The 275,636-nt window shown below is 32.6% G+C and overlaps 1 protein-coding gene across 1 annotated transcript; it reads right to left on the bottom strand.

Moving 5' to 3' along the window:
- Positions 1 to 52,040: 52,040 nt before the first annotated feature.
- On the bottom strand, positions 52,041 to 215,666 carry LOC129222526 (LIM/homeobox protein Lhx5-like). Its single transcript, XM_054857037.1, has 3 exons — positions 214,719 to 215,666; positions 129,393 to 129,598; positions 52,041 to 52,720 (listed from the first exon to the last, which is right to left on the bottom strand). Exons 1-3 carry the CDS (start codon positions 214,892 to 214,894, stop codon positions 52,041 to 52,043), a joined length of 1,062 nt encoding a protein of 353 aa, XP_054713012.1. The 5' UTR covers positions 214,895 to 215,666.
- Positions 215,667 to 275,636: the final 59,970 nt, after the last annotated feature.

Here is a 275,636-nt window from a genome sequence, read left to right as displayed (position 1 = left end):
AACATAACATCTTACCATCGTTAAAATAAAGCAAATTTATTACAAACTGGATAGTGTATAAAGTGAAAACTGAACTGGAATCACTACGTGATTGTAACCTATAAGATACGAATCTGTAACTCAATTAAAAATAAACGGTGATTTTCAAAGCTAAAGAGCCGAAAAATACTAGAAAGGTTTGAGACAGTTCGGAGCGAAAAAGGCGTCGGGCACGTTTGGAGGCAAGACACCGTAAGAATGTGCGTAAAGATGCTCCGACGTCAACGCGTAAACTTGCCCCGTCGCCAAGTTAAGATTTCTTTTTAATGAGAAAAATATTTAATAACATTTCAGTTCATACAAGTACAATTCTCAAAAAAAAAAAAAAAAAAAACACGAATAGTGTGAGTGACATTCAAATATTATTCCTGAGCTACATAGTTAACTGGAGTAACCTTCCATACAGTGAAAACTTTCAGTTACAGAAGAAAAACAAAAATATCAGCAGGAGGGTGGGGGGGGGGGGGGGGGCGGGTAATAACAGAAAAATTAAAAAATTAGAAGAAATATTAATTTGAATTTTGACATCTTGAATTCAAATTATGTTTTTCGCAATCACGAGTGTGTGTATGTAGGCATGTGTCTTTGGGTTGTGTGTACGGGGTATGTGTGTTTATGTCTGTGTGCTGGCATAAGTGTGGGGGGGTATGTGTATGGGTGTGTGGGGGGTATGTGTATGTGTGTGTAGGCATATGTGTTTGTGCCTGTGTGTAGGCAGGAATGTGTGGGTAGTTGTGTGTATGTGTGTAGGCATATGTATTTGTGTCTGTGCAGGCATGAATGTGTGGGTAGTTGTGTGTATGTGTGTGTATGTATGCGTGTGTGTTTGTGTGTATGTGTTTGTGTGTGTATGTGTTTGTGTGTGTAGGTGTATGTGTGTATAGGTGCATGTGTGTATGTGCGCGTGTGTGTGTGTAGTTGTGTATGTATGCGCGTGTGTGTAGGACATGGATGCAACCTGGAAACGGCTTTCGCTATAGGTGCAGCATCGTGAGGAGCCCGCCTGTCCACGGTGATGGTGCAGAGGGTGGTGGTGGGAAAAATCAAAGGAACGTCAAAAACAGTCAAATGAAAGCAATAAGCAATCGTGATTGCTCAAAAAAAAAAGATAAAATTCTGCTATTTTTTATGTATTTATTCTTTCTTAACTAAGTATTATTTATTCACAATAAGCTTCAAAATGTTCAAAACAAATCTTACTCAACTGGGTAAAAAACAGATTATTATTTCTGCGTGGTAGACTGAAGCTCGACTGATGCTCAAAAACGTATGCGAACATGTGCTAGAGAGCAGCTTCAATCTGTTATGACTGTTGGTTCTCCATTTATAATTCGTTTTGAAAAAAGGGTACTGCGTAAACGTGCCCTGGGGTACCCTATTTGATATCTATCAATGGAGACGTTTATTTTAATGTTTTGAATTAGCAAAAATGTTTTTATTATGAAATCATTGCGATAGTACAAAATTTCTGACTCCATGATTATGCGAAACTATTTTATTTTAAAAAGAGAAACCTCCATTTATTTTAACCTTTGCCAAAGTTATCAAATAAATCTATTATTGTCCTGCTAAAATAATTTAAGGGCTAAGTTAGCTTAGTCCTTAAATTCAGTATATAGTCACTATTCATATCCTTCATTTACTGTTACGCGACTATAGTAAAAATACGGATCACCTTTTTTTGCATAAAAATTGGTAAATCAATAACCAGTAAACAGATAGAAAATGATATAAATGGCTGAGTATGTTTGGTTGTGTACTCATGAAAATTTCAAAAACGTTGCACAAAATTCTCGCCAACGAAAATTGATGTTAAACAACTTAGTAAATTACAGTTTAAAATATTATAGTTTTATTTCATTTATTTATTTTTTTAACCACCACAGAATTAAAAAAAAATAAATAAATAAATTGACAAAAGCGTTTCAATGCAGAAGTTTTGGTACATCAATGTTTAGGTGAATAAGACATAAAAGCTACAACTTGCACTTAAAGGTCTTCCAAAATTAAGGAACCCTCCTAAAACTAGAGAACCGTTTGAAATTTTGCATAGAAATAGGTTTGAAAATATTTGATTGATTACACGAATTACTCTTTTCGGAGTTATTCACTCTGTTTAATAATGAAAACGAAGCGAAATATATCAAATATTTATTTGAAATAATTTTAAAAATGCTTTTAAAAATACATCACTAAAGAAACCATGGACAAGGATAAGTTTACAAAAAAAAAAAAAAAAAGGAAATCAGCTTTAATCACGGACGTTAAAACTTATAAAAGAACATTTGCATAGCTTTAAAGAAGTAACAAAGAATATAAAAAGTTGAGAACGCCTGGCAAATAGAAAAAAAATCCCACAAAAATAAGAAAATAAATAAAAAGTCAAAGTGGATAATGCGCACTGATATTCAGAACTGAAAAGGAAAGGCAGAATTTAAGGATTACGATGAAAAGCTGCCTTCTCACCCTCCGCGATAAATATATGAAACTGGGATTTACACGTTAAGCTCTTTAATGGCTTAACGTAAACATTAAAACCTGCAGAAAAGTGATTTAAAAAATAAATAAAATAAAAAAAGGTTTAAAAAAATGTTTAAAGCGAATGAACAAAAAAAAAAAAAAAAAAATCTTTATTCTCGTCTCTTTTCAGTGATACATTAAAAGCCGCTGAAGAATGAGTTTTGAAAATGCGGTTTACCATTTTGAAACCAAACGGCACCAGGACCTTTAAGAAAAATAAAAAAATCCCAAAAACCTCTCCGAATTGCCTTTGCCTTCCCTCTCCAGGACAGACAGACAGGAAGACAGAAGAGGCTCTGTGGATGTGTGTGTGTGTATATATATCCATGTGTACCAAAACCTTATCGTGGCAGTGCAGGCATGAGGCGAACTGCAGCTTGTGGTATTAATCCACGGAAAGCCCTGCTCTTAGTCCTTTTATCAGGCAAGCTACGCGCAAAATTCGCGCATAAAAACTCCCCTTCCTTTCTCCGTTCAACTATTCTTCTACACTGACCCCCCTCTCCCCGATGCCAGCTGAGCTCTAGGTGTTCCCCCCACCCCCGAGAGAAGCCCAGACGGAAAACAATCCCTCCTTCTCTTTTACTCTTGTAGAAGTTTTCTCAATCCCCCAACATCACTTTTCACCGCTGATACTTTCTGACCGTCTTCTTTCAATTCTGTCTCTCCTTCTCGCCCCCCTCCGCATTGTTTCTAGCTCTTTTGTTCTTAAGTTTTCCCTTTTCTACCAAAACCCCCTAAAATCCTTAAAACTTTGGAGGAAGATTACCAAAGCCACTGACAAGTTTCTGGAAGGGTTAGAGAATTTTTTTCCACCCTTTCGTTGGGAACTCTTCAGTTAGTATCATTCTATTTCCCTTGCTAAATATTGTTGTTAATATTTAGTTTTGCTGCTTATCTCTCTTTTTCCGGAAGCGAGCCCCAATCTCTGCACAGAAAATTCTTCTCCCTCTTTGAAACCGGGCTTAAATAAAATCTGAGCTCCAGCGTTGATAAGAGGGATAAATACAGATTTTTAATCTTGCAATTTTTAAGAATTCGAGCATGGAATTACTCAAATTGAGGAAATTGTCGCAAAGAAATGTTCAGAATATTTGATGTGGAAAAGAATTCGCTTCGAGTATACTCGCGCTTTTGGTGCATGTGTGTGTGCGTGTGTGTCGGAATCTTTTCTGCTTCAATTCATAAATAAATAAAATCTCAGAAATTATTTCCCTAGCTCTGTGACGATTAGTTGCGATTGAATTGCATCCGAGTTTTATTCAATCAACTGAAGCTATTCTTTTGCCGTATTAAGTTACTGAAAAGAAACATTGAAAAATCAGAGATTTCCCTATGAATGAGTTTAAATTATGAAACAGAATTTCTGCGTTTAAAAGTTGCAAATAGTAAGGAAAAATTTCGAAAGTTAATCAAGATTAAAAACAAACACATTTCTATATATGCACAAGTAAAGCGTCATTACAATATATATATATTTGGTAGACTTTGAAAAATGTCTGGATGCAAAATACATTTTTTCTGTTTTTCTAAAAGAAATAACTACAATTCTAATTCAACGTATGGAAAATGGTTTGAACACAGTCTACATTGTAACATAAAAAATGTATTTCATGATTTCCTCTAAATCTTATCTAAAACTGCTGAATCGCTCGCTTAGCTTTTGAACTATATATTAGTTTATCATTATTATCTGACCATCCAAAAAGCAAGATTTGGGCCAAATTCATCATGTTTGATGTGTTTTTTAAAATTTTGCTTACAAAAGCAAATTACAGTAACTGATGGGGCATATGACTTGTTGGTGTATTTTTTGATATTGAAGTGACTAAACTTTTAAATATTGGTTTAATCAGTTAAACGAAAATGATGGTATTTTATTGGCGTTAGTTAAAGATATAAATGAAATATTCATACGGCATGGAACAGTATAAGAGTTAGAGCCAACCTGGTTTATTATCTCAGCGCATTTACTATTATTATTATTTTTTTTTCTTTTTCATCGAAAACGCCATTGTGTAGTGGTAAATATTTTAACGTCAACAAAAAGATGAATTTTATAATTTTATTTAGGGAAAGTAGTTGGCGAGGAAATCATTTAAAAACAACCTTTAAATTTTCATTAACTTTCGTTTATTTAATGCAGTTGAAGCAAAACAAATGTTAGCGCAAAAAATAAATTTAATGAAAATTTTTAGTATCATTTTATGTTGGTGAAAACAGCTGGATGAATACCAAGATTTCAAATAATAGTTGACGTGGTGTTGACGCCAAACATTTGTATGAGTGAAAAAAATGTAATGAAAATCTTCAAACAAAGGACAGTTTTTTTCCTGTTAGGAAAACAATGACGCAATCAGTTAAGAAAATGTGTCTTAAACAGAGAAAATACATACTTTTTCATTTCCATGGCAGACATAAAACTATTTAAAAACAACTGCTACACGGCGTAAAATTTGGGTGCAAGAAATCAACAATTAAATAAAAAACAAAACTCATGTACTCTTTTTAAAATCATGTTTGCAATAATTAATTGATTCTTGATTTGAATTAATTGAAGCATTTGAATTGATTCTTTCCAAATTTTTTGTTAAACAAAGAGGTTTAGATTAAGCTTGCTAAAATAAGAACCGGTTTTAGACTTACTTCGTGAAAAGTAACTGCCGGCAATAATTCTTATTCTATTTATTCTAAAGTTTTCGAGCAAATTTTATCGGATTTTTTTAAAATCATTTTAATGACATAAAAAATGAGAAAATTAGATGCTTTTTTTCTATTTTTCAATGTTGAAGAAAATCATAAAATTCAAATTTATATAAAAAAAAATGAGTTAAAAAAAACACTAGTTTCAATTTTTTAATGCGTGGGAGAGGGGGAGGGATATTTAAGTTTGCACCGAGTTTCATTTCAGTTTCCGTTTCCATAACTTTACATAGCGAAAATACACACACACGCACACACACACACACACACACACACATATATATATATACATATATATATCGAGAGAGATAGATTGATATACGTATGACACCACATGTGCCATTCAGAACGACAATCTCTAAGAATTGTTTTCATGATTTCAAAAGTAACAATTAGTATTAACTATATTGTCATCCTCTACTATATACTAATGAGACACGTTAGTGAAACATATAAAGTTGCATACTCCTACTTTCTTTTCATTTCGGTTACCTTTGTCACTTAACACTACCCGATTTCTATACTAAACAAATCAATTTTTATATTTACAGTGCACTGATGCAATAATTGAAAATAAAATGGGAAAAAATATCTTAAAAAGCGTCGCAGTAAAAGAGGAAAAAAACAACCGAAATAAAACAGCATGAGAAAGGAGGAGCGGGAACATGGTTGGATGGAGAAAAGAAGCGCAAGAGCATCAGGGATTGGGAGACGCAGAGAAAAGACCACTCAGCCTTCAAATGCGCTAGATAAGGTCGTTTCTGTGATTGTTGTGTTTACATGGCCTTAAGGCTGCAACAGAGCCTGCGTCTCGAAAATATTACCATTATGTGATCCCGTACAATGATCATATAACAATGATGCCGCTGGCGGCGAATAAAGATGCTTTTTTCGAAGTATGCAGAGCAAAAGAAAGTTATTTATTAAGTAAATAGAGGTATGGGTTCAATAGAGTGCAAAGAGAACACACATTACCTTTCATTTTTTAAACTGAGGTCGAAATTAAATAAAAGTAAACCATTTGCTCAAAGTATCTGATAGTCTCTTCCTATTGGAAAAGCATATTTTAAAACTTTGTGCAAAGATGGTTATGTTGCACTACTTGAGTTGATTTTCTAATTTAATTTACTTTGGTTACAAAAAATGCAAAAGAGAAATTGCGATGTATCGGAAAAGATAGTTTGGGAAGAGATACGTGTTGCATTTCAGAAAAGAAAAGGATTAAGGGTTTCACGGAAAAAGCAGTTGCTTTATGACATTCTATTAAAAATTCAAGGAGCCTTAAAGAATGTATGAATATTTAAAGATTTGATTTAAAGAATTTAAAGTTAAATGAAGAAATAAAAAATAAGTTATAGTATTGGGGAAAGAGTTGTACCTTGGGACAATGCTAATTTCTTAGAATCTATTTTTAGCAGCCATGTTTTTGTAACCTCTAATAGTAACCTTCACCATTAATTGGTGCCATTGTAAAACTCAGCATCAAATGAGTAAAATTGATGATTTTGTAAGAGAAAGAAAATTTCATGACTACAAAGTAAATATTATCTTCATTTTTACTTCATTTTCTGTCTTTGTATTTGTAAAACTAATTAACTGAATTTTACTTTGTTATAAAAGATAAGTACTTTAAATATTTTGGTTATGAGAAAATATAGATAATGCATCTAGATTGACCACCATTTTGGTTTTTCTTAAAATACGTGGTGATTGCATCGTGGGCCAGCCAAACGTATTGTATCTCAAGACACGCTCCAAGATACAATATATGCATGGTTCTAAATATTTAAGAGAATTTTAGGAACATGGAACAATATTCTAATATTATGTTGTCTTTTAAACACATTTAATGTTAGATAATAATTCATTAATTCATTATTCATAAATAATTATTCATGATTTAATTCATTACCATGAAAAAATTATATTTCGTGTTTTTTTGGTGCAAAATCGGTTCAAGTATATGTCTGTTTCCTAAATCATGGAGATTTTCCCATAGTATAACAGGATGTGTCCCAAGGTACAATAGGATGTTGTACTTTGAGACAGCTTGGAACTATTACTTTAAATGGCTGGTGATATTTTTATTTTCAAACTGTATGAATTAAAAAATATATATTGTATAGAAATATGTTGGGGTATTTTAACGTGACTTTTGTATTTTAAATTTGACTTAAATAACTGACGTTAAAAAATAAAATACGAAAAGTGCCCCAAGGTACACACTCTCCCTATATAAAATCTTAAGGAAAGCTTTTGTTGTGTTCATAAAACATAAGTGTTTCAAATAATATATGGAACAGAGTATTAACAATTATTGGACATTTATAACCCTGAAATATTTAGAAAATTATTCAACTTGCTGTGACGAGCATATTCTTCAAACATCATGGTTTACTTATATTATCAGTTATTAGATATTCAAGGGAAGATTATGTACATGTTAATAAACATGTTTATAATCAAGACATAAAGTGTGTAATTACATGTTATATACATGTGATATATATTTTTTATGTGTTTTGTGGGGGAGGGGGGATATTTTCTCTTCACAATGAAGCAATTTTTGACTTTTATTAACTAGCTAGGGAAACTAACTAAGAGGGTTTAATGCAAACCGAAAAAAAAAACCAAAAATAAAACGAGCTGATGTGTGCATCACATGACTTCCTTTTACTCCAATTTAATGTCATTTCCCCATTTTTCGCAATTTTAATGTGATTCAATAGTTTACTCTCTAAATATCACTAACCAGTGGGCAAATTGAAACCAGATTTAAAAAAAAGAAATCGCCAAATTTGTCGCCCAGTTGTCAACAAAACTTGGCGACCAAAAAACTGGCGATATATTGCCAAGTGTCCGCCAAATTGTAACACCACTTGATTTTAGAAGGAAATTAAATATGATTTCCCACCAAAAAGGGGCAAAGGACCCCCTTAAATACACCCGAATGCAACCAAAAGGGGAGGTGCACAACAAGACCCCACTAGGAGTCTACGTACCAAACTTCAACTTTCTAGGACATACCATTCTTGAGTTATGCGACATACATCCGCACATCCGCATATGCGCACATACATACATATGTACATACAGACGTCACGAGAAAACTCGTTGTAACTAACTCGGGAATCGTCAAAATGGATATTTCGCGTGTCTATACGTTCTTAGGCAGTTATCCACGTGTGGTCGAGTTGAAAAAAAAAACTCAACATTCATTCGGGGGTGAGCAAAATGGAAATTAAGGTCGATTTTTGAGTGAAATTTTTTTTGCGAATACAATGATTCTTTTTTTGTAAAAGGAAGTAAAAATACATCTTATTTGAAATGCATATTTTTCGTCATATCCAAAGTAGACGACCATTTAATATTCGAACAGCTGACAAACGTATGCAGTAATGATAATTTTTTCAACTTTTAGAAAAAGAAGGAGAAGAATTGAACGAGGGTTTTGGAACTAAAAGTTATACCGCAATTCAGGCGCATTACAAATACAATTTTCCTGAAGCAGTTTATATAAGCAAATTTAGCATCACTTCTTGCATCATGGCTTCTGTATTGAATGCAGGGCTCTGTAGCACGTAGATTTTAACAAAACCAACACAGTTAACAAAGAAATTAACAATATTAATTGAGTAATGCGTCTCTTTTTCAATAGGTATGCGCAAAAGTACATCCTTAAAATAGAACAGATATTGTGTGACGGTAAAAGTTCTGTTTGTGACTTGAGGGAAAAAAACATAATAATAAAAAAACACCGCTGGAAATGTCACTATAGAAGATAGCGAATACAATCTTCACGTTCTAATTTCTGAAACTTTGAATTTGAATCAAAGCTACTAGTTATCAGTTATCACTGTTATGCTGTTTGTATAAGATTATAGGTGGAGTCCATTTTCTTACTTTATTTACATAAGTCGAGGACACAGCTAACTATTAAGTACAAATAAAGATACCTTTAAACAATACAACTTAAACTTAACCGAATTAGAAGTCTAATTGGCTGTTTCGTTAAAACTTGCAGAACCATCGCTCGCAATTTTAAATAACGTTTCTCGTAGTGCTCTAGTCTGCTAACTGAACACAATAAATTGGTAAAGATTAAATATTAGGTTGTTTACGTCCAAGTAGTAAGATTTCTTTAAAATAAGTTACGATACTTATGTAAAATAACAATTAATGTAAACAATCTCTTTTTATGAAGCAGTTTGAAAGATTTCATAAAAAGATTTTGTTTACTACAATTATCTATGATCAATATTGCGATGATAAAATTCAGAAAAGTATATCAATATTATTCTTTCAAGCAAGATTGAGTCACTTAACAGAAAACTGCTTAAACATGTGTAATAAGTGCGGAAATGATTTACAGTAGACTCTCTCTATTGTGAACACTCATGGAACCGAACAACACTTTTCAGATTGTGGGAGTGTTCATTATAGAGGGAGACGGAATTAATGCATATGTGCTTCCTTGAACCATTAAAATGTTAATGTGTTCAGAATATCGGGGTGTTTACATTAGAGAGTGTTCACATAGAGAGAGTTCTCTGTGGTAGGTATTGAAAATAGGAGAGCAATTTTTTAAGCTCCAGTTAATTTTTTCCTATAGTATACTTTTAGTTTTTGCTTTAAACAAGAAAGAACTAAAACAATCATTTTTTCCCTCCTGCTGAATTCTTAGCAATGTTTCGCGGACCCTTGATTGCGAAAAATATATTTAATCGTCTATACTTTACAAGACCACATTTATAATTCCAATCAATTTTACCAATACTTTTAGGTTTTTCTTTAGACAACAGAGAGCTAGAACAATCACATTTTCTCATCCTGCTGAATCCTTAACAATGTTTCCTGGCACCTTGATTGTGAACACCATTCTTTTATTGTCTATATTTCAGAACACCGCATTTCTATTTTCCAATCCATTTTACCAATACTTCTAGTTTTTCTTTTAGACAACAGATAACTAGAACAATCAAATTTTCCCCTCCTTGACTGCGAACATTGTAATCGTCAACACTTTAAAACCCTGCATTTCTAATTCCAATCCATTTTACCAATACTTCTAGTTTTTCCTTTAGACAACAAAAAACTAGAACAATAAAAATTTTCTCCTCCTACTGAATCCTTAACAATGTTTGTGGAACCTTGATTACGAATAATATACTTTTATCGTCTATATTTCAGAACATCGCATATCTAATTCCAACAAATTTTACCAATGCTTTTAGTCTTTCCATTAGACAGCAGATAACCAGAACAATCAAATTTTTCCTTCCTACGGAGCTCTTCAACAGAGTTTAACGGAACCTTAGTTGGGACCACGACTTAAACCCGATAATGAATGGCATATCAGTTATCCCACTCCGAAGCTTTAATAAAAATTGACATCTTTTGCATTTAAGTATGACATTCATCAAATGCAAAATACGCTTAGTACTCCTTTAATCCACGCTGCGGTCACGAGCAGTGATAAAGCCAAAAATGAAGGGAAAAAAAATCAACTTTCCGTGCCTCTTTTACGACAACCCAACGTCTGCGAGAAGCAAAAAATATTTGGCGGACAGTCAACAGGGAGCTTAAGTGTGACATATAGCGGACATCGAGAGACATGCACACGATCTAGCGTACTATGACAGCTAAGAGCTCGGGGGCACAATACATGAAAGAAGCCTTTGGTCCGCAGAAAAGGGCCACGACTATAAATCAGAATCATACCCTCCGCATTTTCATATTTTCCACTGCTCTGAGACGGGGCGCATTTTTTTTTATAGCTCTAGAGATCTAAGCCGCCGGACACAGCTACCCACCCCATTTTTTGCCGTCGCTTTAACACCCCGACGGCCAACCCAAGCGAAGGCAGTATCTTTATTTCTCCCTTTTTTTATTATTATTTTTTTTATTCTCAACATCTTTTTTTTATATCTCTCCCACCCCTCCTGGTCTTTTTCTTCTATCCTTCTTTAAATTTCATCTCAGATCGATAGGGCGGTGCCATTGGACGCCTGTCGCCGATGCGCAAACCCTGATGCTCCATACATCATTCTTCGGAATGACTTGTGGCTCTTTGGCTCTGGAAGGGGGCGGGGTTTATCCTTGTCACTGGAGAGATTTCTTCTTAGACCCGCTCTTTATAGAATAGCCACTCTTTGCCTCCACCCTGGTGGAAAACTTTTTTTTCTCACTCTTTTTCCTAGTGCCAAACTACGCTATGATTTTATTGGTTATCATTTTATTTCACTTTTTTTTTTCGAATACACTTTTTTCAAACCTTACGAATCCTGTAAATGTTTCTCTTCAAAGAAATTCGGAACACATTGCAAAACGGTGGTCAAGAACAGGATATGAATATGTATTTGTTTTATTCATAATTTATTTTTCATTTATCATTCTTATGCGATCAAACAAATTGAAGTACAAAGCCAATACGTGTTATCTGTGCAAACATCATTTTTGTTTTACGCTACTTTTAAACAATAGTAATACTAAGACATACTGAATAAAATATGTATACATTAAGCGATTAATGTTTTATTCTTTTGACAATACTTCAACACTACTAAAAATTCTGCACGTAGAAACTAAGTGTAATAATTTAAAAATTGTATTTTTTAGGTAGAAATAATCAGGGAACACAAACTACAAGGAATCTCACAATAGCTAATAAATTCAAGCTACTAAGAAAGGACACCTCAGTTCCATTTGTATTTTTTTTTATTTGAGAAATTTTTTGTTCAACTCTGAACAGTTCAAAAAACATAATTCCCTGAAGAGAAATGTAATGCAAAGGCATATCTTGAACAGAAAAGCGAATTACATTCGAAAAAACTTGGTTTAAAAGAGACGATAGATTTTTAGCATAGGTTCTTGACGTAGAACCTATATACTAAAAATAGTTTTTTGATTTGTCTATTTTAAGGATGTTTTCAAGCATTTAAAAATTTTATCACTAACGCCCACGGACGAAATTGCATTTTTTTAAATTTAAAATCTAACTGCTCTAAATATTACATTTTAGTATCAAAAGATTGAGAAAATTATGGATATTATGAATATGTTTTTAGTTTTCAGTTTCGCGGAAGTGTAAAGTAAAAAATAAATGAATAAATAAATAAATAAATAAAATGCAGTATCTCGTATACTGGGGAAGTTGGCTAAAGTTAGACATTGATTCAAAGTGAATTGAATGAATTGAATACAGAGCGCAAGAAACTGCAATCTATTTTATATTTTATAAAAATAGTCAGTGATCTGTTTATTTTTTATTGCAAAAGAAGAAAAAAAAATAATAAAATTGCTATCGTAGTTTTGCTTATATATATATATATATATATATATATATATATATATATATATATATATATATATATATATATTTTTTTTTTTTTTTTTGAAAACTTAAAAAAACAACATGAACTTCATATAAAGATTTTTTTCTGATATTACCTGAAAATTATTGGGGAAAAAACATTCATATAAAATACTTCTGCATAAAAAAATGGCGACGGGAGGGGGGGGGGAGGGGGAGCTGGATTGTATTAAAACATAATCTAAAAGTTTTAACGAATAAATTTGATATCGTTTCTGCAACAACTAATTTGAGTTCCTTTCACACACCATACTTTTGTTTTTTAAAACCCGGTTTAAACTCACATTATTTATTTTTCGATTATACTTTGATATTAAGTGTATTTCCGATTTCAATCATTTCTTTTCATTTTAAAGTAAAGTTTAATTCTTGGGAGGAATTTCTGTATTTGAAGCTTTGTTTAAATTAAGAACGCATCAATTTTTGTTACACATTTCGTTACATAAATCTTAGGCATAGTTAAACATAAACGAAAAGTACCTATCCTGCAGTGAAATTGGAAACGTATAAGTAAAATTTATAATTGCAATCTATGCTCTATTTACTACAATTTTTGAAATAAATAACCAGTTAGAATTTAACTTTTTTTTCTCTCTCTATTTCTCCCTATCGCAAGAAAAGTTTTATATGTATAATAACCGCTTCCCTGTCAATTCATAATGTACCGCTGTATGCAGAGGAGCAATTAAGTTTTATGAATGATAATGCATTTTCTGGGAGACAAGCACGGTTTATTTGACTAGTGCATGGGCGTTGTTTCGCAAAAGCGAATACATATTCAATCATAGACATTGAAATATCGACTAGAGGAAGTTCAGCAGCATTGCAAAGATGACGGAAAAGAAACGATGAAAAAAAAGTAAAAAATAAAAATAAAAATAAAATAAAATAAAAAAAAAGAAAGATTTACACGAAATTTTGCTTTTGGAGACGTAGAGTATACATTAAAGTCAAAATATCTCCGGAAGGCAATGCAGAAAATGATAACAGCAATAAACAAAAATGCAAGGGGGGAAGAGAGAAAAAATCGTGCAAAATATTCAGCGCTTGAAATAAAATAAAAATAAAAATTACAAATAATAATAATAATAATAAAAAATAGGGGACTCGCTGCCCTGCAGGCTGAAATACACGGCGAGAAGGAATAACAAAAAAGTGTAAGGAAAAGTAATAAAATAACGCTAGCGAAAGAAAGAGTGAAGAGATGGGGGAGTAATTTCAAAGTCCGTTTGGCGGGTGTGCTGCTCTGCCATTAATTGTTTAGGCTTCTCCTTCCAAAGGATGGGAAGGCGGGAACAAGCGATAGAAGGAGAAAGATTCCTCTCCATCCTCTTAACGTGAATGGTTACCATGGAGATTGCTTCTGATAATCATCGGCGAGCCCCCAGACAAGCTCATCAACAGGGGCTACTGGGTATTATCAGTTAACACATTGGACGCCGTGATGTCTCGTATACCTGGGCCGTTACGGTGAGGAGCATAGACAATGTTCGCCTTAGAAATTTTTTGCATGGTTTTTCTTTGAAATTTCCACTTGTTTTCGAAATTCTGTTTTAATGGCACGAAGAACTGGTAGCGTTAAATGATTGGAGAGCAATTTGAGAGAGATCCTTAAAAAATAATTTTCAATGAATGGTTCTATGAAAAATATCATTCTTAAAAATTTGAATGATCTGATTAAAAATTGGCTGAACATTAAAATATCTACAAGTAAAATCAAAACATCAAAATGACGCATAATAAAAACCTCTAATTCAAAGTAAAATACTACATTCCTAACCATTAGTAATTCATTTGATGTAAAATTGTGGTAAAACTTTGTTGCTTTTTTAAACACACAAAAAATTAATTGTTGTCACAATTAATTTTCACCTCATTCATAACTTTGGTAGAGATCACCATTAAGTTTTTGTTAAATGGATCTGGAAAAGTGTTCCCAAGGAACAGGCAACATTTACATGGAAGTTTCTAAAAGGTAAATGTCTTTCGACATTTTTTGATAACTTTGCTGAGAATTTATACTTAAATATGAGTATTCAGTGTAGAATAACAGTACAACTTCTACTTAAAAATTTTCTTTTACGAATACAGCGATGTCAAGTTCATTTTTTTTAATTGTTAGAAAATTGCGTAATTTATTACTACTAATGATTTGAAAAATTATAATTTTAAATTAAATAGGAGAATTCGGGGCAAAGTGAAAAAGTTTAGGCAACTTACCTTTTCAAAAGTAAGTAAATTGGAAATAGGCCTTGAAAGTTACAGTAAATAAGGAAAGAACATTCTTTTTCTTTTTTTGCTATATAAATCTTGCCTTCAAACATAATTCTTTAGTTTTAGCAGCAAATTTGTACATTCAAAAAAGGTAGAAATTATTTTTTTCATGGGGCAAAGTGAAAAATAAACTTTTTCTATTTGATTATTAAAAATAGTTTTGATCAAATGAATGAGCAACTAAAATAATAAATGAAAAAAGGAGTGGACAGTGAAACAATAAACAAATAAATAAGTTAATTAATAGATTAATGTATGAGAGTTAACAAATGAGTGTATAAAATAGTGAATTAAGAAGAAAATTGTAAATAAATAAGTGAATTTCTAAATGAAGTAATGCAAATGAATAAATTAGTAAATGAATGCATAAATGGCTTAATAAATAATTAAATAAGTAAGCAAAATGAACGATTTCACTTTGCCTCGAATGCATTTGACTAATTGGAAAAATATTTGAAATAAAAATAAACTTTATATTAATTAAATAATACAGTACTGGATGTTTGTAGGACTCAATTATTAGAAGAAATGTTAACAATAAAAACTTAATAATGTTATAATAGCAAAAATAATTTTTGACTTGCTATAAAATATTACAAGAAGAGTATCAATTTTTGAAAATTGCTTTTTGTTTGGCTTAAGTTGGCTGTACCTTGCTCATGAGTGTTTTTCCATCTGTATGATGAATTTTAACTTTAGACGACGAATTCAAAAATAATTTTGTATTTATGTGCTCGAAATTTTTGAAAATGGTGCTGTGTTTTTACAGAAAGACACATTTCTGGCAATAATTGTTTAGATTTTTCATAAATTCATAAGAGTTTAACGAAATTTTATGAGCCGGAATAATACTGTTTAGGAAAAGGATTCCCAAAATTTTCAGACTCGTGACACCCTTTGAAAAATTGCAACATTTTTACAACACCCTAGTCTATCATTCATACATAACGAGAATATAGACACTTCGCGGTACCCCTCGCCCTTCCTTGTATCACCACAGTTGCCGTGGCACTAACTTTGGAAACCCCTAGTTCAGAAGAAATTATTTACGAGTGTTGTTTTTTCTGCATGAGTTCACCTTCGGCCGGAAAACTGTATTTAGGGTTTTACTCCGACGCGGCTTTAGCAGTTCATTTGCTTATGTTTTAAGACTATCTAGCGCAAATATTGTTGTAAGATATCTTGTGGTTTTCCAATAAAAAATACAAAATGTATTTATCATATATTACTAGAAAGAAGGCACGAGTAAAATATCAGCAAAATATATTTTTGATTTTTGGATTTTATTCGCTTTGACAAAAAATAATACAGAGATTTTTTAAAAGCTCATGTTGTTTTTCCTGCATGAAAACACCTTTCGCTGGAGAACTACATTTAGAGTATATTTCTTGCGCTGTCTTGATTGTGAATTAGCTTGAACTTTAGCGATACCTTACAACTAATATAGAAAATATGAGATGACTTCGCGAAACAAAATACTAAATTATAAGTTGTGTATTGGACGAAAGTTGGCACGAGAGGAAGAGTATTTTTAAAAGGATATCAGATTCTGGAGCGACGAGTTTTAGGAAAACTGATCAAATCAAAATCAAGTCTTCAAAAAATTCAAAATGTGTGTAATATTAAGTTTTAGAAAATTCTTCGTAAAAACGCAGCAGTTTTGGATAAATTATCCTGTCCTTTTATTTTTGTCATAAATAGAAACATCTGTATTACGATACGCTGAACACAATGAACCTGCATCAAAACTGGTCTCCCCACAGACACAACTGAAATCTGAAGTATTTTATCTTACTTCAGTTTTATTTAATTGTGATAAAATGCATCCTCTTATTTTGCTTACTTTTTCTTGCAATGACATTTCAAGCAACGAAGATTATAGTGAAGGACGAAATATTTTCTCCTTAAAAATCAATAAATAAAAACTAAGAGAAACACTTTATTCCTTTAAAAGTTAGCAATTCAACATTATTTTTAATGTAAAAGTTGTATTGTTTGCATGTTATTCATGTGAAAAATTACTATTCTGTACCTTACGTAACTTTAATTTACATTGCATAACATCTTCTTCATCGTTAGTGTTTTACACACATAAAGAAATACTGCCGTAAGAAATACTGCCGGCAGAAGTGGTATGTACTGTCCAACTAAACCTGAGAAATTGTTGTTCAAAGTTTTGAGTCTCCATACATTTGATTCAGATGAAACTTTTCCAGAAATGTTTGAAAACTATTTTCCCATTCACAAATCACACCAAAACACTATATTTAGCCAAATTCGCACACCTATAGTACAACACTGCCACATCTGCAAAAACCTTTTTTCGAGAAAAATCAATCCAAATGTAATGCGCCTTAGCTTAAATTCTTATAGTAACACAATGATGCATCTCAAAAATAAGGTTACAGTTTTTTTTTCGTTTGTGATTAACTTGCATTTTAATAGAACTAATAAAAATGAACCAGGATACGTTTAACTCAAAATCGGCAATTTTTGACTTGTGGCGGTACTGTATTAGGTGTGCTAAATATGTTCCAAAGAACCATCTAGTGACAATAACTGAATTTTACTAAAAAGTGCAGATACAACTTCGGTCCTTAGCATCGCAGAATACATTTAAATTAATGAAAGATATTATGGCAAGACATTAAATCTGCATCTTTGGATAGACTATTTTATTGCGCAGTAAAAACCAACACGTTTCAAATCAGTGCACAAATCAGGTATGAAAACTTAAATATTAAAAGAATCCCTCTCCATTGCTCGAGATGGAACAGAACAGAATGGAACAAGCCCTGTGTGGTTCAACAAAGCGATTCCAGCACATCTACCATCAGCTTATTAAGTATGTGACATCGGCAGCAAGTCCTGAGTGACAGGTTTGAGGGGTATCGTTCAAGGAGTGCGGAAGGAGCTGGATGGGTGGGCTGGGAGTCATTAGAGAGTGAAAGGGAGGCGGGAGCTCACACGTGATCATCAAACGATTCGACGGTGCGTGAAGGCGGCTAATCCCAATTTTTGGTGCAAAACTTTCATGCGAAGTCGTGCGTCTGAGGAATGTTTTGCATGCGGAAATGAGGGAGAGGAAGTTTAGTTTGTTTATTTATTGGTTCATCCATTTCTTGAAAAGATTTCTCCCCGCCTGCGCTTCTTTTTTTTTTTTCTCTATTTTTCTTTTATAAATTGAACTATTCAACTGGATGGTATTCGTATAGGTTAGGCTTAGTTTATTAGCTTATTATTCTTATAGGTTACGTTTAATTTATTAGTTTAATATATAGTGTCGGCATGAAAAAAATTTAAAAATTATTTTAAATAATTTATTAACTAATTTAAATCAAGTCTAAATAAAATTATTATAATTTAAAGGATCTGAGGGAGAGATGAAGTTCATATTTGTTTATTTGTTGTTTCATTTATTTCTTCCTCCAATATTGGCTCATTCATTTCTTCCCCAAGATTTTCCCACACCTTCGCATACTTTTTTTCTCCACTTTTTGTTTCTTTGTAAATTGAACTATTTTGCTTGATGTTATTTGTATAGGTTAGACATAGTTTATTGGTTTGTTATTCTTATAGGTTACGTTTAGTTTATTAGTTTAACAAATTGCGTCGTCATGAAAAAGTTGAAAACTTATTATATATAATTTACTATAATTCATTTAAATCAAGTCTAAATACAATTATTATAATTGGAGAGAAATGAGGGAGAAATGAAGTTTAGTTTGTTTATTTATTGACTCATCCATTTCTTGAAAAGATCCCCCCCCCCATTCGTACACTTTTTTTTTTACACTCTTTTTTTTATATATAAATTTAAGTATTCTGCTTGATGTTATTCGTACAGGTAGACTTAATTTATGAGTTTGTTATTCTTATAGGTTACGTTTAGTTTATTAGTTTAATAATTTGCGTCGACGTAAGATAATTGAAATTTTAAAAAAAAATAATTTATCAATTCATTTAAATCAAGTTTAAATACAGTTATTATAATTGGAGGTAAATGAGGGAGAGAGGAAGTTTAATTTGTTTATTTATTCGCTCATCCATTTCTTAAAAAGAGTTTCACCCACCTTTGCTTACCTTTTTTTTTTCTCCACTTTTTTTTATTTTTTTAAATTGAACTATTTTGCTTGATGTTATTTGTATAGCTTAGACTTAGTTTATTAGTTTGTTACTCTGATAGGTTAGATTTAGCTTATGGGTTTGTTATTCTTAAAGGTTATGCTTGGTGTATTAGTTTGCTGAATTACTTCGACATACATTAATTGAAAATTTATTTTGAATGACTTAGTAGTTCATTTAAATTAAGTTTGAATGCACTTTTTATAATTGGAGGGAGTGGAAGGAGAGAGGCTAGATCAGTTTGTTTACTTATTGACTCATCTGTTTTTAAAAAAGATTTAGCTTCTACCTTCGCTTCATAAAGTGTTAGGATTAGATCTAGGGCTGTACTATATTAACTTATAAAGATTCCGCATCGCAATAATCTACGATAGATATATTTATTTAAATTATGCTTGGAAGAAAAAGTTAAATGGAAGAATAAAGTCCGGTAGTCGAATTCTAAATTGCTCTATAACTACAAAAGCACTGAGTTTCAGTTCTACCAATTCCTAAGATACTTTATTCAATTCATGGTGAAAAATGGTAACGAGGACAATTTACATAACTAAGCGGTTAATAGTAAATGTATGTTAAACATTTCATTTAAAAAAATTGAATAAATTTTTAAAAATAAATTAAATGCAGGCAAAGGTGTGTTTCTCTTTCATCAAAAGAGTTTCGTTTGATTCCGTCCCGGTTCAAGATAAAAAGAAATCCTAAAAGTATTAATCCAGAAACCAAAGAATTCCAACTGTTATCCAAAAAATTGCCACACAATTTAAGAAGTTAATTTTCGGAAGCATTATTTGCAGCAACTTTTAAATGCCAGAAAATCTCGTGGATTCCTGGCGAAAAAAATCTTTGATCCTCAACAAATGGATGAACCATTATCCTCGTTTACTCCAGGAAAGTAAAAAAAAAAAAAAATAGAGAAACACAAGAGTGAGGAAAACCTTATTATAACTCAGATTTCAGAGAGCCATTCTCTATCCAGGATCTAAAACTATAGGTATAGTGCGAGGGAAAAGTAATTCTCCAGTTGATGAGGACGAAAGCTGCAAAAACTTTGTTTCTCCGAAAGAGAGAGAAACAACAATACGTTCTTTATTCCTCTTTCCTAAGGGCCGGCTGTCCGTAAGAGTAAAATATCAAAGACCAGGAGAAAAAGAAAAGAAACTTTAACGATTTTTACGCTGGGAAACAGAAACTACGATCATCTGGGCCGGTGTCACGTCTCAGACCAAACGACTTTTGGAGGCTGGGGAGGAGGAGAAGAATACGGAAAAGAATTAGGGCCGTTCGAAAAGGGGGAGGTCGTATTACTTGGACGGAAGGATCGTGACTTTAGGAAAAGGCCGGTCAAACGAGAGTTGAGGGAGTTTTCTATGATGGCAATACTTTCGGAACTCTCCCCGTGCCTGGCGACTAATTACAGGGAAGCCAGGAAAGGAGGAAGGGTTGGCTGGAGATTTTGTTGCGTTACTTTGTTTTTACCCCGGCTTTTATAGCACCCTCCGGTTTATTTGTTTGCTTGTGTTCCCTCTTTATATGGCTTTGTTTGTTCGCCGGCTAAACCCATGAAAGTTAATATGGAGGGAGTCGCTCGAGTATATGGAGACGGAAAAACTATTTTCCGGGACTGAAAGTTGTTCTTGGGATAGGTAAAACTCCGCCATGAATTTTAAGAGAATGCTTGCGTGTTCGGATGTGCAATATGATTTTTTATACACTATTTAGGCACTGCCATTCATGTACAAAAAGTCATAAAACTTAATGCAAAAAGAGTACATAAAGAAACTCTTTGCTTATTTTGTATGGTACGGTTCCAAAGTATGTCTACAAGAACGAACTTATGTAAAAAGTTTTACAAACTTTTCGAAACTATTCATAAAAATTTTATACGTCTTTCTAGTATATAGTTTACATTATATGTATCCTATATAGTTTATATTATATAGTATATGTATCCTATATAGTTTATATTAGATAGTATATGGTATGGGTTTTCATTACTTCCTACAAATCGTGCAAGTGAAGCTTGTAGCATTTACAAAGATTCTAACTTACATAAAGATGGTTGACAGGGATGCAAATAAAAAATAAATCTCTGTATTTGTAAGCAAATATTCATAGAAATTTCGAGTTTCATCAAACTTCATTCGCATAATACATATTTTTCTCCACAAATTACTACATTATTATGGTTTGGAAACACGTATTTTATACGCATTTGATTATTTTTCTCATCGATTTCATAGCATTTTAACTAAATCAGAAAATGAACTATAAATGCTCATCGTAAAACTACACACACATGTTTTCATAAATTATGTATGTGAAGAGTATTTAATATGGAAAATATGTAATAATTTTTAACGAAAGAATAACTTAATACCTATATAAGACTGAACTTAGTATTAGGAATAACTTAATAAATTAGTTGAACCTGAATCCTTATACTACAGCATATAGCAAAATTATCATAACTTAGCGATCATGACTTATACAACAAAATTTTGACACCTTAAACTATTTTTGCATGTATGACAAATATGATATACATGAATTAAATTAATCAAAATTTGGGAGAAAACTCACTATTTGAGTGTAAAATCTGATTTTTTTGCACACAGTTCATAGAAATATTTTCAATGTCTTTTTCAAACGAATTTGTGTCTCAGAGTAAAAATAAGAAGGGCAAATTAATTGATTATTTTTCTAGTAACTCTATGAAAGGCAGTGGCGTACCTAGCATGAGTGACACCCGGTGCCCCCCCCCCCCCCCCCTGTAGCGATGCCACTGTGAAAGGTTACACGAAAAGTGTTTACTTTCCAGAAACCTTTGAGAGATAATCGTTCCAAAATCGGGTCACAAAATTTGAAGGTACGAAAAGTACCGATTTGTTAATACACCTATTGCTTTGGTCGACTTAGTAATAAATATCGTTTACTTTTACGCGATTTCAAGAGCAAAAATACATTCTAACCTGGAATTCAGGTTTTTGTTGAAAATGAGCAATATGATTTCAATTAATTTTCATTGCATTATGGAATTTTCATTTTCCGTAAAAATTAAATACTCTTGACTAGATGATAGCTTTATAAGAAAGGGAAGTTTAGTTAGTATTCAATTTTAAAACAATTGCAACGTAACAACATCGATTCCTAAAAATTTGTTTTGTAGAAACAAAACTGGTGAAAAATCAGTGTTTTTTTTAATTCAAAGCGAAACATGCTTTACATGCAAAGCAAAAAAATAAATAAATAAATAAATAATAAAATAAATAAATAAATAAATAAATAATAAAATAAATAAATAAATAAATAAATAATAATAATAACCAAAGTTCTTAAATAAAGTGAAAAAAAAATCTTCTGCGCAAAGTATTAAAATTATTAAAATAAATTTTATATTGACTGCTATGCAGGGCAATTCTCTTAGTTAATCAGAAATGACCCACTTTCTTTTATTTTAAAATTGTATTGTAATGCGATAAAACATACTTCTCCAAACTATGAGTTATAAAATTAATATACTAGTTTCGGGCTTTTTACCTATTTTACGGCTTAAAAGTAACACGAAATATAACGATTTAAAGATTATTTTTTAATTCGAAAATCCTTTGGTCACGTATACAGTTGAATAATAAGTTGTAAGATTTTGCAATAACAGCAACAACAACATTAATAATAATGGTGATGATAATAATAATAATAATAATAATAATAATAATAATAATAATAATAATAATAATAATAATAGCAATATTCTTAACAGTACGATTAGTTAGACTTTTTGTTGTAATAGACACAATAATAACAGAGCCAAATAAAAAAAAAAGAAAGTTATTTTTACTGCATTCTTTTTAAGTGAATCACGAATCTGTGAAAATAACTAATGCGCTTATGATAAAATAGGTGGCATGGTATGCATTAAGTTTTAAACATTGAGTCCTAATAATTAAAAGTTGGGAAGCCTCTATGCCAAGCAATAATGATATAAACCAAACAAATTTCATACATTAGTGGATAAATATCTTTAAATTCTAAAAAATTGAATTTAAGTGAAAAAAATAGTTGTATAATTAGAAAAAAAATGCGAGAAATATTCTTGCCTCAAAAGTTTTGGCAACAAGATAGTGAAAATTAAATTCGAGTTTTCTTTCCTAAATAAAATAGACATTTTCAAATGAAAAAAAAAATAAAAAAAAAAAAAAGCTTGTAAAGGAGTAAGAAAAGTGAAGTATTTTCGAAAATACCTTGCTTTTTTAAATTTTGCTCGGAATTTATCTCAAAAACATTTTAGGAACACATAAAAAATTCCTAGCAACTGCCAGCAGGTTATGAAATACTTAAATTAAATATGAATACAGCGCGTAGAATTTGCTTATCATTTAAAAAAAAATTAACACATAAATTATATCTCGCTACTCGTGATAATCTTTACTAGCTTTTCTAGCATTGGTGGGGGCAAAAAAAAAAAAAAAAAAAAAAAAAAACTCAAAGTAGAACCGTCGCGAGTTTGTGAAATCTTTTTCCCTCTGACATAGTCTCGTGACAAGAAAACAACATTTACAGGATGAAAATGCTCACCCACTTTTATATTTCTGTTCAGAATTAATCTTAACTGGTGCAGGAACGATTGCTAGCGAATGCCAGATAGTCATAAAATACTCTAAGAAAATATAAATGTAGAAAAAAGCATTTTATTATATGCTTAAGAAAATAACTTAAACACTATACCTTTAAATATTTGCTTGCAATGATGAAGTCTTTATGAACAGTCGTTTCTTCTAGAAGCGGAAAAATCGCGAGTTTGTAAAATCCATTTGCCTTCTAACATTGTCTCATAGCAAGAAAACCACATTTACAGAATGAAAGTGATTGCTTGCTTTCTTAATATTTTTGTTCAGAATTCATCTCAAAAACATTTTATGGGTACACGAAAAATTCCTAGCGATTACCAGAAGATCATGAAATACTTAAATGAAAATGAATACATCATGTAACATTTGATCATAGGCTCATAAAATTTAACGCATAAGCTATATCTTTAAAAACTCGCAACTCAGGATGATATCTTTTCTAAACTCCGTTTCTTCTCGAAGTGGAAAAGTAGCGAGTTGCCTTTTGCCTTATGAAATGCTATGTCATGATGAAAATCCTTTTGCCTGCCATGATGAAAGCGCTCACTTCCTTCCTTTATATCTTGTTCAGAATTCATCTCAAAAATATTTTAGGGATGCACGAAAAATTTCCTAGCAATTGCTGGAAGGTCATGAAATACTTAAATAAAATATGCGTACAGCACGTAACATTTGGTTATAAGCTCAAAAAATTTACGAAATAAACTATATCTTTAAAAATTCGCTACTAATGATGATGTCTTTCTTAACATTCATTTCTTTTCGAAGTCGAAAAGTCGCGAGTTTGTAAAATCTTTTTGCCTTCTAACGTTGTCTCATAACAAGAAAACAACATTTACAGGATGAAAACGCTCGCCGTGGAGGAAAAAGTTATCGATTTTAAATGGCGTCTATACTAAGAAGGAGAGAAGGAAATTTTAACTCATTAAATGTTTCCTTAACTCTTTATGACTCTTTAAAAGTGAGGAGGTGTAAGGGAAACTCTTTTTCAATTGAGTCGGTCAAAAGAACATATTTCAAAGATTAAATATCATCGATTCTTGAAGTTTCGATGATTTGTTATTTGTTAGAAGTGCAGCGGATATAAAGTTTGGAGTTTTAAAGTTTTTTCAGTGCAAACATTTTGCGAATTTGCTTTAGATAATATTTTTTAGACAAATCACTAGAAAAATATAGGTTTAAAGATCAACTATGTGAACATATTTCTTACTGTTTCATTTATTGTTAGTTTATTGTTAGTTATTATTGTTTTCTGGGTTATTACTTCAATTTTAGTTTTTAATAAGCAGAACTCAGTTCTAAAACTACTTGTAGTGTTGTTTCTCAGTAAAATTCTTAAAGCTAATTCATTTATTAAATTTTGCCACAGGAAAAAACGTTATGCTGAAGATATTTAATGAGGATGAAAAAGAACAACAATACAATGCATTTTTTAAAACAGCAATACGCATTTTAGCCAATCTGGTAAGATTGAGAGAGAGAGAGGGAGAGGCAAGGAAAAAGAAGAAAGAAATTCAAGATCCCTCAATTTTTGAAATGTTATTTATTAAAATTAATTTTTGTGATAAAATTTGTAATAATATTTTATGATTATTTCAGTAAATTGATTAAATAACGTACTCTTTATCAATTAATTAGTTATTCTACGTTTAAAGTTTATTAGATATTGTTCTACAAATTCATGCAAATAAAATGGGAAAAAATAAGATTATATATAGAGTTTATTACAATGAATATGATACAGATTTTCAGTACAAAAGAAATACGTTTTTAATTCTAATCATTATAAAATCTGAAGATTTTGGTTTAATTTTTTTCGATAAAAATTTGAAAACAAGGAAAATTAAACAGAGTAAGAAAAAGTTCTCATTACTTTAAACTTATTAAGAATCACTTAAATTAGGATGACGTCAGATCATTTATGATTGAATGTGAAGTAGCTATGTTTAGTCTTGCCCATGCTATACAAAGCATTCTACGCCTCAGCTTTTCTTTTAAGAAAACACCGAGAACAAAGATATCACTTTTATTTTTCTTTTTATGTTTGTTTATACTCTCATGAGACAATTTTTAAAATTCACCCACAAACATGCATATTATGTTATACATGTGTGTTATATATGTATGTTATATATGTATTTTTGACGTGAAAACAATGACTATGTAATTTACTAAAGGGTATTTTTTTAGAAGTATAGAACTTTAGGTTCAAATGAAACACCGTTAAATGATATAAATCGCCATGAATTTGGCTTTATTCGAAAGATAATTCTTTGCCATTTTTATTTAAATGTGATTTCTGGTATATGGCCACTTCGGCTTTCTTGTAGAATGTCTAATCGGGAAGTTCAATTTTCCATCACTTTTTGCAGCAACGGGGGCCGTATGAGAGTGATATGTGGCGAATGTTCTTGTACAAGGCGTAAATCGTCTGTGGCTTATCGGCGTAGACCTGAGACTTCACACAGCCCCACAAAAAATAGTCCAGCGTAGTTAAATTGCATGATATTGCAGGCCAACTCACGGGTCCATTAAGTGAAATTATTCGTTCACCGAAAGTTTCTTTCAATAAATCAATTGTGACACGCGCTATGTGGCGTGTTGCATCGTCCTGTGGTCTATTAATGATGAAATGGGTCATTCCATAGTGACTAACGTAACATTTGCAGCTGATTTTCAAACTCTTTTTATTTACACCGGGAGTAAAAATAAATGTATTTTGGTTTATTATGCAGATCTAAAATTTACAAGGTGACTATTTTTTATTTCTACCAAGAATTTGAAGCAAAATAAACGCTAGCAGGTGTTTTTTCACCAAAAAAGGCATCGTGACTAACGTAACATTTTTGCAACCCTGAGAAACAATGCTTATGTTACGAGCTAATTTTTTCTGAAACTTATGCAGACATTTAAAGTTTGCCGATATATTTGTAAGAGGTAAACAATCTATTTTTAAAATCGTACTACATATTTGTTACAGACGAATCTTTTTTGGCCCTAAATGGTACTTTTCCGAAAAACTGTGCGTGACTAACGTAACCATCGAATAACAAGCAATGAATGCATATAAAAAACTTTTTATAATTAATTTCTTGCTCTTATATTACTTTTACACTTTTTAGGAACCTTCTTTGTGTTGTATTATGGTTTTTTCTTTACTTTTTTTCTATATTAGTGTAAGAAATTGAATGGAAGGATTCAGTTCAATTAACTCAATTTGAATGTGCGAAAAAAAAAAAAAAAAAAAACCTGCTTTTACAAACTGAATAACATCATTCTTGGTCTAATTAAATCCTAAATATCTCTCTTTTAAAAAATTAACTTTTTGCAAGTTGGTAGTTTCACTGAATTCTAGGAACAGTCAATTTTATTGGGCCAACATCTAATCATTTAGAATAAACATAGTTCTTTTAAAAATTTGCAAAAATTTTTACATTACACAAGAAAACGTAGACGCATGTTTTTTGCACATGCTAAGCCTTTTCTACAATCTCGCACGTTTTGAGCCAGAAGAAAAACACCGAATGAAATTTTTGCAAATTGTTATTGGATTTATGTACTAGAAAGTATGCTGAATGAAATGATAGGTCACAATTAAGGCTTTGTGGAAAAAAAATTTCTGAGGTTGAGGTTGACATTTCTATGGAATGACCCAAATGGCAAACCGAACTAAACACAAAACAAGTGACAACTATCAAAATGGCCCACAGACAAAACAGTGTTCCCGACTTAAAGTTATATACCTCTAAAAAAAAAACCCCTTTAGTAATTAAGTTGAAAAGGATCACGAAATAGTTGTGTTTGAAGATCCTGAAAATATTTTTTGGCAGTAAATGAAGTTCGTTGCAGTGAACAATTCAAGTATTGACACTCGACGTCTAAGGTATGGTGTCTAAAGTATTTATTCAGAGTTATTAAGTTTATTTCAAAATTAAATGTTATTTTTTGTGCATGAGTGTTTACGTAACATTTTTTACATTTATGAGACAAATATACTTTGTTTGAATTCAAAATAAATCTTTATTGGAAAATAATTCAGTTTCATTTTCAATAAGAGTTTCAAATTTAAGTAGCGATGCTCGTAAGTAAATCCTAAAACTATGAATTCATTTCAAAAATGAAGTTGAATTATCATTATAAAATCTCTGAAACTAGGAACGTCTCAGATCGCACTTTTCAAGTTAAAAATCTCAATATTTAAAATGAAAAATCCCATCCACTCCCTCGGGGTAAAAAGGGGATAAAAAAGGGAAGAAACCTCGAAAATCCTTTTTTTCCATCTGTTTAGAGCTCAGTGAAGTCAGGATTTTTTTTCTTTTTTTTTTGCTTTCCGTTCACTTCTCTGTCAGGACCAATCAGAAAGACTCCGGATGAGATATGCACCCGCCCGTTCTCTCACTCCGAAAAGCCCCGTAGGCAACGGCAGCGACCAAAAAATGTCCACCAATAAATATCCAAACGCACCGCTAAAATGTCACTACCCCAAAACTGTCAAACGAACGCCCGAGCAAAATGAAAGATGCCTCACTGTTCCCTCGAACGAAACTCCATTTATAATGTCCTCTCTATTCTTTTTTTCGTTTTCTATCGTTCTTTGCTGCTGCTTCTTTCTTTGCCATTCTATGTATATATATTTTCTTTTTTATGTATTCGTTCTTTCACTGCGCCACTCTCCCCCCTTGAGATTTTAGAGACTGTGACACGAGGATGTTCAGAGATGCGGGGAGAGCTGCAGAGAACGGTGGTCTACGTCATGAAATTCCAACATCTCTAGTCAAATGAAGACTGAATTCTAAGACAATCCTAAGAGCAGCTGAAGTTTCTTTCAGTGGAAGTTAAGCAAATTTATGAAAACATTTAATATCATCAATACCATAGAAAATTCTATTGAATTCAATGATATAGAAAATGATTGGAATAATCCAAAAAAAAAAAAAATGATCGGAATAATCGAAATGATCGAAAATATTGTTATTTTTATTGTTTTTACAAGTGTAAATATTCCTTGATAATTTGCAAAGGGATGAAATTCATTTTGGAGGAGTGCAAATACGAAAACAGCAAACATGATAATAATAGTGATCAATTCTAAGTAAAAACCAGGAGTGCCAAATCGGAGGTAAAACGACCGATTTCGAATCAGGGAATTTTAAATCCTTCGACTCCGACCCTTTTAAACCAAAATCAGTCCGCCTTCGACTCTTGCAATTTTAAACCTTTGGTTCCAGGTTTCGGCTCCGAATGCTTTACCTCAAAATTAGTCTGACTCCGACTCCAAGACTTCCACTTCGAATAAAATACGGATAAAACTGAACATGGCAGGAGAAGCAGAGATGTGTACCATTTGATTTCAAACATTTAGAACGCTAAATACTTATTTTTTTTACATACATTTGAAAATTTTCAAAACATTGAAATATAACATTTTGAAATATCTAATTTCTTCTTCTTTTTTTTTTTTCATTTTTCCATACTGCTAATTTTTTCATTGAAATATTAAGTTTGACAATACTCCTGACTACATTTTTAAGGGCATTTCCGGTTTTCAATGCTTGAAATACTGTCACAGAGACGTTAAGAATATCTTTGATTGTGATATTGAACACTCTGCATACTTGCGAGTTAATGACGCTTTGACAGTTAAAATAAAATAAAATAAAAAAAAAACAAGAAAAAGTTAAAAGAAAGTCAAAAACCTTTTTCTTCAGTAAAACTTGTAGGTTTTGAATGAAGTTTTGTTTTATTTATTTTTTATTCACTTTATTTATTTTCTTGCTCAGAAAATATTTAAAAAAAAATCAATGTTATTGTTCTTTTTTATACATTTAGTTTAAAAATAAGACAAAAGTAATAATTATGCAAGGCATTTGTCGGACAGTTTCGAAATTACAATTTTTTTCTTAAATTACAATTTTTGCATCCTTTCCAAAAATTGTGTTTTCTGGTTAAAATATTTACTTCCACTATAATAATGCTTGTATACAAAAACCGTACAAGAATTTTCCTTTTAGTGTAATTGTTGTTTACAATTTAATTGTAGCGCTATTATTAAGAGTAATCTCTCCTACACCTGTGCACAATCTGTCCTACCCTGTAAAGACAGATTGTGCGAAAATGTCCTCTTGGTTTTGTATCACATTAAAGCGCTAACTCTCCCAGCTTGACCCTAACTGTCTACTTTTGGCTGTAGCTTACTTTAACACTGTTGTTTTATGATTATTATTTTCATTTCTTTTTTTATCGATAAAGTTGCAAAAGTATAATATTTCGACAAAAATGTAAACGCATATGCATTTAAACTCATCAATGCGTACATTGAAGCAAAATTACAAAATTTCGCTCAATATTACTTAGAAAATTTGGATTTTTCAAAATTTAAGCAAGAAATCATACTTGCCTTGTTGTAAAATAAATATAATAAACTTTTTAAGGTTAATTTGAATCATTTAGGTATTTTATGTTCTTGTTACAGACTTAGTTTTAACAAAGAGAAACTTTTTATTTTCCAAAGCCATGTTTATTGACACGCGTATTTCATTTCGCTGTAGACAACTTACATATTTAAGAAGATAAATATATGCCGAAGAATATCTACAGCAACTTTTCATTTCAACTAACATTGATTTAATTTTGTTGTAAATGTTTCTCAAAGATAACACACATTTCTGTTTCCTCTTTTTTGTTTTTCCAAACTGGAGCACAAAATGAAGTATGTGTCAGAAACAGTCCGTAAGTTTCAAAGAAACTCAGGCGTGCCACTTTCACTCAAAGCATTTGAGAGATATATACAGTTATATCGATCAATCTCAACTTCCAGAATCCGTGGTGTTGTCACTTCACTTTTTGCCCACACCTCTTGGGGTAACATCTGTACAAGAGATGGGCTGTGTGACAAGTTTCTTTTGACCGATGTGCTATTATGACTCCACCTTTTCTTCTTTTATTTTTTTTCCCTAACCGAGAAAACTATTTCTCTGAAAAAGCCAAGTAGGGTGAAATAGTTTATTGTTTAAAGATTTTGAAGGAGTTTCTAATGTCAAACTGATGTGGTTATTTTTTACTTCAAATGTCTGAGCATTAAATATTAAAGAAAATACAAATGATATATTTCAGATACTATTTTTTTTTTAATTTGTGGTACTATTTCAATAAGATATAAACTTAGGTGTAAATTAGATGTATCATATTTTATCCTCTTATCCCTTTTTGACTTTACTTAAATGTGAATAAAAAAACCATTAAACCATTGTTAAGAAGAAATTAATAAATAGGGTACAAGATTGCAGTAAATAAACTGAAACATAAATTTTTCATTAATGGTAATTATAATTTCAGTGGTTATGTAACCATATCCAAAATCAAACCATAGGTTTTGTTTAGTTTCCTCTAGTATTTTAATCGACGGAGTGCCTAAATTTATAAGCATTTGCATATTCAAAATAATAATAATAATAATAATATAATACTATAAAAATTGAAAGGAGCAGAATATTTCAAAATCGTTGATTTGTTGTGTAAGAAAAGAATTGGAAGTAGTATTGCCTATTAAATTGATAGTTTAATCAGGTATTGAAGATTATCATCTTTAACTTGAAACTTTTTTTGGAGCTTTCTAATGCCGCTTCTTGTGGCAGATACAAACGACGCATTTTTTTTTGTTGAGAAGTTGGTATTTTATAATGTACTAATTTACAAAATTTTAGGTTAAGTAGAATTTATCCATGAAAAATCTACAACTTTAATTATTCACAATACATGTAAATGTACATATGTATATATTGAACACATATACTTTTTCAGGATGTGCCGAAATTTTCTTGTAAAATGCACCTTAATGATTCTTAGTTTCAGTTATGATCAAAATAAGCATTATTCTAACGTTTGAAATGAATCTATAATGAAAAATTCAACTTTAGGTAGATCTAGAAGCTTGTTGAAATTCATAACTGTGTGTTATATTATTTCACATTTATGCATTTAGATTTAAAAGCAGGAGTTTTTGACGAAATTCCTAAGAAAGTTTGTGTACATTTCAAGTAATATATTTAATTAGCTATTTTACTCACGTTTACTTAGTGCCAGGTGTGTAGTTTGATTTTTATATTAAAATTTAAAATTAAAAGTTGCAAACATATTTTTGAAGTATGAGTTTAATCAAGCGTGCTTGAAAATTATCTGCAACAAACTTTATCAAATTTCAAGTAAATTTTAACTACAGGCGTTTCATTTTTATTTTTATAGATAAAATAAATAAGAATAAATTTTATATATACATCATGAGGCAGTGAGAAGCAAAGGGATGACAAAATTAAAAATTTGGAAATAACCAGTAAACTTGGTAGGTGAATCTCTCCTATGTTTTGGGGCAAGAGATGGTACTAGTAGCCCCGGTAGCTGCTGATATACAGCACGATTTAGAAAACAAATTTCAATAAAAGCCTGCCTGGACGTTATCTTTAAACGCGTTTTACTCAAAACTGGAAAATGTTCACTTACATCACTTTGCTTCTCACTGCCTCATATGTATTATGTTGAACACTTTAAAAACATGTACGCACACTAATATCAAAAGATGGATTTATGTTTTTATTTAACAGTCAGATACGAGTTTTGTTTATAGTTTTTATTGATAGAATTTGATTTCATCCTCATTTATGATTATTTTTACTGCAAAATCTAACTCAATTTACAAATTATTATTTCAGAATCTTTTTTTTTAATTCAATGATGTTTTATTGGAAAAGGTATTTACATTTCTGACATTTCAGAGACTTATCAATTGCCGAATTATGAAATTCCAACTGAAAAATAAATACATAATACCATGTCATGCCACACTCAGATAACATTTAAGACTTTTTTTTTAGTTTTATGTATTTATTTATTTCTTGAAAATAACGACCACAATGCTATGAAAAATAACAATTGATACTTAAATTAATTTGAAAGTTATTTTCTTATAAAAAAATCTTTTGTTTTAACCAATGTAACTTTACAACTTTATGTTTTGCTGAAAAGCAAATGGAAAACCCTAGTCATACCCACTGAAAATACGTATTTCTTAATTTGAATCATTACCGATCTTACACTCAGTCTTAAAGCGATTGATCCTTATAATTTTTAAGCATTATAATGTTACATTTTGTTATTTTAAAGCTAAAAAATTTAGGGTTGTTTTCAAAGTATTCCAAGAAGATTTTCGGCGAGGAATATGGATTTTGTTTTTCGCAGGTAGGATGAAAATGAGCTACTAAGGAGATGAATCTTTTTGATAACAAGAACACTAAGGAAAAATTGAAAAGAAAAAGTCGAATTTGGTGAGAATTGGGAAACGTGTTCCCCCAATTTCACTAACACGAAATTTCCTCCTCCCCTGCTGTTACGTTTTAGTCATAACTTTTGATATATTTAGAGGGGAAGGAAAATTTTATATGATGGCGAAACTTGGGTTAAACCTTGGAAAAAGTTTATTGTATAGCAATTGAAAAGTGTCGTTTAGTGGAGTTTCTCCAAACTTGACAAGAGTAGTTATCAATGTGCCTTTTTCATTTGTTCCGATAAATATGTTTAAATACTGTTAATCACTATAAGTAATTTGATTGAAAGAGATGTAAAAACAAGATGTTTACTGATCTAATTTTAATAAATTTGAAATATATGTCGTGTATTCTACTGATTATTTTAAGATGCTTCGTTATTACAAAACCTTTCTTTAAGGCTATTTTTTGGGGTTTGCATGGTAGCGTCTCATTTTAAATCTGATATGTTTAATTGTTAAGGGTTTAAAGCAAAGAACTTTATGGGATATTTAAATCATTTCTCTGAAAAGTATCACACCGTTTTACAATGCATAGCTTAAATATCCGCATCTTACTTTTGATTAGCTTTTCTCTTAAAGCAGCACTTATACATTTATTGAATCATAGAGTCATTAAACGTCCTCGACTTATTTACTGTCTCAAAAAAAGAAGCAAATCCCTTTCGCTTGGAATTTTCCATTTGATCCAACGTGTCTGCGCGAAACACATTATGGCTTCATGACAAAAAACGTCCTCTCTTTTCCTCTCATCCGAATGTCGCGAGTCACACAGACAAGTGACAAAGAGTAAACAAAGCTTTCCCGAGAAATAAAAAAAAGCAGTAGAAACAGAAAAACTTCACCCTTACACAAACATACATTCCGGAAAACGCCGGATGTGACAAAAACTGGAAGGCCTAAAGGAAACAAAGCAGCTCCACCGACAGAATAAATACATGAGAGGGCAACATGAAAAAAATACATTGCACTGCAAACAAACAAGGCAAGACTACATACAAAAAAACATATAACAACAAAAACGACATCGTCGAAACTAAAAAAAAGAAAAGAAGAAGAAGGAAGAGGTAAAGAACGAAGGGGAGAAAAAAGGAAGAAGAAGCAGAAGAGAAATGATTTTTCCAGAAAGGGGGAAAAGACTTCCATGGCATACTAGAGACACGTCTCGACCATTGGAGAGAGAGAAAGAGATGCTCCCCCTCCGCTTGATGCCACCAACCTATTTCCTGGGGTAGCGATGACGGTTGGCAGCATTAAAGGGAAGGAAGAAGTTGAGGAGCAGAATCGTTTTCCAATACCCAACCAAGGGCTCCAATCACTAGCAGACGGAGGGGCTTATCTGGTGCGGCCGAGCGTCGTTTGGGCGGCCCCATATCTGCCGACCCCCCACCTCTGTGCCTTAAAGCCTTTCCTTTTCCCACACGGGTTGGGGTGATGGATAGATCTAATCCTCCCTCCACCGTCCTTCCTAGCAGAGCGATAGGCTTTCCCCTCTCGTGTTTCCGAAAGTTTCGAGATTTTTTCCTCTTTTTTTTCTCCTCTACTTTCGGTTTTTGTTTTGTTTTGCAGTTTTCGCAATTGGATGGATGGATATATCTGTGTGTATACGGGGAAAGTGGGTTTATGGTTTTGGAATCGTACCTTTTCGGGAGCTATTAACTTGGAAGGCAGGGGGTAGGGTGAACAGCTGAATATAATTGCCGGCGCTTATTCCTCGTTTAACCATCCGTTACCAACTTTTGGGATGCGTAAATGCTTTTCAGGAGGAAAAAATGTGTACCAGAAAGTTAGAAACCAGAGAAACGTTTTCGAACAACTTCGGAAATGTTTCGGTCAATACAATTTTTATGTTCAGATAAAATTAAAGAAAACAATACAGCAAACAAAATACAGACAAACTCGTAAGATTCCATTCCTTATGTTTTACCATTTATTCTTACGGCAAATATCGAAAACTGGCGTTGGATTGCGCAAAACTCATTTGAAACAAAGAAAGAAAATATTACACTGTCGGTAAAATGTTGCTTTTCTAGAAGAAAATACTGCATGTGGCTTCTCTGCGATTTCTAGGCGAAATTATTTTAGTAATTAATGATATTTTACAGTATTTTTCATATCAACACGTATTTCATATTTCCTTCAATGAATACAAATTGCAATGACTATTCTAATTACTAAAAATATTTTTTATATTAGAGATTAAAGAGAAGATTATTTAAGAGATTTTTGTTTATTTAAGCGAATTTTTAATTTAACTAAAATTTAAGTCAAGCGTTAACTTTAACGAACAAAATAATCAATTTTATGATGCAACAGCAAAATCGTCAAAATCCATATTAAATCTACAGCATTTAGTTGCAAAAATTTGTTTTTAATGAAGATGTTAGTGGACGTACTTGATTATATTTTTAGTAAGCTCATATTTAATAAAAACTTCCCTTTTATGAATATAATGACAAAAAGTTGTGACTTCAAGAATTTAAGTTTAATTTAACTTAAAATATACAATTTGATAACTTAAACTCGAATTTTCTTAAAATCAATTACATGCAAACAGTGAAGTATGTTTCAGGAATCTGTTATAATTTTGGAGCAAGACATGGACTCAATTGCTGATTAACTATAAATAAATTAATCCGGCTGAACCAGTGCTAAAGTAAAAAAGTAATATATATATATATATATATACATAATTTGTTGAGTTACCAATAGTGAATGAAATTATTAGTGTATAAACTAGCTTGATTACTTTATTCAATGGAATCAAACGAGAATCGCAAGGTAAAATTAAAGGTAGGAAAAGTTAAAGTACATTTTAGCATGTAGTTTATTTCTTTATGTAAAATATTTCGATGTTATTAGCATTCTTAAAATATTATTCTGAATATTAATAAAATACGTAATATTCATTTACCTACATTCATCTATCCATTAGCTATAATATATATACGGAATTTTCACAAATAAAATTATGTTGTGCATATAAATGACGTCGAACGTTTAATAATTTTCTCTTAAAAGTGATCTTTATTTAATTACTAATTATTATTTTTTAAGCGTGTTATTGATAGCAATTGTAGTAAAGATTGGATAAACTAGCGGATTTCCTTTTGTATACATTTATTAGTGCATTCAAAGTTATATTTGTTACATTTTCTCTAATAATCATACAATTTTCTCACCTGAAATTAATTTCCCTTTTACAGGTTTCACAAATAGTTTCAATCATTGCTTACATTTTTTTGAAGAATTATTTCAGAGATTAAACATAAGCACCAGACTAAAATGAAAATAGATACAATATTTTGAATGAGAATAATTAGAATTTAACATTTTCATAACATTGAATTTTCTTCGACAGAAGAATTAGTCTGTTGTCGTAACTCCAAAATTGACCTGCTATGAGTACGTGTAATTGATGCTATTAAACTTTAAGACAGTATGGTTTTAAATCCTTTACTTCATTAAAATTGACTAATTAGAGTAACAGGTTCTTTCGTAAGCTCTTTCATTTAATTGGATCCATGTTACATTTATCCTGCTGTAAATCCTGAGTTTTGAAAACAACAATCGCTCGACATAAATAATTAGTACTGAAATCAATTTATTTTGAGTTTTAAAGAAAATACTGCTTGTATACGTAGATTAGTAATGTCCTAAGAAAAATTAATTGACAAATAAATTAATCTTATTCAGTGTATTAAATTAATCAAAATTTAAATCTAATCTCTCTTCACAATGTTTCTTCTCATATAAGTGCAACAACACTGCTAAACAAGAATGTAATCATTCCTTCTGTAATTCGTACAATAATCCAAGGTAATGTAATTAGTTTGAAAAATTTACCCTAATACCGTGCTAAAATGTAAGATGGAATACGATGTCTTTTTTCTATTAAGAGATTGTTTTACTTTGTTTTTAAAATTTGCTCTCTTAAATTTTCTAAAGATTTTTCATCAATTTTATACTAGAAAATAAAAACATACGGACTTGAAATAAACAGATTTGAACAACATTTTTGACATTCAAAATTCCGATAATTTTTGTAATTAATGATTTATGATTTATAGTTCGGCTGCAGTGGTGCCGGAACGCCATGTTGTTTGTTAGATTACAATAATTTATTGTACGAAATGTGCAGGAGTTGTACATAAAATCAAAATACAAAGTGAATATTTTGCACATTTATAGTCTCCGTTCTTGCTATCATAATTTCGAATTTTTACTCGAGTGAAATTTTACTCGTGTATTATTACTATTATTACCATTATTATATTGGTAGTAGTTGTAGCAGTAACAGCAGCAGTAGTAGTAGAAATAGCAGTAGTAGTAATAGTAGTTTAGTGGGGGTAGTATTAGAAGAAGCAGACCCCCCGCTCCTAACATACATTTTTGAAATCTTGAAATTGCAACCAGACTGATATACCATTAGCCCTGTGTTTCTATGAAAGATTATTTATTGATTCTAAATTTAATGCTTCGATAATTATCTAATTCAAATGTGTGAATAATTGTTTAAATATTCTTTTTAAATCTTCAAACAAATAAATTTCCCTCTTTTTCATATTTTTACTTTTTGATACTTCTTGACCATCAGTAGTAGCATTCATTAACTAAACAGTCGGGAATTCTTTAGTGAAAACGCTAGGAAATGAAAACTGCAAAATTGTAGTAATAATAGTAATAGTTGATAAAAAAAATGCACGCTTCCTTACAAAGAGACCCCTTTTTCCGAGTAAAAAAATTATTTGTAATTTTTTTTTCATTCCTTTCCTTGAAAATCTATACAGTAAAAAGTTTCTCGCATTGCAATGTAGATAAATGAATTTACCACAAGTTCTTCAGAAGCAATATGGTGTTACGAGCAACTACGTACTAAAGTATTAAAACTGAACATTTTATTTATATTTCTTTCAGAACTGCAGACGATACTAAACCGATCGACTTCTGATTCTCTCATGGGCAAATACAAACTGTGTTTATAAAAAGTGTTGCACTGACAAGAAAGTTCATAAAAAAGAGCTAATTTATATTTAAAAACAATTTATTATATATATATATATATATATATATATATATATATATATATATATATATATATTTGTATTCTCGTCTCAAAAACTTGTCGTCACTTTATACTAATTCGTATATATCCTTCGTAGTTCTCTTTCGATTTAAACGATTTTCAGCTTCGCACCAGGCACTAGCGCAGTCAGAATTTAGCCTCTGGGGAGTGAAAAATTTTTCATAACAATCTGTACATAGTGGAAACTATTGCATTAGAATCGGCAACATGTGTTAAAACTAACAATTTTATACATTTTATCCTCAAAACCCGCTCCTGGGAACTTTTTTTTCTTCGATGCCATTTTCAGTTTTCGATGTTAGCGCCCCCTATATGTCTTTGGCTAATATTTTACTAATTTAGGAAAAACTTGATAAGATAAGGATAAAAAAAATAAACGTATAACTCTTAAATATTCTTTTTTTAAAAACTAAATGTTCTTCATCAGTGCCAGACTTTATAAACACCCTGCATATGTTACCACTTATGTGTCTGTGCACATGTATAAATGGACGTTTATATACATAAAAATATGTATTCATAGATTTGATTCTTTATTGAGAGTATATCATAACTTAATTTGCGTTCCTTTTTTATTCCAAGCATTTCTGGAAACCTTTCTTCTCGATAAATAATTAGAAAAAGGTTAATTGGAAGCCATCTCTACCCAACAGAAACCACTAATTGCTCATAATTTTCCTGCCCTAAAAAAACTGCCGCAAAAAAGACCCTCCACCATTTAATGCGACCATGCATTAGCACCAAAAACCGAAAGTAAAACATTTTTTAGACTCCCGCATAAAAAGCGTAAGTACATTACACACATACATTTTTTGTACACACAAAAACTACAATAGGCAGCAAGATAGCGTGTAATTTTCCTCACTCTTTTAACGCCAAATAAAACAGATGATTATAATTATAATCACGTAAAAACAGAAGGATATTTTTTTTTTTTTGCTTCCTAATTCTTTGGTAAAAGATAAAAAGACGCGTTTTTTAGGCGGCGAAGGAGTTAGAGTATGGCGGGGAGGTGGTAAAAGCACCAAAACCGCAAAAGAAACATGGGCCACTAATGATAATAACATATAAGAGAAAGAGAAAAAAATGCGAAAAATTAAAAACGTGTTGGTGTTGGGGGGAAAAAACGCAGGCGAAACTGTGTCTAGTAGAGTTTTTGCCTTCTTAAAAGGCAATTAGTGCGCTTTTATTTTAGCGAACAAACACCACGCTTAAAGTGTGTGAAAAAAATTCCTATCTATTACGCTGCTAATTGACTGAAAATTACATAATTCAACTGTAATTGCCCGGCTTGGCTGTTGCCAGCGAGAAAACAAATTAATTACCTTGTAAATATTAGGTATGACTGTCATGGATAATAAATCCTCATTTGCGGCCGCTGAAGAAGGAATTAAAGTAGGATTTGTCCAGAGAGTCGGTGATTTTTTATGTCCTGGCCACGACGAATAAAAAAGAAAATGTGTTCTAACTGAATTAGAGGAAATGTAGAAAAAAATATCGTTTACATTTGATAAATAAAGCGCAAAACATTCTTTAAGTTTTCAGAAATAAGAGTAATATATTAGTGTCCCAATAAAAGATATTTTCTTTCATTTAAGAACTTAAAGAAATGGTTTTTTAATTTTAATTTTGGTTTATGATTCGTGATTGCTATCATAGTTAAGTATTATTTTAGTGAAGTGCAGCAACTGTTTTTCACAGAAGCATTTATTTGTCGATAAGTTTTTCTGAAAAGCATCAAGAGAAAATTGTACAATATTATCACAATTTAAGATGAATTGCAAAAATTCATTGTTCAAACCACTGATGAAATTAAAAAAATTGGTTTTTTATGCTCCTCAAGAGCACACAAAAAAATTTAAAACAGAGTATTCATTTTCTTCTTCCTTTCTTTTCTTCCTTTCCTTTTCGTTCTTTTTTTTTCTTTCTTTCTTTCTTTCTTTTTTTTTGAAATTATGATTACGTTGTTCAATGAAAATTTAAAATTACTTATTGAATGTAATTTTTACATTAAGTATCATTTTTACAGATCATCAGTGAAATTTTCCATTTTTTCTAAATTATTAACTCAAAATTGCTGTTTAGAAACAGTGATAACAACAACTACGACAATATTAATAATAATGCAAGAAAAATGCTTCTATACAAAGAAAAAAAAAGGATAAATAATTTCAGAAGTCTAATGATACATTTAGTTTTTTCTTTCACCAACCATAGAAATAGTTGAGGGGGAAAAAATGTAGACTTATGTGCCGAGACCGTTAGTAGGAGGAAGATATAATTCTCTCCTATGATCCTTTAAACAGACAATGCTTTTTAATTTTAATTTCTCTCCTTATATATATATATATATATATATATATATATATATATATATATATATATATATATATATATATATATATATATATATATAGATAAATATAAAGGGCACGGGGCAACACAATGCTAAGTCACATAACAATAATTTCTCTTTTTTTAATTAAAACAGTGGTACCCTACCTAACAGTGGTGCGAGGGATTGAAATGAAAAGCTCAAAATTCAAAACTTAAAAACAACTTCCTAATGTCGTCACTACATTAGGAATACATTACGTTCTTAAGAAAATATGATTGCGTGGTACATTTTTTGAACAATTTTTTGGTCTCATTTTAAAAGTATACGAATTCAAAAGTATTTTTAATTTATAAAATTATTTTGGCTATTATTTATCAGCTTTTTTTAATAGTTATTCAGAAAATATTCTCCTTATTTTAGTGCAAATTTTTATGGAACATTGTCTTTATTCAAATAATTTTTGAATAAAAACACGTGTTTTAGATTTTTTACAAAACGCGCTTTTTTTTTTTGAATGAGTTAAAATTATGCTGGAAGGTCGAGACTTCTGTTAAGTTTTTTTTCCACTTGTATACTGCGGAAGAAATTTTCACATATAATTTTTATGCGCATTTCAAAGCAATAAAGAAGCACAGCTTTTCTATACGCTTTTTCTTTATGCTTACTTTTTCTTTCTTTGTTTCCTTTCTTTTTTTACTGTTTTTAATTCTGTTTAAAAGCCTCCCCACAGGCAATGTCGTGGTGGAAAGCGCAAGTTTATAATAAAACTCTCCTTACTCTGACAAATATGTTTCGTTTTACAGAAAAGAAGAAAAAAAGAAAGAAAAAAAAGCAAGAAGATTTAAAAAAAACATCTGTATTAGTAAAAAAAGGCATAAAGCGCGAACACACATTCTTTTTAGCTCAAAAAAGCACCTAGATCTAAAAGTATTTACTCGCCATCTGCTGATGTTTTACTTTGGCGACTAAATAAACTATACAACAGGGCACTTTTTAAAAGACCCCAATTTAGTTACCGCTTTTCTTAAATTTTGCAGTCATCGAAGTGGAAATTAAATGAATCAGCTGGAGCCAATGGTTATAGCCTGAACTGTGGAGTCGGAGTCGGACTGATTTAGAGTCAAAGAGTCAGTGTCGGAGTTCGGAGTCGAAGACCTTAATATTCCAAGTGCTGGAATCACAGTCGTTCATTTTCCCTCTGAGTCCACAATCCACCTGGCTGAGGAGTTAGAGTAGGAGTCGGACAGATTTTAGAATAAAGGAGTTAAAGGCTCTATAATTCTCGGAGTTGGAATCGGAGTCGGAGCCGGTCGCGACTCCGAAGCCCTGGATATAGCTTATGCAGCTTCAATGTGCTAATTTTATCAGCATCAACGTAATATGAACTTAATTTGCAATAAAAAGTCATAAAATAATATAAACTTGCACAAATGAAAATGAAAAAGTGTTTCGCCACGTCTATTTCCTTACGTCTATTCATTTAGATATTTTTTAAGTTTTATTAATATGTATAGCACTTATGCTTGTTTTTAAATGAAATTAGAAACATGCACATCTGCAGGAAGATTGAGTTGCGAATATATATTTGCGTAAAATATTGCCCTATTCATTTACCGGGGGAGAGGAAGGGGTAATCGGACACCTTAAACTTGAACGCACCTCGTACACATTTGAATTTCCTCTTACATCCATAACTATTATGCTGCCTCTGCAAAAGACAATTTTAAAGCAGTCTTATGATGTATAGCATTTTATCCCACAAGGATAAAGATATGATTCATAGCAAAATAAGCCAAGCAACCACCTATTTTGAAATCATTCAAGAATCATTAAAAAGAACATCAGCCAGTGCACATCATTAATATTGGACTTCTTTCCCAAATCCGAAGACTAAACAATGTGGCCAGCTTGGCTCCAACTCTTCCTCAAATAAGACGGCAAAGATTCCGCCCCATGACGGATCCATTAAAAGTGCAAAAACAATCTGATATGATATCTTGTCCTACACACCTTGTCATTATGACACCGAAAGTTTAGGTTTCGTTCGCACGCAGATTCGGTGCCTTTTAGTTGGAAAAAGGGCTTCTTGTGTGGTCCAAGAGGTAATTGGACTGAAGAAATGACCCAGATGAGAATGATACGAGAAACTTAGGAAGTTCTTTCAAAAAGTTTGAATATTTCTGAAGTTTTTTTTTTTTTTTTCATAACGTGAAGCTTAACCATGTATTTCAAGAGGGAATTTACGGAACAAGATTCGACTTCGTTTCCTTAACGGTGTGAAACTGGTTCTAATTGTGGAACTCTAGGAAATAAAATTTTTAAATGAGGCAGAGTGAGAAGCAAAGGCATGTAAGTGGACATTTTCAAGTTTTGAGTAAATAGTGTTTAAAGATGCGGTCCAGAGCTAGGCGTTCATTATATATTTTTTTTCTCTAAATCATGCTGTACAGCAGCACCTACCAGGGTGACTGGGGAACGACTGATTTTCATCTCGAATAGGTGACAATGAGCGATGATGTTCGAGACGTATGTGATGTATGTTCACGTCAAGCATGCTGTTTATTTATTTTTATTATTTTTTTGTTTGTTTTTTATCGGACTGTGCACAAAAGTTTTCCGCATAAGCAAAAAAAAAAAAAAAAAAAAAAAAAAAAAAAAAAACGAAACGCCTAATATTTTCAATCTAGGTATCCTTAAACGCAAATTACATTCATTTCTGCAGATGCGCACAAACATATTTTAAAGTTTTTTTTTTTTTTTTTTTTTTTTTTTTTTTTTGCAGGATTTTTTTTTAAATTGTAGGGACAGACAATGGATTAAAAACTTCCACTGATTTATGTAAAGAAAAATCCAGTCATCACAGGTGCACGATTTCATTTAAGCATGTATCATGCAAAAACAAAAATTATCCAAAATTAGGCCAAAATTTTTAATTGTGAGTATTTGAAAACAAAGAAAAGAAGACTCTTAGAAAATACTTAACAAGTTTTGAACTCAGCTTTCGTAGAGCATGCGGTACAATATGTAAATGCAAGTACAGATTGGTGTAAAATTTTAATTTAAAAAAATGTGTAGAGGGGTATTTTTCAAATAAGAATTTGAATAAAGTTTCACTTGCTTTAAGTAATTTAATTCAAACTAAGTACTTACGAATAAACAGAATTTAAAGCGAAAAAGAAAGCGTAAAAATTTCCTAAAATAGGAGTTTGAGATAAAATTTTAAATGTACTGTACTTTACAACAGGGAGAGGGAGCGGGGAGGGGGCGAGGGTTGAGTATCTTAGTCTTAAAAATTACTTATAATTCTTATTGAGAAAAATTTTAATTATTTAATGGAAGATATGTTTAAATAACAACAGAATGATACAAATACATGTCCTCGGATACTCTTTGCGAAAAAATTTGGCAAAACAAAGTTGGAGCCTAATTTGAAAAATCTCCGCAGCGAATCAGGCCGAAAAAGATTTTATCCTTGAGTAATTTTAAAGAAGTTACAATGCGTAAATAAAGTGTCATTGTTTCTTAAGTTCTGAATGCAAATATTTTACTTTTTTCTAGAGTTTTGTATTTTGATACCGTTGTTATTTTGAACAGTAAGGACGAATTGTCTAAATAAGGTATTATCTTTTTTCTTCGACGGATGTATATAAAAAAACCAAAAACATTTACTATTCATAGTAAAAAAAAAAGCAAAGCGATTCATTTATAAATCTATGTGACCACTAGTATTACGTTTTGCGGAAATAGCAGAAGTATTAAGCACAGTATCAATCTCCGAATAACAATGGAAGAGGGAATTAAGAAATGGAGCGCAAAGACCATCAGCATTTTGAACCTGTGCAGGAAGGAGAAACACTAGACAAGAACTTCGGAAAAAAAACAGAAAAAAACTAAATTCTTGCTTGTGATACCTTTTCCTTTTCGGAAACCCCTGATTAAGAAGGCGTGTTCCGGAAAGGGCATTCAACTAAGAAATGTCCCTTGGATGCTCCCCCTCCCTCTCGAATAACCAGTCTACCGACTGACTGCCCCAGATGAGGTCAACATCGACTGGTGGCCGACCAACTTCTGTCAACGACACAATGCAAGCAACAACAATAGCTTGAGCTGTCAACAAGGCGCTTTTGCAGCAAAACTCATATTTGGTCTGCAACGGCAAAGGATATCATGGAAGCCATTTTGGTCGAAGATGTACGAAAGAAAAAAAAAAAGAACTGAGAAAGAGAGAGAGAAATAAATTTCACTTCTTCGAATTTTCTTTATTTCAGTGATAGCAAAAAAGGATACCGATGTTATTTTAGGTACCGAGACGACTTCCGAATAGTAATCAAAAGTTAGTAGGCAAATTGAAAAGATCTCTCTTTAAGTTTTTATATACGGAATAACTTTTTAATCTTTGTTCTCCAGTTCTGGAATTTTGAACTCTATTCTGGCCATTGAAACCGAAGAAAATAGCTAAAATAGTTTCATGAAAACTGAAAAATTGTTGAAGAAATAATTTTCCTTTTTGCTTTTCGTCTTCATTTTTGACCCCCCAAGCAAATTTTGCGGCGAAGAAGTTAAATAAATAATTTAAAAAGTAATACATATTGGTGTTTTGAAAACCGAAAGTATAGTTTTAGTACTACCATGTACGAAATGAATTTTTTTTAAGTTGTTTATGGCAAAAGTTGATTTTGTTTCTTTCCAATTATTCAAGCTTTAACTGTTTTTTGTATTTTCAAGTTCAAAAAATATGCTACAAGTTCAGTTTTATTTACATTTATGAAGATTAAAATATTTTATGTTTTCGAAATGTGCATTCATTTATACTCTATTGCTCAATTTCAGAGCCTGCCAATCAGATTATTTCTATCCTGAAGTTCACTACTTTTTTCATAAAAAAAGAAGATCCATGTAAAACCGAAATGTGTCTCTAAAAATTGTTGTTGCAGTTCTTCATCAATCTTTCATAATCAAGGTAACGTTTTCTACAAATTTTTCGATTCAATGAACCTGAATTTTGCAATTCTTTGAATTTTGAAAAGCGGGGCAAAACGAAATGGTGAAGTATTTACTCTGCTTTTATAGCGCCACCTATCTAGTATTACTTTGACTATGTAGTAGCACATGTAGTCCATTCCAGTCAGGAAAAAAATACCGCCGAAGATTAGAGCATATGATAATACAGGAAATTTTCAAAAATTGATACTCATACTGTAATATTTTGTTGTAAGTCAAAATTTATTTTTGAAGTTATAAAATGATAAAGCTCTTGTCAAATATTTTCTACAATTAATCAAGTACATGCGGGGAAAAGTGGATGGGTCAAAGTGAAATAGTTTATTTCGTTCATTCTCTCGATCATTTACTACATCACTTGCATATTCATTTATTAATTATTAATTTAAATTCCTTCATTTAGTAATTCAATTATTTATTCAACCATTCATTTATTTTCTTATTCATTCACTCTTTTACTAACTCATTTGTTTATCTTTAAGTGTTAATTAATTTATTTATTTTATTATTTGTTTATTGTTTCATTATCTTTTCATTTATTCGTATACTATTTACTGATACAATTTACTGATTCATTCGTTATCTATTTACTGATTCATTTGATCAAAAATATTTTTTATAAACGAATAGAAAATATTTTATTAGACAAACATTTTATTTTTCAATTTGCCCCATAAATAAAAAAAAAGAGAAAATTCCCCACTTTTTTTTTTTTTTTTTGAAGATGCAAATTTAACTGCCAAAAATAAAAAATATTGTTTCAATGCAAGTTTTATTATAACCTATTATGTTCTTTCTTTATGTACTGTAATTTGAAAAAAAAAAAAAAAAAACGTTTCTTCATTTTGAAAGATCTCAGTCATCTTAACCAGTTCTCTTTGCTGCACATTCCCCTATATCCTAAATCTCACAACTTAATGATCTAATTGCTCCCGATACTTCGAAACACATAATTTCCTATTCCTTTGAGCATTCACTATAAGAGGTGGTTTTTAATATTCTTTCAGCACAAAGACAAATTTTTCTATCTGAATATGATTAAACATAAACAAAATTTACCACAACAACCGCAGGTCTGCCAAAATTTAATGGGAAATTAACATTTATCAATATTTGGCTTCGATAATCAGTCCTTAACTTATAATTCAATGAGTAATCAAAATTAATAAGAAATCCTTTCACTGCCCTTAGCTATATACATAAAGGTTAGAATCCTCAATTTTTGAAGTTGATAAGCACCATTGTCTTGCAAAATACGAAAATCTTTGTAAGACTTTTGAAGTGAAAGTTCGCCTTTTTTTTTTTTTTGATAAAAAGGATGGCGATACTAGGTTTAACTAAAAGCTGACGACAGAAAAATATACAGTGCGTTTTAACGCAGAGAACTATAAAAACACATGATATGTTTTTAATAAAAGTATTCAATTGAGCAACTGCGTGATTTTCAGAACCGTTAACATTTTGTTTTCTGAAACTACGTAGGAAAGTTTTACCGTCGTATCAAAAAAGTTTTTTTGATTATGTTTTATTTGAGAGATCCATTCCTCTATGGGAAATGTAATGACGACAAAGAGATCGACTGAAACAACCAAGACCATATGAAAAATATCTGTAATAAAATCTACTTTTCCCTTATTCTTAAAAGAAACATTCTATCGCTGATCTTCGCAAAAGTGAAATCTGTTGTAATCCGGTTGAGCTTTATTATAACAGAAAACAAACTCCCTTAAACTACACAGAGCTGTTATTAATTGTAAAATCGCTTTCCAAAAGTGAAATCTGTTGTAATTCTGTTGAGCTTTATTATAACAGAAAACAAACTCCTTTAAACTACACAGAGCTGTTATTAATTGTAAAACCGCTTTCCAAAAGTGAAATCTGTTTTAATCCTGTTGAGCTTTATTATAACAGAAAACCAACTCCTTTAAACTACACAGAGCTGTTATTAATTGTAAAACCGCTTTCCAAAAGTGAAATCTGTTGTAATCCTGTTGAGCTTTATTATAACACAAAACAAACCCCCTTGAACAACACAGAGCTGTTATTAACTGTAAAATTGCTTCCCAAAAGTGTTGTAATCCTGTTGTGCTTTATTATAACAGAAAGCAAACCCCCTTGAACTACACAGAGCTGTTATTAATTGTAAAACCGCTTATAAGGAAAAAAAATAAGGAAAAAAAAACTCTTACCCCAATAACAAAAATCTCTGCTGGAGAACTGAAATCACTCTACGAATAAGAAAAAATACGATAACAAAAACAAAATCATTTTCAAAACGAAAGTATTTATGATCAAATAAGTAGTATTTGAGGATACTTTCATTACAGGTTCTTTCTTCCCGCTTCCCTCTCATCAGGCCCGTCCTTTCAATACGTATTATCCGCAGTACAGCCATTTTTTTTTACCACTTACACATGAATATTTCCATATCTCTATATAATTCGCGGGTTTTTGCGTGAGTGGTATCATTTTCCGCCCCCGGTGCTCGCGCCCCTGTAATTTTCGGCGGCGAGAGTGGTAATTGCCACTTGCTACCGACGCCCTTTGAACGCCCCCAAGTGTCAATTCTAATCTGCGGTTCTTTTCTGAAGCCTTTCTGCTCTTTTTTCTTCCTTATTTTCCCACCTCATAAGGATGTTCTTCAACAGTCGAGTTGTTTCTGAGTGACAGCGGAAAATATAATATCGGAATTTTGCGCCTTTTACTGGAAGCTCTTTAAATAGAGACAGATGTCGCCTCCCCCCCCCCCCCTTTCTCTTTGATTTCCGAAGGGCCCGGGGCTTTCATGATTAGAATACAGTCGTGCCATTCAAAGACAAGAAAATATCTGTACAGATTGATCCTCACTATTTGTTTTTTTCTATTAGAAGTAGCGGTTAAATGGTATACCCTAAAGAAATTTAGTTAAATTCCAAAAGCGTCTCAGCAAAAATTGTTGTACATCAGTAAAATACGGCTTTACTTTCTGAACTCGATCAAATTGTGTAGTCAACTGACAGAGGAAGAAGGAATAAACTGAAGAATTAATTAATATTCAAAGTAAATTGTTAATAAAACTTGAAAACTTATGTATTCGGTGCAACGAAATCAACTTGTTTTACATTTTGCTTTCACCATTGGTGAAGCACTAGTGTACGATGTCATTTAAAATTAATCCTCTTGGGAACAAAATTTTTATTTAAGGAGCAATATGTGTTTTTGAAAAATGTTTCAACTTTCTGATTTCTCGACAAAGTTAATTTCTAAGCGTAAGTATTTTTAATTTGCAAAGTTTTTATTTTTCATCTTTTAAAAGTATTTTGCATTGTTATGTAGATTTTAAAAAATTGTGATTACTGTAAAGGAAAGTTATCAAAAATCAAAAATAATAGGTCTTCGGAATAAAAAGACGCACTTTGATTCAGCTTATAAAAAGTTTTCGAATATTTTTCTTTTCTTAAAAACAGCTATTGTACAGAGCAGCCCTAGAATAAAGATATATCATACTGAAAAGTTATTAAAAAAAATGGCTTGTATAGTTTCTCTTAATCTTAATCTCTAATTTTAATAAGAAAACGTTTTTAATATCGATATTTCTTTTTCTTATTATTGAGATTATTAAAATGAAAAAAAAAAATGCATAAAGTAACTTAAATGTTTAGCTCTTAACATAAAAAATGTACTATTTTTAACAATGATTGATCAACATTCTGAGAACAAGCATAGTTTGAGCTTAATATTTCCGAAAGAGCAAAGCAAGAAAATAATGGGTTCGTTTCCGAAACTTGAAAAAAAAAAAAAAAAAATCCTGAAAGAGCATGCTTAAAAACAAAGAATTTAAGCATTTTTTAAATAATTTGACAAAGTTTAATATTTTTTAATAATAATTTTAATTGGTGCGCAGATTGAAATTCATTGTTTGTGCTTCTGCACATCATGACATCATAAGTGGTGAAATGCCATTCACTGATGCCATTAGCGCACAGCACAAACTATCATAACCTGGAACCACGCTTGACAGAAAAGCGTAAACATTTAGCGTGGCAATATACTAGCGTGCCAAAGTACATCACTTGTGGCGTCATAAAGGTCATGCCTTATTTCCGAAATCGGATATAAAAAAAAATAACTGTTGGGAAAAGAAAAGCTTTTTTTGGCTCCAGGTTTTTTTTTTTCCTCATTCTATCAATTTCAGTGACTAAAAGTAGTACTTTTGACTGAAGGCAACAACTCCATTCTTAGCCTAAAATTTCACCTTAAATACTGTGCCATGACTTCAATCAACATCTAATTTACAAATCAAATAGCAAAAACATTTATTTCTTTATTCGATTCCGTTTTTCCATTCGTACAGAGAAATGTCTTCAAATGAACCTGATGTTGAATCATTTAAAGCCTCATTTCATGATAGCAATCAAGAAACTGACCAATGGCAAATCAGTTCTTGCTGCAGCTGTGCCAAAGCAAACAATTCTACAATAACAGGTGAACCGAATTGTCTAAAGTGCTCTCATGGTGAGCCATTCCACCTGACCCAGTGGCAGGACCAGCAAACGACCACAACGGCATCAAATGACTCAGATATCGAATTGAATATCCGAATTCAATGGTATGCATCAGGGGAGGGAGGGAGGGAGGACACGACAATCCGTTACGGAACGCCAGATCTGAGCGTGTGAACCGTAACTCTGTAACGTGTCAAATAATCCGTTCGATGCTGCTGCTAGGATATTTGCACGAGTCCCTATGCGTTTCTGACACAGCGGATCCCGCTGCCATAAGCCGGTGCTATGCATTGGCGATACATAAGCATATAGTGAATGCACATAGACCCTGCTTTGTCATGCCCCCGTTATGAGGTTTCATGACGTGCAGTGTGGGCATTCGAATTAAACTTTGTAACTAAATACTGCAGCTCCAAATCGATTTATTACATTCGGAATGATAAATTCGTGATATCTGAATAGTAAAGTCAGTTTTTGTATGTGAAAAAGTCATGGTTTCTTCGAGATAAAATGAAGGGGAAAACTTTTCAATGAAATGAAGATTGTAAGGAGTTCTATAACATGATAATACATATTTTGTAATAACGGTGCTGCACACTACTAATTAAAGATTTTTAATACATTAAATAAGGTTGAGAATTTTGGATGAAGTTAACTCCACGACTGTTGTTGTTGTTTGCCTAATGAAGGGCAGAGTGCGAAAGGTTTAGATGCCTCCAAAAGTCTTGATGACAAGATCTGCTAATTCTGGAGTCTGATGGTTGTAGAGGGTTTCAATTGGTGGTGCTCCAAGTTGGAGGAGGGAGTGAATAATGGCTAGGCATTTAAAAACATGATCTGGGGAATTTTACGATTAAATGATCCATAAAATTCATGCCAAACAAACCTTAAACCTTTTTGTTTCGTTTTAATAACATTAACATTTACAAATATCAAATAAGTGGATCAGTTATAAACATCTGAATGATAAATGTTATTTAGCACAGCAAATTTACTCATCTTTAATTTTTCAATACGTATCGATTTTGCCAAGTTTGCATACATATTCACGTTGTCTCAATAAATTAAAAGCTTTATACAAAATTACCATTTTTCTACAACCAGCAACGCTTCTTTCCGAGAATATTTTCAACAGTTTCCATTGTTATTGAATTCGATTTCAAGTTACATTATGCGTTTGTGATTCTAAACCTTAAAAGTTTCCGATGATTTTTTCAAGCAGAAAAGAATTATTTCTCTTTTAGTTGAGAAATAGGACGGAAGAATAATCATAAGAAGTTTCATAATTAGCTCATATTTTTTAAAAGCACAGGGTGGGCTAAAATTCTTGCCCTAATTATTAAAAAAAATAATCAAGAAACCGTTTAATATGCAACCTTTAATCATCGGACAGGTCAGTTTTATTACTTTTTTTGAGCAATAAATGGCGAACGTACCTTCTAGACTGGTATGGGGGAACATTTGAAAGGAAAACATAATTTTGGTCAAAATTGGGCAAAATTAACAGAGTATGTGCCTAATGTGTGATTTGTTTTCAAGAAATGAAACTGAAGATTAAAAATTAAAGTGAATTTCCGCATTATTAAGGTCGCAACCCTCCTGAGGAAAAATCAAAAGAGAAATGGTATTAAAAGTTTAAAGATATCCGTAGCGTTACTGCCTTCCCAGAAGTCAAGGGAAAGTCTTTTATTTTGAGGCTACATAAAAGACAGAGTCTTTGACAGTGTCTTCCTCAATTACTGACATGGAAGAACTGAAGGCTAGAATACCAGCTTTGGCGTATACTGCTGCAGAAAACATGTTCAAGTGCACTTGTTGGGAACCTGGAGTACCGCTTAGATACTCTCCCAGCTCCCAAGGGGGAACACGTTGAAATTTACTGAAGCAAATTTTCTATAACAGTACTTTCAATGTATCTAAACAAACATATATCTAATTATAACAGTTTATTCATAAGAAATATTTATAATTAGAACGAGACTTTCGGTTCACCTCACGTATTCCTTTCGTCATTAGTAAAAGTGACCTAATAATTTTATCACTTTCGTAAAACGTAATAAAACTCGACTTTTCCCTAAAAATCTCACACAATACTTTTTCGAGTAAAATGCGTATGAAAATCTCTGCTGTCAAAGCACTGCAACTTTTCTGTTGTTAGCAACTTCTAGGTTTCTGAGACAGTAATTTATTTGCTTCTTCATACTGACTACCTTTTGTACCCATACAAAGCAGGAGCGGAGGATCTCGAAGTGTAATCCAAGAACAACATTCATTTTGCATACATGAGAATTTTCTTGAACAAGTGTCTTTATCTGAATAGTATGCAAAGGTCTTGTCATTACTTGGGACTGCCTTAGGTATAGTAAAGAATCTTAAGGACACTTTTACCTGTATCACCCTCATATTGAGTCCAGTTTCCTGTGCTAGCTGTTCTCTGATGTGACGGGTTGGCTTGGGCGTGGCCGCAAAGGCCGCCTTCAAGGTCTCCAGCTGCTTGGCCTTGATGGTGGTACGGGGGCCACGCCGTTTCGTACCCGGAGTGTTTTCGTCGTTGGTCTGAGCCGCGGACCCGGACGAGTTCGTGGTTTCTCCGCCACTGTTACCACCAGATGGGGCGGGGTTGGGCGGGGCAGCGGGATGCAGGTGCATGGGTCCGGTCGTAGGTGGGGCCGTCGGACTGCTCACTGTAGATGTACCACCGTTCAGTCCACCGTTATGTCCACCATCGCGTTCCACGCTCGAGTCCCGCTCACTACCGTCCGGATCCGGACCCAGGCCGTCGCCGAGGTCATCGAGGTCGTTGCCGTCTGAAGGGGAACTAGCTGCCAGAACACCTGAGGAAGAAAGAAAGGACAATTGGTTAGTGACGGGTAGCTGTAATGCGTGTATCATACCAGCATCCTGGTCATGACATAAACAGACTTCAGTTTCGTCTTTGTTATGGACGCATCTGAAATGGTCCACCACCAAGCAAAAGGCAGATGTTCTCTCATTGAAGCTGAGATTAGCATCAAACTGGTGACGAAAATTAATTTAGTTCACCAGGGTTTAAAGTTCGCGAACAATGGTGTGGTGCTACTCGTAAAATGTAGGCAAAAGCTTAAGTAATAAGCAATAAATCACCGCCCTAAAGACGGGGCTGCGGCAGAACTACATGCAATATATACCGACAGCCTGGTCATGAGATCCGTTAAACTGCTGTCTCTGGATGTCATGAGCAGGCTGTTGGTACATTGCTCTACTTTTGCCCTGGCGTAGTTTCGTTCGTTGGTTCTTGAGAAGGATCGGTCTATTATTGAAATACTATTAAAATAGTCAACTGATCTCATTAGCGTCGGGTTTTTATAGTATGACGGGTTATATATGCGCTGTTGATTACAGACGGTTAATGATGGCTGTGGTTAGTGTCATAATGATCTGACTCTTTGATCTGACATCAGATGCTTTGTGTTAATGAGCAGTCTCTTAAGCAGACGGTTACGAGTTAACACGCCTTTAAAACTTTGATTTAAGCTTCTGTCATTTGATCAACCAAAACTTTCATGCGGTCTTATCAACCAGACTTTATGAATGCGGTTGCTCTAGGCTCAACTGGTGAAGCTATTAGAACAGTTTCTGGTACGCAATTTTTAACGTTGGATTTGTTAGAATGCTACTGATTATTGTCTGTTGCGTTAGGTTACCCGGTAATCTTATTGAAACGTGACCTTGGTGGTTTCAATAGTAATAGCAAGTTGATTTTTCTCAGTGACCTATAAGAACCCAATCACTGTCATCTGGCTCTTCGCCATCATCACTAATGTCTTCTGTTTCTTTTTCTTGTTAGAAATGATCAATTCTTTAAGTATCATAGTTTCAAATCAAGGTTGTTATAAGAAAAAAAGCATAACTGAAAAAGCTATGGTCTCGTTTCGTATACGAGATACTGTAATTTACGAAAATCAAAACTAAAATTGCTATCATAGGTCCGAAATCAGATATTATACAGTTTTTAAATTATGCAAGTAAATGTATTTTGGTATTAAATAAATTTATTTTTAAATATGGTGCTTCAAAAAAATCGCATGAAATTCTAGCACGTATTTAATCCACACCCTGTCCTCTCGCCGACGGCCTGTCCACGTGTTTATGACGCACAATCAGAACCTCCCCGCGATCGCCGTCGATACACCTTATCGTCTGCCATTTTTTCTATGGCCAACACCACACCTCATGCATTATTCATGTAGCCACAGATCCCCAACGCAGATGGCATTTTAACGGAACACAGCCTTTCTTTTTATGCCAGTCTATGGCCTATAGATATACCGGGGAATTACATCATTTAGTTTCGTGACCCCCTTACCCTACCCCCTCCACGGTGGTCGTTGTTTAATAGCGGATGCTGGGGGGCATGATAAAGTGTGGGGATTGTTTCGAACCCAGAGGGGGACACAGTTGTAGATAACGGGTGTCAATATAGCACGTGACACGTTTTATCCTCGACCTCTGACTTAACAGGACTAATATGTACCCATGGGAGTCTTGCTGGTCATAGATGGTAGTGATATAAGATACGAGGCATTTTTTATGAGTCGCACTTCAGAACAAAAAATTTTGTTTCTGAATTTTTTTAACTGGATTCAACACTTCACTCATAATTATAATTATTATATGAATTAGAGTCATTAATCTAAAACATCATTGTTGGCATTAAAATTAACTGATTATTATTATTAATAATAGTGGTATATTAAACTTTACACAAACGTAGAGAAGTTATAGGTTTTAATAAATAGGTGCAAATATAACTACAAACAAGCACGTTAATAATGACATTAAAACTTACTTTCTAAAACATGCAGACATGTGCTTCTGGGTACGAAGAGTCCCCTTTTCAAGCCTGTTTCCGAAAAAAGTCAAAAGGCTTTTGTGTTAAGCTCATATTGTTCTGCAATGAAAAAGGGTTCCTTGGAACTCCAAAATACATGTCTGCAGTTTGTACATTTTCGCGTTGTTGCTTATTTTTTTACTTGTTTTTCACAAATGTATACATTTCTTACTGTAACCACTGTCAATTACTGCGTCTGCGTATACATTGCAGATAAAGTAGATTTTTTATAACTCTTAATAGTAGTTATTGAAGCCTCATTTGTATCTACTTAAATAAATATCTGTTATGCATTCGTCATTAGTAATGTAAAAAGAAAATTAGCACTAAACGTAAAAACATAAATGATTAGATACTAATGAACAATTTTGTCGAACACATTTTTGGATTTCCTAAATGCATTTTATGATTACCTTTAAAAACGGTTGTTCTTCAGAACTAGTGATAAAAATTATTACATTTACTATTTATTTATTTATTGCTAAATTAAAGCTTAACTATAGACGAAGAGTTTTCAAATACAAGTGCAATGTATTCAGAAATTCCAGCTTATTTATTGAATTTTCAATTAAAACTCCGTACGCTTCGACGAAGAAACAAAACAGTCTGAGAAAGATATTTTTAAAATGTTCTTTTCACATACAGTGGCTCCTAAAAGTGTTCGTACACCTACGACTTTCAATGAAATAGGACCCTAGCCATTGGTTAGAATTAATATTTCTGAATAGGTATTTAATTACAAGATCTATGATCAATTTTCAACAAAACTACATGAAACTCTTTAAAAAAATATTAAAACATATTTTTTTTTTTAAATCAAAAACCAAAAAGTGCCGGAAATTTTATCTCACAAAAGTCTTCGTACACGTTAAAAAATGTCTATATATTATTCAATAATCTAACTTTTTATTAAGTTATTTAGTAGAATATCGAGCAGTATCAACAACACCTTTTAACCGTCTGGGAATATAGATTTCATTCTTTTTTTCTTTCTTTCTTTTTTTTTTTTTGTGTGTGTGTAATTTCTGAATAAGTGTTCAACCACACTTCGAGTCTTACTGTTTCTAGCTCTATTTTCGTTTCAAAGCTGCATTTTCGTAATCTAGCCTCCAATATCTCTAAACATGTTATATTAAGTTCAAATCTAGAGAATGAAGTGGTATTTTCTAAACTTTAGGACAATTTTTGAGGCACTAGACGCAAACGTTGAAAACCATGTACTTCTCATCGTTATCGTGACAAAAAACAAAGTTTTTCCAATAACCAAATTTTTGGCTAAAATTTTAAATTGGTTTTTAAAATATTTAAAAGAACAGCATGATTCACTATTTCATCAAAAAATTCCAAACTACCAAGTCCTGATGCTGATATGCACCCTCACACAAAAACACCTTCACCGTCCTGATTAACTGGTCCAACTAAGTTCGTAAGATTAAAAGTTCCTAATTTTTTTCATCTATTTACAATTATACAACAATTTAACCAAAAATGTTGAATTCATTTTTATCTGTAAGTAAGACGTAATTCCAAAATGTTTTGAGTTTATTTATCATTGATTTTGCGAAGAAAAGCGTAAACCTTTTTGTTTTTCGCACGGCCAGGAAAATTTCTGTAGGAAGAGGTCCCATTTAATCCAGCTAATCAGAGAACTTGGCAAACAGTTTTAGGTAAAAATTAAATGTAAAAATTTTCATTTAACTCTGTAGAAACTTTTACAGCACTCAAATGTGTATTTTTCATAAATTTTTTAACTGTAAATCTCCGATCACGCTTTGTCAACTTTGCCGGTTGACCTTTTCTTACCTTGTTTTCGGTCCGATTCTTTTCTTTACAGCATTTTATCAAGCACTTCACTATAGAATGGAATAAATTAACTAGTTTAGAGACATTTCAAACCAATTTACCGCTACTATGAGGGAAAAAATTCAAATTTCGAATGGTGTTTGTGGTTTTTTATGAATACCAGCCATTTTGAAGTAATAAGCAAAATATTAAGGAATAATAAACGAAAAATTAAAGAAAAATAACTTTTAAGGGTCAACACAATGCAAAAATAGTAATAAAAACGATATATGATAATTTTAATCATGAATTTATTCGAAAAAATTTGAGTGTACGATGACTTTTGTGGTGTGTTATTTCTCTGTCTCTTCGTTTTTTGACCCATTTCAAAAAAAAAGATCCGTCAATATTAAAAAAAAAAACAAAAAAACAATGGGTTGTATTTAAAATGACATAGGAATGATGTGAAAAAATATTGGACTTAATATTCGAATTCAGTTTCGAGTTATTTTGGTTTTACTAAAAAAATTTCAAAGTGTACGAACACTTTTGGGAGCCAATGTATGTATGAATTTTTAAGCATTAAATAATTGCATGATAGCATAAAATAAAAACTCTTGATGAGTTAAATTCAAATTTTTCTAAAAATGTCATAGATTTTTAAAAATAAATCTAAATTAACGTTAAAACCAGCTAAAATTCTTTCATTTGATGTCGCTCTACACGGGCACATGAAACGTTCCTTCCAAACCATGTTTGGAGCATTTCGATTGTTTTTAATTTATTGCAACATGCACGAATTTAAAATTTAAGCCTAAACTTGTTCGTGACAGAAACACTATTCCCAGTCATACAATTATTTCTTTGCATACCATGTTACGAAAGTTTTGAGAGCCACTGTAGCTTCGTTTCCGTACAGTGAGAACAAATTCCCTGTAACTACAAACACAAGAAACCATTTTTCTTGCCAATTTGTGCAAAATATATCCGATATACAAATACAACAGGTGTGTAAAGGCTGTCTTTTACAACATATATTTTTTTACCATATTATCTACGAAAAAACCACATTAAAATTGAAAATTTTTTAGTATTACCAGTTGTACACAAAATTTAAGTTGGCAACTCTGCGTGTAAAAAAAAATTTTTTTTGCTACTTTTTAGCAAGTTTTTCTTATTAGTTCTTCAAGTTTTAATCTTCCTAAAAGAATTATTTTAGAAATAAATATGGCATCGCGAGGGTATTTTTCGATCAAATTACGTAAAAAACTTTAACTTTTTCAGCTGAAAAACAAACATTTTTCAAGTGCATAAAATTACGACTTTTTCGAAAATTTTAAGAAAACATTTTTGACATAAAAACAAATTGCTGTGAAAAAGTTTCGCTCTCTCCTTTCATTTTCCTGCAAAGTCTCCAAGTGAGAACATGTCATTCAGCATAGATGGAGTGGAAAGAAATTAAAGTGAAAAACACTTTCCGAATAACGCTTATGGTGCATGACTCCAGCAAGTTTTTACAGAAGGAGAACTAATATAGTAAGTATAACTTAGATCGGATTTCCGTTCCGCCAAATTTTTGGTTTGATGTATGATTTTTTCTTTCTGTTACATTCGTCTCTTTCGGTCTAGTCGTTATGCCAGGGCAAGCATGAAAATAGATTTATTAAATATGGATAGAACGAGCTGTGGAGCAGAGGCTTCGCTTCAAGATTGACAACTAAGCACTGTGTGAAATTTCATTTTTTATAACGAAATTCCCGATTTTCCTTAATTTTTTTGGGACGTTCAGAAAAATGCATGTTTTGATTATTTATTTCTTGAAAATAACATGCAATAGAACTTCGATTATTTGTAACTTGTTTAATCGGAACCTCGGTTAACTGACATATGTTTCCATGATTTTTATTTAATAAAAGTACTGTCAATAATTCTAATTTTCTAAAAGTTTTTGAATCCTAAAGCAATCGAATTATCACATCACAAATTAAGTTTACTATATCATGCATTGTTAAATTTAAATTGAAGTTTCTAATTTGCATAAATCTTATTGAACCAATTTGCTGTTTATAATTGTAGTAACTTAATTAAAAACATCACACTAAATAGTTATTTGTATATGCTCGCATGTTAAAATCCAGTATTTCAATTATAGCTTTTTTTTTAAAACTTTTAAGCATAATTTTATAATTATAGTATTACCAGATCTGGTTATACTAATAATTAAGTATTCAATATAAAGAAAGTGGTTCGGTATCGATCACTTGAGTTAATCGAGGTTCGATTGTGTTTTAAATTTGGAGAATAAAATTTTCAAAAGTATTAAAATCTCCTACAATTTAAATGCTAAGCCTGTAAAAGTCTCGAAAGAAATTGATTTTTTAAATACTATTCCAAGAAGTTCATTAAAATTTCTTTTTAATTTTTATAGGAACGTTTTATTGATCCAAATAAAGTAAAATACAAAAAAAAAATGCACATTTTCATAAACTTTACCTATTTTTTCAAAAGGAAAGCAGTGGTTTCGCCAAGATTAATTGTTTCTTTTGTACAGTTAAGTTTGTCATAGAATGTATATTGAACTCTTGAAAAGTACACGAGATTAAGTCTCGAAAAACATTATAGAGCACTGGCACAGTTTTGAGCTTCCAATTAATGAGTTTCCCTTTCCCATATGAATGCGAATATTTTGCTATTAAAAAATGGAGAAAGCTCTAAGGTCCTCCAAAGAATGTATGCTCAAATCAAGGAGAAAGTTCTTTCAGATCTAAAAGAGCTTACTTTTTCCCTTATCTACATGGAATTTATGCGACTAATTGTATATTTTAATTTCTGGCTCTTTCTAATACACGTCTAATACACGAAATATTCAAATAAAATAAATTTTATTTTTATAAACAAGATATTTATTAGCTCTTACGTAAAGGACATCAAATTCATTATCTCGAGCCCCACCAGGCATTCTACCATTTCACTTATTTCTAACGATCAGTATTTTAAACAAAAACATATTTAAACCATGCGCAGTATTTTATCCTGTTGGAAAACACAACACTAAAGCTTTACGAAAACTCCTCTCAGTATAAAGCTTTTTAACAAGTAAAATAAATGAATAAGTAAAGTAAAAGCCGTTTTTATGAAATACTGTCAAAAGTACTTTTTAAAAATTAAAAATAAAAATGGAAAATTTCAGAAAACATGCAAAAGAATCATTTACCTGTATGATTAGCAAAAATTTAATGCTTGCGAAACACTGAATTTTGTCTCTGAAATATAGCTAACCTATATTCGTTTTATTCCATCATTAAAAAAAGCTTCAACTTTTAATTGTTGCCAAATAAAATAAATAAAAAGTATTGATAAAAATTAAGATCGAAATAAAAATGTCTACCCAAATTCGTATTTATTTTTTAAAAAGGGAAATAAAAGGAAAAACCTACTGCAAACTTTTCTTTTGTAGGAAAAATAACGCATTGTGGATTCAATCACTTAAATTCAGATGATCAATACTACTTTCGTCAAAGTTAAGTTTTTGGTAAAATATATTCCAATTGTATTAAAATTAACTTTTCACTATTTCTTGAAGTGAAAAACTAAAAACATATTCAGAATCTCTAGTTATCTTTTTTTCATTGGGGGGAAAAAATAATTTTAGTTATTGGTTTTTTTAAATAAGAAAAAATCGAATTTTACTAGAAGCGTTAATGCTAAATTATTATAACTATTATTATTTTTTTTTTTTGAACTGTTCAAAAAGACTCCTTAAAATAATCAAATCAGAAATTCCTTTTTGAACACGTTCAACGACATTAGTCCTTTTCGATAAATTTTGTTTCAAGCAAATCTTATTAGTATCTAAATTTAGGTCACAAATGATATAGCATTCAAATTTCTCCAAAGAGCTTGTTGCTCGATATTTATAAACGCAGAATTTGCAGGAAATTTTTTTAAAATATGGAATGTCTTATGGAAGAAGATTTCTAAAACAGGAGCTTGAAGTCGTTTTACTTTTCCGACAAATGACATTGCTAGTGGTAAGCAATGCTCAGAAAAAAGTGAGTAAAAAAAGTTAGAAATTTGTAGACATTCGTTTCGAATATCAGCAAAGGTGAGATAAATTTTCTTCAAATTTATAAATCTTTGAAGAAATAAAATCAGAAAATATTCTCTAATCCTAAGCCAAAGCAAAAAGAAAGGAAGTAATTTCTTTCTTTTTTCATGTTTTGTTTTTGCTTTTCCTCGCGGCATTGTTTCCACTGAGTATAATCAATGGTCTCCTCCCATTCGTTGGCAGCAGACCCCCCTATCATGGACTTTTTCAGCCCTCCCACGACACCTGCAGGAACTCAAGAGCCCCTCCCCCTTTTTTCTCTATATCGATTATTCTCCACCCTATCGATATAAACTGGGAGCTCCGAATCGTAAGCACGCAAGAAAATAGTTTTCATTTTTTTAATATTTCTTCTTCCTCCGTTACTTCTTCCAATCTCTCTTTCTTTCGCTTTTATTTTTTTGCGATGCATATAAAAGTGAGAATATCAAATGCAGTGCAGGAGGATTAAGGCGGCAAAGACGCCATCTACGAAAGTAAAATATCTGTCATTTTTTTAAAGAAGGAGTTTGATTGATGGATTTCAATAATGTCATCCACGAAAATTTACCACGTCTTACAAGCATTATTGTATGTGCAAGACGCTATTTGAAATTTGTTTCGAATAGCGCTATTATGTATACGAAAAAAAAAAACCCTATTGTGCTTTTATTATTGAATAGAACATATTACATCTTTTATAATTTCGTTTAGTCTTATTCAAATCCATGGCTACGTTACTAAAATTTAAAATATCAGCGCATATATCTTTTAAAAGAACAATTGTACATCTTTATCATTATTTATGTTATTTATTTGTGTCTAGTAGCACTTATTAGTAAGTGATCAATGTAAGGAAAGGAGGGGTGAAGTGGACAACCCCACTCACTATCGCGGAGACCCTCTTGAAAGCAAGAGCCCCCCCCCCCCAAATGAGAAAAATACCCCTCGAAACACCCCTTTCTAAAAATTTCAAAAGCGCAGCCTGTGCCGTTACCCCCCCCCCCCCCCCAAGTGGGCACTCCTGTACTGCCGTGTGCAGGTAAAGGGCAGTAACTGCTAATTTTTCATTTTTTATTTTTTTGCATTTTTGTCATCTATTGTACGTTATCTTTATTGTACAAGCTCGCTTACTTGGTTTCCGCTGAAAAAAAGGCGCGAAAAAGACGACTAATTTCAACATTTCCCTATTATTAGTATTAAATCCAAAACGCGTTTCTTCAAATACCTCGAAAACTCATTTTTGCAGATACTGCCGTTTACCTGCACACGGCAGTGTAATCTAAATAATAGCTGAACCTTTTAGTGATAGATTAAAATAAAGATGGTAAGGTAAACACAACAGTAGTGGTCAGTGTTTAGTAGTGCTTCAGTAGTGGCCATTTAAAGCTTTATATTTGAGAAAATGGAATCCAGGTTTCCCAATTAATTCAAAGATGCAGGAGGTAATACCAAAGAAAGTTGGTAATACCCTCTTGCACGTTTGATACACTTTTGAATCCATTGAGAGACCTGGAATCCTGTTTTTGCACTGGCCACTGGTGTGTTTACCTTAATATGTTTTAAGAGGGTCCGGGACACAAAAGTCGTCAAATTTTGCAATTTTTTTTAATCATGCGAAAAATTACTCCTTTTTTTCTGCTTAAAAGGACGTTTAAATTTTGTTTCTATCTTAAATAGAACGAAAGAGATAATTACTTTTGTTGCATGCACCTAACTAATGTGTACTTAACTTTAAAACTTTAAGCGCGTTTTTCTCCATGATGCAATTTTTCCCGATTTCTTGCATTCAAACTCTTATAAGTCAGGAACCGATTAAGATAAAGTAATGAAACTTGGAGCATATCTTTTTCAAACAGTTTACTTTAATTTTTATTCGGCGAATTTGAAAAAAACGTTTACTGCAAAAATTATGATTTTTTTTTAAAAAAGTATCTTCGAATTTTTCGAAATTTTCCTTCAAATATTTTTTATATTTTTTATTGAATCAATATTTTTAAAATCGCCAATTAAAAATTAAAGCTTCGATATTTGTACGTAATTTATTTTAAAAAAATTGAAAATTGATCAAGAATATTTTGAGTTATAGCAATTTAAAGCAACCCCATTAAAAAAAAACCTAATTAAATTTAAATAATTTTTTTTTTTCATATTTATTTTATGATTTTGCTTATTAAATAAATGGTGAATCAGTGCAAAAAATTTCAAAACTCTAAAGTATATAATAAAAAAAAATTCAAAATGTGTCCCGGACCCCCTTGAAGCTAATATTTATTCATAATAGGATCAATTTAACTCATTGCAACATTTTGAATGGTCAACCAATTTATCCATAGACTTTCTGAATTCGGTTTGGGAACCTGTGTCACGACAGCTTGAATGGCTGGAACATGGCTCCTTTCATAGCAGGTTTCAGTTTGAGGAGCAGAAAATAGTCACACGGGGATAGACCAGGCGGAGGGTGATCGAGAACACAAATCTATTTTCTGTTCCCGAAATTGAAAACTGCAATGAAAGTAGTTTTTTCGATGATATTCCATACATTCCAGCAGCGTCACTCAGGTTCTGAAGAACATTTCCAAAATGAAATTTAAAACGTTTATGGATAGATTGTTGACCATTCAAAACGTTCTAATGAGGGTAATGGACCCTATTTTGAATAAATATTGGCTTTACAACAAATTATAGCTTATTTTGTTCCATAATAAAAAGTTCGATTGTTTTAAGATCACTCTGTACTCAAAGATGAGCAAGAAATAAAAAGATCAAACTCACTAACAGATGAAATTCTTTAAGATTATTTACATTCTTGAAATTTTAGATCCGTTTCTTAACTTCAGAGTTCAGAGAAGATGTGTGTTGTCATTTTTAAGGAAAAACATATTTAAAGCTTTAAAAGAGCTCAAAATCTTTACATTTCAAAACATAAGATCTAATTTGTCTGAAAGCAGAAGTATATGTTTTTATTATCTCAAAGAAGTTTCCTAAAAAAATATGTTGCTTGGTATTTATAACCCTAGCGTTCAACGTCGTTTAGCACAAATTTACGATGAAAACTGCTGTGATGTCTAGCAAATATATATTTTTATCGCGTCACTCCATTTATTGTACTGATAAGTAACTTAGTAACTCAAAAATACATATACAAACTTCATTGCTACTTTGAGTCAAACAACGTTGAATTTGACAACTCATTTAACCAACTTAAAGATAATCAATCTAATTAGTATTTCTTAAATTCAGGCAAAATACATTTATGACACATATTTTGAACATATTTATTAAAGCTATCTGAAACGAGAACTTAAAAAAATATTAATTGACGATTTTTAGGTGTTTAAATACGGTATAAAGCTTCGCTTTTAGTCTTAAAAAAATGCCCTTTTGATGCATACTTTATAACTATCACATTTTCGTTTCATGTTTAAAGATAATGTGATAAAATTTCGGTCTGAGTATTTCAGTTGAATAAAAATGAATGTTTATACATCCCTATCAAAAAGTGTGCGACAACAAGAGTTGGTTCACGTGCTCATCATGGTTTCGTTATGTATAATAAGAATCGGTATGTATGATGAAAATAATTTTATTAAGTACACTGATATTTTTCTTGCAGTTTTGATGAAAGTAATTAATTAAAATTAGATTTTCGATGCATTTACTTCAATTCCTGACTTCACTTAGTTTCCATCAATAGTTTTTGCTGTTGCATGTGCTATGGAGTTAATGAAAAAAAAAAAAAGATAATAAACCAATTCGCGTTGTTTACAAACTAAAATAATACACGAATTAAGTTTGATAAAAAAAAAGAGAATGGGAGCTAAACTACCAATAACTGTTTTCATTTAGTTTTCAATAATACATTTTTATTGCTCTCCTATGTAGAATCTGAAAAAAATTCGATATAAGCCACATTATCCTGTTTTCAAACTATACAATAATGTCCGAGTAAAGAAAACATATCGTTTCACACTTCGTTGTTAATTATTTTGAACAATTGTATCTCCTTTCTAATACTTTCTGAAATAAAAGAAAAAACTTGGGACACATCTTTTACCTAGCTATGCGTTATTATTATTATTAGAAAAAAAATATTGTTATTATTATTTTTGTTGTCATTGATGTTATTATTATTATTAGTGTTGCTGTCGTTGATGTTATTATTATTATTATTATTATTTTTATTATTATTATTATTATTACTATTACTATTACTATTATTATTATTATTATTATTATTATTATTATATTATTATTATTATTATTATTATTATTATTATTATTATTATTATTATTATTATTATTATTATTATTATTATTATTATTATTATCATTATTATTATTGTTATTATTATTATTGTTGTTGTTGTTGTTGTTGTTATTATTATTATTATTATTATTATTATTATTATTATTATTATTATTATTATTATTATTATTATTATTATTATTATTATTATTATTATTATTATTATTATTATTATTATTGTTGTTGTTATTATTATTATTTTATTATTGTTATTTCATCATATTATTTTATTATTATTATTATTGTTGTTGTTGTTGTTGTTAATGTTATTATTATTATTACTATTATCATTATTATTTTCAAGCTGTGTCATTATAATGAAAAGATATTTAAAAATGCTCAAATCTTTCTCACAAGCATGTAATACTGACTTGTTCAAACATACTTGAGTTTTTTTTACCTAAAATACATTCGATTTTACAAATAAGGTTGCTGTAATATCATGTTTTTGAATATTAAATTTTCTTATTGAAATCTTTGAAGCAAAAGAATATTTTTAGCGTTCAAGAATTGTATTTTTCCTAACACATTCAGCAACTCTGATGGATATATACTTTTTCTTATTTGTTCTCTAAATTAGCAGCGGTAGACAATCTATTAATAGTATGATGCGTGTCTAAACTATTAATAGATTGTGCGAGTTGTCCAATGACAAAAAATCATAGTATTTATTTAATTTGTTGAAAGTTATGTTTTATTGAATCAAAACAATTGGTACGTTTTACTCGTAAAAAAAACGAATTAATTGTTTAAAAAATATATTCCATTAAGGAAGAGTTATAATAAGTTGCTTGTATTTGCTTTCTACAGTGTTTAATTAATCAATAACAACAATAACAAAAGATTTGAGAATCAGTCTTTAAGATTAGCAGCTGCTTAAAAATTAAGAACACAACCCAAGCGCAAAATCAAAAATCAAAACCAAATCACAATTTCCCAGTCACCGCTAAGAAAGAACACTCCAAGCATGAGATGACTCAAATGTTATCGTGTTGGTCCCAGAAACGAAAAATCCTTTCCCACATGGACGATATCTGCGAGTTTCTTTTTCCACCCTTGTCCTCAGAGGAGCGAGCTTAAATGTTGCTTTTGGATCATTCAGCCGCGTTTGCACAAGGGGGGCCGTGGGGGGGGACGAATAAGAGCTTGTTGACAGTTGGGATTAGTGAGGAAGAAGTGCGTAACTGAATTCTACTTGGCTAGCCAGAGTACCAGGATTACAAGAACGAGGAAAGCACCCTCGCCTTTCGTTCTTGTAGCTCGATGAGGTATTCAAAGAGACCTGAACTATTTCATGGCGAGCCTATTGGAAGAGAATTTTACACGTAATCCACTTATTTGTATACCTGCATTTCTGCTTTACATTGACCTTGTAATGGTGCTTTGAGAGAAAAGAATTTGCTCTTCTCATTCTACGTATATTTGATAGGAAGCAGAACCAAACTATACGATTAAGTTATAATGTATAAAACTTTTTAAAACTCACTCTCGTTTTTTTATATATTTTTTCTTCTATCAATTGGTAAATTGTGAAAACCGTTAATAAACATAACGCATAAATTAGAATTGAACCATGTTCTTGAAAAATTTATCATTGGATCATGAGTAAAAAAAAACACCTTAGTAGAAAATACTTCGGGTACTAATGCTGGAATAAAAGTACTTAAATTCCATGCAGATAAGAAACAAATGTATAGAAAAATTTAAGAAACGATTGTTAAAAATATCTCTTAGCTTAAAACCGTTATTTCTCCTTAGAAGGCTCTATTCTTAATTACTTTAAAAAAGAATGAATTTAAACGATCCATAAATATTAATTTTTCATCTACTACTTTTAAAATATTTTAAATTAAACTACAGTTTCGAAGGTAGAATTGAAAAAATATTTCGTTATAGTTACTTGCAAAAATGACTTATGGAAGAAGAAACTCTTTTTTTTTTCCGGCAAAATCAAACTACTATCAAAACTACTTGTTTCACTACTTTACAAATTAATTATTCAGTTTTTTTTTATGGTTCCATTACTTTAGACTTGAGAAAGCCTTAATGAGTGCGTCAAACATGAGATTAAATATCAGTCTCTCTTTGCAAACTATGGATATATTGTTTAAATATTTGAAATCGTTATTAATAATCTATAATTTTAACCTTTAACTTCGTTAGAGAACCTTTTTTTTTTCTTGAAGGAACTGGGACATATAACTCTCTCTCTCTCTCTCTCTGGCAACAACAGAAATCATTCTCAACAAAGAAAAAAAGATAATTGTTCTCTAGAGACATATCATAGTTCAGCAATTTATGAAGTTTTAAAAGAGAAAAGATAAAAGAAATGAAAAAGGAGGACCACATTAAGTTTTTGCATGTATTTTCTTTTAAGTAAATGTTTCCGTATTAAGATACAAAAGCATTTTTGAAATTTAGATTTTATTTTAACTGGAGCTCTTCATTTGTTAAATATGCCATTTATAATTTATTCTTATGGGTAGAATGAACGTGAATCTAACAATTGTATACATTCATTGATGAAATGATATAATATATAGTTGCAAAGTATTAAATGAAACTATTGAATTTTCTTCATTTCCTACTGATAGAATGGCGTAGTTGTAAGGCTTTAAGCTCTTAACTTCAATTTTGTGGGTAAAAACCTTTCCCAGGTTGGTAGATTTTTAAGATACAGAAAATTGACAGTATACATGTCGTATGATTATGCGGGCTGTTTAAACTCCATAAGTATTTATTTGGCTTGAGTGTTCGTATCTAAATAGATTCTAGGTACAATTCACATCAAACTTCAGTTCTTTATCTGGGGAAAACTGGGAGTCAAAATTTCCAAAGTGGTGATGGCATTGACCATAGTAGTAGGTGGTAGGAAAGCCTTAGATTCGTTAATCGTAAAGAACCAATACTCAGTCCCATTTGAAAAAAACAACATTTTGTGTCCTTTTCTTTTTTTTCTGCCAAGTAATTTCTTTCCCGTATATGTCACATCATTATCTTTTCATTTATTACTTAACCATTCTAAAAAAAATCTTTATATAATTTGAGTAAAATAATAATTAAAAAAAACATCGCTGCGTGCATAGTTACATATTTTTGATAATTATTTTCTCTCCGTTTTGCAGTAGGATTAACATCAAGTAATACACATCGAGACTGATTTTTTAAAAAAATAGGAAATGCACCTAGAGGTTAAAATTTAATATGCAAAAAAATACTGAATGTGGAAATGGTCACATGGAGACAAAGTCAGTTGTTTTTAGTTTAATTTTGTATATAGTTTAAATTTGTAGCGCTTTCTTATTTCTTTCTTTCACGGAAAAAAAATCACAATATATTGTTTTAAAATATCATTTATGGTTCAAAACAGTTGAGTCACTGTGATTCCTACTTTTTACAAACGAAATTAAATATAAGAAAATATCAATTATATAAATCTTATCGTGATATAGCTTATTGTCAATCCTAACTTAAAGCTTTAGTTTAGCTGTCATATCGCACTACTCCTTTTGCCGGTAGTATAGAATAAAAAAACCGTAGATTTAGAAAAACACTTAACCGTTTAACCGCCGAACTATTGACGGATGATCAAATTTGAGTAATTTTTTGAAATTATGTCTATTTATGTCTAGTAAATACAGAAATAAAATAAAATTTCCAGAAAAAATTTTTTTACTATGATTTTCAGTGTGTTCCATTTTTGGAACATTGGCGTTTTGCATGAAGTTTTTTTTTTCTGAGAATTTTTTTAAACTAAGAGGTTTTGAATGCGGTTTTTATCTTAGCATACTTTATTGCGGAAAAAATAATATTAGAAATTGCATTTGTGTACATATCCAATACAGAAAATCCAATACAGAAATATCTAATGCCCATCATATGAAAGGAAGCGTTGCTGGTGAAGTCGTTTGTCGCAATGGAAACATTTCTTAGCCGTATTTTTTTGCACATCGCACAACGTCCTTGGGATGCAGATACAATATAATGTCCGTCAGACATTCTTGACCGTTTATGTAAATGACAACGAGGCCCTGGAGGACTTTCCACTCGTACTTTTCTTCTTAGGAGGTGAGTTGTTATTTCTCTTCGGAACTCTAAATGCTTCATCTTGACTTCGTGTAAATCACAATGAAGTAACCAACTAGCTACAACTGAAATATTCAGCGCATTACTAAAAAGATTCCACCACCATTTTTTACTCCTCAAATGAGGTCTGTAGCTCCCTAAAAGTTTATCCAAGACGTCCACACACCCCATTTCTTCATTGTATTTCTTGATAAGATGAGGTTGTGGCACATCTATCTTGCATTTCTGCGCATTTGAGTAACATTTTACAGATGCAAGTGGTTCATGTGTATAACAATTAGATGCTACTGTAACCACTGCATTATCTTTCCAGCTGCACATGTACACTGATCCATCAGATCGATAGTCAAAATTTCCGCGATCTTCTTTAGAAAGGGCTCTTTTGGATTTCCGTGGACAATGGCCAGTTCGGTTTTCACGAATTGTTCCTGTTGCTCGTACACTTTTTTTTTGATAGCTGAGAAATTAAGCCATATGATGTAAAAAAGTTATCAAAGTATACTTCATGCTTAGACGTGTCAGTCAAAACTGATAATAGATCATTTGCAACTCTGGATCCTAATTGCACATCAGGGGATCCTTCTTTTTTGCCTGAATAAATCTCCATGGAATATGGGTATCCACTTGAAGAGCACAGCATCCAAATTTTGAAGCCGAATCTTATTGGTTTTCATCTAATAAACATTTTACATGAATGCCGACCGTAGTAGGGAACCATAGATTCATCTATGCTTAATTTTTCATGAAATACACCAAATTGTTGAGGGTTTTTACACAATTCTTCGTAAATAAGGAAAACTTTTCTTAGTTTGTCATTTTGTTTTAATTCATGGTTGTCCATCAAATGAAAGTTGTTTTTTATTTTTCGAAAACGATTTTGAGGCATAATTGTTAGTACAATTGGCACAGATGTATCTTCTGCACTGCTCCAATACATATCTTCAGAAGGAACAGAATGGTACACACTCAATAGCAACAAACCAAAAAATTGTAGGATTTCATCTCTGTCAACATCTATTCTTCCTCAGTGATATTGCCTAGTTCATCAGGGGGTAATTGGCATATATCTACATCTGACAAATCCGAATCTGACAATGTCTCTAAATAAGCCACAGCTTGTTCTACAGTAAGAAATCTTGTAGACATTTTTTAACATTTATGAACAGTTGGTATACGTCAAACAGAATTTCCTTTCGCCCGAAAACAAAGCTAGCGAATTATTGAACTGCATTTAAAATATGAAGAATAAAACTCTCACTAATATTATTTTTTATTATTACGTGACAATGCAGCTGTCCGAGCAGGTGTGGATTCGGAGCCATATAGTCCGTCAAACAGAAGACTGTTATTATTTTCTTTGCTAACGAAACGTCATATCCTTTCAAAATATAAACTTACTTGGTTTTGCCAACATCTACATCAGAGTACATTCAAAATGAGAAAAAAAAAAGAAACATATATTACGAAAAATGAAATTTCCCCTTGGAAGTCGAACGATTTACTTCTTGGAAATTTGACTCCCTAAAAGCGCCAATGTTCCAAAATTGGAACATGCTATTTTGAAGGGGTACACCTTTCGGAAATATCATTGTACATTTCTACAAGCATTTTAAAATCATATATTGAAGTATTTTTCACAGCTATAATAAATATCATCACATTTTCTGGAAAAACCAATTTTTGGTAAATTTTATAAGAAAAAGTTGCAAAAAGCTAAAAAAACACTCATCTTTGAAAAATCTCAATAAATAATTGAAAACATATAAATAATCAAGCAGGAAATCAAAAAATACTTTGAAATAAGACTAAACTGTGTTTAAAAAAAATTGTTTATTTTAACGTTATTTCTTGGGAAAATTTTCACTTAAATATGATGTTCCATTTTTGGAACATTGGCGGGTAAACGGTTAAAGATTAGTATGAGTTAAAAGTAAATTCATGGTTGAGTTTTGATACATGACGGCACATGACGGCTGAAGCAACTTATTCGTGTTAGTACTTCTGTTTGGTGCATAAAACGCATAAGTGAACTACAAGTGCACATCAGTAACTGATTCTTTGCATTGAAATATCATGCTTCAAATCAACGTGCAAGTTCCCACTATCACGTCTGACGGGAAAATATCGAAAAACTTCCAAAACTTCTGCTCGGTACAGCCACAGGCATGGCATGTTGTAACAGCGATTACGGAAACAATGAGCTAATAATGAAAAGAAATTTTTAAAAAAGCGAAAGATTCTTCTTGGCAAGTTTCAGCAGAGAGCAAACACTGAGCACACACTCACCACGGCCAATTAATCCCTTGTCTGAAAAGAGGGCCATGTTAAAACAAGCTCTGCAATGCTGTGGCGTTACGTTGAGGGCCATAATCCCTTCTGCAAACATTAGAGTGATACTCGGAAGCTTGTTTCTCCGGCACCATACCGGGTCTAATAATAATAAAGAAGGAAAAAAGGATTTTGCGTAACAATACACACGTCTAGTTGCTCGCATTCCGTGTTATGCCAGGCAGCCCGGTCCGTTCCCATGGGTTGGATTACGGCTGTACAAGCAAAGCACGTACTCATGTTTTAGTCTTTAATTCTGATTAACGTTTTCTTGAGGAATGGGATTGCGAGACGGTGTCTTTTTCGGGGAGGTTTTCTTGAGATCATTTCTCGAGATGGTGTATGTAGAACCCCTTTGGAAGACAGATCGGTCTATCAGACATTTTGGATCCCAGAGAGCTATAAATCCAGTCTTGTTGAAACTATTCGAAAATACGTCAATAATGTCACTGGTTGGAGCTTGACCACGGAGATATGGCGGGTGACTTTGAAGCGCGACATTATTTGTATCATTTGTAGTTGATTGCTTGTTATTATTTTGTGATAGATAGGATCAACGAGAACGCGCCTTTTACGGCTCAACGCTTACTGGCTGATTCTACCTATTGCAAATGATATAAATGATGTTTCTGCTTCAATGTCATCCGCCATCTCACCGTGATCAAGCTTCACTACACTCTTAGTAACTTAGAAATAAGGCTTAATGTTTCAATTAAAACAATTTAAATCTAGCAAAATTTAACTGCTAACATTTTATTAGCGATACGTTTCACCAATGTAATGATGCTTTTGTTGGTCAACAGTTTGTAAAAGCCACATTTCTTTGGTGAATTTTATCCCAATAAGATGGTTGAAAGATTCAATCTGGAATTCTTGACAAAGACAGTGAATGTCATAAACATGAGGGCTGCGGAATCAGAGGTAAAAGTGCCGGCTTCAACTCCGAATTCAGGAATTTTAGAGTATTCGACTCTGATTCCGTCTCTTTTACCTCAGAATCAGTCCGACTCCGACACCGCAAGATCTGGCAGAGTTGCGAATTTTGAGAGAAATAGACTGACTCCTACTCTGATTTTGACTCTTGCAATTTTAAGTCTTCGACTCTCGACTCCGACGCTGACTCTTTTACCTAAAAATCAGTGTGACTCTGATTCAGCAGCCCTGGTAAAAAATAACTGATGGGAGGTCGAGTGAAACACCATTTTGAGCAAATCTAGCAAGATAAATATTTTTAAAAAACTACATAATAGCTTATCGGGAAATGTTCCCTGTAAATAACACCGTTGTCATAATTTACTGAAACCGAATTAATGAAATCTTCAATTAGAGACTGAAAAATTGAAACGTAATTCGAACAAGACATCTGAAATTCAGGCACCAGTTTTTCCTCAACTTGGTTTTCGTAAATATACTAGCAGTATCGTGAGTTGTATTTTGAACCAAAATGTCGGATGAATCAGCTCCGTTCAGGTAGTGAGTGGGAACACGTGCTTTTGGGGCAGAAAGGATTCGTATTTGAGTTTTAGATTTTTGTTTGTTAGATACGAGCTTTCCCACGAGCATAGTTTGATGAGAAAAAGGATAAGTTTTGTTTACGATACTTCAAGAAAGAAAACTAAAAATTAAAACTGCTTCCGAGTTGAAGGATGACCTCACCGATCGTGCTTCACAAACATTACTCTCGTGGAGCATTATGAATGGATAAAACATCCGTAGCCATTATTTATTATTATGAAAATTATTTTAATTGTTCACATGACAGTATCTTTGCTACACGGCTATGCGTTTCTGATACTTTTTTGTAGTATTTTATTTTTCAGTTTACTAATAATATTGATATGATAATGTACAAATCCTCGTGTAACTGACTGGCATTCTCAAAGCAAAGTAATAACTATCTTGTAACATTAAACGTAAAATATACATTACTCAAGAATTCCCCCCACCCCCTAACTTATAATATTTTTACCCTGAATTTAATAATGCAATTCAATTCGCAAAATGCATTTTGATAATTTGAAAAAATGCTATAAACATGGGAAATAGTTCATGCTACTTTCTACTATGTCAGTCAGTTACTATGTTTTTAACATTTTTTTAAAATCATCCACAATGCACTTTCGGAATGCAATTGTACCAATAAATCCAGCTTAAAAAATACACTCAGCCAGCTAAAAAGTTTTTTGAATAATGCATATTTTATGTTGAATGTTACAAAATAATTTTTGTTTCGCTTTGAGAATGTCAGTTACCCGTAAAGTTGTCTCAGTTATAACCTTTTTTTTATTTTTAACACCAGCTTCTTTGTCAACGATTTTTTTAATTACCAGTAAAACAAAGTAAAAACAAAATAGATTCTCTATTCAAAAAAAAAAAAAAAAAAATGGCGACACTCAGTTGAATCTGCAGGCATTGTCTTCGGTAAATTTTTATTACAGTTTCTGAATATGGCATGAGTTATATAACTGAGAGAATTGTCGAGTATTCCTTATTAAATTATAATAAACAACGCTTAAAGTATAGACGCTATAAAAACACTATAAAAACTCTAAATAACGCTAAAGTGAAAGTCCGGAAATTGTTTTAAAGGATCAAAATTTCACCTTACGGCTATACTTAAACTTTGTTAAACTTGAATTGCTTTGTTTGAAATGAATTGAGGTAATAAGATGTAATTTAGTATCAGTAGAAGAAGTACTTGTATTTTTATTTGATTTAATATTCATACGGAGTTAGTAACTTCAGAATTACGGCATCATCAGCACCGTACAGGAGTTAAAGTAAAATACCTTGATGGAGTTTAAAAGTAAAAATGCATGATTTCTGAGATTACTCTGATGGAGGGATAGGTTCTGCCGGAACTAGTACTTGCTATTGTTCACTTTTTTGCGAAACAATACATGAAATGCTTAGTGTTGTTAATATTGTGCTAGATGCTGGAATGTTTTCAAATAGAATTTATTGCCTTGAATAGTAAAAGGGTGTCAACATAAAATATATAATGTATTCAAAACTCAATTTTAGTTTATACAACAGTTGAAATTATACTCTGCTTTAGTTGTGATATTGGATTTTATTTTATTACAGTACGTTTATTAATCCCATGCTGAGCAGCAAGTGTCCATATTTATTCGAAACTGATTTTAGAATTAATACAAAAAAAAAGCTCGTTTTAAAGATAAATACAGCCATGGGCAGGTAACGGGCAGTAACTGCAAATTTTTCATTTTTTTTTTTTTTTCACTTTTGCCATTTATTGTACGTTAACTTTATTGTACAAGCTTGCTTATTTGTTTTCCGCTGAAAAATAAATAGGTAAAAAGAAAAAATATTCAACATTTCCCAATTGATAGTATTGAATCCAAAACACGTTTCTTCAAATATCTAGAAGACTCATTTTTGCTGATACAGCCGTTTACCTACCCACGGCAGAATAGTTCAAATACATAACATGCGTGTTTAACTAAGACGAGCTGTTTGAACACTAACATGCATCAAAAAGGGCTTTGTTTTGCAAAACTTAGACACAAAGAAAGCAATTAGTGACAGTTGCTTCAAATAAAATTTCACTAAAGTCTAAAAACACCTTAAATTTCCATGAAATCACCGCATGTATCAGCCACCTTTTCCAAACTTCTGACATAAGCATGTTCTAAGAAAACATTAAAAGTCCGAGCAGTGACGCCAGTAGCAGGCTCGTAGTGACTTATCCTTTTACGTTAGCTTTATTGTACAAACTTGCTTATTTGATTTCAGTTAAAAAAAAAAAGCACAAAAAAAGGTCTTATTTCAACACTTCCCTATTGTTACTATTGAATCCAAAACGCGTGCCTGCAAATCTCTAGAAAACTCATTTCTGCAGATACAGCCGTTTACCTGTCCACGGCAGAATAGTTCAAATGCATAACGTGAAAGAGCATTTAACTGAGACGAGCGGTTTGAAAACTAACATGCATCAAAAAGGGCTTTATTTTGCAAAACTTATGACACAAAGAAAGCAATTAGTGACAGTTGCTTCAAATAAAATTTCACTAATGTCTAAAAACGCCTTAAATTTCCATGAAATCACCGCATATATCAGCTACCTTTTCCAAACTTCTGACATAAGCATGTTCTAAGAAAACATTAAAAGTCCGAGCAGTGACGCCAGTAGCAGGGTCGTAGTGGCTTATCCTTGTATATTTTATGCTTCATTTCCCGGAGTTGCAAAATGTTATCACTGCTTGTAATCGCAGTGGTGAGGCGCAGAATATGGAACATTATGTTCCGTCCTTGCCCGTTATCGTGGCTGCTTGAGTCTTGTCGCGCCATCTTCAGAATGCGTCATGTTGCACGTTCGTTTTATAGCATGGCTTTCTAGTGTTAGCGAGGCTGTGGGGGTTTTATAGCTGAAAACAGGGGCAATATGCTTAGAGAGACGAAGCAAGCGATATCAGTTGAGGGCTGTCTTACTAAGTTTACTGTAGCGTCGTATTTTTTAAGATATCGAGAATTTGGCTGAATTTGAAAATGTGGTGCATTTTAGACAGAATTTAGACCGTTTCTAGACTAGTTATCAGTTACAGATTAGAATTTATAAAAACGGAGTGATTAAAACAAAATATTTCGATAGGAAGAAATTGGTTTTGTTTCGTTTTAGGCCAGTCTTCGATTGCAGTATAGAACCTGAGAAAAATGAGTGACTAAATCAATATTTTTCTGACAGAGAAAATTTCAACTTTCTGCAATTGTAGACCAAAGATCGGTTACAGAATATAATTTATAAAAAAATAAATGATGTAATCAATATATTTTAACAGGAAAAATTTAATCTTGCTGCAATTTTAGACCCGCCATTGATTGCAGAATAGAACTTATAAAAAACAAGTGATTGTGAAAAGCAATCAGTATATTACATACAGTGCAGAAATCAATATCTTTTGGCAGACGAAATTTAAACTTGTTGCGTATGTAAACTGGTTGTAGATTACGGTACAGAACTTACATACGAGTGGCTAAAACAATATTCATATTCTAATTAAACTCAAGTGTGAAAAGAAATTTCAGAAAAGTATCTTAAACAATGAAGTGCTGACTGTTCGAATATAGTACATGAAAGAAGGGAACAACGAAGGAATTCAATCTGTATCAAAATGTTATAGCGTTAATAGCATGAAAATTTAAAATAAATAATTACAAGAGGAGAAATAAAGGTCAGTACACAAAGCGGTAGTGGAGAAGCGAAGGGAGTAAAAACACCCTCTAGAGGCATTGGTTATAGTTCAAATGCAAATTTGAATACAGTAGTTTATGCATATGAAAGGGCTGTTTTGATCAAAATACCCCCTCTAGAAGGTACTTTTGATCAAAAAACGCTTCAGAAAGTATTTATGGCTGAGCTAGTACAAAGCGGCGAGTATATATATAACATATAAATTATTGTTACATGATAAGAGTTATTTAAAAAATATAAGGGAAAGAAATTTTCAAGTATGCTATAATTTGATGGTTTATCACTAAAAAAGTTTGAAAAATTAAACATTATTTTCTATTCTTTTGCTTTAGGATTTAGTAATAAGTAGTTACTTGTAATACGAAATGAAATGTCAAAGTACTTAAGGTAACTGTCTTGCTTTTATATCAATACTATTTTCAATAGTTGTCAAGTTAAAAAAAAATCATGAAACGGAGAAGTGAAATTACTGTTCTTCTATTTAATAAAAGAGAATTATTACACAACAAACCGATAAAGGTTATTTACGTATGGAAATATATATACGCATGTACTTCGTAATTACGCATGCATATTATAAATATCTTCTTAGCTTCTGAAGACTACAGGGTTCAAGAATTTATAAGAACAAAACTGTTTTGAAGTAAGTTAGCGCCCTAAGCCAGGGCTAAGCAGATACATAAATTATACAGCCAGCTCAGTTATTCCATTCAATGACTGCATTTTCGTGCTTTTTAGCACTCATCAGCTCAGAATAGGAAGTAACTGAGTTGGAGATTGAAACCCCAGTCATCGGATGGAATAACTGAGCTGGCGGTGTAATTTATATAACAAAACTGTTATTTTGTGTACAATACTTGAAATTCTGTTGCAAAAATTTCGAATTTATTAAGTCGTATGTTTACAAAAAATAATAAATAAACAAAAATTAAGTGGACTGCCTAATTTCAGTTTATGCAAAGCAGCGAGCATTCTGCTCGCCTGCATTGTTCCATTTCTAAACTGGCATCCATTGTCCAAGGGCCATCCTGGCATTTCCCTATCTGCTCCCATTCCAAATCACTGATGCATGCGAGAGCACGAAGATGAAATCTGCGGAATGACACTTCAGCGTTGCCCTATCAGCGGGACACTCTTTAGGCTGACAAGTGCAGATGGGGGACAGACAACGACAGTTTAGGGGTGCACACGATAACGGGACCAGGCCGCGAATTTCGAATCCTCAGCCCTTACGTGTGGATTTGACGTCCATTATTCGCATTCTAGACAGTACGTCGAAGCTGGGCTTGGAATTGTTTGGGGTCCTTTGGGACGAGGGACGCAACGATTTGAAAGGATCGTTTCATTCGACTGGAATACAATCGAGAGAAAGTCAAGCAGATGGTACAGACCTATTAAATTTCTCGAATTAAGCTTTGACTTCGAATATTGATTGTACTTCGCTCGCAAATTATATCCTCGGGCAACTTAAAACTTTAACTTTATTGCGTCTACACTTTTATCACGACAGCAACAACTTAACGCTTGAAGAATCAATATTTTAATGCTGAAGTTTTATGTTTTAAATGTGGTTTAATAAAAAATTATCGTATTTTTGTCAAAAAAAGTAAATAAATAAATAAAATAAATAAGTGAAAATGAAGGAAAGAAAGAAAACATAAGAACAATTGCAAACAGCGAAAATATGTTACTGAAAACTCCACGAAATTAATATTTATCAAACCATTTGTTAAATAATTTATGTTCATTGACTAATGTTTTCCGGAAGAAATTAGTTAACTGAGGAAAAAAGAGTTGATAATTATAGCCAGAATATTAATATAAATTTAAATGCTATTGAGATTGAGCAATTTTTCTATCAATGTGATTAACTAAAGATATTAAATACAAAATTAAATATATCATTACAATAAGGTTGGATAATTGTCAATAGCATCCAATATGGTTGAAGAAAAAAAGAGTCATCGATTCCTAGTTGGAATTCACCAATATATAAATATGACTGTGAACTTGAATTTATGAAGGATATTTCGGAGGCAAAAGGTTCGACAAAATCTAGCACCGTAAATCATCAGCGTTTTAGTTCCAATTTTTTACCTTTCGCTTCCTTCTCCTAAAGTCGACTACAGGAGCTGATGGCATTAAATGTCAAGTCAAACATTATTCCAATAAGTATGGCTACTTTTCAGTAGCGTATAGAAAGACAAGAAAAATTGAGTCCTCCATGCCAAATTAAATTTGACCAACATATAAACGCGATCGTGAACTTAAAATAATAAGGGTTGCTTTGAAGTCAAAGTGAAATTCCATTTTTTTTTTCTTTTGACTACCTAACGCTTTGAAGTATACAACCACATAAACAATGCACTGTTCGATAAAACCCTGCACTGTAATTCAACAGCGTTTTAATTCCAATTTTCTACACTTCGCTTTGAATTCATGGTTTCCCTTCTCCCAAAGTCGGCTACTGGAGTTCAAAAAACCAGGTGCCCTCGACATTCAGTGGCAAAAAGTGCAAAGTATTCATTCCCGCCGAGAACTCCATGATTATCCTGTCAAAATAATTACAGTTTTTGGGCGCTTTTTCCAACCTCTTTCCCGACTAAGATGCCGACCCTCTTGCATCGAACCTATCATTTGGGACTTTCGTGAAGAAAAATGGCGGAAAGCAAGAAAAAAATGCGAAAAAATTCCCGGAGCTCCTCGGATACTACCGAGTGGGCGTATATGCAAAGATCGTGAGGTTTTGGTGGGTGGTCTTTTGATTTTTATCAGCAGATGTTAGCAAAAGGGTTTGATTAGAAATTTGTTTTCCGCCCTTTTGTGCTCGGATGCTTTTTCTCACGAGGAATCAGAGAAACTTCCGATTTGTTTTTTTTCATATTTATGTTTTCGCTTAGAGGGGGAAAAAAATTTAACTCCATTTTTTTATTTACAGAAATTTTTTTTTATTTATTTTTGTCAATATCTCTTTCTAAAGTCCACCTATTTTTATTATTAGTTCATCTGGGTACCCAGTGGTTCTAGTCTGAATTTTAAAATTATAAAAGAAGACTATTTTATGTGTAATTATATGCATTTTAGCTATTTCTGTGTGTCTTAATTGAAAATAAGATTGATCATATGCTTCGGAACAAATATTTGATGTAATCAAAATACTAATGTTTTCTTTGTTCAACAACAGAAAATTTCTTACTTGTTACTTTTGCATGTACAGTGGAAACCGGTCAATTGAACCAGTGGCTTTATGAATCAAATCGCCAAAAACAGAACAAAATCCATCTTTATGAAATTGCCGCTTTTTTGAATCAGCCTCTTTATAGAATCAAAACTGTTTAGAACAAACGTGATTCATATAAGCGGCGGCCACTGTATTTCATATATTTTGTCTAAAATTTAAATAAATTTCCTCAGTGGCCCACTTTTTCAGAGTTACCTGATCAATTCAAAACGATAGACCAAACAGTTAGACGTTGCGGGATTTTCCGAGGATGTCATATTTATTAAGCATAATCGGTCAAGCCTCACGTTAGTATATCAAGAACATAATCCTTATACGGTGAAACCCATTATAATGAACCTCAAGGGACTACAAACTTTGTTCGTTGTAACGGGTTTTTTGTTGCAATGGAATTCTAGTAATAAAAAGAAAATTCATTATGGGACTGAAAATTCATATCGTTGAAGCAGATAATTCGTTGTATTGGTATTGGTATTAACGGAAATCAGTGTATTATTATACTTCAAGTTCAGCATTAAATAGTTTGAAGGTACTACGAAGAAAACTTAACACTTTCTTGAAAAGTGAGGCTTAATATCTTTACTAATAATAAAGCTGCAAGACTCTCTGTCTGGATGTATGGATCGCTGTGACGCGCATAGCGCCTAGACCGTTCGGCCGATTTTCATGAAACTTGGCACAAAATTAGTTTGTAGCATGGAGGTGTGCACCTCAAAGCGATTTTTCAAAAAATTCGATTTTGTTCTTTTTCTATTCCAATTTTAAGAACATTTTACTGAGAAAATTATCATAAAATGGACGAGTAAATTACCATAACATGGACAAGCAAAGTACTATAACATGGATGAGCAAATTATCATATCATGGGCGAGCAAACTAACATAGCAAATTGGCGAAAATCTGTTACCTGTAAATATTCGGGCGAACCAAATGACCTTTTAATTTTTCTACTACGGGCAAAGCTGTGCGGGAACCCCTAGCAAAGAATAGTTGCACTAAGTAATTGCTTATGCGTTGTCCACATTAGGTTTTTCGTAGTTTTTAAAATCGATAACAGTTAGAATTTAGATTAAACGTGTGAATTTTGCGGGAAACTCAATGCAGAGAACTGCAAGTATTAAATAAAAATTGGAAAAAAAGTCATAATTTATGTGTAAGATCGAAAAGGGACTTTTTATGATTAAGAACAAAATTTTTTCTTCAATGTGTGTGTTTCATTTACACTATCATTTTGCAACTGCCCTTTTCGGCTTGTCACCTGGAAAAGCTCCACGTATCACCACTTGTAGCAAGCGTACACAAGTCGTGATCCTTAAAGCAACTTATTTAAAAATGACTTATTTACTGTATGAAAGTAAGAGTCTGCGGCCTCTAATGTTATAATTGAAAAGGATGAGGATGATGAAAGAATGTTAAAAATAATGAATCGATTTTTTTTTCAGGATTTTTTTTCTTCGTGCATATAATTTTTTTTCTCCATAAAGTAGAGATAACATTGAACACATTCGGTTCCTTGCTTCCTTACTTTTCCATCTTCCTCTAGAGATAAGACCAAAGCTTACATCTCTACAGTAAAAAGAAAAAAAAAAGAATAATAATAATTTAGACCGTGTGAATGCATTTCCTTTCTTCGGGTCTCAATTTTTCTTACCTTTTGTTTGAAACTACAACGAAAGCTTTTTTAATCGTCTTTTGTTTAGAAAAGAGAGTAAGAAAAGGTTTCGAAAAAAAAAGTGTTGATAATGTTTCACTGCCAAAGAAAAAAAAATCTTTTAACTTTTTTCACCGCTCGTATTGTTTAATGCGAAGGTGCATGAAAACTTTCTTTGACTTACTGAAATAAGCAGCTCTTCTCAGTATGGCAGTGGCTTGTGCAGTTGTTTTGTTTGAGAGCAATTTTTGCATTTTCGACTTTTTTTTTTTTTTTTTTTTTTTTTTCACCTTTAATTCCTTGTCGCTTCCATGTTCTTTGTTTAAAGATCTGGCAGCGGTTCGGAGTGACTTTTGTTTCCGAATTTATTTCTTCAGGGGATAAAAACCTTTTTTTAAAAAAAAGTTTACGACCTCCAGAGGAAGTTTTTATATGTTTTATCAAGTTTCATTGTTGAATTTAAAAAATTATGCATTTCTATTCATGTTTACACAAGATTTTTCTCATTTTAAAGAGTAGTAAATGAAAAGGAATCTTAAAGGAAAATAATATTTTTCTTAAGTAACATATACTCTGGTTTCATTCGTTTTTAACACTTTACATAAACATACAAATCAGATAATGAAACACAGATAAGAAAACGCGGTTTTCGGTTTTACACACAATGCAGTAAATTCGGACTAAGCATATTTATTGTAATACTCTATAAAACAATAATTTGTTTGATTAAATGAAAGAATTATTTTTTGGGACTGTATATTTCATAGGATTACAAAAAAAGTCTCATTAAGTTAGTGTAATTAAAAATTGCACTTAACAGATGTAATGCTTCAATATTTTAAATTTATTTTCTACTAGTTCTTATCAATCATTTGTTTACCTGCTGAAATCATGTTAATTGCAGGGTGCCTGTTAAACCTTCTGGTTGCATATGGCATATTTTAGAGCTAAACGTTGTAGCAATAGCAGGATTCCCTTCTGAGTGCCATTTGGCACTCTATGGCACCCCTAAAGGTACCAGTTGGTTCCATATGGCACACTATGGATCCTCTAACGAGGTAAAATGCCGCCCTTAATGGGTTCCTCTGCTGCTACAACATTTCGCCCTAAAAGGGGCCCTATGCAACCCGCAGTTTTAACAGAGTATGTTGTAAATGAAACTTCTTTGTTTTGTTATTACTTTACTATTTCCGATTGTAATTTTATCTATTAATGAAAATATTTGATGAGTGTAATGAACAATAATATAAATTAAAAATAAAACATTAGAATTCGTGGCATATTGGAAACTATTGGTACATTGGAAACAAAGATGGAACATATTCGCTTTTTTCCAACATTCCTTTTTCCAAAAATAAAAAAGGCCGTTATTCGTAAAAGATATCTCTTTTGATAAAACAGAAACATAGACAGGAGAGTTTTTCCGTAGCAAACTTGCTAACGTAATCAATCGAACGGATGTGAGCAAAGTGTGCGGACATTCCATTTTGTCAAAAAGTTGTCACAAAAGCTCCCGAAAATTCGATTCCCGTGTCCCATTTCGTTGACTTCCTAATTTCATTTTCAGCTTCATACGCATTCTGGTCTCACCCCTCCAATCCAAACGCCCCAACTGCAGCGAATGAGTTTGAAAATTCTTCTAATGGTGTTTCGAGGTTTCCTAAGCGGAGGTGGTATTCGAAAGGGGGCACAGATTGTGCATGTGTTTTTTTTTTTTTTTAACTAGTGAGTCATTGTTTTGTTTGTCGGTAGGCGCAGCAGTTTTGGGAAACAAAATTTAAAATACAAGCTGGTAATCAGCAGGACTCGACTAAGGCCTTTTGAGGTTACTGGGCACGAACTTCATTTGGTGATCCCTTTCCTTCTCACTAAAATAATAAAACTTTTTCCACCTGACAAAATGTTTTTCAACTATACATACATAAAACATTTTAATACTTTACGCTAAATGCGGTAATATGTCTTACATTGCATAATGAATTACGAAAACATTATAATGTGTAATTGTAAAACTTTTGCTTGGCAACAATAGCACATACATGTCAAAGATATCTCTTACGTGGCATTTAAAATGCTATAAAATACATTAAGCCCTCAGTGGTTTTGCGATTTGAGAAAGAGGTTGTAGTTTTAAGTACAGGCGTCCCTCGTATAACATGGTTAATTCGTTCCATGTAGCATCGAAACCGTGTGTTACATGTGAGACCTTTTTTAAATATAACTTTTTAACTTATTTTTTACACTAATTAATCATGTACATAGTAAAAATCATGTCAATATGTATCATCGTATTGTAACGAAACCATGTTTCGTGTGATATCGAAACCGTGTTTCGTGTGATATCGAAACTGTGTTTCGTGTGATATCGAAACCGTGTTTCGTGTGATATCGAAACCGTGTTATGCGAAACTTAGAAACAATTCAATCATGGGATGTGCACCGAGTTATATCGAATTCAAGTTTGATAAAAACAAAGGAAAAACTTATTAGAGTTATTATCAAACATTAACATAATACATTAAACAAAAATGAAATTCCATCTTTTTTTTTAAACATGACTTCCGCGTTATATCAAAACCATGAAGTATTAAATTCAAGTTTCGTACCGTGTAATATCGAAACCGATTTATAATAATCGCATATTTGGTACCGTGTAATATCGAAACCGAGTTATAATAATCGCATATTTGGTACCGTGTAATTCGTGTTGTACAAATACCGTTTTATATGAGGGACGCCTGTATACTCTTTTTTTTAAGACTTAATATTCGCTTTTCCTATGGTGCGATTTGAATTCGTTCCATTTTTGAAAAGCTTTAGCTGCATATTTGGTTCCCTGGGCCAGTGCACCATGTGTGCATATGCCTAAATCTGACCCTGGATCAGGAAAGTTTCCTTTCATTTGTAATTCTTATGATTTTAAGTTTTGAAGATTGAAAAATATGGAGTAAAACTCGAATGTATGAATATATTCAAGCTATCCCAGCAATTATCGTATGTTGTTACTTTTATAAATTTTAAGAAACCATCAGAAATGATGCTAAAACATTTTTTAAAATCATAAAAGGAATCGCAAATTATGTCTAAACTTTATTTGATATTAGTTTTCGTATCCAGTAAAGGTAATAATTTCACTATACATCAAAAAAAAAAAAAAAAAAGAGAGAAGAAGAAGAAATTAAAAGAATAGACGCATTAAGAGCAAAAGGACTCTTCCAGAGTTGAACGTCCAAGGCAGCATCCATAGTCAAGTTAATTTGGTGAATTAAAAACTCTTTGGAGCTGTTTGGAAATCAAATGCTGCTTGAGATATTTTATTTAACTTACGATTGTTATAAATACTTTTGTTGTAAGTTGCCACCCTAAGCCAGGCTAAGGCAGAAGAAAATGAGAACAAAAGTAAAAAAAAAAAAACATTTAAATTCCAGAAAGAAAGGAAAAACTCCATCAGCTGCTTTAGAAAAATTATTTTTTCTTCGCTTTGTTTTTCTATTAAATCATATATACAACTGGCATAATTTTCAATACGAGATAAAGTGTAAATGACCTGATAAATGAAAAAGAGAATTAATGCATTCTAACACAGAAAGAAAATGTAATCTCAATTGTTATTTCGCATCATAGTAAAAAAAATAAATAAAATGAGGGAGAGAACTTCGTGTATAGAGGGAAAAATAAAAACAATCAAAAGTTAGTTGGACGAAAGCATCAGAACTTCACGCTGCCACACCCCGAGTTGAGAGGTAATGATGGAAACAACTTTTGATAATTCGAATGTGTTAGGTATTTTAGGTAAAAGAAAGAAGAAATAAAGAAATAATAATAAAAGAAAAAAACATTTGACTGTGGCCGCTGCGGCCAGTAAAATAAAACGTGGCTTAAAATCGGATTTTTTAAGTTCTAAGTCACTAAGCAAAAAAGTTACAACTTATAATACGTATGCCGCGTCGTTCAGTATTTATTTACAGTTTAAGCATTTTTTAATGATGGTTTACTTTGTTATGATATTTTTTGAATTTTGTACTATACGACTGCATATTATATCTTGAGTTTAAAAAAAAGTATTATATTTTTTCTATCCATTGCTGCGGATATGACATTTTAAAGCATATATTGCCACTTTAAGACATTTTAAATTTTGCTATTCAGTTTTTTATATATTTAAATGTAAGCAACCATTACGCATCATTCCCTACGCAAGTAAAAAATGTACTTAAAAATAGTAATTGGTACATGCTGCGGGTGTGAGTTTTTACGTCACACCCACAACATGTGAGGCTAAACTAAAAGTAGTTGACATTAGTAAGTATGTTCGAATAGAGCAACCTGTTCATTTGGGCTCACCGGTGACTAACCAGAAGTGTTCTAATAGATCCCCGGGTTGCCTACCGTATATGAAAACATTCTGTTAACACTTACCGCACTAACCACTGACGTCATCAAACGTCCTGAAATAAACTGTCCGGGATAACTGATAGTTCCATTCAACCATGACTATGATGTTTACTTACTCTCAAACACATAAAAATCAAAAGTCAAAATCCTTAATTCCGAAATTGAAAAACGTATATAAATCAAATAAATATATAATATATATCGTCGCCTCAGAGCAACAGTAATATATCTAATCCCAGAAATAACACCAAGATATCTTACTTATTTACACATATATATATATATATATATATATATATATATATATATTATACATACATATGTCTATAGATTGATAAATAGATAGGTATTCGTCTCACGCGGTCATGAAAGATTCTAACTTAAAATGGAATAAACCACTTCAAACTTAAATCCGGTGTTGAGATTTTGAACGAATTTGCTCAATGGGAATCTATTTTTCAGGCGACCGCAAGTGAAACTCGGTACAGTCGTCATTTATCACTAAATCCTCCACTTTATCTGACATCGGGCGGGACGGAACCGTACAGTAAGCAAGAGAGAGAGAAAGAGAGAGAGAGAGAGAGAGTCGCCATCGCTCAAAAATGATCACTTAAAGACTCCGGTAGAGAACCATAACTTTCGCTCACTAGAAACAATAATCCTTGAAAGAACAATGGCCCGGCCCATTGTGGCTAATGCGTGTTTAAATCGCCATCATTTACTGTAACGATGGGACCCACCTTTTCTACTAAGGCTAATTATCCCAACACTCCTTTTGCCTCCTTGGCGATGCTTCCTCACTTTATGAGCCGATGATGGTAATTGTATTTTAATGTGCCTGCCACAATGACATAACCTTTCATTGCTGTTCCTCGTGCGGCTCACCCTCACCTCCCCCCCCCCCTTCTTTTGAAGTGAATGGGTGATTTTCGGTTTTGCTTTCGGCCCTCTCCGTTTTCCATTAAGATGTTCGGACCGACCATGAAAAGAATGTCCAAAGAATCTTAAACAGTTTGTCTCACAAGAAAGAGGTTAATGTATTGTATTACGCTCAACATTCTATAGAGTATGATTAAAATGTGTCCGTAGAGTTTAATTTTCACCGATGGAATATTGAAATTGAATGAGTGATTTTCCGTTCGACTTTCAATCCTTTCCGTTTTGCATTCAGCTGTTTGGACCGACAAGGTAAAGAATAACCAAAGAATCTTAAACAGTTTGTCTCACAAGAAAGTTGTTAATGTATTGTATTACGCTCAGCATTCTATAGAGTATGATTTAAAAAGGTGTCCGTAGAGTTTAATTTTCACCAATGGAATATTGAAATTGAATGAGTGATTTTCCGCTCCGCTTTCGGTCCTTTTCGTTTTCTATTCAGATGTTCGGACCGACCAGGAAAAGAATGTCCAAAGAATCTTAAACAGTTTGTCTCACAAGAAAGTGGTTAATGTATTAGATTACGCTCACATTATACAGAGTATGATTTTAAAATGTGTCCGTGGAGTTTAATTTTCACCGATGGAATATGCGAATTGAATGAATGATTTTCGGTTTTGCTTTCGGTCCTTTCTGTTTTCCATTTAGAGGTTCGGAATAACCAGGAAAAGAATTCCCAAAGAATCTTAAACATTTTGTCTCACAAGAAAGAGGTTAATGCGTTATGTTACGCTAAACATTCTACAAAGTATAATTTTAAAATGTGTCCTTAGAGTTAAGTTTTCACTGATGCAATATTGAAATTGATTGGGTGATTTTCGGTTTTGCTTTCGTCCTCTCTGTTTTCCATTGAAATGTTATTTTTAACGAAGGAATTACTGAAATTTAGTAGAGGTAATAATTGCGTTTTTCCAGGAAGCTAGCTGAACCGATGCTGAAAATTTGCACTCTCGAGTCCCATCTTTAGAATTAACGAATATATACCTTTTAACAATATGCATTCATTTCACAGAATGTCAGAACCTTGGTGAGATTACGAAACATTTGGTAAGCTTCAAACTATCGTTAAAGCAACTCTCATCCGTAAGTCCGCTAAAAAATCTCAATTTTAGTTGTACAGTGGAACCTCTCTATAAGGGACACTCAGGGGACCGGACAATTTGTCCCTTAAATAGAGGTGTCCCTTCTTCGGAATTAGATAGATTTATGCATGCAATGCAAAGTCAGTATAGTTTCATAATAAACGCAAATTAATAACATTTAAGATTAATTATTGAAAACGTTTCATCTATGTATACTTAATAAAATTCAGAACTATTCAAACAGGAAGAACAATTTTCATTAATTATAATATTGAACTAATGTATTACATTGATTTGTTGAATGTCATTTAATTTACAATGCAAAAACAGTGCAACAGTGTAATCACATTTCAAGTTTTCCATATAAAACTTGCCATGGGTGCCTAATATCTTCGGAGTGAGCCTATAAGAAAAATTTATGAATGAGGAAGTAAAGCATGAATGTTAGGTCTCAGCAAGGATTTTAGGATACTTATTTGTCTTTTTTGCATGTTAATGTCAAGACAAACTTTTTTTTTTGTTAATTTTTGAGCAAAAAAGGATCTTAAATTCCAATATACTGGATGATTCTAATGAAATTATGCATAATTATTTTTCGAATTCTTCTCTGTGACTGTCCCTTAAATAGAGTGTCCCTTAATGAGAGGCAAATACATGGAGGTCCCTATTCAAAGGGACTGGGACCTGAAAAATTGTCCCTTAAATAGAGGTGTCCCTTATTCAGAGGTGTCCCTTAAAGGAGGTACTACTGTATTTCATGCTGTTCACTGTAATAGTGTGGTTTCCTTCAGTCAAAAGTACCACTTTTAGTCATTGAAATGGATAGAATGAGTAAAAAAAAATAACATGGATCCAGAAAATACTTTTATTTTCCCAACAGTTTTTTTTAATTAATTTTTTTAAATGTCCGATTTTTCAAACAAGACGTGGTCTTTATCCTTTATGACGTCACAAATGATGCACTTTGCCGCATCTTTCTACTACGTTTCCACGTCTTGATAACTAAGCAGCGAATTAAAATTGCGCTCTACCCTTGCTACCAACCATATCGTTGCCAATATACGTGAGTAAAGATGCGAATTAAATATTTTGGACCGTGAATAGCAACACCGAATGGCATTTCATCATTTGTGATGTCATCGGCAGAAGCGTTAAACAATGAAAGCGCAACGATTTAAATCATTTTTTAAAAATATTAAACTTAAAGAAATTATTTAAACTAGTATGTTGTGGCCATTACGAAACTTTCTTCTATATCTTTCTTATAATTCTGATTCCTCCTCATGCTTAACGAGGAAGCAATATTCCCAACAAAAACAAAATTACACATGCAAAAACTTGACGACCATCCCAATGTCTGAATTATTACAAAAGCAAAGCAAAGAGCGAAAATTGAAAGTTATTTTAAAAGCCTTGCTTGAATTAATTACAAATATTTTATTTGTTAACAAACATAAGATGGCAACAGTTAAAAATTTTAAATCATTGAGATAATATTTCCGGTCATTTCTATACAATTAAAATCACGAGAAATACGCAGACGACAATCTATTACGATTTATCTTTCTTATTGTTGCATTAATAAAGCTATTTTTATTCGCAAAAAAAAAAAGAAAAATCAACACCTCTTGGAGCGATTGGCATCAAAATTGAACCAAAGTCTGTTTACATATGGATTCACATATATTCCAAATTTCAACCAGAACGTAGCATTACTTCTTGAGATAGGGCACTCACAATGGAAAAAAAAGAACGGGCTATTGCGCTACCCCCTTTTTAGCTGTTGACACCAAAATAAAATCAGCTCTTATACCCACTAAAGGCTACTTGCCGATAAATTTTTCTTTCATTCCGTTCATTATTTCTTGAGATACAGCAGTCACAATTGACGACAAAAAACGTTCTATAGCTCAACCCCCGTTTGAGTTATTGACACCAAAATTGAATCAGCACCTGTTCCTATTAATGGCAACATATGGACCAAATTTCGTTTAATTCCGCCAGTTACTTCCTGAGGAATAGCAAGCCCGCGCAACTCAAAAAACGTCCCAATGCTCCACCCCCCTTGGAGGAATTCACGCCAAAAACCAATGGGCACAAGTTCACATAAGAGCACATATGTGTACCAAATTTCGTTCGATTTCCTGGGGTAGTTTTTGCTGTAGAGCGGCCACAAAAAACTGGTCACACAGACGTGACACACACACACACACACACACATACACACACACACAGACAGACAGACATTTTCCAAAAATAGTCGAAATGGACTCAGCACACCTCAAAACGTTCGAATCCGTCAAAATTCGAAATTCGAAAATTTGCACGAATCCAATACTTTCTTCTATATATTAGATATAGAAGAAAGTAAAAATGGTCAGATTCTATGTTTTTATGCATGCTCTTTCCGAAAAAAATAATTTTAAAATTATGGAAACGACCCCATTGGTAAGTTAGCACGAGTACCTTTTGATTAATTAGACTTTTTTGATACTGTTATGAAAGCATTTCAGTTTTCTTAAGTCTGTCTATTTGATTTGTAACTGAAAACCTTCAAACCAGTGCCGAATTTCTAGCTTGGCAATGTAGTTTACTACCTAGGCGTAAAATTATTAAAAACAAATTTCACTTATCATACTTTAATTTTTTACTGTTCCTGGAAAAATAACATCAAAAATGTTATATTTTCTATGGTGACAACTTTTTTTTATTACTAAATAGTATTTGTTTTTATCCATAACATATTTTAAATAGGGTCTGGTGGGGTAAAGTGGTCATAAAATCGTAGGTTTTCAACTTACGTGAATAATAGATACAATAAATTCTTTAAACATTTAAACTTTTTTTGTTTTTATTTTACATTGCATTATTAAAGAACACAGTACATTGAGTTTTAGGAAAATAAATATTGATTTAAGTAGTTTTGTAACACTTTCTTTTCCCTTTATATTTATGACCACTTTACCCCATGGGGTGGGGGAAAGTGGTCATAGCGTGGGGTAAAGTGGTCATAGTTAAAAATAGATGCAAAACTATTATAAACAACCCTAATATTTGTATATTTCGGTTATTTTTATAGTTACAAGTATATGCACACGCATATGTGTGTATACACGAGTATATACGTGTCTACACGAGTTAATTCGTGGATACATCTAGTGCGTGTTTGTACGTGCCTACTCATATATATATATATATATATATATATATATATATATATATAATATATATATATTATATATATATATATATATATATATATATATATATATATATATATATATATATATATATATATATATATATATATATATATATATATATATATTGTGAAGCACGAGTATATACGTATGTTCGTGCAAACACGATTATATACCTGTATAGACGTATATACATACATTTATGTGTATACACCAGTACATGTATGTATACACGAGTATATAAGCTTATATACATGTGTGCCTGCAGAATGAGCAAAAGTTCCTGAGCAAAAATCTAAGGAGTGTGAAAAGGGAGGATAAGAAGCAAAGAACTATAAAGAACTTACGTTCGCTGACGCGCTACATGCACACAAAGCCAGAAACTGATGTATGCAAACAAATCGCAATTTTGTTACACAAAGATGATTTTATTCAACACTTGCGTTTTAAAGAAATATTTAGAGCAGTTGTTAAAAGTTACGGTCTGTAGTAGCTCTAATACAAGCATAGCAACAAAGGCGCAGCGACAGATGAAACTTTTTCAAAAGCGTCGTTATTGCAACAGAGAGTGCTTTGTGATTGCGACTCACATGTACGAGTATTACAGTTGCAGGCCGCAAATTTCATCAATCGCTTTAAAACTTTCTTGAGACCTAAATTGTTGTGTTAAATTTTCTTTGTGTAATATAAACTTGTGACCTGTTTTGCATCCATTAGTTTCTGGCTTTGCGTGCATGTAGGGCGTCAGCATTGTGTTTGTGACCATATGTTTCTTATGTGATTCTTGCTTCTTATCCTCCCCTCTAACATATTTTAATAATTTGCTCAAAATTTTAAACTCACCCTGTTTACTTGTATATCATATGCTTGTATGTAAGTGTCTACTCGAGTACGTATGCGTATATTCGTGTCTACCTGAGTATATAAGTGTTTATACATATGCGAGTATAAGCGAGTATATACGTGTATAGTCGAATGTATATCTGTATAGAATAAAAATATTATAAAGATACTCATATACATATTTATTGGTGCATTTATGTGAATACGTCTATATACGTCCCTACACGAGTATATGCGTATGCATATGCATATACTCGTAAATTTAACCCCGTTTACTGTAAATACAATACATATTAAGTGAAATTACAATTTAATTTATATCTGCCTTATACTTAACGATTAAGTGGCATTAGAAGAACAATATTTGTTAAGCCTAATATTATGACCACTTAACCCCATCTTACTTAAATTGTTCTAAAAAATTATCTAAAAGAGATTCAGCTAACTGCTAATGAGTAAGAATCCTTGAGACATGTAGGAAGCTTCCTATGCAGTCAATCTGTTCATAATTCTAACAAACAAAATTTCCCAAGGAAGTTAAAAGAGGTGTTTAGATTTAAAAACTTTTCATATTCACACAAAATATTTTTTTTCACCAAATAAAATTTTGCCAGATGTAAAATTTTGTATTCAAAATATAGTTTATAACTGCCCTACTCCATAATAAAATTTTCACATTCATTTGAACATTTATTTCCAACCTATAGCCATTTATTTCACGAGTGACCACTTTACCCCCATTGACCACTTTCCCCCACCAGACCCTACTAAAGATTGATGTCTTTAAAATCCTTTTCACTACAGTATAAAGTTTAAATCGTTTAATGAAAATCAACAGTAACTAAATAAAATCTTTGAAATGAAAAAATTACATTTTTATTTTTGTCTTTTTCAGCTTGGATTTTTTTTCTGTTCTCTGAACAAAAACATACGAATACTTTATCAAAAAAAAAATGCATCCTGCAATTCCTTTAACATTTAGCTACAAAATACGCCTCGAATTAAAGTATATTTTTCTTCCTTCGAAGTTAAATGAGATTATTACTATTATTACTTTGAGACCAATATTAAAACAATGTAAAACAGAAGAAACTTTTGATTTAAATTAACCAACTAAAGTTATTTTCATGCATTTTTTAAACACATCGGTTTTAGTTTAAACTCATCGGTTTTTAATTTAAACTCATCTTCTAGTATTTTGTTCTTTAAACAGCCGTAATTTATATTTTTAAAACAAAGGTAAGTCACCAACTCCAGTAAAATATGTTTTGTTTTTAATCGCATAGTAATTAATCAAAATTCTAATAAACATACACAACCGAACTTTTTCCCCTCATTTCTCCGAAAGTAAACGAAACAACTATTTATACTCTTGGAAAAGCAATGTGTGTTTCTGTGTTTAAAAATCCGTTATTGTAACACAACTCATTCAAATTACATATCAAGCAAAATATTTTTACTCGTAAGTTAATACAGGAGGAAATGATAAATGACGGAAAGGGCATGCCAAGGCATTCCACACTGCATTCATCCGTGGACTCATTTTTTCATTTATTCTGCTTCATCATTATCATTTTTTATGTCTATTTATTTCAGGTTTTTTTTTTTTTTTTGATGTTTCCAACAACGACGGATATGAATAGCTTCTGGTCACCCTTGGAGCATGTCCATCGCCATCCAAATCATTGCGGAGATTTTGAAGCAGAAAAATATTTTGAGGAACTGAGAAACAACAAAGAAAAGAAAGAGGAATAGAAAGAGAAGAAGCTAAAAAAAAAAGGCGCTGTAATTTTATCGTTATTTTTTGCTAGTATGTCAAAGGTTTTGTTTATTTGAAATCGAAACATGTTTCTGTTGCACAATACAGCTATGTAGTTTGGGAGCTGCCGCACATACATTAAAAAAAAAAAAAAAAAAAAAAAAAAAACGGAAATTAAAGGAGGGGAAAAAAAAGACTAATTTAAATACAACTTTGCTATATTCACTGTATTGAAAATGTAAATTCAGAACAAAGTTTAATTTATCTTCATTTAATTAATGACATTTCAATTGAAATCGGATTTCGTAAGTTCAATTTAATGCAAAGCATTCCACGATCATTACATATTTTTTTCTTTTAGTAACCTCTCAACTTTAAATGAAACTTTGTTCTAATGACTGTGGCAAATATATATCTTAGCTCAATTGATTTTTGCATTATTAAGAAGACTTCAAATGAAATTGAATGCTGCGGGTGGAATTTTTGCGCTAAATTCTGCAATCATTGCATAATTTTTTCATTTGGTTAAGTTCCCAGGGACTACTTTAAGTGAAATTTGATTCTAAGACTCAATTAAAATATATCCTAATTTAATTGGTCTTCGTATTATAAATAAGATATCAAATTATATCGAATTCCTCGGCTTAAATTTTATTCGCAAAATCGCACAATTATTACATAAAATTTTCTTTCGACAAGTTCTCCGGCTTACATCACGAAACCTAAGTTTCAGCAAACATCGAAGTGCAATTCAATAAACATCGCCTGCTAAAAGGAATATCGTTTTAAACTGGGAACAGATCGACTTCCAGAGCCCAGCACGTGCCGTGCACGTGAGGAGGTCTGAAAAGTTCTCCGCGACGAGCTACAACAACCTTGCGCGTTTGGCAAACACACTCATGGGAGATGGTTTGTTGACGAAGAGGATACAAAAGACGTTGGAAGTGTGACACCACGTTGTTTGCAAAAGGATTGAAGCCAATCCCCGTGCACCATCTGCGAAGCTGGATGCGAGTTCCCCGATGAAGTTCCCGGCCACAAGTTGAAGAGGATCTATTGTGTGCATGCTGGGTGGTGGGAGAAGGGCTGTTGGAAGGAAATGTCGCCACGCCCAAAACATTGATTGGGTTCGACAAGAGTGTCATCTGGAGTTTGGAGTACCATCGAAGAGGGGAAATTTTGACTGACTGACGACAACAAGTGACGCTTTTCTGCCGCCCTTCAGATGAGGACGTTTATTATGAAACTAAAGACTGGACGAGAATGTCAGAAGCTGGTGAAGCCAAAATTGGACTACGCTTTAAATTGTATAAAAGATCGAGGACTTTTTACGAGAGAGAGCTTGTTACTGTTTTTGTGTAATTTTATTCTACATTTTATGGTGGACCCCTTATTGGTTTTTGGTGCATAAAAGTTTATTACGATGTTACTTCAAAGAAAAGGTAAAAAATAAAATAAAATTAGAAAAAAAGGATAAGCCATTGTAAGGAGAAGATCAGTTCACAACAAAACTGGAACTAATTTTTCACTACTTCGGATACCAGTTTTTTTAAGTAAACTCCTTTTCCCCTCAAATTTGTGTAAAAATTCATGCGCATGTTCTTCATCAAAAATTTTAGTTATTTTCCAGGGGAAATTAATAACAGATTGCAGCGTTAGAATAGTTATGCACCGTGATAGCTGAAAAATCTTTTTTTTTTCCCTTCAATTATATCTTTAAAGAACAGCAAAAATACTAATAGTAATAATAACAATAATAATATTTATGAAGTTGGCAGTCGTTAGATTAAGAGACAATAATTTCGGTTTGCTGCACCAGATTGGAATGCATGCTTTAAGTGTTCTTTTATTTCCTTGAAAATTTCTTTCATGTGCAATTCATTTTGCTCAAGCATCTTGATGAATAACTTTGATTCGAATGTTACTTGGATATAAATTTGAAAAATCAATACTCTAACGCTGGTGACAAACATAGAATTTGTTTTCGTAATAGTTATCTAACTAGTGTTTGCGGTATCGAAACACTACCTGTAAACTTTACAGGAATATGTTTCTGTGAAGTAAAAGCTTATTACATTTATTTTTACAGAGATCCTACCTTAAATTAAATCCTTCCTTAACACAAAACGCCAGATTATTGGAATAAGCAATAGATACCCTCTCCTTTGACGTATGTTGTCTCACTGAACCAAAACGGACGACTCACTGTGAAACTTAGAATCTATATTACAGGCTGTCAGAGCAATGTACTTGATCATAACAACACAACTTAGAGTGACAGATAGTGTCAAGTATTGCCGAACTCAGTGGGATGGCCTTTTGAACTGTCGTACTCTTATAACAGATTTAAAATCAAATGAGTACCGATGAACTAAATAGTGTCTGAGCAATAGAAACAGTTCATGTAAACTTCACAAGAATATCCTTTCTTGACTATTAACAAAGAAAAAGCTATTGTTCACAGAAATCCTACCTTTAAATTAAGCCCCATAGTTAACACAAGAAGCCAGATCCTCCATGACGCATTATTCACTCCTGGAATAAGTATTGGATGCCTTCTCCTTTGACGTATATATTGTCCTCCTGAAGTAAAACAAACGACTCGCTCTGAAAATTAGAAGCAACGTTACTGGATGTCCCAGCGATGTTTTTTTATCCTAACAACAGAACTCGGAAGCCCAGATAGTGTCGAGTATTGCTAAGTTCAGGGAATTTTAAAATTGTCTGACATTTATAACAAGTTTAGAAGCAAATGAGAACGAATCAACATATATGTATGTAAACGTTACAAGAATATATTTTCTTGACGATCAAACGAGAAAAAGCTAAGTTTAAAACAGAAATCCTACCTTTAAACTAAACCTTTTAGTTAACACAAGAAGCCCGATCATCCATGACGCATTATTCACCCTTGGAATTAGCACTGGATGCCCTCTCCTTTGACGTATATTGTCCCCCTAAAGCAAAACAAACGACTCACTTTGAAAATTAGAAGCAATGTTACTGGATGTCACAGCGATGTACTCTATCCTAACAACACAACTCGGAAGGCCAGATAGTGTCAAGTATTGCCGAGTTCAGTGGGTGGCGAGATGAACTTTACCAAAGGGGGAGACTTAAATAAGGCGTGGGGGTAGCTCTAGACCCATATTTTTGGCGCGTACAAGCCGTTAAGTGTCACCCGCTCAGGTTTCCCGCCAAGTTTCTGTATGTATTTGCGCGTATATATGTTTGCCGGGCAGTTGAAGTTCTAGATTTACGCTCTCGGGTCAGGCGAGGTCGAGTTTGTTGGTTTAAATTTGCAGGGAGGCTGTTGGCGAAATATTAGCACCGTGTTTGAGAAACTCCGTTTTGTGCTCAGTAGCGAAATATCCGTCGATTGGGTTTCACTTCTGTTCCGATTAAATTAACTGAAAATTTCCCCCTGCTTTTCTTGATACGAGTGGGTTTTTCAAGAAAGTATAATTCCTTGAAAGGATTCATATGAATATATTTTTCAAACGATTTAATACAACCTGATGAAAATTTTAAGCAAAACTTCAACTCTCAAAACTTGTTTAGAATTGTAGAACCGGAGTTGTAAAATAGAAACAAAAAGGTGAAAAAAACTAAACCTTTTACTTTTTAATCGTTGAAAACTCAAAATTTGTAATAATGAATTATTACTATTTTTGAATTTATTTGAAAATAAAAATACGTATCTACACTTATTTATATCAAAAATGAAATTGTTTGCAGCTTTCACTTCATTCTACTTCAGTCAATCTATCTCGAATTTTCATCAAAACCAATTCAATTACGAGAAATTGCATTTCATTGTTTGCCAACATCTCTTTTTTTTTTTTTGTTTTATGAAACGAAGTACTAAAAACATTCAGCAATCTCTAAAAATTTTTTAATTTTGAAGAGAGATTTTTAAGAATGAGTGTTGCTGATTTCTGAGGCTAAACGGTTTTAATTCCCCCATAGACTTTAAGGTTAACACAGCGAAATTAAAAATGTGTATATTTTTCCAAAAGTTAACCTTCAACAAAGCTTGTTCGAAGCAAATCCATCTTTTAGTTCAGTATTTATGTGTGCCTTAAATTTCCACGAAGACGCTAAAGTTAATTTCTTTTTAATTGTGAAAAATTGGGAGAAAAGTGGCTCAAATTAAAAGAAGAATATAATAAGGTGTTCTACCTGAGATTAGTAATAATTCAACTACTTCTTCAAAAGTTATGAGGGCGACGGGCGAACAGACCAAAGAACCGACCGAGATATGATGGACAGACTAAACGACGGACACATTTTCTTTTCTTAATTCCCAACTGTAAAATTTTTGTTTTTGAACAGCTATCTAATAATTTAATTTATTTTCGAAATCTTTGTGTTTCTAACGATATTTTTTCCTCAGCCTCCTTTCGTGTATTTACTCTTCTTTAAAATCTTTTACTGGAAAGCAGGTTAAAAGCGATAGCATAATCATATTCTCAAACGGCTGGACATTAAGCATCAGTATATTCCATATATTAATGCTTTTGTGAAAGAAAAACATTAGTTTCAAGCATTGTTTTCCTAACATATGAGTATGAAAATAGGATATGAGTTACAAGTAAAACAATCCTCAAAATAAAATTTCAAATCTAAATGTATATAAAAAGCATGAAACAAAGAAAAACATTTTTTTTAAAATTTTTTAAAGCATCTATGTCTAACAGAAATTTAAAATCTTCTTCTTAAGAAACCACTTTTACTTTTTACTTGCTTCCAAAATTAAAAAAAAAAAAAAAAAAATCTTTAGCTCTGAAAAATTATGGAAATGAGCGATTCTGCTAAAACTTTTAATTTTTTGCTTTAGGAAGTTAAAGAAAACTACAAAATTAATAAGTATCGATGTAATTTTCTCTGTGATTTTAACATTGACTATTGATTAGTACAGTAAAGCGATTTTTTTTAATGCATGAGAAAATACAGAAAACATTTAAATTTTTGTTTTGATAGAAATAAACATTGAAAATGACAGCGACTTTTTTTTTTTTTTTTTTTTTTTTTGAATCCTAAAGGCTTTTTCCCCCCTTTTTATTTTATTTTCTTTTTCGTTAAATTTTATATGTTCAATTCCAGTATATGTTTTTTAGCCTTTTTTGCTAAAAGCTAACTAAAATTTAAAATATAAAAGTAAGAATTCGGTGGGAACGAAGACCGTTTTTAACAATTATATGAGAGTTAAATCAGGTTTAAAAAACACATTTGAGCTCAAACATGAATAATATAAGTTTAAATATTTATGATGCCTATGTATAAAATTATATAAAGCACCCGAAAACGTAAAATAACGAGTAAAATATTATTGAGTACGGTAGTGCGGACTTGGTTTGAAAAGTTGATGCAGGAAATAGAGTATCATCTTATGAAATAGAAATTTTAGTTTCGCTTCGCAATTATTATTCGAAGTATTCTCGACTGTTGAATGCACAGTCGGTCGGACACTTCTACAAATTAGCAAGATTTTCAAATCAAACATTTCTAATCCCATCAGCTGCCGACATACATATATTTGCTTTGGGCACACAACCCTTAGTGGAAAAGAACACATTCGGTTCATGCAGCGAGCGACGAGCGCAACACTACGATAAACAAAACGCGGGAAAACAAAAAAGAAATAAAAAATGAAAACGAGAAGTTATCGACAACGTCCGACGCAACCCGAGGGGTCCCGCGAAAGCTCGACGGGGTGCCTCGCGAAGGGGGGCGCAGCGGTTTTGGGGCACAGGGCTCCCCGCTGTGGGGTCAAACCGTACGATTTCCTCTGCGTTCCTTGGGATGCTTTGTTACATATAATACGCCCCTCTATGGGGAAAGAGCTACAGGTTGGTGTTTGCATGAACTACGTTGCTCTTTTACTACACGTGACTTCATCACCTAATAATAGAAAGTTATTCAAAATAATCAACGAGCGTTTAGAATATTGCTTGTTTCAAAATGCAAAATGCATTTCGTAGTTCAGAATAATTAAGAGTGAATAAATAAGTAAAATACAAATGCATGTATTCCTCAATGGGCTTAAATTTTAGCAAAAGAAGTACACAACCCCTATAGTCGTCAGATCTTAATTTTGCACGTAAAAAGCTGTATTTCGACATATTCAACCAATTACTGAATTCCTTATGTATAGTGTACTAATATAGCAGGGGCGGATTTAGAAATTTTTGTAATGGGGGTCAAGTTTCAGTGGCCAGCGTTATACCTCCAACATAAAAAAATATCAGTTAAGTGGAGTGCCTCCCCCCCCCCCAAGGAAAATGGCACACCTCTTCATATGCTACGAAGTCCCACTTTAAAGTGAGATCAAATTTCTTATCCTTCTAAACTACCCATCCCTCCACCTTCCTCCCCTTCCATAAATTTTGGGCAACTTGCGCCATGGATCACATTCTATTAAATTTTCAGTAAAAGTCATATTTCTTAAGGTAAACAAGCTGGACAAGTTGTCGTAAACTTTGAATGAATTTTTGTTTTGAAAATTAACAAAAATCTCAATAGAGCCATATCCCAGTAACCGAACTCAGTCCATTCTTTGAAATATGACATGCTGAGGAGAAATACCTTGCATATAGAACCAAGCAAAAAAAGGTTATCATTGATTTCATGTACTATTTTTTCAGATCTGAAAATTGAAGTTTAGTAATAATCATAATAAAATTCATGCCACGGGGGGGGGGGGGCAGCTGACTCTTTGACCCTCCCCTGAATCCGCCCCTGTAATATAGTTACTATATCGTCAGAGAAACGGAGAATAGCTTAGGTGATTATAATTTCAAGTGAACATACATTGCATAAAATTTGTGGTTAATGCATCGAATTATTTTTTAATGCGAAGTCAGGACTTTATTTGCATAAGAGCTGAGCTCCCTCTTTTCTTTTAATTCTATTCTCTTTTCTCTGACATGAAATTCACATAAAATTAAAAAGGAGTACAGGAGCTCAACTCCCGTGAGCCCTCGTGCAAATTAAATCCTGACTCTTCATTAAAAAATCACTCGATACATTTATCAGATGTTCTATGTAACGTATGGTCCCTTAAAATTATGACCACCTAAGCTAAGCTATTCTCTTTTCTCGCGACGTCATTACTTTACAAAATTAGTACACTATACATAAGAAATTTATGCGTATTTTGTATTTAGCTTACTATTTTGTTATTAATATTATGACGGTATTGGCTACTACAGCAAAACCTGTAAAGTTGACCACCCTTGTAAGTTGGCCGCTTTTTTTTTTCAGGCACGGAATTAGCCCTTATCATATAAATCAACCTTTGTAAGTTGACCACCTGTTTAAGTTGACCACTAAAGTAGTGCACCGCAAGTGGTGAACTTACACAGGTTTCACTGTATAGCGAAATAGTTTTACTGAATACGATTTAATTGAGGTATTAAGAAGTAAAGGGATGTAAGTGGTGAAGTTTTGAGTAAAATGCGTTTGAAGTTCAGATCCTAGAAGGATTTCCTGTTTCATTAACTGTTTTTTCTTTTTTCTAAATCATGCTGCACAGTAGTGCCAACGAGGGCTACTAGTACTATTTCTTTCATCCAAACAAAGTAGAGGTTCCATCAGGTTATCTCCAATCTTTTAAATTTGGCACTAACATCTTTTTGCTCCGCACTCTCAATTTCATGAACTACACGAATAATTTATTACTTCATCTGAATCATTTAGAGAAAGTGAAATTGTTTCTGCAAAATGCGTTGTTCCATAACAAATTGCTTTTAAAGCAGAGATTTCTTCATTCAAAAAACATATTCAAAAAAAAGTTACTTTTGTTTATTTTACCTTCATATATTAAATAAAGGGGGAAATAGAAAAAAAAATCATTGCATTCTGGATTGTGTATTGCTGGCACAACTGACTGTACATTCGAAGGAAAATTCATAACTTTACCTTTTTTCCAGTAAGTGGAATTCATTACACGTGATTTAAATTTAATCTTGAACGTTTTCATGACTTTATGTAGGAGTCGAGTAACGGACTGTAAACAGAAAGAGTACCTTTACAACCATGATTAATGGTTCACTTATTATCTGAACAGTTCTGATACTAACAGAAAAAACAAGAATATCATTTAGACGTCAGCAAGTGAGCTTTAGAAGTTCTAAAACTCCCAATTGCTCAAAACAACTCTTTCCAGATCTCAAGCCTTCTGTCTTCCTAGGTTTAACTCTAATTTCATAGAAATATTCCGCCAAAGAATGAAAGAGACAAAAATAAAATTCAACTTATTTTCAACCAAACCAATGAATGCGCGTCAGGTCACGTATCAGAACTGTATAAACTTCTGATATCAGTTATAATTAATCAAGAAACAATAATGCCTTCTCTTGTTTGTTCGCGTTTGAAAAGCTGCAACTGGAACACTTTAGAATGTCTATAAAAGAACCTGTGCAAATACTTATCCATAAAACTAAGCACAACTTGATCCGTTTTTTATTTATTTATTTATTTAACTTATTTATTTATTTATTTTTTGATACAAAAACTGCAGGTGACAAACACTTTAGCAGTATAAATAAAAATCGATACCCAAATAACAATTACTATTTCTTATATACGTAACACGTGCTATTTATATGCATGCACTTATATGCAGAAATACTTTTCCAATATCTTAATCAGTTTACAGTATTGAACTCTGTATCGTTCACGCACTTAGGAATTTAAAAAATATGTTTTCCTTACTGATAGCAAGTACTAAAATCTACAATAAATATACAATTTAAACTTAAAGCTTAAAAGAATCAAACTTCGAATATTAAAAAATTGTCCATTTAACATCAGATTTTTTTCCTGTAAACAAAATATTAATTACATTTTTAGTCTTGAAAACGAATATATTTGTTAAATTAAATGCCCATTCATGAACAAAACAAATGTTACGAAATGCGATGTATTCCTGAGATATTATATAAAATTTTATTTTTATTGCATTAATTAACTGAATCAGTACAACAATATTTGATGCAATAAAAATTTGATGAACATCTCGGGATTTTCTATTTATTTATTTATTTTTAAAGCAGAAATATTTTTGAAATTCTAAAAGATTTCATCGGCCATCAAGAACCACATATATCTGCAAGTTAAATGCTCTGGAAAAAATACAAAAAATTCCAGTTAAATTGCGTTCGAATTATTCCATTATAACTTTCGACTTTCAAATCTGTTGGTAGGAACAGGGGGTATGCAGATGTGAAAAATTCTTTCTTGATTTATTCCGGGGAAAACATATTGCATTATGGGCGCGAAATTTCAATTCCATACAAAATTTTCTACACAAATCTAAATGAGGCAGGCACACAGGCGGGTTCTGAAAGGGAGAAAGCCAGCCCCCTCCCCCATCGTCTGACAGAAGTTGACGACATCTGGTAGGCGAAGATGCGCCCGAAATCCCCCGTTGCCACTTGTTTGACACAGTCATCCTATTCATAATACAACAGTACCACTCGTGTAAGGGCAGCGGGATATGCATATGGGATTGAAAATAATGGGGCTCGAAGAGTCTGTCATAAACGAATTTGAAGACAGTTGTTGCAACTGATGAGTCCTGTTGTAAATTCAATTTTTAATTTTTTTAATGTTTTGTGCAGCCATCTCACGCAAAAACGAGTGAGAAATATTTTCCAGTCAATATTTGTGGTCTAATAAAGTAAACATTTAAAAAAATTAAAAATTGGATTTACAAACAAGAAACAACATGTTTGTTTCGATAGATTCATTAAATAAAGTCTGAAGTTGTAAGGACATGAATAAGGAAAGATTTTAAATGTAATTGGGGTGCAGTATGTAGAGAGAGACAGAAAGATGTCATCATGTCGATACTTGTATTTGAGAAAGAGAAAGAGAGTGTGTGTTCTAAGGTATAAGATAGAATGGCGATATATTTCTGTCTCTCTACATACAGAAAAAGTTAAGTTTTAAATCTTGCTTTATTCCTATATAGAGGCATTCTAACTTTTGTCGATACTTCTGATAGAGAAAGAGAGAGAGTGTTCTAGCTTACGATATAAGTTATATAATAACTATAAATAGGCATAAAGCAAGATTTAAAACTTATTCGATGCTGTATGTAGAGAGAGATAGAAAGAGAGCGAGACATTCTAACTTAAATTAATGCATCTAAGAGAGAAAGAGAGAGGGAAAGTTATTCTAACTTATCAGTTGGTACTTCTGATAAAGAATGCAAGTTCAATAACGAAATATTTTAAATTAAAATAAAGGTTCAATAAAATTATTTCTTCAAATCAGCAGGTATATTATATCTCTTTTCATTGACTTTTTCTCATTCGTAATCGCAATCAAAGTTATTTTTTGTAACTACATAACATCAAGGGAAAAGAGTGACGAAATTAAAATAAAAGAAAGTCAGTAGAAGAACTAATGAAGGGGCGAAATTGTTATCATTGGTAAGAGAAGTACAAAAAAAAAAAAAAAAAAAAAAAGAAAAGAAAAAGAAAGACAGAAAGAAAGAAAGAAAAATTGTAAGCGTCCTTTTGTGAAAATTTAAAAGAAAGAAAAGATGTATTACTTGCTTTTGAACGACTCACTTAGCAAATCAGAAAAGAGAAAAAAGTTAAGAACAGTAACATAAAAATTGAAAAAAAAAAAGTTTCAAATGAATTTTTAAAAATTCTGAAAGATGGGGGATGAAATATTAGGGGGGAAAAGTGGAGGGAGGTATGAGGAATTTACACAAGTAGGAAATTTATTCTGAGATTATCTCATATGCTTAGATGTGTGATAGCTTCAACTTTCAATCTATATAGTCCAGACGACATTCCAAAGAATAACATCGATGAAGACTTTATAGAAGCCCGTAATTCCATCAGCAAACGGAATTCAACTATGTTAGCCACCGATAACATCGCATTGTCTTTGACATCGCAAACTAAACACTGTTACTTCAACCAAAAGAATTAACCCGTGGCGCGAGCATGCATAGCGCACGGACCTCAATAAATCAAAACTTATGTTTTCCCCTCCACCTAGCTCCAGAGCATCGCGAAGGGCAGAAAAGGGAAGACATTACAATGCCAGTTACGTCTCCGTACAAGAAGAGGTCAGCAAGATAAGAAGTCAAGGTGTGTCAGATTGTGTGTATAGATCTGTTCGGAGATAGGTTTTTCGCTACGCGTTGACTGTTGGGGGAGAAGTAGAAATGAAATGGGAAGATAGCGTTGGCGCGAATGTTTTATTCATTCATTCTTGATGACTGAAATGGGATGAATGAATGATTTTTCTTTCATCACATTTTGTTGTAATGGAATTTGATTCGAATGTTTTTATTTATATTTTTAAAATTTCTCGCAGCACAATTAGAGTTTTTTTTTAAACTTTTAATTTACACATGTATTACGGTGTTATACAATTTACATTAAAAAAAATAAATAAACCACGTATTTACGAATGTTATGCTATTGCATGAACATTCTATGCTAACGCATGTTTTATTTATTCATTCTTGATGACTGAAATAGGGTGAATGATTTTTCTTTCATCACATTTGTTGTAAAGAAATTTAATTTTAATTTTATTGATTTAATATGTATTTTATTTCGAGATAGCATAATTAGAACTAAAAAAAACCGTCAGGTATATTTAAAACATTTAATTAAATTGACGAATCAAATAGTTTATACTTTACTCCATCTCTCTCTCTCTCCATCTTTTAAAATGCCCTTTTGGAAGTTAAAACAATTTTGATAAATTTACGGAAATTTGGGATTTTGTTAAATGAAACGTAATAAAATGGCGCAATTTGTAAGTAAATTATAAAAACTGTAAGATTTGGGAGAGAAAAAAACAAAAGAAAACATTAAGTCAAGGGATTTCAGTAATTTTAAATCTTTTTTTAATAAAACTAACTCGCAAAATGTTCAGTACAGTTAAGTGAGTAAGTAAGAGAGAGTTGCATGCAGAAATTATGCACAATTTGTAGGTGAAAGCAATTTTCAAATGATGTCCACCGCTCCCTTTCTGTCTGGAATAGTTCCGAAAGTCTTCAGCAGAATACGCGCAATAGTCTTTGAAAAAAAAAACAATTCAAATATGGACAATATTCCTAATAGCCTCCATTAGAATAAGGACGTAGTCCCGCAAAATCCTCATCAGCATCAACAATACAAAAAAAAAAGAAAAGAAAAGAAAAGAAAAAAAGAAAACGCTAACGATAATCGTGAGAGAAGCAGAGATTAAAGGCAACTCAAGTGAGAAATGGTAACATACAATATTTTTAGGCATTTCTTCACTTATACTTTTTTTTCTTGTCGGTTTTATCAGTTTAAGACTTTCAAGCTTTGGAATGAGGGGAAGATCTTCTAACGGGTAGTTTTACGTGTTTTTCAACGGTTCCTCGTTCGAAAAGATAGGATACATTTTTATCTAGCGTAGAAACAGCAATTTCGGGCAGAAAAGTGCTTTTTTAATTACTATACCCGTTAATTAACGTCCCACAAAGATGAGAAAGGGCTATCTATGATCTTCACCAAATTTCAAATTTTTCGATACCTAGTTCGGGCCTCAACTCTCTGACGTAATCAAAAGAACCCCGAAAAACATAAATAAAAACATAGATAAATACATACGGTTGGATTTTAAGTATATGAGATTCGGTAGTTTATTTACTGACATTTTCATTCTGACGATTGTAAACGAATTTCTATTTTCGATTTAATTTAAAATTACGGAACTTAAAAGTGGATTTATGCTGATATAATAATGCTAATTTTTCATTGTGATGTTCCAATCTTTCAAACATGCAATTTTTCAAAGACATTTGGAGAAATGGGGAAAAATTTAAAATATTGTTTTATTTTAAAATGATTTTGATCTGCTTTCTAATAATTTTGCTTTTTTATTTATTGCTTTCATTTTCATAATTAAGTAGGTTTATTTATTTATTTATTTATTTTCAAATGCGCTTTAATAAACCCTATCGTTAGAAAAGAACATTTTACTGGTATTCTTAACACACACATACTATCTCAAAGAACATTTGCATTCTATTCGAATCTGTATTGAGACAAGAGGAAGCCTTTTCGAATATAATATTTGTACATGACCCCATATACCACCCACGGACCGGACACAAAATGTTACGAATACCCTCCAGCATCCACCACTCAACTCTTCTCGTTACGTCTGCTGGCAGGGGCCTCTTGCAACCTTCCCTCTTCCTAGGATGCCCCGATTGACAGTTCCAACTCCGCCTGGGACATCCTCGAATCACCTTTTCTGTATCCCCTACCTTCCCACGTCAGCGCTGGTCACGAATAACACAACACTATTGTTTCTGACTCGTGATGATTTTTCTCTCTTTCTTACTCCACTTCTAAAGAAATGACGTTTTTGTTATGAAACAATGATAAGCAATTTGAAATTTTTTAACTACCAATTTGAAATGCGTATAGTTTCTTTTTCTCTCTCTCTAGAGATTTAATGGTGCATGAAAACCAGTAAATAACAATTCTCGAGACTTGGAGAAACTGATTTTTTTTTTAAAAACTTCTGTTTTCCGCGGTCTTTTAAACGTTAGTTGTTTGTCTGGCATGTTTACTAAATGGTAGTTGATATCTATATTTTTCGCTTTGTTTCTGTATTCGGGCATAATAACGGTTTATTTTATCACACACGTCGCAAAGATTTGTTTGGATTATGGTTGAAATGGAACGCGGCATGTTTTATTTTCTTGCAGTATAGTTTGGTATACTTGTGATAAAAATTCAAAATGTGGAGACTTGTCTTTGTTTGGACTGTAGCAGCCGTATTTGCATTCACTACGTTTCAAGAAACGTATCAATTATACATTCATTGCATTCAAAAAATGTGTTTAACTACAAGGAAGTAGAACACTCAGATATTCTTGAAATTTGGAAATGTTTTTTTGCAACGCCTAATTTTTTCCCCTTGAAACTTATGAATTATTTTATACATGAAAGGTTTTTTTTAATAATACTTTGCACCTACATTTTTATCAAAAAAGTTACTGGTTAAAATAAGTTATTAACTAAATAAATAAAGCATGCTCATGAAACACTGACAATAGTTGATTTAAACATTAGTTGAAATGTGGTACATAATAGAGATCTAGAAATTAAAAGGAAAAGTTTTAAGTGACATTGAACAGAAGGAAAAAAATAAAGTTTGAATAAATATTACGAAGTAAAAGTAAAAATGAAAACATAATTTCCTTCTTTTTTAAACTTTAAATGTTATCCAACAAAAATCTTGCTAAATTTATAGCTCCCGTGGGTGACTATTATTCTTTTCTCGGCAGTTTGATGAAATCATGATGAAATCATTGATGAAATCATTTGATGAAACAGTCTTGCTCTCAGCTCCAATTATTGTTACCGATCAATTTGTGTCTGCTTTTCATCTTTCATCAAACGGCTACGAGGAGACATTACCTTGAAAAACAAAATGTCCAAGTTCTGATGCCTTATTATATCGCTAAATCCATAGCTGTATATTTAATTTTACATTCATAAAATAATTCAATTCTAAAAATCACATTTTGAAGCGATGCAAGTATATCATAACGATCAATGAAACCTTTGTTTATCAATATTAAAAACTCGTTTGATAAATATTGGCATGTAAGTTGAGATCAAAGTAAAAGCAGTTTAAGACATTTCGCTCTCTAAGAACATTATAAAATATCGTAATGATTTAAGTGAAATTTGGGGAAACGCAGGGAGAAAAAAATACGTTAGAATCATGTGGATAAGTAAAGGAAAAAAAACATGATTTTCAGCACACACTTTCTCAAAATAGTTATTTTTGATTCGAAAAAAAAAGGGAACATTGAAGGAAACTCAAAACATGATATCTCCTTTCCCTTCCTTACAATACAAGATTTTCAAAATTTAAGTAATTTTGAATTTCTTGTAGTTTTATTTAATTTTATTTTATTCATTTAAAAAATAAATGAATAAAATAAATAATAAAAACAATTATAACAGGTATATATTTCAACTTAGAGGAGTTCCCTCTCTGTGAAGCACCTGCTTCGTTTTCATTATGTCTCTCCTTAAACAGTCACTGCCAATTGAAAATTAACAATACAGTCGACTCCCGCTACAACGCGATTCGACTTACGCAAAATGGCTATAACGCGATTTTTTCTCCAGTAAATAATTTTAGACCTAACACGAATTCCTCGCCCGTAACAAGAAAATTTTCAAAAACGGAATCGCAGTGTTAAAGTATCGGCTTTGTTATTGGCTACTAAAAATATTCTTTTCGTGAACGGACCTACATCCCTTCAGTATCACAGGCAGTGGAAGTTCCCACACCGTACTAGTCTGAACATAGCTTTATTTGCATATACAAATATCTACACTTCATTTTCCGTATTTTTTTCATTCTAAATGCGAAAGTTAATGAAATATAATGACACCTAAGACTACTGATCAATCTAAAGTTTGTGAAGACAGGAAGAAAAAGAAAAAGTTTATGATAATTATAGAAAAGCTAAAGGTTCTCAACGTGCTTGAGCAACTAAACAATGCGTCGAAGGTAGCACAACAATTAGGTGTGAGTGAATCTTCCATATGTACAATTAAAAGCCAAGAAAAGGAAATCCGCAAAAAATTTGCCGAGTAGTGTCTAAGCAAAATACAAAAATTATGAAAATGGAAGCTGCTCTTGTATTGAGAATTGAAGAAACCAGGAAGAAGTTTGTTGTCAAGATGGAAGCGCCATAAAAGAACTCACGAAGCAACTGTGTTTGAAAATATACAAGAATAACGATTTGATCACGTAGCATAAATCACCAACACCTTCATTTTTTAAAGTTACAAATATCATTATTGGATCTACTGCATGGTATTGTTATAGTACATCATTTTATTATTACTACATACTGCGCGTAATATACTGGTTTGTTTTATGTCTCTCCTTCCCGTTGATCACTGATTTTGTACACCGTAACAGTACTTTATGTTGATTAAAACAGCTTTTTTAAAAATACAAATAAAAATTCAGTTCTTTATGTGAGAAACGGTAATGGGTAATGTATGGTTAAGGAATGGTTTAAAACAGTTTCAGGTAGTGTTAACAAGTGTCTAAAATAGTTAAGTAGGCTTATAAAAAAATTTACACATACCCTTTTCTACAACGCGAAATTTCAACTTACGCGAGGGGTCTTGGAGCGCATCCCTAGCGTAAGTCAGGATTTGACTGTATTTTTATTCTTTGAATTACCAATTTTTTTAGATCGTTTTATGGTATTCTAGTTTTTGTAGTTCATCAAAATATTATAATAAATGAATCAGTAAATAAAACAATGGATAAATAGATAAATAAAATTAATGAACAAATAAGTGACAAGTATCTTTTCAAGATTGGCAGCAGTAAATTAATCAATAATAAATGCATGCTTTTCCAAAAGTGGTAACTTTATGGCAGTCATTTTTTATTTTTTTTTTAAAAACTATAATTTGAATTTCCATAAATATAAAATACAGATTATATTGGAAATTAATTTTTGGGTCTGTTATATTGGAAGAGCATTTTTGGAAAAGGTATAGAGCAGCTTGTGAATAATGTAGCTCAAAACTAGACTTTGTGAATAAAATAATTTTGCTTAAAAGTACAAGTAAATTAACAAGTAAAAGAAAATTCCTGTTATGTGAAAGTACATTGATCTCATTTTTCTTTCCCACTTCTCTGGAGTTGCTCGACAAGCTCCCGTAAAATGCACTCAGAACTTCAAATAATGACGACGGTAGTGTCCAACGATTACATCCAAACATAATCTTTAATTTCACCTCAGACAATCGAAAAACTGCTTATACCGAAGCAAACTCGTTGAAGACTGACAGCATTCCTCATGGGCTTCAATGGATCCCATTTAGCAGAGGCACATGCGCCTACCAACTTTGAATAGCCGAGGCCAATTAGCAACAACAACACCGCACATGACCAAAGCTACTGCATCGTGTACGATACAACCCTTCCTTAATTCGTACTACACGATTCTCCAGACAGTTTTCTTCTCTTCTTCATTCCCTTTTTTTGCTTTTTCTTTGCCAACCTTAAGCAAGATCTCGGCGATGGATTAAGGTAGACGGGCCTGTAGCGCACGATTTCAAAATAATGACTTCGCCAGGCCAAAAAAGAAAGAACGTGCGAGAGAGAGTTGGAGAAAACCATGATTCTGGCAGCGTTTTCGTATTATTTTTATTGTTATTGTTGTTGTTATTATTATTGTTATTATTCTCTAATGACCAGCCGCGATTTAAATGGGGCAAGGACGGCTTCACGAAAGAACGTGATGCATAGCCGGGGGTTTGAAGCATTTCCGAGAGCAAACCTGTAATTTTGGAGGGTCCGTGTCATCCCACTCTTTACTACCGGTAGGGTTGCAAAATCATCATCAAAAAGATCACAAATTCGCCAGGGATCTCGCCAAAAAGAGCTTTAAGAAAGAATAGAGTGGGTCTTAAAGTTATAGGTAACCATGTAATAGTCCCTCGTCATTTAAAAATTAAAATTCATAATAATTACTATGAAGTGAAGTTTTGGAAAACTTATAAATGGCAATGGAACTAAAAGTTTTCATTAGAAACTTTCAAGAGCATTTTGCGCAATCATTTAACTTGTTTCCGACACTGAAAAAAAGTCGAAACATCACTGATTACTTCCGGGTAACGTACCGGAATTTCAAGCGTTTACAATAACTTCTAGCAAAAAAAATATTTTTTTGGCGAAAAGTTTCCTGAATCGCAACAAATTCCGTAAATCTCGATCTTATATTGTGGTAAAAAATATTTCTTTTTTTTTTTTTTTGACCTGTGCAAAAGTATATTAGATTTCTTCTTGAGCTCAGTTACGGCTCCTCCGGATTGGGTGGAAAAAATGCAGTCTCCGTATATAGTGGCTTTGAAGGAATTGCTTGCAATTCCGTCTTAGCTTCTGTCATATTTGCTTTTTGGTGCTTTTCTAATAAATCAGGAAAGTGTCAAGCAAGCTGTTACTACATATATTAAGTTTTCAATGAAATTTTCTGAGTTATTCCTGAAACATTACTAGTTTTGGTTGGAAGGTTTCTGAATTTTTCAGAAAGATTCCAAGTTGATTTCAGGAATATTACTAACTTTTCGCGGGCAACTTTTCTAGCTTTTGCCAGATATGTTACCGGCAGAGATTAGGCACATTAGCTGCCCATCATTTTCCAAGAACGTTTCGAAACTTTTTTTCGTTCTGTGTAAAAATCAAATTTTCTTCATATAATTACAGTCGACTCCCGCTACAACGCGATTCGACTTACGCGAATCGGCTATAACGCGAGTTTCTCAATAGCAACGAATTTTAGAGCTGATACGAATTTCTCGCTCGTAACACGAAAATATTTGGAAAGGAATCGTGGTCTTAAGTAGTTAAGTCGGCTTCAATATTGACTACTAAATATTGGTTTCGTGAATGTACTTTCACCCTTTTAGCATCATTGACTGCGCAAGTTCCCATACCACACTAGTCTTGCATTGCGCATAACCATTGCATTGTTATTGTGCATAAATATTTATAATAATAACTTCATATTTTTCATTTATTTTTTTTAATTCTAAATACGAAAGTTGATGAAATATTGTAGCACCTAGGCACGATGCTTCGTCTAAAGTTTGTTAAGATGGAAAGAAAGAGCGAAAGCTTGAGGCAATTTAAGAAAAGGTAAAGATCCTTGATACGCTTGAAAAAAGTGGATCGAAGGTAGCACGTCAATTAGGTATGAGTGAATCTTCCATGTGTACAATTGAAAGTCAAGAAAAAGCGTTTCGAATAAGTCCAGACCTTAGTTTTACGATAAAGCTCGCAGTGTAGAGTCAAAGTGTCATTGATTTTGTGCATTGTAACAATATTTTATGTTGAATAATGCAGCTTTTTTTTAATACAATAAAAATTCAGCTTTTTATCTAAGAAACGGTAATGTATAGTTCAGAAGTGGTCTAAAACAGCTTGAGGATTGTTTAAAAATATCTAAACTAATTGGCCATGTTAATAAAAAATTCGACATACTATTCTCTACAACGCGAAATTTCGACTTGCGCGAGAGAGAGTTCGTGGAACGCATCCCTCGCTTAAGTCGGGACTCGATTGTATTTTGGTTAAAAGGAAGGAGAATACTTTATTGAAAAAATTAATTCTGTTAACATTAGATAACTAAATAGAAATGGACTTTTAAAATTATTCTTCATTAGCCATATTCCAAAGGCTGTTGTAAACAAAGATACAAATTAATTTCGTATATTGTGATGTATCGAACACATGCGTTTTCGTTACATGCAAAAGTTCTTCAGCCCACAAGACCTTATAATGTTGTTGTCGTGTGTACGTATTTTTCTAACACATTCATTCTTTTGTTATGATTTTTAAAATCATTTTATTTTGTACAGATTATGCACGTTTCTTGCTATTCAATGATTATTTTCTTCATTTTGAACTTTCCCAGCCTACGATGTTTCTACATCAATGTTTCATAAACTGCATATTAGTTTTACAATAAACACCTAATCAACATTTTAAAGCATCAATTTCAATTTTGCCAACCGATTTTTTGTTTTTTTTAAAGATAACGCATTATTAATATGTTGGTCATTTTTACATCCTTTTACAAAAAAGGAATTATTGTATTCGCGAAGAAATTTTCACTCAAAAATCGACCTTAATTTGCATTTTACTCACCCCCAAATGAATATTGAGTTTTTTTTTTTTTTTTTTTTTTTCCGACTCGACCGGACGTAGATAAATGCCTAAGAACGTATAGACACGCGAAATATCCGTAAAGAGAAATCCCGAGTTAATTACAACGAATTTTCTCGTGCCAGTATGTACGTATGTATGTATACGTGCATATGTGCGGATGTGTGTATGGGCGGATGTGCGTATGTGCGGATGTGTGTATGTGCGGATGTGCGTATATGCGGATGTGAGTATGTGCGTATGTATGTCGCTTAACTCAAGAACAGTACTTCCTAGAAAGTTTAAATTTGGTATATTGACTCCTAGTGGGTCTCGTTGTGCACCTCCCCTTTTGGTTGCATTCGGGTGTTTCAAAAGGGGTCTTTTGTCCCTTTTTGGGGAGAAATCATTGTTAATTTCGATGCAAACTAAAATGGTGTTATTATTTGACGGGCACTTGGCGATATATCGACAGTCTTGTATTCGCCAAGTTTTGTCGCCAACTTGGCGACAAATTTGGCGATTTTTTTTCATATGTTTAAATTTGGCCTCTGTTGGTGATATTTAGAGAGTAAACTATTGAATCACATTAAAATTGCCGGTAATTGGGAAATTACATTAAATTGGAGTAAAAGGAAATCATGTGATACACACATCAGTTCGATTTTCTTTAGGAGAACAAAACTTCTTTCAAAATTATTGTAAAAAACTGACAATGAATTAAAAAAATAATAATTTATAACATTGCTAATATGCTTGAATAACCTAGAATGAGTAAAGTAAGAATTAACAACGTCAAAAAGCACAAATTGCAGATTACTGCAGACACGTGTTTCGGCGTTACAACGAACGCCTTAACGCCGAAACAAGTGTCAGCAGTAATCGCAGTTTGTGTTTTTGACGTTGTTATTTCTTACTTTACTTTTCAGCACAAAGGTATTTATTTATCTTAACCTAGAATGAGTTTTTATTTTTTCTCCAGGAAGAAAAACTCATTCTAAATTATTTTAGAAAATTGATAATGAGTTGAATATTTGTTTTGAAACTAAAACTTGTTCTAAATTATTTTAGAAAATTGGCAGTATATTTAACATTTATTTTGAAGGAAAAACTTATTTTAAATTATTTTAAGAAACTGGCAATGCTTTAAATATTTATTTTAAAAAAACGTATTATAAATTATTTCATAAAATTGGCAATGTTTTAAATATTTGTTTCGAAAACAAGCTTAGTCCAAATTATTTTAGAAAAATTTAACGATTTGCTTTTTTTTTTAAGTCTTAGTTTTACAATTGCTTTTGGCATGTCAGCTTTAAGGAACTTAGCCTTATATTTCTACTAATTTTTGCATTCAATGTCGTGAATTTTACTATTTGTCATTCATAACATTTATCATTCAGTGCGAATATCTTGATAGGCGATAATAAGCCAAACATTGTTACCATTCAAACAAGCCGACTTTCTGTCTGACTACAAACTTGCTTGACCCAACTTCTTCAGTTCTCTTGCTGCACCCTTTACTTCTAACCTTTATGGTAAATAATAGCAGGTGTAAGGGAGGCAAAAGTAGGCCATTTCCTATACGTAGTGACCAGCACTCGTTCAGAAAGTGAAGCCGCTTTCCCACACTGACGGCCAGTGTTATGTTACATCATTTAAATTTCGAATTTCGTAACTACTCCTTCACTTTCGCTGGCACTTGTGATGACATGAGATATGGAAATTGGGTGGAAGAGTGGTATAGCTACAACCAAAATTGCTACTGATTTATGTTCGTTATGTTGAAAAAGTACTGCGTTCTGTTTTATGTTTCAGAATAAGTAATGCACTTTTTTTTCTATCATGAAGCAGAAAACCTGTTTTTAAAAGCTTTCTCAACTTATAAATAAGTAACGTTAATGATATACAAAATTTTCTGAACTTTATTTCACGAAATCATCAATTTTTGAAATTTTTTTGGAAAAAGTCAAGGCTTATGTTGTATTAAAATTTCTGTACTGATATTCCTAGTTTAGTAACAAAACATATGAATAGATTTGTGAAATTTAATTAATAAAACCTGAAAGAAACTACAACAGTTTTATCATGCGTCTGATTTAAGGCCCCTATTTAGAAAGCGGCTCTAGTCTGATTTAAGTCCATTTAGCTTCAGTGCTTGAAGGTAGTCGTATTTTGGTCTAAAACTTTCACTTTTATTTATGACCTCATTTTTACATCTACTCGTCATTTTTCGCAACCAGCTTTTTGTAAAAATATTGGTTGACGACCGTAACTTTATACAAAGCCGTCATTTTCTTCTGTCTAACTTCATATATTACGCTTATTTGTCTATCCTATTTAAAGTCTGTGTTTGTCTGTACGACTGCAACTACATCTCCTCGAGGACAACAAAGAGTGAAAGGTCGAACCAAGTATCGAAAAATTCAAATATTTTTTAGGATCTCGGTGCCTTCTGCCCCATCTTTGCACGACGTCATATAGCGGAAATATGAAATTAAAGCGTTAATTTTCAGCGTTTTTCACCCATTATAAAGACGTGTAACAGTTGGTCGCTTGTCAATCGCTGGTTCGAGTGAAATTGGATTACGCAAGAAGCGTATTTGATGTGAAACCACACAATCCAATTTTCATAAACAATTTTTTATTTTGAAAAATAACTTATTTTACCTATTTCACTTTGGCCCACATTTGTCGATTTTTAGATTTAAAAAAATATAGAAAAATAATGTTTAAGAGCTTTACTTGTATTGCTTACCAGTATTGTGGAAACATTTTTTTAAATTTTAATATTTTAACTTTTCTTTACCTTAGACTATATATTCATTCTATTTATCACAACTGGGCATCTTTCTGCTAGTATGACTCCAGATCAAATGCTCCCGAAAATCAGATTTATCGAAATCTTTTGATTCAATTATATATTCCCATCTCGGTGACGATTGTCCATTAATGTCCGCGATAGCATACAATCAAATATTACACGGTCGTGCTTCTCTTTACAGATCACGGCCAGGAAACTCCGACGAGTCACTTGCAAATGGGCGACTTCTCAATACTGCAGCACCACTGTCTGATAAATGAATTTCCACCAAAGTGCGCTATCCGTTCATTAAGGGCATGCTTGGGCATGCAATAAACACAGGTGCTGGCAAGAGCTGCTTAATGATTCATATGAATCTATAACTAGGAAATCCGAACTTATTGATTTGCCCTGCAGTAATGCAAGATGAGGCGCCAAGTCATACACAGGTAAGTGTCGCGCACGCTACAGCATGAGGGCTTCAATGGATTCTGGAAGCACGGGGCTGATTTAACCAGCTGTATATATATGCGCGGGCTTGTGCCTACACAGCGACGATCCTTTCGGCAAATAAAATCATTTGTTTCTAGTAAAGAGCAGTTTTGATAACACCTGTTAATACAACTGGCTGTTTCATTGTTTTCGTGTTTAATTGAAGAAACATGTGTCGTGAAAATGAACTCATTACGGATGAAATGCATGTTGCACTGTTTTCCCAAATAATGAAACAGCTGATTTCTGGTTACATTTGACGCAAGCGCTCTTGCACTGTTTATTTTTCTGTTTTTCTCTTATAGAGTTGAAGTTATTCTGTAAAAAATGCTTCGCACTTGAGTCTTTTTTTTTCCCCCTCCCCTAAAGCTCGTGCACGGAAAGTTTCTTGTATTGAATCTTGTAAAGAAAATTGAAATCTTTGTTAATCAAAGAGCTTATTGGAAAGCAATGTTTTATAGTTTTCTTACTCGTTTGTTAACATTTAACTGCTAAAACATCTATCCAAATTGTGTCACCATGTTAAATATAACTGTCAATATAAGTTCATTAAAAGAATTTGTAATTATTATGATTAAAAATTATAATTTGAGAAATAATATTTGATGATATTTTGGAAAACAAGACCCGTAGTTTCCTTTGAAATAATAATTTAAATTTTTCACATTGTTACTCTAATATCTATATTGGGTTTCGTCATTTTATCTATGACTCCTGTGTTTATTTTGCTAAAAACACACATACAGGAGTCTCTGCTTTTTCTTTTTCTTTGAGTAAAGTACATGAGTTTTAAACGTTACCCCAATCCTTCCGGTAATTAATGTGTATAACTGCAAAAAAAAAAAAAAAAGAAAAAGAAAAAAAAAAAAACACTTTGAATACTTATGAGTTTCTTTTTTTAATTCAAGCAAATTATTACTGAAATCCAATCCTTTTGATCAAAGAATTAAATAAAAGAAAAACCAAAAAAGAAAAAAATAATAACAAAATACTGTGCTGTTTATTATACTATGTTCTCTTTACTAAAAATACTATTTACAATATTTATTTATAAAAAATATTAACTAATGAGAGACGATCAAATAGTTTAATATAGAGTCAAAAATTTGCTGAACTTGGAGCGAAGCTATTTAAAACTGCATTATTAAAAGTTAATAATACCTGCTGGAAAAGCAAACTTTTTGCTCCATTTTTTTTTATTTCAAAATAATATTATTTAATGATTTCCAACAGTCAATCATTCAAGAAACATGCTACATTTTAAGCAGTTTATCAGCCAAATATGTCCGAATTCACATATACCTGTTGCTAAAAACGCTTACTAATGATATAGTGTGGTCAAAATATTCCTGTCTGTTTGAAACTACATTTCCACTAAAACGCCTACTTATGATATAGCATCGACTAAATAATCCCGTTAGTTGGAAGCTATATTTCCACTAAAACACCTACACATGATATAGCGGCGACGAAATAATCTCGTTCATTTGAAGCTATATTTCTACCAAAACGCATTTTTTAATTGTGTCATCAAAAGAGTGTTGACCATTTAATTGTAACAAATTAAGCTGACGATTTTCATTGATAAAGCACTACAAGATATACAACAGGCACGTTCATGAGGCATCGTGACTGAAGAGCATGAGATGCAAACTACAATGCGTGACACTACCACCTTCGTACGGCACCCAAACCACCGTTAATTGCTCCTAATAGCCCTTTTTTTCTGCAGAATACCGGAACAAGATTTTATAACTTCATCTACGCATCAGGCCAAGAGTTTGAGCATGGATAATGCCCCTAGTCGTGAGGGTAGTAAATTATCCGAGCAAATAGTGAAATTTTCTTTGATTTTTTTCATTATTATTTTATGTCAGAATCTAAAATGCTACTAAAGCCTTTTAAAAAGTGCCACCATATAGAGGCTGCAAAAGCTATTGCCTCAATGTAACGGTTTTAAAAATTAACATACACTACAGTGGCTCCCAAAAGTGTTCGTATACCTACGACTTTCAATGAAATAGGCCATTATCCATTGGTTAGAATTAATATTTCGGAATATAAGATGTATGATATATTTTTAACAAAACTACATGAAAATTTTTAATAAAACATTAAAACATATTTTTAAAAAAATCAAAAACCAAAAAGTGCCGGAAATTTTATCTCACAAAAGCCTTCGTACACTTTGAAAAAAATGTCAAAAAATTAGTAAATAATCTAACTTTTTACAAAGTTATTATTTAGTAAGATATCATGCAGTATTAACAACAACTTTGAAACGTCTGGGAATAGATTTCCTTGTTCTTTCTTTCTTTTTTTTATGCAATTTCTGAGTAAGTGTTCAGCCGTTCTTCGAGTCTTACTGTTTCTAGTTCGCTTTTCGTTTCAATGGCGTATTTTCGTAATCTAGCTACCAGATATCTCCAAATATGTTCCATTAAGTTTAAATCAGGCGATTGAGGAGATATTTATAAGCTTAAGGACAATTTTTGAGGCACCAAACGCAAACGTGTGCTTCTTATCATTATCTTGATAAAAAACAAAGTTGTTTCCGATTATCAAATTTTGGGCTAAATGTTTAAAATTGTTTTTTAAAATATTTAAATAAACAGCATGATTCATTATTTCATCAAAAAATTACATTTTTTCAAGTTCAGATGCTGTAATGCACCCTCACACAAGAACACCGTCCTGATTAATTGATCCAGCTAAGTTCTTAAGATTAAATTCCTCATTTTTTCTTCTGTTTACAATTATACAACAATTTAACCCAAAATGTTGAATTTGTTTTCATCTATACGTAAGACGTTGTTCCAAAAATGTTTTGAGCTTATTTATCATTGATATTACGGTGGAAAGCGTAAGCTTACTGTTTTTCGTACGAACAAGAAAATTTCTGCGGGAAGAGGTCCCATTTAATCCAGCTAATCGGAGAACTTGGCAAACAATTTTAAGTGAAAACTAAAAGTAAAATGTTTCATTCAATTCTGCAGAAACTTTTTCAGCACTCAAATGTGTATTTTTCATAATTTTTGTAACTGTAAACGTCCGATCACGCTTTGTTAACTTAACACGCTTAACACGTCAAGCACTTCATTGTAGAATGGTATAAATTACCTAATTTAGAGACATTTCAAACAAATTTATGGCTACTGTAAGGGGAAAAAATCAAATTTCGAATCGTGTTTGTTGTTTTCTACGCATACCTGCCATTTTAAAACAATAAGGAATAGGGAATAAATAGACAAAATATTAGCGGAAAATGACTTAACAGTGTCATTACAATGCAAAAATAATAATAAAAAAACCAAATATGATAATTTTAATCATGAATTTTATTTATTCGAAAATATTTCAGTGTACGATGACTTTTGTGGCGTATTTTTTCTCTTTCTCTTCGTTTTTTGACAAATTTCAAGAATAAAATCTGGCAATATTTTGAAAAAACTACAGGGTTTTATTCAGAATGGCATAGGAATGGTGCAAAAATAAATTGGACTTCACATTCGAATTCAGTTTTGCGTTATTTTTGTTCTACTACAAAATTTCAAGGTGTACGAACACTTTTGGAAGCCACTGTATATCTAAATTTGCTACTCAATTTGGTAAAAATACTAGTCTGAACAAATATGGAATGATTTTGACGAGTATTACATGAATATAATTAGTAAATTACTGTTTAAGTTTGCTCTTTTTCAAGAATCATTTGCAATTCTTGAAACTAATCTTAAACAATACTTTGTTCAAAAATATTTATTATTTTGTTAAAAATTATCTAACTTTGTTCCATTGCAGTATTTTCCACTTTTGCAGTGATAGGGGCACTGGTAGTGTAGTCTGATCAGTGAATAAATTGTTTATTTGTATTAAAAAACATTTAAGTAAGATTTCATTTTCAGAAATTCACAACATCGTTAAAAACTAGCCTTAATAAAGACATTAATAACATTTTCTTGAAGTGGATAGCAATTAAAAAAAAAAAAAAACTGATGGAACTTTTTTGGCTCTGATACAGGTTTTTGGGGTAGATAAACACAGAAAATGGACACGTCCAAATATTAGACAAACGTAAAAGTTTCAAGTCGTTTCCTTTTTGGAATTACGTAGAAGGAAGTTACTGTTGCCAATATCTCTAAGAAATTTTTTTCCAAGTTCTTATCCAAAAGGAAAAAAAAAGGAGGGAGGGAACAAAACAAAATGAGATGTTCTTAATTGGGATGCGTTCATTCTCTAGACAGACAAGTCTACTCAACAAAAATCAGCAGCAGGTCTTCTTATGTAAAAGTTTCTAAAGTATAATTTACTTTTTAACTAAGGAAAATTTTTAAAACTTATAATTGTAATCATATTAAGGAATGTATTATAATATTATTTAAATAGGTTACTGTCTGGTAAAAATTATTTTTAAGACGTTACACTCCTGTGTATGTATTTTTTTCGTATTGTTTTTTTTTTTTAATTTTTATTTATTTATTTTTTTTTACGTTGAAATTTTGAATTACGGATCAAAAGATAATATACGCTTAAGTTGTATGGAAAAGCTACAATGGGGTCGTTTCCAAAATTTTAAAAGTATTTTTTTCTGAAAGAGCATGCTTAAAAACATAGGATCTGATTATTTTTTAAATAATTTGCTTAAAATTAATATTAAAAAAAAATTACTTAAATCTGTACGCTTTCATTGTTTACGCTTCTGCCGATGACATCACGAATGATGAAATGCCATTCAGTGTTACCATTCACAGGGCAAATATTTAATTCGCATCTTTACTCACGTGTGCGGGAACGATATGCTTGATAGCAAACGTAGAGCTCAACTTTAATTCGCTTCTTCCTTATCATAACGTGGAAACGCGGTAGAAAGGTGCGCCAAAGAGCATCATTTGTGACGTTATCAAGACCACGCCTTGTTTGAAAAATTGGAGTTAAAAAAAAAATAAATAAATAAAAAATAACTGTTGGGAAAATAAAAGTATTTTCTGGGTTCATGTTTTTTTTTTTTACTTATTCTATCAATTTCAGTGACAAAAGTACTACTTTTGACGGAAGGAAACAACCCCATTATATTCGTGTTATTGAGGCACCAATATCAGAGATCATACTGCCGTGGGCAGGTTAACGGTAAGTATCTACAAAAACAAGTTTTTGAGATAGTTGAAGAAACGCGTTTTTGATTCCCCACAAACTTTAGCAAAATGTTGAAATTTGATGATAATTTCAGGCTTTATTTTCCGTGTAAATCAAATACTCAAACTTAAGTAAAATAGATTAAAAAAAATAATAAAATAAAATAAAGAAATAAATAAATAAGTAAATAAAATAAAATAAAAAAAAAATATGAAAAACTTGCAGATGCTGCTGTTTACCTTTCCTGGGCAGCTGTGCAACTTACATTTTAAATTTAGTTGTACTTCTTGAAAAATTTCAATAAAGTAGTAATCAAAAAAATATTCGACTCTTCCTTAGTAAAAATAAATAACTTTATATTAATTTGGTTGAATTACTATTAGTTTCAAAAATTGTAAATAATATTTATATTCACTATGTGGCATAGAATCTACATGAATTTGAAGTTAAATTAAAACGAACCGACATACAATACAGATAAATAATATTGTTAAGTACACATAAAAATTCTCTGTTGTATTTTTTGTTGCTGCCAAAATAGCAGGGAAGAAGTTGGAAAAGCTGAGAGTCCGTGGTTGAAAGTTCATCAATGGAAGAAACAAAAACTGCGGCAACAACTGTCCGCAAACGAGGGCAATAACAAAAAGCCACCTTTTCGTGTTGGATATCTATGTCGGGAAAAAAACCACCTGCTTTAGAGCAGCCCCTAGAAAGCTTCTTCCCCCTCATGAAATCTTGATCCAAAATCCCATCGTGTATTGCGTGTTTCCCCCCTTCGCTACCTCCCGTCTTTCGTGAATTATTTACGCCCCTGGGCCGCAATTGTTTTGTCGTGGGGCGCGTTGCCATGGTTGCCGCGGTTGCTCCCCCCTCGTGACCTGCACGTGGCCTTTCCCAGCCCCCACGCGACTCTTAATTACCCCGACACCCCTAGTATTAATCAATGGATCGTGTGAACTGCCCCGTCGGTCACGCGACATCCCGAATATGGCAGCTCGGATAGGAACTTCTGTCACACACGTTTGCCCCGTTATAAGATCCTTGTATCAATCTTCCGAGTCATCAGTTGTAAAAAGAGAGACGCAACTTCAGATCTGAGCAGTGGATTTTTAGGAATTTTTTTCGCAAACTTTTGCTTTTATCAAATCTAAAATCTTTGCAGTGGCGTATCCAGAATAAGTTTTCGGAGGGTCATATGGTAAAATTTCAAACCGGGGGAGGGGGGGGGGGGTGACGTGCACAGAAATTTTGGGGATCGGCACAAATGACTTTTCCGGGCCCACTCAACATTGTTTGCTCCTATATGTCACGCCTATTTTTAAAAATATTATACCGCTTCAAGCTTGGGTCCGGGCCAGCAGGCGTCCCTTATCCACCCCCCTGTGCACGCAGCTGGGGAGGGGGCATTGTTAGCTTTACTTCTTTTCTTTGGTCAAAAAAAGAACATTTCTAAGTTTGGGGGAATACATTAACAAATCCACCTCCTCGCTACGCCCCTGTTTAGCTGACAGATTACAAAAAGATATTTTTTTAATGTTTCAAACACCCAAGGATTTCATTTAAACTCATGTACATAAATTTAGTACCGACTATTCCAGGGACCTTCGTTGACCTACTAAGTATTTAGCTCTGTAAAACAGCCAGAGTATAGTCTCGTGTATCGTCATTTTACACTGATGGATTTCGGTTCTAGTTTCCCGTCTCATGTATCGTCTAGTGGTTAGAACCGATGGCTTTCACCAAGATAACCCGGGTTCGCTCCTCGAAATGGGTCACGAGAATTAATCTACGTATTTCTATTGTGCTGTAAGGTAATCTCAAGGCCTCATGCAGTGTTACATAGTATTTTAGGCCAGAGCAGGAACTTAACACAGTGCTTTTAGAAAATTTAAATGAGTTATTTAAATGCGGTAAATAATAACCTCATCGCTTGCAAAACATTTCAAAATCTCGATTTATAAAACAACAATCTTTGTCGCAATAATAAATAATTGTGAAATTTTAATGAGGATATGTTTTACGAAAATATTCCTTTATGATACTGCATATAAATGGGTTATATGATATCGTTCGTATACACACATCAACGCAGATGACATGTTGTGCACACACAAGTCATTATTAAAAGTTTATGATTAAAACAACGAAAATAATAAGAGGAAAAATTGCTGTGACCCATGAGAACAAAGACATTCTTCTGCTCAAAAAGAAATCAGAAATCCAGGAAATAAGTTCAACAGCTCATTAACAAAATGTAAGTTTACACGTATAAAACTTAAACTATAAATATTATTCAATACTTCAAAAGATCCTTAAGAAGACCTCCTTATTCAATCATCAGTCCTCTTTATAAAGGTCTGTACGCTTGGCACCATATTTTTCGTTTGTTTCCCAAAGAAATATCGAAAGCTCAACCTCATCACTTGAGGTTGAGTGTACTCACATCTCCACCCAACCTGGAGAAAAATTCTAATTCTTTGGGATGGAAGCTGATTGCGTCCAAATAGTACAATTATGTGCCGCTGAGAACAATGCTCAGTTAGAAGCAGGGAATAAGTATCCAGGCCAGACAAAGGTCATTAAGCTTAATGGACAGTGCGCTTGGGTTCTGGAGGGGTCAACGCAGTTCAAAAGAGAGAATCATCATAAAGGCAGAAGGAATCAACCAGAGTCAATGAAACAGGAAGAAAAAAGAAGGCAATGTAAATGATCTTCGGATGTAGTCAACGGTTGGGTTTGAAATTTTTCGGCCGGCGGCAGAGTATTTTGTGTTTTATGTAGGGCTGCGGAGTCGGAGGGAAGACGACCGACTCCTACTCCGGGAATTTTAAAACCTTCGACTCCGACTCCGAATTTTTTACCCCAAAATCAGTACGAGTCAAACTTTGACGCCGCGAGCACTGGCAGAGTGGTGGACTTAGAGGGAAAATGGCCGAATCGTACTCCGACTTTTGGAGTTTTAAACCCGTCGACTCCCGACTCCAACTCCACAGTCCTAGTTTTAATAAATATTTTCAGTACACTCAAAAAAAAAAAAAAAAAAAAAAAAGAAAAGAAAAACTTCCTCTCCCATTTTTTTTTTTTTTTGATTAAACATTTCGAAGAAAATACTATGAAGGAACATAAGAAGTTTTAGCCCCTTTACATAAAAAAAAGTTAGTTTTATTTATCCATTCATTTATAGATTGAAACAGAATATGAGGACTTAAGAGTCAAAAATGGGGGGAAAATGTAATGAAGAAAAGAAAAGCAATGAAAACAATAAATGTTGTACTGAAAACATTTTATTAAGGATTGAGCTTAGACATTGATATCAATATATTCGAAGCAAAAACAGAATAGTTAATCCAAAAGGATGTAGTAAAACGTCCAATCTAATCTTCATGATTAGTTTCAGTTTGTTTTGAAAATATTCTATCATTGTCTGAGCTCAAGGCGTAGCAAAAAAAGTCTTTAGCATATTATTTGTTGAAGCATATTTAATTGCCTTACAGAAATGGCTTTTTTTTTTTCCTTCAGATTCGAATAAGGGTAGAAGAAATTTTGAAACAGAAATAACGGAAGAGGGGAATAACTTTTAAAAAAAAATCAGATAGATGGATATAGATATTGATACATACATAGACACATATGCACATACAGTGGAACTCCATGTATTTGAATCAATTTGAACCGGACCCCATTCGGAAAATTGGATTTTTTCCGGAAAAGGTTACATTTTAATTACCTACTGTATGTATGTTGGAAATAGCAGAAAAAATCAATTTTTAATAATAAAAAAAATGCATTCCATTACAGTAAACTCTCGATAACTCGAAGTCACATGGGACTGGCTAAAACGTTCGAGTTATGAGAGCCCACAGCCTGCTCATGAGTTTGAGACTCAATGAAAATTTCGAGATAAAGAAATATGAGAGTTATATAAGGCTTGAAATTATCGCGAGTTGAGTGTCAGCAGATGAGAAGGCGTTTTTACATGTTAAGCTTAATTACAAGTGCTGTACATTAATATAGCATGTACGGACCGTACCCTTAATAAAAGGCATTGTTTGCTGAATTTCTCGGTCAAATTAAACTGTTTGACTAGAATCACGAATGGAAAAAGTGCTTAGTTATTTTGAGAATAGCAGAAAGTTTCCGTATCTGAAATGCTGAAAACGATTTCGGATAGTCGGAATGTTCGGATAGTTAGAAATCTACTGAAAATAAAAATTTGCTTAGAAATTTGAAAATATAATTCCAAATGAACAATTTTCGTTCTGGTTCGAAAGTGTTCTTATTGTTTTCTAGTCTGAAAAATCAACAAAATATCTTAAACGGGGCAAAAAAAAAAATTAACTTGAACTTTGACATCTTGAATGCAAATAGGGAAGTTTTCGATTTTTCAATTTTATTTTTATATGACAGAGTAACATGTATGAACATCATAGGTGAAAAAATTTTTCCGATACGATAAGTAGTTTTTTTTTTAAATTAATTTTTAAAGTTCAAGCTTTTGTGACGTCAAATGGCATAGGAAGTGACGTCATGCCCTCTTCCGATAGGGGAGAAGCCGAAGGTCACGCATTCGACTTCGAAGACGAAACGTAAAAGCTTATCTCCTCGCATTTAACTCCTCGCTTTTCTGGAACATTAAACCTCTCATCCTCTCAGAAATATTGGAATAAAATCATTGATGTTACACGAGGAAGATTATTTAGATTGTGCTTTAACGAATCCGGTCTCCATAGTGTGTTCAAAAGGATTATTGAATTTCTAAAAAATAAAAATATCAGCGCGCTCAAAATGTTCCTAGCGAAAACAAGGGATCTTCGGCGGGAGGCTGCACATTCGCGCCCTGTGACGTAGGCTCGTGACGTTTCAGAAGCGCGCACTTTTGCGCGTGGATTTTTAAAAATTCATTAAAAATCAACCACGGTGTTTTGAAATTCGGCGATGGTGAATTTTTTGTTATTGAGGGTCAATTAACAATATTCAATAGCCAAAATATGAACATTTAATAGGTTGCAACTTCCCTATTATGTTTTTTCGCAATCACGAGTGTGTGCGTGTATATAGGCGTGTGTAGGCATGTGTGTGGGGGATATGTGTATGTGTGTAGGCATGTGTGTAGGTAGTTGTGTGTATGTGTTTTTGTGTGGGGGTATGGGTGTGTATGTGTTTGTGTGGGGGTATGGGGTGTAAGTGTTTGTGTGTGTATGTGTAGGTGTCTGTATATATGCATGTGTGTGCTTGTGTTTGTGTGTGTAGGTGTACGTGTGTGTGTGCGTGCGTGTAGGTGTATATGTAAGTGTAGGCAAGTAAGTGACGCAACCTGGAGACGGTTTTCGCTAGAGGAGCAGCATCGTGAGGCGGCCGGCCGTGATGCTGCAGAGGGAGGCGGGGGAGAAATAAAATCATAGGAATTCAAAACTGTCAAGTGAGAACAATAAGCAATCGTGATTGCTCAAAAAAAAAAAAAAAACAATTGAAAAGTATCAGACGAAAATTTTCTTTAACTTTAAAGCTCACATTTTTTAAACACAATTTAAGCCGTTTGTGAAAAATCGTCGCAATAGAGCGTATGAATGTAAAATTTCTTAACTCATAAGAATAATACCGAAAAAATGTGTCATGATACTGAATTCCCTAGTCTCAAAAGTGAAGAGAATATTATCTCGGCCATTGTTTGTGAATATTTAATCAACGGAGTAAACAACCATTATTGCTTCGGTATACATTTAAGCAAAACAAATAGCATTTTGTTTTAGCAAACTCATACAAAATTAAAAGTAGATCAGAGGTTCCTTCCCGTACTGAAATTGGTGACAATAAAGAGGCGATAAATATTTCACAGCGGACAATTTTGTTTCAATGGAACTGGTACATTTTGAGCTATAATAGATATTTTGTGCAAGGAATTTGCCTACTATATCTTTATTACGCGGATATTTAGAATCAGATGCGTAAAATGAGCTTTAATACCGCAGGGAGTTCATTTTCATTGGAGCAAAGTTTGCATTTCAATGTATCTGTGATAGGATTTATTTTGTTTCATCTGAAGACATTTTTCTATGTAAAACTAAATTATAAACTTCTACGTCTAAAACAAATATTTATAATTTGATATAAGAACAACATATTCAGCACTGGTTATTACAAATTACGAAGCATAAATAAAAACGGTATTTTAAGAAACAAATATCTAAATTATAAAATTTGAATGTGAACTAAATTCTAAATTTGCAGTGCTGAATATGTTATTTATTTTTTTAAGCTGGTAGGGATATAAATTTAGGAGAACAACGCTATTTAACTTTAAAAAAAATGCATCTTATACAAAAAAAAATTGTTACATGAGATGACTCTTATTCATAGGGAAGTAATATTTAAAAGATAATAGAAGAATCAGTGCAGTACAAAAAAAAAAAAAAAAGCTCGCAAAACCGTAATTTTTAAACTAACAGCTGGATTATTTGCTGAAAACAGTAAAGTATATATCCGTAGTCACAACGGTTTATGGAGAAATTTTAACACACGTTAAAAAACTGTTATGATTACGAAATTACATTATGGTAATTACAGGTCTTGTACGTATTCGTGGATGTTTGTGATTCACAGTATTACATTTCTTTTTGTTCACAAATTAAAAACTCATCGCTGGTAAAGGTAAACACGAAATATAACTCAGATGAAACAGCGAGATGAGAAAAAGTTTATTCTAGTAAAAAAAAAAAAAAAATTGGCTGCGTTATAGTACTGGAGATGATGACATTCAGTTCATGAAGTTACAAGATAACACAATCACCAGTATCCTCTCCTAACTCAGCATGTTCATATGACTGTGAAGATATTTTACTATTTGGTTTTTCAAGATTTTGAACTCATTTTCAAAATTTATTGCACCCGGTAGCAAATTTATAATTTTTGTCAAAAAACGTCAGGCCTTTTCTTTTTTGTGTTTCCAAAGGTTGATTGCAAGCATCCAAGCCTCATTCGATGGTAACCCTAAGGACTACTACGCACAAATCAACTGAGCTGAATCAACCTTTCTTCTACTATGCCGAATTTAGTTCGAGCAGCTGTTCCACAACGCTGTTAAAACTGAACCGAGTTAAATCAACTAGTTAACTTACGCATAGAACGAACGCTTGGCAATGTCCTGATGAGTTGAATCAAATAAAACGTTTGCTTCAACCCTTCGGGAGGAGAATGGCATCGGCACATGTGCCTGGTGTGCCTGATGAGTTGACATTCGTGTGACGGATGCTTGGAGATTCCTTCAGTTTTCTATCAGGTTATGCTTCCTATTAACCGCCCATTTGAAAGTTAATTCAACTAAATTGTCTCATGTATAGGAGGCCTAATAAAGAAAATTTAAAGTGCTCGAATGATCATTATTTCATTTAATTCTTAAAAAAAAAAGATTTCATTTCTGTGTGTGCTTCTAAAAGTTGATTCCTGACAACGAAGTCTCAGCAACTCTAATCACGAAAATGTAAAACACTCTAATGATCATTATTTCGTTTCAAGGACAAGGAAACATATAATAATATTCATTACCAGGCTAAGGACGGAACTTAAAGAAAAGGAAATGTTTCTTACCTTGGCTATGCCTACTGCTGAGATAGTCCTCCTTGCAGATGAACCTGTTCTCGTCGAGAACGTAGAGTTCTTCGCCGGTGGACAACTGCTTTCGACACACCAGACATGTAAAACACTTGAGATGAAACACTTTATTCCGCGCCCTGCGGACAAGGTCTGTTGGTGAAATTCCTTGAGCGCAACCCGAACACTTCGTACCGAAGCGCCTGAAAGAAACAAGGGAACAAAATCAGTAAAGGACAAAAGATTCAGTTGCTATATTATGAAAACAAATCTATTGCCGTGGGCAGGTAAAGTGCTGCAACTACAAATTTTTCATTTTTCAACCATTTTGCATTTTTGTCATTTATTGTGCTTTTATTCTACAAGCTTGCACTTATTATCCACGACAGATCACGTCTTCATAATATTAAATTTTATTTAAGCTCAAGCTTAAAAAAAAGCAGAAAAAATGTTATAAAAAATGCTTATAATTGTTAAACAGAAAGGTCAATGTCACGCACAAAAAGAGAGAGAAAAAAAAGAAAGAAAAAGAACGAAAAAACACCAGAAAAAGCAATAGTTAGTTTTCAAATGAGCAGTATAAACAGTGCCTAACTACTGCTAAAAATGGACAATAGCAAATATTTGTCAGTAGTGTGTTTGACCTCCTGTTCTTCAATGCAGACTCGTTTTAAGAAATTTATTACGAAGAAATGAAGAAAGGGGCACTAAGCAAATGTAACAACGTATAACAAAACGAAAGAGATAGAAACTTCTGAAACGTGTACTTTTCAATAGATATTTATGTATAGAACGGCTTTTGCATTTCACTTCAAAAAACATGTATAACATATGTTACCGTAACCATTTTTCTCTTCCAGATGTACTAATTTTGCTCCTTTTTTCAAATATATATGTATAAACAATCCAAAATATAAAAACACATTTAAATACACTACAAAAAATTTCGGTAAAATATAAAGCTAAAAAAATATATATGGGCTTCAAATTCATTACATATCGTGCTCATTAATTCTTGTTGCCTTTATTGGTAAATACATAACTTTTACTTCGCATTGAACAAAAATTTCTTCGTAAAATTTAATTGTAGTTTGATTATTTCGAGGATAAGATTAATCATTTCCAGGCTAAAAGACGGAGTTATACAACAATAAATTAGCAAGAATGATAGAATTAGGTCAATTTTTTCCCCTAAAATGAGTTTTATGATAATCATTCATAATATTTTCTACATTTATAGTCCCACTTAATTACATATAGTTGGGTTTTCCCATTTATTTTCGCATTAAACATAAATAACAACTATTTATTGAATTACATTTGGTACAATGAATTGCAATTATCATTTGGTACAATGAATTAAAAATTTTACTGGGTCAACATTAATAAAAAAAAGCAAGCTTGTTTTATGAATTCAAGAATTGAAATGAAGTAGCTAATGAAAGCATTGAGAAATCAAGCAATTTGAGAAAAAAAAGGAATCTTTTTACAGAAAGATTAAGGAAGGAGTTATATTTAGAAGTAAAAAAAAAAGGAAAACCGTTCGTCAAGGTGGTCCTAGCATCCCCATGGAGATTGAAAAGTCGGCGCCTCTCGGTCACAAGCTGCCACACCAAGTGCTTTTACTGGAAACTACCTGATTTCATAAAAATTACATAACAACTATGTCAGTTGCTTTACCCACCACAACTCAAACGTAACGCCAAAAATATTTCAGAAAACGCCTAAATTATTGCGGACGAGTCTCGTTACAGTGTAACATGTCTCGAAATAAGGAAAGATCGTCTAATGTTTTTGAGGCATATTTCGAAAATGAACGGAAATGTAAATGAACGCACGTGACTGTTTAATAGCCGGAGTTGAACCCCTTAGTAGTGATCCGTGGGTGTAGTCAGTGACGCGAAAGAGCCGTTGATATGACCCATAACCCCGCATAGATGTCGCGCCCACTAGTAACTCATGAATGTGCTCAGCGGGAACAACATTTGGAGGGATGGAGAAGCGATTTCCTATTGCATATCAATTATTTGGGGGTATCATGGTGATAGTAAAAAATTCATAAAGAAATCCATTACTATAGATCTTTTTTTTTTCTTCAAATTACTGTAAAGGTTTTTACTTCCTGTCACCTTTATGAAAAATACGCAGGAGGATAAAGCTGGCTTTTCCTGGATACCTATCGCCCCTGTTTGAACATTTTTCAGCAACAGTCTTTTTTCTACAAAATTGTGTCTTCTAATAAGTTTTAATTCAAAAAATATCCATACTTTCCAGAAATCTGGTTTTCTTTTCTGTTTAATAAAAAATTCACTCTATTGTATTTGGTTCCTATTGCATATCAATTATTTTGAGTTACATCGTGATAGTAAGAAATTCATAAAGAAATCCATTACTATAGAAACGTTTTTTTTTCCAAATTACTAAAATGTTTTTACATCCTGTCCCTTTTATGAAACATCCGAAGGAATATAAAAATGGCTCTTCCTGGATACCTACAATGTCTCTTTGAACATTTTTCAACATCAGTCTTTTTTCTATAAAACTGTACCTTCTGATAAGTTTAAATTAAAATACTATCTATACTTTAGAGAAATCAATTTTTCTTTTCTGCTTAGTAAAAAACTCATTAATACATTGTATTTATTTCCTATTGCATATTTGGGATATCATGATGGTAGTAAAGAATTCATTAAAAAAATCCATTGCTATAGAAACTTTTTTTCTTCTTTTTCTTTTTCAAATTGTTATAAAGGCGTTTACTTCCTGTCACCTTCAAGAAAAAATTTGCAAAAATGTAAAAATGGCTTTTCCTGGATACCTATAATCGCTCTTTGAACATTTTTAGACATCAGTCTTTTTCTATAAAATTGTACCTTCTAATGAGTTTTGATTAAACAATTATTCATGCTTTCAAGAAATCAATTTTTCTTTTCTGTTTAGTAAAAAACTCATTACATTGTATTTAGTTCCTATTGCATAGTTTTTTAGGGGTATCATGGTGAGAGTAAGAAATTCATTAAAAAAATCCATTGCTATAGAAACTTTTTTTCTTCTTTTTCTTTTTCAAATTGTTATAAAGGCGTTTACTTCCTGTCACCTTCAAGAAAAAATTTACAAGAATTTAAAAATGGCTTTTCCTGGATGCCTGTAATCTTTCTTTGAACATTTTTAGACATCAGTCTTTTCCTATAAAATTGTACCTTCTAATGAGTTTTGATTAAACAATTACTCACGCTTTCAAGAAATCAGGCTTTTTTATTCGGTTGTATTTGGTTCCTTTTGCATATAAATTATTTGGGGGTGTCACGGTGATAGTAAGAAATTCATAAAAGGTCCATTATTACTTACTTTTTTTTTTTTTTCAAATTACTATAAAGGCTCTTACATCCTGTCAGCTTTGTAAGTTTCACAGAAATGTAAAAATTGCTTTTCCTACATACCTATAATCTCTCTTTGAACATTTTTCAATGCCAGGTGGTTTTTGTAAAATATAAATTGTTCTATATATAAGGGTTTTCAAAAATAAAATGAGTTCTATAAATTCTTTACAGAACCTGCTAATTAGCTGTAACTAAACGATTATCCATACTTACAAGAAATCAGTTTTTATTTTTCTGTTTAGTAACAAACACATTTTATTGAATTTGGTTCCTATTGCATAGAAACTATTTGGGATGTCATGATAATAGTAAGAAATTCAAAAAAAAAAAAAAAAAAAACTTTTACTATAGAAAGTTTTTCTCTTTTTGAATTGCTATCAAAACTTTCACTTCCTTCAAGCTTTATAAAACGTTCACAAAAGTGTAAAAAATTATTTTCCTGGATACATATTATGCCTCTTTGAACATTTTGCAACGTCAGTTACATTTTCCAAAAAACTATCTTCCAATGAACTTCGAACAATTTAACCATACTTTCAAGAAATCGTTTTTTTTCCTATTTAACAAACAACTCATTCTATTGTATCCGATTCGCAATTATTTGTATCCGCAACTCAATTATTTGGAGTATTATGGTGATAATAAGAAATTCATAAAAAATCCATTATTTTAGTTTTTTTTTTAATTTTTTTAAATCACTATAAAGGCTGCCACTTTATTTCAGCTCTACAATACTAGAATGTCTACACTGTTAAAACTACAGGTTGCATTCGGCACCTTTCAGGGGTGAAACGCTTGTTCACCAGCGGCACCTAATACGGAGCCGAAATTGCACCTTTAACTAGGGGGAAAAACAGGCACCTTTTAAAAAATAGGCAGCCGGGGTGAAAAGAATGAACCTTCGGAGAGAGAAATGGCACCCTTACTGTAGATCCTCCCCCCCCTTCCCCGTATTGTGTGCGTTTTTGAATACAGTTGTGTATTTTTCTTTTTTTAATAGTTTTGTTTTGATTCATGATAGTCTACGTTTTGCACACTTTTCACATTGCATGAATTCAGTACTGGAAATGATTAAAACTTGTAATTACAGCATTTGACCATATTTCAGAGTTTTCAACATAGTTAAGAAGTGCTCATTGCTTTAATTCATCTGATCGTTCTCTACATCAGTGTTTCTCAACCTCTTTTGACCCACGGGTCGGTAAAAACAAATGAAAAACATTGCGGACCTGTGAAATTTTTATCCTTTTCTTAAAAATAAATGAAATAAATAATAATAATTATAATAACTCTCGGGGCGGTAAAAAACTTGTGAAAATTCTGCGTACTGATGAGTTTTTTTTTTACAAAGTAATATTAAAAATGAATAAAAAATAAATATCTACAGACTTTATTTGGTATCAAAGAGTTGTCACAAATATATTTAAAGTTAAAGACGAGTAATTATTTGAATAATCATAGTTAAGTTAATGATCATTTGTGAGAAATAACCGCACTGAAAGTAAAGTGTAGATGTACTTATGAATTATTTACATGAACAGCCAAAAATATTCTGGGATATTAAAGTTACGGAAAAACAAAATCGTTTCTCAAACGTTCAAAATTTCAATCAAAATAACAATAAAATAAAATGCGCATAAAATTTTTCGACAGTTAAAAATTTAAAGAAATTCCTAACACTATCGAATAACCGCTAACAGGAAATGATTCAAACACTTGAACGAAAAAGCAAAAGAAAAAGATAGACGGAGAGAGATTTCTTTTTTATTTTTTGCGCTCGCTACACAAAGCACACGAATCATTTTTATTTAGGTTCTCACTTGTTGATTATTGAAAATAACATTGCGGTTAATATTTCGGTGATTAAATGTTGCTTATCGAGTACTCAAGAAAATAATGATAGATACATTTTGTAGCGTTTTGAATGATGGAATTTTCACGACAGTAACGCTAACCTGAAAATAAACAACTAACGGTACTACGGTATCGTAACGGACTAACGGTAACTGAAAAGCATTAAACGTACTTTTAACTATGTTTGAAAGCCCTAAAAGCTACAAAGTGATCAAAAGCTGTACTTACTTGTTATTTTAAAGAATTATCCTACAAAAGTTGAGATTTAATCCAATAGTGTACTTCATTCAATGTGAAAGACGTAGAAGCCACGCGTAGTGCAACCTATCATTCGTCCGCCATATTGAAGTGGTTGAATGGTGAATGTATGCCGGAAGCGCATGCGCCAGCAAGTCATTTAGCGATTGCTTGCTGTTTTGGCACCCCTGTCTACGACTGTCTGCTACTTTCGCACCTCTGCTTTACTTCCTGGCCAGTATGGCACCCTTGGTCACCATGCTTTCACCTTAGGGGGAATATATTCACTCGTCTGGAACCTCTGGTTATAACAGTGTACTGAAATGTAAAAATGACTTTTTTTCAATTCTTATAATTGCTGTTTGAACATTTATGAACTTCAGGTATCTTTAAGCTTCTGAAAATGTCTATTTCCTAAAAAGTTTTGATGAAAACATTTAGTCATAATTTAAAACATTGATGTCTTCTAATAAGTTATTATTGAACAGTTTATTTATATATTCAGCAAACGCATACATAGCTTTCGAATATCTTAAATAATCAATTTTATGAGCTGCACTCTTGGTAAGTCTAAATTATAGAAGTGAAGCAAAATAAAAACTCTGTCCCACTCCTCCCAACTCACCCCTAATATCTAGAGATAATAGAGTTTTCTAGTAACCTAGAGTTCAATTTTAACCCTAATCCATAACAAATAAGTCTTTGTCTCAGCCCTACATAACTCTGCTACACATCACTTACATCCATTGACGACCACGAAAACTAATGACATTTCTGAAAATCGAAAGGCAATAAAGCGGAACGCAGTCAATCGCTTCCTAAAATTTTAGAAATTCTACGTTGTATAAGGGTCGACCTACCAGATATTACGTTCTAAGTTACTAAGTTAAACATCTCCTTCAAAGCATTTGAGCTGATTTGCTGAATATTTATGAAAGTGATACTCTTAATCCAACATCATTCAATATGTTTAAAATTTTCTAGTTCACTAATCAATTCATAGGTTGACAGATGTGGTTATTGCATTTTGTAATTCGAATGAACAGTTAATAGATGAAACGTTCATAGATTAGTCTACCGTGGAAAAGGGGTAATCAATCGCTTGGAAAAAATTTCTAATGGAATTACAGTAAGTTGTTGGATAAAAATTATTTTCTTGAAGGTACGCTTTAATGATATCCTGAAAATCGTTATCATCACGGCTACGATGTTAATGAACCAAAAATATTTTACAAATTTCCTTAAAATGCATATTAATAATAATAGATAAATAAATAAATAAATAAATAAAATAGAATTTTAAAAACTAAAAAAATCATTAAAAAAAGATCTTAAAATTGAAACAGCTCTTCTTTTTTTCGAAAACTGTTATATATATATATATATATATATATATATATATATATATATATATATATATATATATATATATATATATATATATATATATATATATATATATATATATATATATATATATATATATATATATATATATATATATATATATATATATATATATATATATATATATATATATATATATATATATATATATATATATATATATATATATATATATATATATATATATATATATACATATACATATATTAGCTTTTGCTTTCAAAAAAAAAAAAAGCAAACTCGTAACTTGCACTTTTAAACTTAATATATTAAGTGATATTTAGTGAAACGTTTTAAAGAGAGTAAGTACATTTTTAAAAAAGTTTATAAATGGTGCTTTAAGTTATGATCGATAACAAACATCCTGAATTTAAAATATATCATTTTACGCTTGTAGTGAGTGTGAATTTTCAAACATGATTTATTTTTCACCTCCACGTGAAGTTTCATTTACAAAAAAATAAAATGATAAAAATAAAAATAAAGGTATAAAAAATACATTGTGAGGAGAGTTTAGCAAAAATTCATTTGTAAAAATCAGCGCGACAAAATAAATTTTCTAAAGTTCGAAAAATTGAGCATTTAACAAAAAATGGCAGGAAATTTGAAAATGAAATGGAAGTTTAAGTGTTTGAAAAATTGTTTTCTAAGATTCATTTCCTGTAATGTGCATTTACTAGTTTATTTCCCCATCAGGCAAAAGCAAACTTGAATTAAAAGTGCCCTACTTTTGCAGCATATATAAATTGTCAGATATCCTATAAATACAATACTTTAGATCATTTTTGATGTTGATTTGAATTTATATCATCGATTTGAATACAAACCCGATTACGAAAAATGCATTTTGTTCTGGAACATAATAAAACCAAATTTGTTAAGCTGGTACATGTTTTTATCCCGTTAAGCAACAAATCTTAGACGGATGAATGAAAATGAATGAAATATTTATTATGAAATAAATCAGATCAAAATGCCACAATCATTCTTTTTCTCAGTGGGGTTTTTTTTCCTTCAGTCAAAAGTACTACTTTTAGTCATTGAAATGGATAGAATGAGCAAAAACAAAAGAAAAAAAAACATGGACCCAGAAAATACTTTTATTTTCCCAACATTTTTTTTTAATTATTTTTTTTAAATGTCCGAAAGCCCAGAACTCTTTAAGATGCGGGGGAAAGAAACATAGCGTTTAGGCAAAAGCAGTTTGTAAAAAGATAGAAAAAAGCACTAGTTATTAGTTCCTGAAATGTACTTTCTTGATTGAAAAAAAAAAAAAAACACCCCTTAATGCTAACTTACTCTCATTTACTTACTCTTAGTGCGGTTATTACGTTGTCAAACTAGCTCACTGAGGTGATGATGTATTAAGGCATTACTTTACTAGTAATGAAGTTTAATAAAAGCAGTAAAAAACATTTAGCGTTTTGCTCAAACAACCTAAATGTATAATAAAACCACTCTATTAAATAACAAATTTGAAAATGATATTCCGTGGACAGGTTAAGGAATTACGAAGGTTAATAGGCGTTCATTGTAACCCTGAAACATGCGGATGCAACATATTTTTAACCGACTTCAAAAAGGAGGCGGTTATCAGTTCATACCGTATGTATGTTTTTTTTTTTTGTTTGTCCACTCATAGCGTCTCACCTAGTGAACCGATTTTGATGATTCTTTTTTTAATGGATAGAGGATGGCTCAACTTAGGTCCCATTACTTTGTTTGACCATATTTGTTCTTTAGGAAAAAAGTTATGGGCAAAAAACAGTAAATTTCCCTATTAAATGATTAAAATGATATTGTACCGAAGTTCGCACGTTTCATCCGTGGATAACGGTGGCTCAGTGGTAGAATTCTCGTCTCCCACACGAGCAACTCGGGTTCAAATCCCGACTAGGACAAAGTGAATTTTACTAAAATTTCGTTTCTACTGTTTCCCGAATTTTCTCGAATGTTCTATTAATTTCTGTATCTTTTCAAGTCTGGAAAGTTCCAGCACTTTTTCAAGTTGTATATAAGGAGATGTAACGTTCATTCGTGGTTCTGAATAAAGATCTCGAGTTGAGACTAACGAGTATTCGCTTCATTTGGCTTTCACATTGCCTTCGCTATCTTCATCTACGCGACAATATGAAACTCATTGTTATAAAAGTTTGGTGTCATATAACTGTAACATTAATAGTAATTGTAATGATAATTTTGAATAAAGGCTTTTCTAAAGTAATACAGTGATATAGAACCGCACTTCTTACTAGGTAACTTCTTTACTTTTACTGAAATATCTATATTTAGACTAAAAAGAATGAAATAAAAAAATTTTGAAAAAAAAAAAATAGAACCGACTTCAAAATTGCTCTAAAAAGTGAAAAATAATTTTATTCTTTAAACACCATCGATAATACTTTTAAACATAATTTTTGAAGTTGGCGCAAAAACAAAAAGTAAAATCCATTGTAACCATGCTTTGTTCATATTTTTATCAAAAAATCATCCAAACTTAGGAACGAAACATTTATATCGTTACTCAAATATGCTGTCATCAATGCGTAATGCATGTGGTAGTGAAGAAACTGGACGCGGTTAAATTTATACTTGTAGTTGAGTTATGGCTGTGAATGATTTTATCGATTGTTTTTGCGCCAACTTCAAAAATTATGTTTAAAAGTATTATCGATGGTGTTTAAAGAATAAAATTATTTTTCACTTTTTAGAGCAATTTTGAAGTCGGTTCTATTTTTTTTTTTCAAAATTTTTTTATCTTTGTTTTTAGTTTTTATAACTCTTTTTTTCTTTTGATTACATTTATTAATATGTTTAGAACAACACCAGGGAGTCTAAGAGGGATCTAAGCTCGAGGATCACCATATTCTCTCAAACTCTTCTTCGTGCTCATATTTCTACAAATCAGAGACAAATGTTGAATGTAGCATATTTCATTTATTCTCAGAAAAATATAAACAAATTAAGATTTATGCTCTCTATCTATGTGCGAGAAAAAAGCAATATCTCCGGTCTTAACTGCAAACAGAAAACTTTCCAAGCTCCAACTCCAACATATGAATAAAATTCAGATTATCGTATTTCACCACTACCTCTTTTTTACGAGGAGTATAAAATTCAGAGCCTAAAGGGGGAAGGCTGAGCTTCTTGGGCAAAAAGCTGAGCAACAGACACGCATAAAACTAAGTTAGACATCATTACGCAGCAAGCAAGCCACGCTCCATAAAGCAAAGACGTAGCTATATGACAGGCATAAACTTTGGGACAAGCTCAAGAAATAAAATATAAACAAAAAAATTATAAATAAAAATGAAGAACTTGCTGTAGAAGAATGCAAGACAACAAGCATATATCCATTCGGGTACGTATTCGTAGGTGCGAGAGGGGGAAAAAATGGGGCAATATTAAAAATCAGTTTTTCTGAGGTCTGTTCCTTCCCTCCTTCATCTTAAAAAGAGCACCTCCCACTTTCACTTTCCGTGTTGCTATGACAACTGGCATCCACCCCTTTAAACTCCCCCTAGCTGATTAGAGTACGTAACACTAGATGGCACCAAAACAAAAAGAATCCTCTACAAGAGTGCGTGAAATCTTTTTTATTTCGGATTAATTTTTTATTTCTTTTCGCAGATTCTACTTCTCCGAGCTCTCCTTGACTTCTTTCTTGGTCGTTTTTTATATGTTTTTCCAAGATTTCGAAAGATTTGGTGTTCAAAATTTGTTTCGCTTCCTCATGCTTACTTTCTGGAATTTATAAACAGCTTAAAATTCGTTCAAAATGTTTGACTGGAGACTAGAAGATCAATTTAAATTTTAAGTTTACTCCTTCACCACTTTTTGAAGATAGTTTATGAAGAAATAGTAAAAACTAAGCAAATTTATTTCGCAGCGAATTTTTCCAATTTCGACATTTTCGATTAAAGCAATAGTTTGCCACGACGAAAAAATACTTCGCTATATGATTTGATTCAAACATCGGGGGAAAAAAAGATTCACTCGGCAATTCAAATATACGACAACAACCAGACATATTTCAACTACTATTTCGGTCTAGTGTTCTCGATATGTCAAACAAGTCAAAATTGCACCAAAAAACTTTGTAGTTAAAATAATTTCAAGAACTAAAAATATTTGTGTAAATTAACATTTTATTACGTAACAGCTTGAAATCTTTGCTTTTTCATGATGATGCTTTATCATCCAAGATATTCCATCGTAACATAAAAGGCTCTTTTAAAAAAGTTGACAATTCTTTGTTTTTCCAAAAATATTTACGTTTTGAAACATTAATTTTTCTATAGAAATTTATTTGCTATGACGACGCTAATGATTTTGTGTTACGATAATGTTTTTCACAGTAATTGCGTGTTTTTTTTTTTTTTTTTTTTTTTTTTTAAAATCTTTATTTACCATACTGGAATGCTTATGTGAAACAAAACTGATGTCTGGCCAAAAAAATTTTCTTCACTTTCTACGGGGTTTAGTAGCATTGTTTATATGCACTTTTTAAATTTATTTCTACATTTTGTTATCAGTTTAATCTAAGGCTGTACTTATGCAAATGCATGAAGTTTTGTTTACATTATCTAATGCTAAAATATGTGGCCCTAAGATAAAAGGCTTACGCTCTAGTTTCTGTGTTGAATACACTTATTAGATAAAGTAATAAGTAAAGGGATTGATGCAACACGTTGTACAATCACCTTTCTTGAATTCTTGAAAGTGTTTTTTTCTTTCTTACTTCATACGGCAGAAGTTTCTCTTAAAAGTTTTCTAGGCAAGCAATAGCCTCTAAGCAGAGCAGTAAAAAGTAAAAGGCTTAAGAATATTTTGTGATTCTCTTATTTGATATAGTAGATATTCTTCTTAAAATAATTTCAGGCAGACACTTGCCAATGAGTGCTCTGTCCGAAAAGTATTACGTAAAATTCAATTATAACATGAAACGTATGAAAGGACACAGTATGTACAGTAGAATCAATGAAGCACGATCCAAAAGAGGTATTATCTAAGAAAATGGAACCTCAATTTTTCTTATGGCAAAAATCCATAAACCATTTAATAAGTTTTTATGCTGATTTTTTTACCTGCAAACCTCAAGTGCGGCCAGAATTTACTTTCGGTGGGCGGAAGAGGGGAGAGATTAAGAGCCATACATGGACATAAGCTAATGCATGCTAAAAATTTGGGTACTCTGGCGAAACCCGCTCCCCCCCCCCCCCCCCCCCCCCCCCGTCATACACTGATCTAATGCTGAAAATATTTATTTTAAGAAAATCCGCAGCCATATTATACATTAACATCACACACGAAACATACTGAGCACCTGATCCTGTTACAAGGAGTCACGTGCACAGTGCAACATGAAATCAAAACGCCTGCCAGAGGAAGAAGACACCCCGCTGTGAGAGCGAATATTTTCCTCACATTAATAAACCTTCGCCAGAGACGTCTCGCACCACAATGCCCGTCACTTTTCTCTGCCCATAAAAATACATGCACGATGACTGGTGATTATTCATCGCAACTATGTATATACATATTGCGGCGTTCTTTTCGCCAGACCGTTTCACGTTGTTTTCATTTGTTTTCTGCACCCCGCACGCGACCGGGTTTCTGCTCACGTCACTTTTCTGCTGGACGTGCTCGCACGGCAAGTCGTGGGTATACACGACCGCATACGACACTGCCCGGGATCACGCGACACGTCCTTCTGCCCAGACACGACATCCGCAATAAAACACCAGGGCGCGCTAACGACCTGATGCCACCAGATGCGAAAGTAAGCCACGCGAGCCTTAACGGATGGGAGCACCCGTTCGTTAGGGATCGTGAGAAGCCTTAATTTTAGCCTTCATTTTTAATGGCTGAGAAGGGGGAGTTGATGTTTTGGCTGATTGAAGCATTATCAGTTGCAAGTCATCCGATCTTGAGGTAGGACCTTAGTTCGCTCTGGCACGAACGGAATTTAAAGCCCCGTTCTGTGCATGTCGGAAGAATCTAAACTATTAATACTCACAAAAATTAAAGATTTTTCTCCGTGATTGTTTGCAGCGTCGTTTAAAATTCCTTTTTTGTTTTGCAATCATTTGCATAAACAGAAAACATTTCATCAGAATTGCTTTGTCTTGATTTTTATTTCATCCTTTTCGTTTACCATTGAAAAGTAAGACACTTGATTATTTTATTATGATTTTTCTAAAGTTTATTCATTATTTATTTATTTATGTTTTCAAGACTAAATAAAAAAAAATATGTTGCACAAAAAATAGCTATTCTCCCACATTAATTTGAAAAAAGTCAGGCTATGACGATGCTGGTTGACAGAAAATTGTTGTTGTTTTTTTTCCCCTTTGTTTACGAAACTTAAAAAAAACTATGGTTTAAAGTTGACTAAAACATCGTATGATTATATCAAACGATACATTATAAATAAGAACTTGTGAAAGTCCTAAATATGTCGTTTGATTAACAGTTAAATTTTAAGACACTTATCTACAATTTCGGATAATTAGAAAGCCACTAGCTGCATTTTTAAATGCAGGAAGCTTCTCCTCACCATAGCCATTTTATTTTAAGTATCTATTTTATTTTATATAATTTTACTTTAAAATTGCATGCTTCTGAACTAATTATTTGCCATTTTTTACGCTTAAATGGTTTAATTGCTTAATTTGTTCACGCTTTATCGTCCCAAACGATCTAAATTTCATCTTGCTTGTGACTAAATATTTATAAATTTGTTTTTTACAGCTGATTAAAAAAAAAAATGATATAAGCACAAGATGGCATCTTTGTATGCCTATTTAAATACGTTTATATTTTCAATTAGTTAAAAAGTATTACCGTTGAAATCTGAGAATCAACCTCTTTCACGATTATGAAACTTCTTTTACTACGAAAAACGTAAAAATAAAAAATTAATGGCTAGTGAGAGTCGCCAATATTCGTTAAATCTCGCGAAACACTGGTCGAAGTATTCGCTAAACATTCCCTTAGAGATAAATTTGTTTGATGCCTTGGAGAGAATGTCCCCAAAGAAAATGTATTGATACAGAGATTATTCTTTCTTATAATCACGTGAAAAGCTCCACAGATATCATACTTTTTTTTCTGTCACGCTTGTCATATGAGTGATCTTCGCACTCCCCTTGGCTGGACAACTCATTGGCGATCCTTAGTTAATTTAGTTACTTCAACTCGAGTTTTAAAGAATTTTATATATCTCACCAAATAAGCGTAAGTAACAATCTATATCCAAATAAATGCAGCGACACAAAGAATTGTCCAGTGACTAGATAATAGCTGCCTTGCAAAAGCCTAAATTGAAATCATAACACAGCTTTTTCACCAAAACTTTGTATAGGACTTTGAGACACCTGGTTGCAACCAAACTTGTAACAGACTCACACAAAAGTCAAAACCTTCTGATCTAGACTCATCGGTTTTGAGTTATGCGATACATACTCGTACATACATATGCACGGGTCCTATTGGTAATTTCTGATATGTACCTGCATTTACAAATATCATGAAAAAACTCTTCAAAATTGATTTACGGATGTTCAAAATGAAAACTTTGGTTAACATTCAAGTGGAACATTTTTCGTGAATACAATATTTTCTTTACTTCGCATAAGGAAGCCAAAATGCAATATTTTGAAAATATCATAATGAACACATGAAACCTTTCTACCATCCATTTGAGGCTATTTCTAATAATGTGACTAGCAAAAATATTCTTGTGATTCATGCTACTAAAACTATAAGAAATAAACTTTTTTCAAATCTTCACTCCATGTTGAAATTAACTGCAACAAGTACATTTTGATTACCGACAGATTGGATTTTTGTACATTGCAACAGTATTCAGAAACATTATCAATTTTTAAAAAAAATCTGGCAAATAATTAAACTTTGATATACGTTACTTATTTAGAAAAAAGTAAAAGTTTGCAGAGAGTTTTAGTGTCAATTTTTTAAATGCTTAAGTAAACAAACCTGCAAAATAAACTGAGCGAGGTGGGGGGAAAAAAGATGAGAAATGTGCAGTGATGAGGACTTCCGCAAAGATTATCGCACTTGCTGCGACAAACAAGGCAGACAAATGCATCCAGCGAAGCATTTACTAACACCTGCGAAGGTGTCACCGGAAACTTTTCAGGAATGGGAAAAGAACACCCCTTTCCCATTTCATACACCGCTTGCGTTTTAACAACCCCAGCTTTCCGGAGGATTAGTTGGCCTTGTGCCACCATCGCCGGATTAAGTACTGCCTGAGTAAAAGACTCTTCTGAATGGACTAAAATGGCTTTGTCGCAAAGATCTCACGTTTGGAGTCGAGTTCACTGGAAATTGTCAAGAAACGAAGGGCAATTCCCGGAGATTTTGGTCTTCCGCGTGAGTGCAGGCGTGTTATTCTCAAAAGGTGTTATTATGTTTGCATCTGTTTGGGAAGAGAAGACTTGACCCTTTAAAGAGCTTTTGACTGCCAACCTGGGTGTTCTGGGCAGCTCAAAGGATCGGAGGAGTTTGGAGCTCTAAGGACTAGGTCACATAAAGGAATGCTGCTATTGTTTTCCCTGAATGGACTTCAAGAGTTCTCTGGATCAGGACTTTATCTGATTGTGCACAATCTTTGCTTTTGACAAGCGACTAAGCAGGTTTGACTCCTGCAGGTTCATGAGGCCCAAGACGACTATTTATTCCAAATAATAATTCTCGACATCATATTATTGGATTTATTACAGCTTTTACGATTTCCCCAAAATTCAAAATACATTGTCGAATGCTTGAAATGTTTTACTGTAAGAGATCATTTTCAAAACAAAAAAAAAAAAAAAGCATTAAAAGAATGAAATTCAAGCTTAAACTTTTAATAGATCATATACATTTTTTAAAAATATATATGAAAAATATGCGTGATAATAGGTCGTTGACTCTGAAATTTTGTTTAGAAACAATATTGAGCATAAAAAGAAATCTAATGACAGAAGTAAGAACACTGCTGGTAATATATAATGAACTATCTTAAACATATTTTTAAAAATTATATTTGTAAAATTACGTGATAATAGGTGACACTGAAATTAAGTTTATGAAAATAATATTGAGTACAAAAAACCGTCTAATAATGGAAATAAGAACACTGTGGTGGTAATATAAGTGGATGATCTAAAACAGAAAATGAGGGATAAAACGAAACTAAATACATAGTTATATACATTAATTTTATAATTTAAACATTAATTAATGGCTTATAGATGAATTTAGGTTTCAAACAAAGCAGCAAAAATACGAACATAGGTTACGCCACGTTACTCCACACAAACTAAATGCAGTTGTCATAGCTATATTACCTATTAAGACTTAGCTAATCCACGCTTTGCAAAGCCTACTACGTAATATGGAATGAAATTCGCTTCAAACTGAGCTGTTTTTGCTTTAGAAATAAGTTTTTTTTTTTTTTTTTTGCCCTTGAAATGACTGCAACGAACAACCCTATGCATAACTGAGCCAGAAAATTATCCATGTTTATGTGAATTTATTATTTTAGATAAAATCTTAAGAGATAAAATTTTCTGTTTGAAGTTTAAGAAATAAAATGTTTTGTTGAATTGCTTCAAATTGACAATGACACAAGTTTGCATTACAGTAAAATGGTAAGAAGCCTTCATGTAGGAAGGAAAACTACGAAGGTGGAGTCACCTTTCTTCTGAACAAGGTCCTCTCCCCGTAGTCTACTTGTTTTACGTCAATCAGCAAGCGATCCTACGAACAAGGGCATCCATAGATTAACCTCCCTCCCACGCTTCGTTGCTTCGAAGATAGCCTTTCAATGGATTTTCTAGCAGACCCCCATCGCTGTTTTAAAGCCTGCTTTAGATACCGAACTTTTCATAAAAGAACCCTCTGATCGGGCTTTAAACGGGGGAAGGCGGGATGAAGGGATTTACGAGGGTATGGGTGGTCCCCGAGGGTGGGGGGATTTAATCGAAAGATAATTCTTTGCTTTGGTGGGAAAGGGGAAGAGAAGAGGCTGCTCTTGACTTGTTTCTGATCTTGCATTTGCAGAACGAATAGCTGTTTCATGGGCAATACAAAAAAAAAAAGAAAGAAAAAAGAAGCCAATGCTAAATTTCTACCATTTCCTTCATTTTTTACAGGCATTTTATATAGTTGTGCATATAAGTAGGGATGCTTTTTTATGTATAAACTCTACGACGTTAAAAGTTTTGATAGATGATGTACTGATTTCACAAATGCGTTACAAGATTTCAAGAATGATGGAAAAAACCCAGACACTTTCTCGGTGCATTACTGTATTACTTCTAACGGAATTATTACATAGAATTATTGTCGTGTAACGAAGATAATTCAGTAACAGAACTATCCTCATCCCATTCCAAAAAACTGAATTCTGCACTTGATTTACAGTAAAATAAAATACAGTCATCCCTCGTTTATCGTGGTTAATTCGCTCCAGACTTTACCGAGATAACTGAATTTCCTGAAGTAGGATTTTGTACATAATTTTCTAATTAGAGTGCATAAAACTCACTTACGGCAATTTAAAATAGGTTTTTTATCGTAGTTAGAGCCCCCTAGACATGAAACAGCACCCTTAGTCACCATTACATTTGTATTACTTATTATATTGCACAAAATATGAGAAAATTAGGTATGTTAAACGTCATAGATATCACATTGTTAATTATTGAGAAATAAACTACACACACACACACGCAGTTCCTACACACTACTACTAATCTATGAAAAAACCTCAACTTGTTCGATGGTGAATCAATTGCCCGTTATTGACCGTAGGACACAAGTTTGCATTACAGTACAGTTGTACCCCCGTTCTTCCTCAACATTTACGTATGTTACTTAAAAAGCTAGTAGATTGTTGAACACCATTTATAGATGCATTTACATCCCCTAGCAATTATACAGTGATTTATACTTTGCAGTTAGTGCTTAACGGTTAAAATAAGATTGCGATTCCCTACTTTTTTCGGCGATTTTATACCTCTATTCCCTCAACTAGTACAACTAGCCCCTCAGATTTACTTAAAAGCTTACATTACTTAAAAGACATATACTTTGTTATTCTTTTGTAAGTTCACACGAGCGCATAAAAAAGGCTAATTACTATACTTCAAAAAATAAATAAATAAAACTTAGAAAAAATCGCGATGTAGTGAAGCCGCGAAAGTCGAAGCGCGAAGTAGCGAGGGACATCTGTACTACTAAAATTTGTTTAATATTTGATATTAAAAAATATCGACTGAGACCTTATGGTCTGCAAAAAATCCGCTCTGTAATAAATGTGATGCAGAAAGAATTTCATCGAAACATTTTCTTGACTGTTCACAGTTCGCTAGATAGGGCTTTATTTACCCATTGGAAAGACGAATTTTGTTGCCAACAAGTACATGCTTCTGATTTCGTTGGGTTAAAGAACCATTGCTAGTTTTAAATTTTTGAAGGTTAATGATCTCATCGATTATATCAAGCAACTAGAGAGAGTACAATGACAGTAAAAAAAGAAGAAAAAAAAGTCATTAAAATAGAAACAGCAAAAGAAAAGATCTCGGTAAAGTAAACAGGAAACAAATTTGCATCGTTTTCGTCCACTGAAAAGTGAAAAAAAGGGAAGCTCTTCGAACACAAAAGTCGTAAAAGGGGGAAAAAGGGGGTTAGGCTTCAAAAAGATTATTGTTTTCGGTTGCCCGAAAACGTTGAACGTCGAACTAAGTAATAAACGTCAAAACAGCATCAGAAGATAGGAATTTAATTGCTACGATCAAAAATTCCCCTCTAACCTAGTCAAACAAATAGTTATACTGCGTTGGCTACTGTTTATTACTTGATAGTTACTTACTCATTAGGATTTTTAGCAGAAAATTTGTTTAATACAATTCATTTAGCAGCACTTTTTGTTTTCCGCGTAAAACCTGTGCATGCCAATGGGTTCTTTAAATTAAAAAGTTAAGAAAAATCAGTCTCATTTACAATGCTTTCTTGTACAACAACCTTTGTTCATCTTGGAAGTAATTTTGTTAAGTTTTTCTTCTTCACGTTGCATTATATTCATTAACTAAAAAATCAGTTTTTTTTTTTAAAATTATATTTGCACATTTTATTTGTTCCATATAACTTCAAAAGTAGCAAGACAACATATTTTTTTTTTCAAATGAAAACGTGGCTTACATGTTACCGCATTTTAAATACAGACAAATAAAGATTTTCGTTTCAGTCCGAAAAATAATTATTCCTCAGTCTATTAACGCTTCGATACAATTTTATATTGATCACCTTTATTAACATGTGCCACATTTTAGACGTCGTTTCTACTTGTGAGAAGTATTTTAATGAGAATATTTCTTTTATCTTTCTTTATGTGTGTATTGAACAAAATTGGTTTCTTATGCGTTCCAAAGTTTTCTATAAATATATAATTTGGACAAGCATAAATTATTCCAATCTTTTCTTGCAATAGGAACTTAACACTCACTGGAAATGTTTTACAGATCCGTTTTTGCACTCACACAAAACTAATTTCAAAGACAAGGGCACATAAATTAAAAATTTAAGTTCTTTAATAAGAACCTTAATCTTGAATCCGCTTCATCAATTCCATGGAAAAGAAAATGGCAAAAAGTTATTTTCTTCCACAAATAGCTTTGAAACAAAGTTTTAATGACAATTTAACTTCTTGCTGTAGATATTATTCATTCCGTTAGAATACGATCCTTCAAATTAATGTTTGTAAACTTTTTCAGTATGTTATAATTGAGCTGACAAATAAAAGTCACTTTCTCATGCTATTCCGAAAGATAAAAAAGATTATAATTGAGTGGGGAGATAATTTCAAAAAAAGAAAAGATGGCGCTTAGAAAACTTTATACCAAAGGACTGTAATGAAAACTGACAATGCTGGTAAATGAGAACAAATGCTTGTTCAGAACTTTTGCCTAATGCGAAAATCAAATATTCATAAATATCTTAAAGCAGTTTTTCTTATGGGAGAATTTCAAAAGAATAAGAGAAATCGAAATAGAAAATTTTCATTTTTAGCAGATATATTTAAGATGTCAACTTAGAAAAAATGCGCACATTTTCTGATATTACTTTTATTGATTCAAAACAGAGAGAGAAAAGTAGAGAAATGTCATTAGCTGGGTATTGCAAAGGGAAAAAAATGTGTTTTCTGATAGAAAATCCTATGAGAGTATCAAAAATAGAATTACATTCTAATACACAAATTTATTCCATTCTTTTACACCTGGGATGTATGTATACCGAGCACAAAATGAAAACTAATTAAAAGAAGGAAAGTGCATTCGATTATAGGCTTAAGAAAAAGTTGTCAAATCATCAGAAATGTTATTTTTGAGTAGCGTTTACATTGCATCCATTAATCCATTTTCTAAGCTTACGACATGCATCTTTGTAAGAGATATTGATTTTTGTATATATCCTTACAAATGAAATTCGGTCAGTGCGTCTAATTTTACATTAAACGTAACGAGACACCACGTAACTGCGTGTATGGAGGAACCATCTATTGCTAGAGAGACTGGGTTTGATGTTGCACAGTGATAGTGTGGTTTCACGCCGAAGAGAAAAGGTGGTTACACAAGTTATCGTCCACGAAGGAACATGTTCTTTCTTTCTTTCTTCTTTTTTTTTTTTTTTTGAGCAATCACGATTGCTTATTCCTTTCATTTGACTGTTTTGATGTCCTATGATTTTATTCCCCCCCCCCTTTTCCCTCTGCAGCACCACCGTCGACCGGCCGCCTCACGATGCTGCTCCTCTAGCGAAAACCGTCTTCAGATTGCGTCAATATCCTACACTTACACGCATACATACACGCACGTACACACAAACACACACACACATACATACGCCTACACACACATACACAAACACATACAGACGCATACATACAGACACCTACACATACACACACACCTACACACTCATGCTTGCACACAGACACAAACACTCATACACACAACTACCTACACACTCACACCTGCACACAGACACAAACATACATGCCTACACACATACACATACCCCTACACACAAACACACATACCCCCACACACACATAAACACACACGCCTACATACACACACACACTCGTGATTGCGAAAAACATAATTTGAATTCAAGATGTTAAAGTTCGAATTATTATTATTGTTATTATTATTTTAATCACATGGGCCCATTGCTTGTGGAACTTATGGAACGGGCACCACTATCAATGCCCAACGTTATCAAGTCACTTGACAAAACCTTAGACGATCTATTAAGTCGAAGCGGCCAGGCATGTTGTCCAAAGGCACATGGTCAATGCGGTGAAGTCGACATTGCAGCAGTTTGGGTGGGAAGCGTTGGAACATTCACCGTACAGTTCAGATCTTTCACCGTGTTACTTTCATATTTTTGGAAATCCAAAACGAACTACGAGTATTCTCGGATATCGATTCACAACGGACGACGAAGTGTCTGATTGGGTTCAGGTCTGAATCCGACAGCAACCTACTTGCTTCTTTAAAAATGGAATCGACCGAATATTGTCGCAATAGGATAAATGTGCGAACAGTTTTGGCGACTATTTTTGCGCTAATAAAATCGTCACCATTGCTTCACACTAGGCACCGGGTTTCATTTGAATGTCCCTTATATATAGTATTGATGTGAACATGTGTGTGTGTATGTGTATGCATGCATTCAGTCCATCTTAATAAAAAAAAAATAATAAATAAGGCTTTTCAATTGAAAATGTCTTTAACTTATTTTTTACTTTTTTTTTTCAAAAAATCATGCTGATAATGCTACATTTACGTTTAGTGTTGAATAAGCAAAAAAAAAAAAACTTTAACAGAATATTTATATTTAACACAGTATCACAATAACATTTCAAAGACCGTACTATTTCTCTTTTGTGTGTAAAAATATTCTCCCCATATCTGTTTCGCGGTTAGGTATAAATTAAATAAAACAATACGTGTACCACATCCAAATAAACAATATTTTTCACTTCACAACGGAAGGCTAAAAATCTGACGTTTTGATCCTCGAACGCAACACGAAATCTAGTTTTTGTCAGGACATATATAATAACTCGAATTCAAGAACCTCCGTTAAAAGGGAGGGGATATTTTTTTTCTTTTTAAAAAAGCCTTAGCTCTCGGGCTTATCTAACCTGATTTGTATGCGAGGTGTGAAGTTGGGGTTTCTTCTCTAAGTTACGGTTAGAATTTTTTAGGTAAAGAATAACACGGATTTAGATTTAAAAAAAAAAAAAAAAAAGATTACAAAAGTTTTTGGGAAAAATTAGAAAACCTTTCTTTTTTTCTTCGATCAAAGTGATTAAACCTTTTCGAATAATTTCGATTTGAATAAAACAAAAATTGGATTGGAATTAATTTGGGTACGTTTGAATAGAGTAACCGGTTGCACCAATGGGTTGATTTGATGATGACAGCGGTTGGTTTGATGACGTCACGGTGAGTATGCATATGATGTTTTCAATAGTTTTCATCAACTGGAAGCTCTATTGGGGCTTGGCTGGTTAGTCGCCGGTTAACTATGGTTAACTGTTGAATCAATTCGAACACACATTTTGAGAATTTGAGTTCTGTACTCGTATGCGTTAAGTTTTCACTAAGTGTTGAACTTTTAGCTGTGGGAATTTTTCTGAATTAAATAATCTTAATAAAACAATTTAGAATGAAATTCAAAAAACTTTTTTTTTTCGTATATAATTTACACATAATGCAAAATTAATATGCAATCTTGCGATGCAATATCAATATCGTTCTATACGAAATATCGAAGTTTTAGTATTTAAGTTTTAGTACCGATACTTTGTGCTTGAATTTTTCTTTTTCTTTTTTTTTTTTTTTTTTTTGATGACGAAGTTTTATATTTGAACAGAATATGTCAAAAAAAAGAAAAGAAAAAAGATCACATGGGTCATTATTACGAAAATAGCGCAAATTAGCGCATCACTTAATTTTTTTTCTATTTTAACAATTACCACCAATTGATCACATTCTTTTATAACTAATTATCCATTTAAGTATATGGTGAAGTATCAATGTTTTATAAATAAGTAATTTATGAAAGGTTCAAAAAATTTTTGTTTTGGAACAAAAGTAGAATATTTGGTATCTTAACTACAAATTTTTAAGATTTAAATGTGATTTAAAATCTCGATGAATCATCACAACAACAGTACAAAATATCACTTAAACTTGCAGATTTTTACTTAAAAATAGATACAGGATTATAGTATGAAAATAATAATTATGATGACAATTACCATCAATTATTCATAATTTTAAAACTAACTACACACTTAACTGTGTATGATGAAATATCAAAATTTCATACATAAGTAGCTCATGAAGAAATCAAAAATATTTTGCTTTGTAAGAAAAGAAGATTATTTTAAGTCTCAACTTTAAATCATTGAGAGCTAAAATGTGATTCAAAATCGTGATGAAATGTAACCACAACAGTATAAAATATCGCTTAAACTTGTTGATTTTACTTAAAAGATTCATGTGCAAATTTATTAGAAATATAAAGCAGCTCAAAAGCTCACCAATAAAAGCGTCGACGAATTTTTATAAGTTTCCTTTCAGATTTCATTTAAACAATCTTAAAGCATTTCTTGACAAAAAAAAAAAAGACCATAAATATGGACAATTTTGCTTATTTTAAAGTATATTTTCAAAAGCAGTGTTGTTGTGACAGTTAATAAAAGAATTTTTAGAAAAAGTCAAGAACTTTCTATTTTAGACTTTGGTAAAGTTTTTTTCAATTGCTTATCTAATTCATTTCCCCATTCAGGGATAATTTGTATTATTTTCTTTTTTGGACACATTTTTGATCATGTATGATATTTTTTTTACCCATTCAATAGTTCATTGCTTATCATGACGTTCTTATATGCAGTCTTATACCTTCATAGTAATTAGCTTTTTCATTGAAATACAATAAAACCGATTAACTAAAAAATTATAATTAGAATGTCTTTTGAGTACTGCCTAATTGCTTCTTTAGTTCAAGTATTCTTTAGTTTATTGCAAAAGGAATAAGAAAAAATGTATATTTGTTATATTATTCTCAAAGTGTTTTTTCAAATAATAGCTTTGTCTTTGTAGTTTTTTCAAGTGCACACAATTCAAAACTGACTTTAAAAGTTCTAGGAAAACAGTTCAAAGAGTCAAATCTACAATATTTATTTTTCTCTATAGTTTCACAAATGCAACAATAGCCTTCTTTTTTTAACATTTTGTTTGGTCAAAATCAGCGAAAACGATTATTTCCAATCAGTTTGCGGTTCCAACTTTGACAGATCAGCGCGAAAAATAATTAAGCTTTTTTCCCTCTTAATGAGAACTGAAATATCCAAAGAAAAATGATCAGCTGAAGTTCAATGAAAAGAAATTCTGCCTTCCCAAATCAACGCATGAAACAAAACACCAAACCCACCGAGATCCTTCGGTTGACTTCTTTGCCCGAGTTTCTTCCGGATTTTTATTCTTCCCGTCATCTGCATACTATTCTTAGCAGAGGCAGAAATTCTGTGCAGAAATTCACCTCAGGTTTTCCAGCTCAAAGGAGAAAAGAAGAAGAAATTCGCCCACAATACGCTTAGACAGTGGCCTCTCTCCAGCTTCCCAAGCCATGCATGCGAAAACACCCCCGGGATTGGACAATGGGATGTTCCTCAAAAAGGGGGGCTTACACACCTAATTCCTTGCCGGCATACCTCCCTTCTCCCCTGACTCCTTTATCCTTCTTTCTCTCTTACTCTTTTTACTTCGTGACGTCACATTCTTATGCTAATGTGGAAAGAGAGGCTAGAACTTTTCCTTTTTTTTCTCTCTCTCTCTTTTCCCAAAGTCTACGATTGTAAGAGCGGGCTTTCAATTTTTTGGAAAAACTTTTTGAAATTCTTGCCGCGAATTTTCAGGTCTTACTGAGGTTTCACATATTTATTTGTTCACTCTTATTTTATAGATTTAGCAACAAATGAAGCTGATGCGTTTTTTAAAGAGCCTTAGTGATCGGAGTAAAATGTAACTGAATGAAGAGATGTTTCGTTAAAAATGAAGTTCATTTATCTTGTTTTTGAGTAAATAAGTCAGACAGAAAACTTTTTTTTTTCGTATCATTAGTTTATTGAATGAGTTGTTGATTTTAGTTTTAAAACTTATTAATAAATTATAGTAAATAAGAATTGTCCGTTCTTCAAGTTTTCAGTCAGGATATAAATTCAATCTCATTTTGAAATAGGTTTAAATTAAAGAGGTTAAATACTTGATTATATATTTTGAGTTATACAAAGTTCTGAATCTTAGTGGATTTTTGTCATGGACATTTTTTTTTTTTTTTTGACTATTTGAATATTCAGATGTTTAAAGTGTTTTAAAAGTACAATTGTGTAACAACATGAAATTTCAGAACTATGTTTTGAATTCATATCAGAACATAGTTACTCATTTTATGTATCGAGAAAATGCATAAGTAATTGACATAGGTACTGATACTGTTTTCAGTTTCAAATTACATGCATTTTGAAAGATTCTGACATTCAAGTTTAAAGCACGGGTAGTGCAATGCTAATAAATGAAATATTAGTAAGTATTTTTCAAAAGTAATTGAGATAAACCCCGTTACCTCATTTTGTCCCTTATGTACGAAAAAGTGCAACATTTATAACAGAATAGAAAATACCCTTAGCTTACATGACAATATATCAGTTTTCATTCTTATTTTTCTGAAACAATTGATTTCTTGTAAACTGTATACGTCAGCTTTTTCTGTAATGAGGTATATTACACGAATATATATAAAAAAAATGCCTTTCATCTACGTTATTCAACATGGAATTAAAATAAACCAACATTCAGTTTGAGTGACACTTCCTCTTAGTTTTAAATATAACAACAAGGAAAAGAGCGAGAACGGAACTATCTGGACGTTCCGTCTGTCAGCAAGCCATCGACTATTATTTCCCTTCAACCGCAACTGAAAGCTAAAGAATGAAGATGCGTTTACAGTTTGAGTTTACCACAAACACATTGATGGACAACTGTGTGCTTACTGATCTAGATGTCCCTTCGTGTGTTGGGTGACACGCCAGCCTGTTACAGATGGTAGATCAAGAGGAAACTGACCTTTGTAGGATGTGAAAGGGAAAGTAATGCCTGCAAGAAACTCTTCGTATCCGTTTTAGAAACGTCCTTTGGGACATTTGCTGTTGGCAACATTTACTTTTTCCTAAGAAAGGAGGATGTCCTGAAAGTCTGCGATAGTCGGCATTGGTGTCATTGCGAGATTGTAATATTTTATTTATTTCTTCTCAAAACGTGCCATGTGCGTTTTGTAATTATGTCACAACAGTGAATACTACGTAAAATAACTTCTATAAAGCGAGTAACACTAATGGTTAAACCTGTGGGCTCGTTTTAGCAAACTTTTTTGGTTAACCACTAACTAGGCGACAAAAGCAGCATCAAGATATGTTTTCGATGCGTCGTACAAGTAAAGAAAATGTATGATGTCAAATTAATGGTAAATAAATAATTGAGCATAGGTTATTTTGCATTAACGAGGATTTTTTATCTTGGAAATTACTATGAAAAATTGAATGTTCACAAGGAGAGTGCAAATATCTGGTAGATATCTGGAACTTCAATTTTTTCTACTAAAAACCTACCTCAATACCAACATGCAATACGATGACCAAAGTTAGCGTACATGCTTAAGTTCAAACATTTTCATCGCAAAGACGTAGTCTAGGTATTAAGCTACCATTTAAGCTGTAGATGTTTTTAAATAAAGCAGAAAACAATAAAGAAAAAACGACAGGAGAATTGTCGTTTTCAGAATTTTTTCTTTTTTCTTTAAGTAACATTTTAAAAAGTAAATAAATTAATTTTCTTGATTTAATTGCCAACGGCCATTTGGGCAATTTCTATTCTTAAATGGTAGAACGTGTTGCTTCATCGTAAGTTTAAATAAATATTCTTTAGGTTTCAGAATATTAGCAACCTTTTTATTCCATCAAACATGAAACAGTTTAGATGAAATAGTATAAACATAGAACAGAGCATTTATATAGCATATAATTAGTTTTAAAAAGTCACTTTAAGTGAAACTAAACTTCATAACTACTGAAAAGTTATCAGAATTTTATAGCCTTTCGCTGAATTTAAAAGTTATGCAATTCACTACGTCATTATTGATTACAACAACATAGAAGATTGTTTTTCAAAACGATCCAAATCTCTGCACATTGTTCAAGACACTAGATACTAGAATTATAAACATTTCTTGTCGTCCATCCTGGTTGGGGTCTAAATAGTGGAATGATTGTGTGACGAAATAAAACTGCCTAATCGAAAATCAAAAAATGTGGCGTTGAATGCAAGCTTGCTGCTTGTGAAATATTTTTTTTTTGTGAAAATGTTTGAGTAAGCTATATGTAGTCTATTATTTGGTATACGATTCTCTGAACTCTAAGACACTATTTCCTGTTAGCATAATGCTTCGGTAAAACGTAACACAAATCAAAACTGGTTTTTAAAACCATTTCTGCTGAGGAAGTCAAAAACGGCTTTTTAGCTCTTTTTATTGTCAATCATCATGTAAATATTTTTTTTTTAAATTAAATCCCATTTCCACATGTGAGTAAACTGATAAATTGTTTAACCCCCGTGAATGAAATATAGAGCAAAAATTTGCGCTTGCTTTTGTTGACTCTATGTTTTTCTGATAGCACAGAATATCGATTTTGATATGATGTTGATAGGCAAAGTAGGGAATGTACATGCGTTTATTATGTTTTATATGAAGTGTAGAATAATGTAACATTCAGGTATTACTAAGTCTTTCAAGTGCTTATGCTAATGCTACATGCATGAAAATTTTGCATTATAATACGTAATTGTATATATTATCAACATTGATATCACTGTTGTAACAACAATTATTGTTTCGGTGTCAATCGGAACATGCTTGCAGTATGTTTTATGATCAATAGCTGGTGCGATAACTCTAGAGTATGGAGCCGTATAGTTATCTCTATCAAAACATCAAATGTGTGAGACAATTAATCGTATGAATGCTTTTGGATCAGAACACGTGACGAAAAACGACGCATATCGACACAGCATTTACAAATACCAGTGTTTTTAGATAATGAGACATGATACAAAATGTACGAAATGAAAATTGCCTTAATTTATAATTATTAATATTTCGTACATTGTGCTCTAAAACCTGACAGAATAATGCCGTACTGATTCATTGAATGTATGCAAATAAAACTTCATAGTTATTGCAGCTTACGCTTTGTATTACAAAAATACTTTTTAACATAAACGTGTTTTAATCATTTAATGTCGCGTACGAAAAATAATTTGGTATATATATATATATATATATATATATATATATATATATATAATATATTATTTGATTGTTAACAAATAGAAACGTAAGAAAATGGTTATAAATAGAATTCTGGAGAAATTATTACTTAAATTCTTATATCTCCGATTGAAAACGTCAATGTCATATTGCATTTTTCAAAAGATTAAAGGATACATACTACTTAGGGAATTACTGAGAGCCACCCTCAGAAAAGTAAGTAAATCATTAATAATGCATCGATTACATATTTCATGAGAATGAATATATTTAAAGGACTGAGTGGCAATAGATACTACTGATTCGTGCATATATTTGTTCTTTTATGTGAAAGAATGGAGTACACAGACTCTCTATTTTTTACCTTAACTATATTACTTTTCAAGAAATCCCAGTCTACTTTTTCCAGTCTGTTTAATTGATGCTAGCTATTAGAAACACTTAACGCAACAAATGAATAAAATTAAGCATTACAAATCATTTATCTAAATTAGTTGCGTCGTGAATAAACAAAACATTTATCGATCCCAGCCGTCAATTATTAAATAAAACGTTTGAACTTTTTATTTTCCACGACCGGCTTAAAACGGGGGCGTGAGGTTAAAGGCTGTGAATCAAAATTTGCATTAATTGTTACTCGGGTTTAGTTAATGCGTCGAACTATTTAAAGATGCAAAAATAATTAAGATCAGAGCAAGTTTCTTGTTTCTCCAGCATAGTGTCTCTGGGCAAGTGAAGCGAAAAATTCTCAAAACGTGCACGATCGAAGCATTTATCATAAAATGGCGAATAATGAAGGCTTGCGACCCTCCGAAAGACGGAATAAGGTTAGATATCATTGATGTTTAGGCAACAGAAAAGAATTTTATTAGTCTCTTCTGCTTTCAGCGTCGCTTTTGAAGTGTTATCCCGCCGCCTTGTTTAGCCTTTATTCATGATACAGAGAGCGAGCTTATGCAAATTGCAGAAATTCCCGCCGCTTTCTCCTTCATTGAGTCTAGGGGCGATAATAAAATGTGCATTCTTAGAAGCTTTTCAACGAGTTCCTTTTGATTTCTCTCCTCTGAGGAAGGAATGGATGGACCGTCCTTCGCTCTCTCTCTCTCTCTCTCTCTCTCTTTGCCTGCGTATTTTTCGTTTGCTCACTCCTCGTAGAACCCCTTTAAAGACAAAATTACCTGCCCGACATTTTGGTTCTATGAACGCTGTGGATCCAGTCTTGCTTCAAGTATTGGAAGTATTGTATTTGTGGAAATGCGTTGTTATGGTCGGTGGTTATTACGCCAAAAGAGTCATTAGTGAGAAATTGCGTAAAAGACAACTTTGAGCAAATCTAGCAAAATACAGTAAACCCTCATTAATCCAGTTCCTGTTAAACTAGACTTCACTCAATCTGGACAGCCTATTCAGATGTACATACTGTACATATAAATGCCGAGTTAGCTCAGTAATGTATATTTGTAGGACGTATTTTGTATTTTTGCAATGTCTTTTCGTTATTTTCATCAATCAAAATTTAAGTTTTACGGCTAACAGTAGCTTCTTTATGTTCCTTGGCTCAATTTATAGTTTATTTTGTGTAATCCATACTTCACTAATTAAGACGACCTGGATCTCCTATTAGTTCAGAGGTTGCACTGTTGCTGACATGTCAAATAAAGTAAAAACTTATCGGTTTCTTTTCCTGCAGAAAGCCCTATTTTCTTAATTTACATATTTTAAATTTGAATTAAAGATATATTCTTGCTTTACCGACTAAAATTGTCAAACATCAAGCAAGAAACACATTTGAAGCTCAGCTACGAGATTTCTTTTACTCGGTTTTGGCACAAACACCAGTGTTATCACGCGTTCTCTTCGGGAACCAAAATGTCGGAAGAGATGGCTCCTCAGCATCTTTTTACTCTTCAGCATCTTCTTGGGAGGCAGTGGCGTGGTCGCTTGGAAGATGTCAGGGGCTAGGAAGATACTCTCCCAACCCCTTTCTCTAGGACGTAGCGTTTCGCTTTTAAAACGCGGAGGTTTCTCTGCGAAAACTTAATACGGAAAGCAATGCAAGGTTTGTTCTTGACTAGCCATGTTTAAAGCGCCGAGGCGTGTCGCTAAAAGTGCTTTTGTCTATGCTTCTTTGAGACATTTTCTCGGCCCTGGGCAAGAAGAACAAATGGTCTAAGTCTCCCAAGAATTTCCAAACATACACAAATGTAATTAGATTTAGAATAATGTATTTACGAGGCAAAAGCCTTTTCTTCAGTGTTTATATAGCATATGCTGCGCCATAACTCTGTCTTATAGCGCCTGTTTAAAAGGAAATTGAAAATTGAAAAACACCAATAAAATTCTTGAAAAGTGAACATTCTCCTCTGATAAAGAAAACGTAGATGATATAAACTGATCTTTTGGAACAAGTATATCAGTTAATAGTCAGTTTTAAATAAGGTGTGTGCGCAAAATAAGGTCATGTAGACCAATAAGGCCACTCTTTCCTTCTTTTTCTATATAGGGCAGCAAAAGTTATCTAGATCGTGATTTTTTCTTCATCAGAAGGCCTAACTCATGACGAAACGTTACCAAAACTCAGTTCGTTAAGATCAGGCAAAAGTGCAGCAATTGTTATTTCAAAACTGTAAACTGTGTTGTCAAAATTGCCTGATCCTTTTTTGCAGTAAATTTTGCTCCTTCATGGTTTACTATTTTTTACTAGTACAAAATAGTAGTAATTGTTTTTGAAAAATGAATTTATGTTGTTGGCCAAATCAAACAGAATAATGTTGCTGTGTACTGTCATTGTTCCTTTTGATTTGATAACTCATGCAAAGTAGGACCACAGTCAAATAAGGCCATGATTGGCATTATTAGGACTCCAGTATCTTTAATAAGACACATAAGAGTCGAGTGAAGGGTATGATCCAGTGCTGCGTATGCTGCACATATGTGCACGAACAGTGCGCAGGTGTGACCAAAAAACAGAAAATTACGATTTTAGTGTCCCAAACGGGACAATTAATTTTTTCTCTTTTCCATTAAAGAAAATATGGTATTTTTAATAATGTTTTTTAGTTTATCAGATGGGTTTCATATTTATTTTTTTTTTACGTTGACAATATCACTTTTTAGTCTGATAGTCCTTTTTGGCGGTTTTCACAGCTGACCTTATTAGAGACCACCTGTTCATCATAGGGCCAGCTCTCTATTTTTTGTTAAACTGCAGAAAAACATATTTTATACTTAAATTTTCACATGGAATGATTTTTTTCTTCTAATTTTGTACGAGTCATGTGATGAATGTACAAAAAATATAAATGAGCGAGATGGCTTTGAACCTTATGTTGACCGTACTTTCCTTGTGAGACCCATTTAAAATGACACTAAGAAGTAGCTACGATTGGTTTTGTACGTCTGTATTTATCATACGATTCGACCCGCGGTCAGATAGCTGAACCGCCGGTGGAAGCTTTTTTCAACCAATAAGAAAGCTCCAATCGGCTGATCAGGTAAGTAACCGAGAGTCGAATAGTCTGGTGAATACAGATGTTAATGTTGTTTAGTGGAGTGTAACACAATCAATGTGGTGAAAATGGATATACATTGTGTCTATGTTTAAGTTAAGGGAAAGAAGCAGACATTGTTCCCATGATTTTGAGTTCTCTTGCAGATTTTTATGCATTCCATTACCGGTGACGTACCTGGCATGGTGACACCCAGGGCGGTAATTTGTGGTGTCACCCCCCATGCAGACGCAAAGGAAAAAATATATATGTAAACATGAAATGCATGCAATTTTTAGTAACAACTTTATTTGTGTTAGTATGACGAAATTTTACGTGGGCAAAATGGTAGTGGGGGGTTGTAATATACAAAAAAACAAATAAAAGTGTAGATCCGGGAGTTTACCTCCCGGAAATTTTCAAATTGTTAGTCTTAAAAATGCATTTTAGCTTCATATTTTTCCAAAACTTGCAATTCCACTTAGGGTGTCACCCCCTAGGTGGGTGACACCCGGGGTGGATCACCTCCCGCCCCCCCCCCCCGTAGTGACGCCACTACCATTACTAATCTTAAATATTTTTTAGGAAATACATAATTTTTCATTAAATTTAATGTGCGTTTTTCCTGATTTTCCACCTGGTACAGGGGAAAATTATTTACAGTTGCTCTCTCTAAAGTAGCTTCCCCAATGTTCACGCAACGAAAAAAGAAAGAAAAGCTAGTTTTAGAAACACTCCGAAACGAAATAAATAATAAACCCTTGATATATTTAGGGGAAGGCTGCCGTTAATGAACCGGTTCCATGACTAGACCGCGAAGACATTTCCCGTACCAGAGTTCGTGCAGACGCGTGATCAGTTTTAGTAACCTTTCTTTGTCTGAAAACAGTCTACTGCAGAGTCGTCAAGTACCTAAAACTATTCAATCATATTGTTAATCGGTCAGAAAAGATTTCTACCATTATCTCATTAATTATTGAGATTTTCATTTACTTATAACATGCTTTAAATATCACTGATCAATTAAACATGAGCATTGACTTAAAAGAGTACCTTTTCAAGTCAAATCCCCACTTCATATTTCATCTAGATCCGTCACAGCAGTAACACCTCTAAAAATATTCAAAATGACGCAGTTGCTATCATTGGACCGCTAGGTGTTTTCATGAATGGACCACCTGACAAAGTGGTTCATTCATGGAAAATCTCTAATATTGTTGTAACTTCAGCTCAATTACCTTTGAAATTGCTCAACTGTTTTAAAATAAATAAGATAATGAAAAAAATAATAATCTCAGTAATCCATGAAAATACTTATACTTTATTGTGATTTCAAGTCAATTTTTTTATAAATTTTGTTAAACATTTAAAACATAATAATACAGTTTCAAATACTTTTGCTGTTCCAGAAAAATGTAAAAATTAGTGAAATATGGCTATTGGACAAGTGAGAATACGTAACATGCTACAATAGCTTACAGAAATGGTATGGTGGCCCGGACCTTAATGAAGTCTGCCGACAATTTAGAGAAAATGCAACTTTAAACAGTCGCAAGGAAGATAAAAACCAGTTTCATGTTACCTTAGTCACTTATTAGAAATTTAGGAAATAAGCCCTCCGAAATAGGAATATGATAAGTGAATCATATTTTGAAAACACATAAGACGTTTCTGTAATTACTTCCAAAAAATTGAGGGAATTGGCTTGTCAAGAGACTGAAAAAACATGTCTCATTGATTTGATTAAGACAAAAATTCTGTTAGTACTATATTCTCTGGAAGTTAGAGACTTAAGCTTCTGGTTTCAATAATAAAATGGTCAATAAGTTCTTTGACATTTTAGAGAGCAAGTACAATTTTGCGTCGAGCCAAAATTTACAAAATGGATTTAACATAACTGCCAACAGTTCAAAAGAGGTTGAAAAGATATTATCTAAGAACGGTGTTGCACAGGTTGGGAAAATATCAAGTGGTTCATGAGGTGAGATGACAACATTTGTGTGAGTGCTGGGGGTTTTTTACGTTCCTCTTATACGAAAATAAAACATTTTAGAAAATAAATCTATTTTTCTATAACTTATTGTTATTTGTAGTGTTTATTGATCACCTATTATAAATATTCGTAAGTTACGCATTGATTTTTTTAATTTGAGAATGTGGTCCATCAGTGGAAACTCGATGGTCCATCCATAGCCACCGGCAGCTATGAATGGATTACATGCTAAAATGTTTATTTTAAATTTTTATTCTTTATTGTGTATATTTATTCTGAAAGTGAATTTTATTATTAAAAGAGAAATATATCGAGAAATTGTTCCTATAATTAACTTGAAATTTGAGTTGGATTTTCTTTCGAAAAAAATCGAAAACTGTTATATGGTTCATTGACGGCAACCTTCCCCTATTATATAGATACAAACGTGAACCCGTATTTAGTTTATCGACTGCCAAATTGTTTGAAGAGTTTAATGAAAGGTTTTACAGTTAATACCAGATATAATGACGAAAAAGCAAGTTTCATTCAAAACCCAGATGCTCAAATGAAACTTTTAAACTAGTTTTTTAATGTGTTAATTTACTTTATAATAGTTATTCGAGAGCATACAAGGACACGTGGGATCATATAGATACACATACTTATGAAATAGCGAAAATGCGAATTTTTTTACTCAGATACCTTTTTCTAGATACAAATTTTAAATTACAAAACGCATTTTTTAATCATGTGAATTTAATCAAGATAACAGAACGGTTTTTAGCTTTTAACTTTATTACACCAACGTATGGCAATGTTAAGTAGTCTTGATATTATTTCCACTAATTATGTCAGAGTAATGTATGGCAAAAAAAATTCTAATTAATTACAATTAGAGCTTGTTATCGTCCATTAACAAAAATAATTAAATTTTATTTAGACCTTTTATGTTTAGCAGCCGAACAACTAAAACTTCTTTAGTAACATCTTTAATAATAGCTCGGCATACGCTAAGCCTTTTTTTTTTAATTTAAATCTTTACTAATAATAAAGCTCAAAGTTTGTATGGATGTCTGGATCTCTGTCCGAATCTCTGTGACGCGCATAGCGCGTAATTCGTTCGGCTGATTTTCACGAAATTCGGCACAGTTTGTAGCATGGGAGTGTGCACCTCGAAGCAATTTTTCAAAAATTTGATTTTGTTCTTTTTATATTCCAATTTTAAGAAAATTTTACCGAGCAAATTATCATAACGTGGACTGGTGCAAATTACCATAACGTAGTGAACGAGAATATTATCATAACGTGGAACACGGGAGCAAATGAACATAGCAAATAGGCGAGAAATTCATCATCCATTATTTGTAAATATACAAGCTTACCAAATAACCTCTCAATTTTCTTCTACGGGCAAAGTCGTGCGGGTACAGCTAGTAAATGATTATATTATCAAAATCAAAATTTAAGTCAAGTGGAGTTTTACTATAAAAACTGTTAAATAATTTCAATACCCATGACTAGGAAATCCTTAAATATCTTAGAAGCCTTTTGTTTGTTAGAAATTTTATTTAAAAAAATTAAGGACATAAAAAAATGTCTATAGAATAAAAGAAAATGTCTATATAATAATGTTTTAAGACTCTGATGTTATGAACAGTCTTTTCAGCATGAATTACGATGAGAAGAAGTAGGATTATTACAAACACGACAATTTATATTCACACAAACATTTTTTTACGAGTTAAAAAGACAAAATAGCTGAGTGTCTATTTTTTGAATTATTATGATATTTACGAAGGGTAATTACTCAGAGAAATATGAAAGAATATTATCTACGTTCGACAATTTTTTTCCCCTCATGTCTACCATGCTGTATTAAAATCTTAGCTCAAATCAAAATGATTTTGCTACAGAATTTCGCATGATAAAGTAAATTGGCATACTATTTCAATTTGCAAAAAGTAAAATAGGCTTGAAAAATGTGGTTTATTTAACAAATATTCTTTATTTCGTGTTTACGTTACTTCATTAAAAAATTTTTTGAAAGAAGTATAAAATAAGTACTGGCGTTACAAATAATAGTTGAATCCATCATGAAATTACTATTTCGATAATTTATTTTAGTTCCCATATTATATTTGTGTCACAAAGTAGAACGTATGTAGCTACTTCTTGGTACGTAAGACAAAATATATTTTCTTGACCGTAGAGTTTCTGTTGATGTTGCATAGTCGCAACGCTCGTTTTTATTCTAAAAATTGGTATGGCTAAAAAATTAGTAAAAAAGACACAAACTAACTAAACTATTGCACGAGATACTGAAACATATTTCTGTACCTTGGAACAACAAGAACAACCATTCCTGATCAAATCTAATTTTTAAGAGAAATCTTTTCACGAAATACCTGCTAGTAAATTTTTCGGTGCATTAAAAACCAATGTGACGCAGTGCTCTTGTATTGAGTTATAAAATCAAATTTACCAATATTACAAAGATTTTTATGGTTCTTTTAATGCAAAAACAAGGCAACTATACTTTGGCCAACTGAAATATATGAAGAATTAATTAAAGTTAATTTATAATTATATGCACATTCTTGTTGTAGCAGGAGACTCTTGAAGTGTTCAAAACTTCGTTGGGCTCTGGCGGTAAAGCTAGACTGAAAGGAAAAATAGTTGCCAAAGTGCTCTGCTAAGGTGTAATTTTTAAATAATTCAAGTATGAAGATTCAGCAAAGTTTTCTGAATAATGAACAAATCTATTCTGCATAATATATTAATCTATTTTGCAGAATATATAAATCTATCATAAAGCGCGAAACTACGATCGTCAAACTAATTTTTTTTATAAAACGTTTGGCGTCAAGATGGACGACTGGATTCATGTGTAATCGTGGCCGTCAAATTAATTTTTTTTATAAAACGTTTGGCGCCAAAATAGATGACTGGATGTGTAATCGTAGTCGTCAAATGAAAATTTTTGGCAGAAAAATGAGACTAGCGTTCGCTTAGTCCAAACCCTGACTTTACGACCACTTTTTCCAAAACTTTTTTTTTTTTTTGACATTGGGTATTGTTGTTCCAAAGTACAGCCTTAGCTTGCTGGATTTATTTACTTTTTCGTTTCCATCATTTTTATTTATTTAGTTTAAAACATTTTAATTCCAAATCTGCGGGCAAAAAATATCGAAGTAGAGCATCACATCTACTTGATGAAGAAATGGCAACCTATTTTCTGTTCCGTAGAAGCATTTTATATAGTTAAAAACTGAGTGTATGTATCTATGTATGCATCTATGTCCGAGTTACTTCTCTCGAACGCCGATGAATGGTAGACCATCGAACAGGTATCGATTCGTTCGTAATTTTCCCGTCTTTATGTTTGAATATTTAACATAATCATCCGATAATAATTAGCGGAAATCAATTAAAAACTATTAATTATGACACTTAGATATCGAAATAAAAACCCTATTTTTCAAAGGCTTTCCTCCATTCAAATTATTTTTCAGTGCTTCATCTCAACTTTCCGTAACAATGCTTTTATTAAAATTTGTAGCGTGAAGAAAATAATTGGGAAGAAAGATCTGTTGCCATTTTTTGCTCGAATGTGAATAAATAAAATTCTAGTCTTTGTTTTGAGGCTTTTCTTGTAATTGGGGGATTTAAAATGTTTCCTTTTTGCTTATTTTTCCACAATCTGCTCCAATAATTTACTGTTTTTTTTTTTTTTTTCAAGCCTGATTGTTTAACACACGTCACTTGACATAACTTTTATTTTCGAGGTAGACCGTGCAAAACCTTGTGACGCAGCTAGTTATTTTATTAAACGCCGCTCTCGGAACAAAAATTTAATAAAATACTCCTGGAAAGAAGTTTCATAAAGTGATTTGTTTAAAACAAGTTAAAGAGTTTGCTCGCAACCGTTTTAGAACATCCGTTTGAAAGAAGCGTCCACGAAGGAATGGAGAAGCACCTGCGGGAAACGGCAACAAAAGGCGGTTACACCGCTTTCACCCGCAAACAACATGTTTCCCGAAGCTCAGATAACTAGCGGGAAACGAAGAGCCACGTCGACGAAAAGAAAGATTTTTCCAGAAAATATTTGTCGCCAACGCTGTGTGGAAAATTCCTGTGGCGTGTAGACTAGGATCGAGATTAATGTGGTCCGAAAGCGTCTCACTAGTTTTATTTGTCAGAACTCGAATTTCGCCGGAAAAGAATGGGACGGTTGCTTGCGCTTATCCGAGGACGATGATGTAAACGTGAGAGGGAGCCTTCGCAGATGAATAATTTGTTGCCGATTTGCAGAGGAAGAGCGGGAGAAGCAGCGATGTGATTCTTGGTCGCTTGTGATCGAGGTGGTTAGACGCGTGGTGATAGGAATGCATGGTTCACGCTTCGAACTTGAGGAGAACAATAATTTTTCCCTTCACCGAATCAAGAGAAAGTTAGGTAATAGTTTCAAGTGATGTCATAGAGAGGCTTGGTTCGACTCTTTTCTTAGAACTAAAATCAAGATTACATTTTAAAATATTAATTTTAAAATTAGTTATAATTCTATCTGTAATATATATAATTTGAAAATTTCAAACAAATTCCATCTGACGCAGAAAAAACGTTCTTTCGATTGATTAATGGGGTCCGAAAGCGTCTCACTAGTTTTATTTGTCAGAACTCGAATTTCGCCGGAAAAGAATGGGACGTTTGCCTGCGCTTACCCGAGGACGATGATGTAAACGTGAAAGGGAGCCTTCGCAGATGAATAATTTGTCGCCGATTTGCAGAGGAAGAGCGGGAGAAGCAGTGATGTGATTCTTGGTCGCTTGTGATCGAGATGGTTAGACGCGTGGTGGTGAGGTGAGAATGCACGGTTCACGCTTCGTTCTCGAGGATAACAGTTATTTTTCCCTTCACCGAATCAAGGGAAAGTTAGGTAATAGTTTCAAGTGATGTCATACAGAGGCTTGATTTGACTATTTTCTGAGAACTAAAATCAAGATTATATTTTAGAAAATTAATTTTGAAAATAGTTATATAGTAAACCTGGATTATCTGCGGAATGGTGTGGCACGCTGACCGCGGATAAGCGAAAAACGCGGATAATCCGAATAATAGGTGAAAAACAAGGTTCATACAATAGCTAAAAATATGAACAACGCTCCCACATACATTTAAAATACAACTAAAAACATGGCTACATTGCATCTGCTAACATTGAATGTAAGAAATATATGCAAAAGATAAAAACGAATACTTCAGAAATTAAAAAAAAAAAAAAAACATTTGATGGCCGTTAAAAAAATGCGAAAAGACCAGCGGATAATCCGACCACCAATAATCGGGAGTGGGGAGGGTGGCCCAAAGCGGGTAGGTCTTCGGGTGTCCCCCCCTCGGGTGCCCCCCCCCATGGTATGCTAGTTGCGACAAATACGCTTGTCGTGTTTACCCGAACACCCCCGAATTATTATCAGTCCCAGCGAAGCAGCAGTAAAGCGGCATGGCGCAACAAGGCTTAAAATTAAAAAAAAAAAAAAAAAAAAGATACTTTTTTTAAAAAATGAAGTTTTGTAACTTGTGATTAGTAGAAGACAAGCTTATTTTATTTTTTTATTGTCAATAATAATAACTTATTCTGACACTATCCACCTATAAACTACGATGGTCATTCCGATTTTTTAATTATTTATTTAAGGCTATAATTATTGAAATAAAAAACGTGCCTTTGGGCAAAGCGGGTATAGGATTAAGTCATATATTTATTTAAAATTTCTTGACTTGTGTGCTGACTTAGATTTTCCCTTTCAATAGAATAAGTATAACTTTAAAAAGTTATTTTTTAGGATGGCAATTAATTAGTCTATTAATTAAATCAGTTATTTCTTTATGTTTTATAAACAAATGTACTGACTTTAAATTGGATAAGTACAACATTTTTATATTTTTTATGTAATGGCAGTCAACTATTTTAATCATTTATAACTTTATATTTGATTGGAAAATGTACCACACCAATATTAGTTAAGCTTACCCGCTTTGGGCTCAATGGTAGGGCAAAGCTGGTTTTTCACATGTTTGTTAAGTTTGATATCAAATAAATATTGGGTTTGAAACAATACAAAAATCACACTTTTTAATTTGAAGTTCAAGAACCCAGCTAGGAAATAAAACCGAAATTGTTGCGATTAAAATCTAAAAACTACAATTTTCCAGCGTTCTTTGAAAACCTACCCGCTTTGGGCCACCCTCCCTTATATACAACTTTTAAGTTTCAAAAATTCTATCAGACGCACTAGCTAGAAGAAGCTAGCAAAAAGTAACTGGGACAGTCATACATTATGATTCAGTTTAGATTCAAACTGGAAGCATTGCTTGGATTCCATATTTTTTTTAATTATAATCTTTGTCTTGTTGGACTGCAACTTTTACATCACTTTCCAGTTAATTGTGTGAAGTGTGTCAAGAGAAATTGCATTCTTTCACCTTGAGAAAAGACTCTTGGTGAAAAATTTTCCTTCTAGTTTTACCAACGTTTTACCACATTCAATGCCATTCTAAAACTTTAACTTTATAATGAACATCGATTATTATTGTGCCTGTACAAAAAAATACTGACATACTTCAATCATCCATTTTAAGTATGAAACAAAATTTACATCAAATTTACGATGAAAAATTTGTAGAAAACTTTCTATGCAACAGATGGTTTCAAAACATTTTTCTCCATTTTCCAAAGATAAAAATTATTTTCCAAAAAATCATAAAATCTAACATAGTTCAGAAACTAGTATCTTATTAATAACTATCCTTTACAAAATTACGTACTATTGAGTAAGGAAATTCGTAAATTTTACCACTCTGGCATACAGCTTCGGCAGAAGTCAGTACCGAAATAAAAGGAGCAATTTGGAATCAGAGAATTTGGGTTTATTTTCAACTATATTGATTTTAGAATAATGTTCCAATAATCTTTGTCACTTTATTCTGAAAATATGGTAATTTTAACATTGGTTATTCTTTAATAGCTACAATCCCTTATTTTTGCTCGAAAATTTCAAAGCACCGACATAGTGAGGAAAACGGAGCATTTTCCTTTAAAATGATGATGAAGGGCAAGTAGTTTGTTTGCATTGATGCGGTCGCAATTCTTTTTTACTTCCGTAACATTAAGCAGCAAAAATATACATTTGTTCTATCTCAGCGAAAAATTGCAGTAAAGCATAAAAGAAAGGGAAAAAATCCTACAGTAATAAACAGATAGAATCAAATTGAATAAATATCTTTGTGCGTAAAAAGTAAAATAAAAAATAACAACGTCGAATAGCACAAATTGCATATTACTACTGACACGTGTTTCGGCGTTACGAGGAACGCCTTTTCAATGCAAAAGGAATGACCTGATGGACAAAAATTTGTGTTATTTGACGTTGATATTTCTTATTTTACTTAGAATTATCCCTTAAAAACAACAAAGATACATACGATCTTAAGTGAAAATTTCTTTTTCACACACATACATAAACTCTCTCTCTATCACACACACACAACAACCATAACTCATTCACAATTATCGTGTAAACTATCAAATCGCTCTTTCTAGCAATATTTTTTTTTTTGGTGCAATTCAGTCAAGGATCATCCTTACACGGGCTATTGAATAGAAAAACGGAAATTTTGTCCCGCAAGTGACTGCTCACACCTGCGGAATAATGTGATGTAATATAATAATTACAAATATAACGCTTAATGTAATAATAATTATAATAAATATTACATTAATATTATTATAACGCGTAAGGGACAAAATTTCTGTGCTTAAGAAATCATACAAGTATATTTGATTTCTCGAGCAAAATATTTTGTTCATTATCTTTTAAAATCGTTACTTGTTGCTAAAATATATGAGACAGTGAGAAACAAAGGGGAAGGACATTTTCAAGTTTTGTGTATAACCGACTTGAAAGATATCGTCCCAAGTAGGCTTTCATTGATTTTTTTCTAACTCATGCTGTACAGCAGCACCTAGGGTTACTAGTGCTATCTCTTGCCCCAAGACAGAGAAGGGGTTCACCTTCCATTCGTACTGGTTATCTATAAATTTTTAATTTTGCCACTTACATCCCTTTGATCCTCACTGCTTCATATGAGCTGTCACTCACAGTCCAAAATGACGGCTTTTTTCGTGGAATGGCCCATATAGGCACCATATGCATTATGCGCGTATATATTACGGACACTCATACACTATTGATATTAAAAAAAAATTGCGAAACGTGGATCAAAAATAAAGAATACGGAAAAGGAAATATCACCAACTACCGCGACAACAAAATCTATAACTATCGAACTAAAAAAAAAGGGAGAGAAACATCAAAGAAGGAAGCTTCCTCCTCGGCAGTGACCGAAACGTAAATCACGCATCGGGCCAAAGGGGGGAACATTTCAAGATTAACCGTCTCGGACAGCTGGCAGCAGTAAGTTCTGAAAAGGTGTGGACATCGGAGAAAGTGAAACGAGATATGAGACCAGAAAAACGGAAAAAACAGTTCGGATGAAGAATAAAAAAGAAAAAGGTGGAAGGAAGAGAAAAAAAAGTGAGTGAGAGAGAAGGTTCGGCAAGTCATGCGGATCGTTTCGGATCGTTCAAGATGTACTGGACGGAGAAAAAAGGGGAAAAGAGCGGATTTCATGCGGAACTGGCTAAGCTTGACCTACATTGTGAAGATGCTGTGTGGTAGTTTGCTTCTGTTTTAGTTAAAGGAATTTTTGAGAAAAAAGTAGTGATAGTGGTAAAACCGAAATTTTCCCCTGCAGTTGCCAAACTGGACTGAGTTGTTTAATTTGTTTTTCTGGCTAAAGTGCGATTTTGTATGGGGGGGGAAATGTGCTTAAGGGAGAAAAAGGCATATTAAATTTCAGTACCACAGACCCTCAGAGCCAGACTGATATGAACGCCTCAATTGCCAAATCGATTAACTCCACCTTTTAAAAAAATCCTCATTTCTGCTTTAATAGTGCTTAATCAATGCTTAGAATGTGAATTTATTTTAAACTTTTGGTTCAGTACATTTCTGGTCCTGCGATGGCAGAAAATGTATCACGAGGGCCCATTCACTCCTATGGATAACTCTATCTTCAATTTTCTTGACTTTTTGTTTTTTTTGGAGTTAATCGATTTTGCAAGTGAAGCATCCATAAGTCAAAAAAATGCGATTTGCCTTTTATTAGTACATTGTATGTAGAAGTTAATTCCGCATCGAGCCATATGAGCGTAATTCTTTAAAAAAAAAAAATTACAATTTTTTACCAGGGTTAAAAGAGCGCTCGTCCCATCCCTTATATGCGGCAGATTTTTTTCCCTCTCTACGGTAAAAATTCCATAATGTGACTTACGTCCTTCTGACTCTGTGGTACAGATTTGTCAGCATGCTTTTCGTTGCATTTCAAGTTTGCTGTTACTTTCTGTATATAGCGTTAATATATATATATATATATTTTCAACTTTGCAGGAATTCTCACTTTTAACTATCGATATTTTTTCTTACTCTAATATGGTGCAAACATCCTATTTTTAACCGGACACATCTAAATAACAGATATTTAGAACAGTTAATAAAATCTATCAAACAGATATTTAGTACAGATCTAACTACTAGATTTTTTTTTTTTTAATCTTATACCTTTTTCAACTCAAAACGTTGATACCTCTGTTACTGTGTTACTGTAGTTATTTACATTTTCTGTTGATGCAGTAAATACACACATAAGTAAAAAGTTTCGTTTAGTACAAACATAAGTACGGGGAAGCAAGTTTCTTTATTAATTTTTCTGCATGAGTTAGAAGAAATGATAAACATCTTAAAAATATTGTAGGGGATACTATAATCGCATAGAAATGGAAACTTGAAAGTGCAATTCAAAAAGTAAAAAAAAAAAAAAGAAGTGATTGTTCGAAATTTAAAATGTGCAAAACATAGCTTGCAAGACATTCGTGTGAGTTAAAGTTTCATCTGATGAAATTTAAATAATAAACAGAAAACATTATGCAACTATTGGCTCACAAAAATTTGTTATTGGTAAATGATAGAATAGTACGTCATCTTATACTGCTGTAAAACCATGGCAAAAGAGATTAAAACACAATAAAAGAAACATAGGTTAAAGCGAACTTCCTTCAAAAGAAAAATGAAGAGGCCAGTACCTGAAATTTATTTGGTTTCAGTTAAAAGCGGAAGAGTTTTGAAGAAAAAGAGAATCGCATATGTAGAAGGAAAATCGAATTAATTTCAAAGATAAAACTTTCTTTTTACATGCATTAAAACAATAAAAAACGACTTTTATTTCCTTTTCTTCACAATATCTGAGAATATTTTCATTAAATAAGAATAAAATATCACGAGAGCCAAAAAAAAAAAAAAAGAAATTTTCCAGTACCAAAAATAAAATTGCCGAAATAGACAATGTCTGCTTTTGAGTCAAAATCTCGCACAAAGAAAAACGAAAAAGAAAAAGAAATAAAAAGCAAGTAGACTTGATTTCGTACTTATTTATTCATTTCACCGTCTCTGTGGTTAGAGAACCCAGTCCATCAACCGAGCGTTTCTTTTCTTATTTATTTGCTTTTTTTCGCGATGTAGCCGGAAAAACTGAGCGAGTTAATCATATGCTATTACCCTACGACGGCTACCGGCATTCGCGAAACACCAAAACAAGTACGGACATAAAAGAAAAGGGCCAAAATGAAAACAAAAAAAAAGTGCAAGAAATCGACTTGTGAGCGAAGTGGCTCTAAGAAATTAAAAGAAAAAAGAAAGAGAAATCATTGGTAGCGTAGGAAAATGTGCTCCATTTTATGAAATGCCTCTGAAGTTTCACAAGACTTTAGATACCAGTTCAGAATGGTGCAGAGATTTCGAAAGAGCAAAAAGTTTTGACAACTGAGGAATGTGTTGGGTATGGGATGCTTTTCTCGTCAGAATAGCGAGGATATTTCCTTACTGGTGTGAAATTCCGTCAACTATTTATAATACGTTTCAGATATTCAGGAGGATTTTTGTATTTTCAGACCAAAATGAAGAGTGGTTCATGATGAAATACCATCAACTGTATTTCAAATTTATAATACGTTTCAGTTTCAGATATTCTGGAGAATGTTGGTGATTTAATAATGCAACTTGGCATGCTACTGATTTAAAACAATGTAATGGGTCAATTCCACGGGAAAACAAATATTTTGTCCCGCATGTGACAGCTCACGCATATTTCAATAACTTAAAAGGGTAATGAACAAAATTTTGCTGCTTAAGAAATCAAAATAATAAAGAAAATCTTAAGAATTTTTTTTTCATTACCTTTTACATGCAATGAAATATAAAATTTCATTAAAAACAGCAATTTAAAACGGTAATAAACAAAATTTTGCTGCTTGAAAACATAAGCATAAGTGGAATTTTTTTTGTTCATTACCTTTTACATACTATAAAATATCACGTTTCATTAAAAATAAAAATTTTGAAGGGTAATAAATAAAATTTTGCTTCTCAAGAAATCACAAGCGTAAATGATTTCTTAAGAATTTTTTTTTTTTTTTTTTTTTTTTTTTTTTTGTACATTACCTTTTTACATGCAACGAAATATATTATATTTCTTTAAAAATAGCAATTTAAAAGGGTAAAGAACAAAATTTTGCTGAATAAGGAACCACAACCGTAAGTTACTTTTTAAGAAGAAATTTTTGTTCATTTCTTTTTACATGTAATGAAAAATATTATATTTCATTAAAAAAACAATTAAAAAACAATAAACAAAATTTTGCTGCTCAAGAAAACACAAACGGCTTCTTTCTTAAGAAATGTTTTTCGTTTATTTATCTTTCACAAGTAATGAAACATCATATTTCATTAAAAATAGCAATTTAAAAGGGTAATGAGCAAAATTTTGCTGTTCAAAAAAACACAAACGTCTTCCTTCTTAAGAAAAAAAATTTGTTTATCATCTTTTACATGTAATAAAATATTATTTCTCATTAAAAATAGCAATGTAAAAGAGTAATGAACAAAATTTTGCATAAGAAATCACTAAAGGTAAGTGATTTTTTAAAAAATTTGTTCATTATCTTTTTCATGTAATGAAATATGTGAGTTGCCACATGAGGGACAAAATGACGACTTGGAAGGGTGATTTTAAAAACACTTTAGTGAAACTTAGGGCTTCTATTCACGCTTTGAAAAAAACTTTGAGCAATTCGATGAAGAACTTTGAATTTTATTTCGAGCAAATGTCGCACTAAGCGCACAATGATCCCTTTGCGGACACAGTGTTTAACAATGGTGTCATGTAAACTGCCCTCACCTTTTTCATATATTTACCGCTCCATTTTTGTTAAGACATAATCTTTTTTTTAACGTTTAATTACCCGCTCAATTATTACTTAATTCTTATTTTCAAGTTACATTTCTAAACGCTTATTCTTACTGTTATCGTTCTTGGAATTTTTCTCCTTTTTAAAGCATATTTCGTATTTACTAGGATTTTAATTTAGTCATTATCAAGTAAGAATTTTCAGAGAGTACGATTTTTCGTCATTTGTATTTTTGATCTAATCCTTTGTTGCATGATTTATTGTTTTTTTATGTATTAAATTCTGCTTATTTATTTCTTATTTCTAATAGCAGTGTAAAACATAAATATTGTGTCGGTTTTTTTGATTTCTTACTTCGACAACCTGTCTATCTTCTGAAATGACGATAAGTTCCAACCTCATCTTCTACGGTCCCTTAAAATTTTGAACTCCAATATTCTTTTAAGTTTTGGTCGCATATGTTTCAAACTTGTCGTGTTGTAATTATTTTTCAATGGAGATTATTTCCCTAAACATAAGTTAGGGGACCTAAGGTCCATATAAAACGCTAAGTTTTGAAAACTTTCACTAATTTACCTTTTTGCTTCAAACTTTTAATATCTTAACTCGGAACCTTTTTTGGTCATTTTGGCAGTTGGATGTAAGCATTTAGGACTAACAGAAGCAGTTTGAACGGAACATTTGTCTTCAACGCACAGTTGACAGTAGTTTCTTAAGGAGTCTAAGGACCTTAACCTTCAAAATTAACCTTAAAAGGGCCCTTCACCTTCAAAGTATGCATCTAGGACTAGCGGTTGCGAAAATGGCGGTCTCACAAGTCAAACAGAGACACGCTGCATGTCTGCAAAAGTACTGTTAAAAGCTAAATTAAACGTTTCAACAACAAATTGATTAACTCTAGCAAAATTGAGCTGCAACCATACTCTTAAAAATTCAGGAAGATCTTCTGGTAATTGTTACTGTAAAATGGCGGACTTACAGCATCGCTGATTTTTACGGTAATTTATACCGGCGCCGATTGGTTGCTGTGGCCTACCGAGGAAACCGCAAAATTTTACAGTAACATTTGATTTTTACGGTAATAGTTACTGGCAACATGGATGCCAGTAACAATTACCGTAAATTTTCCGGAAAATTTTTAACAGTGCATCTCATAGGTAATAAGCTTTACCAATGTAATGGTGCTTTTACAAAATGGGAATCACACCAAATGGCGGTGAAATATTGAAATGTATTTACAAAAGTGTGCATAGAACGCGTAAATGGCTTAAAAATCATTTTTTTGAATTTTCGAAGCGCGTTCAGTGCAACCAAGCGATTCACTTGTACTTATTTCTGAAACAAAGAAAATCTTTCCATGGACTTTTCTGCGCCTGTGTCATATCTACAGGGGAATGATTACAGACTCATACAAAATAACCACTGTGCTCACACACGAGCAGGCTACCTGTACCTACTAGTTGACTATAATTAGGGGCTCATAACAGACATCGGGATCATTGTAGCAGCTGATGTTTTCCGCATTTTCCCCCACTGACCCGCCCTCACATGAATAGGCTAATGATGGCATGTGTGCCTCACCGGTTATTGAGCACGTCACTTTTTTTTTTTTTTTTTTTTTTCAGCCAGCTACATGGCGCGGACTTTTGTTTCGTGCACCGGGTTAAGTACTGTCATGGATTTTGTTTTTATAAAAGAGGACTTTTGCCATGTTAGAAATTTCTCTACACATTTACAACTGTACAGTAACTGCAAGGGCGCCTTGAACTTAATTTTTTTGGAGGGCGGAAATTATCAAATTGCCGATAGGAACTCCAAATTTTGCCAAATGAAACTCTAAATTTCGTCGAATAATGATAATTTTGCCGAGTAGAACCTCAAATTTCGCCAAATGCTGATCCAAATTTTGCTAAACAATGCTAGTTTTGCCGAGTAGAGCCCCAAATTTTGCCAATTGAAGTTCCAAATTTCGTCGAATAATGATAAGTTTATCGAGTAGAACCCCAAATTTTTCCAAATGCCGCTCCAAATTTCGCCGAAGAATGATAATTTTCCAGAGTAGAACCATAACTTTTGCCAAAGCATCAGACAAAATTTGCCAGAAAAGGAAGTTTTCGGAAGGTCACTGAGACCTCCCATCGTAGCGCCCCAAAGTAGCAGTGTTTTGACAACTATTTTGCAGCACATCCATTTGTGAGCAAGTATCCAAAAAAAAAATAATACCAGCAACATGACATCGAGACAGCGGACTGTGAATTTCTACGAATAAAATACCATTTCTTTACACTCATATCAGTACTCTTTTGAGGAAGTTATTCAATTCAAGAAGATTAAACGTTTGAAAGTTTAAGCAAATAAAGTTTCCTTCAAGTGATGTCGCTAACTATTCTTATATTCATGGTGAAGAGATATTTAAATGGTTTAGGGGGAAATCACTGAAAATTAACTTGGAAAGGAAAGGAAAGGAATAAGATGTACACAGCTAGTACTCTACAGGGAATGGCTTAGAGAAAAATGGCTTCAGTTAAATGATAACAATTTGGAGAGGAAAAAAAGAGAAAATGTACACAGCTGCTCTTGTTTAACACATTTCTTCTATAAAACTTAGTAAGTATTGTCAATGTTCATCACAGAAAATTATGGCAGACCGTTAAAATTTTCTTTTTCGTATGAGTTACTTAATGGTATCAATATTTTAATTTAAAAAAGTGACTAGGTTATTTATTTCCTTTAGTCCCATAATACCTCAAAGGAATATTTTGTGATTAATGTGATATTATTAGAGCGACCGGAAAGAATTTTGTTTTGTTCAAAGAAATATTTTTTATTTTTATTTTTAAATCAACAATTAATTACTCTCGTTACCAATAGCCTTTTTGCCATCTAGTATGCAAATTCTCAACTATGGATAGATAAAAATCAATTGATTTTTAATGCAAAATATCTGAAAAAAGCATCTTGGATACCAGCTAAATTTTCAAATTTTGTCTCTTAGAGTGTGTGTTAGCGATCGAAAGAAAGAGAAAACAGATGGTGCAATTTATGCCGAGAATATTTCCATTATTATAGGCAGAAAAGGGGTAATCTTGAAACACGATAATACAAGATCACACTGCTCAAAGCGAAGTCTTAAAAAAATAGTGAGATATTCTCGGATGCTTCACCCACCATACTCACCTGACATTGACCCATCTGATTTCCCTTTATTCCGATTTATACGTGAAAAAAAATGTCCGATTTCCAAAATGCCATCGCCAGATATTTTTCTCAAAAACCGATTAATATCCGGGGTTGAAAATTTGTGCACTACACGGCGAAAGGTTGTTGATAACGAGGGTAATTATATATCGTTGAGAAAAATTTAAAACTTAAAAAAAAGTAGTTCTTTGAAAAAAAAAAAAAAAACGACATTACTTTCTGGTCCCCTTACATTTATTACAAGTCAGTCAACTTTTGCTAACTCTTTTATATGTTCTGAATGATTACGATAACGTATTTCCATTAATTATGAAACTACATTAATGTAATCATTTTTGAGGTGCACATTTTTTTCTAAAAGAATATAAATGCTAATTAAATATTTAAAGCAAAATGTTCTATTACTTAAAATAAAGTATGAGTAACTGGAATTAGTCAAAGGAATGAAAACACTATGCCCGATTGAATGCTTTGCATAATTTAATCATACAGTAATTACATTTTTCGGTCCGAGGAACTACTATTTTTATTATTATTCATTTTATAAAGTTTATACTCTATGTAGAATTGTACGGCAAACAGAAAGGTAAAACGATATGAATGGACAATAAAAGATATGAATGGACATTGGACAGTCGTGAAAAACTATAACAAATAGTGCACTCCTAATGGTTACTAAAATTTTTGTGATTATATCAATAGTATCAATTGAAAAATAAATGGTTAATTTCCAAGCATCAAAAATATCATGACATAAAAATGTAAAGAAAAGCGGATATTGAACTATAACTTCTCCTAGGTCATTGATTTGTTTAAACGCTCAAAATAGTTCACATTCTCACATTTCCCTTTTTTTATCTCTTGACTTTAATTTAAGCATTTGATTTCTTGTAAATCAGAAAGTTGCATTGTATTGAAATAAAAGAAAGAAAAAACTAAAACAACAAAATAAATATAAAGAACAGATGCAGTATAATATAATTTCAGACAATATGTTTTTAAAGAAAACGTTTAAGAAAGTTGACATTTGAAACATTTCAAAAATTGTTTTAGTATTAGGCAATGTTTCATTCATTTCATATTCTTTCCTATGCGCAGAAATTCCGTTTCCACCAGTAAATTTATTTATTCGCTACGTTCCCGAGCAAAAGGGACTGTCCGAGGTGGCACGCCCTCCACCGGTTCTCCTGATACGCCACGGGTATTCAGAACTATCAAACTTACGCTGGGAGTACTGATACTCCCAGCGTAAGGGGTGGGGTACGCATATGCAACCCCCCCCCCCTTTTTAGCATAGCGATCCTTTTAACTTCTAGCTCCTAACCATTTTTTCTTATTATTTTTATACTAATATAATCATTAAAGTATTTTACTTAAAAATCATAATATTTTTTCGAAATAATCTTAGCCCCAGGCGGGAAAAACCCTTAGGCACGCCACTGGTACTGGTTCCTATCAATTACGAAAAGAGAGCTACGTCATAAAGAGAAACACGAGTAAATAAAGACTAATTTTGGCCTCTTGAAAAATTTACTGAACAGTTTTTTTCTGACAATACGAATGAACATCTATCAAAGCTCCTAAAAGCATTAAAAGACGTTTCTTCTTTCTGCATTCTAATAAAATTTTGAGAGTATGTATTACATAACATCTAGGAGAAAAGCAGTTTGGAAATATTTTCTTTGAATATTAAAATTTTGCAATACAGAGACTATCACAAAAAATAAAGTTAAATAAATAAAAACTTTTTCGTAATCGCCAAAAAAAAAGTGCACAGATTGAATTTGTTTGTATTTAGAAATCATTACACATATTACAAAATCTCATTTTTTTTCCGTGATAAAATCAAGAATGAACTGATAGTCAAAAGATATATCTTTCAGGATAAGCGAAATAAAAGTTTAAATATTTTTTCTTTAACTGATTTCGTGGGGAAAAAAATGCTTTTCAAACAAAAAGAAACTCAATGACTTCAAGATCATTTGTGCTCATGAATTTTGTTAAAACACCTCTTATAACTGCATTTACTTTTTTTTAATAGCATTATTATTACACTCAATTTTGCTTATTTACTTACTTGTTTTTATTTTTTTATGAATCCGACGAACTGAACAATATGATTTTTGAGTGGCTTTAGTTCCCCTACAAAATTATGTTGTTCAATAATCTTTTTTTTTTTTTAAATCACGCATTATAAGTTACAAAATTACTTAAAGGTTTAAGATTTCCGTGATAGTCATTTAGTAATGTCTACTACCACGTCGACTACCCTACTTAAGTGTCATATTGTATAGAGGCTGAAAATATTTTAGAGGTTGCAAATGAACTGGCCAGCAAAAACTTTGCTGAACAGACTTATTTTAGCCAGAAAATATATATATTCCCTTAAATATTGTTTTCGTTTCCTCTTTCTTCCTTTTTTTTCGTAAATTTCGAGCTTCATTTTTTTTTTTTTTTTTTTTTTGAAACTAATCAATAATATATTCGGACTTTTTTTTTATAATTCAAGACAAATTTCATTAAAAAGTTAAAACTATGAAATAATTTTAATCGTTTTTTAATTCCTACAAGCTCTGACATATATATATATATATAACAAAAAAATAAAAATAAACTTAGCATTCGCAAAAATATTAATTTTTGATTGGGAAGCAAACCAAAGTTTTAGCTAAAATAGTTTTCTCTTTTTGCATGAAATTATGGGTCAAAATAAATATTTATATAAAACAGAGATTTTACTCATGACTTCTTGATATTATTTCTAATTCTTAAAGTACAGAGTACGGCAGGGAAACTTGCTGACTTGAAAAGTCATTAAAAGAAAAAGTACTTCATGTATCAATTTATTTCTTTTCATAAGATATTGTATACATTCTGAATTTTTTTTCAACTAAATTTAAAAATTACATCGGGAAAATGGTGAAAGAGTGTAACAAAACTTCAAATCTAGGATAGGTCAGAGCATCATTAAAACAAAGCTTCAAATCTAGGGTAAATCAGTGCATTGTTAATGCCGCCATTTGTCCGATGTAATTTTTGAATTTAGTTAAAATAAAAATTCAGAATGTATACAATATCTTATAAAAAGAAATGAATTGATGTATGAAGTATTTTTTTTTTATTGACTTAACAAATCACCAAGGTTCCCTGCCGCACTCTGTATGTGAAAGTATTTTGTACCATCTGCTTTCGTTCGATATAAACACAATTATTTTTAAAATGATTTTCAACTCTCTCAATTAAATGTCACTTTTCGATATTCAAATGTCGAAAAACGTAAATAAAACAGAGTAAGCATCTTCTCCCCATCCTCTTTTCCTCTCTCGCACCCCAACAAGATACTCGCCTCCCTTCCACAGTCGTGATTTGGAAGCACGTGATGAAATGACCTCACCCTGTGGAGGGCGAGTCTAATCGTCCGAAGGGAGGGGTAGCGAGGTTGGTAAGGATAGGGGCAATAGGAGTCTTGGTATAAAGGATGCAATCACGACTGGCTACCGAGGTTTTATTTATTTTATTTTTTTTTTCTAATCTTAGGTCATGAACCTCGAGATCCACTACCGGGATCGCCTTCTTTTGTTTACCCACTGCGGAGATTTTCCTTTTGTTTGTTGAGATCTAAATAGCATTTTGATGTTGAGAAGGGACTTGGATATGCAATCAGTTGATATCGCTTGCTTCAGCGGTATAATGAGGTCCGCTTAGAGAAGTCGATGGCATAAAAAAGACGAATTTTAATTACAAATGTTTGATTTTGGCGAGCACGCGTTTTTGGTTTGATGTATAAAAGTATTTTACTGCGCATAAAATAAAATAGTTGCCTTTCATTTCATTTCTTTTAAATTCGTCCATTGTATTCTTGAGTCCATGTGCGTTTATTTTCCATTTTAAATGCCTATTTATTTTAAAAATGTATTTCGTTTTTAACTACCTATTGTTATTGTTAAAAGTTTTTTTTTCTGATTTTATTTTGAAAGCCAAAAGATATATCGTATTACCCCGCATTATCCGGCATGCCGGAAAAAAGCGAGGTTGACCATCATGCCGGGAAATTCGAATGCCGGATAATTTGAGGTTTGTTTTGCAACAAAACAAAAGCAAAGTTCCCCATTCAGTTCCAGTCAGAAAGCAGACCACTGTAAGGAAAAAAATAAATAAATCCCGACAGTAACCTTCTTTCAAAAAAAAAAAAGTGTATTGCATGTAATATACTTTAAAAAAAATATGTGTTTGTTATTTATGGTAGGTCACTATTAACGGATTTGATTACATGCCAATAAAGCAATCAATTCAGAAGCAATCCTCGTTACTGCGATTTGTTCATAATTTTTTTTTTAAATAAATCATTTTAGGTTCTTTTTAGAGAAGTAAGTTAAATTTTTATTTATTGAATAGCTATGGTAAATTTTTTAGCACTGGTTTAGGGGCGGTAACTTACCACTTAAATGTTTGTTTACTTAGTTGTAATTTAATTTTTATAAAATTATTCGTTATTAAACAATATTTTTCTTGTTAAAATAACAGATGGCATTGTTAGTAGATATTTTTGAAAAATTAAACTGTTTATTAATACTAATAAGATTTGCATAGAACTTATATTCATTTTATGCTGAACATATATTTTTTATACTTTTTTTCCCCTAACCTCGGTTTTTCGGGCATCTCGGAAAGGACCAGGCAAGTGCTATTGAAAATCTGGTGGCCCCCGAATTTTGTGGCATGCCGGATAATGAGGGGTAATACGGTATCTCAGTCTATAGTTATTTACTGCACTTATGTACATTATGATAAGGAGGATACTTTTTTTTTTTGTCCTGTCTAAGAAAGTCGCATTAGATACGTGAGTCTTGATGAAGGCGCGTGCAATTTCATTGGTGTTTTCGGGTGCTACCGATGAGAGCAAAACTCTCATTCTCCTCAGCAGTTATAGCTGGACAGTCAAAAAAGCGACTCGGTGTCAGTTGCGTATCTGATTATTTAAACCAGTATATCTTACTACTCTACAGTAAGTCCGAACTATTCGTTTTTGCACATCTGATTACATTCTCTTGAAAAAAAAATGGAAGATTTAAAAAGTTATTTATGTAATTGAAAAGGACTTAAGTTCAGAACATTTTAATTTGAAAACAGTTAATATGGATATAAATAAATATTATTCAATAGTAAGAAAAAAATCTCGACAAATATAACGAGAGGAAAAAAGTGTATTGATATTTTGTTTCTGATAAGAGTGTTTTTGAGCAATCACGATTGCTTATTGTTCTCACTTGACAGTTTTGAATTCCTATGATTTTATTTTCCCTCCGCCTCCCTTTGTTTGCAGCACCACCGTCGGCCGGCCGCCACACGATGCTGCTCCTACAGCGAAAACAGTTGCATCACTTACTTGCCTACACTTACACATACACCTACACACACACATACACACACGCATACATACAGACACACAAACACATACACACACCCACACATACACACAAATATCCAAGTATACACATACCCCCACACAAACACACGCATATATGCAGACACATACACACACCTACACATATACATACCCCTCACACAAACAAACATACCCCCCCCCACACACATACACACACACACTCATGATTGCGAAAAACATAATTTGAATTCAAGATGTCAAAGTTCAAATTATTATTATTATTTTTTTTTTTACTTTAAGTTTATAACCATGTAGACTACGTACTCTGTCGTATTAGAAATTCGGAACTGCACATTAGAAAAATATTTAATACTTTTCGTCTTTTTAACAAAGCATTTGTTGTGAGCATGCTTGAAACGTTTTTCCAAGTTTCTTTTTAAAGTTAGGCTAAAAATTTAATCTTTCGTCCTATCAAGTGCCACAAGCGCAGGAGTGCCCACCGCTCTAAGAGCAAGGACGCACCCCCTAAATATCGCGAAACCCCCCCCCCCGAAAGCAAGATCCCCCCCAAAGGAAAAATATTCCCCTTTAAACAACACCCTCTAAAAAATTCGACTGCTCAGTCTGCGCCATGCCCCCCCCCCCAGTAGCGTAACTAGGGGTTGGCAGGAGTGGCTGTCGCCAGAGGCGCAGCAGTCAGGGGGTGGCATTTCAACTGATTAAAAAAATTTCTAAGAGGTTTTTTTTTTTTTTGATCAAACAATTTAAAAAATGCTTTAAAAAATTAAAATTAAAAAAAAAAACTCGCAAGAAAAAGAGCTACAGACACATGCAGAACATCTACTGAGAAGGAACTTTGGGCATCATTGAAAACAATTCTAAAAAAGGAAATAGGAAAAAAAAACTACAATGCTATTTGACGAATCAACAAATCAAAATGTTCCAAAAAAAAAAAAAAATCGGAGGACACAATTAACTCCGGTGATTTCCCATGTGGGCAACCCTGGTGAGAGGGGGGGGGGGGAGCGCAATTTCTTTAGTTTGCCAGGTGTGCTAGACCCCATAGTTACGCTACTGACTACCTCCCCCAGATTGGCAGCACCCCCCCCCCCCAAGCGCAATATTTAATACTAAATTCTTTCAACTTAACTACCCACTTACCATCAACGTAATATTTACGTTAATAAACACGTTCATCTGTTACTTACTTAACACCCTCGCAAATTAACTTGACTCGCCCACACCGACTATTTTTATTTCAGTTACTGGTCTAGCACTTTTTTCATTGTATTTTAGTTCTACTCGCTTTAAGCGATTTCAGTTTCGGTCATTAACTAAAAGAATGAACCTTAGTACTTTCTAATCAAATTACGTTCTTCTTTTAAAGTACTACGCAATGAGCAAAAGCTCATTTCAAGTATTATAATGCTAGGATTATGTATTGTATATGTTTTTCTAAAAAACACAAAATGTTCAATGTATATCCATATTTGTTTAAAATTCCACTGCATATTATAATACTAAATACTAGTTTACGGATAAAAAAGTTGGTAACCAACGTATTTTAAAAAGAAAGTTGTCAGAAAGGTCTTATTCGAAATATGAAAGGTAAAAATTTCCAAGAAACTGTCTATTTTGAAAAAGAAAAAAAACTGACAGGTAGTTGAAAAATTGATTATAAAAACTTAAAAAATAAACCAGGAAAAATTAACTTATACAAAATATAGAGCTGGAATATAATCAATACAAAAGTATTTCGCTATAAAACCAACATTTTCATTCATGCAAAAACGAGCATACTAGATTTTTACCACTGCAGCACAAATTCGGATTGGTCTTTAATTTTTATTTACTTCGTTGTTTTATTTGAATGCTAAATAACAGAGGAAAAATATCTCGTTCTGACTGCTATGACAATTCTTAGGGTGTGACTTCTCCAACTATAAGCCAAAAGTTCTAAATAATTTCCTTAAACACCGAAAGAAAATGATTCAGGCTGTAAGGATAAAAGGTCAGAGCATAATAAAGGATAATAGCATGCACCAAGCATGAACATTCACTAAAACTACAAATATTTTTTTTTTAATTGCGTAACATTAGGTATTAGTAACTGTGCATTTTTAACAGCCGTGAAGTAGTGCGATAGATAAATTTGATTGTTAAAGATGCATTGAATGGTGTCTTAAGAAGAAAATGTCTTGATACGAGCGCTGACTCGGGGAAAAAAAGAAAGGAAGAAGTAAATGGATCCTTTTGGAGTACAATTTCAACAAAAAACAGAGAACTGCAAAATACTTTATAAATCCTAAGTAAAACACTCACCAGTGGTAGGGGGAAGGATTTTTTTTTTCAAAATACTACGTAAGCAGACTATATGAAAATAATAAATTGACTATTAATTCATAATTTTGTCTAATTTTGTAAATGCATTGATTGAAATAATCTAGAAATGCAAGAATAAATGTGAGGACCTTCAAATAGCTAATGGGCGTCAGGGCGATAACTCCCCTGTCTGATATAAATAAGGTAACAGGAAAAAGTCCATGCGTTCTAAAGTTTTCATTTTGACTGTTACTGTTTCAAAATTTCATGGATGCAGGTGTTCATGCTTGACAGACGAATGAAAAGCCTCCTTTTTTTTTTTCTCTCAGTCGTATTTTCTCAGCAAAACTTTTTTTCTAAAGCATCCGATTATTTTCAAACTAACAGCAGCTGTTATTACCAGAAATCTGTTACCCCGACGTGATGTGCAGACAAAATATTTCACGATATGTAGAAAAAATTTAAAAATCTTAAGAAGACGGCCGAAATTCCACTCCTTGAAAATTACTCCTACTTTAAAAAATAAATTCAAAAAAAGCAAATTCACGCAATGCCCAGTCCTTCAGACGTTGACCCCGTTATAGAAATGTTATCCCTTTCCAGCTCCGTCTTGATAATGCATTTGGCAACGCAGAGAGAAACTGCTGGAGGTTATTCAGTAATTCATATAATTTTCGGAAGCCCGTCTATGTTTATGTTCCCGGACAAACAAATCATCAAGAAAATGGCCGAAAAGTTATTTCAAAAGGCCTGAAACCCACGCATGCGAAATTGTGAAATACAAAGCGGCCTCGTAAGAACACAACAAACAACAGTAAGGAGCTAGGATGTAAATACCTAAATATAAATAATATAAAGGAACGCGGCAGAAAACCTGCATTTCGTGCTACCGTATTCCTCAGCTCATGACAAAGCCAGCGCCAAAGCACTTTCGAATCTTATAATTATTCCTCAAAAGTTACGCCCAAAGTATAAGGTACACGCTGGGTCATACGCGTTAAAAAATATGATAATAAGTGGAATCACCGAGAGTTATTTTATTTTGGAGTGTCCGAGCTGATTTGAGCACGGATTCGGTCTTACTTTTTTCTCCTTGTAAATGCCTCTTAAAAAGCCTTGCACTTTTTCTTTTCAACTCCAGCACGATCTCGTAGGGCGACCGGTTATTTGAGTCCATATGGTCTAGGCTTAATGAACTAGAAAGCCGTCATTAGACATCGAGAAGGCCGACCAGCTTCGAAAGTCGTGAACAGATTTTGTTTATTTTCTTTCCATGATGTTAGATTTTCAAGGGATGCTTTAATACCCTTAAATAACACTAACTTCTGATGTGGTCAGTCCTCCCCTGCATGCCCGAGGAGTATATTTACGTTGATGGACACACATAAACGAGTGGTTATTTATGATTTGTTTTACATATTTTTTTTCGAACCGGCCTTCCATTTTTTTGCTATTATTACAGGGTAACGACTCGACCCTCATGTTTATTTTGGGTCTTTCGTATGTTAGATTACAGGGTAATCTGGGCGTGCCAAATCGGCAATCATCGTGCTATTAAGATAAATATCGGAACGTTGCTATTAATATTTTCACATTATGGCTGTTAACGAGTTGAAATTATTGTTCCTAACTGATTGTTTTGTAATAGTGCCCTAACATTTTTACTTCACTTAAAAATTTTCTTTTTGCCTTATTGACCACAAGCATCTATTAATGTTAAAGAGTTGTCATTATAATACATAGCATATTTTTATATGGAAACGCGCATACACTTACACACAGTGCTTAATGTAGATTTCTCAACATTATTAGGAACTGCGTATATGAGGAAATCAGGGCTGTGGAGTCGGACTGAATTTAGGATAAAAGAGTCGGAGTCGGAGTTCGTCATTTCCCCTCAAACTCTTGCTGCCAGTGCTTGCGGAGTTTGAGCTGGAATTGAACTGATTTTAAGAGAAGTGAGTCAGATTCGGAGTCGATGGCTTTAAAGTTCCTGGAGTCGGAGTCGAAGTCAGAGTCAGTCATTTTTCCTCCAACTTCGTAGCGCTGGAGGAAATTCATGTATTTATTTGAGAAACAAGGATTATATTTTAATCCTAAATGTGATGTCATAGCGTAAAGTAGTTACAAATGAAATTATTCATATGTCTTCAATCCGATCTAGCAAAATATGATTGCAGATGTATTTTTATTTCCCTTTTAAGGCACTCTTAAAATTATTAAATGATCGTGTCTGAGAAAAATGAGACCAGCATTCACCTCATATTGGGCCATATAATTAAAGAAAATACAATTTCAATTATTCTTTGACTTGATATTTGAATGCGACAAGGGCAGTGACGAAGTGATAAATATGAACTCAGAAAGTCACTTTGCAAACGTTTTTTTCTCCTTGAGGAAATCATTATTTAAAAGACAATGTACCTGAAAGATAGTTGCGCTTTAAATCAACTGCAACCCACCAGTCCTCATACATTGTTTCTGAAGTGAGTAAACTAAGATTTTTGTCTTTAGTGTTAAAAACTTTCCAAAAATATGTGCTTGTACAAAAATAAAGCGATTTTTTAGATTTGGGTTATTGTTACTATAAAGTATAAAATAATTTCTGCAGAAAAGTTAATCACTGTACTGTAAAGAAAAAAAAATGTGTAACCTTGATCTATAAAATCGGTGGCAGCTTAGCTGCCTCCACAACTCTGGAGTAACTTTACTGACATCACTGGCGTAAAGTTGCACATCGCTTGTGGAAGGTTACAGTATGGTAATGTAACTATAGCGTAACGTCTCACTCATTTCTGCGTAAGCAGAAGCATTACAGCAGTATTTTCAGTATGCTTACAGAGAAATTGCTTGAAAAGTTATACATTAGTAAAAATTAAGCTTTCATCTGACTTTCTTGAACGACTCATCAAGTTCATGCTTTTAAACCCCCAACCAATGTACGCCAATTATTTATTTATTTTAACACAACAAGACATTTTTATTGCACTAAGAGAGGAAATGGCCTGAGTGAGGTCCGAACACGCGACGCGAGTCTCCCAGAAAAGGCCGCTTTTTCTGCTCGGCCACCAAAGACGGTTTTTGTTTCGTTAACAAGAAATGGATCTAAGGACCCTTAACCTTCAAAACTTCCGACTTTCTGGAAAAAATATGTGATATGCATAATTTAATTCGGAGTAATTTGATACCTTATTTATTACTATACGCAAAAAACTTTTCAAGCTATCGCAAAAATGCGTACTTTTTCCCCATACATATTTATGTTAACAGCAGTTATTTAAGCCTCTTTTACTCAGGTTCCGATTTCGCCGGTTTCTCGTTTTGCATGCGTGATATATCTCAGAAAGTTTTTTATATATTTCCGTAAAATTTTTAATGCATGTTTGTCCGGTTCATTTTTATGATCTGAACCTAAATTTATTTATTTTTCAAGATTATTTATTTATTTATTTATATACTTATTTTTGAAATTTTACAAGTTAATATCAAAATTTTCCAAAATTTTGGGAGAAAAATCTTTTTTTAAATATTATCTTTCATTTTTTTTTTAAATTTAGGTTCAGATCATAAAAATAAACCAGACAAAAATTTTACGGAAATATATAAGAAATTTTCTGAGATATCACGCGCGCAAAACAAGAAACCGACATCTGAGAAAAAAAGAAGCTTAAGCAGCTGCTGTTAACATAAATCTCTATGGGAAAAGTTTACAAATTTTTGCGATAACATGAAAAGTTTTTTGCGTATAGTAAAAAAAAGGTATCTAATTGTTCAGAATTAAATTATGCATAACATATTTGTTTTCCAGAAAGTTGAAAATTTTGAAGGTTAAGGGTCCTTTAACCGCTCTGTGCCTATTCTGATCTTTACGCATGCACTTTAATTTCTTCTGAAACTGTAGTGCAAGGTTTCACCAACATTTTGAGTTTTTAAAACAATGATGCTTCAGAATTCGTGTAACATTACGCCCTTTAAAACAGGTAACCTAAAACTTTTTTTTTTACAGTGCATATATGGGGTTTGTATTTCTGAGATTTCTTTTAGCTAAAATAATAACACTTTTAATATGCCTGATGCTTTAACAGGTTCTTCTACTGAGCCTTCAGGCATGGAGAACGAGCTTAATAAGTTATTCTAAAACGCTAGCGTTTAAAACGCCATCTAGGGAATGATTGTTCTCAACGCAACTGATTACCTACAGAGAATAAATGACTGCGAAAGCGAAGTTCAAGTCTCAAAGTGTATTTGGAAAGTAAACGAAAAAAGAAAAAAAAAGGGCAAAACTTTTAATTGTGAAGTGACGAATAGATTGAAATACAAAGTGCAAGAAAAAGATAAAAAATACATAAATTTCCGAGAGTTCACACAAATGAATGATCGCTCAAAATAAATGAGTGCTAAATGCGTCAGATTCTGGATTTGTTAGTTTTCCATATTTAGCTTTTGAAGTTAAAAGGTATTCTGCCGTGGGTAGGTAAAGGGCAGTAACTGTTCTCTTTCCATTTTTCTTTTCTTTTTCTTTTTTTTTTTGGATTTTTGTCATCTATTGTACGTTAGCTTTATTGTACAACTGGTGGTACCCGCACGGCTTTGCCCGTAGTAGAAAATTAAAAGGTCATTTGGTTCGCCTGTATATTTACAAATAATGGATGGTGAATTTCTCGCCAATTTGCTCGCCCATGTTACGGTTCCACGTTATGATAAGTTGGTAATTTAATCGCCCACGTTATGATAATTTGCTCGGTAAAATGTGCTTAAAATTGGAATAGAAAAAGAATAAAATCAAATTTTAGAAAAATGGCTTTGAGGTGCACAGCTTCATGCTACAAACTAATTCTGTGTCAAATTTCATGAAAATCGGCAAAACGGTCTAGGCGCTATGCGCGTCACACAGATCCTGACAGACAGACAGACGGACAGACAGAGACTTTCAGTTTTATTATTAGTAAAGATAAAGAAACTTGCTTATATGGTTTCCGCTAAAAAGAAGGCGCGAAAAAGACGTCTAATTCCAACATTTTTCAATGGTTAGTATTGAACCCAACACACATTTCTCCAAATATATCGAAAACTCATTTCCGCATATACTGCAGTTTACCTGCCCACGGCAGTATTTAGCACCCTAGGACTCTCTGAAAATAAACGGGCACATTTGTTTTGTGTGAGAGAAGTTGAACGACAGCAATAAAAGACTAAAAAATGGGGATAAAATTCGGGGGAAAAGGTAATAAGTAACATTTAGAGGCACACCGATTGGAGGTCCCTGGGGGCGGAAGGCCCAATGAATTCGCAAAAATTTCCCTTATTCGACCAATTTGTAAAAAGCAACATTGATTTTTTAACTACGCTTAGTGTGAAAATTAAACTACCCCCCTCTCCCCCCCCCCTTGATGGAAAAGAAAAAAAACGTAATGACCACTAAACGTTATTTAAAAAAAATATTCCAAAAATTATAATTTTGCGTACATTTCCGTTTGTCTTTGATTCATATGAAATATTACTTAGAAACGACACTACGTAATCGTAATATTTAAAAAGTTTCACCACGCAACATGTAGCAACAATTAAAAAAACAAATCTTTGTTGCAAAAACTGCTCAGTTATGATAAATTCAATAGGGATAATAGAAATTTAAATAGGGAGCCCTTTTATTTTCTTGCACTGAAACAGTCCTGCTAATTTCAAAATTATTGTAAGCAAGTATGAAATATCCTACAAATGCTATTGCATTAGCTCCTTTATTAATAAATGTTTTCTATACGTTAATTTTTAGCCTACATTCCGTAAAAATAGACATTAAAAAAATAAATAAATAAATAAAATTTCAATTTTAAAAATAAAAGAAATAAAATGAAAAAAACTTTGGATTTCTTTCTGACAGATTAAGACTTTAGAAATCAAGTATTGCAGCTACGCAATTACGACGTATTTTTAAAAATTATTATTTTGCAGAAATTTTAGCCTATACATTTTCAGATTTTTAAAAACAGAATAAAAAACATATTCCAAATGACTTCATTTAAATGTCTTTGGTATCAAACATACTTAAGTTAGATATGATTTCAGGAAAAATCATCCGTAATGATGGTATCGATGCGTTTGTATCTAACGATAAAATAATACTATACAAAAGTCATTCAATTCGAACCCCTTTCGCTCCTTCCAAAAAAGAATCACGAAGATGATATTTATCACCTGCAAATTAATAAATAATCCTTAATAACGATAATAATAATAATAAGTGAAGCAAAAAAGAACCAATAAAATAATCTGTATTTATGTAGCAATACTTTACTAGTAGTAACTAGTAATCGCCATCGCATACGTCGATGAAAATCTTATACAATGAAAATTTTGACTTTTTAAACCTTTAAAGATTTTATTTTTCTGGTTTTCCTGCTTATATTATTATTTATGTATTTTTTACATTACATTTCCCGCATGATGCAAAGTTCTCCTAAGTGACAAGATAACTTTTAAAATAGATTAATATCTCATTTTAAGCGTTTTTTATTATTTATAATTTCATAATGTTGTGTAACTATACAACAGTTTAGAAGTTTCTTCTTCTTCTTCTTCTTTTTTTTTCTTTTTTGCGCAATCACGATTGCTTATTGTTCTCACTTGACTGTTTTGGCTTGCTATCATTTTATTTTCCCGCCAGCACCCTCTGCAGCATCACCGTCGACCGGTTCCTCACGATAGCGAAAGCCGTCTCCAGGTTGCGTCAATATACTACACACACGCGCATACATGCACAACTACACACACACAAACGGATACATACACCTACACACACATACACAAACACATACACACACAAACACATACACACACACACACAAACACAAACACATACACACACTCAAACACATACATACACACACATACATACAGACACCTACACATATACACACCTACACACAACTACCCACACAATCATCACACTCATGCCTGCACATAGACACAAACACATATGCCTACACACACGTACACATACCCCTACACAAAAACACACATACCCCCCCACACACATAAACACACACGCCTACATACACACACACTCGTGATTGCGAAAAACATAATTTGAATTCAAGAGGTCAAAATTCAATTTTTTTTTTTTTATGTAAGGTAACGTAAAGATTTGACTAGTGAATACGCATTAACTTTATAAGTAAATTGAGCAAAGAAAAAATATATATATATATTTACCCTGTACGGTAAACGAACTTTAAACCTAAAATTTTCTACACTCCCAATTTTTATTTGAAACAAGAGAAAGGAAACTTACATTAAAACAAAAAGAGAGCAGTTAGAAAAAGAAAACCGTTGCTACCTAGATTTTGATTTCTGTATTTGAAATAAACTTTCTTACGTAACAATTTAAACTTATCGCGTACTCGTTTCGCTTTTCAATAAAATTATTTCCTACGTTAGTTCTTGGTTTAAATTTCTCACGTTCCAATTTACACACAGGATTTTTATTCTCATTTTAGTAACACTAATGATTTTGCGCTAAAGTCTATAATTTTTGTTTTAATTTCACGGAAATAGCAAAATTAGCAACAACGATGGAAAGTTATTTATAACATTTCTGGCCGCATTGTAAGAAGATGGAATACAACTTGATCTGTTCTGTTTACAGAAAAACTATTTCTTAAAAACATTTGTTCTCTTTATTTCAAAAGTTAACCATTTTGACTAATGAGTAAGTTTAAATAAATCGAATTGCGATCTTGCGTATTACTTTTGGATCATATTTAAATTTCAAGTTTCGTAAGGTTGTAATCTGAGAAAGATGTATGGACCTGCGAATATCATTCATTATTTTTTGTATGTATAAGAGAGTACGAACTCCAGTTTAATATTAATATTAATATTATTATTATTATTATTATAAAAATTAGTATTATTAATATTAAAATTATTATTATTATTATTATTAAAATTATTATTGTTATTATTAAAATTATTATTATTAGTATTATTTCAATTATTATTATATTAATTGTAACTAGTATTATTGATACTTTTCCTGGAAAATAATGAGCAGCTAATGTACCTAATTTTTAGCAGTAATATGCCTGACAAAAACAGGAAAATTTTCCACTAAAAGCCAGTAACCTTCCTGACATTACCCTGGAATGTTTCGATGAATTCAGAAAGCTTCAAATAAAAGTCAGCCATGATTCTGGAATAAATGAGGAAAGTTTAGGGCAAACTAGGATGTGTTTATAGTAATAGCTCGGTTCTTTCCTGGTATACCAGGAAAGCTCCTAAAGCAAACATGACTGAAGCTAAGCCAGAATTGCAAGTTATTTCCGAACAGCTTTTTTGGTCGCAATTCTTGCAAAAATACAGTATCCAGAGATTGCATTTCGTCTTCCTCTGGGACTCAGGCAATCTGGAAGAATCATAATTAAGCTGAAAGCGTAACATTTGAGAAAGAAGTGGAATACACTTTTACACTGGTAGCTAAAAAAGTTTTTCACAATAGGTAGAACTATTAGGTATTCATGAAAATCGTACCGATTCGGGAACCTTATTTTTCCAATTATACTTGACTTTCTCAGAAAACTGGTGCAATCTCGAACCGCTACCGAAAACAAACTGAGACATTTCGGGATTTTCTTACAGCAGAAGAATTTAGTAAAACCCTTTTTTCTTCAAAATATTATTTAAAATTTGTAAAAAAAAGAAACAAAAAAAAAAAAAAAAAAACGCGAAAACTATGTACTTTAAATCTAAAACACGATTCCTAGCTATCTTTCAACTCAGACGACTTAATAAAAAAGTGGTTTCAATAAAATGTAAAAAGAAAATTTTAAAATATTGCTGTTAGAATGATGAGATCAAAATTACTCTTATAAATAAAATAAGGCTCCTTTAGATGGTGTTCTCTGGGGGGGGGGGCAGTGAGGGAGGGGAGGGGGTAGTGAGACCAGCAGTGGTCAGAAAAGCCTCCTCGTCGGTATAAACGCCGAGATGAGGGATTGCTCTAGGTCGGAAATGAGGCCCTAGGGTACAATGCTTCGGACCAAGCGACCGTCGCCACTTGGTAAATACTGCCGCCCTGGTGCCATTTCTCTTTCCACGTCGATAGATATGTCTGGGTTGGGTAAAGTGTGTAAAAAAATGACCGCTTTGGGTGGGAAGTTTTGGTTTGGATTTTTGGGGCTTGACATTTAATGAGAGATTATCATACTACATTGGCACGGAAGGAGATTTGTGTAGCAAAAACTGAGAAATTATTTCTAGAATTTAATTTCTTTAAAAATGCATTTGTAAATCGATTAAAATAGTGTAAAACTGTCGAGTTATGAGAATTTTTTGAATGAATTCATTCATTCAAAAAATTCCACTTCAAAAAATTCAAAATGAACTCCACTAAAAATCACAGTGATTTTTTTTTAAATATGGTCTTTGGTTTCAGACTTAGAAACACATGTCCAAATTTAGAAAAAAAAATCAGTCGCATTGATAAAATGGCTTCGTAAAAAATGTTCCGTATATACCTTCCGTCAAAGTTGCAACATTTTTTGCGAGATTTGAGCAAGGGTTTTATAAGCAAAGTGCAGTTGGAAATCAAAAGTTTCGTGACAAAATAGGATTAGGGAATAAAATGGCTTGTATAGTTATTGGCCTTTCTTCCTAATAGAAAAGCTCCTCAGTACGCTAGATCGAATCTTTCTTAAAAAGCGTCTACCGAAATTACTTAAGAATGTTTCAGCTCCAGTATAGATTTTAAAATAAAACTTAAAAATAAATTAAAAAAATACAACTATAGAACTTCTTCGCCAATGAAAACAGAAGTATATAGCAGCCAGTTTTCTTTTGATCTCTCATATAAAAATTAACTAATGTCATGACTATTAATAGAAGCAGAAGAATTGGAAAATGTTTGTAAAACTATACGCACATAACAACGACAATAAACCCTTTTTTAATGTAAAATGAAGCAACCAAATCAAATGTTCGTGTCTGAAAAAAATGAATAAATAAACAAAAAATAAATAAATAAAAACAGAAAAAAGATACTTAAAATGGCAAAGTAAAACAAACGCAAAACGAGTTAATTGCAAAATAAAACAAGCATGAAAAAGCACAGAAATTCGTGTAGCTTTTCCTAATTCCTCTTTTAAAACAATAAATGCTCACTGATCTGTTCTTAGCTTGAAACGAAAGTAGACCTTATAAAATAAAAAAAAAGCTAAAAATACACACTACAACCTAAAAATATTAAGCGCTAAATAGAAATGATAGCCCTTAAATAAATATATTATAAAAATAAGGAGTAGAATATAAAATTAGCCATCGATCACAAGCAAACTGCAAGACGCATTTTAAGCCACAAGCAACTCGCAGCTACCACAGACTGACCAGCAGACACAGAATCTCTGAAAGCGAAAACTGCAAGAAAATGAAGTAGAAAAATTCTACATCATCAGTTCCTGCTTTTGACATATAAGAAGAGGAATTTCCAGATCTATGCAGCTGAAAGCCTTAGCTCTTCGAGGTTTAAACAGAATTCAGGGATTATAATCCAATATTTCCTGCTATACCGGCCGGCTTCGTTTTTCCTTCTTCTTTTGGTTTGCTTGTTTTGACTGATTCGCTTGACTCAAAAGATGCGTGAAATGTTTTAGTTGCAGGTTGCAAGTAATGTGACGTTAACTGCCTGAATTTTTTAAATTGTGTGGTGTATTTATAACATGTACGTATATATATATATATATATATTACATACATATATTATATGAAAATCTTTGGCCTATTGTATTAAAAATAAGCAGAAAAGTTTTGAAATAAATAAATGCTATAACCCAAACGTAAAAATAACCTCATATGTCTTGCATTTTTTACTGAAAAAAAAAGAAAGAAAAGGACGAAATAATTTATATTTTTGTTTCAATTTTTACTCCTTATTAGTTACATGCATTAAAACGGTCTAGATTTAATTAAAGAACTATGTTCAAATACGACAAATTCCCATCTTTGAAAGACGAATTAAAACCAATTCCAACTAAAGGGTGAAATTGGTTTCATTCACTAGCAGGGCCTGATTTACCTTTTGATTTATGATGCCCGGATTAGGGGCCCCTTGTTAAGTCCCCATCCAAAAATAAAACTACATAGAAATTTGTACTAAAATATGGTTTTATTTGTTTTTTTTTTTTTTGTTACGGTATTTAACAGCAATAGAAATTTATCAAGTGTATAGCAGTGTGGCTTTTAACACTAAAACAGCTATGCTTGTAGCATATGCAATTAGAAAAAAGGTGTGCAGTTAAAACTCTACAGCACATTTGTCGAATGTACTACTCAGAGGGAAGGGGGGGGGCTGCAATTGTGCCTGGATTACAGTCCCAAAATTCCTAAATTGTGCCCTGTTCATTAGTCGCCAATGGCCGGTGGTGATAATATTACCAAGAGCGACTTTTTTGAAATTTTGACCATTTTTTCAATCATCAAATTGCTAAACGATATCTATTTTTAATTCATTGAAATTAATAATCCTTGTACACTAATGTAATTAGTATGATTTTAATGAATCAAGATCATAAATTCCGCCTCTTGTGTTTCGCGGAAAATATTTTACCAAATAATGCATTTTTTCTTTTTTTCGAAGTCAGTAATAAAGCTTTTGAGGTGGCCATCGGGTGGTGACTGTTTTTTATCGTCATTCGATTTCATTCAGTCACCCGGTGACTTGCGATGACAGCTAGTTTTGTTCTTTAACTCCAACCGTAAAATAGTGAAAAAAAAAATACGTATTTATAGTATATACAAGTCCCTTTTAATACTGAATTTGAAATTTCAGTATTGTGTTTTTTTTTTTTTTTTTTTTGGCGTCAAAAACATTTTATTCTTAAATAAAATGATCGTTATCGTGAATGATGCACAAATTTAATTATATTATTTTTTAGTGTTGTATTTTCTGTAGTTACAGTTATGAAACTTATTACACCAGAATTTTTTGCACCAAAATTAGCTTCGTTGTAAACGTTATTGTTACATATCTCTATGCAAATACAAAGTATACTTTACACATGCGTCAGCAAACTCTAGGACTTAACTAAGTTGAGATCAAATGTAGAAGCTCTTCAACCAATAAATTGTTTCCATAGGTAGTCAAAAACAAGAAATCAAAATCGACTTGAAAATGTTACCGTCTGTGCATTTGTTACGAATTAAAATCAGAAAATCAAAAACACCATTGAAGTAAAGGTTTGGAGATGCACGAGTAATCTCTCTACTATCTTTTCTTATTTACCTTCTTTTTTTTTTTTTTTTTTCAATTTTCATCATTCCTTTTTCTTATGGACATGGGTGTGAACAAACTGCGAAACTTTTAATGGAATCGAAAATTTCTTGTTGCTGCATCAAGAGAAAAAACAATGCAATACATACAGAAATAAATTCCATCCCTTCTTTTGTGAACTACTGCGGTAGCTTGAAGTTGAATGGTCTGGAGGTAAGCTATGTAAAACGGCGAAAATTTAAGAGTTATCCAGAATTCAGATAATTATAAAGCAAAAGTTAAGGGGAAAATGAATAAACAAAAATGTTTTCGCATTCGCTTTTAAAATGTGAGGAAGCGAATGAGATAGTTGTAAAAAATTGGAGAGAAAATAGTATGCTAGAATGAGAAATTTCAATCGACCAATGTCATACCGAAAATTTGTTTCCTTGTTTTTTGATTCCTCCACCTATGAGTGCACACAGATACTGTATTTTTTTTTCTACGTGTTTCACTATGTACCCTAGAACGGACCATTATATTTACAGTATTTTTTCATTTTGTCAAAATGGAGTGAGAATTCCAAGAAATGGGGTAATTATGCAAGATTTAATTCAAAATTTTTTTTCCCTGATGAATTTATTTCTTCGTTAAGGTTGTCAGACTTCGAATTTATAAACAATACTTAGCCATCCCAATCAGACTGCTCAGTTCAAATAGTGAGGAGTTTCTATGCCGCAATTAAAGAAACATTCTGATGACATGTGTTTTGTATCCGAGATACAGATACACAAATTAAATTATGAAGACAGGTGGTTTCAGTATTTTCAACAATTTTTACATTATTTGTTTGCACTTATTCGCAACTCCAGAGCTCGAATACGCTACCTTGCGGTGACTAACAAAACTAAAGAAAAAGGTAAAACATTCCATTCCACGTGTTTTCTTTGGGGTAAATTACAAGGCTTCGGACAGTTTGTGGTGTAATGTAATTTCAGAAGAATAGAAAACAAAACTTCCCACAAACACGATGAAAAATTACTGTCATTCACTAAGCGTCAAAGCAAGTTACAAGTTACGGCGTGCGTTTGTTTTACCTTTTTCATCCGCCATTAGACAGTGGATGCAGCGCCCCCTACTGTGTATTGGAGTTGCGAACCGATGTGTCTTAGTTAGATGAAACAATTTTCCATCCCCACACCCCTAAAAAAGAGAAGGAAAACAAGAAAGAAATATTTCTCCGTTTCTTATGTGGCCAATCGAATGCAGTTGATAGTTTTAACCGAAAGTTTAAGAATAAGCAGTCAATTCTTTTAACCTTCTCTAGATTTGCCGATTGTGTATTTTATCAGTGTTATCAGTGAAATTTCTTCAAGTAGTGTTCTATCTGTTTATAAAGATAACAACAAAAGAGGGATTTTGGGATCAATTTGCAGCAGAAGCGCCTGACTTTGAATAATGATTGTAAAAGATATGAATTGCAATTAAAAATGAAGATTTAAAAAAAAAATGAGGAAAATTTCTATTTCTAATTTTCTTTTACATAAGCTTGTAATACGCATTACATTACCTCAAAAACATTTTGGAACGGTACCGATAGAACCTGAAAGATTATTGATTTCAGTTGCAGACAGGTATTGATTAAACGACTTATTCGTTTAAGAGCGGGAAATTTTACGAAATATTTGCTTTTCAAATCAGAAGCCTTCTAATGTAATAGTAGCTATCTAAAAAATATGTATTGACATTTAAAATACAGGTTTAAAAAACTAAAGAAAGTTAGAAAAAAAACACTCAATATGCTTAAACAATAGTTGCAGTCAACACAATGTGAAATGATACTTTTTTTTTGTAAAATCATGACAGTTTTTTAACGCAAATTAATTTAACATTTTAACGCTCTAAGAGGGTCATTCCAAAGACGTCAAAACACAAGTAAGTTATTCGCTTCCTTGATTAGTTCGCTTCTCAAGTTTGGTAAACAAGTAAAAAAAAAGTGAGGAAGAAGAGAAAAACATGGGAACAAAATTAAAAACTTGTGTTTTATAATAATGTTAAGCAGCCACCAATATCATTTACTAACTTGATATTGAAGTTTTATATATTATTCGTTTGAGCATCGAGGATCGATAGCTCCAAGTTTGTCCAGTTTTATGAAAGTATCTCTTATGTTTTTATTATATTTGCTTGAGAGCTAGTGATCTTGTTACCTTATGCCTTGTACTAATAAATTGCTTTCATTTTGTTGATACAACGTTTTGCCTGTTTACGTGAAATATTTTTAAAACTATATATTATAGAGAATAAATTGTTCCACTTAAAAAAAGTGACAAAGTAACTGAATTCTATAAACATTTGGGTAATAATGAGTTTACTATTATGTATTTGATGTTTTGAATATGCGGTACTCCAATCTTGCATATGCGTTTCCTAGGCCTCAGTAAGCCGTTTACGAGATAAGCAAACAAAGCACTGGGAAATTTTTCACAAATTATGCTTCATTAAGACGTTGGAACAATATTCAAAACTAAAATTATGTTATGTTTGAAACTGTAACATTAATTTAAAGTTGAAAATTTTATGCTACGTTACTTCTTTACGAATAATAAAGCTCAAAGTCTCTCTGTCTGGATCTCTGTGACGCGCATAGCGCCTAAACCGTTCGGCCTATTTTCACTAAATTCGGCACAGAATTAGTTTGTAGCATGGGGTGTGCATCTCGAAGCGATTTTTCGAAAATTCTTTTTTGTTCTTTTTCTATTCTAATTTTAAGAACATTTTACCCAGCAAATTATCATAACGTGGAAGAGTAAATTACGAAATTATCATAACGTGGAACCGTAACATGGGCGAGCCATTTAACATAGCCAATTGGCGAGAAATTCATCATCCGTTATTTGTAGGTATACAGCCGAACCAAATGACCTTTTAATGTTCAACTACGAGCAAAGCCGTACTGGAACCAATAGTTACTTATAAAAGGCAGTCATGTGTCTTATAAATAGCTCCTTTAATGGTTGGTGGCAGAAAAGATCGAGAAGCATTGCTTTAATAAGTATTATTTGGTGCGAAACGTTTTACACTATTAAAAAGCATGAAAAAAGGATCCCTATTCGTTTAAGCATTCGTTGACCTTTTACGTCTGCGATTAAATTGGAGATCAGCACGTGGCACCGCTTTCTTCATTCAGCATTCACGTCTTTTAGAAATAGAACCACTGAAATTTGACCCCCCTTACAAAAATTTCTGGATCCGCCCCTGTTCTCGACCATAACAGCCGTTGTCTGTCGTTAACAGCTTAATAACAATAACATTGGAGATTAGCTCGTGGCAAGGCTTTTTTCATTCGGTAGTCATGTCTCTTATCTAGGGAATAACTCCCCAAAGGAGAGACAGCAGAAAAGCTGAAGAAACCCTGCTTTAAAATATCTGTTAATGAATCTAATTGTTCGACAGGGAACATTTTAAACCACTCCCCCTCCTCCCCTTCCAAAAAAAAAATTTGCAAAAAGGAACCACAATCGATTAAGCATTCGGTGACCCTATACGCCTGACGTTGACGGCAAAACATTGGATATCAGCAAGTGGCAACGCTTTCATCATTCGACAATCATTTCTCACAGAAATTAGTTCTTAATTGAGCGATGGCGGAAAAGTTCGAAAGACCCTGCCACAAAATAATTTTTAATAAGTATTATTTACTATGAAAAATTTATCATCAGAAAAAGAACAGAAAAAAGAGATCCAGTCGATTAAGTATTTGTCGACCTGTGGCGGTTTAGTAGGGATAATAATAGAGATCAGCATGTGACAGTGCTTTCATCATCCAGTATTCACACCTGTTATGAATAACTACTCTAAAAAGTGGCGGAAGAAAAGTTTGAAAACGCTGCTTTAAAATAAATTTTAATAAACATCAACCGGTACGTAACATTTTACTCTACAAAAGGATCGAGGAAAAAAGGAACCAGATTCGATTTACGGTTTTTCTACCGTTAACGGCTTAACAATAACATTGCACTTGGTTGGAACTTCTCAGCATTCAGCAATCTTAGAAAACGACAGAAACGTAAAAGAAATGCTGCTTTAAAATAATTTTTAATCATTATTACCTGGTACCAAAAATTTCAGCGCAGATCAACAGAGTAAAAAAAAAAAAAAAACATATTCGATTAAGATGATCAACCATTAACATCTGTCGTTAACGGCTTTTAATAGCGATAATACTGGATATCAGCACATGAAAGCGTTTTCATCATTCGACATTCACAACTCTTAGGTATAGCTTCTTAAAAAAAGCGTCGACAGGCAATTCACAAAAACATTGCTTTAAAATAATTCTTAATAACTATTACCTGACACGAAAAGGTTTATGCTGGGAAAAGTACGAGAGAAAAGAAACCACTTTTGGTATAGCATTGCACTTGGGTGGCGCTTTTATAATTGAACGCTCATGGCTCTTAGGGAATGGCAGAAAATTTAGGGAAACATTGCTTTAAAACAATTTTTAATAAGTGTTATCTGGTAAGGAAAGGTTCACACTAAAAAAAGAGCGGGACAAAAGAAACCATATTTGATTTGCACATTGCACTAGGGTGGCTCTTTTATTATTGAACGCTCATGGCTCCTGTGAACGGCAGAAAATTTAGAGAAACATTGCTTTAAAACAATTTTTAACAAGTGTTATCTGGTAAGGAAAGATTTACACTAGAAAAAGAGCAGGAGAAAAGAAACCATACTTAATATAATAGCATTGCACTTGGGCTACACTTTAATCATTGAACGCACATGGCTCTTATGGAACGGCCGAAAATTTAGACAAACACTGTTTTAAAATAATTTTTAAAAACCGCTATCCGGTACGAAAAATTTCTGTCCGGACGACGAGCGTAAAAAAGGAACCATATTCGATTAAGCATTTATCAACCATTAACGTCTACCGTTAACGGCTTAATAGCGATAACATTGGAGATCAGCACGTGGCAGCGCTTTCATCATTCGGCAGTCATGTCTCTGAGGAATAGCTAACGACTTGAAACGCTCGATGAGGTAGAAAGGGAAACGGGGGAAATCATACAGAGGACCCACCATTATATATGTATTTCGCTGATAATTAACATAATCAAGTGCTATTACCGAAATCCCCGCCGCCCCGCACGAGACCCTTCCGACACAAGCGACCGCTGACTGATGGGTTTATAAGCGGCTCGGCTCCGCGGACCAGCCGCACGCGATCGGCGCTTCTTCGCCGGCAGATGCCGCAGAAACACCGGGTTCCTTCCGCGCCGGCGTTTCGCGTCAGTTTTAAACGGTTGGCGTTTTTTTCCCTTCTTCTTTTATTCCCACTTACGTTGAGCGTGTGTGGTGCCATAAGTGATTATTGTTGTTGTTTTTTTCCCTCCAATTTTTGTGAAATGGTTGGTTTTTTGGGGAGTTGATAAATATTATTGATATAAATTGAGATTGGTGGGAGATTTTTGAGAGGATGTTGTAAAACAGTTTTGTTTTGAATGTGATTGTTTCTAGGCTAATTAAGGAAATGGCTTTTGAAGTTTGTGCTCTGATATGCTACCGAAATCAAAACCATTTCAAATTGTTGACGTTTTTCAGTACAAAAACAGAAATAATGTGAGAGGTTAATTGTTAAAAATGTTGCATTAAAGTAGTTCAAATGAGCTTTTATTTTCTGAACATTTTTTTGTATGATATGGATGAAAAGAGATTCAGTTTTATATTTTTAGTCAAACATTTGCACTCAATTTCATATTAAAGAAGAATTATGCAAAAAAAAAAAAAAAAAAAAAAATACGCAAATCAACTATAAAAATATCTTACTTAATTTTTAAGAGATAGAGCATTTCTGAATGTAATATGACATATGAGATAAACATTTATTTTATTATTCGTCTTTAGATAGTTTCGGGGAGAATTATTTTTGATGAAGTATTTACTTCTACTAAGCTATAAATCTATTTCAATATTGCTGATTGACAAGTAGAAAAACAAATAATAAAATGTATATCGATTTTTCTTTTACCAAAATTCTTTTTACATTGTTCCTAGAATTTTTTTGATCTGTGGTTCTCATGTTTCAATGTGTTTGATCAACTTCCGATTAAATAACCTTGTCAAGAGTGTTAGATGAAATTTCTGAGGACAAAATGTATGATGAAACTGCTTTGACTGCTTGCAACATAGCATAATAATTTTCTTCCTTCTCTTTTCTTTTTTTCCCCCCCGTTTCAAGATTTAATTTGTTAAATGTACAAACAACTTGACTTATGTATCTATAACTCATGTGTATCAAAAATGAAAACGGTTTTTTAGGTAATAAATAGGTAATAATGTACTCAGAAATGTACATAGAATGCTTTTTGCCTTCCACGCATAACTTTGCAAGCTATTTTCAAGGCACACCATATGAATAAAAAACTCAAAAAATATGATTTTTTTTTTCCATACAGGCTGTGCATTTGACGATAATAAAAACTGTAAGGTGCCGCAGATTTTTGGAAAAATGGAGTAAATAAACATTTAAAAGAAGTTAAGTGAAATTCCATCTAAAAAATTCTGCAAAAAGTTTGCGTTTCAACTCAAAGTAATGTTAGAAGTAAGGAAGTAGACAATAGTGCATCCGTATCTCCTAACATATTATTGCACGGTATTATTGTTACATAATTATTATTTACATTGAATATCTGCAGTTAAGAGGTTGAGGGGGGGGGGAGAGGTGAAGACGCTTATACAGATGAAAAAATAAGACTTAGTTCGAAAGCAAAAGACATTGAAATCAAAAACTTGATCTAAAATTTAAAAAAAGGGTGAGGGGAGGGGGGGGGGGGGGCATCACGAAAATATACATATTTATTGATTTTTTCTGAATTGATCATTTTTCTAACGCAAAAGACATTAAAATCCCAAACTTGATTTGAAATTTAAAAAGGGGGGAGGGATCATCACGAAAATTTACGTATTTATTTTTTTTTTTCTTAATTGATCATTTTTCGAAAGCGAAAGACATTGAAATCAAAAACTTGATTCAAAATTGAAAAAAAAAAAAAAAAAAGTCGTGGGTGGGGGGGGGGGAGCATTGAGTATCACGAAAATTCACAGATTTATTCATTTTTTCTTAACTGATCATTTTTCGAAAGCGAAAGACATCGAAATCAAAAACTTGATTTAAAAAAATGAAAAAAAAAAGGGAGGGGGTATCATTACAAAAATTCACATATTTATTCATTTTTTCTTAATTGATCATTGATTTTCTAATTGAGAAAGGTTTTAAAACATTTTTACAGAGTTTGTCGTAGAACAAGAATATATATACGTACTCCTTACATACTATAAGGTAATATTGATATTGAACTAAAATTTTCCCGATATTAAAATGTCCTGCTGCGATAACCAATGAAAATTTTGGGTGAAAACGGCCCTCTAGATAAGTTACCTAGTGTCGTCATTAAAGATCATATTTAAACAAAACACTAATTATTACATGAAGAAACGTGCGAGTTTTGACTACAATTATAATTTCAAAGTTAAACACTTTTGATTCTGTTTAACATAGTTTTTGCTTAATTTTCTACGTTCATTATTGACTTAACTGTTCAAGAACAAAAAGCTTAAAACACATCATAAGTATACCATCAGGGTCACTGTAATAATTAACAAGCTAGCATTTTATATGTAAATAAATTAATTGCAGTGAAAATTACAACATTTTACCTTCTATTTCTTTAAAATTATTTCTTACATATGACGTTAGCAAAAATTCAGGCAACAATTTTTTATTTTTAGTTTTTTATTGGACGTCTTTTGTTTTAAATCAAGTTTTAATGGTACACTTAACTGATGCTTTGTATCTCTTTGTAGTTATAGTGTGAATCCGAAGTGCATATTTTTAGAAATAAACTTATATCATAGTTCGCGTGAACAAAATGAAAGTAATGTCGAAATACTTCCGAATAACGTGAATAATGGGTAAAGCACTAAATTTAAAAGCCCCTGAAATTTTAAAATAAAAAAAAATTGAGCATTTAATTTTTTGAGTGAAAAGATTTTATCACTAAAACGCACCGAAAAGTGGGGAATTCATTAAAATTTTGAACGAAAAAACCTATTTTGAGAAATATTTTTTTTTAAACCCTCAATTCTGAAAATTTTAATTTTCTACTTTGAATTAAAACGATTAAAAAATTATTCTGTTATTCGCATCCGTTTAAAAGCATCAAAGCATTTGATATTTTTCATAACATCTCGCCGCAAAAAACAAATTAAATATGAAAGATCCAACCCATAAAAATGTCCGCACGGAAAATCGACTTTTTTTCCTTTTTTAAGAGTATTGAGTATTTTTTTCTCATTTCCTTTTAATAACACCGGCGTTTCGAGTGGTCAACAGTGGGAAACAAATTTGTTCCGACGTCGCTTTTTCATATTTTTCAATTTTTTTTTTTATGTTTTCTCAGAGTGCGATGAATTAAAAAAGGAGTATTTTTTAGTACATTTTCCGGGTGTAGAAACATGTCAATAGCTTTTTATATTAAATCTGTACAGCTTCCGTTATTGACAAGATGTCACTTAAATTCCAAGCACATTCTTTTTTCCCTTTTTTTTTCGGAAGTGCTTTCAATGTCGAGTTACATAGTTGCAGGAAAAGTTCAGTTTATATTTAAAAAACCGAAGTCAGGGGGTAAAAAAGGTCAAAAAATTTCCATCAAATGATACAAAAACGGATATTCTTTCCGTTTTTTTTTTTTTTTTTTTTTTTGAGAGAGAGAGAGAGAGAGCGAGAGTGAGAGAGAGAGAGAGAGTAATCTAGCATGTTTTTACGTTCAAGACTTATGTTTTTTTTCCCTTTTTTATCAATATTTTGGACTTTAAATATAATGACAGCATTATAATGAAAATTACAATATCTGAAGTAAAGCTTGAAATGAAGGACAATGACCAAACACCACAGCATGTAGGTACTGGGGGGGGGGAATGACGAATTAGGACCAGATTTCTGGCCCGAACGTTTTTTTTTTTTTTTTTTTGAGAACAACATATTAAATTTCTCAAATTAGGTAAATGCATACATACCACATATCCAAACAATTTTGAAACTGTACATTTCTAAAAGCAGGAAAAAGAGTTGAAACGGTTTTTTGTCTGAACTGATTTATCTAACTACAGTTGGTAAAACCTTAGTGGGGCTTTAAAGAAACTGAATGTTCATTCCCAAAATTCACACAGCAGTTGCAAATAGTTTCACGAGTTATTACATAGTAAACAGAAATTTAAAAAGAAATGATTCAGAATTTGAAAATCCCCCCTCCCCTTTTTTTGTGGTATAATTAAATAAAAAAGTAAGATAAGTATCTAAATGTTGAAAATTAAAAACAAAATGATGATGAGGATGACAAAATATCATCATCATTGGTGTTGTGGCACTACGAACTATGTATCGCTTGTGATGTATTTGGATTCACCCTTAACTCTAAAAACGTATTTCATTACACCAGTGTTTAAATAAGACACGTTTTACGTGTTAGTATTTTTGCAAACAAAAGTGGCAATGGGTTGGAAAAATAGCTCAGTTTTTTATCTTATGCTTCAAAATAATTGATTCACGTAGCCCAATTCAATTCAATTTGGTTTAACAATCACAATCGCTAAACAAACAAAAAGTATACTTAATGATTACTTTTTTTATTTGAACTTTTTTTGTTTGTTTATTTCTTGTTTTTATGGATATTTTTAGAATTCATTAAGCCTTTTCTCATGCTTTTTCTTCCGGTTTTAAAACTTAAACGGGAAAATAGGCAAAAAACCAAAACATTTTGAACATGAATTCTGTTTTTTATACATTATTTGCCTGCTATCAAATCCAATCCATTTTAGAATAAATAAAACATTTTATAGCTATTAAAAGGTAAAGTTATTTCTGTAATGCACCATTGATTAAATTTTTGATGAATGATTATGATTTAAGTTATGAATTGATGAAATGCGGTTAATTTCAATAGAATTTGCTCGAACAAACGTACGAAAATTTTTAAATAACTGCGAAATGTTCTTATTTTATGAATAAAAATATCCATCTTAATTATATGAATGCATAAAAAGGGGAAAATAACAGTAATAAGATTTTACTCTCAAAATTTTTATGCAGAAAAAAATTGTTCAGATTTAACAATTTTTTTAAAAAGTTCAAACACATATTAAGGTAAAAAAACTTTGTTTATGTGTTTTCAGAAAGATCATAAATGGAAATCATACTTCGAGCAGTTTATCCCTTTCCCGTTTTAGATGGATCGCAGAAGTTTTGCATTTAAAATGATACTATTATCCAAATCTTTTGCATCCGTATTTTAAAAATAATTCATGTAAAAATACCTATTAAAACCTTGACAATAATTTAACTGAAATTCGGTAACGCAGTGGGATAGATAGAATTGTTAGAACAAAAATTCTGTTACAATTAACGTTTCACATCAGCGTAATTGAATCTAAAAAGGCAAGAAAACACGAAATTTTTCGCTCAACACTCAACAATCCTTTGGATGCACTGAACAAACGTTAATTATATTGCTCACATTAATTGTATAAAACGACGTACGCATCATTTCTAGGGAACGTAGTTTAACAAAAATTATTCCAAACATTCCAGATAAAATTCTTCCATGTATTCCCTCCTGCGTTCTAAAAAAGACTCAAATTCGACGCGCCTCGAAGCGGAGAAAAAGGTACCATTGAATTTAGAGAATTTATATCTGAGATAAATAAATAATCATGTGAATCACTGAGCTTGAGATTAGAGTCCTGTGCATTATTAATCCTTAATTCCCCAATCGCGAAAGATGACTGACACGACAAATATGGGTTCTACAAGGCTCATAATTTAATCATCAGGTTCTCACTGTTAATCTCTTGCAAGAGCTGGATCGTAAATCACTTTAAGAATTAAACTCAATTACTCAAAATATATGTTTTATTTCTGGCGAACGGTGTACCTGTAGATGTTGAAAGGAATGAAATTTTGTTTTGTGTGGTTTCAATTCGGCTGTAGTGTTTGGATTGAAAATGTTTTTGATGAATATGCGCGTTAAAAAGTGATGCTTAAAAAAATTACAACAACCAATGCAAATATGATTTCAGTACGTCAAATGATTTAGTCATTAGATTGATCTGATTAATATCATCCTTGATCGTAGTTTTTTTTTTTTTATCTAGATTTGACCGCATTTTTTTTTTTTTTTTTTTTTTTTTCACTTCTTGCTGAAGGTGTAGTTTAGATGCAAAAGCAGTAAAATTTAGCAGTGCATGGTTTCACTATTAAAGTTCCAAGTTCTGTTAGTATTTTTTGAAACATTTACTAGTGTAAGTCTCTAAAAAAAAATATGACTGTTAAAATAATATTATTTTAATAGTTTGCATAAGCTGAATCATAAATTTCTCAGGTATAAAATTTAGGTGGTTGAACTAAGAGCAGAATTTCAACAATTGTTTATGGGTAATGCATAGGCTAATATTCCAAGATTAAGAGCACTAAAATACTACAAATCTTCTACCACATTTCGACTTCAAGTTAAAAAAAAAAAAACATTACAAAATAAAGTATAGTTTAAAATTAAGCATTTAACTTTTTTTCTCCACAGCATTTTTCGATTCGAAGAATTAAATTTTTCTCAGTATTTCACTTAATTTTCTTTTCGACATATTATTTTTAATTTAGCTATACAATGTTAAAATATATTGTTTCAACAAATTGTGTGGTAACTGTATTTAGATGATTAGATGATTCTGAAAGCATTACACTTGACAGTTCATCAGAATTACGTAACTTTTATCTTATGAGATCTTTTTTTAATGAAGTGTAACATTCCACATATGCGAGCTAAAAAATCACAAATGGAGTTTATTAATGTAAGAAACAAATCAAAATTTTTTTCGCTGGAAAAATCGTAAGAAAATTCGACTCTTCCTGAAAAAATGATAAGTTCAGGAGTTAAATATTGTGTGTTTAGTTTTTTAAAATGATTTTAAGTTTAGACAATTTATTTAAGCCCACTGCCGGATGAAAGACATAAAGTATCTTTAAACGAATAAGAGTTACGTAACAGAAGGTAGAGTAAAGAATAAACTACGTTTTTCGGAAGTATTTGTGAATGAATCAAATTGTACATTTAAACTGTAATTTGTCCATTTGAATTCAATTGTATTCTGAAAATATTTGAGCAAACTTTACCCGTGGTTAGTCTAAATTTATTATCCACATTCAAAAACAGTTTCGGATTAAAATTCCGGTGCTTTAAAGGCAATTAGCATTACAACAAAAACAGTTTCAGAAAAATATTCTTCGATTTGTAAACCACATGAGATTTTTTCAAATATTCATTTCTTTCTCTACAAATGCGCTCTCAGTAAAAGGACTCCAAGTTAATCTTTAAGCTATTGTTATCTTTGCTTTTATAGTATAATAATTACGCAAATTTGATGGATTTTGTGATTAATTCAAGAAAAAAAAAACACATTTTTCTTGGGATAAAACAAATGATGCTTAAATTTTGCTAAAATGAAAATGAAAATTCCCAAAATTATGCGAGATAAAACGAACAGTTCATTCATAAAAGAATATCAACATGCTTAAAATTGATGTTTTAACTGTTTGAGATACATAATTGATAATGATTATTAAATGCAAAACAATCGTAAAATGTAAACAAAGCAAAGTATGCTTTATAAATTGAAGGCAAGTTTAAAATTCTAGCAGGTCAAAACAATTTTACGGTAATTAAATTTCGGAGGAATTAACGAAAGTTTTAATACACTTGTAAAATCATCACTTAACTGTGAGTTTGTCATGCAAGCACAATATTTAAAATGCAAGCTATTACTAACACAGCATCAGACTTTTTTTTAAACTTTTGTTTTAAATATAAATAACTTAATGTTATAAATATGAGCGTCCGAGAAACTTTTAAGACTATAAATTAATGAAGAAGTTGGAATTATAGTGGAAAAGTGCTGTATGAAAAATCCATGGAGGGAATATTGTAGTATAGATTTTTGAAAGGAAAATGAGAAATTATTATTAATTTTATACTTTTATTTTAATCAAACAAATAAACTTGTGTTAAAAAATTTTGCTTTTATAAATTGCATGACAAATAAGAAGCCGTCATTCATAAAATATCAGCTGGGGTATATATTAGCTGTATTAAAGCAAACACGACCAACAGGTAGCACGGTAATGAATTACAAGCATTATTATACTATCAAACCAATACATGGAATAGATTAATTGTGGGCATGTTTTTTTCTGAACTTGGTGCATAGCTTTGCATTTTTACGGGTATGTTGTAATATAGCAAAAATTTAATATCAATATTCGCAAGCACTTTCGGTTTAAAACACCAGTTTGATACTTTGCTTTTTAGAAATATTTTGTGGTTTTTTTTTCTCAGAAAACAGTGATTTTATTACCTTTCCTCTTTTGCTTAATAATGTCGAATTCTTCCAGTTAACAGTTTTTTTTTTAAGTTAATTTTTATTTCGTATTGTGCATAATTGTGTTAGAGTTTGATTACCACTACTTTAGGATACAAGAAGTTTTTTCACATGGAAATTGATATTTCACTTCCCACCAGCCCAGGAAAAAAACCTATGTTTCAATACAGACTTAAATTTTAATTTGCTAAGAATAATCATTTTGTTTTGGAACTATCTAAATAGGCTTAATCCTGACGTATAGCTTCTATTACATATTACGGTAGTAAACATCTAAAATATTGTAATTATATCCCTTGCACTGAGTATTATTTGAGAAAGAAAAAAGGATAACTAATAACAAAACCGTTGATTAAACCGTTAACCGTTGATCCAATAGATTCTTCTAATCTGGAAATTTGTATCCAAGAACAGTCAGTTAAGTTTAAAAAATGCAAAATGATTTAATATGGCATCTTTTGTTTGTATATAGCTTAACAATTGTCAGGGTGTTTATTGTTAATTGTTTTTATTTGAAACTGTAGGATATTTACTGAGTTAAATTTACTTATTTTTCGGGTAACTTCTCATAAAACTATATAAGTAAACAAGAACGCTTAACAGCGTAAGATTGCTTTAATCTATCTCAAGAAATTGCAAGCTTTGTATTAATAACAACATAGCACGATTATTCATGGAAAGTCCTTTTTATAGAGAAGTGTGTTAACTTTCCCTTTCATCTCAAAAGGCTTCTACAAGTATATTTTATAGATGCTTCTTATAAGAAAGGTTTTACTCATGATTTCAATGCATAATATAGCAAGTTCAATTTGTTTTTCTTCAACAAACTAAATAATGTGTAAAAGATTAAAAGAATTCTTCTTTACCTACCCACTATCCTTTTTTTTTTTCGCTGATAAATTTCAGTGACTTTCTTTAGACTGTTAATCAGAAAAATCAGTTAACTTTGTAGTGTTATAAGATTTGTATTTATTATCTTCAATCTCCATTTACTATCGTTAAGATCCGTTCATTTACAGCTTATAAAAGTCATGCGATTTACGTCCTTTCTCTACAGATTCTTATAGAGGAAGTGACAATCTAAAGTCTATATCTTTTATTTAAAGTCTATATACTACATTACTTCATACTGCGATTGAATATCATTTAGAGTGCAAAACGGTTTTAAAAGAGAAAAATTAACAAGAATTAGTAAAAATTGATAACAGGAAACTAAGATATATTATTTAGTCAAAAACATATCGTAAACGCACTAAAACTCAAAAATAATGAAAACATATTAACGATATTAATTGTAATTATGACATTTTTCGTTTTTTTTTTTCTTTCATTTTTGAATTTACATTTAAAATGTCGGTTAATGTTCATTTCGTTACGATTTATGTTAATGCTTAGATGTTGCCTGTAAACTCAGCGTTCAATATTTATAGCAACTTCTTTACTTCAAAAAACGCAGCATATCATCACTGACTTGATCTCTCTTTTAAGATTTAAGTGATTGAATTTTTGGGTTTATCGACAGATTAAAGTACTAAGTTTAAAGCAAATTCACGAAAAATATCAAGATAACAATTCGAGTTTAAGAAAATGTAATGTTTTTTTCCTAAATTTTGATGATCGATACTCATATTTTTCAAGGGAACCGCATGTGCCAACCACTTTTCATAAAGTAACAAGAGGTGGTCATTTTAAAGTGGATTCACACTGTGCCATTATACATATAAATAAACAGCTCTTTCGGGTTTTAAGCTGCTCGAGAAAAATGAAAATATTTTGTGCTGGGGGCTGAAGCATGCATAAGACTATAGTGTTACTTAATATGATATTGAGATAACTTAAAAAATATTTTTGAAGCAAAAATTTGGAAAGAAAAAAATTTGTTTAAACTTTATTTGAATCGGTTATTTACCTATCTGTATGGCTATCTAACCATGTAGTCTTCAGGTCAAACCAAAACACAAAAAAAAAAAAAAAAAAACCATATTGTAGGGCTGATTACTATACACCCCCTTGCCTCTATTTAACTAATTATGAATCAGTATGCTTATACTATCGTGCTATGTTCAAAAGTGGTATCTGCAGACGAGCTTAAAACGAGATATTGCTTTTTAAAGTTTTAAGATTTCATAAATTTGTTTCAGACGCCACTTTTTCAGAATGTTTTCCAAAAATATTTCCTTATCTTAAATGACCATAGAACACTGTATTTTGGCAAAATACACTGTTAAAACTGCACTTTGCATATGACACTTTTTAGAGTAAAGAGGTCAGTTTGTTCCGTATGGCAAACTATGGCACCTCTAAGAGGGCCATTTATCTCCCTCTGGGAACCTCAAGGGGGCCCCTCTGGTGTAACAAAGTTTCACCATAAAAAGTGCTATATGCAACCCGCAGTGTAGTGAAAATAACTCAGTTTGTTTCAAAAAATGCAGATACAACTTTTTTGCTTAGCACTACCGCATTAGAAGTAGCAACGAATTGCTGCTTAGAAAAAATGATTACTCACTTGAAAAAGTCCGTCCGGCAGTAGAGTTTGCCCTCCCTGGAGAAGCATTTCTCAGTTAGATTGCACTTGCAGTCGCAACATTGCACGCACTTGGCGTGCCACGACCTGTCCAGTACATTGAGCAGGAATCTGTCCAGGATAGGTCTCTCACAACCGGCACACTGTACCATCTTCATGTCGTCGTTCCTGAGCAAGGGCAGGGATCGGCCCCCTCGCCCTCTCCAGGCTACGAGCGTGTCCACCTTGGACGACCTCAGCCCTCCGCCTCCACTCGGCTCATACGACAGACCCAGGGCTGACAACTCGCTGACCAGAGACACTTTGGAATCCACTTCTGGGGTCGCCAGCGGGAACAGAGTGAATGTGGGTACCTGGGTCGAGGTACCACAGGTAACTGAGAGTCAGGTGGAGGGAAGTTTCAATTTCATCGGTGAGGAGTCGAAAAATCTCCTGGTGGTCAAGTGTTTGGAAAACTTTTTGGGTTCCAAGTTGGTGCAACTTGTTGTTATGTCTTCCAGGGCAAAGACGATGACTTTGACATTGCTTGTTCACTTGGTGACATCAATCAAGTTGATCGAAGAAATGTTTTTATTAGTTTCGGCTTGACTGTTTGGGGATGTTTAAATTGCAATTCTTCAAAATGATTCAGAATGCCAGAAAGCAGAAATTGAATCTATTCTTACTTTCTTCCTTAAAATTTATAACAGCTTATGTAGAAACTTCTATTAATTACTGCTCATTTCTTCAATGCATTTATTCATATGCCATACTCTTGTTTTATGACGAGACCATTCTTATGAATAACCAATGATCATCTTCTAAATTCAATGTTAAGTTCTTCTGCACACTCAAATTATGTTTTGAAGCTGGTTTTGAACAATAATGTTGGTTCAACAATAGAGCTTCTGGCAGTTAAAATGGATAGCTTTGTTCGCATGAGACGACAAATAAAACATTGATGTAACACTGAAACAGTAACTTTCAGTACTGTGCACGAAATGTAGTTTCACAGACGTTTTCTCGTGCAGTGCATAACTTTTTATCTTCTTTCAAATAAAATTTCTCTTAAAATCCATTTGCAATTCTAGACCATAAACTTGAAATCTCGGTCAGACGACGAGGCTCAGAAAAAAAAAATTATTTCTAAGCGAAATGATTCCTTGAAGTCTGTTGACCGACCACTGAAGTCAGCAAGTAAACACAACCACCGACCTGTCGTGGCCAGTACCACGGCGAAAATGGGACGGTAGCGAGCCGCGTGCGTTCGAATCGTCTGTCCCAGACTTGCTTTCTCGTCTGCGACCGATGCAGGCGCAGCGTGTTTTACCGCCCCATCCCCTCTGCGTGCGTCTTTGGAATCTCGGGTAGTGGGAGGAGCCACCGACCGTCAATCAACTTCGCCGTTGCCGTGGAGATGAGATTTGGGATGGCCCTATTCTTCCGTCACGTGGTTTTTCCATCGCGAAGTCAAAAATGAGGAGTTTTATAAAGCGAAACCGACATTTAATCAAAATTTCCGCATGGTATTGCATGTGCCTTTGTTTGGTAGTTTTATTCACACCACTCTCAGTTATCGTTTTAATTCAGAATTTCAATGGAGTAAATTTACCAGCGTAGCAGCGAATGTTTAAAGAGTACACGCCACAATGCTCACTTTCTTTGCCTCCCACTTGAAGCATAAAATCGAAATCACAAATAAAAGTACACTAAGTTCGTCTGAATAATGAAAATACTAAATAAATTCCAGAGATTTTAAATGGTTACGGCGACAGAAAACAGAGTGTAAGTTTCTCCTAGTTCACTTTCGATTTAAAAAAAAATATTGTAACACTTTGCAACCATTCAAAACAGTTTACTGTTGTGAAATTTGTACTTTTTATTTTGTTTTCAAGAAAAAAGTGCAATTTTTTTTTAAACTAGAACACATCGCCAAAATTAAACATTTAGTCAAAAAATTCCTTTTTTTTTTCAAGAAAAACGAAACTCGTTTGCTGCTTTAGCTAACACCCAAAAAAATTTCAAAATGTGCACTTAAAGAGTTTTTAAAATAAACGATTTAATTACTTTCGATACTAACAGTGCTTAGACGTAGCGGCGATGACGTAGTGTCTTCTTGAATCGACCAAGGTTAGCGAAGCGAACTTTAGAAGATTGTCCTTTAGCTTAATGGCAATCTGGAAACTGAAGCTCGTAGTCATCACAGTCATTCAGGATAACTTTCAGAAACTTCGGATATCTTTGAGTCACTTCAATTTTTCTAGTATATTTGACGCTCAAAAGCAACAAAAAAAAAAGAAAAACTTGATGACCCAGTGCTGCACTCACCTGGCAAGGTTATGAAATAATATTTCTTCTCTCTATTTCAAAAAAAAAAAACTTGCCAATTTTTATACAACTTATTGCATTATTCAATAATTCTGAATTTACTGTTTGGAAACCGTTCTTTAAGTTTTTGAAAGTGCCCTTCTTACATTGTTATCTCCTATGTTAGCTTATAAACGAGAGAAATCTAGTTTAGTTTAGTTTATCCAACGCCTGTCCGTGGTTTTTTGGCCATTCGAAGTCGAGGCTCCCAATAGCGCCGATTCAAGTTGTTTGGCAGGGGAAGACGAGAAAAGGAGGGTTTTTAATTGTTTATTTCTCCCTCTTTTCTTTCTTGTTGCAATCATTTGTAATAGCGCAACAGTTGAGAGTCTCCTCGGTGATCGCTGTAGAAGATTTAGCGTTACCCAGGGTGCACCACGTAAAACCTGCTACTCTACACCCCACGAGAGAAATCTTGTGAGGTTATAAAGTGCAAACGGGGAGTTTTCAATCATTTTGAAATTTTATTTTATTACATTAAAGTTGAACTTCTGGTCTTGAAAAATTAATTTTGCATATTATTCTTGACGTTGCTCAAAGTTACCCTCAATGGCAGGATAACTAAAAATAAAGCAAATAATGTATTTTAAATGGGTTTAATAAATTTTATATTTAAATTTTGGATAAATATGCACTGGTTCAGGGGTGTTTGCTCCGTTTTATATCAAAAAAGAAAAAAAAAAATGCAATAAAAGTATTAAAACATTAGTGGATCAGTTTAAAATAGAGAAATTGAGCTCAAGTTACCCTAATATAAGTAATTGTTTTTTTGCAAAATGTTTGGCTTGAGACGTTTTACAGGAAGTGGTCAAACTCTTCTTGCCTGCTCCCTTCATGTGAACGTAATTCTTTTTTTTTTTTTTGCTTCAAAGTGGGTTTACCAAAGTTCACATAAGGACAAGAAAAAGTAAAGTTTGTTTGACACAATACACTGCAAATTACATTCTTTGAACACGGACTCTTGGTGCCCTTTTTAGAACACGTTGAAGCACTTTTTGGAACATTTACAAAATGCTTCTGAGAACACTTTTCAGAACACTTATTTGGGTTAACACACTTTTTTAACCTTTATGGGGGCACATTTGAGAAAATGTTTTGAGCACAACCCGAATCCCTTCTTCTAGAACACTTTTAACATACTTTTTTGGGCCCTTATGGAACACTAATTTGATAATTTTACTGCACTCTAACTGGGCAACTGTAAATCGCCGCCAGAAATGAAAGAAAATTCATTGCAACAATATTTCTAGTAGTATTACATTGAAAGATTCCATTGAATGGTATTAAAGAAAGCTTTTAAAATTGCCTTTATGTGAAAGAAAGCGATGATTTCACAAGTGTAGCCAGATGTATTCGCAACCTTTTCTCAAGGTTGCCTGCCCCCAAACAGTTTTCAAATCTTTTCATATGTTAAAATTAAACAAGTATTCTGAGCGGGACACATCAGGCAACTGGAACATGTTTTCCAAACTAAGATGTTCCAAACGTGTTTCCAATGTATACAGGGAGTTTGTAGTGTACATTACATTGCTTTATTGCACTTAGGACAGCGTAGAATTTAGCAAGTAATCTTTTGCCATATCAGCAAGATAATCCACCAATTATTGAAATTAAGCTCATTAAAATAAGTATAAATTGCGCTAGTGTTAATATATTAATGAAAAGAAAGACAGTTTGTAATCAATATCGAGTGCTGTACGTTATTTTCTGATGATCTGACCCAAAGTCTACATTCTACATAAAGGTGTTCAGATCCCCCCTTTCTTTCTCCCTTTCCTTTTCTCTGTTTTTCAAATGAAAACCACATGTCTTTAAGTCTAACGTTTCTGTATTTAATTTAGCGAATGTAATTTAATCACATCATTTCAATTAATTTAAATATATTGAAAGGCATTAAAAATATTTTCTTTGGTGGTTCCAAGCATTCAATCTAGGCATTAATAACATTTGGGCTTACATAGTTTTAAGTACAAAACTTTAAGAAATGTTGACAAGTTTACAACTCATTTATAAAAGAAATATTGTTTTTACACTATCAGTATTTTCAGTCACTGTTTGTTTTAAATGTGGCTTAAGCTCACATAAACACAAAAAAGGTTATGTAAAATTCAAACTCGGAATGTATATGTCCGGGGAAAACTCGGAAACTACCAGATAAATTTAGTTGAAATTTCAGACATTGTGTTGGTTAGTGCTGGAAAGGGTTATAGACCGTTACGGAAAAAAATGGATTAGTAGTTCTTTTTTTATTTGAAGTTTAATTTTAGGAAGCAAAAATAGATCTTTTTACTTGAAAAATGTATCGTATCGTCTCAATTTCAGTTTCTTTGAAAAAACGCTGAAAAAATTTCCACTAGAAGATTTTCTACCTACTGTTTAAAGGAACGGAGGACCTTAATTAACGAGAGGATAAGTTATGAGCATTTTAAGTAAGTTAAAATAAACTTTAAATTTGACATTTGAATCGTCACCATTTTTGCTCAAATGTGGACAAATAAAATTCTTCAACTGTTTTTAGGCTTTAACTGTTTTAAATTCGACATTTGAACTTGTCTGCGCTAGATACTGATTTTTTTATGGAGTTAATTTAGCTGAATTAATGCCATGTTGCTGCCATTTTTGCTCAAGTGTGGACAAATAAAAATTTTCAAATGTTTTTAGGCTTCGCTGATACTGGGGAATTAAAGCATTTCCTCCATTGATTCATTTTTCTCTTTAAGTCTATTTATTTGTCCGTGCAGCCTAGGGACAATTGCTTAAAATTTTAATTTGAATTTATAATTGAAATTTTCATTACTGTTGTATTTTTCCTAAACGGGAACTGAAAGTTAGTTTTTAACGTTATGAAGGAATAGTCTAAGTCCAAGCTGATGTAGATTTTGAGGAACTGGTGTCCTCATTCTGATGGGGAGTTAGGGGAATATTGTTCTCATTCGAAAAGATTTTTTTTTTTTTTTTTGCTGCTTTTTCAATCATAATGTGTCTTTCCTTCTTTTTTTAGATATACTCTTGATGCTATTTCGGAATTTTTCTTTATTCTGAATTTTGCTTTCAGAATTATTTTCTCTATCCATGTAGATATTTTTAAAGCGACGGTTGAAGTTATTGGAAAACTGTTCCGCTTATTCTATCAGAGGTTTCTAGAGACTAATTTCCTTATTCCAATAGAGACTTTCGGGAAAGTGTTCTTTTTCTAAAAGACAGCTAAATGAACTACTAGCTGTACCCGCACGTCAATGCCCGTGCTAAGAATTTAAAGAATTTCCTTTGAATGAATGAAAATCCTCCGTTCCAGCACACACCATTAAAAAAGAAAAACAGCGCAAGTTCCTTTGCAATTTAAAATATTTTTTGAAAGTTCTAAAAAGCATTAAATTGCATTAACAGTTGCTTTAAAATGTCACATGATCCGCCAACGTCATGGTTTATTACCTATTTTGACAAGCGACCAAGCTACCAAAACCCAGCCGATGAGCAAGCGAAGCGAACTCCAACCAATTCGCGATCCGATCTTTTTAACTAAAACGTTTAAACTGAAACCCTGCTCTCTCCTCTTTCCTTCGAAAAAAAAGAATGTATTTTAAAAACGCATTATATATTTAGCACAAATAGAAAATTCTGTCCTCCGTAGAAAAAAAGAATTTAACTCAAATACGGAACGCATAAGCAATTTACATAAAATGATCATTTCGCTCCACCTAGGAGAAAAATGTTTTAATATAAAATCCGCATTGCAAATACAAAATGAAAATCCTGTTCCCCATAGAAAAAAGAATTAAACTCAAATACGCAAACGCAATTTATATAAAACCAGAAACGATAAAAGTATTTATTTTGATATAAGAATTGCGCACGCCAGAATAGCTCACAGATGGCAGAATTTTTTCCTACCTCCTTGACACTTGTCGCTATATATTTAGGACAATTCACACAATATCTTTATAAATTATTGCCTACGTGTTATTCTGAAGTTTAAGCTATATTATTGTCAAGTTTCATTAAAACCCATTCAGTAGTTTTTGTGTGAAAGGGTAACAAACATCCACATGCATTCATACTTATACTTTCGCATTTATAATAATATTAAGGTTTTTTCTCATTGTAATTGGATATTTCATTAACTGTTGTCTTTATTCTGACGAAAGTTTTTTAAAGACATCGTTGATCTCTCACTCTAACAATTTTTTCGGCATAATCCGATTCGAAAGAGATTTGATACGAAACTCTGGGACTGAGCTCTTCATTCCAATGCAACATTTGGTGATTTCAACAGATTTTTGTTTAATTCTGAACCGATTAAAAAAACTTTCTTAATCCTTTAAGGCAAGACGGCGTCGTTTGAAGCCATCTTTTTTTTTTTCAGTCAGTTTTTGAAGTTAAAGTTTCTGTTGGCAAAAAAAAAAAAAAAAAAAAGAAATGATGGCCTCAAACAAAGCTACCGTGTCTGGTATGGTTAACTTAGATACTAATCTACGCGGAAATTTGAGTATTTAATCCTATATAAATTTCAATCTAACAGACGGAATGATCCCGCCTAAGATTAATTAAGAAGAAACTTATATCGCAGATGGCATTTACGTGAGAAATTTTCTGCTTTTTTATTTACAAAACCAAAAGAAGTAAAACTTACATTCTAGTACCAAAACATTGAGGAAATCACAGAGATTCTAAATTTACTTTCGGTTTTGTTACAAGAAAATAAAATAAAAATGTTTTTTAAAAAATTTCAAAGTACATTTTTGTAGATTTAACACTGGCGAAGGCCAGAGATTGATTGAATCAAAATGAAGGGAAATCAAAGCACTTTAAAAAGTAGCTATAGAATCTGTTTCCCCTTTTTTCTTTAGTACAAAGGATTATTGATATGAAAATTCTTTAATTTTAGTCTTTACTTTCAACATCTAGCTTTGTTTTTACTTCCTTTTTCAAGAAAGGAAGTATTGTATTCGCGAAAAAATTTTCACTCAAAAATCGCCTTAATTTCCATTTTTCTCACCCTCGAATGAATGTTGAGTTTTTTTTCGTGGGATATATTCCTAGGAACCTACAGACACCCGAAATATCCATTTTGACGACCCCCGAGTTAATTACAACGAATTTTCGCGTGACGTCCGTATGTACGTATGTATGTGCGTATGTGCTTATGTGCGTATGTGTGTATGTGTGTATGTATCTCGCATAACTCAAAAACGGTACGTCCTAGAAAGTTGAAATTTGGTACGTTGGCTCCTAGGGGGACCTAGTTGTGCACCTTCAATTTTGGTTGCATTCGGATGTTTCTAAGAGGGTCTTTTGCTCCTTTTTGGGAGGAAATCATTGTTAATTTCGATGTAAACTCAAGTGGTGTTATAATTTGTCGGACACTTGGCGATATATCGCCAGTCTTTAGGTCGCCAAGTTTTGTCGCACTTGGCAACAAATTTGGCGATTTTTTTTTAATTTTAAATTTGATTTAATTTGGCCACTGTTGGTGATATTTAGAGAGTAAACAGTTGAATCACATTAAAATTGCCAATGATGGGGAAATGACATTAAATTGGAGTAAAAGGAAGTCATGTGATGCACACATCAGCTCGTTTCTTTTATCAGGAACGAAAACAAAATACAATGATTTTTTTTTTCTTTTTTTGGTGGAATAAAATTTTTGCACCCTTTAAGCCTTTTTATAGTATCACATGATAAGTATACAATTTATAATATTTCATGAAATAATTTGCATTTTGATCTCAAGACAGTGAGAGAGAGAGAGAGAGAGAGAAAAGGAGAGATAGAAAATCGTTTAAAAAATGGAAGCGCATGTAAAAGTAAGTTCGTTTATTTATGGGCGAACTTTAGCTTGAAAAATACTTAGATGCTAGTTATTATCTTCTAAAACCACCAGATGGGTTCAACAAAAGTTTGCACGTTTAAAAATCTTTTGTCTACAGCCATCGTAATAGTTTTATTCTTAACAATGGCGTATATTATGCCTAAAAATTGCATACACAATGAGAACTCATAAAAGCTACAGTCATTTTAACTAACAAAACGCAATTCCACTCAGAGTCTAAAAACTGCTTCACGATATTAATGACAATTCAGTGAAATCCTGTTACAACGAATACCAATACTACGAAATTTCCGTTTTAACGAAGCGAATTTTTAGTACCAATGTAACTGCTGTTACATTTCTTGAATTACATTACAACGAAATTCTCGTTACAGCGAACAAAATTTTTAGTCTCTAGAAGTTCAGTGTAACGGGATTTCACTGTATATTAGAGCTTGAAATTTTTCTCAGTCATACCCAAAGCCCGACTAACTAACGTGGTGTTACGTTAATTTGGAAACCCCCTGAAGACTATGGAGTGGTTAATTTACAGGTTAAGGGTCCATCGGAATGCACTTTTGGGGGTCTCTTTGTCTATCACAGAACTTTGTATTAAATCATTTATCATGTGCATTTATGAATCCTCTTTGAGGCCCCTCATAATTGCGACAAAGTAAAGTCATTACTGGCGGACAGATTCAATAATCCCTACTAAGGAAGTTTTTTTTTCCAATTAATTAGTCAAAAAATTTTTTTTTATTATTTTACATACATGTATTTTTCATGTAAGTGCAATATTATGCATAGTTCTTGAAGTAAGTAATTAATTCTTAGTTATATATATTAATTTTACGTTTTCTCCCCTTAAGGAGAAATGACCCCAGGTCAAGGCCTAGACGGCCTGTGCGGTAATCAGGCACTGGTTATACCGCAGTTCTGTAAAAATAAAAAAATATTTTTAACTGAATAATGTTTCAATAAAAGTAGTTCTTGAGAAGTAAGTTGACATATTCAGCGCAATTTTTAACAGCATTGAACAAAACTCATTTTGAGGTCCCGAATCTTTTGAAGCAGATTTAGTGTTGCCCATTCAAAAATGTCTAACCGATGTCATTTTGCGACATTTTTTTTTTCTGAGTAGAAACAAATAATGAAAAAAAAATTACCCTTTTAAAATCTGGAATTCTAATCTTTATTGATATATTTGGTAAAGTAACGGCTGTTTTATGTTGAAAGATAGACCGAAAATAACAATTTGGCTTTATGATGCGCTTCAATGGCGTCTTCCTGCCAACGAAAACAACTAAATTCGGGAACTCTCGATTTCAAACACTGAAATAATGTCTTTATGTAAACAAAATCGCGTCCCGCTTCTTCCTTCCTTGAATTTAAAAAAAAAAAAAAAAAAAAAGAAAAAAGGTGAAAAGAAAGAAAAAAAAAAGTTTAGGCAGTGAAACCTACGCGTTTGCACTGAAAAATGTCACTCATCGCGAAAAACCATCCTCCATAAAACCGACACATAAAACGGCTACATCGAACAACATCAGTTCTATCAGCAACAAAACTTTAATTGAAAACTGGTAAAAAGACCTTCCATCGCCTTTATGTTCTGTCCGGATCTATCCATAATCTGTAAAATCCACAGGTGATGTTCGATTAGTGGCGTTTTCTTTTTTCAACCCCATAAAACTATGACGGTTTTGTGAAGTCTCCCTGTGCGCAGCCTTCAGTTTGTCAACATCGTGGAAATGAACTTTCGCAGTAGCGTGCGTGTAATGGTCTAAATCGATTTTGATAAAGCAAATAGAAGGTTATACGCGGTGGGTATTACTGCCATCAAAAACTGTTTGCTCAGGTTGCTTAGATTAAATAAATAGAATACTTCATTTGGCATTTCGGTTAATATGATTTTCCAAAGAATCCTTTCCAGGCTTTTTGCCCTTCTTTCCCATCTTTGTGGCTTTCAATTGTGCATTTCCATCATGTAAGGTAGTCATGTGGCAAAAGGTTTAAACGTAGTCACGTCGAAAAAGATGAGTAAATATCTAAAAACATGGAATTCGTTTTTCTGATGTTATTTACTTTTATTCATTTACTTATTGGTTGAAACATTTTCAACCACCACAATAGCGGTTGAAGAAGATTCCGCCATGCAGTTGGTGCTCATTTTTACACGCTTTCAATTTACAAGTATTCACGATTTTGCGGAATAGTTACTTCCTTCCTGTTGATGCTCCCGTCAAAGTATTTCTATTTTACAGGATGACAAGAAATAACTTGGATACACATTATAATTTTAAAGCTAATGAAAATATCACGACCAAACTTCAAAATAAATAGGAATACCTTATTTCGTCTAATATATTTACAAATTTTCAAAGCGGCTACCTTTAACCCTAATAGAGAGCTTGAAGTCGTGTCACAAAATTTTGGGCTATTTTATCCCATTCGTTATCAACAACCGTTCGTTATCAACAGGCAAACGTGTAACAACCGCATAGGGATTTCTGTACGAATGCCAAAGTTTTATAAGGTATAGGCCCTTGTCTCCAAGATGGATCAAACAGAATAATTCATTGGGTTCAAATTTGGGGAATTCGGTGGCCATTCTTGAGCTCCAATGAAGTCCGGAAAATGTGTCTTGCCCCAATCTTTAGTGCCTTCAGCTCTCTGTGCAGGTGTGGAATCCAGTTGGAAGGTCCATCTTCTGTAATCAAACAGAATAATCCATTGGGTTCAAATTTGGGGAATACGGTGGCCATTTCTGAGCTCCAATGAAGTCCGGAAAATGTGTCTTGTGCCAATCTTGAGTGTCTTCAGCTCCCTGTGCAGGTGCAGAATCCTGTTGATAGGTCACTCTTTTGTTTCCAAAGAACTTTTGCGACCAAGGTCGTCTTCCAAAATGAGTTTGCGATATGTTTCTGTTACGAACGTTTTACTTTGTCCCTAAGCGTTTGGAACAAATAAATCTCCCCCCCCCCCGCAAAGAAATATTAATCCCACTTATTAACATATGCAGTCGTTAAAAGAAACATAACATTTTGCTTACCTGTGAAAATATTAACCCATTTCTAAAATTTAAGAAAAAAAGGTAATGATTACACATATAAATTTTAATTTTACTGCTCATTCTTGCCGCAATATTGGCACAAAAGTAGTTTACGTAATTGGTGCGTAGTGGCGTATAAACAATGAAATTAGTAGAGACACATCAATGAAATATAAAAAATTAGGAGAAAGAGTTTCATAATTAAACTAAGGTTTGTGCGCCAATTACGGCCATGCGCACCAATAAAGCCAACCCCCTTTTATGCTGTGTAGGATAGTACAAATTTGCTCGATTGTAATTTTAGTCATCAGGAAACTTAACTGATGATAAAGCGTTATCAACAAACAGTTCATTATCAACAGGCAAAATTACAGCATCCGTTATGACAAACCAGTCGTGTCAAAATTGCCTTATCCTGTTTTGCATTTAGTTTTGTTTCCTCTAGGGTTCATTGTAGTTTACTAGTATAAATTCAAAAAGACAATGGGGTTGTTTCCTTCAGTCAAAAGTAGTACTTTTAGTCATTGAAACTGATAGAATAAGCAAAAAAAAAAATACCATGGACCCAGAAAATACTTTCGTTTTTTTAATTAATTTTTTAAAATGTGCGATTTTGCAAACAAGGAGTGCTCTTGATGACGTCACAAATGATAATCTCTGGCGCATTTTGTACCGCGTTTCCACGTCATGATAATCAAGAAGCGAATTAAAATTGCACTCTACGTTTGCTATCTATTTTAATCGTTGCCAATACACGTGTGTAAAGATGCGAATTAAATATTGTGGTCTGTGAATGGCAACACAGAATGGCATTTCATCATTTGTGATGTCATCGGCAAGAAATGTAAACAATGAAAGCGCATCGATTTAAGTTATTTTTTTTTAATATTAAACTTAAACAAATTATTTAAAAAAGGATTAGATCCTATGTTTTTAAGCATGTTCTTTCAGAAAAAAATACTTTTAAAATTTTGGAAACGATCCCATTGTCTCTGTGCACCGTCATTTTTTCCTGTAATTTGACAACCTTAGAAAAGTATACTGTAGCCCAATAAGACCTGGATTGGCATAAATAGGACTAGTCTCCTTATTCATACTCCGAAAGGAGAGATGGATGATATGATCTAGTGCACATCTGTGCACGAGCTGCGCGAAAAAGTTCCAAAGTTAAAAAAATAATAACGTCTTATTAGTGAACCGATTGTGATGGTTTATATTTCTTCTTCCCATTGAAGTAAGTATGGAATATTTGATAATGATTTTGAGTTAATCAAATGTGATTAAATATGATTTTATATTGACAAAAGAAATTTTAATTTTTTAAAAAGTTTGACTGTCTTTTTGGCGTTTTTCCGGAATTGGCTTTATAAGGGAACCCTGTTTCTAATACGGCCAATTTGTTATTTTTTGTTGAACTACTGCCAAACAAAAGAGAAACTGAACTTTTAAGATGGAATTATTTTTTTCTTATGTTTTATGAGTCATTTGAGGAATGTAAAGAGAATGGAGCCAAATGAGCAAAAGGTATTTGGTTCTGAACCTTAGGTTGCCCTAATTTGGCATGCTTTTAATCTAACAACCAACCGGTAAACAAGCCAAAATATTTTTTTTTCTTTTGCTTTAGTATTTGTGAATAAATGAGTTAAAGGCACTATTATGCAAAATCTTGATTTTCTCCGATGTTTTTTTTTTTTTTTTTTTTTTTTTTTTTTTTGTGCCATTATCGTCACCGGTGAATGACTCACAAAAGCATCCGAAAACAATTAAAATTTATGAAAAAAAAGGAATAAATAATAGTTTGGACTATCTTTCAACTAACTAGTAGTGAAACAGTAAAGCAATGATTATAATTTAATTACAATTACTAATAACATGATTAATGTTTTTACATGTTATTGAAAACATACCTACTAGAAACTATTTTGAAAACCTTTTGATATACCGCACAGGTCGCTCAATTTTCTTCGTTTCGTCAACAGTTGCAATTGTTTTGGCGTTCGAGAAGAAAGACCATTATATTCATTTTTAATGGTTGTCATCAACCCAAACGAGCAATCAAGTCTTTTCACAACACACTTCAACTAATTTTTTCTTCAAAAGATAGCTCATTATGCACGAACAATTTCTATTTACTTTAAAGAAAATTGAATGCTTCACTAGCTCCTGAGAATCTTTTTGAAGCACCGCGATTCCCTTTTAATCTTAGTTTATCTCAATGGTTGTTTTGGTTTCCAAGTGGTTTTCATCGAGGAAACGTTTACACTTGATTGCTCGGAAAGATGCCCTTCTATCAAAAATGATAAGTGCATTTTTTGAACAATCTCCTACCCGGAATCATTAGGATGCTGGATGTGTGCATTGCATGCGGAAGCCAAGTACCTATATTATGTGCTCTTGTGCACTGTAAGAAAATTCTGAAACGTCACAGAATATTTCCAGGTAAGGTTCCGGGATTTCACTGTGAATTTTTCTTGTGAAAATCGAGTAACTTTGCAAAATAGTTTCCTAAATTGCATTTTTTTGAGCAATTTCCCGAAAGTTTACCAGAATCTTTAGAATACTGAATGTGTACATTTCATTCATTCGGAAGCCTCGTGTTTATATTATATATTCTGTAAGACAATTCTGGAACGTCACAGATTATGTCCAGGTAACGTTTCAGAATTTAATAGTATTCCACAAAATTTCTAAAATAATCAAGCATCTGTGCGTAAAGGTTTCCTGAAGTGCAGCAAGTTGCATTAATGCAGAAATCTCAAGGCTCAGAAAGCTCCCCCTTTTTTTAGCTACCAGTGAGAAGATACACTGAGTATCTTTATCAAGTACTTACCTTCAGCTTAGTTACGATCGCCGAGACTGACTGAGATCCAAATGAGGGTGAAATGTAGACTCTGAACTCCGAACCTTATCACGGTTTTTTGGCGGATGAGCTATTCGGTATTTGCTTGCGATTTTGTCTTAGCTTTGGCCATTTTCTTGATAAAATACTTTTAGAGCATTTTTGGAAAATCAGGAGGGGGCAAAGCTAGTACTATAAACATGTATTTTCTTGGTAATCAGGAAGATGCCTAACTATCACAAATTACAGGTGACATATAGCACACTTTTTGGGTGCAAGGCTTGTTTCACTGCACTACACTCCAGGATCCCTCTTAACTACCACAACACGTGGTTTGACTCGTTGGATGGAGATCTGAAGGCAGCTCTGTTTTTTGATCCAGACAACCCCGATCCCAAACTTATTTATTAGTGAAAAAAATTTTCATATTGATGTTCACAAAAAAAAAAGAAAAAAAAGAAGAAAGGAAAAACAATAAATAAATACATTAAATGAAATAAAAAATAAATAAATAAAGTAAAAGAAGTAAATAAAATAAAATAAAACAAAATAATCAAATAATAATAATGTAACTTAAAATGAAAAAAAAAAAACTTTAACTGTAGAAAATTTTCATTTTTGAACATTATGTGGAGCATTTAAGCATTGCATGACAGCACACAGCACAGACGTTTTTAAGCAATAATTACCTACATCGCTGTTTATTTTATTTTATTTATTTATTTATTTATTTGTTTATTTATTTATTTTTGCAACTTAAGCCTTGTGCAACAGCTGCAAACATTTTTATTAGTTTATTTATTTTTTAACCGATTTCAAAAAGGAGGCGGTTATCAGTTCATACCGTATGTATGTTTTTTTTTTTGTTTGTCCACTCATAGCGTCTCAACCGATTTTGATGATTCTTATTTAATGGATAGAGGATGGCTCAACTTAGGTCCCAATACTTTGTTTGACCATATTTGTTCTTTAGAAAAAAAGTTATGGGCAAAAAACAGTAAATTTTCCTATTAAATGATTAAAATGATATTGTAGCGAAGTTCGCACTTTTCATCCGTGGATAACGGTGGCTCAGTGGTAGAATTCTCGTCTCCCACACAAGCGACCCGGGTTCAAATCCCGACTAGGGCAAAGTGAATTTTACTAAAATTTCGTTTCTACTGTTTCCCGTATTTTCTCGAATGTTCTATTAATTTCTGTATCATTTCAAGTCTGGAAAGTTCCAGCACCTTTTCAAGTTGTATATAAGGAGATGTAACGTTCATTCGTGGTTCTGAATAAAGATCTCGAGTTGAGACTAACGAGTATTCGCTTCATTTGGCTTTCACATTGTCTTCGCTATCTTCATCTACGCGACAATATGAAACTCATTGTTATAAAAGTTTGGTGCCATATAACTATAACATTAATAGTAATTGTAATGATAATTTTGAATAAAGGCTTTTCTAAAGCAATACAGTGATATAGAGCCGCACGTCTTACTAGGTAACTTCTTACTTTCACTGAAATATCTACATTTACACTAAAAAGAATGAAATAAAAAAATTTTGGAAAAAGAAAATAGAACCGACTTCAAAATTGCTCTAAAAAGTGAAAAATAATTTTATTCTTTAAACACCATCGATAATACTTTTAAACATAATTTTTGAAGTTGGCGCAAAAACAAAAAGTAAAATCCATTGTAACCATGCTTCGTTCATATTTTTATCAAAAAATCATCCAAACTTAGGAACGAAACATTTATATCGTTACTCAAATATGCTGTCATCAATGCGTAATGCATGTGGTAGTGAAGAAACTGGACTAGGTTAAATTTATACTTGTAGTTGAGTTATGGCTGTGAATGATTTTATCGATCGTTTTTGCGCCAACTTCAAAAATTATGTTTAAAAGTATTATCGATGGTGTTTAAAGAATAAAATTATTTTTCACTTTTTAGAGCAATTTTGAAGTCGGTTCTATTTTCTTTTTCCAAAATTTTTTGGTGATATCTGGGAATCCTTCAAAAAGGTTTTCGTCAGTACACCTTTTGTTTATATGCACGCATGTGATAAATATAAACACGTTATCCTTATTTATACCATACTTAGTGTGGGCACATGACTACGCTGTGTGGAAATTTTACAGAACTAGCACATGGATTTGGATTGAATATACACAAGCTTGTGTAAATGAACAAATGCATTTATGCATGAATGTATGAAATCTGGTATGCAAAATACGTTCAAGCATGGATGTATGGTTGCATCTATACAAGTATTATTAAATACAGTGGCTCCCAAAAGTGTTCTCACAATTTGAAATTTTTTAGTAAAACCAAAATAACACGAAACTGAATTCGAATACGAAGTCCAATATTTTTTCACATCATTCCTATGTCATTATAAATAAAGCCCGGTAGTTTTTTTAAAAGTATTGACAGGTCTTTTTTTTTTTTTTTTTGAAATAGGTCAAAAAACGAAGAGGCAGAGAAATAAACACGCTACAAAAGTCATCGTGCACTCAAATATTTTCGAATAAATTCATGATTAAAATTATCATATCTCGTTATTTTATTATTTTTGCATTGTGTTGACCCTTAAAAGTAATTTGACTTTTTTTTTTTTTTTTTGTTCATTTATTCCTTAATATTGTGGTTATTACTTTATAATGGCTGGTATTCGTAAAAAACCACAAACACCATTCGAAATTTGAAATGTTCCCTCACAGTAGCGGTAAATTGGTTTGAAATGTCCCTAAACTAGTTAATTTATTCCATTCTATAGTAAAGTGCTTGATAAAATGCTTTAAAGTAAAGAATCGGACCGAAAACACTGTAAGAAAAGGTCAAACGGCAACGTTGACAAAGCATGATCGGAGATTTACAGTTAAAACATTTATGAAAAATACACATTTGAGTGCTGTAAAACTTTCTACAGAGTTAAATGAAAATTTTTACATTTAATTTTCACCTAAAGAAGTTCGCCAAGTTCTCTGATTAGCTGTATTAAATGGCACCTCTTCCCACAGAAATTTTCTCGGTCGTGCGAAAAACAGAAAGCTTACGCTTTTCGTCGCAAAATCAATGATAAATAAGCTCAAAATGTTTTGGAATTGCGACTTACTTACAGATAAAAATGAATTCAACATTTTTGATTTAAATTTTTGTATAATTATAAATAGAAGAAAAAATTAGGAACTTAATCATAAGAACTTAGTTGGATCAGTTAATCAGGACGGTGAAGGAGTTCATGTATGAGGGTGGAGATCAGCATTAGGACTTGGTAGTTTGGAACTTTTTGATGAAATAATGAATCATGCTGTTCATTTAAATATTCTAAAAAACTAATTTTAAACTCTTAGCAAAAAATTTGGCTGTCGGAAACAACTTTTTTTTTTATCAAGATAACGATAAGAAGCACATGCACTGTTAAAACTACAGGTTGCATTCGGCACCTTTCAGGGGGGAAACGCTTGTTCACCAGCGGCACCTAATACGGAGCCGAAATTGCACCTCTAACTAGGGTGAAAAACAGGCACCTTTTAAAAAATAGGCAGCCGGGGTGAAAAAAATGAACCTTCGGAGAGAGAAATGGCACCCTTACTGTAGATCCCCCCCCTCCCCCGCATTGTGTGCGTTTTTGAATACAGTAGTGTATTTTTCTTTTTTTAATAGTTTTGTTTTGATTCATGATAGTCTACGTTTTGCACACTTTTCACATTGCATGAATTCAGTACTGGAAATGATTAAAACTTGTAATTACAGCATTTGACCATATTTCAGAGTTTTCAACATAGTTAAGAAGTGCTCATTGCTTTAATTCATCTGATCGTTCTCTACATCAGTGTTTCTCAACCTGTTTTGACCCACGGGTCGGTAAAAACAAATGAAAAACATTGCGGACCTGTGAAATTTTTATCCTTTTCTTAAAAATAAATAAAATAAATAATAATAATTATAATAACTCTCGGGGCGGTAAAAAACTTGTGAAAAAATTCTGCGTACTGATGAGTTTTTTTTTTTTTTTTACAAAGTAATATTAAAAATGAATAAAACAATAAATATCTACAGACTTTATTTGGTATCAAAGAGTTGTCACAAATATATTTAAAGTTAAAGACGAGTAATTATTTGAATAATCATAGTTAAGTTAATGATCATTTGTGAGAAATAACCGCACCGAAAGTAAAGTGTAGATGTACTTATGAATTATTTACATGAACAGCCAAAAATATTCTGGGATATTAAAGTTACGGAAAAAGAAAATCGTTTCTCAAACGTTCAAAATTACAATCAAAATAACAATAAAATAAAATGCGCATAAACTTTTTCGACAGTTAAAAATTTAAAGAAATTCCTAACACTATCGAATAACCGCTAACAGGAAATGATTCAAACACTTGAACGAAAAAGCAAAAGAAAAAGATAGACGGAGAGAGATTTCTTTTTTATTTTTTGCGCTCGCTACACAAAGCACAAGAATCATTTTTATTTAGGTTCTCACTTGATGATTATTGAAAATATCATTGCGGTTACTATTTCGGTGATTAAATGTTGCTTATCGAGTGCTCAAGAAAATAATGATCGATACATTTAGTAGCGTTTTGAATGATGGAATTTTCACGACAGTAACGGTAACCTGAAAATAAACAACTAACGGTACTACAGTATCGTAACGGACTAACGGTAACTGAAAAGCATTAAACGTACTTTTAACTATGTTTGAAAGCCCTAAAAGCTACAAAGTGATCAAAAGCTGTACTTACTTGTTATTTTAAAGAATTATCCTACAAAAGTTGAGATTTAATCCAATAGTGTACTTCATTCAATGTGAAAGACGTAGAAGCCACGCGTAGTGCAACCAATCATTCGTCCACCATATTGAAGTGGTTGAATGGTGAATGTATGCCGGAAGCGCATGCGCCAGCAAGTCATTTAGCGATTGCTTGCTGTTTTGGCACCCCTGTCTACGACTGTCTGCTACTTTCGCACCTCTGCTTTACTTCCTGGCCAGTATGGCACCCTTGGTCACCATGCTTTCACCTTAGGGGGAATATATTCACTCGTCTGGAACCTCTGGTTATAACAGTGTGGTTTTCAACGTTTGCGTCTAGTGCCTCAAAAATTGTCCTAAAAAGCTTAGAAAATACCCCTTCAATATCCAGATTTGAACTTAAAGTAACATATTTAGAGATATCCGGAGGCTAGATTACGAAAATACGACTTTGAAACGAAAATAGATCTAGAAACAGTAAGACTTGAAGTGTGGTTGAACAGTTACTCAGAAATTACGTAAAATAGAAGAAAGTAAAAATAATGAAATCTATTCCCAGACGTTTAAAAGATGTTGTTGATACTGCATGATATTCTACTAAATAATAACTTAATAAAAGTTACATCATTCAATAATATCAAGACAATTTTTAAAGTGTACAAAGACTTTTGGGAGATAAAATTTCCGGCACTTTTTGGTTTTTAATTTTAAAAAATTAAAATTTAATATTAAAAAAAACATTTGATTTGTTAAAAATTGATCATAGATCTTATAATTAAATACCTGTTCCGAAATAATAATTCTAATCAATGGATAGAATCCTATTTCATTGAAAGTCGTAGGTGTACGAACACTTTCTGGAGCCACTGTATGTATACTGCACTTATGCATGGATCCTTGTAATTTTCTAGAAGTCTCTTATTACTTAATATTTGAAACAACGGGCGTCATATGATCTTGCAAATGCAATGATAAGAAACTTTTATGATGTTATAAAGTCAGTTACATTTTATATGTAAGAAATTTTTTAGAAGAGGCCAAAGAAATCCTTTCTAAGAACGTTTCGAAATTTTTAAAACGTTTGCCATAAATAGTTTGATGAAAGAGAATATCAGTCTGAAAACGAAAATAAATCTTTTGTTTTGTCCGTGTCTTTTAAATTTCGATTCTTTCTTTTTCTTTCCGTTCTACTGCCATTAGGCACTCAATTTTTTTTAAATGCATAATTATTATGAAGATAATACTTAATTACTCAATCAACGCTTTTAATTCTTAGAAAGAAATTCATCAACAGAAATAATTTGATCATTAATATCAACCATCAATGAATTAATTTTCGTTGATTCAGAATTGGTGAACAATATCTGATAGAGTTTACACTTATGATTTGTTCTTAGAAAGATAAATGAGTCTCATTATGTTAATGTAAATATGTGATGGATAAAAAAATAAATTAATTAAAGAAACATAAAAATAAATAAAATCAAAATATCGCACGCTGTTTTCTAGTCCTTTTACAAATAATGCTTTCACTGTCAAATACTTAAGATAAGTGGACAACTGATTGAAATTTCTTCAAGTAATTTTTTGATTACTGTCACCGTAGGGTAAAGTTATCATTTTGTAAATTTGGTAATTAAAATTATGTAACTTAAATTAGCCAAAATTATCAAAGAATAATCATTTTTAATGTTTTAGAATTCCTTTCTCCTAAGTCAATTTAGGTAATTGAATCAATTTGAGAATTATTTGTCAAAGTGCTACTCATTTTTAGTTGGAAAAGATTTCGATCGAATGAAATTCTCGTTTGCGATTTAGCTTAACGTGACATCATTTGCCACGTTATAATGATAAGGAAAACAATTATTATAAAAATTAATTGCCAGGCAAAATAAACTAATATTATTTTGAGTACTTTTGTCATAATGAAAAAAAAAAAGAAAAAGAAATATAAAATCAATTAGAAAAAAGTAAATGTATGCATTTATTTTGGTCTTAACCTGATTACTCTTCTCAAGATATAGTTTCATTAATGTATTTGGGTTGCACTCGTCTTTAAAAGGAAAAAAAAATCATTGTGACATAAAATGATTTTGTTTTGCCGTTGAGGAATTTTGATTCGACTTTCAATTTACGGGGAGGAGGAGGAACAAAACTCTATGTCGACACATAAGAATGTTTGGTTGAATGAACTAGAGGACACGAGAAAATACGGAAATGATAAACCAATAACTGGTGAAAAATACTTTGTTTGGAGACTGTTTAGTTTGGACATTATATATGCGTATCTAGTTCTACAACCAGGGCCGATCCTAGCAGGTGTGCAGAGTGTGCGCCGCACAAGGGCGGCCAAAACAAGGGGCGGCCGCAGGCCTCATCATATAATTCTTATAATCAAGCAAAATTCCTCAAGAATTTCTCACAAGATAACTTATAATAAGAAGAATAAATATGCTGATTTTTAAATGTTCAATTGTCAAAGTATGTGCCGATTTCCCGACAGCATAGCATAGTTTAAGAAAAATAGAATGTTAGGGAACATTGTGTTGGTTTATTGTCCATTAATATCTACTCTTAACACACATGCTTCATTTGGTTGCAAAGTTTGTGACAGAACCGTTAATCAGGCATGGATACAGGGGAGGGGGAAGGCCCCCTTCTGAAGCATGAAATGGTGCCGTCTAAAAAGAGCACCGAGGGCGGCCACTAATGCTTACCCCCCAAGTTTTCATAGACCTAAACAATGAAGACATATTTTATTTATTTAAAAAAAAGCTATACTGATTAGGTGCTCTCGCAAGCATTTCAAATAACAAACTATGTAAAAAACTCTGTGTTTAACAATCGTGGATGCGTGGAGAGAAAGTGGAAAACTGCGACTCCCTTGAGAGTAACATATATGAATGACGAACTAAAATGTTGTACTTTTTCCCCTTTACGACAATTTTTCTGATTAAAATCTTGAATGAACTGCCCGGTTTCGGATTAGATAGGAGGACAGGGTCCTTGCCCCAGGAAGCAAATTTAAATGTAGCTCCAAAACGAAGATCCAAAAGGATGCCATGACCTCCTTGACGAAACTAAAGAAGGCTTATAATTGCGTTTCTAGGACTTTACTTTCGGAAAATTTCGCTGGTTGAACCATCGATCTTAAAATCCCAATTAAATCTCTGATTCACCTCTTCCACCTTAACTTAATCAAACATAGCCTAAAAATGTTGGCTCCAAAATCCAAAACGTATTTTCAGACGACAGCCCTTCCTATCATCAAACGTCATATAAAATTGTTTTGGCATTTTTCGAAATTTTTGCAGTGGAGGACCCCGAAATCCATTCACGCTTTACGATTTTGGGACTTATATTTCTAAAGAATTCCGGAGGAGAACTGCCATGCTTATGTAACTTTTTACGGCGCTGGAGCATATCCATCAATCGTCGAGGTGAGGTGGACAAAAGTCTATAGTTATATTTTTCAGATATTAATGTTGAAAAATATCCGAAAGATCCATAGAAGCTTCCCAGTTTTGTTAACGTCACCAAAGATAACATAAAATTGCGATTTTAGAAAAATCCGCTTAAGAGCTCCAAAATCCTTCCTTCTCAAAAATAGCCTATAATGGATTTCAGTTCTGAAAAATATTTTGGTTCGGGATATTTTCATGTTTCCCCTACTGTTTTCAAATCTAGCCAAAAACGGGTTTTTGAAAAAATAGTGCCAAGAAATTACCGGAGGATAGCCGCCAGATCCCCTACCGTCACCAAAGACGGCCTAAATTTGCGTGTTAAACTTATATTTCGAAATCTTTCGGTGGGAGACGATTGAATCTCCTTTCCTCTTGCAACGTCAACAAAGGTAACCCAAAATTGCGGTTTTAAAATTTCAGTTTCGGAGATTTTTCGGGAAGAACGTCGATCCTTTCTAAAGCTACGGTCTTAAAAAATAGCTTCAAATTGATTTCAATTTTTAAAGAATTTTAGGAAAGAACTGCAACATTACTTTCACCTAAAGTCTCGAAATCGTTCCTAAAATTGCGGTATTTGACATCAAAATTTCTCCATGCACCTTGAATATACTTGACTCTTTTGTCCTTGCAACGAAACACAACTAAAGATTAACTAAAAATATTTTTCATACACCAATTACGATAATTTTCTTGAAACAATCCTCTTCCCCAAAACCCCTGACACCTCCCCCCACTCTTCCCCTTCCTCCGTCCCTTCTTTGATGTCACCGAAGAAAGACTACAAAATGCGAAAAGCAACAACGTATAAAAAGCACAAATTCTGCGAATTTGTGCTTTTTATACGTTGTTACTTTTCGTTTCTTTACAACAGCACAAAGGTACTTATTTATCTTACTACTAGCTGACCCAGCCACGCGTTGCTGTGGCTGAGAATGGAAATAATTTTTTACTCATTGTTTTTATACGATCAAATTAATATTTTTAACAAATCTGGAAAAAGTTCCGTTGATTTTAAATCTCAGGAAATTGAGAATGGTCGTTTTTTCCCAAAGTAGGAACTTATTAAATTTAGTAAGGAATAAATAAATTTTCTTTTGCAAAACCATTACTATCAATACTTACGTCAAATTTAGAAAGTACACTGTAAAAACAATTCAGAAACAGTCCTGGATAAAATTGGGCAGCTGATGTGCCCAATTTCTACCATTAAGATACCTTTTAAAACCTGGAATGATTTCCGCTAAAATTAAGTAACACTTCTGAAATTATTTCGGAAGCCTCGTGAAAAATTCAGACATCTTCCCGTTAAAAGTCAGTCATGTTTCTGGAAAATTAAAGAAAACTAAGGTAGGTATGCTCTCTTGGCACTTTCCTGATTTAATTAGAAAGTTCCATCAGCAGTATTGCAAACATGGCCAAGTCAAGCAAGAATCGCGCATTGTACTCGCTTGCAATTCTTAAAAAAGAACGTCGGCCATACCTATTCGCTCCCTCTCAGCACTTAATCGGCATGGACGGGTCATAAGCGAAACGAAGCCCATAAGCTTTATAAATAGGCTCAGTTAATCTTTGAACTGGAAGCTAGAAATATTTTTCACAACAGTGAGAAAACTGCATTCGTGCAACGTGTAGCAATTCAGAGAACTTTTTGACAATGATACTTGATTTTTCCAGGAAGTGGATAAAAACCACTGAAATCCTGAAAAGTTTCACGGAAATACTCAGAAACGTTTCGGAAATTTTTTGCAGTGTACTTTCTTTGTCCAATGGTGCAAAATAACTTGAAGGTGGTAAGTAAAGTATCAGAATGTTGAAATTAAGCATTTACCAATAACAGATTTTGTATGCATAGTTTATTCATGCCAAACTTAACTATAGTTTTTAATCAATGACTTCTCTCAAAATATACTACATAAATTGATACGCTATAAAAAAAAAGTGGAATTTTATGAATAAGGTAGATAACATTGATTTCGAACTATTGTTTCTATTATTTTAAATTATTAAAATTGGAAATTATCTTTGTACTAATTTGTTCACAATATTTTTGGTTAATTTGTCTTTTGCTAACACGAACAGATTTGATGGTTTTTACACACATGAGCAGGTTACATGTAGCTGTGCCCATGGGAGAAGCACCTATTTTCCAAGTCCAAACCGCCATCGTTTAAGCTTGAGATCTATTTTTGGTTATCGTGAAGGCAAAGCGAAGCGGAATATGAAAACTTCTAAGCTGCGTTGGAGATTCTGACGATATTAATGGAATGCATGGCAGTAGGAAGATTCCTCCTTTATACTTCTCCGTTAAAATTAATGCTTCAAGAACGTTTCCGGTGAACTTTTTGATAACTATACGTGTATATTTGTAAAAACCTCGGTGAGTTTTAATTATGGAGAAGTTTATTTGGTGAATTAATTTTTAACTGGAAATTGTGTAGTGTCGTTGCTGGTATATACAGATAATTTAAAATTCAGTTGGAAACTTTACTGATTTGTTCTAATCAGCAATTGTATCGATTGATTTAAATGATTTCAAATTCCCGGGCAACAACTGTATTATTTAAAAGTTAATTGCGACTGCATCAACATTTTTTGCTGTCAAAATAGCGCGATTACAGAGTCAGTCATAATAATAAAAAAAAAAAGAAATATTCGGGAATACACTCTCAATTAGTTCACTTTTCGTCTCAATTGCAGTGCTGAAATTGTCGGGCTAATTGATGTACTGTGTATTTTGATACATTTCAGTTTCATCGTTTCCAATACCCAGCAATTGCTTAGAAAATACTTTTATGAATACATCATTTTGCGTTTGTACTCGCATGTTCGTGGTTAATCGCATCATTTCGACATTACGCTATAAAAACGATTGTTTTAAACATCCGTTGATTTCATCGGAATAACTTGTATTGTCTGCCGGAAGTCCCCAGACAGTAATCAGACAATAATACCTAAAAGTTGATCGTTGCCTTTCAAATCTTGCATAATCGTATGATGCGTTTCGAATTAAAGCTTTTTGCTCATGAGCCATACTGCCGTGCTAAGCGCAAAAGTGGTATCTGCAGCTGAGTTCAAAATGAGAAATTCTCGTTTAAAGTTGTGTGGCCCCATGTATTTGATTCAGATGAATTTTTTTAGAATTTTTTAAAAAATACTTCCCATCGACAAATGACCATAAAGCATTGTATTTGGATAAAATATGTGACAAAGAACCATTTGGTGACAATAACTCAATTTTGACAAAAAGTGCAGATACCACTTTTGTGCTTAGCACGGCAGCATAGTACACTTATCCCAAACTATAATTTCACTCTTTTGCAACACTACAGCCATTCCGCGTTTTTTTTCTTTAATGTTACACATTGCGCTTGGCTTGTTATGAATATCTAATAGGCAACTTTAAAACTGAATGTGCTGTTCGTCTACCATCTAAAAAAAGTAGCAGCAATGCCTGACGATGCAATTGTCACTGCAATTTTCTGTTGCGAAAGTATCTTTGCAAGAAAAAAACGAAAGAAAATAAGTGTTTTCCGCTTAAATTCAGTAACCTTCCAGACATTATCCCGGAATATTTTTGAAGAATTCAGCAGTCTTCTTGTTTAAAGCCAGTTATGATCCTGGCACCTTAAGAGAAGCCTAACGTAGGTTTAATAAAAAATCCTGGAATCTTCCTGCTTTTCCAACCACGCTCTCAAGGCATTAATGCAATCACTGCCAACGCTATGACAGACTCTCAAGCAAGTGGTTCGTCTGCAAATCTTGCACAGCTTCGTGACACAGATATCTTTTCGCGCTCTTTGGGAGCGGAGTCAAACTGGAATGATTGTCCTCGAGCTAAAACCGATACACCAAATAAATACGTTCAGTTAATCTTGATACTGGTGGAGAAAAATATTTTTCACAACAAGCCGACCCCTCTCGTTTTTTCGTAATACATACGTGCTGCTACCTGACAAAAAGAGCATAAATTAATAAAGTAACTGCTATATAATGCTGTTTGGGCTGCATTTAGTATCTATCGACCATTTAGCTTTTTAGTTGAAACGAGCTGATGTGTGCATCACATGACTTCCTTTTACTCCGATTTAATGTCATTTTCTCATTATTGGCAGTTTTAATGTGATTCAATTGTTTACTCTCTAAATATCAGCAACAGTGGCCAAATTGAAACTAAATTTTAAAAAAATCGCCAAGTTTGTCGCCAAGCTGGCGACAAAACTTGGTGACCAAAAGACTGGCGATATATCATATATCGCATCGTGTCCGCCAAATTATAACACCACTTGAGTTTGCATCGAAATTAACAATGATTTCTCCCCAAAAAGGGGAAAAAGACCCTCTTTGGAGCATCCGAAGGCAACTAAAAAGGGGGGTGCACAACTAGACTCCACTAGGAGTGTAAGTACCAAATTTCAGCTTTCTAGGACATTCCGTTCTTGAGTTATGCGACATACATACACACATACGCACATACATACGTACATACAGACGTCACGAGAAAACTCGTTGTAATTAGCTCTGGGATAGTCAAAATGGATATATCGAGTGTCTGCGCGTTCCTAGGCATCCATCCACGTGAGGTCGGGTTGAAAAATAAACTAAACATTCATTCGGGAGTGAGCAAAATGGAAATTAAGGCCGATTTTTAAGTGAAAATTTTTTCGCGAAAACAATATTTCCTTTTTTGTAAAAGGAAGTAAAAAGGGTGACGATTTCTGTGCAGTGTTTTGTCTGATTTTAAGGTGATAAAGATTCTGATTAACAACGTTATCAGCAGTTACAAATATATGCGCTTAGCAGAGGCTGCTAAATAGGAAAGTATAATTTTAAATTACTTAGCAGGGGAAAGTGGGGCAAAACCGTATTGGCGAGTGAAACCAACCTGTTTATATCAGAAAGGTTCACACTTTTGTATAGAGCAAGTAAATACATGAATTCATTGTATTAGTATTTACTTAGTATTACGTATTATATTTTAGCTTAATAAGTAAGTTCCACGTTTTGCATTATAGACCCATGTTGCAACTGGTAAAATGACGATTTCTGTACTAACACGGGTTAAAGCCACCATTTTTCAAAGTTAGACAAAAAAAAAAAAAAAAAAAGATAAAAAAATAACTATGTGCATCATAAATTACGCACATCTAAAATCAGAAAATTTCCTCTCGAATTTATGAAGAAGTATGCTAAATAATTTTTATTGTATAAACATCTCTACATATCCTTTTAATTTCTCTTCAAAACTTAAAGATGTGTTTTTACCCTACTTTCTTCTGCATATAGAAGTTTGCAGAGAGAAGTATATTCTTCCAACGAGCCTGGTCACGAAGTCAAAGGAAATCTTGTAACTAGCTAACTAGAGAGGTAGAGCAACTGCTCCACTGAAACCAATTAGATACTAGGCGTCATTTAAAAAAAATTAAAATGCTTCATCAAAATTTTCCTAATTTCAGATAAAATTTTCCGAATTGAGAAAGTTTTTGGGAGACCACTTTGACCTGTTGTAAGCTCCCGTCAAAAAGCCCCTTTATTTTAGCTGTTAGTTTTTTCTCTGCATATGTTACTTTAAAAATACGTTACAAATAAACGTTAGATGGCTTAATAATCATGTGCTTACATCAACCGATTTCATGTCTTTATGTTACCGGTTGCGTTTTGACAAAGTTGCGTACTTTTTTTGAACAACTAATAGGCTTCATTTTTTTTTGCCAGAATAATTTGTTCGTAAATCAACAGCAGTCTTCGGAAGTATATTTTATTTTAGCGAAACTAATGAAAGTCGAGTAAAAATCTTTCAGTGTTCAATGCTTTAATGGATGATGGTTGAGAACCATTGCACTGAAATTTCCCTGAGCGTGACAAGAATGCATCTTTTCTTTCCAGACAGACTATCTTTACAAAAGTTTTGTCAGCATTTGTAACGGAAACCGACCGAGAAAAAGAAACATCTGTGCCCATCCAAACTTTTCCGAAGTTTGGAAATAGTGCAGAAATATGCGCTGCGAGTTTTCTGAGTAGAATTCGTCTCAGAAAAGAAGTTCAAAAAACATCGGCATAAATAATCGAACAGAACAAACGTAAGAAAAGTGTCAAACTCTGCCGCTTCAAGAGAAATAACTAAAAAAAAAACAGAAACATAGGAATTGAGGAGGGGAAGCATTTCTTGTGTGCAGGTGCCTATTTTACCCGGATGTAAGGTTGCTACCTGCCAAAAGAAAGGGAAAACGTTAGTCCCGCTGCTTCGCACTAAATCCTTCTTCTCTCTCAAATAGGGTTGCCGTAAGGGATCAGGTTTGCAACGAAAAAGAAAAAATCACGCCAAGCTTAAGTGTAAAAAAAAGTCATTAAGTTCTCAGCAATTATTTGAAAATTTAAATTATGTGGCAAAAGCTCATTCTCATCATTTGCACTTACTGTCGCATCCCGTGATTAAATGCACCTTTAATAATGGCTCACTGAATGTGGAAAATTTAGCCAAGGCAATGACAGTTTCAGAATTTTTTTTTGCTTATTATTTATTTAGTTTTTTACATCATTGTCTGAAAATCACCCATCAGTTAGTCATTTATTTTCTCAAGACAAATGTTCTAATAATAGCGATCGTACATTAAAATTAAAAAAAAAAAAAAAAAAGATCAAGAACAAACTTACAAAGTAACCAAGGGAAAAAAAACTTAAGATATGTATTGTACAACAGCAAGAAATGTTATAATAAAAATGCGTAGAAAACTATATAGAAAATCTTATCAAGTTACATTTCTCTCTCTCTCTCTCTCTCTCTCTCTCTCTCTATATATATATATATATATATATATATATATATATATATATATATGTGTGTGTGTGTGTGTGTGTGTGTGTGTGTGTGTGTATGTGTGTGTGTGTGTGTTAAACTCTTCAGACAATTTGCATTACGAAAAGTAAGTTCGCTGTGCTCTTCAGTGGTTAATATCATAAAAAGAAAAAAAAATCTGCCATTATTTTCTAAAAAAGATAACGTCATTTGAAGGCCTTTAAGCGAAAAAATTATTTTGAACAATTTAGTGACAATTCGCATCAATGAAATTTCCCTCAGTGCCTCTCCCTTTTAATACTGTTCAGGAACTCTCTGCTTTAAAAGATATCAAATATGCTATTAAAATAATATTAAATGTTATTTTTTTGCTTTAACACTTCAATAAATTTCAACTTTACTGTTGCAATTACTGGAAAGGTGTTTTCTCTATAGGTAAGTTGTGTAAAAGCACCTCATTTGTCTGAACTCACTGTTTAGTATTGCCAGTTCAGCAAAGGAGGAGCATTTTTAACTTGAAGCTAATGCTAGTTCGTTAGGACATTTTCTGTTAAGAAGTTTCTAATTCATTAGGGGAAAGTTAAAAAGAAGCGAGTTAATGTGTGCATCACATGACTTCTTTTTACTCCAATTTTAATGTCATTTTCCCATTATTGGCAATTTTAATGTGATTCAATAGTTTACTCTCTAAATATCACCACCGGTGGCCAAATTGAAACCAGATTTTTAAAAAAAATCGTCAAATTTGTCGCCAAGTTGGTGACGAAACTTGGCGAGCAAAAGGCTGGCGATATATCGCCAAGTGTCAGCCAAATTATAACACCACTTGAGTATACATCGAAATTAACAATGATTTCCCTCCAAAAAGGGGCAAAAGACCCCTTCAGAAGCACCCGAATGCAATCAAAAGGAGAGGTGCACAACTAGATCCCACTAGGAGTCTACGTACCGAATTTCAACTTTCTAGGACATACCGTTCTTGAGTTATGCGACATACATACGCACACACGCACATACGCACATACGCTCATACGCACATACACACATACATACATACGTACATACGAACCTCACGAGAAAAGTAAATGTAATTAACTCGGTGAATGTCAAATTGGATACTTCGGGTTTTTATACGTTCTTAGGCACTTATTCGCGTGTGGTTGAGTTGAAAAAAAAAACTCAACATTAATTCGGGGGTGAGCAAAATTTAAATTAAGGCCGAATTTTGAGTGACATTTTTTTCGCGAATACAATACTTCCTTTTTTGTAAAAGGAAATAAAAAGAAAAAAATCTTGATCTTGAAGTTCCTTATTAGTTATGAGCCAGGGAGTGTTTGTGAGTTTACATCTAATTAGTGAATTTTCGCAAGAAAACGGAAATTGAAAGATTTATCTCGGTTCACATATTTTCGACCAGTGCCCACGGACGTGTAACACGCTGTTCGTGGCCCACTTATGGGCAACGGCTAATGGTTTGGAAACTGCTGATCTATAGTAATAAAAATATGTTGCTTTGTTTAACATCCCATGTAACATTTTTTGGGAAGTAGGATTGCTCTCCCCATATTTATGTATTTCGTGCTAGAGGGATATGTAACACACATTTCTAACAATTTAATAATATCGTGCAAGAGATGTCATATTAACTATAGCAAGGAGTGCATCATATATAGCTGTTAGTATTCAATCTGTGGGCGCAGATCCATTGGCAGCATGGATTAGTTAATGTATAGGGTTGTCAGAAAAGCGTTTGTGTAATCCAAAAATTTGAAAAACTCTTCAAATATTTAGTTTTGTATATGAAGTGTTTAAGTCCTCTCTTAACTTTTGTGTAAGTTTTAGTCTCATAATCAAAATATTTAATCATTAAATGGATAAAATTTTACTCATAAATTTCTGCTAGTATCTATTTTTATGCAGTGATTTCTTTTTTTTTTGGGGGGGGGAGGGAGTTTATTTTAAATAAAAAATAAGACAGTCGTTAAGAAAACATCCAATTATTCAAAACAATTTCGTGCAGTGGAAAAATGGCATCACATATATACAACAACAGAGACTTTTGTGAACAAGGATTTCATTTTTATACTCAGAAGAAAGATAATTGTTGCTGAAATTCAGACACTCATTTGGAATTAAGATAATTATTTGTAAAAGCATAAGAAGATTATTACAATGAAAATAAAAGATACTGGTTTAGTTTCAATTTCAATTCTTGGCAAAACTTTGCATTCAATAATAGATAGTATAAAATGGAGAGAGAAAGATGTATCCATAAGGTGGACAGCAGGAAGAGGCAATTATCGTTAACGGAATGCGATATTTATGCAATTTTACATCGTTTGTTTTCAAATGCAAGTTACTATTCAATTTCCTCATTCACCTCAAATTAAAGATGTCACCTTTAAAAAGACAACAAAACATAAACAATACAGCTTCAAAACGGATGGTGCTTATAAAATACATAAAGCTAATGAGAAAATTTTTCATTTAGGAACAAGGAAATAAGCAAAACTTTTACAATTGCAATTTCAAATGTACGTTCGTGTAAAGTAAACTTAAGATTCATAGATTCATCATAAGATTTTCATTCTCGTACTCTTATGAAATTCAAAATATATCAGCATTTACACATGCCAATTCTTTTGGAAAACATAAATAATGGCTGCTAATTTCATAAGCCTTTGCAAATGGGTCATTCCATATAAAAACAACTAATTTTCAGAAATATTCGCGCCGCTTATTTTTTGATTTCGATGAAATTTGGTAGGTAATATTAACCAATATTCTGTACCTCCAAACTGTTATATTTTTTTCTTGGAAAAATTTGTTCCTGAGACATAGCTATTTTTTTGCTCCGCGGATGAGTAAAAATCGTTTTACGTAAAAAGCTGCTAGAAAATCTTTTAGAAAGACCTATAAAAAACGAAGACAGATTATTAAATTTCAAAAAAAAAGATGAAATAAGGAAAGAAAAGCCCGCAGCAAGTTTGAAAATCTAGTTTAGTCTAGACATTACACATATATAGGCAGTGTCTACTGTCTTTTACTAAGACAGAAAAGGAATATTTAACGAAGGAGCATGCGCAGAAATTATTTGTGTTTGTAGACGATCTATTATGTATCATTTTTTTTTAAACCTTTTCTAAATTCATTCTTAAATTAGTTTTAAAATTATTTTTGGCAGAAACAAAATTACCATTACGAACACTTAATTTCTTTTCTGCTTAAATATTTGCACGTGCATAAAGCACAGGTTTCGTCACTTAAGTTTACGATAAAGATGAAGATTTCAGTTTGTTTAGTCATGGGTGATTTGCAATTGAAGTTTTAATGAGGGGGAGGGGGGGTTAGTAGTTCTTTTTTTTTTTTTTGATGGGAGGTTCTCGCTCTTGGGGGGAGGGGAGTATCAGTTTCGTGGTACAGTCGAGCTCGCTCATTGGAATATCTGTGAAAAGAATATTCCGCTTATGAATGTACCAAACCATTGATGTTTATTATTTTAATTCCGTTTATTGTAATATTCCGCTTATTAGAGTACTTTTCGTGGAAAATTGTCTATTCCATTAAGCGGGCTCGACTGTATTTGGGAGGGGGTGAGCCATTCCCATTGAGAGGGGGATGGGCACCCTTGGTTTAGTTATACTTTTTAAAATTAGTATTCCTATTCCAGTAGAAAAAATTTATTGCTGTTATTATTTTACCATTTAAAGAAATTTGAAGATATAGTAAAGTCTCAGAAACGATAGAAATTCATATCCTCGCGTAAAAATTAACAAATAGCAGTTGCGGTGAACATTCTATAACTCGAAGTCTCAAGGGACCACCTAAAACCTTCGAGTAATCGGTAATTGGAATTATCGGAAATTCCTTTCCTATCCTTCTTAAGAAGATTTAAAATTTTTATTCTATTTCTCAGGAAAAGTGCATAATAGATATACTATAAAACTTATAGTTTGGATAAAATTAAGTATTAGTATTACCACATAAAAATACCTTTACAAAGAATACATTTTACTGCGATGCTTGGAAAAAGAAAATTTTTTTGTCTGTTTATCTCTTTATAGTATATAAAAGTAAGGTTTAAAAGAAATTCTGGAAGGAAGTCTGTGGCGGACTTGCACTAAGGAGACCCCATAGCACCTACAGCCTTGAAATTTTGTACAAAATTACTTCGAGCCCCAGGGGTGTGCACCTGGGGTTTTATTTTTTAAAATTCGAATTCGTTTTTTTTTTTTTTGTAATTAACTTTTTGAGCTCAAATTTCGTGTAAATTGCCTATTATTGCCTATTAAAGGGGTGAAAATTATTTGCACATATTAATATTACATATCGTTGGAAAGGGTAGAATTTTCCGCGTTCTACGCAATTTGTTTCAATGCTCCAACATAAATACGGTTAGAGTTATTTGCGTTTTTAGCTCGAACATTTTTAGGCTTAACTAAAACTTACGCACTACTTTCTTCATTAAATCTATCAGTAAAAACCGAAGGAATTGCCCCGCAGTTTTCTTTTTGACACCACTGGTAAGAGCGGTTTTTTTTACTTCAGATCTAACTAGAGCTATGGTCGAAAAACTAAGTTTCTAACTCCAAAGGAAAAAAGTTACAAGCCGTTAAAAATAGACTTCGAATAATATCATCTCCATTAAAATTATTGACGTTTTATTTGGCCTTGTCACAGTTACGTCTTTTCCATTCGCATGAGTCTTCTTTCTTATTCACAAACTTTAAGGGTTTCGATTTTATCGGAAAAATCTTAAGCTCAACTCAATTCAAGCCCCGAGCTAAACAGCAAAATATATTACTAGAGACCACGAATATGAAAGCGACTTTTTAAACGTACAAAATTGCAGTTTTGCAATGCTCAGGAGCCCCTTAGACCTTACAGTCTGCAGGTTGGTACAAGATGTTTTGAAACCCGGGGAAGGGGTGTTTTTTGTTCCAAAGGGAGTAATGCGTTTTTAAACTGTTTCTTTTTAATTGACGATTTAAACCTTTGCGAATCAAATAAGATTGCGAAGTAATCTTCGGGGGTTGGTGAGCGTTAGCGAGCAGAGGGCAAAGCCCCCTAGTATCTTTAAAAAAAAACCACATCTTAAAACGTCAATACGTTTGTCAACACAATTCGACTTAATCTAAGTTTTAGGAAGCAACTGCAGTAAACTATTTGCAAATCCAACCCCCTGAAAAAGATTTAAAAATGATCGCACTCGGTGGTCAGTATGTCCCGCTTCGTTTTTTTTTTTTTTTTTTTTTATTTTTTTGCTGTTTATGTTTTTTGTTACTGTTTATACATCATCGTTGCCGTTTACACAGCTCTAAAAGTAGTATTAACTACTGTTTCTCTCTTATGAAGTTTCCGTCGTTACAGCACGATTAATATTTGAGTCATCCAGAAAATAAAGGCTATTTTTTTTTTCAAATTTTGACAAAATTTCAAGTTTTTCAATCATTTGCCGGCAGTGAAATTTTAAGTCGTCAGCCAAGGCAAAAAGTAGCCTTATTGTTAATAAATTATCCCTCTCAACCAAACTGATAAGCAAAGCAATGTGTTAAAGGGGGAAAAAACTTTTTTTTCTTGTTTTGGCTGCACTTTTATATATGAAATGAAAACGAGAATTTCGTAAAAACTTCGACTTAAAAGAAGTGTACTCAAGATATAGAGACAACTTTGTATTGGAAGCACTAAATTATTTTGGTACCGAATGAAAACTTCGAAATAAAGGAGTATTCGATTTATTAGGCATCGAGTTTTCGAGAGTTAACCGTATAATGTTTGCAAACATCTTATTTCGATAATAATATATTATGATAATAATTTATTTTCATGACAACATTTTTTTCTTTTTTTTTTTGTGATTTTTGACTGTTTTATTGGGTTCAAAAAGGGAAAAAGTTAGATGAGGGTTGAATACAATTTTTGCTCTTACGTTATAATTTACTTATGTTCTATATTAGTTTAAAACTCTTTTTTGGACGATGGTGTATTTGTCATTCTTATTTTCTGACATTTTCCTTGCAACTGATTTAGGTTTTCAATTTAGGTTTCGTTTAACTTGTTTTATTTTTACTGAAGATTGTTTTAGTTTAATGATAATAATACATAGTTAAATGCTTTCGAAAGCTATTGATTTTTCATTGTAGTTCAAGGAAACTTTCTAGTTGTGCGGATTGATATTTCCAAAATAATTCCTTGATTATATTTTAATCATTTATTAAAATATTTGGTGTTAAACGAGTTGAATCTGGAATATGTCAATGGATAATTTTAATTTATTTTTGCTCGTATTTTTTTTTTTTTCAGTTGCACGGAATAAAATAAATGAAAACATATTTAGAAGCACGGAATTAGAATTTTTTATCTGTTTTCTGTAAATGTTTAAAATTATTTATTTCTTATGTAAAATGCTTTGAATTTTCCTTGTGAATGATAATGTTAATATTTTTAAACTGTTTAAAAATGCCGTTTAGATGATCAAATGAAAAGAAGTTTACTGCTCGTCCTACAAATCCAAGCTACCAAGGGTGGCCTGGCCCACTGGGACACCAGGACGTGTCCCGGTGTGCCCTTCACCAAAGCACCTCCACCAAAAAAAGTGGGTGGGGGAGGGGGTTAGTGATTTTAAGAAAAAAAAAAAAAAAGGAAAAAGGTGCTACCTCGGGAAGCCATAAAGCCTGCACAGAGGCCCCGCCAAAATTTTGCAATAACGTCGCAAGTAACTGGGTGCTTAAAGAAAGAAACCTTTCAATATTTCGAGGCACCCCTAGGAGGTAAAATCTTGCATTAGAGAATCGGCTCTATATCGATGTATTTAAAATAATGTTCCCCGGCAAAACTACTAATGCGAGCGCTTTTGGACGTATTAATATATTAGGAGCGTATTTTAGTAAGGCTCCAGGTAATGATTCCCAAAATGTGCGGGGAGCCATGAAGCCTCTACAGGCGCCCCGCGAAATTTTGCAATAACGTCGCAAAAAATCAGGGGTTTATTAATTTAATGAAACTTTCCAATATTTCGCGACTCCCCTATAGATGGTAAAATTCTGCTTAAGATAATCGACGCTCAAATAAAAAGAATGTTCCAAGGCGAAACAAATGTGAGTGCTTTTGGGTGAACTATGTATTAGGGGCGTATCTTAGTAGTGCTTCAACAAAAGATTCCCAAAATGTGCTACTCCTAGAAAAACCATAAAGCTTCTGCAGGGGCGCTGCGAAATTTTTCAATAACATCGCAAATAATTAGAAACATATTAATAATGAAACTTTTCAACATTTTGGTGTGCACCGAGATGGCAAAATCTTGCATTGAAGAATCGGCTCTCCGTCTAAACCTCAGCCCTCATCTGTAAACATTTTGGGGTACATCATGCATTAGGGGCGTGATTCAGACGGAGTCCGGACATAAGGCTCAAAACTAAAAGGCCCGTGGATAGAATATCCACGTACGTCCAAAAGGTAAAGGTCTGATGGACAGAAGGTTTAGTAAACATAAGATCCACAGCGGACGCAAGTTTCACGGATAGAAGGTTCCGATCAATGAACTAGAAGGTCCCAATTTTGGACAGCTAGGACATTAGGTCAAGTTTTCTGAGCAGGTTGAGCATAAGGTCCGGATTTTGAAATTTAACCTTTCCCTTAAACTAATTTTGTTAAATGTTAAATTGAATTAAAATTGATTTAGTGAGACCCGACAGGCAATTTTCCCAAAAATGTGTGCCCATGGGATTTTGCAATAGCGTTAGCAAGTAATCATTAATAACGACGTCTTAAATAATTATACATTTTTGTTGGTCCAGGATTTGACCTTCTGCAGTCCGGTCTTGAATCGCGCAAAGTGCTCTCCACCAGCATAGGACTGAATATAATATTTTTCCAAAAACATTCCATACTATTAAAGAGAAGAAACGAACGCCTTCTTAGGAAAACAAAATAATTTTAATAGGAAAAAAATATAGAATGTTGCAAAAAAATCTTAATTTCTTTAAAAACAAATTTAAAATTAAATTTTTCGATAGTTGCAAATTATTGCTCAGTTAATCACGTACCCCACCAGTTATATTTTTCACCCCCCCCCTACTATTTCTCCCCCCCCTCTCTCTCTCTCTTTCTTTATCTTTTTCTTAGACGGTCCAAAAATAAGAAAATCCTCAAAATGTCACGATTCGGAAACCATCTCTCTCAGCCAAAATCATTAAAGAGCGTCTCAAATCTCGTTTCCAAGGGTTCAATTTTGCAACATTTCCTGGGGAAGAACTACGAAACACCATATTTCTAACAACATCGAAAATCGTTTAAGACCGCTTTTTTGGAGCTGCTATTTTGAAAAAAAATTGCATGTCGTCAAATATAACTAAATATGGTGTACAGTCGCGTCCTAAGACTTCTATTTTGGAAAACTTCTGGACAAAGGCCTTGCGAATCGAACACCTCCTTCTAATATCATCCACATCATCAAAAATTGGATTTTCAAAAACGACAATTCGCTTAGCAGGCAGTCCTTTTTAAATCGATGTTACCGCATGAAACGTAAGAATGAAAAAAAAACTATAATTCCAAAAAAAATTCAGGTGGTAACCTTTAAACCCTCTCCCTAGTATCACTGAATATCGCTTAAAAGTTTCGTTTTTTAGGACATCAGTTTCGAAATGTTTTTTGGGGAGAGCCCCAGACCCTCTTTTCCCGGAATCATCAAAATTTGTCGGTAACTGCGTCTTGGAAGTTCAATGTCGAAAAATTGGGGTGAAGGTGATGAATTTCACTACATTTTCCAAAAAAAAAAAATCAATGGAAGACAGCGCCTAAATCTCATCCCTTACTCTAACGTCTAAAACTGCATTCTGAGGACTACAATTAGAAAAATTTCCCCAGGGGAGATCCCCCGGACCACCCTAGCAGGTAGGGAGAATTTTAAACTTGCCCCCCCCCTCCCCCAAAAAAATATTATTTCTGGTTGTGCCACTGCAGTTGATGCAAATTTTGATTTTTTTTTTATTTCACTAGCAAATAAGAAAAATGCTTAAAATTCCTTTTTAGCTTAAAACCAGAACTTAACATTCTTTTTTCTTCATCTTCTTTCCTTTTCTTATATGACATCGATTTTACATCGTGTTTTCGGATATATCGTGCTTTTTTGAACTGGGCTGCATGCTTTAAAATCATGTTCAAGATTCAAATAGAAGTTAACAGGATAAATTATAACAGATTACTTTTTTTTCCTCCACTCTAAAAACCTTTTTAAAATGAGTTTTTGGTTGCTTGCATTTCAAACAATACAAGTACCAAGTTACGGTGCTTGCGCTTCTGCGGCAGATTCAAACATTGCCCAGACAATCAGATATCCCAGAGTTGTCCATGTGGAGCATCAACACCTTATGCTCCACTCGGAAACCATCCCAAAAATGCATATTAAAAAGCTTTTTTTTTAATAAACTTATTTTTTAAAATATATATAAAACTTTTTTTTTTTTAGAAACTGTGTGCGCCCTTGTGTTACTTGTCCACCGCCCTTTTAGGGGTCCCAGTCTGTCCCTGCAAGCTACAAATTAAAACTCGAAATCAAAACTATGAATTTGGAGCTGCGTACGCAGTTCCGGAGGTTGGCAAGCAGGGGGCAGTAGTCCCCTAGTCATTCAAATTTTCCCAGGTAAATTTAGATTCTTTCAAAGTTTGCTAATTCAAAAAATATGTGTCTCATTGTCCCCACTTACCAGGGGAAGAGTGAGACAAAATTCATTTCCTTTTCATTTTTTTCTATCGTTTTTTCAAATTCGTAGTTTGTTCCAGTTCTACTTTTGTAATACCTATTATAGTTACGAATATTGCATCATTTCAAAGAATTTAAAATCTGCGTTTTTTAATAATAACAATGTAATTGAACTTTCGTTTCTCACTGTACCCTTTCTCCCCTTATTTCGTAGAAACATAGTGGATATATTATGGATCAAGGGACGAACAAGCATGCAGCAGAAAAATAAAAAAAAAACCCCACAAGTTCAGTTTCTTACACCCAGGCGAACACTTCTTGAATACTTTATTAGTTACAATTCTGAACACCAAGTTCCTGAATAGAGGGGATCTTTTACTGTTGAGCACGGTATGGCATAGCACACCTTGAATATGTGATCCAAGCAAATAAAAATCCTATTGCAAATCCCTCTTTTACTCTTACACAGCTGTGAGACACGAAAACAACAGCGAATATTCAGGTATGAAAATCTGAATTCTTCATAAACAATGAAAAGAGTCATTCATAAAAGTTTTGAAAAAATCCAAATTATACATTTGTATTTTTATTCTTTTTTTTTTGAGCAATCACATTGCTTATTGTTCTCACTTGACTGTTTTGATGTCCTATGATTTTATTTTCCCCCGGCCTCCCTTTGCATCACCACCGCCAACCGGCCCCTCCCGATGCTGCTCTTATAGCGAAAACAGTCTCCAGGTTAAGTCCATATCCTTCACACTCGCACATACATACACAACTACACACACACACACACACACACACACACACACACACACACACACACACACACACACACACACTCAAGCATGCACACAAACACAAACACACACACACTCGTGACTGCGAAAAACATAATTTGAATTCCAGATGTCAAAATTCAATTTATTTTATTTTTATTTATTTATTTATTTATTTATTTTTTTGAGCAATCACGATCACTTATTGTTTTTAATTGACCGTAGTTGCTTGCTTATCCTTTTTGCGGTACACCAGGTGCTCCTCCATGGTGACGGTAACGCCCCGAGCTCCTCGTCATTATCCATGTCTCACGGAGTCGACTTTATTGAGTACTAGTGGAACCCGCACGGCTTTGCCCGTAATAAAAAATTAAAAAGTCTTTTGGTTCGCCTGTATATTTACAAATAATGTATGGTGAATTTTCTCGCCAATTGGCTTGTACCCATGTTACGGTTCCACTTTATGATAATTTCGTAATTTACTCGTCCATCTTATGATATTTTTGTTCTTAAAATTGGATTGGAAAAAGAACAAAATCGAATTTTCGAAAAATCACTTCTAGGTGCACATCCCCATGCAAAAAACTAACTTTGTGCCAAATTTCATGAAAATCGGCCGAACGGTCTAGGCGCTGTGCGCGACAAAGACATCCAGACAGACAGACAGAGATCCAGATATCTAGACAGAGATATTTTCAGCTTTATTATTAGTAAAGAAAAGATATATGTCCCTCTCGACTTTACACAATCTCTTTAGACAAAAACAGCATCCAGCACACAGCATCTAGCCTCCAGCTCCTCGCCTAAATTTGAATTTTGACGTCTTGAATTCAAATTATGTTTCTTGAAATTATGATTGCCAAATGTGTCATTTGTAGAAACAAGAAAACCAAGTTAGGTCCTATTACAATTCGCGATTGTGAAAAATATAACTTAAATTCAAGACGACGAAATTCAAATGATTTTTATTTTCAATTTAGCATAATCCGTGGTGCAGCGAGGGGGGGAGTGACCCTCCCCCTTTCCAGAACCATTGGTTTTAACATAAATGCAAATTCGAATACAGAACTTTATGCGTATGAAAGGGCTGTTCAGAAGAACCCGTTCAGAAGGTATTTTTTATCAAAAAAAAAAAAAAAACCACAAGGTATTTTTGATTTTAAAAAAAGTCTTCAGCAGATTTTTTGATCAAAAAAACCAGGGTTGTGGAGTCGAACAACAATTTCCGACTCCGACTCCAGGATTTTGAAACGTCCGACTCCGACTTCGACTCCGGCTTTTTTTATTTATTATTATTATTTATTTATTTATTTATTTATTTAATTTTTTTTTTTGAAATCATGCCCCCACATGGGAAGGGGGGGGGGAAACCCCTGCACAGAGGTTGAAATATTAATTCCTTTTTGTGACATCTTCGCGTTGTATTTTATTGTAAACCTATGATGCATACAACGTTAGAAATTCAATTTGAAGATCAAATTATCCAATAGTTGCAATTTCTAAAGTGAGATTACTTAAAAATCCCATTTTTAAAAAAAGATGAAAAGGATTAATTTACTCCTTTTAATGTTTAACAAATAGATGTTAATCAAATCCTATGCTTTCAATTTTTGAAAGCACAGAGAAGAGTGAAAGAAAGAGTTTTGAGAGAAAAAAAAACTTTTTTGCTAAGTCGAAAATTTTTTTCTTGAGAGGGGAGTTTCCCCCTTGCGGGGGACACCCATCTGGTGGCTGACACCTCAGTTTAATTTCAGAGTTTATTAAAATTGAAATACTTTAATTCTAAAAATTTTTCCCAATAATAAACCTTAAATTTCATCTCAAAAATTTCAACAAAAATATTGCACACTATTGCAACAAAAATATCGCACACCCCACCGAGAGAGGTCGAGTACATGTACGTCTGGAATAAATTTTACACAAAATGCGGTGGTATACAGCTTTGTACAAATAGCTTTTACTATACTTACATTTCTAAACTCAATTTTTAATTTTAATTTTATTGGCAGCTTCAGAATTTACTTTAATATGAAGATTTTAGGATTAATTACATTTATTGAGTGTTGTAACGGATAACTCATGTACTAATTTTATTTTGTACTTTTCAGTGATAACCAAGCTTTCTTAGTTAAAGTCTTTAGATTAAAAAAAAATATTTATATTTTGTCGAATATTTTGGATTCGCGCTTTCGTGCCAACGGTTATTTGAATTTACCAAGCACCCTGAGAAGTTTCGCGACTTGCTCAAGTGATACATACATTCCTTTTATTATTTTATAACTGAGATCGAGGTAAAAAATATATTATTATTTTTATTGGAAATTGATTAGAAAATGCTAGGCAACAAAACTGTTTGCTGACAGGTGCTACCAGTTAAATAAAGTTAGAAAATAAGCAAACTAGCAGATGGTGTAGGTAGCTGTTGCAGAAAGTTTGATAAACAGTCAAGTCAGCTGGTTGTCAAAATGACAGTTATTTTCTTATTAGTAGGCTTTATACATGCAATCAAATTAATTGGTAATCTTTTTTTTTTTTTTTTTTTTTTTTTAATGCAAGGAGAGTCAGCGAAAATTAAAGAAAAAAAAGAAACCCGGAGTCGGAGTCGGCATTCTTTCGAACGAATCCGACTCCGACTCCACAGCTCTGAAAAAAAACCTACAGAAGGTATTTCTGGCTGCGCTAGTGAGCATAATTATTTTTTTTTTGTTACTATCACAAATCTACAAATTTGAATAAACCCTAGTTACTGGAGTGATAGAGGTGAACATGTCCATACACAAAAACTACTTAACTATTTTTTTGGTACATGGATTGGTCACAACAGAAAGGACATTCTCAGTGCCCACGAGAGAGTCTCTGCCAAATCTGGCAGTCCTCTGTTCTGGCGGGAGTGTGCGTGTTTTGCAAGGTCTGTCAGCCAAGCCCATCCGCACGCTGTGAGCCATGGCAGCAGATCTGCTGCATGGACAAACCTCTGAGTTTCCGAGTCGCGTGCCCGCGTCCGTCCGTCCGTGACGCGCTCTGGACGGTCCCTAATTACTCTCTCTCTGCGGTCTGCATGGGGGCTTTGAGGGTAATGCGCTCCCGTTAAGACCCCAAACGTTAAAATTTCCCGAATTAGACGCCTTTTGTTAAATTAACATCGACAGTCAACTGCGAACTTTTACGGAAGAGCAATCTTATAGCTTGCTAGTATTTCTTATTTTCCTGAGTGAATGAAAATTCCTTTAGTTATTAGAAGAAACTAAGTGCAAATATTGCTCCTTTGAATTTTAATATATATATATATATATATATATATATATATATATATATATATATATATATATATATATATATATATATAAAGAGAGAGAGAACCCGTTGCAGGTCGGGATACCAACTTGAAAACTATTAAAAACACGAAAAGGCTGATTAAGAAAGTTTTTTACACCGTTAAAACTATGGGCTGCATTTGTCACCTTTCAGTGGTAAAACGCTTGCATACATATTTTTGGTTAATACTCTTTTGCGACATCAGAAAAAAAATGTCTTTTATAATTTCTGATTTTCATTACGATTTTTTTTTTTCAAAACTTCAGATACGTATTTATGCTTGTGCTATGCGCCAACAATAAAAATTAGAAAGCAATCCGTTGAATAGTTTTCTCTTCACTCAAATATTTGCACTGATCTCAAATTTTTGCGCCGCACTGTATCAGTATTGCTACGCTATATTACCAAAAATATTGGGATATTTTTTAAAAAAATCACATTTTTACGAATTTCTCGAATTTTGTTATGAGCTGACACAATTCTTTGTCGATAAAAATTCTGAAAGATATAAATTGCTAGCTTTTGGCATGCGCAAAAAAAAAATCATTAAATTTTCATTATTGTCTTTCATGTTTTGGTATTATTCTTCTCCTGTAAGTTTTGAAACGTTTGGCAAGTTTTCTGAAACATTGGTAAAATTTGACGGACAACTCAGCTTGTTACGAGCAAAAATACCTGAAAATAAATAAATAAAATCGTATTTTTGAAATAAATGCTTATATATTCGTGAATATAAGTGATAATTTCTAGGGTTCGACCGATGGCATTTTTTGGCCGATGGGCCGATGCCGATTGTTAGCCGATTGTTCAAAGATGGCCGATTGTTTTCCTCCAAATGGCCGATTGCCGATGGCCGATGGCCTATGCCGTTGGTCGATGGCAAAAAAAAAAAAAAAAAAAAAAAAATCAAACAGAAATAAAGTGATAAGATTGTAAGGGATTTAAAGGATCATTGATTCATTTCACTTTACTTCCTTTCTACGAATAAGGAATTGTGAATACAAAAAAAAATCAGATTTCGACCTAAATTTCTATTTTATAATCCCCCAATTTAAACTTCACAAATTTTTTCGGTTCATCTGTACATGCATATGTACCTAAGAACATATAGATGACCGAAATATCCATTTTGAACGCCTCCTCAGTTAATTATCGCAAATTCTCTTGTGATGTCTCAATGCGTGTAATCTTGCGTCCGTCAAAAACGTTATGAAATAGTAAGCTGAAAATTCATAAACTCATACATACGTTTTGTGATCTAAAAGTACGAGAACAAGTTGTATAAAACCTTACCCTGAATAGTTCAGATTATCGAAGCACATCTATCTACAAAATAGTCTCCTTGAACGACTATGCACTTTTGTCAACGTTCGTATAGCTTTTAGAAGACTTCCTGGAAGAAATTTTCCGCAACCTCCTGTAAGGCAACTTGCGCTGCAGCTTTAACTTCATTGTGGGGAAGAAGGCGACTTTCATGTTGAGGATGCATGGTTCGATTGGTCAATACTCTGATATGACAAACAAATAACATAACGTTTCGTCGGACTTAGCTCCGTGTGACTTTTACCTGTTCCCAGCAAAAAAACAATTGCATGTACTCCGCTTTCTTCCGTCAGGAGAAGATAAAGTTGCATCATAGAAGGTAGCGAAAAATGGCTTTCAGAAGTGTTTTTAAAAGTTATATGGAACACCGGCAGAAGTACATAGTCCCTCAAGGTGACCTTTTGAAGTGGATGTGCTTCGGTAATGTGAACTATTCTGGGTAAGGTTTTATACAGCTTGTCCCCGAACTTTTGGATTGTACTACGTACAATCTGTATAGGGTGTAGTTATGCTTCTCCTTTTTTGACTGCTGTATGATGAAAGCGAAAGAACATCCTCCAAAAAAAAAAAAAAAAAAGAAAAGAAAAAGAAAGAAAGGAAAGAAAGAAAGAACAAAGAGACTGTTTAGTAATCAACTGATTTGCTTTTTTTTTTTTAATTGAACATATAACTAAGATTTCAGTAATATTGTAATAATGTACGAATTTAAGTACACTAAACATAGTTAAAAAACATTAAATTATGTTGCTTAATCATTCAAAAAAAAAATAGGAATAAAACTATGAAACCGTCAACAAATTACGGAATTAAAGTGGAAAGATTGCACGTAGACATTTTTTAGTCATCAAATTAAACATAAAAGGTAACACATAAATTACAATATTAAATCATAATAGGAATATTTTTATAATTATTTAAAATTTATGAATAGAAAAGCTTGCATTTTTCATAAAAGCTATAACAGTGACATAAATTTTGCTGAAAAAAGAAATAGCCATGAAAAGAGCGAGGTTCTTAAAACGCAGCTATAATAAACAAACTCAATATTTACACCAAGTTAATAACTGAATACATATACTACTTGATCTGATGTTTGCACACATAATATTGAACTATTTGATTGATTAATATTTTATGAAGCTTTACAAACAAGTTCAAATGAAATTTTTCAATTTAACAATAAGTTTCTGAAATTTAAAAAAATTGCATAATAGAAAATTTTTGAAACGTTTCTATAAAAAAAGAAAATAACTTATTCATTGATTTTATATAAATACATAAAAATAGTTACCAACAGAAAAAAATCGATCTTTATTAATGATGCAAAAAAGATGGCGCATTACGAAATATAGGTGAAACAAGTATGAAAAATACGCAAAATGATATTTCTTGACCAAAATAAATAATCGCTGAATATTTAAGAAATGCTTGAAACGACGAGAGGGTTAGGAGGGGGGGAGTCACCGTCTGATTTTGGAGTAACTCACACTTCGACCCCAATCTCGACCTCATTTTTTTAGTACAGAACCACTACCAAAGACGCCTCGAAAGAGTTTCTGAATCTACTTCAGCCGAATATTCAAAAGATTCTTTGATTTAAGAATTATGTCTCCATTCAAAACGCCTTTAATCAATTTCTTACATTAATGCTCTAAATTCTTTCTAAACAAAAGATAAAGTTTGAAAAAAAAATCTCTAATTTTATGAATGGTGTTAGTTTTAAACAACTCAGAAGTACAACTAGAGTTTAATTTCAGAAATTAGGGGAGTGGGAGGAGGGGTACGCAAGTGTTCTCGGAAATTCAAAAAATAGTCGTAAAAAAATAGAGTTCAAAATAATCATAAACATTTTGCAGAAAAACCCTTTCAAAACTTGCACCCGAGTTTGTTTTGACGTGCAGTGGCGGATTTAAAATAAAGCAAATGTTGCAATTGCGCGAGAGGCCCCATAACCATAATGGTACCGTTGGAGTTACAAAAATGCTTATGATAAATGTTTTACAACTGCTTTGATAGAAAAATAGGGCCCCAAAATGTATTTCGACGGGCCCCAAAATTGTAACTCCGCTGAAGCGATACAGAAAAGACTGCATTACTGTGATTCATATTACAAATATCGAAAAATTAAAAGTTACCTTCGGTTCAAAGGGAATCTTACAAAATGACACAAAAACCGGTTTCGCCATCTCATGTTTGTTTCCATTGTCTCCAATTCGGCAATATATCACCAAATGATCGTCAGTCCGAGACGCTATATTAGTTTTGCATTGAAATAAGTAATTAATAGCCACAAAAATTAAGTAAACAGGCTTTTCAGAATACCCGATCGAAAACAAAACGGGAAGTGCACAACTGGAATGTACGCACACCCCACATACGAAAATTTATCCTTCTACAGCTTACCATTTTTGAGTTATGACTTATGAGAGAATGAGAGATACATGCGTACATCCAGCTGCAAGAAACAACGCAATAATTAACTTGTTTGGTACCTGAATGCAGTATTAAAAACTCTTTCAGGGGTGAATAAAATAGGAATTCGTACTGAAATTTAAGTAAACAATTTTATATGAAAACAATAACTTCCCTTACTTTGTATTAAAAAATAAAATAGCAAAGGCCCTTTTTTTTTCAAAAACATCGGCCGATTCCACCGGCTTTTCGACGTTTTTTAAGGCCGATGGGCCGATGTTTCCTGCAAGTTAGCATCGGCCACGGATGCCGATGCCGATGGCTAAATTGTTGAACCATCGACGCCGATGCATCGGTCGAGTCCTAATAATTTAATTTCACGAAAATCCATAAAATAAACATACTCAGCATGTAACCTTATTGCTGTTGTTTATTGTTAATTTCCAGCTTTTTACGATATAGAATGAACAAAATTTTTTTTTTTTATTTCCGTAATTTGTTGCTGATTCCCTGAAAGAATGCGGGACTCAATTTGTATTGGAACATGCCAGCTGAAATATACCTTTTATGTGACAAAAGTTACAGAACAAAAGTTTTCTTACTTGAAAAATTCTATAAAATGTGAATTTTTGGAAGTGTTCCAATATTTTTGATGGTTACAAAAGTATTGGGTACCTTCATTAAAAAAAGTGGATAACGCATGTTGAAGGTTTTGGGATCCAAACCTGTATAGAACCATTCTTGAGCAATTTTGCTCAATGATGTCTACAAAGATCATTATAACAGGATGCTAATCTTTTAGCCTTTACTTAGATACTCCACTTTCTACCGTAAGTTTCCCATATAGACAATGTAAAATTTATTTCTTTTTATTCAATTTATGCAGAAATCATCATTCAATGAGCCCAATCACCATTCTTGATTTTCTAAAAAGAAAATGTATTGGCTTTTTGATTCATTAATTTTTTTAACACAAGTTATATCAATAAGATTACCTACATATTTTCAAAACCAAACATTTTCCTGACGGAAGTACTTAATGATATAGTTGGAAAGAAGAAGTTAACATTTTTAGGAAGGTTTGTTTAAAATTTTCACCCTAAATCTGATTGAATTATTTATTGTGAGTTCTTAATCAGAATGAAAAACTATAAGTTAATCAGAATGAAAAACTAAGGGTTTGAGTGAATATGAGGAAGGGTGCAAAAGAAAAAAAAAGAGTAATATTTTTTTTTTTTTTACTGAATGCTGTAGATCAATAGATTATTCCCCAAAAAAAAAACTTTTCAAAAAGGAGTTTCTCATGCCTGTAATCGCCATTCTCATGCAGTTATGTCATGGGCTGTAGAATATTATGTGAGAGAGGGGGGGGCGGAGGATGGGTGGGGAAACAAATTATGCTGAGCTTGAGAAACGGTAACAAATGAGGGTTAAAAAGTTTAAAAGTTTAAGGATTTAAAAGTTACCTTGAATTAAAATGAGAATTAATACATTTCAACGTATAAAGTTAAAACAATAAATATTCTAGCAATAATTTTCAAAATTGTTTTTGAAAAATATTTGACAAAATCCCTTGTTTTTTATAAGAAAAAGTTATTAGAAATTTTTTTCTTACAGTCATTCTAACTTAAACTAAATTCTCAGACTGCATGCAGGCCCCAGTACTCCTTTTCAGTATGCAGTTTTAAACGACGGCGACTGCGATCATGGTACTATTATATTGATTACGCAATTGATATTATGTTCGTTAAATTCCTTTTAAGAGGATTGCAAACTTTTCTCAAACATGAATTATGATTTAGGACATTATCATTTAATTCAAAGCCGAGAGCTACATTGAGATTTACAATGGTAAGCTATAGAAATCCACATATTCTGAAAACAACACACATTACATTTGTCCTTTATTGACCTGAAATATTAGATATAATGGTAATTCCTAAAAACCAGGAATAATTCTATCGTCATTGAGTCAAATTCAATTTTATGTTATGCAATAATCTATGTACAAATTAAAAAAACAATAGTTATCGTTTCTCGGGCGGCTAAATGATATCGTCATTCAAATGCGCATGTGAATGTGAAAAACAATTTCTAGTCCAAAACCTCATTCTCGCTTCAATTAAAAGAACCTCGAAGAACCAGCACTTTAACAAGTAGCGTAGAAATGTATCTGACACCTTGTTTTATTCAGAAGATCTAGTTATTTGCAGTTCAAATTCAATATCGAATTTCTGTTATATGTTCTTACCCGAATCGCCCATCTGACCACTGGATAAACGAAATGCTTTTAAATGCGAAACGAAAAAAAAAAAAAACACTTATTTCATTTTGAAGGAACAAAAATGACAACATGCATATTAAGAAAGAACTTTGGAATGGATGTTGTGCAAACTAATTCAGAATTTCCCAATGCTTAAAATAAGACAGAAGCTTCTTTTTTCACTTAAATAGGATGCAAAATAAAATCTCGACGCAAGGAGGAAATTTTTTAAAAAAAGAAGAATTCTGGATTGTTGTAGAGAAGTCAAGTTTAGACAATGAATTTGTTTAGTTTATGTTTTTATTTGATATGAGTTTCAAGGTCACAAAGGAAAACTTACCGACATGAGCCACTTCAAATATAAAATGATACTACAGCATAACCGTCGTAGTGACATTACGATTCAGAATTCAAACACACAAATGCACGTGCATTGTATCGTACAGGTAGACTGAGGTAAACTTAGGAGAGTTTGCACACAATTCAATAGAATAGTAAAAGCCTCTAGTTATCAATGTTTTACTAAACTAATCGTGCATAATTCTAACATCATTTGTTGGTTATGCATTTTCATTGTTATGTTGTTGTTGCGCTTTAATGTATAGCAGTAGTTGTAACAAAACCAATAGGGTATTTTTGCGTAATTTGTCCTCATAGAATGTGAGAAATTGCGTACATGGGCCATTGTTTGATGATATTTTGATAGTTGAAATTTTAACCCTAAAAAACTCCAGTAAATAGCATTCATTGCTGACCACTTTCGTTTCTTCATTGTCCTAAAATGAGTCTTACCAGTATAACAGTTAAGATACCGGATCCAGTTCAGCCTTGACAAAATAAAACATTTCCCTGCAGGTCAAGTATTACCAAAAAATATGATCAAATTATCATGTCATGGAGGGAGTGTCATTGTTGGTGACGTCAGGAGCGTCACCCGATCATTCGCTATTATATATGTATGAGGATAAATTAAATTATCATGTTCACTAAATTGTGGCAAAGTTCAACATCGCATAAAAGTTCATACATAAGCAGAATTTTTAACGGAACAACAAAACAGCAACTCTTTTAAAATAATTCTTTTACCTGCTTCGAAAATGGTGTTAAAAAAGCATTTGCTCTTTCCTTCACTCAAGCCTTTTATTGGTCTGTCGAAGCGTGCCTGCTGACAGACCAGAAGGTACCAGGGTTTTAATGTAACTCTGATTACAGTAATTCAGTTTAGTAATTCGTTTTCACAGTTGTATTAGTAAAAAAGTGTTCAAAAATATAATAATCTCACAAATTACTAGATGTAAAAAAATCTGCAATTATAAAACAAATCTGAAGACAGCGATTCAAAACTTAACTGCAACTTTAACTGAGAACCAATATCCGGAGCATCTTACGGAAAATTTCATTTGCAGGCTTATGAAAGAAAATCGGTAGGTCATTTTGTTTGTTCCATGGATTTGTTTGTTACATGTTCTTTCTTTTGCTATTGAGTTTAATTGTGATTTTTTTTTCTCTTGTAGTTCAAATTAGTTACGAAATTGTTCTAATTAACAATCTGTAAAGCTTGTATTTATGGTTTGTAAATGTTCATTTTAATTACTTCTTGTCGTGCTTATATTCTGGACTTTCGGTAACTCATATTTCTTGTTTTGTGAGGTGTCGGGGTACTAGTGCTGCTTTTTTTTAGGAAATTTCGCCAACAGCCCTCACGAAACATCTCATGTTTTTTTCCCTACCCTTGGAGAGTAACCCCTTGATGAGACCCCAGGGTATTTTGAGATTTTTCAAAATTTTCGTTATATATATATATATATATATATATATATATATATATATATATATATATATATATATATATATATATATATATATATATATGTGTGTGTGTGTGTGTGTGTGTGTGTGTGTGTGTGTGTAGAAACAATTTTCATCCGTCATACCTTGACGGGTGATTTTCTATTAATTATAATAATTTCTCATCAAAATATTTTTTTCTGAACACAAGCTCTCCCAGAAATTATAAAATATTCGACTACTTCCTCAAATTCGTGGGATTTACTGCTGTGAGCTAAACCTAAACTATTCCGCGTAATCCGTTTGCTTCAAGAGCTCTAAAGGAAAAAATCGTCGAGTACAACATATTGCGAAATGTTTTTGTGTTTAACAAAGCTAAAGACGAAGGGAAAAAAGTAATTTCTTTTAATTATGTTTAACGAAGCTTTTGCAAGCATTTTTCTTGTTAACGAGCAACGCATAAACATCTGAACAAAATAATCATTTAAGAAACTTCAAAGCAAGCGAAAGCTAACGACGGAAATGAAACAGCAATTTACATTCTCTTTTTATGCTTTTCGTATGATAGCAAAATCATCGACTCTTTAAGGGATAAATACAGTTCATTTAATCTTAAGAGTAAAGTCTTTTGTTTAGAAGCGCGGTTAAATGTGCATTGCTTTTGTAATTATTTATAATCGCATAAACACTCCTAATTTATTTTTGGTTGAGCCTCAAATTGTGTTTGAAGTTCATTCTATTGTCGCTTTGGAAAACTTTATTTGAAATACATTATTATATCCTTACTTGTATTGAATTCATAAGAACGTTGTTGTTAGAAAATCATTGATGCTTTAATTTTTCAATGGCATCAAACATCAAACAAACCGTAAGAAGATTTAATATCGTTTTTTATTCTAGCAAAAATACAATTTTTAGCGATTGAAATAAAGTTTTAAATTGAAAAATTCAGTATGTAAACTAATGGAAAAAATGAAATCTATAAATATATGGACTAGTTTAAAGCAACAGGAGCTTTAGAGCCTTTTTATCAATGCTCTAAAAAGATTTTTATAACTTGTATACAATGTCTAACAGTACAAACATTGTTGAATTTGTATCGTTATATATTTCTCTTGCTTTTATTTATTTACGTTGTCAGCTTAAAGACACAAAATTGCGCATAAGGGTTGAGCAAAAAGTTTTTTTTTCTTTTTTACTTCCTTTTACAAAAAAGGAAGTATTGTATTCGCGAAAAAATTTTCACTCAAAAATCGACCTTAATTTCCATTTTACTCAGCTCCGAATGAATATTGAATTTTATTTTTTTTTTCGACTCGACCACACGTGGATAAGTGCCTAAGAACATATAGACACGCGAAATGTCCATAATGACGATTCCCGAGTCGTCTGTATGTACGTATGTACGTATGTGCGTATGTGCGTATATGCGGATGTCCGTACGCGCGTATGTGCGTATGTATGTCGCATAACTCAAGAACGGTAAGTTCTAGAAACGGTAAGGCCTAAAAAGTTGAAATTTGGTACGTAGACTCCTAGTGGGGTCAAGATGTGCACCTTCCCTTTTGATTGCATTCAGGTGTTTCTAAAGGGGTCTTTTGCCCCTTTTTGGGGGGAAATCATTGTTTATTTCGATGTAAACTCAAGTGGTGTTATAATTTGGCCGACACTTGGCGATGTATCGTCAGTCTTTTGGTTGGCAAGTTTTGTCGCCAACTTGGTGACAAATTTGGCGATTTTTTTTAGAAATCTGTTTTAATTTGGCCACTGTTGGTGATATTTGGAGAGTAAACTATTGAATCACATTAAAATTGCCAGTAACGGGGAAATGACATTAAATTGGAGTAAAAGGAAGTCATGTGATGCACACATCAGCTCGTTAATTTCAGATCGGCGGGGGTGAGAAACGCTGTCCAATTAGACTAAACAGTTAGTTGTATGTGAAGTTTCAAATTGGTCAGATAAAATCTTCATGCTCTGCATGGTTCATACTTCATAGCTCGCAAATTGAGAGCCAAAAATAGTTTTTTTTCTTAACGAATACATTTCAATGCTTTTTCAAATTTTATAGAGTGATCTAAGGTTTATGTACCGTATGCCGGTCGAAATTGGCATATTAAACCCCGAAAACTAGTATTTTTTCATCACAAACAAAAAAAATAATGCCCTCCAGAATTATTTTGAAGTGGATGTTTTAAAAACGTATTTATTTGAGCATTTTTAGGACAGAAAAATTTCCCATTGTTACTCTTACCGAATAATGAAACCTTATTTTAAATTTATTGCTGGGGAGAGGAGTTAAGGGATGCAAGAAAATTTTGAAGACTTTTATTTTCACTCACTAGAAAAAAAAATGTGGAAATTGAAAAAGAGAAAGGGGAACGTAATTTGTTGACCAATAATTTGCATCTGTTGAAAATGTTTAATTTAAAGATTTGTTTTCTAACTAAAAAAGGTTTTTTTTTCGAACATTATTTGCTTTTCTTAGTAAAACAACTTTTTCCGAGACACGTTCTTCTCTTACCTTGATTAAGGAGCACGGACCCCCTGACCCCATCTGGTTGCACCACTGCCTGGTGCTATATAGTGTATTAATATCATTATAAAATTTATTTAGAGTGCAGGTTCTCGGGAGCGAGAACTTGCACTCTGAGAAAAACCCTTCTGACCCTTCTGAGAAAAATCGGCCGGAAAGAGCGGGGCTGATGAGAGAAGTGTCAATGTCGGACTGCTTAAATAAATTAAACAAAATTCCACTATTATTAGTAAAGAATACTTAGAATAATTATTTCTGTTGTTTAATTTCCAAATTTTGTTTTTGAAATGGATACATACAGGGTGTTCCGTTTTAACCTGCAAGACCTTTATTTTCGCAACCGTCCATTTTCCATTTTCCCATTTAATTGAAATAATTAATTTACTTTTGACGAATATTTATTCTTATCAATACTTTTAAGAAAGATATTAAATCTTCTTACATGCCTTTTAAAACCGTTTACAAAAATGTAGACGAAAAAAAACATATTCTCGTTTTATCGAAATTTGGAAAGAAAAAAAGTTTAAGACTCCTGGGAGAATCGAGGAACTATCCCCATTAGGAAAAACTAGGGAGACTTGACTCAACTTTTTTTTTTTGTAGAACTATGGGGCTCTGTATGGATCATCAGATGCAGAGTTAAGATATTGAAAGTTTGGAACGAAAATAAAAATGAGCCAAAAAATACAAACAATAACTTTTTATACGGGCCCTAGGTCTCCTAACTAATATTTAGAGTAATAATCTCCATTGAAAACTATTACTGATACAAAAATTTTGACATTTCTGCGACTAAAACTGTAAGAGATATTGAAGTTTAAAGTTTTAAGGAACCATACGGAAGATGAGATTGGAACTCATTGCCCTTTAAGAAGAATTGCAGGTCGTCAAAGTAAGAAAAACAAGGTATTCATATTTTTCATTGCTATTCAAAAATCAATGCAAATGTTATGCGGTGATACGCAAAAACACACTATAAAACCTCGACTAATTTGAAAACCACACTCTGTGCACACATCCACTATAATATTAAAATCTATTCGCGTCCGTGTGTCTATCTGTCTGAAGATCGATCTTCTCGAGAACCGCTGCGAATCGAGAGTCAAACGAGATACCGATCAATTTGAAATTTTCCAAAGAAAACAATAGGACCAATCTCGTAATTGTGCGACTTTAATTAGCGGAGATATTAATTAAAACGTTAATTAACATAACGTTATTCAGGAATTTTTATTTCTTTCCTGTTGCCATTTTGCATATGGGTGAGCAAGTAAAATTCTAATAATTCTTTTAAAAGAGATTTTTTGGCTGCTGTCCAAATCTTAAAACAACGTTTCCATCTAGAATTTCATTTTGAATTAGTTTAAAATTGGTTGCACTATTCGGACATAGCCTTTATTTTATCGTCTCTTTTTTTTTATTTTTATATTCAACGTTATTAACTCCTTTCAGCATATGAAAGTTGTTTCTTTTGCTATGTTTATTGATTGTAGCGTAAGTTTATCATTCACCGGCCTCATATTCAGGTACATTTAGGATGTGTGACTAATTATGTTTATTTTGTTGGACCTTTTCCCGTCACATGGGTGAGTTTTCGAATTGTAATAACTCTCTTTTTCCTTCCTGTTTATATTTTTGAAATACAGTTTGTATCGTTAAAAGAACATGTTAAATTAAGGTTGTTTGAAGTTCTTTAAGTGAAACAGAGTTGAACAAAAAAGATTGTTTTTAAGGATTTTAACTTAAGCTAATTTGGAATCTGATGACTTGGTATTAAATTAATGCTTATTGGCATTTATTTAGTCTTGGTGCTTTAGTTTCACGTAATCAACCAAAAAGTGTGTGGCATTTTATGTAAAAAGCTGATTGTAACTGTACATAAATATTTCAGATATAGTCTATCAGATGTAATTCATTTTAACGTGAGCACAGATTATAGTTCATAATGCATATAATTTCATCTTTTGTGCTAATTGAAATGCTCATAACTTGTATCATTGATATCTATGATTAGCATTAAAGAGATTTTTGCCAAAAATATGCCCTACTGGTGTTTTGCAAACCTTGCATTACGCGTATTTATTTTCTCCTTAGCGCTTTAGAAACTAATGTCAGAGTAATACAAAAACATCAATTGGACATTTTGTATTTTTTGCTAATTTCTATTTTTGCTTCAAACTTTCAATACCTTAACTTTGCATCTGATTTTGAACATTTTTGCAATTAAAAGTATACATCTAGGACTAACGGTTGTGAAAGTAAAGGTCTTTCAGGTTAAAACGGAACACGCTGTATAATAAAAAGAAAAATACTTTACTCCTTTTAAAATATATGATTCATTATTTCTTTTCTGAACAATCATTTAATCTTTAAATTGAAAAAAGAGCATTACAAACGTTTGCATACTCTTTGAATTTGATGTGATAAGGTTAATTTATTAGAAAAATTTCCGTGGAGACACCTTTCATTGTAGGGTACACGTGTAGGGGGGTGGTCTACTGAACACGTCTTTACACATCCTCTGTTGTTGACTCGGTATCAGTACCTTAAAGGGTTAAAATATTCTAAATCCTTCATTCGAAAAAAAAAAACTCCATTGGCTAATGTGCAAAGAGAGGAAACGCAAGAAATATTTTTAGATAAAAGATAAATCTGGTCTCTAAGAGAGGGCTGCTGCAGAGAACTTTTAACATTGAGTTGTAACGGGAAAAAATCGGTGGCTTGTAAAATTGGTCATCACACACACAATTTAAGTGGTATCTGAAAAGAGGTATAGAAGTTTAGAAGTTTTACTGTAACAACGTATAGACACTCCGTATAGGAACAACGTATCGAAGTTTTACTGGATGTATATATTTCTTCATTAAAGCTAAAAACATTTTAATTGTTTGAATTGTTGAAATTATTTGTAAGCAAAATTTTAATGAAACAATAATAATCACCTATATTTAAACTCCTCCCCCCCCAAATTTTGGGGGGTCTAGGGCCCCCTCTGCCGCTCCCTTATATACGTTCTTGGTCCTTGTTGTGGACTCATCAGTCATAATAGTGAACAACCGAGCTGAAGGCAAATGTCATCTCATTGAAGCTGGGAGTGTCAAAAAAGTGGCGGATAAAATAAATTCATCTCACCAGCTAGAGTCCGCAGCCATGGTGCGGTTCAACCCGTCAAGTGAAGGCAAAGCTAGGGCAGTAAGCTACCACCTTTAAGCAGCACCTTTAAGCACCCATTAAGCAATAAGCTACCACCCTCAAGCCAGGGCTAAGGCATAACACTTGCAATGTGCCCACAGCCCGTTTATCACACCCAGAAACTGCAATTTTATCCTTGTTGTACACTCATCAGTCTGAAACAGTGAATAACCAGTGTTCTGCAGTAGCCCTAACCTAAGGGCGGTAACTTACTGCTTAATACAGACCAGTTGTTTCTCGAGTTACAAAAGGCTTACACATCGAACTTGAGAAAAGGTTAGTTTATCTCTCTTTACATTCAAATATCACTTATTGTAATCTGCGCAGACTCTGCAATCTGATTAATTGTTCTACCAACCTGTAAGTTTTATCTAAGCATTTAATTTTCAACATTTTACGCACTTATCTTCTTGGTTCTTGCTTATCCGCACGTAAATCCATTCATTTTTCTATTCATAACTGTCTACTGATTTATTATTATTTATATATTTGTTTATGAATATTTTTGTCTTTCAGCGCGTGCATCCAACCACTGTCTATGCATATTAATTTGAAGTTAACATTTGTTTTATCGTTCCTTTCTAAAATTTACGTACATTCGGACATTTATTGCATGAATAAAAATTTCAATTACCCTTCAAAATAAAACAAGCAGCAGGAAATTATCTCCATCTTGGAAACTGGCAGCATCTGCTGGTTTGCTGGTCTTTTACTTCCAAAATCGTTTTCTTTGCCCCTTTCCTCAATTTAAATCTTACAAATGCATATTCAGTTTTACTAAATGATGGATTACTGGGCAGACAGTGATGCATCTTCAAGCGATAAGTTCCTCGCAAATAAATATTTCTTTTCTGTTTCTTCCAGAGATATAAGCTGAGGGAAAAAATAAATCAGGGACGTGATGACATCTCCCACATCCACTGTCAAGTTCCATTCCCGTCCTCCTGGTCCACGTGACGTTGAAGCGAAGTGAAGCGAGGCACGTTTTCGGAAATGATGGCTCGGTGATGAAGACTGGACTTTTCTTCAGAGACTCGTGCCCTGTTGACCATTTTTGGAGATGAATAAAAGAGTCGTTTGCTGGGGCGTAAGCGGTTATCATCGAAGCGGAACCAATGGTCGCAGCAATCTTCCAAAGATGGGCGCCGCATTTTTTATTACGTTTTTATTTCGTATTTTCTTCTCACTACGTGGGGCTTTAGTTTCGGATAAAACTAGCGCCGGCGGGACGGGTTCCAATATTTCAATGTCTGATAGGATTCGGAGATATGATAAGCTCAAACTCCAACAGTTCAGTTTTCAAACTTTTTTAAATTGAATGGTGATATTTTAAACTAAACAAATAAGTTCTATCATTAGAATATTCTGTTGATTATTAGGTACATCTTTATCTTTCAACTTCGAAAAATATTTCTTGATCCTTGCTTTTACTCTTTAGTCAACTGCACATGCTGCATTCTGTTGTTGTTATTGCTTTTCCCTCTGGTTATTCGCGGAGCATCTGTACAGTGAATTTATGCATTTGCAGAACTGTACAAAGCTCGTTGTTTAAACGGATTCCGGAGTTCAACTACCACTATGAAATGTACTTTGCGTTTAAAGTCGAACTTGAAAACCGAAATACGGTATCACATGACAGTAAAGCAACGTTAAACAAATATAAGACAATCAATTGATAACTAATGGATTCGTTATGAAGGCATTAGAACATTTTTAAAAAGGACATGAAAAGAGAACCATTATTAGAAGGGAAATCTTGGGCAATGATAACATATTTTACACAGTCGTTAGCGCCAGCTACCGAACAATATTTTAACTACGTTATTAAATATGTAGTTGATTCCGTTCGAAAAATAGATGCCTATGAAGGTCAAGGGATATAATTATGCAAGCTATTTTCAAATCTGACACTCATATTGTAGCAATTTGTCATTTATCAAAAATAGTTTTAGTCACTCGATATATTAGTATTTTATAAATATCATTTCATAATGATGAAAATTTTATAATTAACATTTTAGCATTAATTGAGATCTACTGATGTCTATTGAAATATTTTTAAATTTAATACGTTATATGTTTTTATTTTAAATTTTAAGTACAATTTGTCAAGTGCATGTAGACTAAAGTGAAATAGTTTGTGTCATTAACGTATTTATTCTATTATTAAATCATTCCAGTATCCATTCATTAATGAATTCTTATACATTCCTTAATTCATCGATTCACTTATTAGGTTAATCATTTCCCATCATTACATATTACATATCGAGTGTATTTTAATCACTCATATATTAGTTACTTTATTTATTTGTGTGTGTGTGTGTTTTTTTTTTTTTTTTTTTTTTTGTCTATTGTTCCACTATTTATTCTTTCATACATTCATTTATTCATTTGAAGAGAAAATATTTTAATTATAAATTAGGAAATGGTTCATTGGGAAAATATTTTATTTATAAATTTTATTTGAAAGTACAAATTTGCTGCTAAAACAAAAAAATACTTTTTAAATATAAGTTGCATTTTAAAATACATTACTTTTTTCTTATTATACCGCAATTTTCAGAACAAATTTTGAATCATTTTACTCCACATTTCCCTTGAAAGAAGCTAATTTTGTACAAACTTTCCTAGTTTTAAGAAAAGTAAAATGAAACTTTGATCTGTGCATTCCATGTAACAGATGTAGCATTATGTTTAGGCTCTTATGGTTCATATTTGTTTTGTTCAAGACATAACATTTTCGTTGCTCTATCTTTAGGTAGATTGTGGTAAAATGCAATTTGTTAATTGTGTTGATTTTAGAGATGTCAGAAAATCTACTCTGTTAAAAATTCAGGAAGATTTTCTGGTAATTGTTACTGTAAAATGGCGGACTAACGCATCGCTGATTTTTACGGTAATTTATACCGGAGAAATAAGCGATCCCAGCGCCAATTGGTTGCTGTGGCCTACCGAGGAGACCGTAAAATTTTACAGTAACATTTGATTTTTACGGTAATAGTTACTGGCAACATGGATGCCAGTAACAATTTTATATATATACATTTATACTTATACACTGTTAAAAAAATTTCCGGAAATTTTTTAACAGTGTATAAAATCATACGCAACATAATTATATTAAAACTCAGAACTTCAATGGTGGTTAGCTGATTTTAGTTTTTTCCATAATTAACCCTTAATTACGTCATTTCACCTATATTCATCATCCAAGCATTTTAAGTTGAAGATATTGAAAGTAATTTCGTTAGGTACTATTTAAGCTTAGTTCAGCTTTTCACTTAGTATTTCTTACTCAATGCAGTAAAATTGCAGTTGTTTTCAGTTAAGTGCTACAAATATGCAAAACCATTGGGGGGGGGAGGGGGGGGTTACATAGGGAAATAGATTCCTAAAATTAAGCTGCTGATATACACGTGTTTTAACGCAGTTATGTACTATTCTTCAGTCAAAAAAAAAAAAAAAAACACATATATTTTCGAAAAGCATCAGCAAAAAAAATAAAAAATAATAATAATAATAAATAAATAAATTTTTCAATAAATTAATTAATTCGACAATAGTCTTTATTTTAATTAATGTAGGGGAAAGTGGGGCAAAGTGAAAAGGTGACACATTTACTCTGCACTTCACGCCGCCAATCTGGTATACTTTAACAATGTAGTTACACATGTAGTCTATTCCACTCAGGAAAAAAATACCGCCGAATTTTAAAGCATATGATAATACAGGCAATTTTCAAAAATTAATATTCTTATTGTAATAATTTTTGAAAGTAAAAAATTATTTTTTTACATTATAAAATAATAAAGTTCTTGTTATTAACATATTAAGTATTAATTGAGACCTTCTAATAAGCAGTGCAATATTTATTTAGTTAATATTAAGCTTATTTGTGCTTTAAATACTTTGCTCAAGTAGTCGAGTACATGCGGGGCAAAATGGATGGGGCAAAGTGATATAGCTAATTTCGTTTACTCACTCAATTTTTTAATAAAAACACTTACATATTCATGTATTAATTGATTTTTTTACATTCCTTCCTTTAGGAATCCACTTATTTATTGATTTATTCCTTTATTTTCTTTTTTATTCACTCTATTATTCACTCATTTGTTTTTCTCCATACCTTAATTAATTAATTAATTAAATTATTCGTTTATTGTTCCATTTTCTTTCTATTTATTCATTCAAAATTTCATTTACTGATTCATTTGATCAAAAATACTTTTTATGATCAAATAGAAAATATTTCAATGCAAAAATATTTCATTTTTCACTTTGCCCCAGGAAAAAAAAAGTGATAAATTTCCACTATTTTTGAAAGCTCAAAATTATTACCAAAATTAAAAAATAATGCTTCTTTGAAAGTTTTATTGCAAAATACAATGTTCTTTCTTTTTGTACCGTCCCTTATTTATGTTTCTGCAGTATCTCTTACAATCAGCTGGTGCTAAACATCGGGCAGTATCCACAAGCCAGCATATGACAGCTTAGCGGAGAGAGAAAAAAAATCCTATTAACCTTTGGTT

This window comes from Uloborus diversus, chromosome 5 (assembly GCF_026930045.1).
Source record: "Uloborus diversus isolate 005 chromosome 5, Udiv.v.3.1, whole genome shotgun sequence".
Classification (NCBI taxonomy): domain Eukaryota; kingdom Metazoa; phylum Arthropoda; class Arachnida; order Araneae; family Uloboridae; genus Uloborus; species Uloborus diversus.
Note: the sequence above shows the minus strand (reverse complement) of the source record. Positions and strands in the feature narration are given on the sequence as shown.

Bases quoted from the DNA above. Each gene is read 5' to 3' on its own strand.
- LOC129222526 (XM_054857037.1), bottom strand. From the start codon at position 214,894: ATGAAGATGGTACAGTGTGCCGGTTGTGAGAGACCTATCCTGGACAGA. The intron at 129,599-214,718 runs GTGAGTAATCAT...TGTTTCTTTCAG, and splicing joins TGCCGGACGGACTTTTTCAA to GCGCTTCGGTACGAAGTGTT. The intron at 52,721-129,392 runs GTAAGAAACATT...TTTCTTCCTCAG, and splicing joins CAGCAGTAGGCATAGCCAAG to GTGTTCTGGCAGCTAGTTCC.